Genomic DNA, 217,739 nt, shown 5'->3' on the forward strand with positions numbered 1-217,739 from the left:
AGGTAAATTCCAAGTGGGGGACAAATCAGCTGGAGGTTTCCCAATTACAAACCCTCGAACCCTTGGACTCAGAAGGCCTGTTTCTAGAAATCTAGTCTTTCCATGGAAAACCATGAGGATATTCATAGCAGTGTCAACTAAACAGCCAAGATTGGACACAACTCTTTCTGTGGGGCTGGCTTCACTGTTTCTGTGCAGTGGAATACTATGCAGCTGTGAAAAAGAACGAGCTGTGAATTTCAACCAAAGAAACAATGAAAGCAACATCCCTGAAGCATATGGAATGGATTGGAATGAGAAAAGCAATGCATGCCAGGGTGTACAGGAAGTCATCCTTTGAGTGAAATATTGTGCTTTGTGCTCAGCCCTTTGTCATGTCCCACTCTCTGTTACTGTATGGACTATAGCCTGCCAAACTCCTCTGTTCATGGGATTTCCCAGGCAAGAATACTGGAGTGGGTTGATATTTCCTTCTCCAGGAGATCTTCCCCACCCAGAGATTGAATCTGCATCTCCTGCATCTCCGGCATTGCAGATGTATTCTTTAGCCCATTTTTAGTAAAATATTAGAGGAAAAAAAATATATATATATACCCATATTTACTTGATTTTCTAGATATCCCCTTCAAAGAATTAAAAAAATAAAAACTGGTGGGGCTTGGATACAAGTTAGGAAAGACAGTTTTTAACAATTAATTTTTGGGGCAGTTGGCAATGACTTCAACAAAACTTCAGCTTCTAGGTAGACCAAGTTTTCTCAGGCCAGCAACTTCCTTTCTCTTTAAAACAGTTTTGCCAAGAAAAGTAGGCTACACCTTGCACCGAGTATATGCTCAGATGTTCAGGTTCAAATTCTTCACCTTGGCTCATGATGGCAGCTGTAAAAGACTTGTTTCATGTTTATTAGGATGGTGGCTCAGATGGTAAAGAATCTGCCCACAATTCAGGAGACCCGGGTTCGATCCTTGGGTTGGGAAGATCCCCTGGAGAAGGGAAGGGGCACCCACTCCAGTATTCTTGCCTGGAGAACCCCATGGACAGAGGAGCCTGGTGGGCTACAGTCCGTGGGGTCGCAGAGAGTTGGACACAACTGAGTGATTAACATTCAAACTAAAAATACCGACAGCACCAGGTGCAGGCGAGGATGTAGAAAAACTGGGCTTCTCAGATGCTGCTGGTGGTGAGACAGGCTGGTACCGAGACCCTTTGCCACAGGGCTTGCAACTGGACAAATGTCTCCTCCAGCAGCAAAATACAAAGAAATTATATGGGACTAAAAATAACTGCATGCATGCACAGTTGGGACAATTATGAACAAAATACAAAAAGACCAAAACCCCACACAGGAGGTGATCACTTAAGCCACCCTTCCATCTTGAACCCTGGACCCACTCCCACCCTCACCCAATATAGGAACCAGCTCCCCCTGCACTCCCGGCGCGAGCAAAAGAACCTGTTATTTATACTCCCTCCACTCCTGCTGCAGCAGGGACCCCAGGAAAGCCTTGCCCGAATTTCTTGTCTGGCCTCTAGTCAATTTCTATTGATGAAGGAGGCCAGGAACTCTGGTTGGGAACAGTGGGAATGCAAAATGGTATAGCCACTCTGGAAAACAGTTTGGTGGTTCTTAAAACACCAGACACACAACCACCATACAACCTGGCAACCCCACTGCTGAGTATTTAGAAATGAAATTTTATGTTCATGTTAAAAAAAAAACCAAACATATGTGATTATTTACAGCAGCTTTATTCATCATCACCAATTGCTGGAAACACTCAATTGTCCTTCAATGGGTGAATATAAAATAAACTCGGGTCTATTCATACAATGGAACATTCCTCAGCAACAGAAAGGAACAAACTATTGATACAGGCAACAAAGCTTTAGGCCCCAAAACGTTTTATGTTGCAGCGAAAGAGGCCAGACTCAAAAGGCTACATATCGTATGATTTCAATTATATAACTTTCTCAGAAAACAGATCTCTAGCGTGGGAGAGCAGATCCGTATTTGCCTGGGGCTGGGGGATGGGGCTGGCGGATGGGGCTGGCTGTGAAAGACCAGCAAGGGGGAATTTGGGGGGTTGTTTTATTGTCTGGATAATAAATTTATTATTTATTTATTTATTCAGCTCATTGTCTGGATAACAGATGATGCTCCAGTAATCAGAGCAGTCGTGGGGGATCCTAGGCACTGAGGGGGACCCGGAGGCAATGTCTGATCCAGCTGGAGGGCTTCTCAAAGGAAGGGGCATATAAGCTGAGACTTACAGGCTGGGCTGGAATCAGGCAGGTGAAGGGCCTTCCAGGCAGTGGGAACTGTGTGAACAGAACCCAGAGGAGAGATATTCAGGAAACTGGGTGGCATTAATTTGACTGGAGTATAGAGATTTTTTTCTTTGAGATTCATCCTTTTTTCTAGGGGTTGGAGGAGGCTATGCCGCTGACCTTGTGAGATCTTAGTTTCCCAACCAGCAACTGAACCTGCGCCCTTGGCTGTGGAAGCAGGACGTCCTAACCACTGGACCATCAGGGAATAACCAGAGATTCATCCATTTGTAATTTGAAAACTGGAGAGAAAGGAGACTGGAGAAGTTGGTGGGATCTAACCAGACTTTGTGTCTCAGATGGTAAAAAATCTGCCTGCAAGGCAGGAGACTGAGTTTCGATCCCTGGGTTGGGAAAGTCTCCAGGGAAAGGTAATGGCTACCCACTCCAGTATTCTTTGCCTGGAGAATCCCATGGACAGAGGAATCTGGCAGACTACAATGGGTTTGCAGAGTCAGACTAACACTTTCACTTTTTTCTTCCACCAGACTTTATCGCAAGGGCAGTAGGGAGCCATGGGGAAGATTTAGAGCAGGAGAGGGAGGTAGTCAGACTTTCTAAACTTTGTTTTAGAAAGATTGCCAGGGTACTAGAGTGGAGAGTGACTTGGGATGGGGTAGCAAGGAGGAGATGGTGATGGCCTGAAGGAACAAAGCCAGGGGCCAGGGTGGAGAGAAATGGGCAGACTTAAGAGAGACTCAAATGCAGAAAGAACAGAGGCTGCATTTAATCAAAAGCATCTTTCTACTTGGTGCTCTGTAATGATCTATATGGACTTCCCTGGTGGCTCGGTGGTAAAGAATCCACCTGCAATACGGGAGACGTGGGTTCAATCCCTGGGTCAGGAAGATCCCCTGGAGAAGGAAATGGCAACCAGTATTCTTGCCTGGGAAACCCCATGGACAGAGGAACCATGGGGTCTCAAAGAGTCAGACAGGACTTAATGACTAAACAACTATGACTTATATGGGGGACAAATCTAAAAAAAGGGTGGATATATGTATATGTGTAATGAATGCATTTTGCTGCACTGCAGAAACTAACAAAACATTGTAAATCAACTACATTCCAATCGAGATTTTCAAAAGTTAAATGCATTCACTAAAAAAGGTGTTTTCCAGGGACTTCCCTGGTGGTCCAGTGCTTACAACTTTGCACTCTCAATGCAAGGGCCTGGGTTCAACCCCTGGTCAGGGAACTAGATCCCACACGCCACAACAAAGGATCCCAAGTACTGCAACTAAGACTAGACACAGCCAAATAAATATATATATATATATATATTTTTTTTAAAGGTGTCTTCCAGTTGCCTATTTAATGAGAGATAACATCTGCGAGGTCTGAAACCAACGAATGTTTGAGGAACTTTTACAGATCAACCAGAACAGGACACTAACCTGAAACCCAGAAAATAGGTCAAGAGCAGAAACAGGTAAAGTCACAAAAGAAGAGCCTACTCAAACCCACCAGGCTGTATCCATTAGACAGACACTGCTTTTTGTATGTTAGTCACACCTCAATAAAGTTTTTGTTTTAAAGGAAGCCCAGGGGATTCCTTGGTGACCTAGTGGTTAGGATTCTGGGCTTTCACTGTGGTGGCCAGGGTTCAATCCCAGGTTGGGGAACTGAGACCCTGCAAGTTGAGCAGCATGGCCAATTAATTTAAAAAAATTATAAAAAGGAAGCCCAGAAGATGCATGAGCTTGTAAAGAGATGCTCACACTTATCAATGCTCAGAAACACCCAGGTTTGGGGGCTACCTTGGTGGCTCAGTGGTTAAGATTGGTGGTCAGTGGTTAAGAATCTGCCAGCCAATGTAAGGAACATAGGTTCGATCCCTGTTTGGGAAGATACACGCTGGGCAGCAACTGAGTCCCATGCACTGCAACTACTGAGCCCACGTGCCAACAGCTACAAAAGTCTGTGCTCTGCAACAAGAAAAGCTACTGCAATGACAAGACCTCACACAACAAGCAATAAAGAGTAGCCCCCGCTCCCCACAACTAGAGAAAACCCGCAAACAGCATCGAAAACCTGCACACTACAAGAAAAACCCAGCTCAGCCAAAAAAAAAAAAACATGCAGGTTGGAACAAGTTGTCACTTTATAGTTCCCAGGTTCATCAAAATTAAACAGCACGATAATGCTCTGGCCTGCCTTGCTCCTGTTCTAGTGGGAAGGAAAGCAATTTGTGATGATGTCATTGAATGCTTTTGTTAGCCAGGAGGGCGGGCTGGGGGTGGGGGGCAAGGGCAATAGCATCTGTAATGATCATGCATCAGATACAGGGGGTACATCTACCCCCAACAGACAGCGCAGTGCAGAGCTCCCCTTGGCTCTGCCCTCAGGATCTAGCCAAAATCTGAACACTTCTCTCCTTTTCTTCAGCTCCCATTCTCCAACAGCCTCCTTCAGGGCTCACTTGGACCAGTGCAGTCACCTTAGCAACTGTACCTTAAGCCCCCGCATTCGGTCCCTCCTGTAGCAGCCAGAGGGTGCCTGAGCAACTGAGTCAGATCCCAGCCGTCTTCTGCTCAGAATCTTCCATGGCTCCCATCTCCCTGTGGGTTAAAGGCCAAGTCCTCCCATGTTCCCCAAGGCCCTACACAGCCTGCTTTTCCACCTCCCTACCCTCATCGCCTCCGAATCCCCCACACTCGCTCACTCAGCTCTGACCACGCCTCCCTGTTCCACACATGGTTCTGCCCCAGGACCTTTGGACCTGCTGTCTCCTCTGCTTGGAATGCTCTTCCCCCAGGTAACCACAGGGATCCTTCCCTTCCTTCCTCTTTCAGCTCTTTAATTAATGACCCCAGAGAGACTTCCCTGGTGGCCCAGTGGTTAAGGATCCACCTTACAATGCAGAGATTGTGGGTTCAATCCCTGGTCAGGGAACTAAGATCCCACACGCCACAGGGCAACTAAGCCCACGAGCTACTAGAGTCAGCTCTGCTATGAAAAATCCTACATGATATAATGAAGATCTTGTGTGCCAAAACTAAGACCTGTTGCAGCCAAATAAAAATAAATATTTTTAGAAAATATGGTGGGTGGTGGTTTAGTTGCTAAGTCGTGTCTAATTCTTGAGACCCCATAGACTGTGCTGCCTACCAGTCTCCTCTGTCCATGTCCAGACAGGAATACTGGAGTAGGTAGCCATTTCCTTTTCCAGGGGATCTTCCTGACCCAAGGATAGAATCCAGGGCTCCTGCATTGCAGGTGGTTTCTTTACCTACTGAGCCACCAGGGAAGCTCAGTGTAAATTACATTGAAAACAAAGACCCCAGAGACATGTTTCCTGACCACCCAGGAGAAGACAGTTCTTCTCTGATCCTGCTTTCTTTTTCTTCTCAGTACATCTCTCCACTCGACATGTTATATTATATCACACATCTGTTTGTCTTCTCCCAGCCCCATCTCACAAAGATGTCAGCTCCAGGCAGGCAGGGATGCTTGTCTGCCTTGCCAACCTCTGTGTCCTCAGTCCTAGAACAGAGCCAGTGTCCAATGAATCAAACTCAGGCTCAGAGAGGTGAAGTCATCTTTTCAAGACCACACAGCAGGTAAGTGGTAAAGCTGGGAGTCATGGGAAGATTTATTAAAAAAAAAAAAAACTTTAAAAAATTTATTTATGGGGGGAGGAAGGAGACAGTGGGATGTATGGAGAAAGTAACATGGAAACATACATTACCATATGTAAAATAGATAGCCATTGGGAATTTGCTGTATGACTCGGGGAACTCACACCAGGGCTCTGTAACAACCTAGAGAAGTGTGATGGGGAGGGAGGTTCAAGAGGGAGAGGACATAAGTATACCTATGGCTGATTCGTGTTGATGTTTGGCAGAAACCAACATAATACTATAAAGCAATTATTCTTCAATTAAAAATAAATACATTTAAAACATATTTACTTATTTATAAGTAAAGAAGTTGTGCCCAGTCTTCTTTGCGACATGCAAGATCTTTGATCTTCCTTGCAGCGTGAGTTCTTTAGTTGCAGCAAGCAAAGTCTTAGTTGCAGTACGTGAACTTTTGGCTGTGGCATGTGGGATTTAGTTCCCTGACCAGGAATTGAACCCTGGCCCCTATGTATTGGGAGCACAGAGTCTTAACCACTGGACCACCAGGGAATTCCCCCACAGGGGGGATTTAGAGCAGTCCTATGTGAGTCCAGCTCTGTGCTCATAACCATCTGGAGGCAGAGGAGAGACCCTGCAGTGGGTGGCAGGTTCTCACTCCAGCAGCTCTGGGCCAGGATCAGTCCTGTGCTATGAACCTCACCTGGCTTCATTCTCTCACTAGTACACCCTTCCCATTTTACAGTCAAGGAAACCAAGACTCCAAGAAGGGGTTTTTTAATCCCCTGATGTAACAATTTTGGCACAAGATTAAGTCCTCCAATTCTGGGGTTCAACTGACCTTGATGTGACGAATACATGGAAATAGGATGCAGAAATCACGGAAGGACTCCTGTGGAGGTGACACTGAAAGCTGAGGGATAAATAGGGCTATGGCAGACTTGCCATTGAGATCCTGTTGGAGAAGACTCTTGGGAGTCCCTTGGACTGCAAGGAGATCCAACCAGTCCATCCTAAAGGAGGTCAGTCCTGGGTGTTCATTGGAAGGACTGATGTTGAAGCTGAAACTCCAATACTTTGGCCACCTGATGCAAAGAACTGACTCATTTGAAAAGACCCTGATGCTGGGAAAGATTGAAGGCAGGAGAGGTGGACGACAGAGGAAGAGATGGTTGGATGGCATCACCGACTCAATGGATATGAGTTTGGATAAACTTCAGGAGTTGGTGATGGACAGGGAAGCCTGGTGTGCTGCGGTTCATGGGGTCTCAAAGAGTCGGACACGACTGAGTGATTGACCTGAACTGAACTGAACACGCAGATGGCTGTATCAGATGGTTTTCTCTGGAGAAGGGGAGAAGTATCTGAGAATTAATGGCCTCTGGGAGCAGCCTTTGCCCGATGGCTGATGGGGGTGGTGGGGCTGGATGAACACCCCAGCTCCCTCTCCCGCAGGTGGTTTCACTGAGGTGTGTGTCCTGCACTAGCTCCCAGAGGTCCTGAATGCTGAAACTGTACCTCCAGCAGTGAAAGCACTAACCACTGGGAAGCCAGGGAATTCCCACCAAAATTCATGGGCTGGAACTTCAGTTCCAGTGGTTAAGACTCCAAGCTTCCAAGGCAGGGGACGTGTGTTCAATTACTGGTCACAGATTAAGATCCCACATGCTGTGCTGCTGCTAAGTCGCTTCAGTCGTGTCCGACTCTGTGTGACCCCATAGACGGCAGCCCACCAGGCTCCCCCGTCCCTGGGATTCTCCAGGCAAGAACACTGGAGTGGGTTGCCATTTCCTTCTCCAATGGATGCAAGTGAAAAGTGAAAGTGAAGTCACTCAGTCATGTCCGACTCTTAGCAACCCCATGGACGGCAACCTACCAGGCTCCTCTGTCCATGGGATTTTCCAGGCAAGAGTACCGGAGTGGGGTGCCATTGCCTTCTCCGCCACATGCTATGAGGCAGGGTCAAAAATAAGTAAGTAAACAAGTATTTTAAAAAGCACACAAAATTTATGTGTTTAAGCCCTATTTCCCAGGACCTCGGAATGGAACTGTATTTGGAGAATGGGGTTTTTTTTTTATTGGAGTATAATTGATTTACTATGTTGTATTAGTTCTTACTGTACAGCAAAACGAATCAGTTACACATACACATATATCCACTCTTTTTTAGATTCTGTTCTCGTATAGGTGATTACAGATATTGAGTAAAGTTCCCTGTGCTACGCTGTGTAGCTCCTTCTTAAGTTATCGGTTTTGTACATGTATTTGTGTGTGCGCTCAATCATGTCCGACTCTTTTGGGACCCCATGAACAGTAGCCCACCAAGTTGCTCTGTTCGTGGGATTTTCCAGGCAAGAATACTGGAGTGGGTTGCCATCCCCTTCTCCAGGGGATCTTCCCAACCGAGGGATTGAACCCAGGTCTCTTGAGTCTCCTGCATTGGCAGATGGATTCTTTACCACTGGCACCACCTGAGAAGCCCCGTTATATATATGCTGCTGCTGCTGCTAAGTCGCTTCAGTTGTGTCCGACTCTGTGGGACCCCATAGACGGCAGCCCACCAGCCTCCCCCATCCCTGGGATTCTCTAGACAAGAACACTGGAGTGGGTTGCCATTTCCTTCTCCAAAGCATGAAAGTGAAAAGTGTAAGTGAAGTCGCTCAGTCGTGTCCTACTCTTAGCGACCCCATGAACTGCAGCCCACCAGGCTTCTCCATCCATGGGATTTTCCAGGCAAGAGTACTGGAGTGGAGTGCCAGGGCCTTCTCCGCATTATATATATAGTAATGTGTATTTGTTTATTGAGATAAGATCTTTAAAGAGGTCGTTGAGTTAATATGAGGTCCAGTTAAGACAAAACCACCCCGGGCTTAGAGGTGCCAGTGGGTAAAGATGAGAATCTCGGGCACTGGGATCACCATGCCACCTTACGCGATGCAGACGGGAGGAGGGCAGGGCCAGACACCAACGGAAGCCACTGCGCTTGCGCTAAAAACCCATTCGGAAAAGCTTCCCAAAGTGGGAGGGGAGAACCCACGCCAGGAACCTGCTCTGAGGATTCAAGCCACAGAGTAAGGTCTCAGGGTAACGGAGGAAATGGTTACTAATTGAGGGCTGGACTGCCCTGACCTCAGCCTTCCGAGCTGAGCTTCAGGCATCTCCTCCCTCCTGCGTCTTTCAGATTTATATCCGTAGAGGGACAAATGACCTTGGGCTGCCCTTTTGGAGCAGCATGGAAGAAAAAAAAAAAGGAAGAAAAAAAGAATCCAGGTCCAACATTCCCAACGTTGTATTTGTCTGTTTACATATCTGGGTCCCCAAAATATTTGAGTTTGTGATGACAGGGACTGCGTCTGTCTTGTTTGGCACAACGGTGGGCATACAAGTGGCGCTCAATGGATGCTCTTTGAATAAAAAATTGAATGAATTAGCGAGTGAACAGATGCCACCCATCAGTAAGAAGCCTTGACTTTGGGCTCAAGAGACAGACCTTCACATCTCATCTGTGGGGGCTGAGACACGGGGCTTACCCCACTGTGCCTCTGGTTTCCTCTCTGTGAAATGAGTGTCGTAACAGCACCCACCTCCAGGGATGGGAGGAAGGCATCCAGACCATTTGCCAAGCACCTGGCGTGGAATAAGATCTCCAAGAAGTGTCTACACCAACTCGCTCAAATCTTTTAAGAGAGAACCACAGAAAAAAGGTCCGAATGCAGCCAACAAAGGAAATTCCTGTGCTGGGCGGGACTGTTTTCCATGACCCCTGAAGTCCTAGCTCAGTTTCAGGTCAGAGCTGTTTTTTGTTTCCACAGATCAGCTCTCACTCGCGTGGTCCAAGATGAGGTCGTGATTTCCAACATCCCTGCCAGGCTCAGCAAGGAGCATCTGCTGAGATGGTGAGAAAACCCTCCCGGGAATGCAGAAGCCTGTCCTCAAGTCCCCTCCCCCACCACCCCGTCACCTTTGACAGTCATAACATCCCTCCATTTTCTTCACAATTTCTTCTGCGTGCCAAAGGAATCCATGCTCACTCTAGACAAGTTGCGAACATTTTTTCAGAGAAAAACTACATAATAAAAGAAAAAAAAAAGTTGCCCCTAAGTCCAACAAGGCTGACATTTTTTTGAATTTCCTTCTGGTCATTTTTCCATACAGAACAGGTAACTGTGCTTATTTTTCAAAAGATGAGATTATTCTGAACGCACAGCTTTGGAACCTGCTATGGAACCTGCAGAAAGAGAAAGGGGGACAGAGGATGAGATGCTTAGAGAACATCACCCAGTCAATGGACATGAATTTGAGCAAACTCTGGGCGAGGAACCTGGCATGCTACAGTCCTTGGCGTTGCAAAGAGTCAGACACAACTTAGCAACTGAACAACGTGTCCTCTGGCAATACGTAGGGATTTTTCTACTTGGGTTTTCTCCATCACTGAGCCTCCAAGGCTATGGTGGATTTCATACTTTATGATAAGAAAGACTGGGACTTCCCTCGTGGTTCAGTCACTAAGATTCCAGGCTCCTATTGCAGGGGACGTGGGTTTGATCCCTGGTCTGTGAACTAAGATCCCACATACCTCTCGAGCACAGCCAAAAACAAAACAAAAGCTAAGAAAAACTATATTCGTGAGGGAAAGGACGGATGTTGTTCAGCTGTTAAGTCATGTCTGACTCTTTGTGATCCCAGGGACTGCAGCACACCAGACTTCCCTGTCCTTCACTGTCTCCCAGAGTTTGCTCAGACTCATGTCCATTGAGTCGGTGATGCCATCCAACCAGCTCATCCTCTGTCATCCCCTTCTCCTCCTGCCTTCATTCTTTCCCAGCATCAGAGTCTTTTCTAATGAGTCAGATCTTCACATCAGGTGGCCAAAGTATTGGAGCTTCAGCTTTAGCATCAGATCTTCCAGTGAATATTCAGGGTTGATTTCTTTTAGGATTGACTGGTTTGATCTCCTGCTGTCCAAGGAACTGTCAAGAGTCTTCTCCAGCACCACAATTCGAAAGCATCAATTCTTTGACGTTCAGTCTCCTTTATGGTCCAATACTCACATTGCTACATGACTACTGAAAAAACCATAGCTGTGACTATGTGGACATTTGTCAGCAAAGTGATGTCACAGGTGGTCAACAAGGCATCTGTGTGGTGGTTAAGACTGAGGCCCTGGAGTCAGATTCTGGCCGCTACCACTTTCTGAATCAGTGGGAGTGTTTTAATCTTTGGGCTTCATTTTTCCGATCTGTAAAATGGGGATATATTAATCCACTTTTAAAAAATATTTATTTTTATTTTACTTATTTGGCTGTTCCGGGTCTCAGTTGTGGCATGTGAGATCTTTAGTTGCAGCATGTGGGATCTAGTTCCCTGACCAGGAATGGAACCTGGGTTCCCTGAACTGGGAGCATGCAGTTTTCTGGACCACCAAGAAGATCCCTATATTAGGCCAGTTAATCTCACAACAAGTCTGGATCCCACAAGAGTCAACAGCAGAGAAAGGTTTCCATGTCTTAAAAACATAAACTTAGCGTTCACAGTGCACCAGGCTCTGTGCTAAGCTCTTTTTTTTTAATTTTTAATTTTACTTATTTATTTATGTTTGGCTGTGCTGGGTCTTCTTAAGCTTTACATGGACTTTCTCTAGGTGCAGCGAGCAGGGGCTACACTTTTTTTGTGGCTCGAGGGCTTCTTATGGAGACGGTTTCTCTTGTTGTGGAGCACAGGCTCTAGGAGTACAGGCGTCAGCAGTTGCAGAACACAGGCTTAGTCGCTTTGCAGCGTGTGTGATCTTCCTGGACTGCGGATCGAACCACTGTCCCCTGCATTATCAGACAAATTCTTGTCCAGTGCTCCACCAGGGAATTCCTCCATGTTCTTAAGGACCACACCACACTGCCTTCCTAGCAAGTTATGTAAATCACACCTTCAATACTGTATTACTTATATAACACCTCAAAACATGCATCCAGCGTTGTCTGCTTTGCCATGATTCATTGTATCCAGCCTATGTGCTTTATGGAGTTTTCTGTATTTGTGTTTTAGATCCTGATTTTAAAAAGTTTTTAAAATAAATTTATTTTAATTTATTTTACAAAGTGCAAAGCATCTGGGTTTTTTTTTTTTTTTGCTCCAAAAACAGATGCCATTATCAGATTTTTTTTTAAGTTTCTCAATGATTTTATTTTGTTTTGCGAGAGCTCATTTAGTAAAGAATCCACCTGCAATGCAGGAGACCCTGGCTTGACTCCTAGGTGGGGAAGATCTGCTGGAGAAGGGATAAGCTACCCACTCCAGTATTCTAGGGCTTCCCTTGTGGCTCAGCTGGTAAAGAATCCACCTGCAATGAGGGAGACCTGGGTTTGATCCCTGGGTTGGAAAGATCTCCTGGAGAAGGGAAAGGCTACCCACTTCAATATTGTGGCCTGGAGAATCCCTGGGTTGCAAAGAGCCAGACACAACTGAGTGAGTTTCACTTTCATTTCTTTCTCTATTGAAGTATAGTTGACTTACAGTATTATATTAGTTTCAGGTGTACAATATAGTGATTCAATATTTTTACGGGTTATACTCCATTTAAAGTGATTACCAAATACTGGACATTTTTACTTAATTAATTTTAAATTTGCAAAGTTTTAGGCTTGCAGAAAAGTTAAATGGAAAGTACAGTTCTCATATATCTCCTCTCTCCCTGCTCCATTGGCTTTATTATTAACATCTTGCATTAGTGTGGTAACTTTATTGCAACTGATGAACTAATACTGATAACACTATTATCAACTGAAGTCCACAGTTCACATTCAGGTTCACTCTTGGTATTGGACATTCCGTGGGTTTTGACAAATCCACAGTGTCCTGCATCTGCAAGTACAGCACCATAAAGAACAATTTCATTACCCTCAAACCCTCACTTGTTTCTCCCTCTACCTCCCACTCCCCACTCTCCCTGAATCCCTGGTACCCAATGACTTTTTTTTTTTTTTTTGGTCATGCCTTGCAGGATCTTAATTTTTTGATCAGGAATCGAACTCACATGCCCTGCGTTGGAAGCGTCCACCACTGGACAGCCAGGGACTTATTGTGAATTGTGTTCTCCTGGGGATTCTTTTGATGCCTCTAGTTGGGCTGGTCTCCGGGGGCCTTCTTGGTGGCTCAGACGGTAAAGAATTTGCCTGCAGTGTAAGAGACTTGAGTTCGATGCCTGGGTTGGGAAGATCCCCTGAAGAAGGGAATGGGAACCCACTCCAGTATTCTTGCCTGGGAAATCCCATGGACAAAGGAGCCTGGAGGGCTACAGTCCATGGGGTCGAGAAGAGTTGGGGGATTCTTTAAGTTTTGTGGCTCATTTCTTCTGCCGTGAGAAAAAAGGGTAGCCCCACCCACCCCTGAGAGGAGTGTCTGGGGGAAGGCCTGATACAGACAAGGAAGTCCGATGGACAATAATTTATTTATTTATTTTTGGCTGAACTGGATCTTCTCTGCTGTGCCTGGGCTTTCTCTAGTTGCAGTGCTCAGGCTTCCCATTGTGGTGGCTTCTCTTGTTTTTGGAGCACTGGCTCTAGGCATGCCAGCTTCAGTAGTCGTGGGATGTGGGCTTGGTAGTTGTGGTGCACGGGCTTAGCTGCCCCCTGGCATGTGGAATCTTCCCAGACTGGGGATCAAACTGGTGTCCCCTGCATTGGCAAGTGGATTCTTAACTACTGGACCGCCAGGGAAGTCCTCTGAGCAATGATTTCTTATCGTGAGATGGAAGGTTTGCAATAATTGGAAGATGTGGAAGGCTGGGCATTGCATTAATTTGCTCATTCAATAAGCATTTATTGAATACCTACTGTGTGCTAGGCACTTTTCTGGTCCCTGAGGACACAGCAGGGCCTTGTAAGGCATGAAGAAGACTTTGGTTTCGTTGACTTAAAAAATTTCACATTAGAGTTATGAGTTAACTTTTATTTGGCAAAATGAGGACTGCAGCCTATGAGATACCTCTGAGATATCTGCTCCAAAGAGGTTATGGGGGAAAGTGAAAGTGAAAGTTGTTCAATCATGTCCGACTCTTTGTGACCCCATGGACTATACAGTCCATGGAATTCTCCAGGGCAGAATACTGGAGTGGGTAGCCTTTTCCTTCTCCAGGGGATCTTCCCAACCCAGGGATCAAACCCAAGTCTCCCACATTGCAGGTGGATTCTTTACCAGCTGAGCCACAAGGGAAGCCCTAGAATACTGGAGTGGGTAGCTTATCCCTTCTCCAGCGGATCTTCCCAACCCAGGAATTGAACCAGGGTCTCCTGCATCGCAGGCGAGGTCTCCTACATCTCCTGCATTGGCAGGTGGGTTCTTTACCACTAGCACTGCCTAGGCTTCTCCTAAGTGTCTTGAATTGCCCTTCCTTGAGAAGTGATGGAGGCAGGGTCCACCCACCATTAAGATCATTCAAAACTCAATCACTTTCCCCTACTTTCCAGGTCCATCCCCTGTTATCTCGCACCTGGGCCAGTGCTATCATCAGAAGGTCAGTATATATGTGATTTTGGTGATGGGGGACTACATGCAATCAGGCACATATTTTTTTCCAGAAGTTTCTGCTGGTCTCGTGACGCTTTCTGCTAGGGAAGTGAAGGAACAGTCGTCCCCATGAAGCATTTTAGTGCTTTTTCTAAATATGAGGAGATACAAGAATTGGACTCACAAAATCAGCTCCTAATAAATATCTGACTATCTGAACTATCTCTCTCCAGTTTTTCCCCGAGCACACAGTGCCTCATTTCTGCTCTCCACCCAAACTCCTTTCAGGAGGTGTTGAAAGGAGCTGCTGACTTAATCCTTGTAGAGGTAGACGGCAAGTGACAATCCGTAGCTGACAGCTTTGCTGTTAGTAAGGTGGGAGCCACTGGGTGTTGAGAACAGGATGGACCTAAATGACTCAGTTGCTCACAGGCGCCCTCTGGTGGCGAGAACTCACTGTGGCATGAGGGGCGGAGCCAAGAGTCCAGGGAGGAGGTGACAGTACCGGCCCAGGTACGAGATGACAGGGGATGGACCTGGAGTGAAGGGGAAAATGGTCAAGTTTTGAATGATCTTAATAGTGGGTGGATCCTACCTCCATCACCTCTCAAGGAAGGGCAATTCAAGACACTTGCTGCTGCTGCTAAGTCACTTCAGTCGTGTCTGACTCTGTGTGACCCCATGGACGGCAGCCCACCAGGCTCCCCCGTCCCTGGGATTCTCCAGGCAAGAACACTGGAGTGGGTTGCCATTTCCTTCTCCAATGCATGAAAGTGAAAAGTGAAAGTGAAGTCACTCAGTCATGTCTGACTCTTAGTGACCCCATGGACTGCAGCGTACCAGGCTCCTCCGTCCATGGAATTTTCCAGGCAAGAGTACTGGAGTGGGGTGCCATCAAGACACTTAGGAGAAGCCTAAGTGACCCTAGCTGTAAAGAACCTCCCTGCCAACGCAAGAGATGTAAGAGGGGCGGTTTCATCCTTATGTTGGGAAGATCCCCTGCAGGAGGAAACGCCCATTCACTCCAGTGTTCTTGCCTGGAGAATTTCATGGACAGAGGAGCCTGGCAGGCTACAGTCCATGATGTTGCAAACAGTTGGACACTACTGAGCGAATGAGCATACTAAGGACAGACTGTAACATTTCTGACCCTCCCTTTCTACCAGCGGCTGCAGTTGGGTCCTTCCTTTAGGGACCCCCTCTGAATATCAGTCAGTTGGCTGTCTTGGCTGTGGGGTCTCAACTCAGGTGCCTACCTGGCCCTGCCTAGCTGGAGGGAGGTGGGGGCACGCCTGCAAACTAGAAGTTGACCCCACACCCCACTCATTAAGGATACCACAGACATTCATTTCAGCCACATGTGTCTGTGTATAGCGGCGAGTGCAGTTCCAGCATAGTCGCATCTCTGGATTTCCCAAGAGAAACCCCAAATCCAGATGTTCGATTGAAAAAAGTTTTAATTTTTTTCCTTTTATTTTTAGAGCTGAGGCCACCAGCAAGATCTGTTCCGAGAAAGAAGAGGACCCCTCCCTGGACCTGGACTCTTTTCCCAAACCTTGCATTTCTCATTCCCACCAGCAGCTGAACTATCTGCTGCCGGCCACCCACTGTTTCCGGCCTGTGTTAGTTTCCTACGGCTGCCATAAATTACCGTAAGCTGGGTGGTTTGAAGCAATAGAAAGATATTCTCGCTCTACTCTGGAGGCCAGACGTCTGAAAACAAGGTACTTCCAGGGCAACGTGCAACCCCATGGACGGTAGCCCGCCGGGCTCCTCCATCCATGGGACTCTCCAGGCAAGAATACTGGAGTGGCTGCCGTTTCCTTCTCCAGGGGATCTTCCCAACCCAGGGATCGAACTCGTGTCTCCCTTGTCTCCTGCACTGCAGGTGGATCCTTTACCTGCTGAGCCACTGGGGACGCCCCCACACTGCTTCCCAGAGCTCTGAGAAAGAGTCCTTTCTTCCTTCAGCATTTGTTGGCTCCCGGCAGGCCTTGGCTTGTGGCTACATCAGCCCAAGCTCTGCCTCCATCTTCACATGGCCTTCTCCTCTCTCTGTGTCCAAATCTCCCCTCACCCCAACTCTTTTTTAATAAGGACGCTAGTCATTGATTTTTTTAATATAATTTTTAAATATTTATTTATTTTTGGCTGCAGTGGGTCTTCGTTGCTGCGTGAGGGTTTTCTTCTAGTTGCCATGAGAGGGGCCTTCTCTCTAGTTGTGGTGTGTGGGCTTCTCATTGCAGTGGCTTCTCTTGTTGCAGATCACGGGCTCCAGAGTGCTTGGGCTTCAGTGGTCGTGGTTTCAGTAGATGCCCTAGGGCATGTGGAATCCTCCCAGGCCAGGGATCGAACCCACGTCCCCTGCATTGGCAGGCAGATTCCCAACCACTGGACTACCAGGACAGTCCTATTTCTGTTTTGTAAATAAGTTCCTTTATATCATTTTTTTAGATTCCATGTATAAGTGACATCATGTGATATTTGTCTTTCTATGTCTGACTTACTCCACTTAGTATGATAATCTCAGGTTGCATCCATGTTGCTGCAAATGGCATAATTTCCTTCTTTTTGATGGCTGAGTGGTATTCCAATGAATATATGTACCACATCTACTTTATCCATTCATGTCTTGCCCATTGTATGAGTTTGACTTTTTTGAAGATCTATAACTGTCTAAGACTAGAGTTAAATTTATGATTAGAATGAGCCTTTAAAGGATATTCACAATTTTTAAAAAAGATGACAGTTCTGGGTAGTAGTGCCTGAGGGCTTGCCCATTGCATGGAAAGCTTTACAATGACCCTGGGAAGCAGATGTCGTCCTTATCAGCGTGTGGCAGGTAAGGAAACTGAGGCCAAGGCTTAAGTCATTTGGCTAGTGAGCGGGGACACTATGATCTGAACAAACCAAGAATTAGGGCCTAAACCTCTGACCATATGGCCTTCCTTGAGGATTCCCAGTAAATTCCATCTGACTACTGAAGTTTGGGGGCTTCTCGGGTAATGCAGTGATAAAGAATCTGCTTGCTAATGCAGGAGACCAAGGAAACACGGGTTCGATCCCTGGGTCGGGAAGACCCCCTGAAGGAAGAAATGGCAACCTGCTCCAGTACTCTTGTCTGGGGATTCCCATGGACAGAGGAGCTTGGTGGGCTGCAGTCCAGGGGGTCACAAAGAGTCAGACATGACTGAACGCAACACACACACACACACACACACACACACACACACACACACACGCACCATCTGGGGAAAATCCAAGTGTTTCTTGCGTTAATCCCACTCCTAGGCATGTATTCAGAAGTACTCATAATTTGAAAAGATACGTGCATCCCAGTGTTCATGACAACACTATTCACAGTAACCAAGACGTGGAAACAACCTGTGTCCATCGGCAGATGAATGCAGAAAGAAACCGTGGTGCATATATACAATGGAATACTGCTCCGCCATAAAAAAGAACGAAATGATGCCATTTGCAGCAACATGGATGGATCTAGAGAGCGCCCTAATGAGTGAAATAAGTCAGACAGAGAAAGACAGATGTCATATATCATTTATACGTGGAATCTAAAACAAAAAGTACAAATGAACTTATTAACAAAACAGAAATAGAGTTGCAGGTGTAGAAAGCAAATTTTGGTTACAGGGGTGGAAGAGGGGGAGGGATAAACTGGGAGACTTGGATTGATATATACACACTGCTATATATAAAATAGATGGACTTCCATGGTGGCTCAGAAGGTAAGGAATCTGCCTGCAAATCAGGAGACACAGGTTCGATCCCTGGGTTGGGAAGATCCCCTGGAGAATGGGATAGCTACCCACTCGTATTCTCGTCTGGGAAATCCCGTGGACAGAGGAGCCTGGTGGCTACTGTCCATGGGTCGCAAAGAGTCAGATGTGACTTAGCAACTCTGATTGGGGATCTAAGATCCCACAGGCCGAGGGTCACTTAAGCCTGTGGGCACCACAATTACTGATACCATGCGCTGCAGCAAAGATGCTGCAGCTGAGGCCTGACACGGCCAAATAAATAAATAAAAATAAATAAATACTAAAAAATAGATAGCTAATAAAGACCTACTGTATAATACAGGGAATGCTACTCTATATGCTGTAATGACCTAGATGAGAAAAGAATCTAAAAAAGAGTGGTATATGCGTAACTGATTCACTTTGTTGTATAGCAGAAAAATTAAAAATGTCTTTTTAAAATATAATTTTATTGGCATATAGTTGATTTACAGTGTTGTGTTAGTTTCTGCTGTGCTAAGTCACATCTGACTCTTTGCAACCCATGGACTCCAATACTTTGGCCAACTGATGTGAACAGCTGACTCATTGGAAAAGACCCTGATGGTGAGAAAGATTGAAGACAGGAGGAGAAGGGGACCACAGAGGATAAGATGGTTGGATGGCATCACCGACACGATGGACATAAGTTTGAGTAAGCTCCTGGAATTGGTGATGGAGAGGGAGGCCTGGCGTGCTGCAGTCCATGGGGTCGCAGTCGGACACGACTGAGCGACTGAAGTGAACTAAAGGTGGAATTCACATAACATCCAATTAACCACTCTAAAGTGTACAATTCTGTGGCATTCAGTACATTCATAATGTTGGGCCACCCCACCCCTATCTAGTTCCAAAACATTTTTACCACCCAAAAGGAATCATGCCCCCAGAAAGCAGTCAATCCCATTCCCTGCCTCCCATGAGCCCTCGGCAATGACAAATATGCTTTGTCTCTATGGATTTGCCTATTCTGGACATTTTCTATAAATAGAATCAGACAATACATGGCATTCTGGGTCTGGCTTCTTTCATTCGGCGTGCTATTTTAGAGGGTTTATCCCCATCGTAGCATGTATCAGAGCCTCATATACCTTTTTAAGACTGAATAATATTACACGGTATGGATGGATCACTGTTTGTTTAAATATGTATTCCATACAGACACGTGGCTCTGTACTTTATTTCTTCACTTAAGAGACCATGGTACGTTCCTGGTTATCCAGTGATTAAGAATCCGCCTGCCAATGCAAGGAACACGGGTTAGATCCCTGGTCCGGGAAGATCCCACATGCCGTGGAGCAACAACTAAGCCTGTTCGACACAGCTGCTGAAGCCCAAGAGCCCTAAAGCCCGTGCTCCAGAACAAGAGAAGCCACTGCAAAGAGAAGCCTGTGCACCCCACTGGAGAGTAGTCCCCACTCGCCACAACTGGAGAAAGCCTACATGAAGCAATGAAGACATAGAGCAGCCAAAAATAAACTAAAAGGAAAAGGAAAAAATAGAGAGAGACTATGATTTGAAGCTCTCATTTCAAAACCAAATTACTTTTGTTACTTCTTCATTTCCTCAGCTGCAGAATATAACTTCTGTCTTATCTCAGGCTGTCATAGCAAAATAGCATAGTCTGGGTGGCTTAAACAATAGACATTTATTTTCTCACAGTTTTAGAGGCTGGAATCCAAGATCGACATGCCAGCGTTGGTTTCTAGTGAGGTCTCTCTCCCTGGATTGTGAATCAATATGAATTTTTGTGGAGGAGAGGACACAAATCAGTCCCTAACACTTTCCTATCGTTGGACCATGCCATACTTAAGCAGCCCCCTTGTGAAGGTATTTAGGTTATTTCTAATCATTCACTAACTCAAACTAGGCTTTAGAGCAAGTGTTGGCAAAACTACAGCCTACCACCTGTTTTTGTAAATAACATTTTGGCATGTGGTCACACCCATTCGTTTACATGTATTTACATATTGCTCATTTATACACTGTGTAGGCTTCAACAGCGGAGTGACAAGGGAGAAACATTTATTCTCTGGCCCTTTCCAGAAAAGATTTGATCACTCACGTAGAGAACAAACGTGTGGATGCCAAGGGGGTAAGGGGAATAGGATGAATTGGGAGATTGGGATGGACAGACGTTCACTATTGATACTGTGTATAAAATAACTAAGGAGAATCTACTGTGCAGCACAGGGAATTCTACCCAGTGCCCTATAATGAGCTAAATGGGAAGGAAGTCCAAAACAGAGCAGGTATATGTATTGCTGTTGTTCTTTAGTCACAGTCATGTCCGACTCTTTGCAACCCCATGGACTGTGGCCTGCTAGGCTTCTCTGTCCAGGGGATTTTTCCAGGCAAGAATACTGGAGTGGGTTGGCATTTCCTCCTCCAGGGGATCTTCCTGAACCAGGTACTGAACCCATGTCTCCTACATTAACAGGTGGATTCTTTACCGCTGAGCCAAATATATGTATATGTATATGTATGGCTGATTTGCTTTGCTGTACAGTGGAAAGACAAGATTGCAAAGCAACTATACTCCAATAAAAACTAAAAGAAAAGAAAAATTAAAAAAGCAAGGTTTTGTTAACTACCGGTCTATATGCATCTGAATAAATCTGTTGTAGAAATTCCTATGGGGGAATATCTGCTCCCCACAATCCATATGCTTTAAAAAGTCCTGAGAACTCTGTTATTGCTATTGATGACAAATACATCAATTTAAGCACAGTTCATAGACCAACATGGGCTACTGATATAAATGCTGTGTGTGTAAGACATTGTCTCCTTTTTTATAAACATTTTAAAAATTTATTTTTAATCTGACACTGTTTTCTTGAAAATCGTGCTTTTCCAAAACTTATAAAATATAAGGAAGGAGACCAAGCATGTGGAGAAATACATTACGACTCTCAGCACACCCTGTGTATGTATGTGTGTTAGTTGATCAGTCGTGTCCAACTCTTTGGGATCCCATGGACTGTGGCTCTCCATGCTCCTCTGTCCATGGAATTCTCCAAGCAAGAATACTGGAGTGGGTAGCCATTCCCTTCTCTGGGGGATCTTCCCCACTCAGGGATCGAACCCAGGTTTCCTGTGTTGCAGGCGAATTCTTTACTGTCTGAGCCACCAGGGAAGCCCCTCAACACACCCCAAGCCCTGTAATTAAGGATATACTAGAGTGACTCTTGTTCTTCTACCATGGTATTTCAGTGTCCTCCTAATCGCTCTCTTCTATCCCTGGGTTCTATTCTTCAAGGGGAATTTTTCACTGTTTTCTAGAACCTTTGAACTGTGCCTGATAAATTGCACTAGTTTTCTGCATGCTTTTTGTTTTTTTGGTCCGTGTCTTGAATTTGCAATTCGCCGGATGCCTGCGCTATTCTGGCTCTCCGCATTAATTCAATGGGTGTGTGTTGGAGGGACTTGGGAGTGGTTCTTGTCTCTCCATTCCCTCACACTTGAGGGCTGAGCGGACGCTCGGGGGTTGGGACGGGTGGTGCAGATGGAGACGCGTTGGGATGTGTCTGGCTGGGAGGCGCCAGGGCCAGGGCACAGGTGCTTCCGATTATGGCCACCAGGAGGCGCGAGAGGCCGGGATCTGGGCCTCTGCCAGGTAGGGAAGCCGGGGGCGGGGCTGCCGCGGGGCGGGGCTGCCGCGGGGGCGAGGCTCCTCGGAGAGTTTTCTGCAGCCTCCGGCATCTGATCTAGCTTCCCAATTCTAGGGTCCCATGGATAGCAGGCGCTCCACCGCGCCCCTGAGGCCACACCACTCTGCCTCCCACCCTCCCCGTCCTTATCCACCCTTCATTTCCCTGCCCTCATTAACTCCACCCCTCTCCTGTCCTGCTTTGCTCTGGTGTTCTTCTAACATTTGCGCCCCCCCGTTTTCGGGACCTCAGCATCTAGCTCCCGGGGCTCTTTTTTTCCAAAATGACCTTTTAGAGAAAGATATGGAAGAACACACTCCTAGTTGTGAACGTGACCCGTGGTCCGGGGAGGAGACAGCCACGCATCTACGAACATCTGGCTTAGTTCTACATATTTTTAGAATCAGGCAGTTAGACAAACAACATTGATTAAATAAATTCAAATGGAAAGTTTGTTTTTGTTTTTGTTTTTTCCCTTCTTTGAGTTGTGCCCTGGGGATCACAGAAGATCGTGAAACCCCTGAGCCCTCCAGGACCTGGTCACAGACACACTCCAGCCCAGGGGCTGGACAGAGGAGCCTCCAGGACTGGACCCAAACGGACTTCGGTCCAGGAGACAGTGAGGGCTAGGGGCTGCAGGAGTTGGGCCTGGGGGCCTTCAGTGCCTGCATGCACATTTTTCGCCCTGAAATGCCCTCTCTGCTTCTTTCATCATAGACCCACTGATCAATGACTATTGGCTTAAGGATGATATCTTCATCAGCTCTGGCCAAGGAGGCCTCAGATGCAGAAAGTACAGGCTCTCAGGTGGGAAGGGGATGGAGGTTCCTACCTCTGTGTCACTCTTGGAGCTTAAAAGCCCAGCCTGAGCCCTGCTTCCTGTGTGGTCTTGGGCAGTTACCTTGGCCTCTCTGAGCCATGTAAGAAGTCTGAGCCCAGTGAGCTAATGTGTAAGCCAGGGGCTGAGGAACCCGATGGCTTGTAGCTAGATTCCTGCTTCATAGAACCTCTTCATTCATTCATTCCACAGTGGTTTCTTGAGCACCACTGTGTATCAGGCTGTGGGAACACAGCCATGAGTTGGATAGCCCACACACATATCCACTTGGAGCCCCCAGTCAGCAGGGGCATCAACCACATGAGTGGTCAATAATGTTGACCACTATAATGTTGAGGATTATCCCTGTAGGTCCTGGGTAGCATCTGGGGGCGGGCCGTAACAGAGTGACTTCTCCATTCCTGATGAAGAACCAGCAGGGCACAGTTTGGGGCACTCGCTCCCCTGGCGCTGGGAGCCTCGCTCCAGCATCTGATTGTGATGTGATAAAGGCTGTGACTGAAGAGGGGCAGCCGTTGCGGCCCCTCCCCAGCTGAAGATCAAGCAGCCAGGAGAGAGAGGGGCAGAGCAAGTCAGCTTTGGTAACCCTACCCTACTCCCCAGACCTCTACCATCTTGGGAAACAGGAGCCCAGAGGTTTAGGAAGATGCTGACTTAACTGGTCAGGGCACCCCAGTTTGGCTGACATGGCTGAAAGGCACATTCCATATTATTCCTTGAAGAAACTGTTTTCTTTCTTCAATGGTGTTACTGTTGTAAGTATGTCACAACCCGGACCCTGGGGCTTTGCAGCCCTTCCTCCATGGCTGGCTCCTTCAAAGACAGAAATAAGTTGATCCAAATTCGCTGGCATCCGGATCTGTGGTCCCCAGGGACTCACTCAGGAGGGATGTAGGGCAGACGGACGAGGAGCAGGATGCACTGGGAACAGGCGTTGCTTCCACCAACCCAGAGCTGCTAAATCAAGCAGAATTGTGTACTCCGGGGTGCCTGGGGGTCAATGGTGGAAGAACTCAGCTCTTAGGCAAACTCTGCAGAAAATGAAAGTTGTTTGGAAAGGCAGGAGAGAATGGTTCTGCTCTTGGTCCTTTACATTTTTCAAACCACTTTTTTTTTCTTACTACAAAGTAACCCATGGGACTTCCTTGATGGTCCAGTGGTTAAGATTCTGTGCTCCCAATACAGGGGGCACAGGTTTGATCCCTGGTCTGGGAACTAGATCTCACATGCCACAACTAAGACCCGGGGCAAACAAACAAACAAAAAAAAAGTAACCTGAAATGTGCACTGCTGAAGCAGTCACTGCTTTCAGTAGTAAGACTGTATGAGGAAAGGTTGCCAGAAAAGAGAAGGAAATTAAATATTACTCCTACTCTCTTCACCTGCGTGGCATCATTTTGATGGGAATTAAACAAGATAACGCATTTAAAAGGCTGATGCCTGTCATGGGAACATGGCTCAATAAATATCATTATTATAGCCTTCCAGACCTTTCTATGTACCTTTAAAAACAGCAACACAAACGTGGTATGTGACTGCTTTAGCCTCTTCATTTTTTTTTTCTCTTTTGAAAAATTGTAAATTTTTCCTCCTTTTAAATAGACTTCTTTTTAGAGAACTTTTAGGTTCACAGCAAAATCGAACAGAAGGTACCAAGACTTCCCACGTAAGCCCTGCCCCCCACACACGCACAGCCTCCTTTCCTGTCAACATTCCAAATCAGAGTGGTCCATTTGTTATAATGAACCTACATTGATATCAGGGGCTTCCCAGGTGGCACAGCGGTAAAGAATCTGCCTACCAATTCAGGAGATGCAAGAGTTCTATCCCTGGGTCGGGATCGCCTGGAGGAGGAAATGGCAACCCACTCCAGTATTCTTGTCTGAAAATTTCCATGGACAGAGGAGCCTGGCGCGTTAGAGTCTACCAGGTTGCAAAGAGTCGGACACGACTGAGCATGCAGGCAAGACATTGATATCACTATAACCTTGTACACTGTACATTGTTTTCTCTTTTGGCCATGCCTTCTGGCTTGCAGGATCTTAGGTCCCCAACCAGGGATCGAACCTATGCCCCCTGCAGTGCAAGCATGGAGTCCTAACTACTGAACTGCCAGGGACTTCCTGGTGTACATTCTATGGCTTTTCACAAGTGTATCTACCATGTCAGCATCGTATGAATAGTCTCATTGCCCTAAAAATCCTCTGTGCTTCACCTGTCACCCCGCCTCCCCCCAGCCCCTGGCAACTACTGATCTTTCTTCTGTCTTCATAGTTTTGCCTTTTCCAGAATGTCATATACTTGGAGTCATAAAGCATGTAGCCTTTTCAGATTGGCTTCTTCCATTCAGCAATATGCCTGTAAGTTTCCTCTATGTCTTTTCCTGGCTTGACAGCTCATGCTTTTTTTAGTGCCAATAGTCCATTGTCTGGATGTACCATAGTTTATTTATCCATTCATATGCTGAAGGCCATCTTGGTGGCTTCCAAGTTTTGGCAGCTATGGATAAAGCTGCTAGAAACATCCATGTGCAGGTTTTTATGTGAACATAAGTTTTCAACTCTGTTAGATAAATACCAAGGACTATGACTGCTGACAATCTTTTTTTTTTAAACATAGGCCTTAAAAACATCTTTGTGTATCAATAAACATTCTCCTACAACAGAAGTCGGTGAAGTACAATGTTGTAAATAGATAAAATTTATTTGTAAATAAAATAAATTTGTTTATGAATTGTGTATGGCTGGGCTTGCCAGGTGGCTCAGCAGTAAAGAACCCTCCTGCAACGCAGGAGCCGCATGAAACGTGGGTTCGATCCCTGGGTTGGGAAGATCCCCTGGAGGTGGGCATGGCAGTCCAGTTCAGTATTCTTGCCTGGAGAATCCCACGGACAGAGGAGCCTGGCAGCTACAGTCCATGGGGTCGCAAAAAGTCAGACACAATTGAAGTGACTGAGCACGCACGCACACACATGTATGGCTGCAATCCGATACACTGGCTGAGTCATTTCAACTGAGAATGTATGGCCTGCAAAGCTCACAATATTGGGGACTTTTCAAAAAAAAAATGTGCCACCCTCTGTCTTACAAGCATCATTTAAAATAACAGTCTAGGATCCCATTGCAAGGCGGTACCATGATTCACCTACCCAATCTGTATTATTGGTTGCTTCAATTATTTCCAAGATTTTTCCCTGGTTCTGAGGCTCATCATATGTAACTATTTTTCCTAGGTTGAATGTCCAGAAATGGGATTTCTGGGTAAAAAGTTTTACCACAAAACCTTGACGGTTTTAAATACCAATTACAAAATATCGTCCTGCCCTTTCCCTCAAAAAAAGGCTGTTGCTTGGCAGCAGCGTATGGAAAGTTTCTCTACATCCTCACCAACTCTGGGCATTATGAGTTTTGAAATGTTTCTGCTGATTTTATGGGCCTTTGTTGCCTCCTCCAGGAGTTTGATTTGTATACAACTAACAGATTGCTTTCCCCTGTTTTCTGTTCTAAAGCTCTCTGGCATGATCCTCATTGGTCTGAGCATCTATGTGAATTTCAGAGGGGCTGTCCTGACCAAGGTCCTTGGGCGGTCCTCTGCGTACCTGTTTCATGTTGGCTACCTGTGCCTGGTGATGGGCAGCGTCACGGTGCTGCTTGGCTTCGCCAGGAGGCATGGAGCAGCCAAGGAAAGCAGAGGCACCCTCTTGTTTGTAAGTTGCATCTGCAGACAGACCCCACAACTCCTCCGTCATGTCTGAATCCTTCCTTGCAGGTGTTCTAAACTCCTTTGATGTTTCCTATTTTATAGTGTGTATGGTGTCTTTTAAAGAACACCAGATGCAAACATCTTTTTCTTTTTTTAATAACTTTAAAAAGTTATTTATTTATGGCTGTGTTCGGTCTTCATTGCTGCGTGCAGTCTCTCTAGTGGCAAGCAGGGGGCTACTCTTTGTTGCAGGGTTCAGGCTTGTCTTGTGGATGGAGGACAGGCTCTAGGACTAGAGGACAGGCTCTAGTCTTCAGAAGTTGATGCGTGTGGGCTCAGTAGTTGTGGTGCAGGGCTTAGTTGCTCTGAGGCATGTGGAATCTTCCTGGACCAGGGATTGAACCCGTGTCCCATGCACTGGCAAGCAGGTTCCTATCCACTGCACCACCACGGGAGCCCCATCTTTTTCTTTATGATGGGTCTCACTTAGAACCCCTCCCCTACCCAAGTGCATAAATTATACCCTCCTAGGTTTTCTTCCCGTGATTTTAAGGCTTACTTTCTCACTCTTAGCTCTTTAGTCTTTGGGAGTTTGATTGTGTGTGTGTGGTGTGAGGTAGGGATCTGATTTCTTTTTTTTTTTCCTAGTTGTGTGACATACTATTGCACTTACCGCCTGGCCCATCCAGTCCTCCTCTGTCTTTGCTAGTTTCCATTACGCTCAGGTCTGTTCTGTGCACACTGCTCTGTTCTGTTGGCCCATGTATATGTCCCCCATGAATACAACACTATAGTAATTGCCATGCAGCACAAGTACATGGTCAGATGCATGGAGTATGAATATTTTGAGCATGATCAGCAGATCACGTCACAGATTTTACATGTCTTGCTCTTTCTCACACGTAGCCTCGGCCAAATGTCTCCCCAGCATCCAGCTCCCAGAGTCCCCATTCCCACTTCTCTTACAATCTTGTCTGAATTGATCATCCCATTTTAAGTTGAATCTGTCTCCACATCTTTTTTGTTTTGTTTTTAAACAAGCACTCTCTCTCTCTCTCTCTCTTTTTTTTTTTTTTTGGCTCTGTCTGGTCTTGGTTGGGGTAGGTAGGATCTTTCCTTGTGGCCCAAGGGCTTTTCTAGTTGGAGCACAGCATTTTCGCTGCTCTGCACTGTGTAGGATCTTAGTGCCCAGACAAGGGATCAAACTGGCATCCTTTGCATCGAAGGCAGATTCTTCACCACTGGACCACCAGGAAAGTCCCTGCCTCTGGCATCTTCCCCTACTGTGTTGCTGCAAAATTCCAGTGGTTTTGATTTAGAGGTTTCAAGGCAATCCTTGCTCTAGCTATCTCCCAGAAAGTCAACATCCCCCACTCTTAAAGAATCCATCCTCACTCTCTACCTCCCTGAATATCTATCATCTCTAGTTTTCTTGATTACTTCATTCAACAAGTATTTATTGAACCAGTCCTTTGCCTGCAATATTTCATTTTCTCTTCTATAGGATGTTGTTGTTCAGTCGCTCAGTCGTGTTCGTGTCCAACCTTTGGCAACCCTGTGGACTGCAGCACCCCAGACTTCCCTGTCCTTCACTATCTCCTGGAGTTTGCTCAAACTCATGTCCATCGAGTTGGTAGTGACATCCAACCATTTAATCCTCTGTCACCCACTTCTCCTCCTGCCGTCAGTCTTTCCAAGCATCAGGGTCTTTTCCAGTGAGTTGGTTCTTCGCATCAGGTGGCTAAAGTATTGGAGTTTCAGCTTCAGCATCAGTCCTTCCAATGAATATCCACGGTTGATTTCCTTCAGGATAGACTGGTTTGATCTTGCAGTCCAAAGGACTCTCAAGAGTCTTCTCCAGTATCACAGTTCAAAAACATCAATTCTTCAGGGCTCAGTTTTCTTTATGGTCCAACTCTCACATCCATACATGACTACTGGAAAAACCATAGCTTTGACTATACAGATCTTTGTCTGCAAAGTGATGTCTCTGCTTTTTAATATGCTGTCTAGGATGCATACAGGATCAATAGCATGGGGGGCACTTTTTGCTTTTTTAGCCTTAAAGCCCAGCATATGGTGATGGAACTTGCTCCCCCTGCAGTGGAATCAGGGAGTTTTAATCACTGGATCTCCAGGGAAGTCCCTGTGGGCACTATTTTATCCATAGTTTAACTTGGAGGAATCAAAGAGTCTTCTCTCTCACACCACAGTCCAACCCACTGGCAAGTTCAGTCGACTTTACCCTCAGCCTCGGGTCCATCCAAATCCTCTTGAGACCTCATCCACAAAAGTAAAGTCCTTTTGATGGCATTGGGAGCCACAGCGGGATCTGAGCAGAGTTGTGCCCTGACAGATGCGCCCTCTGGTGGCTGTGGAGGGAACACCATGAGGGGAGGACCAGAGTGGAAGGACTGTGTTTGTCCTGATGGGAGATAGTCGGGGCTTATGGCACCCCACTCCAGTACTCTTGCCTGGAAAATCCCATGGACGGAGGAGCCTGGTAGGCTACAGTCCATGGGGTCGCTAAGAGTCGGACACAACTGAGCGACTTCACTTTCACTTTTCGCTCTTATGCATTGGAGAAGGAAATGGCAACCCACTCCAGTGTTCTTGCCTTGAGAGTCCCGGGGACAGGGGAGCCTGGTGGGCTGCCGTCTATGGGGTCGCACAGAGTCGGACACGACTGAAGCGACTTAGCAGCAGCAGCAGCAGACCCAGTGGGGCCCTGGTGGGCATTAGAAGTGGGTAGATTCAGGACAGATTCTGAAGAAGTCACCAGTAGGACTTTTCGATGCCTGGCTGTCTTCTGGATGCCTCACTTACCCAGAGGTTGGGAAATACTATTGCTGTTTTTCAGTTGTATCTGACTCTACGACCCCATGGACTACAGCACACCAGGCTTCCCTGTCCTTCACCATCTCCCGGAGTTTGCTCAAACTCATGTCCATTGAGTTGGTGATGCCATCCAACCATCTCATCCTCTCTCGCCCCCTTCCCCTCTTGCCCTCAATTTTTCCCAGCATCAGAATCTTTTCCAATGAGTCGGCTCTTCGAAATCAGGTGGCCAAAGTGCTGGAGCTTCAGCTTCAGCATCAGTCCTTCCAATGAGTATTCAGGGTTGATTTCCTTAGGATTGACTGGTTTGATCTCCTGCTGTCCAAGGGACTGATAATAATAATAGGCATAGGTAGAAATAGATGAAGGGAGACCAGGAGCTGACCGTTCTTGGACACCCCTTCCCCTCACAGTATTTTCCACTGTTTCCCACCAGGCATGTGAATTTCAGCGGAAACATGAGGCAGCATATGTTGATATTTTCTCCCTGGCACTCATCCACCTGTCATCTGGCATCTCCCCTTCAGTCTTATCACCCCTCACCCCCCAATTTACATATCAGATTTATTGTCCCTGCTTCTTCTCCCAGCAACGTTTCCTTTTTTGGCCACAAAGCATAGGTTTTGGGATTTTAGTGCCCTGACCAGGGATTGAACCTGGGCCCTTGGCAGTTGAAAGCATGGAGTTCTAATCACTGGACCGCTGGGGAATGCCCTCCTGCCTCTGTTCTCTGTCCCCACTGTCCCTCCTGCTTTTCTATCCCTCCCTGCTCTCTGGACTTCCTAGATGGGTGCTAGTGCTAAGGAACCACACTGCCAATGCAGGAAATGCAGGAGACTCAGGTTCGATCCCCTGGAGGAGGGCATGGCAACCCGCTGCAGTATTCTTGCCTGGAGAATCCCATGCACAGAGGAGCCTGGCGGGGTATAGTCCATGGGGTTGCAAAGAGTTGGACACAACTGAAGTGACTTAGCATGTACTCAGGACCTGCTGTCTGCACACACAGTCAGAAGTCCCCTCTTAGGGCTCTGGGACTCCCAGAAAGTGCTGGACATGAAATGGGGTTCTAGCTATTAGCTCTTAAGAATACCCCACTGCCAGCATCCTGGATAACATCCAGGAAAATGACACAAGGAAGAAATAAAATCCCCCTCTAAACCCTCCCACCCTGCTACCCCCACCACCCACCCCACCTCCCACCCCACCACCACCCAACCCCAGTTTTTCAAACTGAAGAGGCTACAGGGAGGCCTCGGGGTGGGGGTGGAAGGACTTCCAGCAGGCTCCCAGCCTCCACCCCGCGCCCCGCTCTGTGTCTTCCAGTGTTTCTTGGTCATGGTCATCATTCTCATTGTGCAAATCACGGCTGCCACGGTGGTCCTTGCCTTCTTCCCGGTTGTAAGTACAGGACGGCTTCTCCCACTCCACATTAAAAATAGATGGAATCAATAGAGCCCCGTCCCCTCCCCTCCGCGGGCCCCACCCCCACCCCGTCCCCGCCAGGCACCCACGCCCTCCAAGATCTGGTGAAGGTGGGAGACTGAGTCTCTAGAGATGGGGTGAAAAAGCCAAAAACCTCAGCCCTCTCCGCCAAGGCTGTCCTCAAAAAACCTGCTGGGCTAATCTGAACTCTCTCCTGCATTTGCGGTGAGGCTTGCGGGGGATGGTAATGGGAAACGCCGTGAAAACTGTTGCGGTTTTGAAATGAATTCAAAATAGAGGGCTGTTTAGCAATATCCATCAAAATGGCAAAGCACGGATTTGACCCAACCATCTGGTCTCTAGGAATTATCCAAGGATATGCTTGTTTGTGGGCAGCATGACATACATATACCAGGATGTGCAAAAGGTCGCTTCTGTCCTAGTGGAGCATCAGTTTGGGGGGAGGGGGATTATAATTTATAATAATCCAGACAAGGGAGCCTGATGCAGCTGGAAAGAAGGAAGGAGGAGGCTCTATGTACAGGAGACGGTACATTCTCCAGAACGTAGTCTTGTTTACCTCCGGCGAGGCCCACCCTGAGACAAGGATTTGAAGGCTCCTGGTTTGAGTGATGATCCCAAGAAGCACCAGTAGGGGGCATGAGGAGTGAGGCAGGGAAGGGAATGTAGCCCCTGAAAGCTTACACGGTACAACTGGGATCAGTCCTGGTTGGGACGCAAAGAGCACGCAACTATTTTCCCCACCCAAGGGGCGAGGGAGCTGCAGTATTGATCCACCACCTCTCATCAGTCATTAAGGGCTGCTCCCAGGGCGCATGCGTACTGAGGCCACGTAGAGACCCTCAGTCGTTGGCAGCGGGAAGTCAGGCTCCCGGACACAGAAATAAGCGAAGCCCCCGGGATTTGAGCAGACTACCAAGAGCCGCTAATGTTCTTGTTGGAAACAGCAGGACGCCGAATACTGAGAGTAGCCGGATGCCAAACAGTGAGAGAGAGTAGTATGAAGCAAGGAGAATAATAAGAAGAGTAGTCTTTGCTTTGACACGCATAGTATATCTCTTTGGGGACACAGGAAACTGTAACCCCGTGATGGAGTGGGAGAAACTTGTCGGCTGGGAGAAAAAAGTGGGAGGGAGACTTTTCATGATTTACCGTCTGTGCTTTGTGAATTTTGAACCATGCGATTATTTTACCTCTTCGGGGGGAAAAAAAAGGTTTTAAATTTAAACCTCTATTCAAACACACACACGCACACACACACACGCACACACACACACGCACACGCACACAGAGAATTAAAGTCGCGCCTTTTGTGCAGAGAGAGATGCAGTTGCTAAAGATGATTTTCAAGTCCCTAATCGAATTGCAACCCAGTCGGGGGCGTAGCGGGCGAGTGGGCGATTCAAAAGAGCAGATGATTCAAAACGGTTTGCGAGGATGAACGCAGCCAGATGAGCTGGGCTCCACACCCACGCTCTTGCTTGTGTCCCTCTGGGGGGTGGGGGGCAGGCCCGACGGTAGCCCGAGTTCTTCCTCCCCCAGCGCAGACTCTTGGCTGGTGGAGGGGCCAGGAAGGAAGCAGACGGGAAGTCCCCTTCCCCGCCCCGACCCTGAGTCCCCAAGAAACCTCCCCAAATGGGCTCCTTGCTGTTTTCTGTGCTCACCGCTCCCCGTTTCATCGCTGAGGTTCGAGAAGTGTCCCTGGAGCACAACTTCGTGACCCTGAGGAAGAATTACAGAGGTTACAAGGAGCCAGATAACTATTCCATGCGATGGAATTTGGTCATGGAGAAGGTGAGATTCACATTTTTTAAAAAAATTTTTGTGATAGACACATAACATAAATTTACCGTCTTAACCGTTTTTAAGTGCTCAGTTTGGTGGCATTAAGCACATTCACATGGTTGTGCAACCATCGCCAGCCTGCCTCTCCACAACTGAAACTGTCCCCTTTAACCGCAAAGGCTCCTTCTCCCTCCCTCAGCCCGGGGCAGCCACTGCTCTCCATTCTACAATGCTCTAGGAATATGACTCCTTTCAGTTCAGTTCAGTTCAGTTCAGTTGCTCAGTCATGTCCGACTCTTTGTGACCCCACGGACTGCAGCACGCCAGGCCTCCCTGGCCATCATCAACTCCTGGAGTTCACTCAAACTCATGTCCATTGAGTCAGTGATACCATCCAACCCATCTCAACCTCTGTCGTCTCCTTCTCCTCCCGCCTTCAATCTTTCCCAGCATCAGTGTCTTTTCAAATGAGTCAGTTCTTCACATCAGGTGGCCAAAGTACTGACTGGAGTTTCAGCTTTAGCATCATTCCTTCCAAAGAAAACCCAGGACTGATTTCCTTTAGGATGGACTGGTTGGATCTCCTTGCAGTCCAAGGGACTCTCCAGAGTCTAGGGACCTCATATGGGCTTGGTAAAGAATCTGCCTGCAATGCAGGAGATACAGGTTCTATCTCTGGGTCAGGAAGATCCCCTGGAGGAGGAAATGGCCACCCACTCCAGTATTCCTGCCTGGAGAATCCCATGGACAGATGAGCTTGGCAGGCTACAGTCTATAGTGTTGCAGAGTCAGACATGACTGAGCAACTGAGGACGCTCAGACACAGGGACGTTGTCTAAGTGGAATCATGCAGTACTTGTCTTTTTGTGTCTGGCTTATTTCACTAAGCATTCTCCAGGTTCATCCATGGTATAGCAGGTGTCAGAATTTCCTTCCTTTTTAAGTCTGAATAATATTCCTTTGTATGGGTGGACTGTATTTTATTTATCCATTTTTCTGTCCATGGACAGGGGCTTCCCAGGTGGCACTAGTGGTAACTCCTGCCAATGCAGGAGACATAAGAGACGAGAGTTTGATCCCCAGGTCAAGAAGATCCTCTGGAGGGGGCACAGCAACCCACTCAAGTGTTCTTGCCTGGAGAATCCTATGGATAGAGAAGCCTGGCGGGCTACAGTCCATGGGGCTGCAGAGAGTTGGACACGACTGAAGCAACTTAGCAGTACACACACACTGTCAATGGACACTTGGGTTTACAGGTGTACAAATATCTCTCCGAGTCTCTGTTTTCCATTCTTTTAGGTGTATGTCCAGAAATGGAATTGCTGGATCATCTGATAATTCTACATTTAATTTTTTTGAGGAACGTTCATACTGATTTCCACAGCAACTGCCCATTTTATATTCCCGTCAGCAGGGTGTGAGGTGTTAGGATTTATTTCCTTTTTTAATATATATTTATTTATTTGGCCACATGGGGTCTTCGTTGCGGTTTTTGGGATCTTTCATTGTGATGAGCAAACTTCTCTCCAGTTGTGGTGCACAGGATCAATAGTTGAGGCGCTGCGGCTTAGTTGCCCCATGGCATATGGGATCAGAGTTCCCCAGCCAGGGATCGAACCTGCGTCCCCTGCCTTGGAAGGCAGATTCTTAATCACTGGACCACCGGGGAAGTCCCCAGGATTTATTTCTTTAGTCTTGGTGTTTAAAGAGCAGGACCGGCCTCCACGTGTCATCTAAGCTTTTGAGGCAGATAGTTGAGAAGGGTCTGTGAGGCCAGGACGCATATGAAGGGGAAAAGCCATCGCCTGTTTGTAGGAATGTTTTCTGTCTGAGTTTGGGGCCCAGGAACTGGTATGGGGTCAAGTTCAGGCTCTGGAGGCGTCACATGATGGGTAGGGGACTTGCCTGCATCCCTGTTTTGGCTTCTCAAGTTTGAGATGGTGGAAAGTACCTCTCATTCATTCATACAGTCCTTCCACTAATCCTTTTAAATTTAAGTAGTTAATTCACAATTTTGTGTTTGTTTCTGGTATATAGCAAAGTGACTCAGTTATACAGATATAGTTTTTTCATATTCTCTTCCATTATAGTTTATTACAAAACACTGAATACAGTTCTCTGTGCTATACAGTAGGTCCTTGTGTTTGTCTATTTTATATATAGCAGTGTGTATCTGCTAATCCCAAAACTCCTAATTTATCCCTCCTCTGATAACCATAAGTTTGTTTTCTATATCTATATTTATCTGTTTTGTAAGTTCATTTGTATTATTTTTTCTTTAGATTCCACATATAAGCAATGTCATATAATACTTGCCTTTCTCTGACTTGCTTTGCTTAGTATGATAATCTCTAGGTCCATGCATATTTCTGCAAATGGCATTATTTCATTCTTTTTATGGCTAAGTAGTATTCCATCATATATATGTAGCACATCTTCTTTATCCATTCCTCTGTCTATGGACATTTAGGTGGCTGTCCTTCCATGAATCTTTGTTGAACACTTATTGTGTGCTGGGCAGTGTTCAAGGGTCTAGGGACAAAGTAGGGTGCAAAACAAAAATCCTTTGCTCTGTGTTACTGACACTTGGGTAGGGAGACAGACAAGAAACCACTAAGTCAAGACTGGTGTCAGGAGTGCTAAGTGTTATGAAGAAACCCAGGCAGGGAAAGAGAGAGGATTTTGTTTCCTCTTAGATACTAGTTGCCATCTATTTTTAACACACAGTGGATGGCCTGTCCTAGTCCTTTATAGTTAGTTGGGGATCGTTGATGAGTCCTGGCCAATGAGAAGTAATATGAGTCACTTGCTGGCCAAATTGTGTAATTGTCAGTGCAGGGCTCTCTAGACCTTTCTTATCCTTCTGCTTCAATAGTGGAGCCATCTGGATGGTGACTGCTTCACCAGCCTGAGTCCCTGAGAGATTTTGGTAAGTGGAGTTCACCTGCCAGGTTAGGATGAGCATGTCATGTGAGTGAGAGAAGAACTGCTAAGATTGAAGACCTGTCTGGATACAGGGCTGGAGACCTGAATGAAGTGAGGGAGTAAGTCATGCAGGTAGTTGAGGGAACAGCACTCCACACGTAGCCATCTAAAGACTCTGAGGCTGACGCTTACTAAGTGTGCTTAAGAAACAGAGAGAAATGGAAAAGGAAATACCAACCCCCTCCAGTATTCTTGCCTGGGAAATCCCATGGACAGAGGAGGCTGGTGGGTGGCAGTTGATGGGGTCACAAGAGTCAGACACGACTGAAACAGATAAACCACCACCACCCTCATCTTGTCTCATCCCCTTTGCTTAGCAAAAACCAAACAATAAAAATAAACAGTCAATATTAAAAAAAGAAAAAGACAGAAAGGAGGGACTTCCCTGATGGCACAGTGGATAGGAATTTGCCTGCCAATGCAGGGGACACGGGTACGATCTCTAATTTGGGAAGATTCCACATGCCAAGGGGCGACTAAGCCCATGCACCACAACTGCTGAGACCTCGCTCTAGAGCCTGTGAGCTGCAACTACTGAAGCCTTCGAGCCGAGAGCCTTTGCTGTGCAGCAGAAGAAACCACTGTGATGAGAAGCCCGTGCACCGCAACGAAGAGTAACCCCCACTTGTCGCAAGTAGAGAAAAGCCCACGTGCAGCCACGAAGACCCAACACAGCCATAAATAAATAAATAATTTTTTAAAAAAGAAACAGAAGACCAATATGCAGCTGGGTGAGTTCAAGTGACCTAGCAGGGAGATGAGAAGGTGATGGGGAGGATCATGCAGGGCCCCATGGGCCATGGTGAAGAGTTTAGCTTTTACCTCAAGTAAGGTGACAGTCGTGGAGGGTTCTGAGCCATGATGGAGTGAGAAAGGGCAGTGTTTAACACAGGCCCTGGAATAATGCGACTGCCTGCTCTAAACAGTAGCCATGGTGACTGTGATTTCTATTGTTTGGATTATTTCGATATTTGAAAAGGAGTCTTCAAGTGTTTATTCTCCTCTCTGCAGCTCAAGTGCTGTGGAGTGAAGAACTACACAGATTTTTCTGGCTCCTCCTTTGAAAGGGTGACAGGTCACACCTACCCCCGGTGCTGCTGTAAATCCCCAGGGACCGTGGACTGCGATGGACACAACGTGTCTGCAGACGTCATCCACCAGGAGGTAACTGGAGATTTTGAAGAAACTGCCTGCAATGCAGGAGACCCAGGTTCAATCCCCGAGTCAGGAAGATCCCCTGGAGGAGGACATGGCAACCCACTCCAGTATTCTCACCTGGAAAATCCCATGGATAGAGGAGCCTGATGGGCTGCGCTCCATGGGATTGCAAGTCGGACACAACTGATCAACTGAGCACCCACACAACACAGGCATCACCTAGGTAGACCTTGAGGGCCAGAGACTTTTTTTTTGGCTACACTGAGGGGCTAGCTGGATCTTACTTCCCTGACCAGGGATTGAACCCTCAGCAGTGAAAGCAGAGTCCTAACTATCTGACCTGACTGCCAGGGAATTCCTCCTATTGACTTCTATAAAAATTGTGTTGGGTGAACTTTCCTGGCAGTATAGTGGTCAAGACTCTGCACTTCCACTGCAGGGGGCAAGGGTTCCCTTCTTGGTCAAGGGACTGAGATCCCACATGCAGTGGGTGAGGCAAAAAAAAAAAAGTAAAAAAATTAAATAAATTACTTTGTGAAAAAAATCTGACCTATAGGGGTTGATGGGGCCTTGGAATCCACCAGGGCTTCCCTGGTAGCTCAGCTGGTAAAGAATCCGCCTGCAATGCAGGAGACCTGGGTTCTATCCCTGGGTTGGGAAGATCCCCTGGAGAAGGGAAAGGCTACCCACTCCAGTATTCTGGCCTGGAGAATTCCAGGGACTGTACAGTCCATGAGGTTGCAAAGAGTCAGATGCGACCCAGTGACTTTCACTTCACTTTGGAATCCACTAGTCTCTAACCAGGTCCCTCCTACTTTGATGCTTGTTTCCCCAGGGCTGTTTCCCTAAGCTCCTGAAAATAACCAAGACTCAGAGCGCCAACCTGAGTGGGGGCTGTCTGGGGACAGCAGTGATGCAGGTAAGTTCCAGCTCCTCTGGGACACACCGAGGTCTTTTAATTTACCGTGTGCCAAGCACTGTTTGGGACACGGAGACACAGCAGTGACAAAAGACAGAAATGGTTGTTAAACCTAGTCTCCTACCTCATTTATAAGACAGCTGCATAAAGCAACAGTCATAAAACTGTACTTATATGAAGATTTAATTTACGTGTAATTTACATGACAAGAGTAACACAAAGCATGTTGGAGAAAACACAACTATATAGGAGTTTTTGTATGGTACTGATTAATTTAGTATTAATCCAAACTAGATTATGAATAGTTAAGATGTCCATCGTACTCCCCAGGGCAACAACTAAGAAAATAATTTTAAAATATAATAAAAACAAGAAGGGAATTAAAATGGTGCACTAGAAAATATCCAGCAGACGGGGACTTCTCTGGTGGTCCAGTGGTTAAGAATCTGCCTTCCATTGCAGGGGAGGTGAGTTTGATTCCTGGTTGGGGAACTAGGATCTCACATACTTTGGGGCAGCTAAGCCCAGTCCCCACAATTACAGAAGCCTGAATGTTGCAGTGAAGAGCCTGCATTCTGCAACTAAGACCCAACACAGCTAAACAAATAAATATTTTAAAAAGAAAACATCCAACAGAACAGAAGGCTGTGATGAATAAATAAAAGAAGAGCAACAAAAAAGGCAAATAGAAAACATAGCAAAGTGGCTGACATAAATCCTACTTTCTTGGCAATTACGTTAAATGTAAAGGAATCAAACCACTTAACTATACACTTTAGAAAGGTGAATTGTATGATAAATGAATTACATCTCAATAAACCTGTTAATTAGAAAAAATGTCCATCCCCTTGAGCCCTGGAAGTTTTTCTCACATTTTCCCCATGTTGATTTTTCATGCCTCTGCTCAGTCCCTTCAGTCATGTCTGACTCTTTGCGACTCAATGGACTATAGCCCACCAGGCTCCTCTGTCCATGGGATTCTCCCAGCAAGAATACTGAAGTGGGTTGCCATTTCCTTCTCCAGGAGATCTTCCTGACCCAGAGATCGAACCTGTATCTCTTGCGTCTCCTGTATTGGCAGGCAGATTCTTTACCTACTGAGCCACCTGGGAAGCTTCACGTGAAACTGTTTTTCTGCAGATTACCACCAGCCAAGATATGGATTATATTCTTTGCAGCCAAAGATGGAGGAGCTCTATAGTCAGCAAAAACAAGACCAGGAGCTGACTGTGGCTCAGATCATGAACCCCTTATTGCCAAATTCAGACTTAAATTGAAGAAAGTAGGGAAAACCACTAGACCATTCAGGTATGACCTAAATCAAATTCCTTATGATTATACAGTGGAAGTGAGAAATAGATTTAAGGGACTAGATCTGATAAATAGAGTGCCTGATGAACTATGGAATGAGGTTTGTGACATTGTACAGGAGACAGGGATCAAGACCATCTCCATGGAAAAGAAATGCAAAAAAGCAAAATGGCTGTCTGGGGAGGCCTTTCAAATAGCTGTGAAAAGAAGAGAAGTGAAAAGCAAAGGAGAAAAGGAAAGATATAAACATCTGAATGCAGAGTTCCAAAGAATAGCAAGAAGAGATAAGAAAGCCTTCTTCAGCGATCAATGCAAAGAAAGAGAGGAAAACAACAGAATGGGAAAGACTAGGGATCTCTTCAAGAAAATCAGAGATACCAAGGGAACATTTCATGCAAAGATGGGCTCGATAAAGGACAGAAATGGTATGGACCTAACAGAAGCAGAAGATATTAAGAAGAGATGGCAAGAATACACAGAAGAACTGTACAAAAAAAGATATTCACGACCCAGATAATCATGATGGTGTGATCACTGACCTAGAGCCAGACATCCTGGAATGTGAAGTCAAGTGGGCCTTAGAAAGCATCACTACGAACAAAGCTAGTGGAGGTGATGGAATTCCAGTTGAGCTATTCCAAATCCTGAAAGATGATGCTGTGAAAGTGCTGCACTCAATATGTCAGCAAATTTGGAAAACTCAGCAGTGGCCACAGGACTGGAAAAGGTCAGTTTTCATTCCAATCCCAAAGAAAGGCAATGCCAAAGAATGCTCAAACTACCGCACAATTGGACTCATCTCACACGCTAGTAAAGTAATGCTCAAAATTCTCCAAGCCAGGCTTCAGCAATATGTGAACTGTGAACTTTCTGATGTTCAAGCTGGTTTTAGAAAAGGCAGAGGAACCAGAGATCAAATTGCCAACATCCGCTGGATCATGGAAAAAGCAAGAGAATTCCAGAAAAACATCTATTTCTGCTTTATTGACCATGCCAAAGCCTTTGACTGTGTGGATCACAATAAACTGTGGAAAATTCTGAAAGAGATGGGAATACCAGACCACCTGACCTGCCTCTTGAGAAATTTGTATGCAGGTCAGGAAGCAACAGTTAGAACTGGACATGGAACAACAGACTGTTCCAAATAGGAAAAGGAGTTCGTCAAGGCTGCATATTGTCACCCTGTTTATTTAACTTATATGCAGAGTACATCATGAGAAACGCTGGACTGGAAGAAACACAAGCTGGAATCAAGATTGCCGGGAGAAATATCAATAACCTCAGATATGCAAATGACACCACCCTTATGGCAGAAAGTGAAGAGGAACTAAAAAGCCTCTTGATGAAAGTGAAAGTGGAGAGTGAAAAAGTTGGCTTAAAGCTCAACATTCAGAAAACGAAGATCATGGCATCCAGTCCCATCACTTCATGGCAAATAGATGGGGAAACAGTGGAAACAGTGTCAGACTTCATTTTTCTGGGCTCCAAAATCACTGCAGATGCTGACTGCAGCCATGAAGTTAAAAGACGCTTACTCCTTGGAAGGAAAGTTATGACCAACCTAGACAGCATATTCAAAAGCAGAGACGTTACTTTGCCAACAAAGGTCCATCTAGTCAAGGCTATGGTTTTTCCAGTGGTCATGTATGGATGTGAGAGTTGGACTGTGAAGAAAGATGAGTGCCGAAGAATTGATGCTTTTGAACTGTGGTGTTGGAGAAGACTCGAGAGTCCCTTGGACTGCAAGCAGATCCAACCAGTCCATTCTGAAGGAGATCAGCCCTGGGATTTCTTTGGAAGGAATGATGCTAAAGCTGAAACTCCAGTACTTTGGCCACCTCATGCGAAGAGTTGACTCATTGGAAAAGACTCTGATGCTGGGAGGGATTGGGGGCAAGAGGAAAAGGGAACAACAGAGGATGAGATGGCTGGATGGCATCACTGACTCGATGGACGTGAGTCTCAGTGAACTCCAGGAGTTGGTGATGGACAGGGAGGCCTGGCGTGCTGTGATTCATGGGGTCGCAAAGAGTCGGACACGACTGAGCAACTGATCTGATCTGATCTGAAGATATGGATGAGTCTCATCTGTCTGATTCGTATTTTTAAATGGATTTTTTTTCATTGTACACATTTATATTGAATATTTGTTTGCACACTATATCACACTATCCTCCCCAGGGAAGTCAAAACAGTCAAGATCCTAGCAAGAAACAGAATTCAGCCCCCACAGTCATTTAAAATATATAAAAAAATATATGACTTTTCCCTTACTTTTATTCATTTATTTGTTTGTTTTTGGTTGTGCTGAGTCTTTGTTGCTGTGCGTAGGCCTTCTCTAGTTACAGCGAGCAGGGGCTACTCTTCCTTGTAGCGCACGGGCTTCTAGTTCCAGGGGCTTCTCTTGTTGCGGAGCATGGGCTCTAGGCACACAGGCTTCAGTGGTTGCAGCTCTCAGGCTCTAGAGCAAGGACTCAGGAGTTTTGGTGCACAGGCTTAGATGCTCTGTGGCCTCTGGGATCTTCCCAGAGGAGGGAATGAACCCATGCCCCCTGCATTGGCGGGCGTATTCTTAACCACTGGACCACCAGGGAAGTCCTACAGGGTCCTTTTACGACATTTTTAGGGTCAGGGAGCTAAGATCCCACATGCCTTGTGGCCAAAAAACCAAAACATAAAACGGAAGCAGTATTGTGACAAATTCAGCAAAGACTTAAAAAAAAGTGGTCCACATTAAAAAAAAAAAAACTTAAAAAATAAAAGTTTTCAGGGGCCCCTTGTGGAAGTGTCAGCAGGGTTAAGGAGAATGAGGGCTAGCCACATAGGAAGGTTTTACTTTTCCTATGCCTGAAGGGGTAGGGAGAGCAAGAGTCAAGGAAAAGGAGCCATCTACCCACAACTGTGATCTTGCAGAGCTCAGGGTGGACAGAAGAGAGGAGGGAGTGGGGGAAAGAATACTCCAACCTTTCTTTCTGTCCAGCCATCTCCTATTGGTACTTACTATTGGCCAAACTTAACAGGAATTTAGGGAGCAGGTGTGTGTGTGTGTGTGTGTGTGTGTGTGTGTGTGAGTCACTCAGTCGTGTCCGACTCTTTGCAACCCTTGGGAGCAGGGGATTCTGGGAAATGTCGTTTTCAGGACCCAGGGGGTGAACAAAAGAGGGTGGAGATGAGATCTGGGGGGAACAAAGGGAGAATGACTGACGGGCATCACAAATCGCCTCCTCCTTCTACCTTCTGGTGAGATTTATTGTGGTAACAGTCCAAATTCCCTCCACCGTGGCCCTGAGAGTCCCTCTGCTGTCTGTCACACCCTGCCCTGACCTTTCTAAATCACGATGTATCTCCGTGTATTAAATTTGATGTGGGTTCCAGAGATGCCTCATGTTGGTTCAGTGTTTCTTTCTTCACCCATTTCAGCTGCCAGGAATTCTTGCCACCTTGCTGCTGTTCATCAAGCTGGGCTGAAAGACCTGGGGAGAACAGGACCCCTGAGCCCCACTGGCTGCTGGAAGGAGATGTGGTCTCAGTTTCTCTGTGGCACTCCCTGCGTCTGGAAAGGAGATTGATAATAAAAGATTTGGGAAATCCTCCTCATCTTGACTCCTTTCTCCTTCATTTTATTTTTCATCTCAGCTGACAGCGGTTGTAATTCTAAGTACCTGAATGGGATGACGTGGCTTCCTGCCATTGAAACGGTCTTGTTTTGTGAATTACTTTGTGAGGAGCCTCCCTGGTGGTCTAGCGGTTAGGACCCTGCACTTCCACTTCAGGGGGCATGGGTTCAGGGAACTAAGGTCTTGCAAATCACATGATGTGGCCAAAAAAGAAGGTTAAAAATCTAAAATTCTCATGAAAAAGAATCCTCTAGACCCTTAGCCAGTTTCAACCATCACCAAGAGTTCAATAGTGTTTCATTAAACTTTTTTTCCCCTTGATGAGGTTTTTTTTTTAAAAAAATATTTATTTGTTTATTTGGCTGTGCGGGATCTTGGTTGTGGCACGTGTGATCTCCAATCTTTGCTGCAGCATTCAGGATCTTTAGCTGAGGCATGTGAGATCTAGTTCCCTGAGCAGAGATCAAACCTGGCCCTCCTGCGTTGAGAGAACAGCGTCTTAGCCACTGGACCACCAGGGAAGTCGCTGACAAAGTATTCTGTTTTACTTTTTAAGTTTGTAGCTTATTTATTTATTTTTACATGTATTTAAAATTTTAAATTACTTAATTTATGGCTGTTCTGGGTCTTTGCTGCCGCAAGTGGGCTTTCTCTAGTTGAGGTGAGTAGAGGCTGCTTTCCGGTTGTGGTCCGTGGGCTTCTCATTGGGGTGGCTTCCCTTGTTGCAGAGCGTGGGATCTGGAGCCCATGGGCTTCAATCATTGCAGTGCGTGGGCTCAGTAGTTGTGGCCCACAGGCTTCGTTGCCCCTCAGCATGTGGCATCTTCCCAGATCAGGGATTGAACCCGTGTCCCCTTCATTGGCAGGTGAATTCTTAACCACTGGACCACCAGGGAAGTCCCTGATAAAGTATTTTAAAACAAATCCCAATGTCATTTCCCCTTTTCGTATTCCAGTACACATCTCTAATTCCAGTATACCCTCAAAATTCATAGGAAGAAACCTAATCCCCAATGTGATGGTATTAGAAGATGTGGTCTTTGGAAGGTCATTCGGTCATGAGGATGGAGACCTCAGAAGTGGGATTATTATCGTTTAGTTGCTAAGTCGTGTCCAAATCTTTTGTGACCCCGTGGATTGTAGCCCACCAGGCTCCTTTGTCCATGGGATTTCCCAGGCAAGAATACTGGAGTGGGTTGCCATTACCTTCTCCAGGGGACATTCCTGACCGAGGGATGGAACCTGCATCTCCTGCTTTGGCAGGCGGATTCTTTACCACTGAGCCACCAGGGAATAGGATTAGTGCCCTTGTAAAAGAGACTCTAGAGAGCTCCCTCCAGAGAAAAAACAGCCACCTATGAATCAAGAAACTGGTCCACACCAGACCCTCAGTCTGCTGGTGCCCTGATCATGAACTTCCCAGCCTTCAGAACTGTGAGAAAGAAATGTCTGTTGTTTATAAACCACTCAGGCTATTCTTTGACAGAACCCAAACAGACTAAGACAACACTCAAGACAACTAACAGTCCTTCCTTGACATCTCTCAAAACTCAGGTCATCACTCAATTTTTTGATTGGCTCAGAAATGTCTTTTTACACTCAGTTTCTTTTTTTTTTATTTTTTATTTTTTTTACACTCAGTTTCTTTGAATTAGGTCCAACCAGGTCCACACAGCATGTTTTTCATGTATCCTAAATTCCTTTTATCCTAATCCAGTAGTTATAGAATTGGAAAATGCATTCGAATACTCTGGGTCTTTTGTGCGTGTGCGTGTGCATGTGTGTGTGCATGCGTGTGTGTGTGTGTGCATGCGTGTGCATGTTTTGCCTGAGCTGGGTCTTCATTGCTTTGCGAGGGCTTTCTCTAATTGCAGCGAGCAGGCGTGTGTGGGCTTCTCATTGCGATGGCTTATCTTATGGAGCACAGTCTGTGGGCAAGTGGGTTTCAGTAGTGGTGCACGAGCTTAGTTGCTCCGAGGCATATGGGATCTTCCTGGATCAGGAATCAAACCCATGTCCCCTGCAATGGCAGGTGAATTCTTATCCAGTGAGCCACCTGGGAAGTCCTAGGTATTCTGTTAAAGCACAAGTGTCTGAACCCCACCTTAGAGCTTCTGACTCAGGAGATCTGGCAGGAGGCCCAGGAATCTGCTTTTCTAACAGGTTCCCAGGCCACGCTGCCGGTATGGGTGATGTACTTTTGAGAACCACTGCTCTGCATTCTCCCTCCTCTCCCCACCCCCTTGAGGCAGGAAAAGTGTGGAATATTGGGGAATACCACACCTTCTGGATTTGGGGCTTGCTTCTCTGTGGTCCCCTTATCTTGTTCCTCTTGCCCCATATTTCCTGTTCATCACTTTTTCTCAGCCCTGGCTTTACTTTAGAACCCCTGGGGAGGGGACTTCCCTGGCTGGCCAGTGGTTAAGAATCCATGCTTTCACTGCAGGGGGCATAGGTTTGATCCCTGGTCAGGGAAGTAAGATCCTGCATGCTTCCTGGTGTCGCCAAAAAAGTAAGGAAAGAAAAAAAAAAAAGAAGAACTGCCTGGGAGCTTTAATGAAATATCAGAGCCTGCACCACATCTCACTATCTCCTGATTTAATCTGTCTGGGTTGTGGCCTGGGCATGGAGACTGTTTCATTTACCCAGCTGACTGCAAGGGGTGGTCATGATCATAGCTGAGAATAAACCGAGTTTCATCCAAAGGTCATAGTGACCCGAATCAGTTTTTCACTGAGGATCGCAAAATGGTTTATCCAGTTCTCCCATCTTTCTTTTGGAGGGATCTTAAGGAGGGTAAAGTGGGCACTTGTCAAAATTGCTATGTGGCAATCATCTCCCACATCTGGCAGGACCGTTCCTAGTTGCCCCTCACCCCCCCACCCCAAACCTACCCACTTCTCGGATTTCTGTCTGTAAACCAGAGGCGCCACATGATCCCAGGGGCCAATCAGCACCTTCCATTGGTCTGACTGCAGTCATTGGTTCAGGCATGGACGTGGGACCCAAGCTGGCTAATGAGACTTGGTTTGGGGACTTTGAATACCCAGTGACCATGGTTGTGGGGGAGAACACCTTGTTCACAGGAAACTACCTCTTGGGGGCAAGAGATGGCGTAAAGAATCCTGAGACAGGACGCAAGTCCTGGCTGACACTTGGGCTCTGCTGCGGATGCACTTAAAAAATATCTGCGGAGTGTCTGCTGTGTGTCAGAAATGAACTGTTCTTAAAGTAGAACAGTAAAAGAGTTAAAGATACAGAGAACAAACAGATGGTTGCCAGAGGGGAGAATGTGGGAGAGGGGGAAGAATAGGTAAGGGAGGTTGAGAGGTATAAATTTCCAGTTGCAAAATAAATGAGTCAGGGGCTTGAAATGTACAGTGTGGGGGATATAGGCAATAACTGTGTAATATCTCTATATGGTGACAGACGGTAGCTAGACATATCTGGTAATCATTTTGCAATGTACAGAAATATCAAACCACTATGTTCTGTAACAGGAAGTAACATGGTGTTGTGGGTCAATTATACTTCAAAAACAAATGGAATTCTCTCGCAGTCCAGTGGTTAGGACTTAGTGTTTTCACTGCCCGAGTTTAATCCCTGGTTTGGGAACTAAGTTTCCTTGTGGCTCGACTGGTAAAGAATCCACCTGCAATGCTTGAGACCTGGGTTCGATCCCTGGGTTGGAAAGATCCCCTGGAGAAGCAAAAGGCTACCCACTCCAGTATTCTGGCTTGGAGAATTCCACGGACTGTATAGTCCATGGGGTTGCAAAGAGTCAGACATGACTGAGCGACTTCCACTCACTTAACTTTGGGAACTAAGATCCTGTAAGTTGTGCCATATGCCCCCAAAAAACAAAATCATAGAAAAACAGATAAAATTTGTGCTTATCAAAAGCAGGGCATGGGGGGAGGGGAAATTGGACAGAGGCAGTCAAAAAACTACAAACTCCCAATTATAAGATAAAAAGAACTAGGGTTGCAATGTACAACACAATACATATAATTTGGGCTTCCCTGGTGGCTCAGTGGTCAAGAATTCACCTGACAATGCAGGAGACACGGATTTGATCCCTGATCCGGGAAGATCCCACATGCCACGAAGCAACTAAGCCCGTGAGTCACAACTATTGAGCCTGTGCTCTAGAGCCCAGGAACCAATCTATTGGACTGAAGCCCACAACTACTGAACCACAACCACTCTATATTTTAAAAAGGATTTCCTATGTTCTGTGGGGAAGGAAGATTGTAGCCAAGTCAAAGTGAAGTGGGTACCTTGGGGACCTAATACTGGTGACAGGTATCTGAGGTGGGGGCGGTCTTGTGAGACTGAGCCCTTAAACTGTGGGGTCTGCACTGACTCTGAACCACGACTACTGAAGCCCACATGCCGTGGAGCCTGAGTGCCACAAGGAGCGGTATCAGTGTGAGAAGCCAGTGCGCGCAACCGAGAGTTCCCCCCGCCGCCCTTGCTGCGACTAGAGAAAAATCAGTGCAGCAACAAAGACCCAGCACAGCCAAAAGTAAGTCAATTTAAAAAATTACTTTAAAATATAATTAACTTTGCTGTATGTTATATATGAAAATCAGTAAAAGTAAATCCTGAGTTTGCATCACGAGGAAAAAACATTTTTTCCTAGTTCTTTACCTTTGTATTTATATGAGATAACTTCCCTGACGGCTCAGACAGTAAAGAATCTGCCTGCAATGTGGGAGACCTGGGTTTGATCCCTGGATTGGGAAGATCCCCTGGAGAAGGGAATGGCAATCCACTCCATTGTAGACAGAGGCAATCCACTATAGACAGAGGCTACAGTCCATGAGTCTCAAAGAGTCAGACATGACTGAGCGACTAACACTTTGCCTTTTTTGATGGATATTCACGAAACTTACTTGGCAATCATTTCATGATGTATGTAAGTCAAATCATTATGTTATATACCTTAAATTTATACAGAGCTGTATGTCAATAAATGGAAAGAAAAAAACCTTTTTTTCTTTTTTTTTACAGTGTTTACTGTTTCTACTCACAAATGTGGAGGTTTTCCATACCAGGACTTTTTATTGCCTCATGCAAGCCGGGTGGCATGTGGGATCTTAGTTCCCCTACCGGGGATCAAACCCATGTCCCCAGCATTGGAAGGTGGATTCTCAACCACTGATGACCAGGAAAGTCCCACAAAACTCTTTAGTTACTATTAATATACCAAGCCTATAACTCAGATGCGAGTGACAGCGGGTGATTAACTCAGTCTCCAGCCCCTTTTCTCTCTGGAGCTCCCTCCCAGGACCTGAAGCTGATGGTTGTTGTTCAGTCACTAAGTCGTGTCCAACTCTTCACGGACTGCAGCATGCCAGGCTTCCCTGTCCTTCACTATCTTCCAGAGTTTGCTCAAATTCATGTCCATTGAGTTCGTGATGTTATCTAACCATCTCATCCTCTGCTGCCTCCTTCTCCCCTTGCCCTCAATTTTCCCCAGCATCAAGGGTCTTTTCCCATAAGTCAGCTCTTCGAATCAGGTGGCTTCAGTTTCAGTCCTTCCAATGAATATTCAGGATTGATTTCCTTCAGGATTGGTTGGTTTGATCTCCTTGCAGTCCAAGGGACTCTAAGAGTCTTCTCTAGCGCTACAATTTAAAAGTATCAGTTCTCTGGTGCTCAGCCTTTATGGTCCAACTCTCACATCCATACATAACTACTGGAAAAACCATAGCTTTGACTATATGGACCTTTGTCAGCAAAGTGATGTTTCTGCTTTTTAATATGCTGTCTAGTTTTGTCATAGTTTTCCTGCCAAGAAGCAAGCGTCTTTTAATTTCATGGCTACAGTCACAGTTTGTGATTTTGGAACCCGAGCAAAGAAAGTCTGTCACTGCTTCCACTTTTTCCCCTTCTACTTGCCATACAGTGATGGTTCCAAACCATCATAGGCTGATGGTTCCAAATCTCTAATCATGGTTTGGTCTTTCTGGTGATCAGCCCTATACTGAAGCTACTTATGGGCCCCAGCCTAGGCTGTCTTCTTATTAGTACACAAAAGATGCTTATCACTCCAGAAATTCCAAGGGTTTTTAGGAGCTCTGTGCCAAGAACCAGGAACAAAGACCTAATATTTCCTTTTTATTGTGTCAGACAGGAAAGAGTTGGATGTGGAAGTAAAAAATTTAAAAATTCCTGCCTCTGAGGTGCAGATATTATAGTGAAGGAGACACAATTTAAGCGAGTAAACTGTATAGTATTTTAGATTCTAGGGGCTGTAGGGAGAAGGACACAGGGAAAGGGACATCAGGAATTCTGGGGGAGGGACTTCCCTGTGGTCCAGTGGCTAAGACTGGGTTCTCCCAATGTGGGGGCTCAGATTCAACCCCTGGTCAGGGAACTAGATCCCATATCCTGCAATTAAGAGTTTTCATACTGCAACTAAAGATCCTGCATGCTGCAACTAAGACCTAACACATCGTCCTCCTTACCCTCTATACCAAGGTGGTGAAGCTAGATGGGCCCCGGGGTGAAGAAGTTCTCTCCTGTGTACAGAAAGTCCATAATAGTGTTGACTAAAAAATTAATCACAAGCCGAAAGTAGAGAATGTTTTATTTGGTGGAAATGTTTAGGAATCGAACCAGGGTCTCTGCATTGCAGGCGGATTCTTTACCAACTGAGCTATCAGGGAAGCCCTGGAGGAGCTTAAGACAAAAAAAATACGGGCTCAGAACCAGGCAAAGCAAGATGACTGACGAAAGTAAACCAGGAAGAAATGTACCGTAAAAAGTGACTCAAACTACCTCGAGGGCGTGACTCTGATCTCGCCTGTGTGTCTGATAGGGACAAAAGAGGATGATCAAATAGTTAGCTTGGAAACCCCGTTAATAAGATTAATGATCACTCGAGAAAGTAATGGGAAAATTCTGAAACAAGGTGGGCCTGCCTGACTTATTATATAGCAAAACAGGTCACTTAGCATCAAAGTCAGACTGGCTTGCTTAATGATAAAAGCAAGCTAACAACAAAACCATGCAACACGAGCATGGGGCATGCCCCAAAGCAATAAAATAATGGTGGCATGAGACCCACATCCTGCCCAGTGAGCTCACTGAGTTAGGAACCCCCAAAACGTGTTATTTGGCCCCTAAGATGTGCTCTTTGCACCATGCCCCCCAAAACAATAAAACAACAGTAGAAAATAAGGCCTACAATCTGCCCAGTGGTGTCATCAAGTTAATGACTCTACAGTCAGGCTCTGTGGACACAAAAAACTATCATTTACGGGAAGGTGACTTTTCAAAAAGAAGGAACTTCATTGTACTGAGACCTGAAAATATTTTCCAGAAGTGCTGTGACAGTCCTGGCCTGACCACGTAGGGAGGGACAAGTAAACCTCCCTGCCCTACCTGGGGGAAGACAGATAAGATTTTCTCCCCTTCCACTCTCTTCCTCTGACTATAAAAATGTAACTCACTGAGTACCCGGGGCAGGCAAGCATTGCGCTGCCCACTTGTGAACCTTACAAGCGTCCCTTTCTAAGAAATCACTTTTTATCTATCACTTTGCATGCATGCTAAGTCGATTCAGTCATGTCTGACTCTGCGACCCCAGGGGCTGTAGCCTGCCGTGGACTGTAGCCTCCTCCGTCTATGGGATTTTCCAGGCAAGGATACTGGAGTGGGTTGCCATGCCCTTCTCCAGGGGATCTTCCGGACCCAGGGATCAAACCCAGATCTCCTGCATTGCAGAAAAATTCTTTACCATCTGAGCCACCATGGAGGTCACCAGAGATCAGCCCAACTAGAGGCAGCCCCAGACCAGAGCTTCCCTGTCCTGATTCAGGTTCTGCAGCATCACACACGGCCCTCAACCAACTCTCCACTTGGCTGTGATTCAACTGTCCTCTTCCTGGAAACTCCATTTCACTAATGGAAAGAAAAGAACCACAGCATCTGGGCATAACAACTTTAATTTTTTATTTTCTCGAGAAAAGTGCACATCTTTATGACTGATCTAAGAACGGCTTACACAAGGAGAACCACACCCAGAATATAAAGGTCTAGAGCTCTCTCCTGGTGTGTTCTGGGATCATGGAGGAGAAGTCACTTATTGGAATTAGCACTTCAAGACTGAGATCAAATTTCACCCCTTGTTTTGTTTTCAGTGGAGCTGGGAGAGAAACACACAAGAAAATGATCCCCAGAGAAGCCAAAGAAAAGTAAAACAAACATAACCCCAAACCCCAAAAGGCGATCATGGCAATTTCCTGCTGACATTGGAAAGACAACTTGAAAGCAAATAAGAAGGCACAGCAGGGATGCAGGATACAGCCTCAAGGCACCTCCCCAGATCCCAGCCTCCCTGGCACCAGGAAGCTGTCTTCCCACAGCCTTTGGCTTAATCTTTGTTTGTAAACTCAACAAACCTCCATTCCCTCCTGGTGATCTTTGAGAACATCAGGTGCAGTTTTCCAGACACTGTCAGGAGTTAAACCTCCCCCCAAAACATCATAAGATAAAAACTGAACACCATTTTTAGACCAAACAAGAAAAATTCTCCTACATCATTCCCAGGCTTGAGAGAACCCTCAAGAGTGGCAGCTGTCTCAACTGCAACTTAAAGTTGAACTGCTGAAAAGTCTTGTGTAAACAGAAATCTTAGGCCAGGTCAGGTACAAGATGCAGCCAAAGCTGTCTTTTATCACACAGGCTATCACACAAGTCAGCTGGTCCCCTTGATAGTGACACTCTGGCCAAACTTTTTTTTCTGGCAGCAGTTTAAGGAAAATGGACAGGCAAAGGCAATCTTGACAGGCCATGGTGTGTCTTAAGAAGCCTTTTTCTAGCTGCTTTAATTTCTTTTATGTTAAAGCAACTGACATTTTAGACTCCCCTGACCCAAACCTTCTGATAAGTTTCATGTGGTGTATTTCCAAGAACTTGTCCTTTTCATCGCAGTCAAGTTTGTTGGTGTACAAAAATACCCCCACTTTTGACGCTCTAAGGGCAGTCCCTGGTTTGGGGTGAACAGGGCCCTCTAGAAACAAATTCAATCTCCAGCTTCTGTAAAGGTAAGAACTACGTTAAACTGGACCCAGACCTTGCCCATTCCTTGTAGGAAGTAGCAGAGATCCTCAAGGCTACAGAAAGTCACTTTGGCAGCAGGGGCTGGGAGACTGGACAAATCACACACTTTGGCTGTCCTCACAGTGGAAAGTTCTGGGGTATCAGTGTTCCAGAGTAGAAAGAGGTACTGCGTCACCAAGGTTGGACTCAGGTGGGCAGGAAGGGCCACTGAGCGGAGGATGGGGCCAGGAAGGTGTCAAAATGAAGATCACCTCCCAGCAGGAGCCCCTGGTAGCTAGGGACGCCCAACCTGGTGGGCTCCCTGCTAGTGCCTCAATCAACCAGGGGGACTGTTCTCCACCCATCTGTCTTCAGCCTGCCACTCCCAAGCGGCACCTAGGAAATCCAAGTAGCAACAGCGGTTACCCAGCCCTACCTTCCCTGCTGCCCCTCCAGCCAAACCCCAAAGCGTTCTTTCCTGTGGCTCCTCCATTAGCAGGACCCCAGAGATAACATGGCTTCGGGAAGCCAGCCCTGTGTCTTCAAGGTTTTTCAAGTGGGAGGAGCCGATGTCCTCACATGGAGAGCCGCCAGCCAGTGCAGGCTATGCTACAGGAATATTGCTCAATTTCCTTTTTGAGCAGGATATGGGATGTGGAAAGACCTTGCTTAAAACATTACCAGCCAAACAGGGCCCGTGGAAGGCAGGGCAGGGCAGGAGAGCCTAAGCTTCTAACTCTGAATTAACTCCTGGTAAAAAGTCCTCAGCAGGAATGCATGATTCTCTGCCTGGCCCGGAGCAGCCCATAATTTCCAGAATTCTATTCTGGATCGAGAATGCAGTGGGTCAGCTGTAACAGTGGCAGGGTCGAGCAAATTCTGGGGAAGCTGAGAAGGCACTTCTGGGGTCCCTAAAGCCGCGGGTGGGGGTAGGGGGCGATCTGGGAAAAGCCGCTTTAATACTGCTTTCACAGGCAGAAGATCTGCAGGTCAGAAGGGAGGGGTCTGGGAGATGCAAAACCACCACCCTGGTTCACAGGCAGAAGGTTCACAGGCAGACTGGGCGATCCTGAGAAAGGACCTGCCTTCCACATCTCCACGGATGAATTCTGAGATCCCTCCCACCAACTCCCCACTCCCATCCCAACTGCACGAGGCAGAAGAACCATCTCTGGCCAGCACACGAACTAAAATCAATGCCCAACTCAGAAACGGATGCGGATAAGTGGTTCTAACCCAGAAGGCATGGCGGTTGCCCCTTCACCAGGCGGAGTGGGACGCCGTGTGCGTGCTCACTATCACCATGACAATGCCAGGAAGCAGCAAGCTCGTGCACGCCCCTTCCCCAGACCCTGCCCGCAGTGCAGGGTCTGGAGACTGCGACAGGGGCTGCTTGGGCAGGCTGGTGGCCTTGGCCAGAGAACGCGCCATGCGGGAGTGGGGGCGGCCAATGGGAAGTTGGGGGCGCCCTGAGCTTGGAAACAGCCCTTATGGCTCATGCCTCAGTTACAGTCTCTGCCGAGGCAGGAGGGGGTGGGGTGGGGGAGTCTTCTAGCAGGGACAGCTGCTGGGCTGTGGCGCTGGAGTGTCCCCCAAGGCCGGGCCTTTCCCATTGCTGCCAGGACTAGAGCTGGGTTCCAAGGACTCATTCATCTTCTCGCAGATGACGTCCACCAGGCGCTCGAAGACCTGCTTCACGTTGATGTTCTCCTTGGCGCTGGCCTCGAAGAACTCAAAACCTGGAGGAATAGAAGATGGGAAGATGTGGGAATTCCCTGGCGGTCCAGTGGCTAAGACTCCGTGCTTCCACTGCAGGAGGCACGGGTTTGATCCCTGGTCGGGAAACTAATATCCTACATGTTGTGGCAGGGGGTGGGGAGGGTGTTTAAACATAATAAATGGCATTAAAAAAAAAAAAAAGATAGGATGATCTGTGAAACCCTGGGGGGTCAGCGCCTGGGCTATGGCATCACACGAACCTGGGTTCCAAGCCCAGTTCTGACCTTCGTTCAGCTGAGACTCTTAGTCTTTCGGAGCCTCAGTTTGCTCTTCTGTAAAATGGGAACAATGATGCTGCTGATGTTGATAAAAACGTGTGACAGCAGCGCTTGCCCGGACTACCTTGCGTATCTCTTTGTCACAAGGCAGCAGTGGCAAGAGTCTTACCCCAGTTAAGCGGTACTCATCCTCTATCCAATTTCTGCTGCACAGGAAGGCACAGCCAGGGTGCCCACAAAGCCCAATATTTATGTGGACCTTTTAAGCGCAGCCAAGTATTTCACATGTTCTGGAACATATGCTCCAGGTCAAATAAAACAGGACTGGCTTCAGCCCAGGGCTACCCAATCTGTAACCTCTGTCAGCCAGATAATGGCAGGTTTTGCAGAGTTTTAGAGAGCATACAATGTACGCAGTTCCTGGCCTACAGAGTGCACTAAAAACAGTAATAATAATAATAGGCAGTGCTTACGCAATGCTTACTATGTGACAGGTACTTTTCTAAGAACTTTATGTAAATTAACTCATTTAAGGATGCTCTGGGCATGTGCAGTCACTCAGTCTGAGGTAGACAGTTTTTGTGGGGGGAGCTGGACCATGCAGCTTGTGGGATCCTAGTTCCCCAATCAGGGATTGGATCCATGCCCCCTACAGTGGAAGGGTGGAGCCCTAACCACCTGACTGCTAGGGAATGCCCTATGCTATTATAGCCCATTTTATAGATGGGAAAACTGAGGCACACAGCAGGAAAGTCACTCATGTAAATTCACACAGGTTAACACACTCAGGCTGCCTGGTTGAAATAATAACAGATTAAACATTTCTCGTGTACCACCTTGGGCCTCAGGAGGGAGGGCAGGCTGGCTGATTCCTTTTGGGGAAGGGGAGGGTGAAGCAGATTTGAATAGACTTTTAGCATCACAGGGATCATTATAACTTTTTCTCTTAAAAAAAAAAAAAAATGTTTAGGAACTTCCCTGGTGGTCTAGTGGTTAAGAATCTGCTTTCCAATGCAGGGGATATAGGTTCAATCCCTGGTTGGGGAACTAAGATCCCACGTGCCTCAGGGCAACTAAGCCTGAGTGCTGGAACTACTGTGCCCATGCTCTGCAACAAGAGAAAACCCAGCGCTGCAACAAGACCCAACAAAGCAAAAAAAAAAAAAAAAGCTTATCCACTTAGCAAAAGGTGAGAGGTGGTACAAATGCTTTGGGGCCCTGCCCAGAGTTCCTGGGCTACAAGAAGTGGCCCAGCAACCTGAAAATAGGGTGCACATGACTGTCCTTCCTGCACCCTGCGCCCCGGTTCAGGCTCCACCTGCTGGGAGCTATGGTCCCCAGTGTATCCCCATCTGCCGTTCCCAAGTTGGGCCAGAAATTCAGACAAATGTCCAGGCTACTACACACAGCACAGGGTGAACAGGCCTCTATTCTAACCCTTGGAGAAGGCAATGGCACCCCACTCCAGTACTCTTGCCTGGAAAATCCCATGGATGGAGGAGCCTGGGAGGCTGCAGTCCATGGGGTTGCGAAGAGTCGGACACGACTGAGCGTCTTCACTTTCACTTTTCACTTTCATGCATTGGAGAAGGAAATGGCAACCCACTCCAGTGTTCTTGCCTGGAGAATCCCAGGGGCGGGGGAGCCTGGTGGGCTGCCATCTATGGGGTCGCACAGAGTCGGACACGACTGAAGTGACTTAGCAGTAGCAGCATTCTAACCCTTGTCATTATCATGCAGCACTAGATAAATATCATTATAATTAGTAAATATATAATTATCCATCTATGTCTCCACTATTAGAATACCCGCACCAAGAGGGCAGGCTGTCTATCTGCTTTGTCCACAACTGCAGCCCAGGGCCTGGCACAGAGCAAGCGCGCAGAAACTACTGACTGAATGACTGATCAGATGGATGGATGGATGGGTGGGTAGAGGGATATATGGATGAATGATGTGATTTTAGATGGATAGATGTACAGGTGGATGGATGGATGGGTAGATGGGAGGATGTATAGATAAGTGTATAGATGGATGGATAGTAGATGGATGGACGGAGAGATGGATATATAGATGAATGAATGGATGAATGTATAGATAGATGTATAGATGGATGGATGAGTGGATGGATGAATAGATGGATGAATGGGTGGATGACAGAGGCAGGAAACGACCTCTATCCTGAGCCTGGTGATCATCAATGTCACCCCACCGTCTTCCCAGGCAAATTTGGCATTTCATTAATCATGTCTAGCTCTGCCTCAAACAATCTTGAGTTTTTCTTCTTTTTTTAAGACTTAATTTTTGGCTGCCCCACACAACAGGATCTTAGTTCCCCAACCAGGAAACTGAACCCACATCTCCTGCAGTTGAAGTGCGGAGCCTTAACTACTGGACCACCAGTGAAGTCCCAGTTTGTTTTTTTTTAAACGCCTTATTTCTTCTAATTATGAATATTCACTAGAGAAACTACTGAAAAGTATCAAGTCAGCTAAAAATGTTGTGTGTAATCTCATCACACAGAAACAACTACTATTGCTGTTTTGACATCTAGCTTTCCACTTAAAAAAAAATACATAATTGTTGGGGTTTGGTTTGTAGTGGGTAGGAATATGTGTGCACACGTGTGTGGATTTTTTTCTTACAAAATTGGGGTCCAAATCCATCTCCTAACTTGTTGTCTGATATTTTAAACTTAATGGAAGAGCGGGAATCGCCCCCTGACCCCCAGAACTAGATGTTTTCCACAAGAAGGTGTGGGCAGGGGACTTCCCCGGTGGTCCGGTGGTTAAGACTCTGCGCAGCCACGGCAGGGGGCAAGGGTTCAATCCCTGGTCAGGGAACTAAGATCCCCCATCCCGCGTGTTGCAGCCAACAACAACAAAAAAGGTGTGGGCAGCATTCTCAAGTATTCCAGCCTACAGCAGGGCCCCAACAGCTGACCCCCAGCACATCTGTAAATGGGACCCAGGCTCAGGTTCCTAAAGCACAGTTGACAAAGGAGCAGAGTCAAACCCCAAACGGGGGACCTTCCACAGAACAAAGACCCAGTTTCTCCAACAGATGATGGCAAGAAAAAAAAAGGAAAAGAAAGAGGGGATGGTTATGGTCCAGGGGTCTGTGAAGTTTCTCTGCAAAGGGTCAGACAGTAAATCTCTTAGGTTTTAGGCACAAACATCAGCAACACTTCACAGTCATGCCAGCTAACGCTTAGATGCAAACCACACATACGCAGGATTCTGTTAGCACTGCTTCATGCGTCATAACTCATTTAACCCTCCTGACAACCTAACCAGGTGGGGCTGTTATTATATTATCTGCCTTTCACACACGAGGAAGTGCTGGCCCAGAGAGCTAAAGTCACCGGTGCGAGATCACAAAGCCATCAAGAAATAACTGCAGTTAATGTTCAATCAGGGCCAGGATTTGCTTATTTAATCTAACAGTCCTATGAGCTAGATGAGGTTTTCACCTGTTTCCTAGATGGAGCGATGGAAGCACAGAGAGGGTAGGTGAGATGCCAAAGGTCACGTAGTTAGTGGGTTGCAGGAGGGGATTCTAGCTCCAGAGTCTCCGTCCTTAACCCGCCCTCCCTGCATAGTGCTTACATTCCCTCTTGGACAGAAAGTCCTGGGGAGGGCCTAGAATACTCCAGGACAAGATTTTCTTTTAGCTTAAACTTTGAATCGAGAATCCATTCACCTGATTCACAAAGGTAGGCTGAAAAGTTCCCCTCCAACCCTGGTAGCATCCCAGGTCACCAGGATTACTAGATCCTTCTGTATCTTTCCAGAGTTCCTTTAAGCAAACATCAATATACATCAATATATACCCTTTTTAAACGCTAATGCAGGGGTTGGCAAACTGAGCTGCAGGCCAATCTGGCTTGTTGCCTATTTTCTTTATAAGTATTTATTCAAGAACTAAATTTAAGTATATTGGGCCTTCTTGGTGGCTCAGTGGTAAAGAATCTGCCTGCTAAGGCAGGAGACACAAGTTCGATCCCTGGGAAGATCCCCTGTAGAAAGAAATGGCAACCCACTCCAGTATTCTTGCCTGCAAAATTCCATGGACAGAGGAGCCTGGAAGGCTATAGTATGTGGGGTCACAGAGTCAGACATGACTGATCGACTGAGCATGCACGAACATAGCTGATTTATCATATTATGTGTTAGTCTCAGGTGCTGTTGCCTATTTGTGTAATTAAAGTTTTATTGGCAGACAGTCACACTCATTCACTGATGTATTATCCAAGGCTGCTTTCAGGCACAGCTGAGCAGTTAGACCCTAGGACTGAAAATATTTCCTATTTGGCCCTTTAAGAAAATGTTGGCAAGGGACTTCCCTGGCAGTCCAGTGGTTAGGGCCCCTCGCTTCCACTGCAGGGAGCATGGGTGCAGTCCCTGGTTGGGGAACTAAGATCCCACAAGCTTCACTGTGCAGCCAAAAAAAGAAAATGTTTGCTGATCCCTGGACTAAAAGCAGCAGCCATACCCACTATTCTGTAGTTTGCTTTTTCCACTTACCCATATATCCACAGACTGCAGAACATAAAGGATGGCCTGATCCTTTTACACAGCTGCATAGTATTCCCTCACGTGACTATATGTGTAGCTGCTTCCCCCACTGTGAGAGACTTGGGAGGCTGCCAAGCTTTCCCTCCTAATAACTGTGCTGTAATTTGATACACCCGTCACTTCCCACACGGGTGGTGTTTGTAGGATAAATTCCCAGAAATGGTTTTGCTGAGTTTGGGTTCCCAGGGCAGTTGGGCAGTAAAGGTTATCTGTGGGTAAATCCTCTGGAATTAAATGTAGCAGGTGGTATACATGCAGGTATTCTTCTGGGCAGATCTTCAAAGGGCAAAGTATTGGTGACTGGTTGGACCTGGGACTCAAGCATAGGGATGGAGGTTTGGTTCTGGGAGGTCCAGGGCCTGTAGCCCAGGTTGGGCACTGACCAAGGTCGTCGGCGAGCCTCCGGCCTTCCTCGGTGGGCACAACACGCTCATCCTCCAGGTCACACTTGTTCCCCACGAGGATGACCTGAGCGTTGTCCCAGGAGTAGGTCTTGATCTGCGTGGCCCTGTGGAGTTGGAGGGCTGTGTTAGGCCAGAGATTAGGGTCAGGGAGAGAGGGTGAAGGTCAGGGGGTAAGTGGTCAGCAAGCACTCACCAGTCCTGCACGGCAGCAAAGGACTCCTGGTTGGCAACGTCATACATGAGCAGGAAGCCCATGGCTCCGCGGTAGTAGGCTGTGGTGATGGTACGGTAGCGCTCCTGGCCCGCCGTGTCCTGGGCACACAGTGGGGTCAGGCATCTAGAAGCCACCCTGTTCCCCACCCTACCTCTCCAGGTGGGCACCCCAGCCTCACAGCCCCAGTCTGATGACCAGGACATGGACCTGCCCTCACAGCCCCCGATTTAATGGGGAGAAATATGGGCCTGCTCTAGTCTGATGGAGGGGACATGCACCCTGTCCTTGAGGGGTTTCCAGTCTGAGGGGTCGGTGGCCTCTCAAAGACTTATTAAGCCCCCTATGACCTCATCTCCAAGAACCAACTTCATGACCACAAACAAGAACCACCTTGACCAGAGGGTACCACCTTGGTGCAGACAGTCTGATGCTCATTACCATGACAATCATTACCAGCAGGTGCTTTGGGAGCGCGAGCATGACTCTGAAGAAGCTCAGTGGGAGCCTCCGGGCCTGTCCCAACAGGGTACCCAAACCTCTTCCCCATTCGTCACCAGATCTTCTAATCCAGCTTGGGTTAGTACTGTCTCCCCCTCAGACCCTAGAGAGCAGGGTAAATCCCCCTCATCCTGATGAATTCACTTCATGGATAATACCCCTACTGCTCTTCACATCTACCCCAAGCCCTCTCCCCGACTCTGGATCACTGTTGCTGACCTGGGACCCCTCCCCACAGCCCTACACCCTCGCCTGAGCTTCCCCAGAGGAACCCCAGCCCCTGCCTGGGCCGGCAGACCCATAGACTGCCGCCTGGCCCACCCAGATCTGCAGCTTGATCCTCTTGTCATGGCGGTAGACTGTCTTGACCTTGAAGTCAATGCCCACGGTGCTGACAAAGGCGGGCGTGAAGGAGTCGTCGGCGTATCGGAACAGGAAGGACGTCTTGCCCACGCTGCTGTTGCCAATGAGCAGCAGCTTGAACATGTAGTCGAAGTTCTGGTCCGCTGCATCCCGCTGGCCTGTTGGGGGGTCTCCAGCTGATGCCATCTTGGCAGGGAGCCTCCTGGAATGGGGAGAGCTGGAGCCCTGCAGGGAAAATGACACCGGGAATGGTCCCAGTGTCTACACTGGTTGTTGTTGTTTTAGTTGCTAAGTCATGTCCAACTCTGCGACTCCATGGACAGTAGCCTGCCAGACTCCTTTGTCCATGGGATTTTCCAGGCAAGAATACCAGAGTGGGTTGCTATTTCTTCCTCCAAGCAATCTTCCCAACCCCGGGTCTCTTGCATCAGCAGGCAGTTTCTTTACCACAGAGCCACCTGGGAAGCCCATGCACCGGACCTGGGCTCAAATCCTGGCTCTGCCACTTGGACGTCAAGTGATCTTGGATGCGTCACTTGCCCTTGTGGGGCCTCAGCGTCCTCGCCTAGAAAATGGGGATGTTTGCCAAATGCAAGGGTCCAGGTTGGGGGTGCCTCATCGGGCTGCTGAGGAACCAGAACCTTCGGAAGGTGCAGATGTGGACTTTGCCCCGGGGCGAGAAGCTGGCGTGGCCCAAGTGTGAGCTGGGGGTAGCTGGGGCTGTCAGCTGGATAAAGCCCCCCCCACCCCACCACCACCCAGGGCCTGGGTGTTGACTTTGGCAGGTGTTAGCCACCCGCCTGCCCCTACGCAGGCCAACTTTAAGTCCTTCCCTGAAGCCCATGGGGAGGGGGCTTTAAGTGGATACACCCCAGGGTTCAATGCCCAGTTCTACCCCCAAATGGGGCCTGCCACCTTCTGTTTGTCAAAGGGGCTGGGCCCATCTGCCTCCCAGGAAAGCTGACTCACCCCAGCCCAGCGTCAGCCCACAGAGGCCAGAAAGATGGTCTTCCAATCCAAGGAAACCACCCACCCCAGCCACCACCCTGACCACCTGGATGGGCCTTTCCTGTCAATCTGTCCCCACAGATAAGGCTGCTTCATCTGGGACCATGCACACCCTCAGTCACTGCAGAGGCCTATTTTCCTAGCTGTTGTGGCTGCTCCCTGAGCCTCACAGGGAGGCCCCAGAAGGCCTGGGTGAATGTGGGGCAACCAGCAGAGGCACCCCTGGCAAAGCCATTTCTCAACTACCCCCTGAGGCTTTTATCCAGGTTAAAAAGGAGGACCCAGCCGGCCCTCCTTTCCTGCCCAGCCCTCTGCCCCACCCCGTGTTCTGGGAGAACGAGTTTGAGGAGGGGAAGGGAAGAGGCAGGAAGCCTTTCCCCATGCTAGGCAGGGCAGCTGGGATGGGGCCCCAACTCCGCCCCACCCTCAGCCCACCTGTCAGCCGGTCCCACCTCTTATCTTGACCATCTGGCGACTCTCCATCAGGCCAGGAACGAGTTAAGGGACCCCGGAGGGCTCGGTCCTGTCCCCCTCGTCACCTGATGTGGGGCGCCCCAGCCAGTGCTGGGGAGCTCCGAGCTTCCTCCATCACCATATGGTCACATCTCTTGTCTCCAGCTGGGCTTTCTGCCCCGCCCGCGCCCCATTAACGCTCCCGATGAGCCCAGCTGGGTAGGGGCGAGGGAAGTGGCGTCCCCCGCCGCCTGCCTTTGTTCCCCAGGACCCCGGCCCTCCCCCGCTAAGCCCCAGTCCCCCCCGGAGACCTGCTGGGACGCGGAGGCGCGGGCTGGAGTGCTCTCCCTCCGAGGGAGTCACTTCGCGTAGTGGGGGACGCTGGCTGCGAGGGTTCTGCCTCCGAACTCTCTGCGACCTGGCCCTGGTTGCGACCCAGACCCCGCAGCCGCAGACGCCGCCGCCGCTGCCAGCAGCCACCCGGATCCCGCTCCGGGCCCGCCCCTAAGCGGGAAGAGGGGCCGCTCCTGGGGAAGGGCGGGGAGGAACCGGGGCGGGGCTTGTGGGGCTGGGCGGAGGCGGAGTGGGACGGGGGAGGGGCTGGAAGTATCTCCAAGCGCGCAGCTAGCTGTCTGTTCCGTGCCAATAAACATTTCATTTTAACCAACCGGACGTGGAGTTCCTACATGTGCACAGCAGCTAAGAGCACGGACTCTGGAGCCAGGTTCCAATCTCAGCTCCACCACTTCCAGTCCTTGTCGCTTTGGACATGTTAACCTCCCCGGGCCTCATTTTCCCTATCCATCATGTGGTCCGTCGTTAACAAGGGTGCCCACTTCACAGGGTTGGGTAAAGGTTCTGATATGAGTTTGTTGTTTGTAAAGTGCAGCGCCTGACCCTAAACTGGGCTAGACACCTTTTCCAAATACCTGAAGAGTTAACCCCCTCCTTTTACAGATAAAGAAATTGGAAATCAGAGAGGGGCAGGCCCTGGCCTGAGGCCACAAAATTTGATATCCAGGCCCAACTGTGGTTTTTTTCTTCAGGCCAACAGTAGAGAATCTGCATTTATAATATTCAGGCTTAGGATTTCTCTGGCGGCCACGTAGTTAAGACTCCATGCTTCCACTTCAGGGGGCATGGGTTTGATCCCCTGCTCAGGGAACTAAGGTCCCACATGTCATGTGGCCAAAAAATTTTTAAAACCAAAAATTTTTAAAGTTCAGGCTTTGGTGGATTCCTAATTCAAACAACTGCACCTGAAGCCACTTGCTGAACTTCACTGAGCCCCCATTGCTTCTTGGGAGCAATGTTAGCCACCTCCAAGGGCTACTGTGGATGAACTGAGATGTGTGTCAGTCAGGAAGTGCTGGTATATGCTCAGTAACAAGCAGCCCCAGAGTCACCATGGCACCCAACATCCAAGGTTTGCTTCATTTTTTTAAATTGGAGAAAAATTGCTTTATGATGTTGTCTTGTTTTCTGCCATACAACACCCCAAATCAGCCATAGTTATATACATCAACTCCCTCTTGAGCCTCCCTCCCCTCCCCCAGTCCACCCCTCTAGGTTATCACAGAGTGCCAAGATGAGCTCCCTGTGTTATACAGCAACTTTTCACCAGCTATCTATTTTATGCATGGTAGTGTATATAGGTCAGTGCTACCTTCTCCCTTTGCCCCACTCTTTCCTTCCCTTACCGTGTTCACAAGTCCCTTACGTCCAAGGTTTGCTTCTCACTCACACTGATCATTACAAACAGGGGAAGATGTGGTGAATCAGGCACTGGCTTGTATACTTCTCAAAAGTGACTTTGCTCACATTTCATTGGCCAAAGCAAGTCACGTGGCCATTCCCAATGTCAATGAGGTGAAAAAATACAATTGTCCTCTATGGATCAGAACCAGATACTGTTACCATAATACATGCTATGTGTAATGGTTAGTGCCATGCCTGGCACACAGTAGGTGCTCAACAAATGGCACCATTGTAGGACGAGCTTAGGGGCTGCAACATACTACACTCCGAATTAGTATGCCATGTGAATGGGAAAACGGAATCCCTCAGCTCTACCCTTGCCTACAAGGGCTTCCCTGGTGGCTCAGTGGTAGAGTCCACCTACCAAGGCAGGAGACGGAGGTTCGATCCCTGGGTTGAGAAGATCTCCTGGAGAAGGAAATGACAACCCACTCCAGCATTCTTTGCCTGGGAGATCCCATGGACAGAGGAGCCTGGTGGGCTACAGTCTATGGGGATGCAAAAGAGTAGGACACGACTGAGTGACTAAACAACAGCAACAACAACCCTTGCCTGCCCCTCCCCTTCTTTGCTTCCCAGTTGGAGAAAGATGCAGGCAGTCATTTCCAAAGAAGCGTTTATTGACATCCAGGGCCCCAGCAGAGACAGAGAGTCAGTGGGAGCTAGAGGTTGTGGAGGGCCAGGGCAAGGCCTGCCAAATGAAGCCCATTGCTCAGGAGGCAGCCCAGATTGCAAAGGGAGGACAGGCCATGGTAGCGGAAGAACTGCTGGCGGAGGGCGCTGTACTTGGGGTCCTGACCCCGCAGCTGGTGGTAGGGGTCCGAGCCCTGGTGACTGCCCGGCACCTCCCCGCCCAGGCCCCGCTCCTTCTCCACAGTCTGCAGGGCCCACATGGCGGCCGTGGTGCGGGACTCCAGCCAGCGGGCATTGACGGTGGCCAGTGTGAGGCTCAGGAGCAGCAAGAAGAGCTGGTGGGGCAATGTGAGGACAAGGTGAGCCACTCCTGGGAGGCAGAAGGGGCCCCAGGGCATGTCCTTGTGCATCCTCAAAGGCCAGAGGGGAATGGGAGACAGGATCGGGTCAAAGCCAGGTCTCCCTGCTCCATCCCCAAACCCAAACAGAGCTCCAGCTCTCATATCCTGAGACCCGCAGTTCCTAAGGAAAGGCTCCACCACTGTCTCTTCTCTCTCCCCCGAATTCCTGAGCTGCTCCTCTTCTAATACACTGACTGGAACTTTCCAGAACACAGCCTGTCTCCTACCCAATTCTTCCCCAGAACTGAGGATAGGCAGAGCCTCTCTTCCCTGAGTTGGGACAGAGCACCACAGTAACTGTCCCTTCATTTCCCCCAAAGAGCCTAAGACGGGGCCTATCTCCTTTGTGGCCCCAGCCTAGTCCCTAGAAGCTGACATTGGGCCCACAGGGAAAGGATTAAAAGTCCCCGAAGTTTCCAGTTACCCATAATCCCTCATGTGTCTGTGAGGTTATCAAAACCCCTTTCAGGCCTTACCTGCCCACATCTGAGGGGCAGAATGGGGTCAGGGGAGGGCAGGATAGAGAAACATGAGATGCAGAGATGGCTCCTTGCCTTGTGGCTGGGTAAAATGTGTGGATGGGGGTTGTTGCCGTTGTTTAGTCGCTAAGTCGTGACCGACTCTTTTGTGACCCCATGGACTGTAGCCCACCAGGCTCCTCTGTCCATGGGATTTCCCAGGCAAGAATATTGGAGTGGGATGCCATTTCCTTCTCCGGGGATGGAGGTGGGGGACTGTAAATCCCCAGTCAGGCTAGTTTTTAAACAGTGAGCTGGGGTCAGTGCCTCAGCCCAGCTGAGTCACCACAGCTTGGCTGCAGGCCCAGTCAGGGGGAGGAGAGGGAGCAACAGCCAGCAGACAGACACAGGGGGAATAGACAGGGCTGCTGGGGATGGTTGTGCAGGCTGTGCACTGCTCAAGGGTATCCAAAGCCCAACTCTGTGTATACCAGGAAGCTGGGGTGGTTTGGGGGGTCTTGTTTTAATTGTCACAAAGGTGTCATAGGTGCTCAGTGCAGTCCTGGGAGTGAATGTCCAGAGGGTAGTGGAGCCAAAGCCCGCATACCTGGCTGGCCTCCCAGAATGTGAGCTGAGCCCAGGAACACTGTGAAGCCAAGATGCAGAGGTTGACGAAGGCACAGCCCATGGAGATGTGAAAGTAGAAAGGGAAGAGTTTGCTCTGCACCAGACCGAAGGTATGTCGGGGAAGGCCTCGGAAAAGCACAAAGCCTGTGGGGTGCAGGGGACCAGTGTTAGGACTCGTCCAAGGACCCTCTCTCATCCCTGTCCCCACCGCGGGCATCCATGATGTCCAGGCCGACGATCCCTACCTGAGATGAAGGTCACCCACATTTGCATGCCCCAGGCCCCTGACAAGACCAGGAGATGGACCACTTTAGTTAAGCTTCCTGGATTCCCACCTTCCTCCATCTTTCAGGCCTGAGAAGGAGGCACCAGGTAAGTCAGAGCTTTATATTTGCCCTGTGGCCTTCAGACCCTGTGAGCCTGCACAAGGCCAGGGTCATGGTCTATCCAGCAGAGATACCGGGCTAGCAGCCCAGGAATGGGATGGGGAAGACCCAAAACAGTTGTGACAACCCCGACCCTATCTGTCCAAATGTCAGCCCCCAAGATCTTAGGGTCTCTGAACCCCAACATCCATGCCACCTCTGAGACCCCCAAATTTCAGCTCCAGCAGCTCAAGCTTGCAGCCCTAGATCTTCAGAGATCACCCCAGTGATTCCCAAATATCACCCCAGGGACCCACTTCTAACATCAAAGACCACTCCTTTCATGACAGGATGTCGCTAAGAACATTCCCGAAGCACCTCCCAGAGACGCGTTCTAATCCTGGAAACCCCAAATCTCATCCGGAGGAAACCGACCCCACCACTGGACCCGGATCTCGACCCGCAGCACCAGGAGTCCCGGGCTGGACCTAGGATGTCAGGCTTGGTGGGCTCGGTACCTCACTCCCGCGCTCTGGGGTGGCCCGCGGACCTCCTCAGCTACCTCCCCTCGTGGGACCAAGAATTCGTCCCGCCCCCCAGCTAAGCCAGAAGCCAATCGGACCGGAGATCTGTATCTCCTGTACCGCCCTCTTAAATATTGACCAATCGATAAACGGAAACTAAACCTGAAATCCCGCCCACTCTCCGGACTCTCATCCAATTATACCGCGGATCCTAGGATCTGCGGAAGCGGAAAGGCGCCAATGAAGCCTTCGGCTGCATCGGCGGGGGCGGAGCTAAACTGCCAGCCACACCCCTCTCTGTGACTCTACCTTTGGACTCCGCGCGTTTTAATGGGATGGTGTCCCCACGGGATCAAATTTCAGCGTCACAGCTGGGGACTGGCTTCGCGGTCCCTGATGGGAGAGCATGAGCAGGTGGTATGTGGTAGGTGGGGGTGGAAAGGGGTCTGAAGCTTGGAGGGCGCAGGATTCAAGGCCCCGGGGGCGGGGCCCAGGCAAATGACCCCGCCCCCTTCCTCCGAGAATTCTATCTGGAGTGACTGAGGTAGAAGCAGGTGATGTTGGAGGCGAGTTGGGGCGGGGATCGACCTGGTGTCCTGCCTGCAATTGTCACTCAGAAATGCACCCTGCTTTTTCCCCTCCCAAGTCTCCCAGGGCTCCTATGATTCCAAAGTACTAAGTCCTCAGTGTAATTTTCAAAGACTGAGTTCCCGTTATTGTGTATCAGGCACTCGTATGGATTAATTTACTTAATCACAACAACTCAGTAAAGTAGGTAGTATGATATCCCATTTTTATAGTTGGGGACACTGAGGCTTGAAGAGGTTTCATAATTATCCCAACATCACACAGCTGGGAAGGGGACAAAACTAGGATTTGAACACCGGCCATCCAACTGGAGGGTCTCCTTGCTTAATCATCATGCTGTACTGCCTCTGGCAGTGAGGACCTCCCTGAGGCAGTAACTTTTGAAGGGGTAGCTTAGAACATTTCAGGAAGAATAATAACCCTTGCAAGTTATTATGGTGGGTGTGAAGACCCAGTGAGGGCTTAGGATGGTGTGTGAAGACCCAGTGAGGGCTTATGGTGGTGCCCAGCACTCAGCCAAATGTTCAGAAAATATGAACTTAAAAAGGGATTAAGGAAGATTTTACAGAGGCGATACTGAGTAAGGTTTTGAAGGGTATATAGGAGTCTTCCAGGAGGACTGGGCTAGGGGAAGGATACCAGAGGGCCCAGAAAGGACAAAAGAAGAGAAAGCACTATATTGTGGCCTTTCTGGCTGAGTGTGATCCATGGCAAGATGCCCTTCACCTGGAAGTTTTTCCAGGCAGACCTGTCCCAGGTTTCTCCGGCTGTGACAGCCCTCACTACACTGGAAGGGCAAGGGGGTATGTATGTGAGACCCAGAAATGAGCCCTTTCCTGTTCCCAGCCTTACCTAGTGCAGGCATGGGCCCCAGTTCAGCTAACATTTGTTAAATGGATGTGCTGTGCCTCTCCTTCTCACATTCTGTGGCTCTCATTTACTGGGGAGCCAGTTCCCAACTCCCCTGCTTGGCTTGCCCTGACTTGTTTGAGCTGTCCTGCCAACCTCCTGCTGCTTCCTCCTGGACCTCTGCCTCCAGCCACCCTGACTTTATCAGCACAGAGCACCTGGTTCCAGACCTCCAAGCTTTAAAAAAAAAAAAAAAAATTTACTTAACTGCACTGGATCTTAGTTGCATCATTTGGGATCTTTAGTTGTGGGCTTGTGGGATCTAGTTTTCTGACCAGGGATCAAATCCAGGCCCCCTAACCAGAGATTGAACCTGAACTCCTTGCACTGGGAGCACAGACAGACCTCTAAGCTTTGGCACATGCTGTTTCCTGCCAAGGATGTCCTTCCTTTAGGGCCAGTGTTAAGATCTTTTTTTTTTTCTTTTAGGCTTATCTCAGACCTCAGTTCCCTCTGTGGGAACTTCTGGGTTCTTCTCACTGTCCAGTCCAACCCCTGGGGCTAGGATCATTTTTCACCCAGCTTTGGCTCCTACCATAACTAAGAAGCCTGTGTTGAGGGCTGCGGCCACTCTGGGGTGTCAGGAAGGGCCTGGGGTTGTCAGGACCCAGGAGCTGGTCTCAGTGCAGCCCTCTGTCCCCCCCACTCACAGCAACCCTCTTCTGGCTGGCCTACCTCTGGACCCTGAGTACTCCGTGCCTTGCTACCGCTCACTTCCCTCACCCTCCAACGTGTGTTCACCTGCTCACAAGAAGTGTGACAAGTGCTGTGGTTCATGTTCACCTGCTCACAAGAAGTGTGACAAGTGCTGTGGTTCATGTTCACCTGCTCACAAGAAGTGTGACAAGTGCTGTGGTTCGTGCTCGCCTGCTCAAAAGAAGTGTGACAAGTGCAGTGGTTCGTTGAGGGACTAGCCTGGGGCTGGGGGAGCTGGTGTGATGTGGGCTGGCTCTCAGGAAACCTTCACCACCCATCCCTCTTGCCAGGCACTTCCTCAGAAAAGACCTTGGAATATACATTTCACTGGTCGAAGGACCCAGAGCCAGAGACCTCACAGCCGACTGCACCTGAAAACACAGTGACAACTGAAGCCTGGAGGCCAGGGAGAGACTCAGGGTGTCAGTCACATGGGTCTCCCTCCACCCTTTGCTCAGACTCACAGGAGCCGTGTAATGGCCAGGATCTTCCGAAGAGGCATAACAGCAGCACTAAGGTCTACCCCACCTGGGAAACCCCTTCCTGCCACACCTCAATCTACTGTTGCAGGGCTTCGGGTGGGGGCTGTGGAGCAGAGAGCTCTTGAGAACCCTCACGCCTTATGTCTTCAGCACCCAGAACAGCGCCCAGTGCTCAGCCAGGCCTGCACTAAAAATGTCTTGAATGAATGGAATGGATGCCTCATTGTGTGTCTTGTGGAAGTGTTAGTTGCTCAGTCCTGTCTGACTCTTTGTTACCCCATGGGCTGTAGCCCACCAGGCTCCTGTGTCCATGGGATTCTCCAGGCAAGAATACTGGAGTGGGTTAGTATTGCATTCTCCAAGGGATCTTCCCGACCCAGGGATTGAACCCAGGTCTCCTACATTGCAGGCAGATTCTTAATCGTCTGAGCACTGGGGAAGCCCATTATGTGTCTTAATGAGGTTCTGTCTGTGATTGTCTCTGGGTATGACTGCCTGTGTGTCTGTGACTGTGGTTGTATGTCTGAGATGGGCATGACATGTGCCCTGGGTCTTATGACTTAGCATGCATCTCTGTGTCTGAAGTTGTGTGTCTATGGTTGTGTTTCGATGACTGTGTGTGGTTGTGCATCAGGGGTTGCTGGTGCTCCTTGCAGACATTGTTGATGCCGTTTGCCCCTAAAGAAGAGGGCCATTACCTGAGTCCAAGCCGGAGTGAGGGCTCTGAAGCTGTGTGTTCTCAGGGGCAGCCCCCATGCCTGCCACACAGATGCGCTTCTGAGTGTGTTCGGGCTGGGGCAGAGGTGAGGTGGGGTTGGGGGTGCATGCATATGCCTGGAGGCAGCTTTGCCTGCCCTCGGGGGTCTAGGACACCCAGAACTCAGCAGACCCAAATCATGTCTAACCCCCACACCCTGGGTTAGGGTGAGCAAGGATGCAGCCCAGGGGTAAATTTCTACTGCCCTCATGTCCCCCTTCTCTAGAAGCCCTTGGAGACCAGCTGTTCCAAAACCAAAGGTAAGAACCTTCCACCCAACAAGACTATGGGTAGAAGACCCACCAGTTCCTACCTCCACCTTCTGCCCCCTCCTCAGTGGACCTGCACCATTGCTTCCCATTCATCCCTGTCATCAGCTGACCCTTGCCCCTGACCTTGCCCTTCATCCTTGTCTCTGACCTTGACCCCTACTCCTTCTTCTACCTCTGCCTCAGCCTACCCCAGCTCCTTACCTTGTCCCCTGCCTCACTCCCAACCCTGAACCTCTACTGACCTCTGCCCTGACCTTGCCCCCCCCACCCCCCGCACCCTTCCCAGCCTTGGCTGACCCTCACCTCTCCTCACAGTTAAGTCCACCTCGATGATTCCCGACTGCCAGAAGCTTCTGAGATGTGAACTGGAGTCACTCAGGTGTCAGTTACAGGCCCAGACCAAGGTGAGCCACCTCAGCCCCACCTCCAGCAATTGTCTCCATCCCCTCCCACTTCACCCCTGCTCCCACCCCTAGGCCTGACCTCTCGGCCCAGGCTTTCGAGTTCCTAAACCACTCAGTGACCCTGTTGGAGAAGGAGAGCTGCCTGCAGCAAATCAAGATCCAACAGCTGGAAGGTGAGAACTGGCCAAGGGTTGAGGTAAGGCTGGAGGCTGGCCCTGTCAAGGTCAGCCAGGTCAGGCCAGGGTGGGAAAAATTGGATGAGTTTGGGTTTTAGGCCAGGGTCTGGTGAAGGTTAGGGGAAGTTGTGTTCAAAGCTAGGCTCAGGGCTGTGGGTGGGGCTCAGGCAAGTTCCCACCATCTCTGTAGAGGTGCTGGGCCCCACGAGCCACCAGGGAGACAAGGAAGGCCACAAGTGGGATGTGGTGGAGGGACGGCAGGAGCTGTATGAGGCCCTGGCTCAAGGCCTGCAGGGGCTGCAGAAGAGCCTGCATGACAACGAGGAGGTGCAGCGGGCCCGCACCACCCGCTGCCTGCAGTTGCTGGCCCAGGAGATCCGGGACAGGTGGGTGTTGCCAGAAGGGTTGCATGGAGGTTGCTTCAGGAGAGGAGGGAGGCCAGGGAGAAGGGGCCACAAGTGGGATGGGGGAAATGGGAGGGGGAAGTAAGTAAGGGAGTCTGGGGGGCCATGGAAAGCTTGGGGGACAAGAGGAGGGGGTGGAGGAGGCAGGAGGCAGTGGGGCTGTGTGGGAAACTGGGAGGCCAGAGGAAGGGGAGACAGGGATGGGAAGGGAGCTCAGGGGACCAGAAAGCTGGCAGGGGTGAGATGGGAAACTGGAGGGGAGAGGTGGTGGAGAGGGGCAGAGTTGGGGTATGGGAGGTCAAGGGCGCCAGAAGATGGAGAACTGGAAGCCAGGAAATGGGGGCCTGAGGGAATAGGAGGCTGAAGGTCAGAAGGGGTGGACAGGGTGGGGGTAGGGAGGGGTAGGAGGTGGGGGAATAGTAGTAGAAGGGGAAAGGTGGGTAGGCAGGTGGGGGAGGGACAAGCCTCTGGGGGATGGTAGTTGAACAGATGGAAACAGGGAAGGTGGCAGTGGCTTGGGGGAGGCAGGTGGACAAATGGGAAGCCAGGGGGCCAGGATATGGGAGGCCAGAGGTGCCCTGTCTCCTCAGCAAGAAGTTCCTATGGGAGGAGCTGGAGCTGGTACGAGAGGAGGTGACCTTCATTTATCAGAAGCTCCGTGAGTGCCCAAAGCCTATGGCCGGGAGGGCAGGATGGAGGTCCTTCTACAGCTTCGGCCCCCTTAAGTCCCCTCCCCCTACAGAGGCACAGGAACAGGAGATCACGGAGAACCTGGTGAACATCCAGAAGATGCAGAAGACACAGGTGAAGTGCCGCAAGGTGAGCAGAGCAGGGTGGGGTGGGAGGGGAACCTTGTGTGAGTTGGGGTATGGGGATCTCTGGTGGCCTCTACTATCATACTGCAGCCAGAAGGCCTGGGTTCAAATCTCAGTTTTGGTACTTACTGCTATGTGATTGTGATCAAGTCACCTCCCCTCCTTGAGCCTCAGTTTCTTCATCTGTATAATGGATGTAATAACATAGCCCTGCCTGACCGAGTAGCTGCATTAACTGAGTGATAAGCTGTTTAAAGGCATCCTGGTATGCAATAAATGCTATATCACACCTTTCACCATTATTATTATTGTTTCCCCATCCCTTTCTGACCTCAGGTCCTGACCAAGATGAAGCAGCAAGGGTACGAGACAGCCAACTGGCTAGAGACTGAGGAATTGCCACCAGGATGCAGTGGTTCCTGGAGGGATAACCTCCAAAAGGAGCTGGGTGACATATGGTGATGAGCTCCCACTGTAACCTCTGACCCCTGACCTTCATCTGCCCTGCCCTCTCCTCCCAATCAGATCAACCAGTGACCACCAGAACCTGGAACCCACCTGAGTCCAGGTCTCCCTCTCCTCCTGGGACTCATCTCCACCCTTCCCCCACCACAGCCCCCCCGCCCCAGCCCTGAGCAGTCCAGAGTCCCCTGGAGGGCCTACAGATCACCATCTCCCCACAGGTCCGCTGTGCATGTGCTGCAGAACTCCTTTGATGGCCTCACCATATCCTCAGGGGGCCGCCCCAGGGCCGCAAACCTCAGGGGTGAGGGGGGCTGAGCAGCACTCCAGGGTTGGGGGGGAGATCATTCTCCAGCTTCACACATGGAGGTCATGTCAGAAGCCATATTTGGGGGTCACATCTGTTGGGTCTTCCCCCCCGCAGTTATTTATTTATTGATTTTTGGTTATGTTGGGTCTTCATGGCTGTGTGCAGGCCTTCTCAAGCTGTGGCAAGCAGGGGCTACTCTCTTGTTGCTGTGCATGGGCTTCTTATTGAGGTGGTTTCTCTTGTTGCGGACCATGGGCTCTAGGTCTCGTGGGCTCAGTAGATGTAGCTTGGGCGCTCCAGAGCACAGGATCAGCAGATGTGGTGCATGGGCTTAGTTGCCCCATGGCATGTGGGATCTTCCCAAGCCAGGAATGGAACCTGTGTTCCCTGCATTGGCAGGCAGATTCTTAACCACTGGACCACCAGGGAAGTCCTCTGTTGGGTCTTATTCTGTGGTCACATTAAATAATGTTCTGGGGTGACATTAGAGAGTCCCTGGAGGTTTCATCCAAGGGTCACTCAGGGTCACTAATCTTTTTTAAAGGTCAATGGGATAAAATCTGGGACTCCCCAACTGGCATTAGTGGTAAAGAACCTGCCTTCCAGTGTAGGAGACATAAGAGACATGGGTTGGGTGCTTGGGTCGGGAAGGTCCGCTGGAGGAGGGCATGGCAACCCACTCCAGTATTCTTGCTTGGGGAATTCCAAGGGCAGAGGAGCCTGGCAGGCTACAGTCCATAGGGTTGCACAGAGTTGGGCATGACTGAAGCAACTTAGCGCACACACACACACGAATGGGGTAAAATTCAAGGGTCATCAATTGAGATCATAGTTTGGGGTCGTGTTGGGTCACATTCAAGGGACATGATCAAGGATCACATTATATCAAGGGTGCTGCTGCTGCTAAGTCGCTTCAGTCGTGTCCGACTCTGTGCGACCCCATAGATGGCAGCCCACCAGGCTCCCCCGTTCCTGGGGTTCTCCAGGCAAGAACACTAGAGTGGGTTGCCATTTCCTTCTCCAATATCAAGGGTACTGGGCTCATATTCACAGACCACTCAAGGGTCACATTCAGGTGTCATGATAGACTCGCACATGTCCCTCCTGCAGGCTATAAGGGACACAGATGCCTGAGCCCTCCTCTTCCCTGCTGGGACTCGGACTCAGACACGGACCAGGGCCCTCCCCGGCTCCTGCTCAGCAAGAGCCGCAGCTCCTTCCCACCTGGTACGGATCTCCCCCTCCCCCAACCCACCTTTCCCTTCCCCTTCTGGCCTGCCCTGGAGTCCCAGAGTCTGGGCACCACCCCAAACTCCCAACCTGGATATCTGCTCCCTGACCACCACGCCTGGGGTCCCCTGGACCAAGCCAGGTTCTGACCCACCCTCTCTCTCTGCAGCCTGAGCAGCCGGGACTGCTCTCCCTTGAAGACTCCTCCAGAAAGAAAATAAACTAGCTGAGACCTTCCTCCGCCTGTGAACTGTTGCTCCTGCTTCTTCCTGGGCCTGCGAGTGACCCCTGCAATTTACTACCCAGTCTTGGGCAAGATGTGGAGACCAAGGGGCTGAACAGGATATGTGGTTCTAGAGTCAGGGGGCGGTGTGACACTGGATTTAGTATATGACAAGGTCAGAGGTCAGTATGTCCAGTTATTGAGTGACCAGACAGTCTCTTCCCCACTAGCCACCAGTCTTCCTTTGTGGGCTGCCCTGGCGATCCTGCCTGCTGTCCCTACTGCCAAATGGGGAAACTGAGGCTCAGAGAGGGAGGGTCTCGTTATCCCACCCTCTTCCTCTCAGCACCCACCAGGATCCTCCCTCTTAACCTCGTCTTCGTTCCCTCATGGTTCGCCCCCAAAAGCAAGTGGGGCCCCGCCCCGAAAACGCTAATGAGACATCGCGAGGCCCCGCCTCACGGGTTATGCAAATAATGTCCCGGAGGCCCCGCCCCTCCCTCCGGCGCGGAGACTGCGCGGCGCGGCCGGGCCGGCCGACCGCGTCTCCATCTCCGCGTTCGCCTGCTGGCTGGCGGTCGGTTTGTCTGTCCATCCCGCTGCGCCGGGGCCGTCTAGGTGGAGCCAGGGCTCAGGCGGCGGTAGTGTCGACCCGGTGAGGGGGAGGGCCTCGGGGCGCCGCCTGTACCTCTTCTTGCCGGCTTCCGAGCCTCGTTGTGTCTGTCTGGCCAGGGTTCGGTTCGTGTGGGTCGGGTCCCCTGTGGGTCCAGCGCGGGGAGGGGGAGGGGAGGCTGCGAGCTGAGGCTTGGGGACCCAGCTAGGGGAGGGGTGGATGGGGACAGTACCCCGGTGAGGCTGCCGGTGACTGGGTGGTTGTCGTTATGTGTCAGTGTGTGTGTGGCATCAGGGGTGTGCGTGTGGTGGTTGTGTGACTGTGTCTCCCGTGGCTGTCTTTGTGTGATTGTCGCCGTGGGTATCACTCTGATGGTGACTGTGTTGTGGTCGTGTTGCTGTGGCCGCCTTTGAGTGGCCCTGTGACTGCTCTCTCAGTGATTGTGTGTCTGTCTCGGTGTCTGTGTGGTTGTATGCATGTGACTGTCATTGTGTGGCTGTTGTGTGTTTTTTCTGATGGTGTGTGGGGGCCCATTATTCTGTGACTGATCGTGTGCCTTTCTTATGTGTCTGTGTGCAAGTCTATGCCACAGTCCATGTATGTGCCCTTGTGTGGCCATGTGGATGTGGTTGTGGATGGCAGGGCTCTTCTGTGACTGTCAAGGTGGACCCCAGACTTAATATGTATCATTCTGTGCCTTGTAATTGGGGGCGTGACGCTGTGACCAGTTCTGTGACACCCCCCCCCCCACTGTGTGTGTGGTGAGTTTTTTTTTGATGTGACTCTTAAGTGTATTGGCAGCTTTGAGTCTCTGTCCCTGATGGGGGTGGAGTGGGGCTGTATGTAGGGCCATGAGGTATGTGAAGGACCTCCTGTTGTGTCCCAGTGACTGTGTGTGTTGGGGGCAGGGGATTTGTTTGCTCTGCGTGGGTGTCTGTGACAGGCCGTGTTCACACCGTGCTGTGTGAGTGTGCAGTTGTGTGTAGTGGGTGTTGGGCACCTGTCTGAATGAGCGAGCCCATCTTGTTCATCACAAGGCTGACACCCAGTGCATTGCTTGGAACCCAGCAGGTCCTTCATCCTTGTTGGTGGGATGGACGAATGCTGTTCGATTGGATATGTGTGTGTGTGTGTGTGTGTGTGTGTGTGTGTGTGTGTGTTGGGGAAGGTGGTTGGGATGGAAGCTCTGGCTGAGTTGTGTACTCTGGGAGGGGTGCCGATGTGTGTCTGTATCTCTGTGAGAGTGAGGGGGCCATGGCTGGGTAGGCACCTTGGGCATCTGGGATCTCTGGTATGACCCTCACCCCACATGTAACGTTGCAGAGCAAGCGACGTGGATGGGGCACTGGACCCAGAGTGCCTACCCCTGCCTGTCTGGGCCTCAGTTTCCTCATCTGGGCAATGGGGGTGACCATCCCTGCCCTGCTGGCTGCCAGGAGCGGCTGTGAGTCTGTGGGCGTGGCAGCAGCCTGCGGGAAGCCATAGGGCCATTCACAGGTGAGGTCTGGCTGGGAGAATGGGTCAAGCAGGTGTGACTGTGTAGGCCTCTCAGTGCTGGGGACTGACTGAGGTTAGACTGGGGGCGGGGCGGGGGGGGGAGGGGGAGCGGGTTGAGGGGGAGATAGCCCTCTCTCATAATACAGAGAGGCAGACGGGCTGGGAGGAGGGGAAAGGAAGGAGAGAGGGAGAGGCAGCTGGGAGAGAGGGAGGGCCTGGCCATCAGCCCAAACCAGTCAGGCACAGCCCATGGGGACAGGAGAGGGAGGCCCCTGTGGGCTCTGGGGGAAGTGGTATGGGGGGAGGGACCTGGTGGAGGTGGGTAACAGGGAGCATAGGGCTTCCTGTAAAGCACGTAGGGGAAGAGTATGGGGGTCTCCTAAAAACTAGTGGGGGTGAGGAACCTTATTTGTAGAAGAGGGGTTCCCTTTAAGCAGGATAACTCTGTGCTGAAGGCCAAGGGGAGGGTTCCCACATGCTAAGGGAGACTGGACCCTACAAGGTATGGAGTCAGAATCTCCTGTGCAGGCTGTGGGGGACCACTATAGAATCGGTGGGCACTTCAGCAGAGGCTGAGCTGAGCAGGTTGTATCGGTGGAGGCACGTGCCTCTAATAAGCTGGGACAGGGGCAAAGACCTGGGTATGTGGAGGCGTGGCCAGAAGCCTCAGGGGGGCGGGGCCGGGGCTCCTTGGCTGTAGTTGGAAGAACCAGGCTTAGGGGGTGGGGCCAGGTGTAGTTGGAAGGACCAGGGATGGGGGCCAGGGTGTGGCCAGAAGACTCAAAGAACAGATGACCTGAGGCTCCCTCTAGGCCCCGCCCCTGGCGGTGCCATTCCCTCTGCATCTCCACAGGCCCAGCCATCACCATGGCGGGAGGGAGACCTCAGCTGAAGAGGAGTTTTTCCATCATCCCCTGCTTTGTCTTCGTGGAGGTGAGGAGCACAGTTCCTCCCTGGCCCAGAGGGAGGAGGCACCTTCTGAAGTGGCACTCCCTGGGATTCCAACCCACCTCTGCCCATCCTTACTGTGGAACTCTGGGCACCTCACATGCCTTCCCAGGCCTCAGTTTCCTCATCTGCAAATGGGCACAGTTGGCATCCCTCCCTCTCTCTTAGGGCTGTTATGAAAGTAAAATGGATTAATTCTAGAAAAAGGTTTAGTATGATGCCCAGCCCACAGTAAGAGTTACACCTGTTGTGGCTGCTCCTATTGGGTTGGTGCAAAAAATTCGTTATGGAGAAACCCAAATGACCTTTCTTGGCCAACCCAATATTTCTACCAGTAGTTTTCTTTCTCTGTTGCTCTGTCCCTCCATCACACTCACTTTTTGAGCCCTGGCCCTGTTGTCTCTCCCTCTTCCCAGTCCGTTCTCTCTACCCACTCCTCTTCATCTCTCTCTGTATCTCTCCTCCTTGTCTCTTTCTCCATCTCTGTGTCTTTGTCTCCATGGCTCTGACTCAGACCTGACCCTTTCTTTCCTCTCTCTTCTCTGTCCATCTCTCTCCCCACCCTGACTGGACGGCAGTCGGTACTGCTGGGCATCGTGGTCCTGCTTGCCTACCGCCTGGAGTTCACAGACACATTCCCTGTGCACACCCAGGGCTTCTTCTGCTATGATAGTACCTATGCCAAGCCCTACCCAGGGCCTGAGGCTACCAGCAGAGCACCCCCAGCCCTCATCTACGCCCTGGTCACCGCTGGGCCCACCCTCACGGTGAGACTGGTGGTAACCCGGCTCAGACTATGGGAAGGGCCTTCCAGGAGGCAGAAGGGCCGGTGGGTGGTAGGTGGAGGACTGGGTTTGAAGGCCAAGAAGACCACACCTCGGTCTTGCCCACAGATCCTGCTTGGGGAACTGGCGCGTGCCTTTTTCCCTGCACCGCCCTCAGCCGTCCCCATCATTGGGGAGAGCACCATCGTGTCCGGGGCCTGCTGCCGCTTCAGCCCTCCGCTGCGGAGGCTGGTCCGCTTCCTGGGTGAGTGACTTGGTCAGGGGTCAGCCGTGCAAAAGGGAGATGGGCCAGGCTCGGCCATAATAAGAATTCCATGGGGGAAAGGGCCCTAGAATGTCCATGATGGTGACTTCATGGGGCAAGAGGAATTTGGGCTGTGGGCAGTCCTAGTGGAGGCTCTAGAGATATGGGTGTGCCCTAAGCCAACCATGATGGCAACTCTAAGAGGAGGGCCCCAAATTACCACAAGAAGAATCTCAGGCAGAAAAAGCACAGGATGTCCTCAGAGCAGTGGGGTGAGATCCCTGGCAGTCTTCTAAATATGGTCTCAGCCGCAGTTGGTGGCCTTGGGGTAGAAGGGCAGAGCTCACCCGAAATGGTGGTCCCTGGGGGAGAGGGTTGAAGATCCTCCAGGATGAAAATGAGCAGCTCAGTAATAGCAAGAACAGGGGCAGGTAGAGGAGGCTTAGAATGACATCCCAAGGGAACATGGCCCAACTGTTAGGGAATATGGTGCTAGGGGGAGTCCGAGGTGTGCCTTCATGTCAGTCACAGGAACAAGGAGACAGGGACCCAGATGGGCCTTAAGGGGGCTCACAGGAGAACAGCTGCTGGGCCCTGGCATGAACCCCCTCTCTCATCCTACCCCAGGGGTCTACTCTTTTGGCCTCTTCACCACGACCATCTTCGCTAACGCGGGGCAGGTGGTGACCGGTAATCCCACGCCTCATTTCCTGTCCGTGTGCCGCCCCAACTACACGGCCCTGGGCTGCCCGCCACCCTCGCCGGACCGGCCAGGGCCCGACCGTTTCGTCACTGACCAGGGTGCCTGCGCCGGCAGTCCCAGCCTGGTGGCTGCTGCGCGCCGCGCCTTCCCCTGCAAGGACGCTGCCCTTTGCGCCTATGCCGTCACCTACACAGCGGTGAGCCCCGAAATGGAGGCAAGGCAGTTGGGGGGCGGCCAGTGGTCAGAAGACCCTGTGGGCTGGGGCCTCCAATCCCTCCCAGAGTGAGGCCACGCCCTACGTCACTGTGACTCCGCCCCTAGGGCGGAGGCTCTGGCTCCACCCCTTGGAGTCTGGTCACGCCCCCATCTTGAGTCAAGAGCCGTCCCCTTGGTGTTTAGCCACGCCTCCAGACCCACTAACCCCGCATCCGAAGGAGGCTATTGGCTCAGCTCTATAGACTCTGTCCAGTGAAGCCTAGCCAACTCCCTGCCGTGTCACAGGTCCTGGTTATTGGCTGGGTGAGTAGGTAGTGGGCTTTCAACTCTGTCCCCTGGAGCCCTTGTCCCCCACTTTGACATCACCTTTTATTGGTCTGGCCATACTCCTGAGTCAATTTCGTTGAAACTTCCTGATTCTTCTCCCCTGCTTTTCCCTGGTCGCACCCACTGTTGCTCTGACTCCTTTTTCTGGCATTGGGGACTATGCTTCTAACCCTGTTAGTGGTCCCCAGGTGTTTGGGGACTCCACCTCTTGGAGCTCCTGACAGCACTTGTCACTTGGGCCTGACTCCACCCTCTGACTTTGTGGCTACACCCTCAGCCAGCAAGTATCTTTCACCATCTGTGATTGGTCTCCCAGAGACCTGGGGCCCCAGACCCTATCTACTGCTCTTTGGTGCTCAGGCTACACCCCCTTTCCTGCAAAGTCCCACTGGGGGTCCATGACTCCATCCCCTGAACTCCAGTCCCCCTGGCTGTGTTCTTTGGAGCCCCAACGTGGCTTCTCAGGGTTCAGACCTCACCCCCTTCCCTGAATGTAATGTCCACTTGAGTTTGGGAACTGTTGCTGCTGTGTGACCTCTAACCTGTCCGGCCCCTGCAGATGTACGTGACACTCGTGTTCCGCGTGAAGGGCTCTCGCCTGGTCAAACCCTCACTCTGCCTGGCCCTGCTGTGCCCTGCTTTCCTGGTGGGCGTGGTCCGCGTGGCGGAGTACCGCAACCACTGGTCGGACGTGTTGGCTGGCTTCCTGACAGGGGCAGCGATTGCCACCTTTCTGGTGAGCCCCCTTGCCTTCCATCCCTGACCCGAGGCAGGACTGCATGATGATGAAGGGTGTGGACTCTGTGTGACCTTGGGCAAGTCCCTTAGCCTTACCTAGCTGGGACATTCTCATCTGTGAAATCGGATAACAGGTTTGGGACCCGGGTAAGGCAAGTGAGGCACTTACTTGAGTACACCAACTAAGGGGGATACCAGAACACTCAAGATCAGGGAAATATTATAAATAATAATATATAATAATATTAATCATGACAAATTTATTTTATTTATTAAAAATAATTTTTTTGGAGGCACATGGCATGCAGGTTCCCTGACCAGGGATTGAGCCTGTGTTCCCTGCAGTGGAAACACAGAATCTTAACTACTGGGCCACCAAGGAAGTCCCAAGATAAATAATATTCTAATGAAATATTCTTCCAAATCAGGATTAATGGAAAAACCCATGTTGTCCAAAATACCAAAGGTTTAAATAAGGACAGGATTAGATCCTGTTGTTACACAACTCAGCATCATTTGCCTCCCCGTGTGGAATAAGTAATAAGGGTACCTATTTCTTAGTAAAGTGGAAACAACAGTATTTGGCACATTATAGGCACCATAAAAGTGTTAGCTGTTCTTGAAAACCTAAGCCTCAGTTTCCTTATCTGACAAATGGGAATAGTAATCTACCTTATCGGCCTCAGGCCTCAACAGCCCCTTTCCCTCTGTTGATAGGTCACCTGTGTCGTGCACAACTTCCAGAGCCGGCCACCCTCTGGCCGAAGGCTCTCCCCTTGGGAGGACCTGAGCCAAGCCCCCACCATGGACAGCCCCCTCGAAAAGTTAAGTGTGGCCCAGGTAAGGGGGGCCGGGGGCTGCTCCCGGCTGGAGAGGGTGGTGGGTGGAGGGGGGACCAAGGAGGGAGGAAGTCGGCAGGCGGTGGGGGGTCTCAGGGCCATGGGGGGTAGAGGAATCACTTGTCTCTGTGGACCTGGGTCCCGGGGGGGCTGTCCCACAGAATGGAAGGGTGTGTCCCCCCTCCCTCTCAAGGAGACATGATTAATCCTGAAAACTCGTTACCTGTTCCACTGGGCTCTATGCACTTTGAGCCCCTTGTGGCTGTGGCCAGGGTGCCCAGGGGGCCACTAGCCCCTCCCCTCCGCCTCTTTGTCTCAGGAACCCGAGGGCTGCAGGTCGCATTCGACACCGGCACGGCTCACCCCATCCAGTGAGTATCAAGGAGATGGGAGGATAAATAGGGGGACTTCCAGATGGCTGTCACTGCCACAGAGGTGTCACTGTGCTCTTGTGGCCTCTCCCAAGCTTTCTAATCCCTTGACTTCTGATTCCTGATCCCTAGAGCCGCAGAACTGCGCCCGCCGTGGCCACCTGATCCCCAACTGCGTGTCCTCCAGGGCTCCAGCCATGTGTTCATCGCCCCGTGTGCCCCGCCCTCGATTGAGGTCTGAGCCGACGCCCCTTCCTCTCCCTCTGCCCCTGCCGGCACCAGCCCCCAGCCAGGGCCCCTCACCCTCTTCACCTGGGCCTGGGGGGCCGGGCGGGGGTGGTGGCCGTGGCCGGAAGCTGCTGCTGCCCACACCCCTGCTGCGGGACCTATACACCCTTAGCGGACTCTATCCCTCCCCCTTCCACCGGGACAATTTCAGCCCTTACCTGTTTGCCAGCCGTGACCACCTGCTGTGAGGCCTGACACCCACCCAGAATCTGCCCAGTCCCCATTTCTTCCCTGCCACGCGTGTGTGTGCGTGTGTTGTGTGAGTGCCAAAGCCCTTGTCCCCAGGCCAGCCAGGCCCATACATCAGAGGATGGCTGGAAGGACATCGAGGGGACCCCGTGTCTCTTGCCCTCTGGGACATCCAAGTGGGCATAATTGGGAGGTGGGTCCTTGCCTCCTAGGATTGCCCTTTTAAGGGCCAAAGCCTGATCCCATTGGCCATTGCCCAGCCAATGGGAGCTTCCCAGTTCTCAGAATTCTAGCCAAAAGGAGTTTACTCCAGCCAATATGAGAATCCCCATCGTTTCTTAGACACCTCAGGCAAGAGGGCAATTCTAAGTCAGTGTTCAGCCTCTGAACAACAAATAGGAGTCCTTGGTTCTCAGAATCTCAAGGTGGGTGGGTATGATTCCAGTCAATGGGGGACCGCCCATGTCTAAGCATGTGCAAAGGAGAGAATGCTCTCTCCTCAGAATCAGAGTCCAGCTGGAGGGTGGGGGGCAGGCTCCCCCATGGCAGGGTCCTTTGGGTACCCCTTCCTCTCTCAGCCCCTCCCCCATGTGCAATCTCTCACCCAGTCTCTCTTAACTCCCAACTTGTGCAGGGCTTGCCCCATTTCAGAGGTTTTGGGGTTCAGGGTGCTGCATTCCCCCTTGCCTGTGCCCAGATCACTTCAAACCCTTCTGTTATTTATTAGGGCTGTGGGAAGGGAGTTTTTTTTTTCCTTAGAACCACCCCTGTTCTTCACACTGCCCCCCCCCCCCCCGCCCCCATGCCTCAGCCTCATACAGATGTGCCATCATAGAGGCATGGGTGGAGCAAAGAGGGCTCTCCACCCCCGGCAGCCAAAGGCAGTGGGCAGGAGAGACACTGCCCCCCTTTCACACCCCCTCCTCATCTTTAATAAAGACCTGTTTGTAACAGAAGTTTGGCCGCCTGCCTTCCTCCTCCAGGTGGCAGGGGTGAAGGACTTTGATGTTGGGTGTGGGTGTCAGTGAGGCTTGGTGTGAGTGTATAGTCACAGGGAGATAGCGGGGAGGCAGCATGGGGCTGTAGGATCCATGACTTGGCTTTAATCCAGGCTCAGCATTTCCTGGTTGTGTCACCTCAGGAAAGTTAATTAACCTCTCTGTGCCCTTGATTCTTCATCTGTCAAATGCAAACAGCCCTGCAAGCCACATGTAAGGCACACAAACATACTGTGAGGGGCCTCATGTGACTGTCTTCCTCAGGTGGCTGGCCTGTTTTTGACCATGGCCAGGGTGCTGAGGGTACAGGGAATACGGTGAGGGGACTGTAGAGGTCCTAATAGAAGGGGATGCTGAGGGCAGCAGGAACCTCCACGCTGAGTCCCCGACTACATGGATCTGACCAGGGGTTTTGATTATGAGGTTGTGCTGAGAACCAACCCCTGAGGGCCCAGCAGAGACTGGGGAAGGTAGAAGGACAGGGAGCCACATACAGCCCCCCCACACAAACATGCTGTGGCTTCAAGAGACTTCAGGCCATTCAGGGCATGGAGCCATTCAAAAACCAGGGAAGGGAAGTCTTCTTTCCTTACACATTTATTCATTGATCCATCCATTTATTCAGTCAAAAAACATTGTGGAGCACACCCCACCCCACCCCCATGCGTGGCAGGTGCTGTCTTCTTAGGCAAAGGGGCTGCAGTACTAAGCAGAATAGACACAAAATCCTGCCTTCATGGAGCTCACATTCTAACACCAGAGAAACAGTAAACGAGGTCAATAAGTTAGCCACAAAACTACAATTCCCAATTTCAAGAAGGTCTGGAAACCAAAATTATCCTCATAACTCATTTGTGGCAAAACCTGACCTGAACTGACTTAAGGTCATTATAGCTTTTATTTGCTTAACTTTATGTGAGTATTCTTATGTTTCGTTGCAGATACAGTGATTTAGAATGTTACCCCAGGTCCACCTAGGGGTATTAATCAGTACATCGTATTTACACCATAGTACCTTTTGAAAATCTGAAAAAATCTAAATTTCAAACTGCAGGATCAAGAATTTGGGTCAGAAATTGGTATCGTTGATATGTTAGATATTGATAAGTAATAAACAGAAAACTCAAGCTAGAGAAGACAATGGGACAACTTTGGAATGAGGACATGGTTTGCAATTTAAAGAGAGTGTCCAGGGAAGCTATTTCTGAGGAGTTGGCACTGGAGATGTGGTGTGGAGGGAGGAAGGGACGAGAGCCCTGCAAATAACCGCAGTGTGGAGTGGGGGAGTGTTCCAGGCAGAGGGAACAGCAAGAATGAAGGTCTGAAGTGACAACGTGCTGGCTCTGTTCAGGGAACAGTGAGGAGACCTGAGCGGCTGGAGCAGATCAAGCGATGGCTGGAGCAGATCAAGTGATGGGGAAATAGAAGGGAAAGGAAATGTGCCTGGAGGAGTGGGGTGTGGTTGATTCTGCATTGCAAGAAATGAGATGGACGCATGAGAGGGCTGAAGGCAAAGGAGGGATAGGATCATGTAGCCCCCTACTTCACCGCATGGAGTATCTACTTCCAGGGCTTGCCTTCCCCTGAGCCCCATAGCACAGCTGCCTCCATGGGGCCCAGCAGAGAAGCAAAATTTCAGCACAATGGACAGTATTCTATGAACAAACCAGTTGGCGCTGTCCATGGTTCTGATGTTAAGCCTGGGCCAAGAAAAGGTCAGGTTGGGGCTGCCGGGCACAAAGAAGTGTCTGGACCCGCTAGGGAGGGTGGAGACTGCAGCCCTGGCCTTGCCCACCCCCACTGCACGGTGGATAATCTTAGGTGGAAAATCCAGATAAAGATGTTCCTGCTTACTCAAAAGGCTTCTCCACATGACCCACCGCCTCTTGTCCTCAACTTGACCAAAACTGAGCTCCTTTTTATAATGTAAGTCAGACCATGACCCTCCTGTGTTCAAACGCTCTCTGGGCTCTCCATGGCACTCTGTGTAAGGGCCGAGGTTCTCCCAGTGCCTCCAGTCCTTTGCACTTGCAGGTGCCTCCCCCCTGGAATGCTCTTCCCCCTCATATCTGCATGATTCGCTCCCTCACCTCCTAGGAGCCTTTCCTCAAGTGTTACCTTCTCTGGGAGGCCTGCCCCTACCATCCTGTTTAAAATTGCAAAAACCAAACAATTGTCCCTTCCCTTCCTTTCCCTGTGCAAATCTCTCTCTCTCTCTTTTTTTATGCAGACTTATCATCTGCTCATAGACTATTTAAATTCTTCATTATGCTTGGTGGCCATTATTACCTCCCTCACTAAGATGTCAGTTCCACTGAGACAGAGATGTTGTTGTTTGTTCACTGCTGAGTCTGTGTGCCTCCTAGAACAGGGTCAGGAACAACATACTTGCTCAATAAGTGTTTGCTAAATGAATAAACTTATCACTTGAGGATACCAACAAATGGGGGAGGAGTACAGACTGACCCTGAACTGTCCACCTCACCCTTTGGTTCTGCCTCCTCCAGGGAGCCCCTGTAAGGTAAAGTCCTTCTGTCAGGACATGAATATGGGGTCCCAAGAAGCAAGGGAAAGAAGTAGTGTATGCATGAGAGATACACCTAATGTCTGCATCTCTGCCAGTATATGCATTCAGGAGCACCTATCCAATGTCAGGTGCTGTTCTAGGAGCTGGAGACCTAGCAGTGAAAGAAAGAGGGACTCTACCTCAATTGAGCTGACATTCTAGTGGGGAGAGAGGCAATAAGATAAATACATATGGTTGGAAGTGATAAGTATTTGGAAAGAAAATAAAGGTGAAGAAGCAGTGAAAGAGTGCGGAGGGGTGTGATTTTACACAGGTAGTCAGGAAAAGTGAGTAGAAAATTTGAGTAGAGACCTGAATAGAATGGAAAAAATGAGGGATAGATATGTGGGAGCTGAATGCTCTAGGAAATGGAACAGCAAGTGCAAAGGACTTGAAATGGGGCTGTGTTCAGCATGCTCCGGTGTTTATAACTATGTGGAACTGTGCGATACAAGTGCTTGTTATTTAGAGTGTTGCAAAGCGAGGTGAATCAAGGGAGGAGGTGGTGCATTTAACAGGACAATGTAACCGTGTGCCTCGTGTGTGTGTGTGGCGGCAAAGGAATTGTTGTATCAGACTGTGTTCTGGTGTACTTGCAAGAGAAAGGGTGTGGGGCATGAATGTGAGAAAGAGTATGTATGGGGTGCTTTGTGTCAGGATATGATTGTGAGCATGTGGGTGGTGGGGATTCTGAAAATGAAATATATGCAGAGATGCCCTTCCTGTGTGTGTGTGTAGGAGTGTGGGGGTGCCTGTCTGTGTGAGTGGGTGTAGGAGTGTGGGGGTGCCTGTCTGTGTGAGTGGGTGTATTGAGCGATGTTGTGAAGCTCTTTTCTGGCCCCAGAGGGAGAGAGAGAGCCCTGGAAATCTCAGTTCAGCCCTGCCCCTGGGTCTCCTGGCAACAGCACCACTTTGAAGTTACCAGGAGACAGAGTTGCCAGGGCAACAGGGCTGTGAGTGGCAGCTCTGGGGAGAAGTCTGTGTGAAGATATCCAACCAGTGCTCACTTGGCCACTCACCTTGTTCTTCCTTCTCTTCCAGTTTCCAATCTATCCTACCTTTCTTTATTCATTCCTTTAACAAGCCTTTGTTGAGACTTGCAATGCCCTAAGCACTGTCTCGGAGAAGGCAATGGCACCCCACTCCAGTGCTCTTGCCTGGAAAACCCCATGGATGGAGGAGCCTGGTAGGCTGCAGTCCATGGGGTCGCTAAGAGTCGGACACGACCGAGCGACTTCCTTTTCACTTTTCACTTTCATGCATTGGAGAAGGAAATGGCAACCCAATCCAGTGTTCTTGCCTGGAGAATCCCAGGGACGGGGGAGCCTGGTGGGCTGCCGTCTATGGGGTCGCACAGAGTCGGACACTACTGAAGCGACTTAGCAGCAGCAGCAGCAGCAAGCACTGTCTGGGCGCTGGAGATACTGAAGTGAACTTGACAAAGAAGGTCCTGCTGTGGCTCTCCCTCAGTCTCCCGGCCCCTGCATCTTTGCCTCTTCTCTCTCTCTCTGTCTTTTTTTGTTGTTGTTGTTCTATGGTCCTGCCTCTCACTGTACCCTAAGCAGGACTCAAGAAGCCCCCAGGCCAATGAGGAAGCCAGCTGAGACTCTTCTCACAGACCCTCAAAGACACTCCTTTGCTGTCTGACGGATGTTTTGCACATGAATATCCTCAAACTTGCAACCCCAAACACACACACATTTGTGCAAGCATTCAAGTGCAGAGAGAGACAAGCGGATAGCTTATCCACTTCTCCCCTTCATTGTCATTAGGTAACATCAGCAGAAACGCGCGCGCACACACACATCGCAATATTCCTGAGAGACCATGTGCTCCATCTTACAGGTGGGCAAAGCTGAGGCTCAGAGATTTTAAGTAATGTGTCCGTGATTAGGGCCTGTTCCGTCCAACTCTGAACCCTTATATTGTCTGATTAGCTGCTTAGCTCACAATAATAGTATTCGTGGTGCTTCCGCCAGCGGACTCACTTACGAGAGGGCCTTATCGCCTTGAAACGCCTCCATTTGTTGCTCAAACTAGGATATTCGCCCCCTCACCAGGGGCGGAGCTAGGAAACGTCGATCTAACTTTGAGGAACAGATTTTTGGACTAATGGAGAAGCTAAATGCACTGTAACCAATGAGACCCCGCCCTGGGCGGGATTAAGGGCAGGCACCGGCCGCTGATTGAACAGAAGTACGCGGCAAATGGCGGAGACGCTGAGGCGAGTGCTAAACTTGGGCATCGCGGCGGGCCCCGGGAAGAACACAGCTGAAGCCGAACCGCCTTTGCTGCTGCTCGGCGGTCCAGGCTCTGGGAAGACAGCGCTGCTATTCGCGGCGGCCCTGGAGGCGGCAGGGGAAGGCCGAGGCCCGGTTCTCTTCCTGACCCGGAGGCCTCTTCAAAGTCTGCCCCGCAGGACTGGACCAGCGCTCGAACCACTGCGATTACAAGTAGGGAGGGGTGGGCCCAGAGGCGGACCAGCCCGTAGAGGGGCGAATGGGGGGTTGACTGACAGGCGGAGACAGACCAATGGCGGAGACGAAGCAAACATTGTGGGAAGGAATATGGACGAGTCGGGGATACGAAGCCTTGTTTAGATTGAATGAGAAACCACCCAATGAAGGGGCAGAATCCACAAATTTGCTTCCCAATGGGTGGAGTCAGGGGCGGAGCTAAACAGGAGTCCGTGGTGGAGTTGGACGCTATGGGCGGGTTTTCCGTGGAAAGATTGCCCTAGAGATTTGGCAGAAAGGCGTACCTTGTTCTTAATAATACCGGGCAGTGACGAGTGCAGGATAAGAAAAAAACGAGGGTGAGGGGTTGGTGAACAGAAGAATATTCGATCCCTCTGAGCTGCTTCACGCTGGAACCAGAGGTCTAGTGGGTGAGAGCCTCGTCCAGGGGAGTATGCAAGGAAGCAGGGCTGCTCTAACTGGAAGCTCGGCTTCCTATGCTGAATCTGGCCCTTTCCTTTTTCCCTTTCTAGAAGATCCGCTTCCAGTACCCACCCTCAACCCGTGAGCTCCTCCGGTTTCTGTGCTCTGCCCATGAGGCCCGTGGACCAGCCCCCTCACTCTTGCTGCTTGATGGCCTGGAGGAGTACCTAGTAGAAGACCCTGGGTCCCAGGAAGCCGCCTACCTGGCTGCCCTGCTTCTGGACACAGCTGTCCACTTCAGCCACCGGGTTGGGCCTGGCCGGGGCTGTGGGCTCATTGTGGCCCTCCAGACCCAGGAGGAAGGAGGAGACAGTGGAAATGCTCTGCAGCTGGCACTCCTTCAGAGGTATTTCCCTGCCCAGTGCTGGCTGCAGCCGGATGCAGCAGGCCCAGGACAGTGCTGCCTCCGAGCCTCCCTGGAGCCAGGTGGGCTGGGCCCCAGGGAAGAATGGTGGGTGATTTTTCAACCAGATGGAGAGATGACAGTCACCCGATGGCCCACCCAGGCGGTTGACACCAGCTCGCACAAAGGTTCAAGCTCTGGAGGCCAACCGTGAGCTTTGGAGTGTGACAACTTATCCATGCCTGTTTCCCTGTCTGGAACACCTACCTCAGTTCAGTTCAGTTCAGTCACTTAGTCGTGTCCAACTCTTTGCGACCCCATGAACCACAGTACACCAGGCTTTCTTGTTCATTACCAACTCCCAGAGTTTACCCAAGACAGATGCAAATTCAAAGATCTTAAGATTGTAAAGTGCTTTTTCTCTCGTAAATATACCATTATCCTGTATATATTGTGCCCAGCCAATATATTGTTTAATTTTTCTGTTTTGAATTTTATAAAGAAGAATTTCATGATAAATGTAATCTGAAACTTCCCTCTCAACACTGGTACTAAGATTCGGCCACATTTTCATTCATTCCTTTTTCCATACTGCATGTAATTCCATGAGTGACTATACCCTAAATTAGGTATGATCAGATTGACTTATTTACTATTAACACTCGTACACATATCCTGGTCCATGTGTGTGAGGGTTTTTAGGGTACATATCTAAAAGTGGAATTGCTGGAATAGAAGGTATGCTTTCCTAGGTTATGTCAAACTTTTAAAAAGCAGTTAAGCCGAAAACTTGCAATGAGCCACTTGATTGACCTTTGGTGTCATCAGAGTGCTTTCTTAGAACCAGATTCGGAATAAAGCCTTAGGAATTAATGTTAGTATTATTAGCGGCAGAGACTAGCTAGCTGCTCATTAAACAGCTCTCCTCGCTTGGGTGCACAGCTGAACTACATTTCCCAGCTGTCCATGGTTCTTACGGAAGTCACATGCCCATTTCTAGCCAGCAGAATTTGTGAAGAGGTGGCGCCCACCTCCAGGCTACATCCCTAAAGTGGCCCACAAAAATCTTCTGCTGTCTCCCTCTTGTGGGCTGGAAGGATGCAGAGGGTCCATCTGAAGACCCCAGAGTACCCCTAGGAGATGGTTAAGCTACAGCCTGGGTTTCTGACTCATCCCAGGGATAAGCTAACCATCTATTTGAATTGTATGAGAGAAAGTGCTTCCCCGGTGACTCAGCTGGTAAAGAATCTGCCTGCAATGTAGGAGGCCTGGGTTCAATCCCTTGGCCGAGAAGACCCCCTAGAGAAGGGAATGGGTTGTTGTTAGGGCAGCTAGCATAACTTATACTGACCAATTCATTCTGTTATTATTATTCAGATTGCCAGGTCAGAATTTTAGACTTAACTCCAGACTTTTTGCTGCTTCTCCTATGGCCTGGGCCCAGGGAAAAGATGGGGCTTACAGGTATTTATAGAAGTCACGACAGGAAACTTGTATATATTTATATATAAAGTATATATATATTTTTATATTTATCTATCTACACACAAAAAACTGTACATTTAAAAATACTGCAAGGCTGTGACTTTCTGAGCAGGATGAATTGAGCAGAAAGCCAAGGTCAGCAGGCCTCACTGACCCTGCTGGATAAACCTTGGGCCTTGAGTAGCAGTGGGGTCATTCTGGGTCTCTGTGCCTCTGAGGGCTGGAGTCCTAGGAGCAGGCCACGTAGCTTGGGGGTGAAGGCTTGGGGGCTGGGATGAGGCTGTTCTCATAAGGGTTGGAGTAGGGACCATTGGATGAACCCCTCTGGGCTTCCTGGGAACCCCCTGAGCTGTAGTCAGTTGAGATGCCAGAGTCGGACACCACGAGGTACAGGTACTTTAGGTGGGGTGGGGTGGGGAGCAGCTCAGGGGGCAGTGCCCTTGGGCGCAAGAGCTGGGAGCTGGGGTCAAGAATGGTGTACTCAAAGCTAGTAGCAGAGGCCCCCTCCGGCCCAGGCTTCAGGGCCAAAGCGGATGTGCAGGAGGACGCTTCTGAGGCTTCATCCATGGTCACTATGTCCATATCGCCACCAGGCTGCAGGAGATCCTCGCTCGGCGGACTCCGGGGCAGCAGCCACTTGTCCAGTACCAGGTAGCTGTCTTGGGCATGCTCGCTGCCCACTGGCTCCAGGAGGGGCCCCCCGTCATCTGCCCCAGGTTCCACTGCCTGTGTCACCCCCCAGCAGCACTCAGAGAGGACTTCCAGGGGGGCAGGTGGGTCCTCTGGGAGGGGGGTGCTGGGGCTCCACCACAGACACCCGTCAGTCTGGTACAGCCACAGCTGGGGAAACAGCACCAGCTTGCTCAGAGACTTGGAGTTCGGCCACAGGAGCAGGGAAGCCCCAGGCCTGGAAGGAACAACCAGGCCGCCTACCTGGAAATTACCCTTGTGGGTTGTGAAGAGGCCTTCAAACTCGCTCTCAGGGCTTGGGATGCCAGGCCAGATCTTCTGCTTCAGAGTCCTGGTGAAACCAAAACAAACAGATACCTGGGCATGTGTCACTGAACATTCACCAACACCCCCTCGGCACCATCCATGGGGCAAAGCTACTCCTAGTCCCTTGTGGTCATGTTGAAGGCAGAGGAGTGCATGGGACTGAGGAACAGGGGTTCTGCCAAAGCATCTGCAAGGCCCTATAGAAGGGCAATGGGAACAGGGTTTTGAAGGATACACAGGAGTTCAATATACACTGCCTTATGGTCCCTCTAAAACCCACCCAGGCTTGTCTGAAGGTCCATTATGCTGCTTTCCTTCTCACTCTTTTCCATGGTTCTCCAGTGCATTCAGGATAAAGTCCAAACTCCTACAGAAGACCCTACATGATCTAATTCCTGTTACCTCCCTCATCTCCCTCCCCCCCGCCCCCCACCACCTTACACACTCTGCTCTAGGGAAACAGCTTTTCTTGCAGCTGCTTCAATGTTCCAAGCTCATTCCCATCTCAGGACCTTTGCACTTGCTGTTTTTCGCTCCCTGCTTTTCACATGGCTGCTTGTTTCCCAGGATTCAGGTTTCTGCTCTGATGTCACCTCCTCTCACCTATCTATTCTGTCCGTCCTGTCCCCATGGGCATGCATGCTAAGTCGCTTCAGTCAAGTCTGACTCTTTGTGACCTTACAGCCTGTAGCCCACCAGGCTCCTCTGTCCATGGGATTCTCCAGGCAAGAATACTGGAGTGGATTGCCATGCACTCTTCCAGGGGATCAGCCCAAGCCAGGGATCAAACCTGAGACTCTTATGTCTCCTGCACTGGCAGGGGAATTCCTTACCACTAGTGCCACCTGGGAAGCCCGATATTTCTGCTATCTCTCATCACAATTTATAATCAAATATCTGTTGGTTCCCTTATTTGTTGTGTGACTTAGCTATGAGATCCACAAGAGTAGAGACACATCTGGTTTGTTCTGCTCTTTCTTCCCAGTGCCTAGCACATAGCTGGCACTCAGTATTTCCCAATCAAGTAAACAAACAAGGTTTTGAAAGAACTAGGAGATTGCTTGGCAGGCATGGCAAGAAGGACATTCCTGGCAGAAGGAACAGTGTATCCCAAGGCTTGGGGGTGTGAAAACACATAGTTTGTACTCGGGTCACAAAAACTGAATTACAAAAACCTCAGGATGGCTGGTCATGTCATAAAACACCTAAGGACCTTGACAACAGGTGGGAGGCATTCGGGGCTAAGTCGTTTCATGAAGCCCATTTGGTTGGCTTTACAGAAGTTAATGAAACTGGGAAAAAAGTATTCACAAAGAAGGGCTTCCCCGGTGGCTCAGTGGTAAAGAATCCGCCTAAAAGGCAGGAGATGCAGCTTCCATCCGTGGGTCGGAACAATCCAGGAGGAGGGCATGGCCACCCACTCCAGTATTCTTGCATGGAGAATCCCACGGACAGAGGAGCCTGGCGGGCTACAGTCCATGGAGTCACAAAGAGTCAGACACGACTGAAATGACTTAGCATAGCACGCACGCACATTCACAAGGGAATCCAAGAAGGAGCAGACACTGAGGTAGGAGGAAAACCCAAAAAGTATGCCCCAGAGCAGAGAATTTTAAGTAAGAATCTGAGTGTGACCTGGCTTGCATCCTGACCCTGCCACCGACTCTTCATTGTGTAACCCTGGGCAAGTGCCTGCCCGTCTCTGAGCCTAGGTTTTCACAGGGAAAGTGGAAAGTTAGTGGAGGGGAGTCTGAGCCAGATGCCGAGTGGGGCGCTCACCGGCGGTGGGAGAGCAGGGCCAGCACGGCCAGCAGCAGCAGAATGAGCACGAGGACGAGGGAGAGCGTCAGGATGAGGGGGTCCAAGTCTGGGGGAGCAGGGAAGAGGTCAGGGCGGTGAGCTTGGCCCCCATGCTCCGCCCAGCCCCTCCTACCTCCCTTGCCTGGGGCCTCACCACTAGCCGTCAGCAGTGACGCAGGCTCGGACCAGGCGCTCCAGAAGCCACCGAAGCTGGGCTCGGCCATACGCGCGCGTACCATGAAGGTGTAGCGCGTTCCGCCCCGCAGGTTGCTCAGCAAGCACTCGGTGCGGCCGTCGAGGATCTCCACCTGTAGGCGGGGCCCGGGTGAGGGGTGTGGCCAATAGGGGCAGGGTGGGCAAAGGAGGGCATGTGGGGGTGGACTCTGAGGGATCCAGCCAATCAGAAAAAGGAAGAACAGAAACCAAGCATGGGAAGGCGGGAACGAAAGTAGGAGGCGGGGCCCAGGAAGGCTTGGGGCCAATCAGGATGGGGCCCTGGGTAGAAACGGGCGCACTTCGGCTATTTAACAGCTGGGCCTGCGAACAGACAGGGCGGGCACTGGAGCGGTCTAGGGTTCCAGGCAAGAGTTAAGAAAGGTTGAGTCCAGGTGGGCTGGGAAAAGGGGATCATTGGGAAAAGGGACAAGTCAGTGGACGTGGAGATGTCTTGGGCAGGGCGTGGAAGGGACGAGGCCAAGGGGGCGGGGCCCTAGTGACAGTCAGGGTGAGACTTAGAGGGCCTGTCCAGTCTGGAGCCCTCTGGGGCTAGGTCATAGGGACGGGCCTCACCCTCTGTGCGCTCCCTGCGGCGTTCTCTGCCGAGATATTCACCTCATAGCGGATAAGGCTCGCCATGGGTGCCCCAGGCGGCGGGAGCCAGCGCAGTACCACGTGGCCGCCCTCGTCGGCCCGCCGAGCTACAAGCCTGGCGGGAGGGTCTAGGAGCACTGCGGAGAGGGGTTTCCTTAGGTGGGCGGAAACTGGGACTCCCTCCCGACCAATCCCCTGTTCCCAGCGCACTTACCCACTTCGTTGACGTGAATGGTACGGCGGTAGCGTGAAGCGCCCGAGGCCGCAGTGACGTGCAGCTCTAGGGGCACGAAGCTCGACGTGTCGGCTGTAGGCAGCGAGCACCAGAAACGCACCAAGCCGCGGGCGGTGGGTGCCTGATGCAGGCGGCATGGCTTCCACGGCTCACCCCTGTTCAACCAGGAACCAGCGAGGGTAGGGGGATCAAGTTTGGAGGTTTCGCGAGGACCGAGGGCGCGTTTCTGGACACCACCACCAGGGGGCGTCCCAGCCCCGACGTACGCGACGCCTTAAGTCCTGCTTTGGAGCGGTATTGTTCCTGCCCTGAAGTTTGCGGTTACCCTCCAGCAGTGATCACGGGAGTGCTCCAGCCCCGACCACTAGGGTGCATGTCAGCCCTGACTCCGTGGGCTTCCCACAACTGCCCACCAGCAGAGATGCAGCCGGTCCCTGGCACCAGGAAACATCCCAAGATGCGAGCTCCTGGGAGGTCTGCCCGGCCCGCCCGCCCCCTGCACCTGTGGGGCGATCCACCTGACCCCGCCTCTTCCAACTCACTCGAGCTGATAAGAGAAGCTGTAGTTGTCCGGGCCGACTCCGGCGGTGGCCGCTTCCTCCCAGAAACACACCAAATCCTCCAAGCGCTCGGTGAAGCACAGAAACTCATCAGGCTCGCGGGCTGTCAGCAGGGCCGCTGAGGATGGGGGTCAGGGGAGGGGGTCAAGGGACCCGAGTCCCTTTCTCGAGCCACAGCATCCTTCCCTCCCTCCTGCCGCCTGTGCGGACCGATAAGAAAAAAAGCCCCGCCCCCGTTCTTCCAGCGGGGCCCTTCGAGGGGTCCGCCGAAGTAGTGCCCCCCAAACTTCCAAGCGTAGGTTGCGTGTCTTATTGTCTCCCTCCAACACACACGCCGCCCACCCGCGACCGGCTTTGTTGAGCGCAGCATTCAAGGCCTCCGCCTCCCGCTGCCGGCCCCGCCCCAACCTAGGGACTTGCGTGCGGGTGAGTGTGTGTGCAGGAGGCGGGGTCCCCTATCAGCCCCGGCAGGCTCCCGGCGGCCCGATAGCGCCAACCGTGCCCCCCGTTCCCCTCCCTCAACCCAGCGGACCCAGGGATCTGGCGCCCGCATGCCAACCGTGTTTACAGTCGCCTGCGGCTCGGCCCCTCTGACTCGGACTCGGGTTTTACCCTCCCTCCCCGCTTGAAGGGTCGGTTAGATCCCCTTAGCTCAGGGACTCTAGAATATAGGACTCTAGACTACAGCACTACCCCTGCCCCATTTAGCGTTTAGCACGCCCCAAGTTCGTTGTAGAGATAAAGCAGGACTCTTATGCCCCCTTTCTAGCTTCTCCCCCAGAACCCAGTCTGGGGATATAGACCCCAGCGTGCCATATGAGATCCCGGTCTAGGGGTTCAGACACCACCTTGGGCTCCAGGTCACAGACTCAGAATGAGAACCTGGGTGACCCCAAGGGTCCGGGCAGGAAGTTCGGGCCCCCATATTGCCCTCCAAGATCCAGTGCTGGGGTCTACACTCAACTCCACCCTTACCTTTGTTTTCAAACTTGGGGTCCGTTGGATTGGGTGGGGGAGCCCAGGCTGCCCCAGCGAGCAAGAGGCAGAGGAAGCCAATTCCAGCCCGGAGGGGTGCCGGGAGATGATACATAATGTAGCCCCAGCCGGGGGCCCAGGGCTCCTGCCTACTCCCCCCGCCCCACATCTTCCGCCCCTGGCACAGGCCACAGCTGGGTCAGCAGCTGCCTCCGCCGGACACAGCTGACCAGGCCTTCCCGGCCAGGCGCCTCCAAGTGGCAGCTCCCCCGAGGGGGCGGGACCAGCAGGCAGCCCGAGCTGAGATAAGAGGGAGGCAGCCGCCCTGTGGGGCCAGGCTACAGAGAGCAGGGGCCCTGGGCTCCGCACCCCCTTGGGGGTGGAGGGAAGGAACTGCTCTGCTTTCTGCCTCAGACACTTTCTTGCTGTGCGACCCTGGACGGGTTACTTACTTTATCTGAGCTTCAGCCTTTTAATCTATAAAATCCGACTTGGCACATAGCAAGCATTCAAAAAACGTAAACTGCAACTACTGATAGTATCGTACTAATCAACATCTCTTCCCAGTCTGGGTAGGAATATAATAAGCCTAATAGCCGTTGAATGTTTGCACAATGTTGGGAAGTACTGCCAGATAGTAAGTATGAAAGAGCCTGCGTTTGTAAAAATTACATGTATTCTAGAATGCGAGATTTTATTTGTGATTTTGGGGCATTTTCTGCTTACATTTTGTATACTCTTGGGATTTTATTTTACAAGGAACGTGCAGTTCTTTCAATAATCTGTATAGAACACATCATAAAAGCTGTTCTCTTGGGCTGAGCTTCAACTGGGGTAAACACCCTCCGCCCCAAAGAGATGCATGCCTTGGGAAGCAGGGGATACCTACCTTATTGCGTCAGCCAGCCCCAGATTAGCCAATTAGAGCGCTCCATTCCCCGGAGCACAGTAATTGGTTCAGGGGTGGCATGTGACCCAAGGGGATCCAATGAGCTTCCATTCTGGGATTTTCCCTGGAGTAGCTAGGAAAGGAGGTGCCGCTTTCTATTGGATGACGAGGTAGGCAGATGGAGCAGCCAGAGACATCTTTGTCATTAGGAGGAAAAAAATTGGCTGATGGTGAAGCTAAGGTGGACTTCTGCACTGTCTGTTCCCTCCACTTGCAAGGTTCTTCCTCTAAATGTACATGCAGCTCACTTTCAGTTTACTCAGGATTCTAACTAAATGTCACTTCCTCAGTGAAGTCCTCCTGGATCACCCTGTTTAAAATAGCAACCCTCTCACCGCCCCCCTCTCACCGCCCCCGCCTCACCCCACGCACACATCAGTCCTTAAATGGTTTGGTAGTAATAGCAGCAGCAGCATTTTGCATTTCCTGTACTTTTTGTATAAATATGTAATATGTATTTGATGTTTTATTATTGATTCACCACCTTCATTAGTCTGTTTTGTTCATTTCTATATCCCCAGCACCTACAACAGAGCCTGGCATATAATAGGAGGTCAGGGAATATTTGCGGAGTAAAAGATGAGCGAAAAACCAAGCTGAGAGGTGTAGGGAGACAGCTGACCTTGTGTTAGCCACTGGAGAGAGCTATTCCTGAGTACTCCTGCACCTTTCTTTTTTTTTTTAACCTCCTGCACTTTTAAAAACAGAAGTGGAGGGATTCCCTGGCTGTCCAGTGGTTAGGACTCTGTGCTTCTGCAGGGGGCGTGGATTTGGTCTCTAGTTATTTAACTTATATGCAGAGTACATCATGAGAAACTCTGGGCTGGAAGAAGCACAAGCTGGAATTAAGATTGCCGGGAGAGGTATCAATAACCTCAGATATGCAGATGACACCACCCTTATGGCAGAAAGTGAAGAGGAACTAAAAAGCCTCTTGGTGAAAGAGGAGAGTGAAAAAGTTGGCCTAAAGCTCAACATTCAGAAAACTAAGATCATGGCATCCGGTCCCATCACTTCATGGCAAATAGATGGGGAAACAGTGGAAACAGTGTCAGATTTTATTTTGGGGGGCTCCAAAATCACTGCAGATGGTGATTGCAGCCATGAAATTAAAAGACACTTAACCCTTAGAAGGAAAGTTATGACCAACCTAGATAGCATATTAAAAAGCAGAGACATTACTTTGCCAACAAAATCCATCTAGTCAAGGCTATGGTTTTTCCAATGGTCATGTATGGATGTGAGAGTTGGACTGTGAAGAAAGCTGAGCGCCGAAGAATTGATGCCTTTGAACTGTGGTGTTGGGGAAGACTCTTGAGAGTCCCTTGGACTGCAAGGAGATCCAACCAGTCCATCCTAAAGGAGATCAGTCCTGGGTGTTCATTGGAAGGACTGATGCTGAGGCTGAAGCTCCAATACTTTGGCCACCTCATGTGAAGAGTTGACTCATTGGAAAAGACCCTGATGCTGGGAGGGATTGGGGGCAGGAAGAGAAGGGGACGACAGAGGATTAGATGGCTGGATGGCATCACCAACTCGATGCACATGAGTTTGGGTGAACTCTGGGAGTTGGTGATGGACAGGGAGGCCTGGCATGCTGCGATTCATGGGGTCACAAAGAGTCAGACACGACTGAGCCATTGAACTGAACTGAACTGAACTGAGGGGAACTAAAATCCCACATCCCTTGCCGTGGAACAACAACAACAAAATACTAGTCAATGAGAATCTCTTCCTCAGGAAATTGGCATTTAGATTGAGTGTGTTTATGTGTGTGTGTGTGTGTGTGTGTGTGTGTGTGAGAGAGAGAGAGAGAGAGAAAGAGGAAGAAACTGTAAACTGTTCTTATGAGAGGCAAGCTAGCTCCCTGGGTAATGTTCTGATGCATTCCACATGTCACTTGCCCTGCAACCTTAGATAAGCTACTTAACCCTCCCTAGTCTCGGTTTTTCATGTATAAAATGGGCACGATAATAATGCCCCCTCATAAGGCTTATGTGAGGATTATGAATAGATTACATCAAGTTACGAGAACATGCCTGGCACACAGTAAGCGCTCAGTAAGGATAGCAATTATCTGCTTAAGCTAATTTAAGAAGGACAGGGAAGATTGCGCTGCAGTCCATGGGGTTTGCAAACAGTCTGACATGACTTAGTGACTGAACAACAATAACAATTTAAGAAGAATACTGTTACATCCAATTGCTTTTTTAAATGAATTAATTTGGCTACATCAGGTCTTAGTTGCAGCATGTGGGATCTTTTGTTGCAGTACACAGATTCTCTAGTTGTGGCATTCAGGCTTAGTTGCTCTGAGACACATGGGATCTTAGTTCCCTCACCAGAGATCAAACCCGTGTCCCCTGCATCATTTCAAGGGGGATTCTTAACCAATGGACTGCCAGGGAAGTCCCAGGGATTTTCCTTGCATGGCAGGTGGAACTGGTGGGATGTAAGAATGGCACCGCCCCCATGAGGGTGATCCAGCCTTGGAGTGGGGCAATATTCATTAAAAAAATTTTTTTTTTGGCTGCTGTAACAGAGACCCAAATAATACTGATGGCTTAAATAAGCTGGGCATTTAAGAAGAATATGTATTTATTTGGCTGTGCTAGGTCTCAATCACAGCTCACAGGATCTTTAGTTGTGGTGTTCAGCATGTGGGATCTAGTTCCCTGACCAGGGATGGAACTCAGGCCCCCAACATTGGGAGCTCAGTCTTAGCTGCTGGACCACCAGGGAAGTCTTGAGATAGATATTTATTTTCTTTTGTAACAGTTCAAGTAGCAGCAACACAGTATGTTTGCTCCCTGGTCTCAGAGGGCCATGATCCTTCCAGTTTGCTGCTCAGTTGTTCAGATGGTATGAACCACCCAGTCCAAGCTGATCCACTCATATCTTCATTCTAATCAACCCAAGGCAAAAAAAGGCAGGAGAGGACACACCCCTTCTCTTTAAGGGCAGAGCCTGGAATGTACCCACATCCTTTCCCTTTACAACTCATTGGCTGAGACTTAGTCATATGACCACATTTCACTGCAAGGGAGACTGGAAATGCAGTTGTTACTCTGGGTAGCCAGCTGAGCCAGCTGAAAAATCAGTATTTCTGTAACCATAGGAGAAGGTGATTGGATTTAGGGAGTCAATGGACAGTCTCATTCTCAGAGCAAATCAGAGGCAAGAGACTGTTACAAAGTCCTGGTGACATCTTTTGAGTCCCTGGATCCAACAGTGCCTGAAGCTGGCCCCATGGAACTTTCCAATTACAGGGGCATTCATTTCTGTTTTTTTGCCCATTCCTGTTTGAATTGGGGTTTTGAACACTTGAAAAAGCAAGAACCCTTATTAATACAGTTAGATATAAAGCCCATAGTTGATGTCTAGCAGAGTGGGAGTTCATAACTGGGTATTGTTGTTGCTGATGTTGTTATGATTGTTTTTCACATGATGATGTTATTTGCCTCAAGTTCTGATGGAATTTCATTTCTTCCCTCTTCCATATACCCAGCAGGAAAGAATTATATTACCCCAACAATGTTGAGGGACAGAGTCCTGAACCCTCTGTTTGTGACAGAACCCCACTCCCACCCCATGCTGGTGTCAGCCGTGCCTCACTCAACCCCTTTCTTAGGGCTCTTAGTTTTTCTTTTCTGATTTTTATTTATTTTTGGATGTGCTGGGTCTTCATTGCTGCACAGGATTTCCTTTAAGCAGCAGGCAGGGGGCTACTCTTTAGCTACGGCGTGCAGGTTTCTCGTCATGGCGGCTTCTCTTGTTGTGGAACACAGGCTCTAGAGCTTGAAGACTTCAGAGTTGCAGCACACGGGCTCAGGAGTCGTGGTCCCCAGGCTCTAAAGCACAGGCTCAATAGTTGTGGCACACGGGCTTAGTTGCTCCACAGCATGTGGGATCTTCCCAGACCAGGGATGGATCCCGTGTCTCCTGTGTTGGCAGGCGGGTTCTTTACTACTGAGCCACCAGGGAAACCCTTCTTTTCTTATTTAAATTTTTATCCTAATGAAGAGTAGACTTGGGGCACAGGCACAGAACAAACAAGCCTGACTCCTGTTTTATAACTTTGGTCACTATTTTCACCCATTGTTGTCACTTTTGGTGTGTCTCCAATAGTTACAAGGTTTCTCTGGGGGAGGGTCTGACCCCTGACACCCCACCCCTTTCTGTAAGATGAAGCTCTCCACCAGCCAACCTCATGGGCTGGTGTCTTTGGAACAGGGATCTGGTGCCAAGAGGGTCAGAGCGGTGAGGTCCAATAAAATTGGGGGGGTTACAGGGTATGGAGCACAATGACCTCTACTGGGGAATTGGAGTTTTTCATAGAGGAGCCCCCTCCCCACCTCCTGGTTATAGAAGCCAGACCCCTTGCTGCCCATGAGGCCCATATCCTGGAGGAGTGGATAGGGAGACTGAGGTTGTATGCTGGGCCCCCTCCTTCCGCCGCAGCACGAAGTCTCCAGGGGTGGCTGGGCTCATGGCATAGAACACGTTGGCGTTGTCAGGAATCAGGAGCTCTGGCCAAGCATGGAGAAGATGGTGAAAAGCTCACACAATCTGGCACTTCCCCCACAAAGGACCTAGGGAACCTTCTACCACTCACCACGCAACCTGAACAATCTTGGATCCCTTCAGCGAGTGCTAAGCCAACCTCATTCCCCTCTCATTGGAAATCTAGACAAGTTCCCACTCCAAGCCTGCACAACCTCATGTCTCCCCCACTGTGAACCTGGGCAACCTCCTCCTATTCCCCTGGAGTCTAGACAACCTGCACTAGAAGCTTGAGCAAAGTCAGGCCTCCCACCCCAATCAACGTCCTGCTCACCCCACCCTCCCCCCTGCAGCCAACTCCCAGCCAAGTTCATGCTGCTCTAGGACATGAACTTGGACAACTTCAGACTTCCCACTTCCAGCCTGTACAACCCTCACACTTGTCATGTGAACACCCTCATATATCCCTTTAGCATGTCAGTCTTTTTTTTCTTTTTTTCCTTTTGGCTGCATCACACAGCTTGCAGGATCTTAGTTCCCCAACCAGGGATCAAACCCAGGCCCCCAGCAGTGAAAGCGTGGAGTCCTAATCACTGGACTGCCAGGGAATTCCCTAGCATGTCAATGTCTTGCCTCTCCCTCCTTTATATACATATTTGTCATTTCTTAAAACGTTTAATTGAAGTGCAGTTGATTTACGATGTGTTGTTAATTTCTCCTGTACAGCAAAGTGACTCAGCTATTCATACATATATATGTATGTGAAAAAAGTGAAACTGTTAGTCGCTTAGTTGTGTGGCAGCCCTGTGGACTGTAGCCTGCCAGGCTCCTCTGTCCATGGGATTCTCCAAGCAAGAATACTGGAGTGGGTTGCCATTCCCTTCTCCAGGGGATCTTCCCAACCCAGATTGAACCCTGGTCTCTTGCACTGAGGCAGATTCTTTACCATCTGAGCCAACAGGGAAGCCCACATATATGCTTTTACATTTTCTTTTCAATTATGGTTTGTCACAGGATATTCAATATAGTTCCCTGTTACCTCTCTCCCTTTAAAAGCAGACAACTTTCTACTCACTTTACATTGAACAATCTCGTTTCCTACCCTGAATTTCAGTACCACGTGGCCCTCTCCCATGCCAAGTTCAAGTAACTTCAGAGTCCCCAATACCAAACTTGGACAAACTCATTTCGCCTCAGATTCAAGCCCAGACCCCCCCTTCAGTCTTGTGCTCCATCAAGTTGAGCCCAAACAACCTCACAATTCTACAAAGCGAAACCCAGATGACCTTCTATACTCCTTCTCCCACTGGTTTCCAGATAATCTCATTTCCCTATAAATCCTAGGAAGACCCTTTTGGTGCCCCCTTCCCTCACACTGAGCTAGGACAACCTCATGATCCCACCTAAGGAAGGCATCAATATTTTTCTGCCTCGTAACCCCACCCTGCTGCATCTCACCCCTACTAGGTTCCAGAACCACCCTGGTCAGCCTGCCATCCTCCCCAGCCAACTGCCCCTTAGCCCAGGCTCCAAGCTGTCCTTACTCACCTCTGTCCCCAGGAAGGACTTGGAAGAGCTGATAGTCCTGGACCCAGGGCTCGGCCACATTGTGTTTTTCCAAGGCTCGCTGGACCACGGTGGGGGCCTTGTCCTGACTAGTGAGCTGCAAAGAGAGGCTGGGAGGTAAGGGATGACCATCCAAGCCCCAAGGGCAGGGCTGTCCCCAGCAGGTCTCAGGCTCAGCTCCTCACCAAGATGCTCCGATACAGATTGCCATGGTCATTGTCGATGCTGACCCGGATGACGCGGGCCTCTGAGCCCTGCTGCCCAGGGAGGGAGATACGAGGGCCACTCAAGGGTAGGGCCAGGGACCAGGGGCCTGGCAGGTCCGGGCTCAGGGGCAGCTGTGGACAGAGGGGGTGGGGGCTGAGTGGGGAGAGAGTGAGGCCCCTCCCTCATTGTATTCAACACATCTTCCTGCATACCCTGAGCCTGGGGATGTGCAATTAGGGTATCTATGCCATCCCATCACATACAGACCTTCATACTGTTACAGGAATTCACACATGACTTGTGTTCACACACAAGAAACCCCATGTAATCTGAGGGCAGCGAGTGCCCACGTTTGCTCACAATTGTTGGATGGGCACAAGCCCATGAACACCAGGAGCCCTGCACAGGCCCATGGATACTATGGCTATTCATGCCAGCATTTCCCCTCCAGGTATGCAAATTCCTGTGTTTGTGCTAAATTGAGTCCAACTCTTTGCGACCCTATGGACCATAGCCCACCAGGCTCCTCTGTCCATGGGATTCTCCAGGCAAGAAGACTGGAGTGGGTTGCCATGCCTTTCTCCAGGGGATCTTCCTGACCCAGGAATTGAACATATGTCTCATGTGTTTCCTGCATCGCAAGTGGATTCTTTACTGCTGAGCCACCAGGGAAGCCCTTTCCTGGGAAAACACATATCCTTACAAAAGTAGTGACTGCCACCCAGAGTGCCTTGTGGGTAAGTGGAAGCTCTTGTCCAGATCTGAGTGTAAGTGACGGACAGTCCCTTAAGTGGGTCCATAGAGATGCATGCAGTTTTCCAGACATATGCTCAGAATGCTGAGTCAACTGTGTTCACGGTCTCCTATGCACATACTTGGCTGTGAAATCCTGTGTGCGCACGCACACACACACACACACAAAACAGCCCTGGGTGCCCGCAGTCCCACATGTACACATAGTCTTGGTACCTTGGTGCTGGGGCTCTGGGGCCCTGGAGAGGCTGGAGGACTGCCTGTAGGAGGGTCCTTGGTTCTAGGACTGGATGGAGGGGATGCTGGGGACAGACTGGGGGAGACACAGAATCTGAAGTGGGGTGGCTGCCCTGAACTCTGAGCCCTCTCCAGTTCCTTCATCAGATGGGATGCTCACCTTGAGGTGGAGGATGAGGGATCCCCAGGACTTCCACCAGGGGATGAAACTCTCTCCCGGGACAGCTTCCTGAAAATAGGGAACGGGATGAGGCAAAGACCAAACACAGACCCTGGAGCAGATCCCATCCCTGTGCACGTCACCCGCCACATACTCCCTGCAACTCACGCACTGAGGCGCTTGGTCAGGCTGATTTGCCGTCGGATGCATGGGGAGCTGGGGCAGGAGGAGGCTGGTGGCTCAATGACCCGGGAGATGCGGTAGCTGAAGGGTCAAGAAGTAGATGGATGGGTGGGTTGAGAAATGAATTAGATTCAGTTAGGAGCTGGGTTTTGGGTGTGTGTGTGGGTAGAGGGAGGGTACAGCCAGGAATTAGGCACCCAATGTCAAGATCAGGGTAATAAATGTGGATATTACAGTTTCAGGGTCTTATCAGTGATTAGATGAGATGGCTTGGTTAGCAGGACACACAGGGATTCACAGAGTGGGACTGAGGAGTCAAATTGGGTCAAGGATAGAGTTCAAGGTCAGATAATCACTGGGGTCAATGATTAGGGTCATGGATTCAATCAAATGAGTTGGTACAGTTGAATTGGGGTCAACTGCCTGGGGGTCATAAGTCAGATATATGTCAAAGTTGGAGTCAGTTGCTCAGAACTGGGGGTCAGTGGTTGGCCTCAGAGAGTCAGAGGTGGGTCACGGGTCAGATGGGGCCAGAGGTAGGGAAGAGAAAAGATAGGATGGTTGAGCGGAACAGCTGGCTACACATTAAACGCTGAAGTCCAAAAGTCAGACAAGGGCTTCCCTGATGGCTCAGTGGTAAAGAATCTGCCTGCCAATGCAGGAGACACTGGTTCCATCCTTGGTCTGGGAAGATCCCACAGGCTGTGGAACAACTAAGCCCAGGCATCACAACTACTGACCCTGTGCTCTAGTCCAGGAGCCACAACTACTGAAGCCCGTGTGCCTAGAGCCCATGCTCCACAGCAAAAGAAGCCAGTACAATGAGAACTCGGTGCGCCAGAAAGAGTAACCACACTCACTGCAACTACAGAAAAGCCCGAGCAGCCATGACCATCCAGCACAGCCAAAAATAAAGAAAGTGACTTTTTAAAAAAGAAAGAAAAGAAAGTCAGATGAGGTCGAAGTTTGGGGTCAGAGGGCAACTGGGGCCCTCGGCTGGGCTGGAGACAATGTCAGGTGACAGGCTGGCAGGGGGGTGAGGTGAAGGCTCAGGAGGGGATCTGAGGAGGAGCTGGGGAGGCGCATGGGGTGTGCAGATCCGGGGTGTCACCCAGGATCAGTGGCAGGGTTGGAGGGGTGCTGTCAGGGCAGGCCACAAGTTGTTACCTCTGCTCCTCGCTGAGCTTGTGCTGGGCACGCAGGGCGGCCAGGATGGGCGGGTGGGGGCTCAGGCAGTAGCTCTGACAGCGTCTCTGCAGCTGCTGGATGCGGGCCAGGATCTCCCACTCCTGAAGGGGCAGCCTCTGAGACCTCCGCCCATGCTCTGCCCCAACCCTGGACCCCCTCCCCACCTCCACCCCTGACCACCACAGCTCCCCCTTACCTTTCTCCTCTTCTCAAAGTTGATGAGATCCCCCTGGGGACAAACTTTGTCTGAACTGGAGACAGTTCAGACTCCAAGGTCAGGGATTGAAGATCAAGGTCAGGGGCCGGGATATCAGGAACCCCATGCACTAAGGGAGCTGGGGTCAGGGAGCATGGGCAAGGTCAAGGGTGAGAGGTCAGGAAGCTCACTGTGCTGAGGGTAAGGAGTCAAGAGTCAGGGCTCAGACCTTCAGCATATCCGGCAGGGCGGTATCCAGCATTACCAGGTCCGTGAGAAAGGTGCCAAGGTAGGGGATGGGGCCTGGGGGCAGTTTCTGTGGCCCCCAGAGCTCCAGTCACCCTTAGGCATCAGTGACCCCATCAGGCTCCACCCCCTGCCCCAGCATCCCACTTGTCTCTCATTTCAAACCACATCACTCACCGAAGACGGGCTTCCTGTGGGGGCATCCCCTTCTTGGAGCCCTTGAGTTGCCTCCTGGAAACAGTGAGAGACTTTATTTTCTTAGGCTCCAAAATCACTGCAGATGGTGACTGCAGCCATGAAATGAAAAGACGCTTGCTCCTTGGAAGAAAAGCTATGACAAACCTAGACAGCATATTAAAAAGCAGAGACATTACTTTGCCAACAAAGGTCCATCTAGTCAAAGCTGTGGTTTTTCCAGTAGTCATATATGGATGTGAGAGTTGGCCCATAAAGAAAGCTGAGCGCCAAAGAACTGATGCTTTTTAACTGTGGTGTTAGAGAAGACTCTTGAGAGTCCCTTGGACTGCAGGGAGATCAAACCAGTCAATCCTAAAGGAAATCAGTCCTGAATATTCATTGGAAGGACTGATGCTGAAGCTGAAGCTCCAATGCTTTGGCCACCTGATGCTAAGAACTGACTCATTAGAAAAGACCCTGGTGCTGGGGAAGATTGAAGGCAGGAGAAGGGGATGACAGAGGATGAGATGGTTGGATGGCATCACTGACTCGATGGACATGAGTTTGAGCAAGCTCTGGGAGTTGGTGATGGACAGGGAAGCCTGGCGTGTTGCAGTCCATGGGGTCACAAAGAGTTGGACGTGACTGAGTGACTGAACTAACTGAGGGGGAGGAGAAGGACTGAGCAGTCCTGGGGTCTTTTTGACCCCTCCCTCAGGGAAGATATCTCCATCACAGCCATACCCAAGGGAAAGTGAACAGGGAGGAGGAGAGAGCAAATAAGCAGCAGGGGGCAGGCCCTACAGGAGATGATGAGAGATGGGGCTTGTGGATGTCGAGGACTCCAAGGCTGGCCTATAACACAGGTGAGAGTCCTTGTGACCCCTCCCAAGCAATGCCCTGAACTTTGCCTTCACAGCATTGTTCTGCCTGGTAATTAGTGATATAATTGCTGGGGCAATTACTAAATTGTGTGTGACCCATCTGGGGCCTGAAGCCCTCCAAGGGGAGGAAAGTGTGTTTGTGTCTTCGTGGCTGAGCCTCCTGGCAACTGCCTGGCACTTAACGCAGAGTTCCTTGAGCTCTCATCCTTATTTGAGACCTGTGTTCATTTATTTACTGATCACCTACTCTGGGCCAGGCACTGTTTGGAGTGCTGGGGAGGCAGCAGTGAACAAAACAGACGAAATTTCTGGCCTCATAGAGCAGACATCAGCCATGGCGAAACAGCAACAACCAAGTTAGATGTGTAATCTAAGGACAGGCAGAGATAAGGGCAATGGGGGCAGAGTGGAGGTGTGGGGGATATAGGGAGGGCCTCTCAGAGGTGGAAACACTGGGGGAGACACCTGCAGAGGGTGCCAAGAACGTTCTTGGCAAAAGAACAGACTTCCAGTGCCATCTATTCTGCATTTTTTTGACTGTGCTGCAGTATGTGTGATCTTAGTTCCCCGACCAGGAATCGAACCCATGTCCCCTGCATCAGGAACTCAGAGTCTTAACCACTGGACCACCAGGGAAGTCTCTATTCTGGATTCACCCCCAAGAACCAGCACCTAATTGCAGTCAGAACCTCAATCTTGCCTGCAGTAAGTCAGACTCATTGGCACACTTTTTTTGTTTGTTTTGTTTTGCTTATCAAAGTCAAGTCCTTGGCACAATTTTTTTTTCCCACTCTTTGCTGTGACTCTGACCTTCTGTGACCTTTTCACTGTAGCTTCTGGTATTTGTTGAATGAGTAAATAAGGCAGCCATCAAGTGTGAGCTCTGATGAGGGCAGCAGAGGCAGCAAAAACACAGGGCTGCCTACAAACAGGAGGAAGGCCATTCTCGAGAGGTATGGGAAAGGACGCTGAGTGTTATGACAACGAAAAGCAATGGCCCTTTCCTGGGCCTGGGATCTGTGGGGGCCCTCACCCATCTGTACCTGGGAGAGAATCTCTCTGCTGCTCAGATGGTTGTTCTCATCGGAGAAAATTTGGGCAAGTTTCCTGAAAGTGGATAATGGTTCCCTGAGGAGGAGAGGAGAGGAGTCACGGGTGGCCATGGGAAGAGTCAGAGCAGGGATGCGGTGGGCAAGAGGTCTCACCCCAGCACCCCCACCCCCAGTCCCTGGTCACCGGCTCACGGCGCCCCAGCTGCGCTTCAGCCTGTAGATGGGGTTAGACTGCAGGGCGGACAGGATGGCACGCAGGGAGGAGAAGTTCCGCAGTTCCCGGCAGCGCTGGGGAGCGGGGTGGAGGGGGTGCTGGTCACACCTCAAACCTGCCTGATCCCCATGTATGATCCACCTTTGATCCCGTGACTTGTGACCCCAGGTCAAACCCTTACATGTCGCCCCACATCTGACAAGCTACCCGGATTCAGCCTCCTCCCCCCCTTACCTCTCCGTACCCTTTGCCTGACCTTGGCTTTCCGTGTCCCCACTCCTTACTTCTCCCTGGGCCCTAGACAGACCCATAGCATCTCTCTAGTTCCAGACTCCTCATCCTTAACCTAAGTCTCACTCCAGGTGTCAACCTCTAGTCCCCTTGCCTTGCCACGCCCCCACTCCCTTTCCTGGGCCCCAGTTCTACTCTTCCCCTCTACCCAGAGGCTCCTGCCCCACCTCCACCCAGGCTCTTTCAAGACATCCACCTCCTTTTCTTGGCTTGGTACCAAGCCTATTCCTCCCCCAGTACCCCCATCCCATCCTTGTGGTGGTTTAGTCGCTCACTCCTGTCTGCCTCTTTGTGACCCCATGGACTGTAGCCTGCCAGGCTCCTCTGTCCATGGGGGTTCTTCAGGCAAGAATACTGGAGTGGATTGCCATTTTCTTCTCCAGGGTATCTTTCCCACCCAGGAGCCGAGCCAGGGTCTCCTGCACTGCATGGAGATTGAGCTACAATGAAGCCCATAAAACTGAGCTACAATAGAAGCCCATCATCCCATCCTTATTATTCCTTAACCAGCACGGAGTATTCTCGGCCACTCTTGAGAGTCCCTTGGACTTCAAGGAGGTCAAACCAGTGAGTCTTGAAGGAAATCAGTCCTGAATTCATTGAAAAGACTGATGCTGAAGCTACAATATCTGGGTCACCTGATGCAAAGAACTGACTCATTAGAAAAGACCCTGGTGCTGAGAAGATTGAAGACAGAAGAAGGGGACAACAGAAGATGAGATGAGCAAGCTCAGGGAGTTGGTGATGGACAGGAAAGCCTGGCGTGCTGCATTCCATGGGGTCGCAAAGAGTCGGACACGACTGAGCGACTGAACTGAACTGAATCCTCCGCGGCTCAAGGCCACGTGCTGGACTTTCCCTTAGGTACCTCCCAGCCTCAACCCTCCACTTACCCAGAGACCCGTCCTTGGCCTTCCGCCCGCCCCCAGCCTCTCTCACTGAGCCTAGGCCCCGCGCATGCCCTGACCCCACGCTCCCGCCAGAGATGCACCTGAGCTATGCGGATCCACTTCTCCAGCCGCTGCGCCCTCTGCGGGGCGGCCAGGCCCGGTTCCCCGAGCACTGAGCCCAGCACGCAGCCGGTCACTGTGTTGAACTGGGTCACGGTGGCGCGCACAGTGGGGGCGATGCTTGTGGCCCCCGGCCGGTCTCGCTGCGACCACACGGAGCCCAGGCACTCGAAGGGCCGCAGGCGCGAGAAGAGCTCCTGAGCAAGGGGTGGAGGAGGGTGGAATCTGAGTTCATAGGGACCTCCCCTAACTCCTCCTCCCTCCCCCACCCGCTACCGTCCCCTATCCCAGCCCCTGCGCGAGCGGGCCGGCTCTGATACTCACCACGTCCATAAGGGTCAGCTGCTCCGCCACGTCGTCTACACTGAAGTCCAGAAGCTCAGGGCCTTCCCACACGAGGCCCTCCTCGTCTTCCAGGCAGCCCACCGGGGAGTCTGGGCAGAGGATCTGGGCAGTCCCAGGGGGTCCTGAGGGAGCACTGACTAGGTGAGCTTAAATGCTCAGTCTGACGGTAGGCCACCAAGCTCCTCTGTCCATGGGATTCTCCAGGAAAGAATACTGGAGTGGGCAGCCATTCCCTTCTTCAGGAGATGTTCCCCACCCAGGGATCGAACCCTTGTCTCTTACATCTCCTGCATTGGCAGGCAGAGTCTTTACCATTGCGCCACCAGGAAAGCCCAACCTTGTGGTTAAGGGAAGGTTAAGACATTGTCTTAATGTCCCAAGTTCGAATCCAAATTGATCCACTGGGCTAGCTGTGTGAATTAAAACAAGCCTTTAACCTCTCTGTGCCTTAGTTTCCTCATCTGGATTTATTTTTTCAGTGTCCAAGTGTGAAAACATTAATTCATTATTAATGCATCAAAAGTATGGATTTAAAAAAATCAAATGAGATCACGGATACCAGACTTCTATAAAGTACTCAATAAATATGAATTACTTTTCTCAAGGTGGTGGTGGGGGAGGGGCGTGGTCAATGGTGGCGCCCCCTAGGGGACACTTTGGAAATCCAGACATGCATAGTGAAGAATCCTAATACCCAGCCTCCAAATGTCCCTCCAAATTTGTGTCCTTAAAAAACCTATTTACAATAATCTGCACCTAGAACCCAACTATCTTGTTCTTGTTGCTATTTAGTCTCTCAGTCGTGTCCAACTCTTCTGTAACCCCGTGGACCATAGCCTGCCAGGCTCCTTTTGCCCATGGGATTTCCCAGGCAAGAATATTGGAGTGGGTTGCCATTTCCTTCTCCAGGGTATCTTCCCAACCCAGGGGTTGAACCTGTGTCTCCTGAATTGGCAGACGGATTCTTTACTATCGAGCCGCCTGGGAAACCCAGTCTTGCTCTTGAACACTAATTATTTTGGCTCCAGGAATGCAAGGACTGTAAGAGCTTGGACTTTGTTTTATATGGAAATTGCACGTGTTGTTCACCGTTTTGGAAATCGATGTCACTAACATCTGCTACAGCATCTTTGTCACTGGTGCACTCCCCTGCGTTAGTCTGTGGTTTCCATGTTCACTGTGATGCTACAGCAGGTGAAGGCACTGGACAACTTCATTATGTCTTCTGATGAGGCGTGCCCAGACACTGACATACCAACACCATTGTGTAAATTGCTTTTGTCTTATTTCTCCTTCCTATTACCATTGCAATATATTATTATTTTTAAGTTCATTTGATTATCTGTCTTTAATTTAATATTAGGACAGGTGGTATTGCAAAATATTAGTTTTTAAAAGTGAGCATAGGAGGGACTTCCCTGGTGGTCCAATGGCTAAGATTCTGCACTCTCAATGCAGGGGTCTGTGTTCAATCTCTGGTCAGAGAACAAGATCCTACATGCCTCAACTAAGAGTTCATCTGACACAACTAAATATCTCGCATGCCCCAAGGAAGATTGAAGATTCTGCGTGCCACAACTAAGACCCTGTGCAGCCAAATAAATAAATATTTTAAAATGGATAATTGTTGAAAATGAGTGAGGGGTGTGTAAGTGTTCTTTACACTACTTCTCTCTATTTCTGTATGTGTTTGAAATCATGGTAAAAAGTAACCCCCAAATAAAGATGTTAAAGTTCCCAGAGCCTGGCATACAGCTGGCATTCAATAAATGCTCATTTTTCTTCTCTGATCTCAAATACTCACAGTTTAGGGTAGCCTTTTCAATAGAATTTTTTTGCAGTGGTGAAAATATTTTCTATCTGTGCTGCCCAATGTGGTTACTGAGCACTAGAAATGTGGCTAGTGTGACCAAAGAACTGATTCTAATTTTTATTTAATGTTAATTAACTTCAATTTCAATAGCCACATGGGGCTAGTGGCTACCTCACTAGTCTGTGCAGCTTGGATGACTTGGAATAAGCTGGAGAAATCTTGAAGGCAAAGGAAGAAAGATATTTAGTAACCAAAAGAGAAGCCGAAGGGATAAAACATATTTAAATAGCTGAAACTTTGTCTCTAGGGGAGAGAAGTGGCTGCTACTTTGTAAAGCAGAGAGAAATATGGCCAGATTAGTCTAAAGATTAAAGAATGGATTAAGGTTATGAAGCTTTTGTGATAGGGATCAGATCAAACACAGATGGGTGAAAGATGATATTTTATAGGCAGGATGCAATTATTCAATAAATAAATCCATCTTGTAACTGACTCTGGGGACAGAGTTGGGGACACGACCAATGGATTCTATGAAGAATAATAAGGCAGGTAAGAGGACTCAGAGTGGGAGGCTCTATTTGTTGGGAAGAGATCTGAGAATGCACATCTGAGCAGGTGACAATTGAACAAAGGTTTGAATGAAGTATGTGGATATTTTTCCTTCCTTCCAAAGCTCTCTACAACAGAGGTTGGCAAGCTCAGCATGTGGGATCTTAGTTCCCTGACCAGGGATTGAACCTGCCTCTTTGCACAGAAGTGCAATGTATTAACCACTGGACCTCCTGGAAATTCTTGGCAAACTTTTCTATTAAAGGCCAGATAGTTTGCTGACATCCAACAGTAATGAAAATAATACTATTTGCCAAGCCTTCATTGGGCTTCCCTGGTGGCTCAGACAGTAAAGAATCTGCCTGCAAAGCCCTCATTACTTATTTATTTGTCTACTAATTGTCTTCCCCAGGGAACAGGGAGCTCCTATCCACAGTTTATTTGTCGAATGAATGAAGAAGCCAATGTGGTAAGTACTGTCATTGCCCCCATTCTGAAGATAAGGAAACAGGCTCAGAGAGGTGAAGTGACTTATTCGAGGTCGCACAGTCAGCAAATGGCAGAACTGGGATTTGAACCCAGGTCTCTGTGGCTCTTAAGGCAAGTAGCAATAGGATGATTTGTAGCCAAAAACACAAGATATCCCAACCCCATGAAAGAATATCTTTATAGCTGTCATGTGTTGAGTGGGGGAGGTGAGGGATAAATGACAATACTGGGTTATTATCCCCATTTTACAGGTGGCGAAACTGAGGCTCAGACAGGGCTAAGGACCCTGCCCAAGATCTGTAGATCTTCCAGAGGGGAGAATATCCCTGGGGGAAGGAGAATGCCTGCTCAGGACACTATCACGCCCCCAGTCCGCTCACCTGCCCGTGTCTGGCACTGCTCCTCTTCCTCCTGCTCTGCCTTCGCCTCCTTCAGGAAATCTCCCAGCAGCTTTTCAGCCTCCTGGGCCTCAGCCCCTGATGGAGCTGCCCAGCCCAGAAAGTTGCAAACACTGCCTAGGTCCGAGTGGGCAGGGGGGTCCCAGAAATCCTGAGGGTGGTCCCGCAGCCATAAGCCCAGCACTGACACCACAGCCCTGGCCAAGAGGGGTGGGACCTCAGAGCCCATCCCACAGTTGCAGACTCCCGGATCTCCTTCATTTCAGATCCGATCTTTGACCTCTGCCCTCCCCCTCCCCCACCCTATTGGAGGCAAACCTCAAGTTCTTGTTGAAAGTCAGATCTCTTCCTTCTGTTTTCTTGATTTCCACCCTGGAAAGACACCCCCACACCCAAATCAGGTGAAGAAGGGAGGGGCTGGAGAGGACTTAGGAGGAAGGTTCTGGAGGGGAGGAGGAGGGCTCCACAGAGAGTAGATCGAGCATCCAGGTGACAGTCTGGGGTGGGCACTGGAGAATCTCCCGTTGGTACTGACCCGGGCGGGAGTGGCGGCGCCGGTGGTGGCAGGAGGAGGCCCAGCACGCGGCCAGTAGGCACGAAGGCCCGGTGGGTGGCCAGAAAGGCGGGCACGAAGCCTGGGTCCTGCTCGGGATCTCCGGACACCAACTCCCTCACTAGCCGCTCCAGCCGCGCCGCCCTCAGCGCCCGCACCTTGCTGGTGCGGTAATCAAGGAAGGTGTCGGGCGCGGGGCTGAGGGCCTGCGGGCCAGGGGGACCGCAATGAGACACAGAGGAATGGGCCCCGGCACCCATCTCCAATGCGTCTTTGGGGACCACCACTTTTGCACCTGACCCTGTCTATTCCTGTGTACTCCCTTAGTTCATTATTATGTACCGTGCACAAACGGCACCCGAAACCCGCCCGCAACAGCCTCATCGCCCAGGCTACGCCCGCCCTCTGCTCTATTCACCTGGCACCCCCAACCCCCAAAGCCCCACCCCCATCCCTACCCCCAGGCTGCTCTCAGCTCTCCTGCCTCGCTTCACTGGCGCGTTCCCGTGCTCTCCGCCCCACCTTGCCCTGGCCCTGCCGCTTCTAAAGACCCCTCCTCCCTCTCCAGCTCCGCCCCACTAAACCTGGCTCACCTAAGCCCAGCCATCCAGTTTAGTCCCCAGGTCCTGCTGGGCACCGCGGTCTCACCTGGCCCCGCCTCCTCATCTACCCCACTCACCTGGCCGCCCCTAAACCCCCCTCCATCCTTACCAGGTCGGCTCTAAGCCCCGCCCCTCCTACGGGCCCCAGTCCCGCCCCTCCATTCAGCCCCGCCCTCACCTGGTCGCCTTCCGCTCCGCCCCAGCCTCCTACCGCTTCCTCACCTGGGTGACCCGGGGCCCTGCCCCCGGACTCGAACGCTGACTGCGCTGCCGCCGCAGGGAGACACTGTACACCGCGCCGTCCTCGGTCTCCTCTCCCCAGTCCTGCAGCGGCGCCTGGACACGGAGGCGGGCTCAGGACGCGGCGAAGGGAAGGGTCCCGGGACCACTGCCCACCTCTCCAGTGGACTCAAGCCTGGGCCCTCGTTTCATCCTCCCTTCCCTGCCCAGGCTCAGGGAAGTCCCTCGGCGCCGCCGGTACCCTCCTCTCTGGTCTTTGGAAGGATGGGGTGGCACTTTGGTGTCCAGTCGCACGGAGTCTGTCTATGATCTCTCCCATAGATGCTGTCAGAGACTCCCCCCGAAAAGGAACCAGCCATTTCACTGGGTCAGGGGCCCAGAGGCCCGAGGTAGGAACCCCCCAGGCTGTTCCAAGGAGCCTAATTTGTGGAGAGAGTCCAAGGGGACAGTTGGGAGCCTGGAGTTTCTGGACCCTGGGGTTGCCAGGGATGTAGGGTCCTGGGACTCCAGGTCCCCTTACCAGGGCGAGGTCCTTGCCCGCTGCTGTGCGCTCCATGGTCCGCGCTCGGCCCGCTCTGCTGCACTGCTGAGTGAGGCGGAAGGGCCAGCTGGGGAGCAGTGGCGGGGCACTGGGCCGGCGGGGCGGGGCGGGGCGGATGGGCCGTGCGGGGGCGGGGCGGAGTGGACCCACAGTTCTCCGACGCCCCTGCCGGACCCCAGCGCCCAACCCAGGCTCCTGGGAAGCGGCCCGGGTTCTCCCGATAAACGTGTGTGAATCTGAGCCCTGGAGAAAGGACACTCCCCACCAGGGGAGGGGTATTTTTTTGTGTTCCCATGTGTGGGGGAGTTAGTGTGCATAGCTAACACAGGGACAGGTCTGCGTCCTCTGGGGGGAGTACCCTTGCTCAGATGGGGAGGGCTGGTCTGCCCCAGGTTTGGCGGTATCTCGTTTCTCTGGAGGGGCGGAGGAGACCAATCTGTGTCCTGAACCCTTGGAGTCATCACTCCCGGGTCGGAGGCGGCTGAGGCTGTGGCCCTGGATTTGAGAGACAGCCGTTTATGGGGCGGTGCAGGATCAAGGAGAGGCGAATACTCAAGGGGCTTGTCGGTGACCTTTATTGCGCGATTCCGAGACCGGCGTGGACCAGCCTGGGGAAATTTACTGTGGGAACATCCGGCGGCCCAGCCCCCTTTTTCACTCTGGGCATCGCCTGCCAGCTCCGCTCCCCTGTCCGGGCCGCGTTCAGCCCTTAAAGGGGCCCCGTGGGCCCCCGCAGCAGGGGCCCGGAAACGCCAGGCGGGCGCGAGCGCGCGTCTAGGACCTTCGTGAGCGACCGCGCCTCTTGCTGCGGGATTCGATTAATTTCTGGGAACGCATCTTGAGCGCCGCACGGGTCACCACGTCGCTGTCATCTTCCTCACTCTCCTCCTCGTCTGAGAGATTCCCATTCCCGGATCAGATTTCTCTCCCCGGCCTTTACCACCCCATCCCCACCTGGGCCCTATATGTCCGGCTCCTGACCACCTCCCGATGCACTGCTTGGGCTCCCAGCCTCGCCCCCTTTCCCTGCCCGTACTGACCAAAGAACTTGTCCTTGTGACCGGCGACTGGCAGGGCGATGCGGGTGTTGTACGACGGCAGTTTTCCCTCGAGGGTGGCGTAGAACTAGGGGGAGGAGGGAGCGGGACAGATGTGTGTGAGTTAGCAGGGGATGTAGCGAGGTCCGTGCCCTCTCCTTCTCCCCATCCCCCTCTGAGATGTACCCCGACTCCCCGACTCTATTCAACACCTCTGCCCACTCCTCTGCCTTTTTTTTTTTTTTTTTTGAGAGGGGTTGTGCCATGCAGCGTGGTATCCAATTCCCCAACCAGAGATCGAACCCGCGCCCCTTGCATTGGAAGCGAAGAGGGCGCTAACCACTGGATCCTCAGGGAAATTCTGCCCACTCTAGTAAAGTTTTCCTTGGGTGCAGCATTTATTCTCAGCGTGCACCCCGATACCCAGCCTGCCCCCCAGGCCCGCCCCTGGTCTCTAGGTGCCACCTTTTGTCCTCTAGAGAGCAGACCCCAGATTCCCACCCCCCACCCCTCACCCTGCGGCCTTGACCTCTGGTCTGCCGAGTTACCAGGTTATCAGAGTTACCTCTAGTAACTCTCCTGGCTCATCCCTGGCTCCTTAAACCTCACCTGTTGTCCCTAAGGCCCATTCCCGGCCCATCACCCTCCTTCCTGGCCTCCAGGGGGTTGCCCCGACCCCTCCTTTGCCGCCCCAGCCCCTGGCTGAATGGGCACCTCGCGGTCAACGATGTGGCGCAGCATCTCTGGCACGTTGTGGTTTTCGAGTTGCGAATGCAGCTTCAACAGCTTTTCCTCCACCAGGCCCAGCAGGTTGGGCAGATAGTCATCCACCTTGGGATCCATCTTTCCGACAGAGCGTCCGGTCTCCTGCGGCTGGGGGCGGAGCCGGATGAGCCGGGAGGGGCGGGGCCCCTGGGAGGCCCCACCCAGGGGGCAGGGCTTTGAAGTTGGGGGCCATCCACCGGAGTGGTGCTACCCTCTGTGGGGTAGGGACTGCCGTCAAGGGCCACGCTTGTGAGGCAACACCTCTGAACTCCAAAGACCCAAGCCAAGGGATGGGCAGGGGGATGGTGGAAGGGAGGGGGAGCCTTCTAGTGAGAGGGCAGGCTGGGATATTAACTGGAGAGAGGCCACTGCCGGAAGACCTTCTTAAGAAATGAGATTCTTAGAGAAAGGAATGGCAACCCATTCCAGTATTCTTGCCTGGGAAATCCCATGGATAGAGGAGTCTGGCAGGCTAAAGTCCATGGGGTCGCAAAAGAGTTGGATGCGACTGAGCGACTAAACAACAATGACAACTGAAAAATGGCAGAAAGTAGTGGAACAAAATGGTGAATACTTTCTTCAATAAAGTTTTTGGTGAAAGTGAAAATAAAAGAAATAGGATTCCACAGTGGGTAGGTTGGGCCTCTCTTGTCTATGGCTGCTTCGGGATTGGAGCAGGGTATCTTTTAGATTTTGAGTGTGTATTGGGGGGCTAGATGGGACTTTCCCATGGGGGTGGGATTTGAAATGGGACAGGGATCTCTGAAGTCCTGGGCCTCTTGAATAGTAAGGGGGTGCCTCCTGAGATCGGGGGTGGAGACTCGGGAGTGGGTTGGGGTTTCCCATGTGTTCAGGCTTCTCATATCCTGAACAGGGCCTGGGGTGGGTTCTCTGGAGTGGACTTCAGGGTGGGAACCCCACCTGTGGGGTGGCACTGCCTTTCGTGTCTAGGGAGGCTCCAGGTGAGCCTTCCTCGTAGGTGGGACCTGCCACTACGATGTGGTTCAGCTTGCCGGCCAGGTGTTCCAGGCCCTCCTTGGTAATTTGCAAGGCCCTCATGGTTCGGTCCAGTTGATTCTGCGCATCAGCACGCCGCTGCTCCTCCATCTTGAGGCGCCCCTGCAACTCAGCCTGCCGCTTCTGCTCGCTGTAGGGAGCAGGGAGACCACCACTGGGGCACTGTTGACCACACTGGCCCCACTCTTAGCCCCACCGGGCACCATGGGGCCTCACCTCACCAGCAGGGCCTCCCCTGAGTACTTGAGGTCTTCCAGCTCCTGCTGCAGCCTCTGCTTCTCTTGCTTCAGTCTCAGCAGCGTCTGCTCATTCTCACTCTTCAGCATCTCCAGCTGCGTGAAGGTGTCACCCTGGGCCAGGAACCGCCGCACCACTGCCTGAGGGGGAGGGGGTGGGCCAGACAGACCCGTCAGAGCCAGGGGCTTGTCCCGTTCCTCTTTTCCCAGGGATGCGCGGGACAAGTCGCCTGAGCTGATGATGGCTTCTGCATAATGCTGTCTCAGCACTCTGTGAGCCTTGGACTCAGGGCTGCCTTAAGGGTGTGCAACCCTGAACGAATGATTTTTGCAGGCCCTTCTTTGTCTATATAAGGAAAATCAATCAACCAAAATCAGATGTTGGGGCAGCGACAGCAGTGAGCACAGCTGCTTTCCAAAATCAATGTGCAAACAACGCCCCCTCCTATGAGAAAATGTGACTGGTCGTGGGACCAACCCACCCCCAAGGCCAATTTCTGGAAAGATGTCTGGCCACAGCGCTCCAGATGACCTAATACATCCAAGTCCTGGAACTCCTTGGGGGTCACCCCCATGAGATGAGTGGTGGGTTGGAGAGCTCCCCAAACAGAGAGATCAGACAGGGATCCAGGGGAATTAGTGTTGACCAGCCAGAGACGTCCATGATGGCTTAGATGGTAAAGAAATCTGCCTGCAATGTTCAATCCCTGCATAGGGAAGATGCCCTGGAGAAGGGAATGGTTACCACTCCAGTATTCTTGCCTGGAGAATTGCACGGACAGAGGAGCCTGGCAGACTATAGTCCATGGGGTCGCGAAGAGTCTGATGTGACTGAGCGACTAATACTTTCACACTTTCACAGCCGGGGACCTAAAGTCTTAGAAAATTCTGAGGAAGATGCTGCCAAGTGCGGGCCCCAGGGTAGGGGCCCAGCTTCTCTGGGATGGAGGCTGGTACTGGGCCCCAGACCCTGCTATAGAGACTGAAGATACAGGAGAGGAAAGACAACATTGCCCATTCTCCTAGTGCTGACATGCCAAAGAAGTCAGTGCCAGTGTATGCAGGAACAGGAGAGAGGGGCTTCCCTGGTGGTCCAGTGGCAAAGAATCTGCCTGCCAGTGCAGGAGACATGGGTTCCATCCCTGGTCTGGGAAGACCCCACAAGCCGCAGAGCAACGAAGCCTGTGCACCACAACTACTGAGCCTGTGCTCTAGAGCCCAGGGGCTGCGACTACTGAGCCTCTGGTCTGCAACAAGAGAAGCCACTGCCATGAGAAGCCCATGGAGCATCGTAACTAGACAGCAGGCCCCGCTCCCAGCATCTAGAGAAAAGCCCACACAACACTGAAGACCCAGCACAGCCAAATATAAATAAACAAAATTATTTTTTTAAATAAGGAACAGAAGAGAGGATGGTGGCCAGTGTAGATAATTCGTGTCGCTTTTGCTGTGAGAGGTAGCAGAGAAACGGGGCAGCAGCTGAAGGAGGGAGGGGTGTCTTTTTTTGTACACTGAGGAACTGACCGGGCAGAAAAAGGAGGCTGGGTGCGTCGGCTTCCCAGGGTCGGCTCAGGCCATCTGGGAGCTTGAGGGCTGAGGGCACACTCACGTGTGTTTCTGCCACGCCTGTGGCGTCCTTGACCTTGCCGAAGAGCACCTCCATCTGGTACATGCTCCAGCGCCGCTTCAGCTCCTCCTCCTTGGAGTACATGCTGTCCTGGAGCGTGTCGTCAGACTGCAGCAGCACGTGCTCACGCTGGGTCTGCTCATGGATGGGGGTCAGGGCCTGGTCAGTCCGCAGCTGAGGGCTTAGGGCAGAGGCCAGGGGCATTGGGAAGATACCTCCCGACCGGGTTCATGAAGGGGGTGGGGCCCAAGCTTGGGGCCAAGTCGGGGCTTCCCAGGGGGCACTAGGGGTAAAGAGCCAGCCTGCCCATGCAGGAGATACAAGAGAGGCAGTTTCCATCTCTGGTCGGGATCTGGTCCAGATCTGGTCGGGAAGACCTCCTTGGAGGAGGGCATGGCAACCCACTCCAGTATTCCTGACTGGAGAATGCCATGGACAGAGGAGACTGGCAGGCTACAGTCCATAGGGTCGCAAAGAGTCGGACACGACTGAAGCCACTTAGCATGCACGCATGCAGGGCATCCAGGTAGGGGTCAGGAGTGCTTGGTTAGAGGGAGGCCTCAGAGGCAGCGTCAGCGGGCGGGTCAAGAGCGTAGGGGCGGGGCCTGTCGGGTAAGGGGCCGGTTAGAGGCGGGGTCAATTTCGGATATGGGCAAGTTTGGCGGGGAAGGATGAGGACCCCTGGAGAGTAAGGGGAGGGCTGGAGGGCGGGGTCAGGGATATGGGAAGAGCCCTGGCATATGGGGAGCTGGGGGCAGAGTTAGGAGAAACTTCGAACTGCCGAAGGCTCTAGGGCCTGGGCCAATGTAGGGGAGCGGCGGGGACCCCGCAGGTCCGGGTCCAAGCAGGAGCAGGCTGGGATCTCAGGCCCGTAATCCTGGTGCGCCCACCTTGCGCTCCATGCGTTCGTTCTGCAGTTTCTTCTCTTCCGCGCGCTTCTTGCACTCGGTTAGGTAGCGTTCGCGCTTCTTGCGCTCTCGGAACACGGTCTCTTCCAGATACTGCAGTTGGTTCTGGAGGGTGGACGGGGGAACGACAGGACCTGTTGGCATCTACTGGGGCTCTGGGCCAGGGCTGCAGGCCCAACTCAAGACAACTGGGGCAAGTTGTGGGGTCCTGGGACAGAGATGGGATGGGTTTCGGGGCAGCTGGGGTTCAGATGCTGAGGTCAGGAGACCATGGCAGTGGAAGGGCAGGATTCCCAGGGGCCAGTGGGCTGGCACCTTGGCGATGTCCCTGGCGTTGAGCGCCTCCTGATTCACTAGGTGCAGCTCCTCCAGCTCGTGTTTCGTCCTCACCACCTCAGCCTCCATAAAGTCCAGCCGGTTCCCCAAGTGAAGGCTCTCCTCCTGGGCGTGAAAGATGGGTGAGCCTGTGACTGATGTCCCTAACTTGGCTGGCCCTCCCATTTGCTGCCCCCCACCTACCCCCAGTCAACCTGATCCCTACTTGTAGGTAGGCCTTGAGCTGCAGGTATACACTGGTGATGTGTTCAGCCTCCTCTGCCTTCATCCGGGCCTTCTCCAGGCGGTTCTCTAGGTTCCGCATGGTCTAGAGGGAAGTAGAGACATCATTTTGCCAACAAAGGTCCGTATAGTCAAAGCTATGGTTTTTCCAGTACAGATGTAAGAGTTGGACCATAAAGAAGGCTGACTGCTGAAGAATTTATGCTTTTGAACTGTGGTGCTGGAGAAAACTCTTGGGAGTCCCTTGGACAGCAAGGAGATCAAACCAGTCAATCCGAAAAGGAAACCAACCCTGAATACTCATTGTAAGGACTGGTGCTGAAGCTGAAGCTCTAATACTTTGGTCATCTGATGTGAAGAACAGACTCACAGAAAAGACCCTGATACTGGGAAAGATTGAAGGCAGGAGGAGAAGGGGGTGACAGAGAATGAGTTTGGATGGCATCACCGACTCAATGGACAAGAGTTCGAGCAAACTTGGGGAGATGGTGAAGGACAAGGAAGCCTGGTGTGCTGCAGTCCACGGGGTCTCAAAGAGTTGGACACGCCTGAGCAAACTGAACAACAACAAGAGGGAAGCAAGCCTGGGCTGGATCCCTCCCCTCTCAGTGCCTCCTGCAGGATCGAGGGCTCTGCAGACCCACAGGCCCTACCTTGGCCACCTCGGTGTTGCTGTCTTGCGCCTCGGCTATCTCCAGCTCGCGCAAACTGTGCTGCAGCTGGAGCTCCTCCAGCCACTTCTGCCGCAGTCCCAGCTGGTGCCGAAGAGCGTTCAGTTGCTTCACCTTTTCGTTCAGCCGGTAGTCCAGATGCTCCAGGGCTTGCTGGAGAGAGGGAAGCAACAGTAGGGGCCTGAACCCCCACCTAGTCCTTCCTTCTCCCACATCTTGGTTCTCATCTCTCGTCTCTTGGTAGAGCATCTGAAACCTGGCTGATCCCGCTTCTCCTGCAGATTTTCTTTTTTTTGGGGGGGAGGGGCTGGTTTCCAGGTGGGCAGCCACCGCCCTGGTTGCCCCTTACCCATCTCCTTTGCCTTTGAAGAGGCTCTTCTTTCATCTGACCACACATACTACTTGATCCTATCCAGTCTCGGGTTTTCTGAGTCACGTCTACACTGCATGAGTGCATGCTAAGTCGCTTTAGTCTTATCCGACTCTTTGCGACCCTATGGACTGGAGCCTGCCAGGTCTTCTGTCCATGGGGATTCTCCAGGCAAGGATACTGGAGTAGGTTGCCATGCCCTCCTCCAGGAGATCTTCCTGACCCAGGGTTTGAACCCACGTGTCTTATGTCTACCTGCATCGGCAGGTGGGTTCTTTACCACTTAGCACCACCTGGGAAGCCCCACCTCTACACTGAAGACATCCCAATTTAGCCTCCCCCCCTGAGGCTCGTATATCCATATCTACACTGCCTTCTAGATGTCTCCACAGGAAGCTCAAAACCATTTGTCCAAAATTGAGTATATCCTTGATCTTTCCCCAAAACTGCCCTTTTTGAATCTTCCCCATCTCAGCTCATGGCAACTCCGTCCTTCCAGGTGCTCAAGTCCCAAACCTTCATGTCATCCTCATCTTCTCTTTTTCTCTCCCACTTATACCCAGTTTGTTAGCAATTCTCTATTCTGTCTTAAAGCTTCCTCCAGAGAGATCCTGGTGGCTCAGTGGTAAAGAATCTGTCTGCAGTGCAGTACATGCATGGGTTCAATCCCTGGGTCAGGAAGATCCCCTGGACGAGGAATGGAAACCCACTCTAGTATTCTTGCTGGGAAAATTCCATGGTCAAAGGATTCTGGTGGGCTACCATCCATGGGGTCGCAAAGAGTTGGATGTGACTGAGCCAGATAGATCTCTTTCCTATTTCTACCTCTTTTGCCCTAGTGTAGCCAGCATCATCCTTCACTTTGATAACTTCCTCTGGATGGCTTCTAACTCTTGCCTCCTCAGAGCCCATTTTCCACTTCTTTTCTTTAAAAAAAAAAAAATATATATATATATATATATATATATATATATTTATTTGCCTGCACCTGGTCTATAGTTGTAGCACATGGGATATTTAACTGTGGTATGTGGGATCTAGTTGCCTGACTAGGGATTGAACCGGGTCCCTTGCATTGGGAGTGTACAGTCTTAGCCACTGGACCACCAGGGAAGTCCCTTCACTTCTCTGATTCTTAGTATAAAATCTGCACTCGTGCAGCAAAGCCTGATGCAAGGTTCTTCCCCTGCTGACCCTCCTAACCTGACCTCCTATGGAGCCCCCCTCACTCACTCCCATTCTGCCACAATGACCTCCTTTGTGTCTCCAACGCTCTACCTTTGTTTATACCCAAGGGACTTTGCACTTGCTGTTCCATCTGTCTGGAATGCTTTTCCCCAGATCACTACTTGCCTGACCCCTTCTCAGCTCAAATATCACCTTCCTAGAGAAAGCAAAGATCCCCAGCTCACAATCTAAAGGAAAAGCCCTAACCCCCATCCACCTCTAGGGAGCCACTCTGTTTTATTGTATTTATTTCTCTTGTCAGCATTGGAAATCACTTTCTTTCTATGTTTATTGTTCCTTTCTTGGGGGGGGGCAGTGTCTGCTTTCTACACTAAGATGAGACTCTGGGGAGTGGGGACATGGTCTGTGTTTTTCAGCGTACAGCAACCAATACCTAAAGCCATGCCAGGCATGTGGTCAGTGTGTGAGAAAGACTGAGAAATAAATTAATGGCAGCTGGCGTAGAGAAGGGATTGGAGAGGGTGAGATGGGGGTCAGGGAGTCAGGTGGGGACCCAGGCTAGAAATGAAGGGAGGTGGTCAGAGGAATGGGAGTGGGGCAAACCTGGCCTGTCCTGTTCTTCAGGTACGGCTTCTCTGACTTCCATTCTCGAATCACTGCCTGGACCACTTTCTCATCTCCCTGCAAGGAGGAGAGCCCAGGTCACACTACAAATTCTGGCCACCCTCTCCTTGAGAGCATCCCCTGGGGACGCTGCCTCCCCACCCCTGGAACCTCATCCACCTCACCTGGAGCAGGGCTGTCAACTGTAGCTGCAGTACCCTGGTCTCCTCGCGGAGCTGGTTAATGGTCTCCTGATTCTTCTTGATGTTCCACTGGGTGCTCTCATAAAAGGCCTTCCGGTCACCCTCTGGGGTCATGTGAGGTGGGCAGGCAGAAGCAGAGCATCACGGGAGGAGGCACTTCCCAGAGGGAAGACCTTGTAGTAGGTATCAACAGTATAACAATATTTTACTCTGAGCATTTGTTATGTATTAGATGCAGGACTGGAGCTTCCCACATGGCTCAGTGGTGAAGAATCCACCTGCCAGTATAGGAGATTCAGGAGACATAGGTTCGATCCCTGGCCCAGGAAGATCCCCTAAAGTAGGAAATGGAAACCGGCTCCAGTATTCTTGCCTGGAAAATCCCATGGATAGAGGAGGCTGGTGGGCTATAGTCCACGAGGTTGCAAAGAGTTGGACACGACTGAGTGACTTAGCACGCATGCAGAGATGCTGGACTAATCATTTTCTTTTATTTTTCTGTACTGCACTGCATGTGAGATCTTAGTTCTCCAACCAGGAATCAAACCCACACCCCCTGCAGTGGAGGCACAGCATCTTAACCACTGGAAAGCCAGGGATGGACTAATCATTTTCTAGGTATCACATAGGATGTGCCAGTATGTACATACCCATATCCATATTATACCCATTTCACACATGAGAAGGCTCATGCGTATTAGACTGTTCCAGTTCACAAGCAGTCAGACTCCCCAGCACATACTTTCAACCACTATGCAACATTACCTCCTAACCACAAAGCGACAACTGACACTTGAGATAGATGATTATTTGCTGTGTTGAACTGTCCTGTGCATCATCAGATGTTGAGCAGCATCCCTGACCTCTACTCATTAGATGCTAGTAACAACCCGCCCCCCACCCGCCGCCAAACAATGTGACAAACCAAAATGTCTCCAGACATTGCCAAGTGTCTTCTGGGGAGCAAAATAGCCCGATTCCATTGAGAACCACTGGTTCACACTCCATAGTATTACTCTGTGCCAGGCACTGTTCTAAGCACTCTACACATTTCAACTACCTATGGGGTGGTACTGTTACTATCCTCGTCTAATGGTTGGACAAACTGAGAGCAATTACATTATTCTTGGTCCCTGAAGATCAAACAATTATTAATAGCACATGTAGAGCCAGTATATTTGAACCCAGAAAATCTGCCTCTAGAATCTATATCCTTCATCCTCCCATGCATGATAGAAAAGTTGAAACTACATAAAAGTAGGGGCTTCCCAGGTGGCACTGGTGGTAAAATAACCCCCCTCCAATGCAGGAGACGTGAGAGAAGTGGGTTGGATCCCTTTGTTGGGAAGATCCCCTGGAGAAGGGCATGGCAACCCATTTCAGTATTCTTGCCTGGAGAATCCCATGGGCAGAGGAGCCTGGCAGGGTGCAGTCCATAGGGTCACACAGAGTCAGACACGACCGAAGTGACTTGGCACGCACACACGTAAAAGTATGAAATACAGTTCACTCGGTTCTGAGCTCAGGAAAAGTTGTATAAGATGAGGAAAACCATGACCAAGCATGAATTTTTGCCTCCGGGTACTGGACACCTGGACGAATGCTAGTGAAAGAACTCCTGCCAGGTCAGAGGGCTGTTGACTCGACCATTCTGGGCCCTCTGGAGTCATCTTACCTAACAGTTGTATCTTCCTTTGTAACTCAGCCACCTGCATGTTCACAGCGGACTTCCCCTCGCTGGCATGCAAGGGTCCTGCCTTGGAATGAAGTGAGTGCCAGACAGGCACCAAGCCCTTGCCTCGAGAGCGGTAGGGCTTGAGCTGAACTTGAGTGGCCTTGACTTTGGAGGGGGTTGAAATTTGGTCCTGAGAAGGCATGGCGTTGGAGGCCGCCGCCCAGCACAGGGGAGACGTCATGATTGGGGCTGAGGTCGAGGGCCTCTGGGGCTCAGGGGAATTGCCTCTGTCTAGGATCCGTCAATTCAGGTTCCTCGGGCTCTGGGAATGCACTTGTCGACCGCTCGGCGGGACCTAGCCGCATCTCCGGTTGCTAGGTAACCTTCCCCGCCTCCCTCCAGCGCTCCCATGGAAACAGCCCGCGTTCCAGTCTACGACTCTCATTGGCTGACGTTGAGCGGAGAGGCGGTCCCTGCAGGAGACCCGAGCAGAGCAGTCCGCAGAAAGATGGGGGAGGGTACTTTTGAGTCACGTGCTCATCCTTTTTCCTCCCCACCTCTCCATCTCAACTCTACCGGGGGCGGCGGTGTGGGGTTTCGCGGGCATTTTTCAGGAACTTTCTGTTCCGGCTGCAGAACCCGCCACTCCCAAGATGGAGGCACCTTGCGCCGCCATTAAGCGCGAACCTTCAGAACTATTCCCTTTCAGGCTTCAGTCCTATGCAAGATGGCCGACTGGGTTCCGAGCCTGCCACATGCCACTCCCAACATGGCAGCCAGGACCCGCCGTCCCTAGCGCGGAGCGTGATGCCGGACGTGACGATTCTCACACACTTCCGCTTCCTTTCTGCAGGAGAAACCGTTGGCTGCTGGGTCAGGGGGGCGCGGTGGATATTGACCTTTGCCCCAGCCTCGTGTACGTGGTGGACTAGTGGGCGGGAGGACCCCCCCCCCCGCAATTTCCTATTTAGGGGCAGCCGAAGGGTGTGCGTTTGGAGAGGGGGGGACTGTTAACCCTTTTGGCCGATTGGCGGGAACTGGATAGCGAACCACCTCCGACCCAGAGGGAGCGGAGGTTTTGAGTTCCGCTCACCATTGATTTGGGCCAAGTGAGGTTCCCTTCCACTAAGTAGGACTGGGGAGAACCCCCCACCCCGCGCCTCCGCCCCGGCCCCCGTGCCCCCAGTGTGGGAAGTTAAGTGAGACCTCTTTGCACGGAGCGATGAAGGAATCCAGTTGACCGGAGGGAGAGGCGCCTTCCTTCGGCTGGAAGGAGCCCTCTCCCACTGACCTGCTGCCTCTTTCTCGCTGCAGCGTGGGGTCGCAGTGCATCTCCCAGTAGCCTCCTTCTGGCAGAACCCATTTCCGGCTTCCGAGGCTTCAGCGAGATGTTACTGCTGCTGTTGCTACTGCCGATGTGTTGGGCCGTGGAAGTCAGGCGACCCCGGGGCGTCTCCCTCACCAGTGAGTGAGCCACTGGAGGTGGCCAGAATTGGGGGTGGGGTGTGGGAGGCTTCCGGGATAGGCGCTTACAGCCTTCGGTCTCAGTGTTCTGGACTCTGGGCAGGGAAGGTTGCAATGCTTAGCCGGTGGGAGTGGGAAGAGGTACCTTTGGGTGGAAAGGGCTCTCTTCCTGCCTTGGACTGGGCCCCTTGTCCCCCTCCCCAGACCATCACTTCTACGACGAGTCAAAGCCTTTCACTTGCCTGGATGGCTCTGCCAGTATCCCCTTTGATCAGGTCAATGATGACTACTGTGACTGCAAAGATGGCTCAGATGAACCAGGTGAGTGTTTTCTCCATTCATCCATGCATCCGTTCATTCATTCATTGTACATTTATTGAGCTGGTGAGTGCTACGTCCTGTGTGGTGTCCCAGACAGACCCAGTCCTGTCTTCACAGAGCTCTCTGTTGAGTGGAGGCAAGCAGGCACAGAATAAAGTGGGTCAGTGGTTTGGTGAGGCGATGGGGAGGCGCTATGGGAGCCCAGAGGGGGAGGGGGAGGGCTTGGCAGGGCCCAGTTGGGAGGGCCCCCCCCCCCCCCGCCCCCTGCCACCCCCCAGCGTGGAGAGGCAGGAGGGAGCCCAGAAGCGTTTTGTTTCAGGCCCCCAAAGTGCAGTGGTCCTTCCTCCCCTTACTTGGCATCAGTTATTCTCACATTTCTCACTCTCCCATGTGCATGTGGTGGGCGTGACCTGCCGGATCCTGAACCCACTCCACAAACCCTCCTTCCCTCCTTTGCCCACAGGCACAGCTGCCTGTCCCAACGGCAGCTTCCACTGCACCAACACAGGCTACAAGGCCCTGTACATCTCCTCCAGATGGGTCAACGATGGAGTGTGTGGTGAATGAACTGGCCCCAGGATGGGGGACAGGGTGCTGGGCGGAGGGAAGGCGGCATTGCGGGGTGGGGGGAGTCCTGACAGCGCCCCCACGTCTGCCCTCAGACTGCTGTGACGGGACCGACGAATACAACAGCGGGATCGTCTGTGAGAACACCTGCAAGTACGTAGCTGACACCCCCGTTCCCTTGCCCCCCTCTCCCCCTTCCCTTGCCTTGCCTTGCTGGGTGAATCGGGCTCCCTCTCCTCTCTGCTTTTGTGTGTTGAGGGCTCACCCTGTGTCAGGTGCTCTGTGCATGCTCTATCAGCGGTTTCCCTTCTGGCCTGGAAGCGAGTGTCATGTGTTCGCCTGTTCAGCCGATGAGGGAGCTCACGCTCAGAAAGGAAAATGACTTCCTCAGGGTCTCATAGCTAAGAGATAGCAGAACCAGGACTCGAATCCAGCTTGGTCTAACCTGGGACTCTGTGCTTTTAATTGCACCGCTGCAGCAGGACCTGAAAACTGAAATGCCCGCAGGCAGGTGATGGAAGCAAGTGCATGCAGGCCGAGTGTGAGGCAGTCAGGGAGTGATGGGGATTGTGGCGTTTAAAAGGGACAGCCTCCTTCCACTCCTGTGAGTTGGGAGCAGGTGGCAGGGCCGGATATGTTTTTCAGAGAAGCTGAGCGTCGTGACATTTCCGTAAACCCTTCTGATGGAAGGTCTCTTAAGTAGAGAGTAGACTGAGCAGATTTTGCCTACAGGCCAGACAGCCCTTCTGTCAGGGAGTCTGTGACTTGTGCGCTCGTCTCTTTCTCCTCTTGGGCACCTCCTTCCAGCCCCACATCCCAGCAACCCCTAGTCCCTCCCACGGCCCTGAGGGTGAGCGAGCCCTGTCCACTGCACCTCCTCTCTAGGATGGGGGTGAGGGACTCTGAAGCCAGGAGGACCTGGGGGAGGAGGGAGCAGGAGTGTTTGAGCTCCTGTTTTTGCCCACACAATGGGGTGATGGCAGGGGCTTGAACCCCTTTGGAAGAGGCAGACCTAGTGGGCACTAAACGCACTCCCATTGGTGCTTGTGTCTCCCTTCCCCCCAGAGAGAAGGGCCGCAAGGAGAGAGAGACACTGCAGCAGATGGCAGAGGTGACCCGCGAGGGCTTCCGCCTGAAGAAGATCCTGATTGAGGACTGGAAGAAGGCCCGGGAGGAGAAGCAGGTGAGGGGCCTGGTGGGGCTGAGCCAGGACGACCTGGAGGCTGGTGAGGCTGGCTGGGGTTTATGTCTGCTCCCCACCAGTGGTGTCCTGGGGCCAGTTGGTGTCTGTCTGTGCCTTGTGTCCACTTGACGTTTAGTTGTTGCTTAGGCTGGTACCAGGTGGGCGGCAGCCAGGCATGGACCTAGGCCTTGGGTGCAGACCAAAGTGGGCTTGGAGGAGGGACGCCTCTCCTCCGGGTTCTAGGGTGCTCTCATCTGTAAGTTAAGGCCAGTGACTGTATGTCTTACCAGTTCTGGGGGAGGACTCAAGACAAGGTCCTTCAACCACAGCCAGGTTAGCTCAGTAGGGTGGGTGCTGGGGATGTGTGGGGGGAGGGCTGAAGAGGGTGAGTCCCCAGGGGTGTGTCTCTCCCTGCCTGTCTGCCACCCCCTTAACTGGTAGGTCAGAGTCCTCAACTCTCCTTCAGGGCTCCCGCTTAACCCTCTGAGCAAGGGCCCCAGCTCTGTTTCTCAGACCAGGGAAGGGTTGGGTCTTCCTCTCCCACCCCCATGGCCTGGCTAGTGAGGTACCTCCTGAATTCATAGTGGGCAGTGTATCCAGGGCCAGTGAGATCCTTCTCGTGCTTAGCCACACAGTGAAGTTGGTGCCAAGTGACCTTTGACTTCATGGGCCAGCAGGAGGACCCTGGCAGCAGATCAGGTTGAGGTGTCAGGCAAAGTCTTGGGAGGGACCCTACATCCTAGGGCCCACATTCTTAGGCTGGAGCCCACCCAGCACACACGTTCCTTGCTTCCTTCCTTGAATATTTTTTATTTATTTGGTTGTGCTGGGTCTTAGTTGCAGCATGTGGAATCTAGTTCCCTGACCAAGGATCAAATTGGCCGCCTTGAATTGGGAGTACAGGGTCTTGGCCACTGAATCACCAGGGAAATCCCCTTTCTTTTTTTTTCTTTTTTTTTTTTTTAATACAAGCAATCAGTTTTTAAAAAGAATTTTATTTTATTTTTGGCTGTGCCGGGTCTTCATTGCTGCACGCAGGCTTTCTCTGGTTGCAGCAGGCAGGCTTCTCATTCAGTGGCTTCTGTTATTGCGGATCACAGGCCCTAGGCACGCCGGCTTCAGGAGTTGCAGTTCCCAGGGTCTAGAGCACAGGCTCAGTAGTTGTGGCGCAGGGGCTTAGCTTCTCCTAGGCACGTGGAGTCTTCCTGGGCCAGGAATCAAACGTATGTTCCCTCCCTTGGTCCCTCTGCTCTCTGAACCCGCCTTGGGGCACAGGAAGCAAGGAAGACCTCCTGGAGGAGGAGGTCTCCATCTAAATCAAAATCTGTAGGTTTATTCAGAGTTAGCCAGGCAGAGTGTTGCAGACAGAAGGAAAGCCTATGTGAAGAACTAGGGGTAGTGTGTGTGGAGAGCTTTGAATGTTGTTAGGGCAGTTAAGATAGCAAAGGGGTGGATGAGGCTGGAGAGGTGGGCAGGGTCCTGGTTGTGCAGGGCCTCAGGCATGCACTGAGGTGTTTGTATTTCTCTCCAGTGGGCTGCAGAGAACCACAGTAGCAGGGGTTGGAGGAGATCCAGGAGGCGGGTGTATTAGGAAAAGATAATGTGAAATAGAGGCAGGAGAGGAAGAGGGAAGAATAGGCTGAGAGCCGGCCCCTGTCTTCTGCCTTCCCAGAAAAAGCTCATTGAGCTGCAGGCTGGAAAGAAGTCACTGGAGGACCAGGTGGAGGTGCTGCGGACCCTGAAGGAGGAAGCCGAGAAGCCAGAGGAGGCGGCCAAAGACCAGCACCGCAGGCTGTGGGAAGGTACGTCGCTGCATCCCGAGTGGCTGAGATGCCCCCTTGGCTCCTACCAGGGAAGAGTCTGGGCCCAGGAGTCTCTTGCCCATTGTCTCTTGTCTGTCGTTCCACTGGTTTTTTTTAAATCACGGCCCTTTAGTTCCCCAGTTGCCTCATTATCTTCGACTGTGTGTTGGGCATTGTGTTTAAAAGTCATTTATAGCAGTAACTTGCAGCTTTGATGAGAGGTCCTTCTCTCGAGAAGAGGGGCTTTTCTTTCTGCCTTCTTTGTGAGAACACTGGATTCAGGGACTGCAAGTCTGAAGTTGAGGCTGGAGCTTCCTCCAGCCCCCCAGGCAGAGCGAGCCGAGGTCCGAGCAAGGGCTGCCTGATTCCTGGCCCAGCTTAGCCCTGAGGGGAGTCCCATGGGGTCATAGTTATGGGGCGGGTCACCTTGGACCTTGATTTTCATTTCCCTTCCCTCACAAGTTATCAAAATGGACATCCACATTTGCCAGGCTTGGCAAAATCCTTTAGGATGAAAGTAGCTTCTACCTTCTCTTCTCTTCTTCACTTCCTCATTGCTCTGGCAACTCCTACTGCCTGGGGTTGGTTTTAAGGTGATTTTTTTTTTTTTTTTAATGCTTGGTCCAGCATTTTCTTGCTGTTGGCAGATTGTGCCGCTGTTGTGGATAATCTGAAACCTTGGCATTTGTTCTGAGTCTGCTGTGTGCAGGGACACACATGGCGGAAGGCGGATAGGAGGGAGAGGTGAGGCAGAAACCCACTCCAGACTAGTTGAAAGACTAAGATCAAGCATTGCCAGAAATATCTGGAGCCGTGGCCCCAGCCGGTCACAGGGATGGTGACCAGCGGCTGGTAGCCTTCTGAGGCTGTGCTGTGATCTCCCCCATCTTTTTGAGCATCTGCTGTGTTCTTCCGCCCTTCCCTCTCTCCGTCCTGATTTCTCATAATCGGTAATTCAGTCGTTCATCTGACAAGCACCTGCTGCGTGCCTGTGATGTGCCAGGTCTACCCCAGGTGCCCACAGTACATCATTGACTAAGATGGAGGAAGCCCTTTACCTGTAGAAGGGACAGGCTCAAAGGTCGCGAGGCTGCATCTTGTCTAGTTTTTAAGGAGCAGCAAGGAGACCATGGGCTTCCTAGGTGGTGCTAGCGGTAAAGAATCTGTCTGCCAATGCAGGAGACGCAAGAGATGCAGGTTCAATCCCTGGGTTGGGAAGATCGCCTGGAGGAGAGCATGGCAACCTGGTCTAGTATTCTTGTCTGGGAAATCCCATGGACAGGGAAGCCTGGCAGGCTACAGTCCATGGGTCACAAAGAGTCAGACATGACTGAGCAGTGCACACACACACACACACAGACCATGTTGGTGAATGAGCAGAGACTCCCCCTCTTTGTTTACGTAACATCAGCTGCTTCTGTGATCAAGCCACAGAGTTCAGGGGTTGCCAACAGGGACCTTATGACCTGTCAAACCTAAAATATTTAGCGCTGGGTTCTTTACAGTAAAGTTTGCTGACCCCTGATACAGACACCAGTATTCTCTCCCACGCTGACGCTGGGTAGACCAGGGCACCCAGTGCTTGTTTCACAAGGATCATCGTGTTTTTGTCCCTGCTCCCCTTTCCCAGTCATCACCTGGTTTCACAAACAAGGAAGCTGAGGCCAAAGAGGCCACTGGCTTGCCCAGCTAGACTGATGCCCACATTATTCTGATTGCAGACCCTGTCCCTTATCTGCAGGCTTGAGTCACCAGCCTGCTCCTGCCTCGCTCAGGGCCCAGTTTCCTTTGCGTGTGTTGGGTCTTTGTTGCATGGTGTGGGGCTTCTCTAGTTGCGACAGGCAGACTCAGTTGCCCCACGGCGTATGTTATCTTACGCCAGAAATGTGTCCCCCGTGTTGATGCTTTATTAGGATTAGATTATATTATTACGTTTCTATTTATTAAGTTCTACTAAATTATTGTTCTTTATTAGAATTATTAGAATCAGAAGGCTGACTTTTTATTACTAATTTATATTTACTTTTGGCCGTGCCGGGTCTTCCTTGCTGCCTGCGGCCTTTCTCTAGTTGCGGCAAGCGGGGCTACTTTTTGTTAGGGTGTGGGGCTTTCTCGTTGCAGAGCACAGGCTCTAGGCGCACGGGCTTCATAGTTGTGGCACACAGGCTCAGTAGTTGTAGTGCGCAGGCTTAGTTGCTCCACAGCATGTGGAGTCCCCTCGGACCAGAGATCGAACCCATTTCCCCCGCACAGATTCTTTGCTGGAAGCCTGATTCTTAACCACTGGACCCCAGGGAAGTCCCTGGGCCCATTCTGCCCCTTCTGGCCTGCTGATGGCCTCCCTCCATCAGGCCAGCAGTCTTCCTGGCTCCCCCAGTGCCTTGGGTGGGACAGCATTTGGGCCACCACTGGCTGGTTACAACGCCCCCTGCGGTCGAGGGCTTCCCCCCGCTCTCTGTACCCTGTGTATGTGCCATGTTGGCCTGATGGCCTGCCCACACCCCCTCCAGCCCTGCGAAACTGCTGCTCTTTGTTGCTCCCAGGCCTCTGCTCCAGCCATGCCCACTGCAGACGTGTGTCGTGCGGGCTGCAGGCCCAGTGCTCAGCGGTGACACACGCCCCCTCTAGAAGATTCCACTGGGCAGCACTGGTCTGCATGGTGTATGCGTGTTGTGCTCTGTCCCCGGGTGCCTCGTTTCCTTTTACTCTTTGCTCTCCATTTTTTCTCACTGCGGTAAAATCCCAGTCATGTTCCAAATTCACCATTTCAGCCCGTTTTCAGCGCCCGACTCAACGGTGTCAGGTACGTCCACACTGTCGACAGTGTCCAGCAGGACGTCGTCGCTGCTGTCTAGTTCCAGAACATTCCTATCACCCTAGGACGGACCCCCAGGCCCATTAAACTGGCCCTCCAGATCTCCCCTTGGCCCCGTCCCCAGCCCCCGGCCCCACGCGTTGGCTTCCTGTTTCCATGGACTGACCTGCTCTGGACGTTTCACATGAGGAAGTCAGGCAGTGAGTGGCCTCTGTGACTGACTGCTTTCCCCTAGCGTCATACTGTCAAGGGTCATCCATGTTGTAGCCCGGTGTCGGGACCCCTGCTTCCTTTTTAAGAGCTGCTGTCCATTCCAGCGTGTGACCCTGGTGGGGTTGTCTCATCCAGGTCCATTTTTCCCATCAGGTTTTTGGTCTCCACTGCTTGTAAGTGGCTCTTGTGTACCGAGGGGCTGGCCCTTGGTGACTGAAGTTGCAGGCGTTTTCTCTTTCACCTTTGCTGCCAGGTTCCTTTACTCTTTTTTTCCGGGCCACGTGTTAGAAAGTGAGCGAACTCTGGTCTTTGCTTCTGTTTCCACCTTCTTTTGCACCATGTCTAGCATCCTTTTACACAAGGCTGGGCAGACTAGTGCCTGGCTTCTTAGTGTGGAGTTGCTGACTCAGGTTCAGGGTTGGCACGCCACGGAGGTTGCACTGGGATTCCCAGAAGGTGGTGGGGATGAGCATGGGCTCTGGAGGCACATGGCCTGGCTTGGGCCCCCGGCTGTGCCCCTCACCAGCTGGGTGACCATGGGCAGGTCCTTTCATCCACCTGAGCCTGGGGCTCTCATCTGTGAGGACATTGTTGCGGTCTCTGGGACACAGGCTGCTCATCCTGGTGGAGAGGGCCGAGCCTCATAGTGCAGCTGCACTGGGGGTGCTTTCCTGAGTGACCCTGAGCCGGTTGGGCTGAGACAGGCCGAGGAGAGACCATCAGAGCACGTGTGGGGCTGCAGCGCCCTGCGTCCTCTGGCCACAGCTCAGTTCCCGTCTTCCGTGCTGGTGGCTTCTCCCCCTTTGCGAGACACTCCGCGGGGCCCCCAGGACATCTGCCTCACCTGGCTGCGCCCCCACCCCAGCCTCTGTCCCCTGACCTCTTTTCCTGGGGCCTCCTGAATGTGGCACACCTATGGTCCTACCCCTCACTCTGTCACGGATTGTTCAGACTCTCTGCAGATGCCCCCAGCTGCCCCTGCTGGATCCTCCATCCATCTGGCACTGCCCAGCTCCTCTGCCCCCCCCCACCCCCACACAGGCCAGCCCTTCTCATTGCCTAGCTCCCGCCCCCAGTCTGCCCCCCACAGTGGCCTGACTCAGAGCCCCAGCCTCAGCACCCAGAGGCCCGGGCACACAGTGAGCCCAGGGGGTGCTGGGGATGGAGGATGATGGAGCTGGTCCTTCCACAGAGCAGCAGGCCATCTCCAAGGAGCAGCGGGAGCGGGAGCTGGCAGCCAGCGCCTTCCAGGAGCTGGATGATGACATGGATGGCGCGTGAGTGTGCCAGCGCCACCTGCCCCGGGCTCCCTCCTCCCTCTCCCCGCCTTTAGGAAACCAACCAGAGCCCACCTCCTTGCCCTGGAGCCCGATCCCCTGGGGGCGTGGAGGGGCTGGGGAAGAGATGAGGGAAAACACCTCCTCGAGCTGGACAGGGGGACTCAGGATCTCAGTGCTTTTCGAAAGCCTATTCTGTGGCCTGGGACGCTTTAGTGAAAGACGAAATTCTGGCCAGTGCCCCTGAACTTGCTGGCCGACCCCAGGCCCACGGCTCAGTGGAGGGTGGGCTTTTGGGAACAGGGAGGCTGGGCAGGCCCCCTGGTGGGAGGCCTGGGACTTTGGAGGGTTCCTGGGGGGAGAATGGGCAGGGCGGTCCCGTTCCTGGTGGGCAGTGGTGGTGGGCGGTGGGATAGGGGCAGGATGGGCCACCATGGGTATGTGGGTCTCCTGTGGTGGAGGACGCCAGGCCACAGTGTTTCCCTGTACTGGGCTCTAAGGGTGGAAGGGAGTGGCAGCTGGGCCTTGAGGACACGGCTACCACTCCACCCCTGTGCCTGTCCCTCCCTTGTGCTCCTCAGGGCTGTGGAACCTCAGCAGTGGGTAGGAGGCAGGGGATGGGGTGGCTAGGACCTGCCTTCCCCAGGATAGAGACCAGACCGGGCCCTAACTCCAGACCTCATTTTTTCCCACTTTCCTGCCTGCCCTCTCTCTCTGCCCCAAGGTCCTAAAGCAAGTTCTCAGGAGGAGCCCTGGCCCAGGTTGGGGGGCAATTGACCAGAAGCCCATGGGCTCACTGCTCTATCGTCTTCTGCCTTTGACCCCGCAGGGTCTCAGTGGCTGAGCTGCAGACCCACCCGGAGCTGGACACGGATGGGGACGGGGCATTATCAGAAGGGGAAGCCCAGGTACTCGGCCCACCCCTTTGCTTGGGACTTCTGGAGGGGATTGCCCCAAGGTGACCTCAGGGTTGGAAGGGCGGGGGTGGCCAGAGGCAGGCCTTCTGTGGGCTGCTCCCATGGAGAGTCCCCTGCTGGCCCAGGGCCAGGGTTCTGGGGGGGCCCAGCCTGGCTGGTGTGGCCAGGCCTTGCCTGGTGACTAGGAGGGGCTACCCAGGGCCTTCCTCCCTCCCCTGTGGGACCTAGTGGAGTCATGTGGTGCCTCAGGGCGTCTCGTGGGGAGAGTTAGGTTCCCTGTACCCATGCTCCCCCGGCCCTACCCAGTGCACACACCTGGTCACCCGCCCTCCTCACAGCTCTGCCCTCACTGGCCTTGTCCCTGCTCCCCACCCATCGCTGCCCTGCTGGTCCTCACTCCCCACCTCGCCCTGGCCTCTGTCTCTCAGCTCCTCTCCCTGGTCTCTCCAGTCCCCACCCCGCACCTCTCTGGCCCCCGCCTCTTTCTCACAGCCCTGTGCTGCCCCCTTCTGGCAGACGCTCCTCACCCAGCCCAGCTCCAGTCTGGCCCTGGGCAAGTCAGCGCGTGCTGTGCCTGGCACCGCAGCCTGAGGGCCCCTGCACCCACTACGAGAGTGCCTGGGTTGGAGTTGGGGGGCACGTAGAGGTCCTGCCCCTGACCCCACCCCAACCTGACGCACACAGACCCTCCTTGGGGGAGACGCGCAGATGGATGCTGCTTTCTTCTATGACCGTGTCTGGGCCGCCATCAGGGACAAGTACCGGTCTGAGGTCAGTAGAGGGAGGGGAAGGGATGTGATATGAGCCCCCTCTGCCGCCCCCGCCCTGCCCCTGGATGCCTCACAAAGGCACTGCCTCCAGCTCTGGCACAGGGCCACCCTGGCCAGCTGGGCGGCCCCACCTCCTCTACAGAAGCCACCCCGCCCCCAGCTGTCTGTCCCTCCCTCCCACTTTCTAGGCTCCTTGGAAGGGATGGAGACACAAGGCCGCCCTTGGGCGATGGTGGGAGCCTGGCCCCGGCCCTGGGGGTGGGGGTGGACCCCCGAGTCCTCAGCACGACCTCTCCGCACATTCGGCAGGTGCTGCCCACTGAGTACCCACCATCGCCTCCTGCACCCGATGTGATGGAGCCCAAGGAGGAGCAGCCCCCCATGCCCTCACCGCCCACAGAGGAGGAGGACGAAGACGAGGAGGACGAGGAGACAGAGGAGGATGAGGATGAGGAGGACGAGGATTCCCAGGGGGAGCAGCCCAAAGTGGGTGTTTAGGGGTGGAGGGGGTGATGGGTGGGAGTGGTCACTCGTTGACTCTGTCCTCCCACCCCCAGGACGCCCCACCCCCAGCCCCAGCCCCCAAGACGGCCAGCCCCACCGAGGAGGACAGGATGCCGCCGTATGATGAGCAGACACAGGCCTTCATCAACGGTGAGGGCTGACCCTGGGAGGGAGGGGCCCCTCCCTGTCGCCAGCAGGTGCAGGGGCCCAAGAAACAGGCCCCGCTTGCTCCTCGAGGGGACCTGGGGCTGGCCCAGGCAAGCCCAGGGGGCTCTGGGCCACCCAGAGGGGGCTTCTGGGGCCTGGGGAAGCTGGCACCACCACACCAGTCCCAGGGGCCCTTCTCCCTCCTCTTGGGTAGCTGTTGTTTGTGTCGCCCTTGGCAGGCGAGGAACCAGCAGGGCCCCAGGAGCTCCGGCCCTGCTCCCTCAAGAGCTGAGAGCCGGGGCGGGGCGGTGGGGTCTGCCTGGCGGCTGGCAAGGCCCAGAGGGTCTTCCTGGGCCCTCTCCTCACCCAGAGCCAGCCCTGGGGCTGGGGGAATCAGGCCTGTCTGCGCCACCCCCTGCCCTTTGTGGGGACACCTCTGACCTCCTTCCCAACCCCACCAGCTGCCCAGGAGGCCCGCAACAAGTTTGAAGAGGCTGAGCGGTCCCTGAAGGACATGGAAGAATCCATCAGGTATGGGGGTGCCCATGCGGTCGCAGCAAGGCCACTTCTCCACTGCCCCATGGCCGCCTGCTGCCCAACTCCCCAGAGATGGTGGCGATGGGGAAGTCACTCAGGCAACCTCTGCAAATTGGCGGTGGCTCCTGCAGGGAGAGTCCCCAGGTGGTGGGGACTGGAGCCCAGGCCCCGAGAGACCCTCCACCACTCGAGCGGGCCTTCCTGCGTTGTCCTGAGTCGGGCTGGCACCCCCCACTGCCCCTTAACCTCCGGGCCTCCCCTTTAGGAACCTGGAACAGGAGATTTCATTTGATTTTGGCCCCAACGGCGAGTTCGCCTACCTGTACAGCCAGTGCTATGAGCTCACCACCAATGAGTGCGTCCCCTGTGGGCACGTGTGGTGGGTGGGCTTGGTGGGTCTGGGCCTGAGCAAGGACGAGGTGGGGAGGGAGGGTGGTGGGCTTAGGCACAGCCACTGGGATTTGAGGTACTTGCATGGCTCTGGTGTGGGGGGTTGTCGTGGAGGCTGGACCCCTGTTCCCCCACCCACCAGCCCCATCCCACGACAGGTACGTCTACAGACTCTGCCCCTTCAAGCTTGTCTCACAGAAACCCAAACTCGGCGGCTCCCCTACTAGCCTTGGGTGAGTGAGCTCGGGCTAGGCCCCCTTCTCGGCCCCTCATCCCCACCCCTGGGTGCCCCGGCCGGCCCCTCTCAGCGGCCCACTCTCCCATAGCACCTGGGGCTCGTGGGCTGGCCCCGACCACGACAAGTTCAGCGCCATGAAGTATGAGCAGGGCACAGGCTGCTGGCAGGGCCCCAATCGCTCCACCACCGTGAGTGTCCGCGGGCTGGGGGAAGTGGAGTGGGGATGTGGCCCACAGAGCCCACCTGAGCCCCACCTGCCCACCCCAGGTGCGCCTGCTGTGCGGGAAGGAGACGGTGGTGACCAGCACCACAGAGCCCAGCCGCTGCGAGTACCTCATGGAGCTGATGACGCCAGCTGCCTGCCCAGAGCCCCCGCCTGAATACCCAGTGGAGGGCGACCATGATGAGCTCTAGCCCTGCCCTGCCCTGCCCAGTGCAGAGGTGAGTGGGGAGATGGGGATCTCTCCCATCCTACCGTTCGGGGGCATGGTGGGGCGGGGGGGCTCTTGGCCACATGACTGCTTCCCCGTCCATCTCCCTTCGTCTGTCTCATTTGGTTTCTCTCTGGTCCCAGAAATCAAGATGTGGAACCAGCCCCCAGTGGTGCTCCCCATCCGCCCCTGAGTCTGTGGACCAAGGCCTGCCGCTATGGGTCACCTCACCCACCCCACAGGGCAGGAAGCAGGTAGGGCTCCATGCCGTGCTTTTGGTTGGCCAGTGGGGCAGAGCCATGTTCCCAGGCCCCTGCTGCCTCCACAGATGGAATAAAGGAGCCTGTCCTGCTTGGGCCCCCACACCCTGGGGGCCTGGCCCGCTGTGTCCCCCACCCAGGGTATCTGCCTTCCCTCTAGGTGGGGAAGTGACTTGACCTGTGACCCCCCAAACAATAAACATGATCCCTCCAACTCATCTGTGTTTGTCTGGCTTTGCTGGGGTGTGAAAGGGCCGGGGGTGGAGAGGGCTGAACATGGTAAGCAGCTGTGCAGATCTGGCTCCGGTTTGAGGGTCTCACCTGAGATGCCCCGTGGACAGCAGAGCCTGGAACCATGTAAACAGACAGCTATTGGGTCACTTCCTTCTGGGTTTCCTCCTGGGCTGGTCTCAGACCCCACCCCCTCAATCACATGTGTGCTGTGGGGAAGCCAGGGGGCTCCAGATGTGAGCTAGGCCCAGAGAGGGACAGTGGCGTGCACTCAGCCACACAGCAGGGCCAACTGGTGTGTGGAAGCACAGACACCTGAGGCCATAAGATTCTGAACTTTTATTTTTCTGGCATGAAAAGTACAAATAATTAAACAATTCCATGTAAAAGTCTGTTACCGCGGCCAGGCCTGTAATCCCGGTAATAAATAGTGTCTAAACTCAACGCAAAGTGTTCTTGTTGGGTTTTGGGTTTTTTTTTTGTCTTTTTTTTTTTTTTTTTTTAACAGTTCTTTTATCACCTCCAACATGGACTCTGTCTTGATTTGAAACCATCCAAATAAATAACAGGATGAAGGAAGGGCTGGAGGGGCTGAGCCCCTTCCCCACGGGCCCTGCCCCTGCCCCACGCAGGGATGCGGAAGACCCCAGGCCCCACCTCCCCTGGGGTGAGGGGCTGGCCTCCAGGAAGGGGGCCTGGCTGGCTGGGCTGAGTTCTGTGTTTTAGAAAAAGGAGTCCCCTCCCAGTTGGGGGTGGCAGGGGCCCAGGGCCTCAGTTGAGGGGGGTGTGGGGAGGTGCCCCCTCTCTGGAGCCCGGCCTCCCCCAGGGTGGGGAACAAACCCAGCCCTTATTGCTCACAGATGCCTCCGCCACGCTGTCCACGTGTGGACACGCGTCGCTGCGGGCGGACAGCAGAGGGGAGAAAGCCCCAAGAAAACAGAGGGAGAGGGATGGACCCGCTGGGGGGCCTGCCCTGCTGGAGGGGAGTGGGGAGGTTGGGGAGGACTTAAAAACCACAAGAATAAATAGGTTTGTGTATCAAGAACAAGCTAGGGTTTCACCAGCTAAATAGGACTGAAAAAATTCTCAAGACGAGCAAAAATAATCCCATTAAAGACCCCGGACGTCGCTGGCTGCAGGGACCTCCCTGCAGAGCACAGGCCCCCCCACGGGGCGCCGCTCGGCTACCATTACTGTTATTAATAATTATTATTACTTTAATGATTCCACTTCCCCTTTTATAAATAAATTAGGCATAACCACGTCTCGGCAAAACTTAAAGAAACAAAGAGAACATCGTGGTTCCTTTAAACTTGCAAACTGGATGAAGGAACAGAAATATACACAAATGTCCTTACAGGGCAACAAGGATAAATAGTTAACATAGCAATAAGTTAAAACTACAAGAAGCTCAATTCGGCAAAAAAGTACAAGAAAGTTAACTGGTGCCAGTTTATGTCTTTTTTTTTTTTTCTTTTTTTTTAAATCTCTTCTGTGTGTGTGGTTTTTTTCCTCTTCCTTTTTTTTTTTTTTTTTTTGTCGCTTTTTTCCTCTTCTGTTTGTGTTTTTTTGTCGCTTTTTTGATTTTTTTTTTCTTTTTGTTCCTTGCAGCAGAAGCTCCACAGACGTTTAATAACAACACCGGGAGGGGTCGGGGAGAGAGAGCTGGGCAGTCAGATGGGGCCAAGGCCAGACACCAAACGCAGGGACACCGGAGGAGGGGCTGAAACTAGGGTTTGCCGTTCTTGGTTCTGACTGGGCCCACTGTTGGGGTGAGGGCCTGCGAGGGCTCCCGAGGGCTCCGGCCTTTGGCTTCTGTTGGATTTTTTTTTTTTAAACAAAGAATGAAAACTAGGGGGATGGAAAAGCCCAGACAGAAGCCGAGGCTGGGGCTCGGGATGGGGGCTGCGTCCACTGCCCTCACTGATCTGGAAAGACAGAAAAACCCAACAAACTGAAAGGGGGTGACAAGTGGACGGGAAGAGAAGGTGGGGCTGGGCCGCTGAGCCAATCCACCCTGGGCCTGTCCAGGAGAGTGGTGGGCGCTTGCTGCTGGGGGAGGCTCTGGAGCAGGGAGGCTCAGGGCCCAGTCTCCCCCTTGGCCTTGAGGGCCAGGGCCTTTGGCCCAGGGAGGCTCAGCCCCAGGGTCGGGGGTGGGGGTTCCTTTGGCCTCAAGTGTTGTGGGGGGGGGGCTGCCTCCAGCCCACCATGATGCCAAAAGGGTAACGAGGTATCCTGTGTCTGGATGCATGGACGCTGTGTGTGCACGCCTGTGATCGTGGGCAGCAGGGACCACTGAAGAGCCAGGAGAGATCTCTGCAGAGAACCTGGGGCGGGGCCGGTGGGGCTGGAGTGTAGCGGGTGGGGTGGGGCCAGCCGTCCTTGCTAAGGGAGGAAGTGGGCTGTGGACTGGGCTGGGGTCTGGGCTGTGACCGCTAACCTGGGCCTGAACGATGCTGTGGACATGTCTGTGTGTCTCTGGGTGTTGTGACTATGTGTCTCCATGCTTGGGTGTCTAGATTTATGTCCAAATGAATCTGTCTCCACATGGCCACGTGCACGTGAGGTAATGTTCCCATCTTCACGTGTGCACATTTGTCCTTGGCCACACCCACCTGCGGTCACTTCCTCCCTTGGCCACACCCACCTGCGGTCACTTCCTCCCTTGGCCACATTTGCCCACGTCCGAGTCCACCATGGCCATGCGTGTGTAGCCCCATACTTTGCTCTTCCATGTTTATTGGGCCAAGGAGTTTTCCTGAGGCGTGTCTCTGGGTCCCTCTGTGCTGCTGTGTGTGTCCCTGGGGGGTGTGTACATGTGCCTGCCCCTGTGTATCTTTGCGTGGCTGTGTTTCTCGGTGTGGCCCCATGGACCCTCAGCTCCTAAGCCCTGCTCCCTGTCCCTGCCCCAGTTGGTAAACATAACCTGCCAAAATATTTTTTTTTTGTCTTTTTTTGTGTTTTTTTTTTTTTCAAGTTCAAGAATCCCCAGTAAAAATTCTCCACGAGGTCTTTTTTCCCTTTTTACAAAAATAGAGTTTTTCTTCCCCTCCCACCCCCCCTTTTTTTTTTTCATTTTGTCTCTGTTTCCAGCCCCTCCCCCTGCTCCTCACATTCCACACCAAGGGGCTCTGGGCCAGGGCTGACCACACCCCTCTCATGTTTCACTTTTTTGGGGATTTTTAAACCTGATCCCCCCCGTCTCAGGCTCACCTAGGTAACTGGGGAGGCCTGGGCAAGGGGGCCTGGGAGGGCACCCCCAATGCGCCCCACCCCAAGCCATCCGTGGAGGGTGGTTGAGGGGTGGGCTAGGGGCACATCTCTGCTTTCATTTTAGCCGAAAAAGGAAACAAAAACCTTCACCATGAACGAAACCAAGACGAGAGAGTGAACAGCCCAGCCTAGGGGGTAGGGGCATTAGGATGGGGGAGGGGGCCCCCCCCGGCACCCCCCATGCCCTGCAGACCCTCCCACCAAGTGCTCACCCTGTGGCTTCTGCAGGGACGCAGGGCCCTCGTGCCGTCCGTGGTCTGCCTGCGCTGTCTCTCTCGGGCCCCCTGTCTCTCTCTCTCTCTCTCTCTTTCTCTCTCTCTCTGTCTCTGCTGCCCGGGGAGGGTGGGGAGGGCGGCGGCGCCTCAGGCCTTGTGCTGTTTGCTGGTCTTGAAGGACACCTGCAGCACGCGCTCGCCCAGGCGGTAGCCATTGAGGCTGGCGATGGCCATGGCCGCCTCGTCGTAGTTGGTCATGGTGACGAAGCCGAAGCCCTTGCACTTGTTGGTGGTGAAGTCACGGATGACCTTGACGTTGGTGACCGCCCCGAAGGGCCCGAACAGCTGCCACAGAACGCTCTCGTCCGCTTCCGGAGACAGGTTGTACACGAAGATGCACCAGCCGGCGCCCGCTGCACCCCCCGAAAGGCCCACGCCCGCAAGGCCGCTCATGCCATCGATGGCGATGGGTGAGAACCTGGCGATGAGCGACAGGGGACTACTTTGGGGGTCACGCGGGCTCTGCCCTGACCCCCGGCATGCCCCCTGACCCCTCTTGACCTCTGACTGTGCAATGACCTTGGGACTGTGTGACCCTGCATTGGCCCTGTGACCTCCATCTGAGACCCCATCCACCTTAAACCTCACACTCTGAGCCACTCTGAGACACCAGCCCCCATCTCCACCCTGACCTGAAGCCCTGTCCTGACCTCTGACCCTCTCTGAATGTTAGGTCCTCACCCACCATTCTTCCCTGAGTCCCAACCCACCTCCTGAGCCCATGACCTTGGACCCCACCTGATCCTCAGCCCTGTTGATCCCTGACCCCTTCCCCTCACCTGGCAACCACTCTCCCCTTGGCATTTCTTCCCACCCAATTCCTGTCCTCACCAGCCACTCAGACACCACCCTGACCTCACCCTTGGCAATGCCGCCTCTTTTGCCACACTGGCCATCCTGCCAGGAGGAGGCCCACCCGGAAGGGCAGTGCTGGAACCAGGGTGCGAGTGTGGCCTTTAAGTGTCCCCTTCTGGTTATTCAGGTCTCAGCTCCGTGGTCACCTCCTCTCTCTGGCCCTCTTCAGCTTTTTCCTACTTATGTACATATGTATGTACATATGTGGGCTTCCCAGGTACTGCTAGTAGTAAAGAACCCACCTGCCAATGCAGGGGACATAAGAGACCTGGGTTCGATCCCTGAGTCGGGAAGATCCCCTGGAGGAGGGCATGGCAACCCACTCCAGTATTCTAGCCTGGAGAATCCCACGGCCAGAGGAGCCTGGCTGACTACAGGCCATGGGGTCGCTAAGAATCAGACACAACTGAAGTGACTTGGCAGGCACACGTGTACATGTGTATGTTTTCGGGGTTTTTTTTGGCTGCACCTCGAGGCACGCAGGATTTTAGTTCCCCGACCAGGGATTGAACCTGCTCCCTCTGCAGTGGAAGCTCAGAGTCTTAACCACTGGACCACCAGGGAAGCCCCCAGGCCTTTTCCTATTTAAATCGGATATTTATTCTCAGCTCCATCTTCCCTGCAAGGTTCGGTTCCGGCTCCCAGGCCCAGAACAGCTCTCAGCACCATGGCCCTTGGGAGAGGTGTGTGGAGTCAAAGAACAGAGGAAGGGGCAGAACTGGCTTCACCACATTCCGCGCTGGCTCCCTGCCTTCCTGAGGCTCCTCTACACCTCAGGACCCAGGACACCAAGGGCCTTAAGCTGTTTATATGATTGCTGGGCTCACTCTCTCCTCCTGGACTTTGCAAAGCCATCTCTGCTGCCAGGAACCCTGATTCTCTTCTGGCCCCGAGTGATGTCTCCATTGGATGTCCATCAACCTGTCTCCTACCCTACCTCCCAGATCACTGTTCATCTGTCTCCTTCCCCAAAGGACTGAGATAAGTAATAATATTAACAATAATCATAAGAGCTGGTGCCTTTTACTGAGCGAGCCCACACTGTGTGCCAAGCATCAAGCTCAGTGTCATTCCATTTCCACCAGGGCCACCAGGGGCAAGTCTGACTGGGCCACGCTGGGTTCCCAACCCCAAGCCATGCTCCTGGCACTCAGCATGTGCTCAGTAGCTCTTGATGGTATAGACACAGGGACCTTCAGAGGATTAGGATGTGTACAGTATAGCAGGGGCCTCAAGGTTCCTTGCCAGCTAAGAGGCGGAAAGGGGGCATCCTGTGACCCTCAGCAGAGATGACCAACAGTGGCCAGTGGGGGCACAGCTGTGACCCAGGCAACCCTGCCTGCCTTTCAGTGGAACGGAGAAGGCCACAGATAGGCCGTCTGGGTCCAAATTTCACAGTAGCCCTTTCTAGGCACTTAGCAGACTCAGTATTCCCCAGATCTCTTGATGGTCACACTATGCCCATACATGGGCAGTCCTGGGGGTGAGGTGGGGGAGGGCTCCATCAGGGCAAAGGTCCCAGGAGGGAATACGGAGGGGCTGGGGGCAGCAGGGCAGGGGCACTCTTACCTCTTGACTCCATAGGCCATGTTGAGCAAGTTGTCCAGCCTGTGGAGGCAGAAGGGGTGGTCACTGGTGGCTTCTGGGCACACCCCCTGGCTGTGACACTGCAGCCAGCCTGCCCTCCCCGCCCCCAGCCAGCAGGCCAGCAGTGCTGCCGGCCCTGCCCCCTCCCGCCTGCTCCCCGCCCGGCTGGACACCGCCTGGCACGGAACCGCGGTCACTCACTCGGGCACCGCCTCATGCCGGTCCTGCTACCCACTCTTCACTGGCATCCTCGTCCTCCCACACTGGACACCCCGTCTTGCTCTCCCATGCCACCCCCCCACCTGCCCCCAACTCCAGCTCTTGGGTCCCTAGAAGGGAAGTTTCAAGTCTCTTCTCCAAAGTGCCTGGGTTAGGCAAGTGACACGGCCTCTCTGAGCCTCAGGGTCCCTGGGGACCCTTTGTCCCTCAAGGGACAAGATGGGCTCTGATCTCATGGCATCACTGAGCAGAAAAAGCAAGGGTGCCTGCCCCCCAGGGAGCACTCTGTGGCTTGCACCTGTGGAACCAGCAGCTGGAGCCACGTGCCCAAGGGAGGGGGCAGCTGGGGCTGACCCGATCGGGTAGTTCTAGAACTCTTGACGCCAATAATAATACTCACAGTGGCCTGTGGACATTGAGTGCCTGCTGTGTACAAGGGCCTGGCCTCAACACAGGACAGGCCCCCACATTTCCTCTTTTCTGCCCTCAGCAGCCCCAGAGTGTGGGCATCGTCCTGGAGTCTCTCCACTGTGCAGGAACGGGGTTCAAGGAGGGCACCTGCAAGCCTCGGGCACCCGGTTCTGGGGGTCTGGAGTATCTAGGGGCAGGGAGCGGCAGGGGCTCACCGAAAGCGCTGTGTCTGGTGGTGCAGGGGGCCTGCGTAGCGCCGGGCGGAGGACTGGTAGAGCTGGGTGAGCAGCGCCTGGCCCGTCTTCTGACTCGGGTTGTTGGCAAACTTGACCGTGATGGGCTCGGCCGCACCCAGCGGCTTCTGCCCGTTCAGTCCTTTGATGGCCTCCTCGGCTTCGATCCTCTTGTCAAAGCGGATGAACCCCACACCCCGAGAGACACCTGCAGTGGGGCGCGAGGGCTTCATGGGGACCCGCCCCCTCCTGTGTGACCCCGCCCCCTCCTCCCTGCTGTTTGTTTCTCCACTCACGTCCCACCTGGGTGTCTCTGTCCTGCGTGCCCCTGCCAGGTGAGCCCTCCCCGGCAGCCTCACCTGTGACCTGGTCCACCAGGATGCGAGAAGTGATGATGCGGCCGTACTGGGAGAAGAGCTGCTCCATCTCTTTCTGGCTCATGGTCTTGGGGAGCCCGCTGACGTACAGGTTCGCATCTCGGATAGAGGCAGAGCTGGGTCTGGCATAGGATACCTGGGGGAGGGGGTCAGGCAGACAGGGCTGAGGGCAAGACCCATATCACAGATGGGGAAAGTGAGGCAACACCCAAACTGCCACTGCGCGACAGACATCCCTCATCCATTTACTCAACAAATACCATGAGTGGTCAGTCACCATGGGCAGTGGGCAGGAGTCAACCGGGGAGTGGTCAGAGGGGACGTGGCTGTGACCAAGATAATGAACGTGGCTCGGCCTGCGTAGAGCGATGACAAATACCTGCGCCTCTGGGGGGAGGGGGGGCACGTGTCTCCCTGGGGACTTTGGAGACCTTTGCGTCTCTAGCTCATGCTCTCAGGCTGGACATTCCAGCAGCATCGACACGTCTGACTTCTTTGGAAAGTGAACCTGGGGTGCTGGCCGGTCTCTTCCCTACTACACTGGGCACCCTCAGGGTCACTCAGATCTTTAGCCCACAGCTCAATCCTGACAGCTCCAGAATGTCTGAGCCAGCACTGGGACTGGCCCCTGAACTGCACACCTGCGTGATACCTGCCTCCAGGTGTCCTGTGAGGAGGCTTCATGGTGGAGGAGTCACACTCAGCAACCCCAACTTGCCTCCACTCAATAATGACAGTTCTGTCGTTCCAGGCGCTCAGGTCCCCAGCCTTGGGTTGTCCTCGACGTGTCTATCACACCCACGTCTAAACACCATCATCCTATCGGCTCCACCTTCCTCCTTATCCAGAATCCACCTACTTCTCCCCATTTTCCTCCCATTGCTCATCCAGACCAGTGTAGCAGGCTCCACCCTGGTTCCCTGCTCCACTCCACACCCCCCCACAGGCTGTTCCTCCCACAGCAGCCAGGGGGCACCTGTGAGCATCTGAACCAGGTCACATCCCTCTGCTTAGACTCCTCTGTGTCTCCCACCTTCTCAGAGTTCAAGTGCTTCTCATGGCCCACAGGGCCTTGCATGACCTGACCCATCACCACCCCCCGTGCTCATTTCAGCCCACTGTCCCCCTCAACATCTCTATTCCAGGCACACAGGCCTCCCTCCATGTTCCCCAAACACTAGGTTTGCTCCACCCTCAGGGCCTTTGCTCTTGCTGTCCCCTGGGCTTCCAACTCTCTTCCTCACCTTTCTTCTCCTCCATGCCTCTTGTGAAATATCCTCCTGGTCCTTTCCCATCCGCATTTGGTCCTCCACCCTTAGCCCCGTTCCTCTCTCAAAGCCCTTCTCTCAGTTATGAAATAAGACACATTTCCCTATGACCCTTCGATTCATTAATTGTGGTCCAGCCCAACAATGAAACTCTCTGCAACTGTTTGAAAAATGGTGGATGTGTATATTTATTTCCCCGAAACAGTGGTGAGTATTGTAAAGTGGGGGAAAGAAAAGTCCATTTACAGAGCAGCGACTATTGTGTGACCCCATCTCATTGTGTGTTTATCAATGTCCTGGAAACATGGTCTAGAGGGCCCACCCCCAAACGCTAACAGGGTGAGCTAGAGCTATCGGGGGCAGGGGGTGGGAGGATAAGCTCCTTCCTCCCTTACTTCTGCTGATGTCTATCTTTCTGTTTCTTCTAAATTAACCTCTGGGTAGAGGAGGTCATTGTCAAGGGTCCAGCTTTTGTTTAGGGAGGTGAGTTGCAAGGGCATATTACTTCACTAGAAGTCACTAATTAAAAAATGAACAAAATGAATAAATTGGGCCAAGGGTATATTGCTTCTGGAGTGGGGGCAGGGAGATTCTAATTGATGCAATTGTGCGCACCCGGGGCCCTCCAGAAAACTAAAAGACAAACATCACAGCTGCTATATTTCAGTAATAACAATGAAAACTCATGGCAATGTATTTGATGGCTTCCACTCTTCCCCACCCTAGGGGCTGTGCCTTTTTTAGGGATGACGACTTGTTGATGGATTGGAGCTGGGGGACGGGGGAAGGGACGCTGAACTCCTAGATGGGTTTTGGGGTCAGGGGTCATCCAAGGCAGAGTCGGCATTCAGGGTCCTTTCCCATCCTTCCATGACGTGGGCTGACCCAGGTCCTTCACCTGGGTATGGGCTCCTCCTACACCCCTTGACCAGGATAGGGCTTGGCACACAATGGATGGCTGGAAATATTTGGGGCACAACCTGCTGGAACACCTAGTTAGGACCAGCCAAACACCACAGCCACCCAGGCACACACACACACGGGGCCACACTAGGATTCCCACTGCACAGCTCCGGTGACTACACCACCAGGAGGGGGACACAAGGCCATTGCCACATTCATGGAACTCCAGGGTAATTACAGTAAGAATCATAGAACCAACCACACACCTGTCACACCACTGCACAAGCCCTCGGTGTCACACACATCCCACCCCGAATGGGGCACAGCTAGACACACCCACACAATTTCACCATAACACACAAACACCCTGTCACAGCAAGACACACCCACGCAGCCCCACCAGGTCACAGCCGGAGTTGTAGTGTGTCACAAAGCACCTACCAAGAAAACCCCATGTCCTCAGAGACAGTAACACAACCTGAGTCTATAAGAGCCAGGCCCGCAGGATGACAGCCACTGACCTAGCCACGGGGTCCCACAGACACCATGTCTTACAGCCTAGGGTGCCACGCACTACACACGCATGCCACATCACCCGCATACAGTAGCCCTCAGGGTCATACAGTTCATCACTAGGGTCCATCCTCACAGCCTGGGGGCTTCTGGGTCCACTTGGCCACAGAGGGACCCATCAGACCCTTGTCAGCCTCCACATCAGGGAGAGGAAGAGATTCCAGCACCTCTGTTTTTATGCCAAACTGGGGGCCAGATGGGCATCCTCCCCAGCCTACCCTCCCCCAGGATTCAGAAGCAGATTTGTGGGGTGGAGCCCAAACACCCCCAGGCAAACCCGGAGAGGGGGTTTCCATGGTGATTTCCCCCCCACCTTCCCAGGGAACCTGGGCTCGCAGGGTCCCAGCTGCAGCTGCTGAGAGGGGAGGTCATGGGGGGGAGGGGCATTGCACAAAGGTGGGGGAAGGGCCCACCCCTAATCCCACCCTCCCAGACCCTAGTTAGGCTCCAGATGGCAGATGGGCCCCCCTCTCCCCCATTTCCATGACAAAGGCAGGGAGGGGGCTGCACACCAGACCCTGGTCACTCCTACAGCTGAGGGGGTGGGTACCTCCAGGGCCTGGCTGACTCCTTGAGTTGCCAGAGAATGTGGGGTTGATCATCTCCCCATCAACAGGTGAGGAAACTGAGATTCAGAGAGCCAGAGTCATTGGCTCTGGGGCCCCAGACAGAAAGCCTTTGGGGAATGATTTGAACCCCTTAGGGGATGAGCCATGGGGGAGGATGGGTGGCCGTAGAGGGAATGGACATGTGGGGAGGGTATGGCCAGGGGGTTGGGTGGCAGTGGAAGGGTCAGTTCAGGTGGGTGGTAATAAAGAGGAAATGGGCACAGCCAAGATGGGGAGTCACAGGAACGAGGGCGCTGACCTTGATGGTCTTCGTCTGCAGTTTGAGGCCGTTGAGGGTGTTGATGGCTTTGTCTGCATCGTTGGGGTCAGAGTAGTTCACAAATCCGTAGCCGAGGCTCTGCCCTGCAGGCAGGACCAGGACGATGACCTGCCAGGGTCCTCCCAGACCCAGGCCTGAGAGGCTGACCACCCCCATCACAGTTATGAGAACCAGGATTCCACCCTTATTTATTCCCCCAGTGTACCACCCTACCCCCAGGACACCTCAGACCCCTCCAGTATCCCACCTAGGGTTGCATCTGTCTCCCCATCACACCTCACATTCCACCAAGGTCCCACCTGCTCCTACCTGGGCTCACACCTGGCTCCCCATCATACCTCAGGCCCCACGAGGGTCCCACCTGCTCTCATCACCTCCCACCCGGGGTCACTTCCGGCTCCACATCACACATGTACTTCTGAGGCTGCCACCTCCATCCCCTACCCCTACCCGCCAGAAGCCACACCTGTGATCTTGTCCCGAACCAACTTGCAGGACTCGATGTCACCAATGCTGCCGAAGAGGCTCTTGAACTCATCCTGGGTCATATTCTGGGGCAAGTAGTTGACAATGAGGTTTGTCTTGCTGTCATCAGTGGCTCCGTTTGTACCAAGGAGTGGCCCGTTGGGCAGGGCCGGGCCGGCCGGGCCCCCTGCCACCTGAGACTCCATGGCGCCGAGTATCTGCTGGAGACAACAGGCCACACCCACTCATGGCCCAGTCCCCACATCAGGGTTTGTGGTGACAGATGTGTCATGTCTGACATAGGCTTGAACATTCAGAGGGGATAAGGTATTATTCTTACAGCCCCTCCCACTCCTTGAGCACTGGGCAAAGCATTTTGTGTGTGATTTTACCTGGAAAAAGTCCGTATATAAATGCCATATATGCCCTTTTGCACATATGCTTGCCCATTTGTCTAAAACCAATCTACATTTTTAGAATAATGAAATGAATACTTTTGTATTCAAAATTAAAATTGCAACCTTTTTAATTCACTATGAAACCCTCATAATCCCATTCCTGACCTTGTACTTTGCTCTTCCCACCAAAGGCAAGTCCTATCCAAATATGTTAATATTTCTTTTGCTTTATGCATAATTTTCCCACTAGGCGTTTACACCTCCCCACCTGTTTTTCCACTGAGCCATTTTGGATTTTTTCTGTATAACATAATAACATCTGCAAATAATGATACTCTTCTTTATCACCAATCTATACCTATTATTTATTTTTCTTGTCTTATTGCAGGGGCTACCTTGTGATCAGTTCAGTTCAGTTCAGTTCATTTCAGTTGCTCAGTCGTGTCCGACTCTTTGCTAGTGGCTTTTTATTCTTGAAACATTAAAGGAAATGCTTTAAATATTTCACAGCTAAATATGATCTTTACTATAGGTTTTTTGGTAGATGACTTTTATCAAGTTAAGAATGTTTAATTTTATTCCTAATATCCTAACAAGATATTTTTTAAAGGAATGGATATTGAATTTTATTGACTATCTTTTTCTACATCTATTGAAATAATTTTTTTTGCTTTACTATATTACTATCATGAACTGCACTAATTGATTTTCTAATATTAAGTCAACTTTCCTAAGCTAAACTAAACTTGGTCATGTTGCACTTTTGTTTATATACATTGTTTGATTTGATTTGCCACATTTTTTGATGGTTGTTTGTTTGGGATTTTTAACATCTATGTTCAAGAACGGGCTTCCCTGGTGGCTCAGAGGGTAAAGAATCTGCCTGCAATGCAGGAAACCCTGGTTCAACTCCTGGGTTGGGAAGATCCCCCGGAGAAGGGGATCTTTTACCTGGAAAAAGTCCATCCATATATAATGAAGACTCTACCAATCTATTTGGGTTTCTAGGTGAGGGCACCCTATTCACCAACTGTGCCATAGGAGAAGACCTAAGGAAATGTTGGCTACTTTCCCTTCTCATGCCCATGACAGACAATACCAACCAATCCCAGCACTGTGGGGAGAATACTACCCACTCCAGTATTCTTCCTGGAGACTCCCACGGACAGAGGAACCTGGCGGGCTACAGTCCATGGGGTCACAAGGAGTCAGACACTATGTTTTTTGATCCATGCAACAGCTCAGTAGAAGTTAATTATGCTATGACAAAGAATATGAGGCTCAGAGATGTTAAAGAACGTATTAAAGTCACACAGCATATCAGTGGTGGCATTTGGAATGCAAATGCAGACCTGTCTACACCTGAAGACCACTCTCTACCATTCTCTATGAGAGTCAGTCAGTCAGTCAGGTACCAGCTCTAACTCCTTGTTTTGTGTGCTTGGATATACTCCTTATTCTCTTGGGGTCCTCTGACTCACTTTGCTGAAAATTCAAATAATTAGCCTTGGCTATCTTAAGAGTCATGTAGAGAAAGAAGAATTTGAAAGCCACATCTGTGCTCAGAAGGAAACAGTGCTGCGGTTGGTTAGTATTGTCTGTCATGGGCATGAGAAAGGAAAGTAGCCAGCATTTCTTTAGGTTTTTCTCCTATAGCACAGCTAGTGAATAGGTTTCCCTCACCTAGAAACCCGAATAGATTGGTAGAGTCTTCCTAGAGGGATGAATTAAGAAGGATTTAAAGCCATATTCAGTTTCAGGAGGAAAGACCATTGTGTGATTGATTAGCAATGTCTATTGCGGTGATAGAAAGAGCCAGCAGGTTCACATCATCTCAGTCATCCCTGCCCCAAAATATCATACCATAGTTGTCCCCAGATTTTGGGCATATTGTGTACTAGGCACAGAGCAAGGCCCTCTACAGGCAATTTTTCTTTTTTCCTTATTCACAACTCTGAAAAGAAGAGGGTTTTATTTCCTCAGCTTAAGAAATGTTGTTTAGGTGCTAAGTCTTATCTGACTCTTTTGAACCCCATGGACTGTAGCCTACCAGGCTCCTCCATTCGTGGGATTTTCCAGGAAAGAAAACTGGAGTGGGTTTCTATTTCCTTTTCCAGGGGATTTTCCTGGCTCAGGGATTGAACCTGCGTCTCCTGCATCGGCAGGCAGGTTCTTTACCACTGAGCCACCTGGGAAGCCTGTTTAAGAGATGCTACAGAAAAAAATAAGAGAGAGAGAGAGAAACTCTGGACTAAATGGGCTTTCCAGAGGGCACTAGTGGTAAAGAACCTGCCTGCCAATACAGGAGACTAAGAGATGGCGGTTTGATCCCTGGGTTGGGAAGATCCCTTGAAGGAGGGCATGGTGACCCTCTTCAGTATTCTTGCCTGTCCCACAGACAGAGGAGCCTGACGGGTTACGGTCCATAGAGTTGCAAAGAGCTGGACACGAATGAAACGACTTAGTATGCACGCATATGGACTAAATGCTTGTGTCCCTCCAAATTCATATGTGAAACCCTTATCCCCGATGAGATGGTACTTGGAGGCGGGGCATTTGGGAGGTAATTAGGTCATGAGGATGGAGCCTTATAAAAAGGGCCAGATGATCTCTCTCCACCATATGAAGACAGTGATAATATAACCATCTGCAAACCAGGAAGCTGGCCCTCACCACGAAACCAAATCAGCCCACACCTTGATCTTGGACTTCTCAGCCTCCAGAACTATGAGAAATAAATGTCTGTTGTTTAAGCCACCCAGTTAATGGTATTTTAGTCAGCCTGAGCTGACTAAGACAACAGATGAGGAGAGTGAGGTTCAAAGATGTTTAAAAAATTACCAAGATCATGCAGTCCCTAAATGGTGAAACAGGGATTTGCACATGAGCTTTAATGATGAGAAGTCTATAGTTCTGACTTCTACTGCCAACGAAGCCTAGTGCTGGCTCTCACATTTTCCAGCTGTGTCCTTAGGTATGCTGCTTCACACTTCTGGGCCTCTGCTCCATTTTCTTGAAAACTCCAACAAATTACCAGTATAGTGACCAGAGAACAATCTAAAACTGATTGTGGGTGCAGCTGGAAAGCATTCTGGATTGGTTGGCTATGTCTGCTGTATACACAGTCATGGGAAGTGGAAGCAGGCTTGTCCTGTCCACCAGTCCTGCTATTAATAATCATCCCGCTCCACTGACACCTCCCGTGTCCGGTACCCGGGAAAGAACTCAGAGACACTGCATGATATAAATGGAGAACTTGATTTCAAACCTGGATATGTTGGACTTCAGAGCTGTTTCTAATGACTGGCCAGCACACTGGGGGCAGCTCTGCCACCATATGGCTGTATGTCCTCAGGGACAATCTTGGCTCTTCTTTGGGCTTCTGCTTCCTTGTCATTTATTCTTATTTAAAGGATGGCTCAGAGGGTCAACTCCCCTGCAGCTCCAATTGGCTGGGAGTGGCTATCTGGGAGATCTGCCTGGAGAATTATTCTTTATTTTTTTCCATTTTTGGCTGCATCATGAAGCTTATGGGATGTTAGTTCCCTGATGGGGGATTAAACCTGGGCCCTCGGCAGAGAGAGCATGGAATCCTAACCTCCGGACCACTGGGGAATTCCCTGGAGGATTATTCTGAAGCCACATCCAGTCTCACCAGGAATACAGACTTGGTTGATTAGCAATGTCTGCAGCAGGCTCCTGAAAGAAAGCAATAACGTACACTCCACACATCAGCATCCTGGTCTTAAAACAACACTTTACTAATAACATAGCCATGAGTTGAGGGCCTGCTATGTGCCAGACAAAATTCTCTATGTGAAAATTCCCAGGCAGTTCTCCCAACATTGAATATTATGGAGCTCTTTTCATCATTTAACAGATGACAGATGAGAAAGCTGAGTCTCATTGAAGGAGAAGGGGTTGAAACAAGGTTGGGTAGCACACAAAAAGTGGACCAAGAATTCAAATCCAGGGTTTAGACCCAAGAGCCCACTCTCTTGGTGAAATGGCCAATAATAAAAATAATAACAATAACAAAGCAAAGCCGAGCACCCACTCAACCCCAAGCCCTGGGGATCACTACATTTAAACCTACTCTGTTGGCCGAGTCTACTCATTCAACTCAACAAGTTATTTACTAGCTGCCACCAAGCTGCTGCTTCCACCCTCCTCACTGTGTGTCCTTTGACACTCATGCTGCCTCCCTGGGCCTTTGTCCAACCACTAAAAATATGCCACAGAGGTCCCCCATGTATGGAGAGCTGGAGTCTGAATTTATGTCTGGGTTCAGCAAGTTATTATTCTGTGATCAGTTAATGATGTCTATGCAAGCCCCAAAAAGCAGGACATAGTACGCAAGGCACATCAGATTCTAGCTTTGGAAGCCCTACTATATGCACTGAACATGTATAATTTTCACTGTTTTTCCACAATCATGCTGAAAGCTGGAAATTATCTCCATTTCTCAAATGGAGAAATTTAGGTGAAAGGAACCTGTGACTTGCCCAGGATGACAAGGAAGTGGCAGGGATGGTTTTTGGGTTTGATTCCTTGATCTGATGACCCTAGAGCCTACAAGGTTACTGGTTCTCCACCTCCCTGAATGCTATCCTCAACTTGGATGGGGTTAAGAGGAGATTGGGGGGTTCCCACTAGGGATCTTGAAGCCCAGCCTGCTAATCTCAACCTTCCCCCACCCCATCTCCCTCGCATCTGTGCCAGAGCTTAAAGGGATCAGTGTCGCATTTCCTCCGAGGCTGAGCTGGCTGAGCTGCTAATGGGGATCGGATTGGTGGAGGCCACACCCTCTCGGGCTTCAGCCCACAGCAAATGCATGGCCCAGGATGACACAGGAATCACAGAGACCTTCGAGGGCTGAGGGCTGTCCCAGGACAAGGATGGAGAGGTGAAGTCAGAGGGGAGGAAGGCAGATTAAAGACGGAGCAAGTGGGAAACTCCCCCCACCCTCCCGCCCACACTCTCTCTGGCTCTTCCTCTGGGTCTTTCCCTCTTTCTGCTACACTTTTCCTGTTTCTCTTCTCTGTCCGAGTCTCTCCCCTCCGTCCTTCTTTCCCCTCTGCATCCTTCTCTGTCTCCCGTTCCGTCTCTCTCTTCCTTCAACTCTTTTGTACCATCATACAAACATCTGACATATGGATTTTTGCAGTGAACACACCTGAGATCATTTTGCTGTGTCAGACCCCTTGGCCTCCAGCTGTGCCCCGGTCCTAGTCACAGTGACAGATGCTTGGGCACCCACGACAATAGGGCATTGAGTGGCTATGCATGGTAAGGCTGGACCACCACGTGGTGCTAAGTGAGCCTCCCACTTCTGGGTCCTTCTCCCTTCATGCAGGGCCATCACTGTCTCAACTCATCCTCTGACTTCCTCCCAGCCTGTCTCAGTGGTGGGTCTCTGCCTGAGTACTTTCCATTAGAGTACTTTCCAGGACTCCGAGGGCTCCAAGGCCTTTGTGTGACCTCTGACCACACGTTCTCCCCTTTGTGCTTCAGCTTCCCTTTTTCAAATGGGGGCAGAGATCAGAGCAATGTATGCTGGGCTGTTCTGGGGGTGCTGAGGGTCCTCAGGAGGCCTCACTCACGTTCCTAGACCTGGGTGAGGTGCATGAGACAGTGAGGGAAAGGAGCTGGCCTGAGATCACACAGCAGGAAAAGGGTGGCCTCTCTCAGGCCTCCTTTCTCAGAGCCAGGTGGGTGGGACTCAAGGTCTGGAAGGGGAGAGGCCCAGGTATGGAGGGAGTGCTGAACATACCCCCACCCATTATGCTCTCTACTACTCGAAAAAGAGGTCCGGAAAGAGATACAGGGTACAGAGACACACACGCAGAGACCTGACAGACAGAAAGAGCGAAAGAAGGAGGCCCGGGCGCTGGGACCAGACAAAGGACGCTCGGCGGCGCGGGGAGTAGAGTCGCGCGGCGGGGGCGGGGGTGGAGCCGGGGTGGGGCTAAAATTGGCCAGCCCCGCCCCCGGGATACGCCCGGGCTGCGGAGTGGAGTGGAAATCCGAGGGCTCGGGCGAGGCCGGGCCCCTGGGGCCCCGGGGGCGGGGTCTAGATGGGCGGGGCAGGGGCGTGGTAAGAAAGGGCGTGGCCGGGCGTGGCTGGGCGCTCGGGAGCTGACCAGCTCGGCGGCTGCTGAAAGCACCGGCGCTGGGCGACGGGCGCCGGCGAGCGGGCCGGCGGGCGCGTTCAAGGTCACCCCGCGGCCCTGAGCTCTGGCAGGGTGGGGCGTCTTGACCTGGCCTAGGGGGTCTGCCTGAGCTCCTTTCCCCATCCTCCGGAGGCGGGGGCTCAGGAGCGGCGGAGCACTAACCCCCCCGCGGGCCCTCTCTCCCCTCCCCCTCCCAGCAGCCTGAAGCGCCCGCGCGAGGCTACGGCCCGCGAAGAAGCACCGAGAAACAAAGGGACGCGGCGGCGGTGGCGGCGGGCCCGCGGGGCCTCCGGGCGCGCCCCCTCTTCTCCCCTCCCCGCTTGCCGCAAGGTCGACGGGCTCGAGGACGAGATGCCCGGCTCCCGGGCGCGGTCGAGGCCCAGGGCGCGCGATCCGACGCCACCCCTTCCCTGGGGCTCTCGGGGACTCCTTGCCGCCTGGTCCTGGCCCAGCACCAGTGATTGGGGCCCTGCGTTTGCCCGGGAGGCCTGCTGAGTCCGGGCCTGGATGGAGGAGGCATCCTCCGCCGCCGCGGCCCCTCCCCCATCAGGCCTGCTGAAGGGGGGCAATCCCGCCCCCAGGGCTCCGTAGGTTGTCCCCCGAATCGCAGGTCGATTCCCTAAGGCCTCTCAAGCCAAACTCTAAGCGCCCCCAGCACTCTGGGCGCGGCTCTGCCCACACTTAGGCCCCGAGGCTCGGTCCTACCCCCCCACCCAGGCCTAGCTAGGCCTGGTCCTACCCCCCCACCCCCATCTCCTCGGAGCCTGTGCCTAAACCCTCTCCGACTAGATTCCCTCTCAGCGACAGGGGAATACCTACAGTGACCATTCTTGTGTGCCCGGCGGGCGCGGTCCGTGTTGAGGGCGGCTCCGAGGGTCGTGCACTCTTTGGGGGGCGCTCGATGCTCAAGCCGGGGTCCTGCCGGGGCGGCCTCTGGTGCGGCCGCTGCAGAGGTCTCGGTGAGGGCAGCGGCTCCCTCGAGGGCCGGGGACGGGCCCGAGCCCGGGTACGCGAACGCGGATAACCGGGCCCCGGGGTGGCCTGCGGGCAGCAGGGGATGGAAAGAGGGAGCGGGCGCGGGATTGAGAACGCCCCCTGCGCGGCCCCGCGGGGCCCGGGGAGGTTGCGCTTCCCGACAGAGATCTCGGCGTTCTGCCTTTCGCCGCCGCCCCTCGGCCCGGCCGGTCCGGTCCCCGGTGTTCAGTCCTCTCCCCTCGCCCGCCCTCCCTCCCTCCCTCCGGCCCGCGCTGCGCGCTCCGCGCTCTGGGCCGCGCCGCCGCCGCCCCCAGCCCTTTATAGCAGCAGCTGCTAGCGCCGGCGTCGCTTATTGGCTGCAGCAACCGAGCCCCGCCTCCTCGCGGCGCCCGACGGCGCGGCAGGTGGAAGCGAGCGCGCGCTGGCCAGGACTTCGCACACACAGAAAGCACACACAACCTTGGGGGCTCCAATTGCCAGATTCGGGCCCTTTTGCCCTCACGGATCTTACTTCCTGCGTTGGCGCCCCTTCTTGGGCGGGCTTTCGGCCTGGAAGACAGAAAGCGTTCCTCTCTGTCCAGTACCCGGAGCTGGAGAAGCAGAGAGGGTGAGGAGGTAATGATGGCTCGATTGTACTGCCCTCAGAAGGTGCTGTCCACGTAGAAGACTGTAGAGGGACGAGGAACCAGGACTTCACTGAACAGAGGCCTGGGTCTCCTGCGTCCCTCCCATATTTGGGAGAACCACATGGAGGAAGGTGGGGGTAGCTGAAAACCTTTTCTGCCTGCAGAAAGAATTGGGATCCTGTGGATTTTGAGCAGGGAAGGTTCTCTAGAATTCAAAGTGGGTGGGGAATGGGCATACCACAGTCAGGGGCCCTGCTCCAAAGCGAGTGAAGAAGTTTGGGGCTCAGGCTTCTAGGCAAACTCCGCTGGTGTCTTACAGACCCGGGAAACCATCAGACCCTTCTCAGACCCCATAAACTTCGGGTAGACGGTTTTGCCGTGTAAATGTTCTGGCTTCCGGGGCTCGTGATTGATCGCTTGTGGAGTCCCGCTCCCTCTCTGCTAGGGGGCGGACCTGGCCTTTCTCTCAGGAGATACGGGGTGGCGCAGTCTCCTTTGGAACGCAAGTGCACGTTTTTGTCGGGGCGGCAGCCAGTCTCGAGGAGGAGAGCACTTAGGGGCGCCTTCGAGTGAGGCTTCAGCACCACAGACAGCGGTCCGACGGCCCGGTCCAGGGCGCTGCAGGCGGGGGAACCCGGATCCCCTAACTTGAAAGTCGCAACCTGAATTCTATCCTCGTCCCTGCACGCCCTTTTAGGTTCCAGACTGTCCCAGAGTGCCATCAAACCCAAGGAGGAAAGCCTAATTTGACCAATCAGGGATGGCCCCCAAGAGGGCGAATTGAGGGAAGATGCCTTCGAGATTGAGCCAATGGAAGTGCGAGCAACCGAGAGCGCGGCCACGCGGATGGAAAGGGAAGACCAAATGTAATGGCCCGCGCAGTCGGGGCGGTGGCGATGCGGGTCCCGGGCTGGCTCTATTTGGATTTGCCTGGGCGACCTCGCTGTCGACCCCGGGCACCCCGACCGATGGCTTGTTCCCCGCCGCATGTTCCTCCTGGCTCCTGTCGGATCGGAAACTGTGCTCGTGCCGGGAAGGCTACTTCTGGCCGCGCAGACCCGGCTGCAGTTCCCATGGAAACTGCTGGCTCCCGGTTGTGCGGGGATAGCTAAGGGGGCTGAGCTTCGCGGGGAGGCTCGCGGGGGCGGCCCCAGCAGCCGGACTCGCTCATCCTCGCCGACTCATCCATCCCCGGCTGGGGTAGCTCCCAGTCCGAAGAATAAAATGAGGCCTAGCTGCGGCCCCGCCCCCACGAACTGGTGAGGAACCGGCGGGGCCAATCTGCGCGTGGCGCCACAGGGCTCCCCCGGGCACGTGCCCCGGCTCGCGGCTGCGGTCCCCGGAGTCACGTGGCTGCGGCCACCAGGGCCCACGCGGCTTGCGCGCCACCTGGCGGCCTCGTGGCCTGGAATCGCTTCCCATCCCTCTCCCTGACGGCCCGCATTGAGGAGGCGGCCGCCTCAGCATCCTCCTCTGGGAAATGGGGCCAAGGCAGCCGCCCTGCCGCTGCCAAATCCCTCCCCACCCCCCGCGGTTTCCTGTTCCAGGAACACGCCGAGCCCAGTTCTACCTCGGGGCTTTGGCACTAGCTGTTCCTTCCACTAGGCATTTGCCTTCTCCGGCTTCCTTCAGGGATGGAACCTTTATCATTCTGGTTAAACGCCACCACCCTAGAGAGCCCCCCAATGCCCCCGGACCACCAACCTAAACAGCAGCCCCAGAAACTAATTATCATTCTACTTTCTGCGCGGCGCTTGTCACAGATGTTGATGTTTAACTTAGGGGTTTACTGAACATCTCCCCAACTGGTCCCTGAGCACTCCGAGTGAGGAATAAGTGTTCTCTGATGGAATTAAGAGAGGGAGTCAGATCCCGAGTCCTGAGAGATGTTCAATAGCTTCCAGGGCCCCAACATTCCATCCCCGACCTTGTCAGAGGAGGGAGTGGACAGGCCTGCCAGGCCCAGGTAGCCGAGGCAGAGCGGAGGTTGACAGGAAAGTGTGCTGTCCGCTTCCGCCTTGTTCAGGAAAGGACCAGGCTGGAGACAGAGAGGGGTCCGCCCGCCTTCCCCCAATAATCAAGCCTAGGGAAGAACATCTCCTTTCTTGCTCTTTAATCTCGCTCTTCTCTCTTGACACAGTTCCAGCAGTGCAACCCTAGGGGCCAGCTCCAGAAATCGGGCGGGGGTGGGGGACCTGCCCCGGGGGTCCAGCCCTAGAGCGGAGCAGGGGCGCCTCCTTCCGGCCCGCGGTCCGGGCGGCCCCCCGCGGATGTCCCGGCCCTGACAGGCCCGGGCATGGTGTCCAATCGGACGAATAAATAGGGGCGTTCAGTGGTCGGGGCGGATCAGGCGGGTTTGTGGTCCGGGTGGCTTTTGAGCGTGTGGAACTTGACGCTGTCCAGCTTCTCGAAGCGCTTCCCGCAGCGCTCGCACGTGAAGTTGTACTGCACCTCGGCCGTGTGCTTCTTCATGTGCCAGTTGAGCGATGCCCGCTGTCGGCACTGGTAGCCACAGATCTCGCACCTGGGGGAGAGCCCGCAGGAGGCACGGGGGGGGCGGGGGTCAGAGTGGGCGGGGCCGAAGAGAAGCACCGGGGAGGGGTCACCTCGCCTCGGGGATGGGGCCCAACCACTAGGGCGGGGCCGGCCCAGAAAGGGGCGGTACCACCTGGGGGATACTCTGGAAACCCCAGAGGCAACACTGGGGGCGTCACCCGCCTAGGCACTGCCCTGGGCGGGTCCGGGCCCGGATGCCCTTCCTCCCAGCCCCTCGCCGGAAGCCCATCACTCACTGCAGAGGCGTCTCGCCTGTGTGCGTGCGCCGGTGTACCTCCAGGTGGTTCTTCCTCTTAAAGGACTTGCCGCAGGTTTCGCAGGTGAATTCACGGACACCTGAAGAAGACTATGATAACTAAGGCAGCTAAAATGAAGCGCAGCTACATCCTCGCAGGAGGCTCGGAGGCTGCCTAGGAAGGCGATTAGGCAGAGCAAGAATCTGAACTCAGATCCCTGAGGGGCACAGGACGCAAACTGCCAAGCCAGAGTGGGCCTGAGTTTGACCCAAATATTTCACCTATTGGGGCGATTTCACATAAAAATCTAAAGTTCCGGCTTCTCGAAAAGTCTGAAGCCGTGCCCTCTCGCTGGGCACGGGGGGAGGCACCAGCGCTCCCCACGAACCTATAGGCTATGACCTGGGTCAGGGAGGTGCTTGTGGCAGACGGAACAGAAATCCTGTCTCAAGTCCACTTCCCTACCCTGGGGTGGTTCAGTGTTCCTGCTCAGTCCTGAAACAGCTCCCACATGAGCATTGCTTGCAGAAGTGGGGAGCCCAGAGGCCAAGCTAGGGACGAGGCAGCCAGCCCCTGCCCAGCTACACATGACTCATAACAGCAGGTGTCCTTGTGGCCATGCAGCTCCAGCTTACTGACCACTGGGGACGTGCCCAGTGAACTGCTTTACTTCCACCATCTCACACCAGCCCTTGCGGTGGACATGGAGGAGGCTCTGAGAGAGGCAGCCCCAGGCCCAGGTTGCACCCTGCTCCCAGCCCTGGCTTCCAGGCCCAGGGCCCCCTGCCTGTAGCTCAAGCTGCCAACCCGGCCCTGGGCCTGACCTGAGTGAATGATCATGTGCCGCCGCAGGTGGTTGGATAAATAGAACTTCTTGCCGCAGCCAGGATGAGGGCACACTTTGGTCTTCCCTTTCCGATGCACGAGGTTGACGTGGTTCTGGGGGTGAGAGGGGCAGGAGTGGGTGCCATGGGCCCACTTGGGAGCTCTGCAGGGTGGGGACAGATAGGGGCCGGCGGGGGCTTGCCCCTGCCCTTAGGAGGGACTCCCAGACCCAAGCTGGGGCCCAGGGGCACAACTGGGATCAAAGAGCAGCTTAACCGGGCACCTACTCCAGTCAGACTCTGGGCTGGGGCATCCGTCAGCCTCATCAGAACCATGTCAGAACCACGGGAAGGGGCTGCCACCAGCCCAGCTTGTGGATAGGGAAACTGAGGCTCTGGAGGCTTAGTGGTTTGGTCTTGTCTTACAGGTGGGCAGTGACAGGGCTAGGACTGGAGTCCATGGCTGTCAGCCTCACAGTGACTCTTTCTGTGCTGTTGAGCTGCCCCCAGAGCCTGGAGCAGGCAGCCCCCAAGTCATTCATTCCTTTGTTCTTTAACTCACTGGCACAACCGCTCCAGTGTGCAGCACCAGGCCTGGCACACAGATGGGGCTCAATACGTGCTTAATGAAAACATGACTTGGCAAATTCCAAGTTCTCTTGGAGCCATGTCCTGTGCCAGGAGTGGGGTTGTGATGGAACCCTGTCTCTGCTCTCAGGGCACCCTCTCCAGACCCCAGGGGGCACACTGCAGGCATGTCCTGGTAGTGCAGTGAGTGACAGGGGTGAGGAGGGAAGTAGGGTGGGCTTCCTGGCAGAGGGGCACACAGAGTTAAGCTTGGAGAGAAGGCACCCTGAGCTGACAGGGTGGCCTGGGCAGAGGCGGGGAGAGTTCAGGTGCTGGAAGAAGGGGAGTGTGGGGGGAGCCCCTGGGGCCAGGCAGGATACAGGCTGTGCAGAGACAGTGGCTGGCCAAAGGAGCAGGATGGGCAGGGCTGGAGGACAGGAGGGGAAGGCACAGAGGTGATGCCTGCCTCTCTGTGGTGAGGCTGAGACCAGCTGGGGCCAGGTGTATGCGTGCGAGACAGGCCAGTGGTGCCTGGAGGCCTTGCCCCACAAGCCACAGTGCCCAGATGCCTTGCACAGGCAGCCCTGCTGGGCCTACCTGGGTGGGGGGCTCACCTGGAAGCTGCTGAGGGCCACGTAGACCTGGCTGCAGCCCTCGTAGGGGCAGTGGAACATCTCCAGCAGGCCATCGGCATCCATCACCCGCGACCTCTTGCTCCGCCGCCTCCTAGAGGGAAAGGGGCCTGTGGCATCGGTGCTCCCGCACCAGGAGCCGCTCCTAGTCCCTGCCTCCACCCGCCTGGCACCCACTTCTCAGGCTCCTTGGGGATCTCGTAGATGATGGCGGACATGTCGCTGCCCTCTAGCTCCTCCCCGTCGGCCTCAGCGTCAGGCTCGGCGCTCTCAGGCACCGTCGCAGCCAGCTCGGCCATCTCGGGGGCCACCAGCTCCTCCTTCTCCTCCTTCTTGAGCACGCACAGGTCCTCCTTCTCTACGGGGATGGACACAGAGTGAGTGCCCACGGGGACTAAGGCTGTTGAGAAGCTCATTCTGGGGTCACTCCTCGCCCTCCCCTCGCCAGGTCCCAATGTGCCCCCCCTTCCAGCCCCCGGACTGGAATGGCTCCCCCAGACCTTTCTTGGTCTCAATGCCTGTCATGGCAGCAGGGTCCATGGTACTGGGCGGGCCACCCTCCGGCTCTGTCTGTGTGTAGGCAGCCACGCCCTCCATCATGGCACAGGGCACCTCATCGCCCAGGCCCCCTCCGGGGGCACTGCTGCCAGCTGCCATGTTGAGGTGGATGCCCTCGGCCGTGAGGGCATCGTAGCCGGGGCCAGCGATGATGATCACCTGCGACCCGGGCACCATGCCTGGCATGGGACAGCTGGCCACCACCTCGCCCAGTGCCTCCTGGGGCACGTTCTCAAAGAGGGTGCCAGGGCCCGGGCCCACTTGTACGGGCACGGGCACGCACACCACTGTCTCCAGGGCCTCTGGCCCGCTGCTGGCCGGGTTGGGGCATAGCGGGTTGCCCTGCTCAGCCAGGCTCTCCACGTGGTGGACGTCGAAGGGGATGTGCATGCCCTCCTGTGTGATGAGCCCACTGCTGCCCGCCGGGCTGGTGGGCGTGACTGCCGCCGTGGCCACTGTCGCCTTGGTTGGCTGGCCCTCGGGGGGCTCCTCGGAGTCAGAGCCAGAGCCGGAACTGGACGAGTCAGAGCTGCCGGCCACCAGGCCATTGCCCACTGTGGTGACAGAGGAGAGGGGATGGTTACAACAGTGTACAACGGCAGCAGCTGGTTTTTGTTGGAAGCCCACCTGCCCCAGGGGTTGGGCACTGCGACTCCCCTGTAAGAGTAGTCAGCTCAGTCCCATATCCTCCACTGTTGCCCTGCACTTTGGAATACTCCCCTGCCTCAGCCCCCAGACCCACACTCAGGCTTCCTGGCTCCTCCCTGGTGGCTCCTTCTCAGCCTTTTCTGTTCTTATGGGCCTGGCAAGCTCTCGCTGGGGCTTCTCCTCAGCTCTCCACTCACCCCAGCATATTGGTCGGGCTGGCCGCGTTAAACACCGCCCTCCTCCTGGACACCAGCCAGTCCAACAATTGGATTCAGTTCTGTCACCATCTGTCCAGAGACCGTGTCTGACCCCGTACGTTAAAGAACTCAATCCCACAAGACTGCCCCCACTTCAGATACCAGTCACAAGTCCCAGATCACCCATACTTCCAGCTATAAAGTGGAGGCTCCGGCAGACCTCTGCTCAGTTTCAATAATTTGCTAGAACAACTCACAGAACTCAAGAAAGTGATCTGCTTCTGATTACAGTTTTATTATAAAGGATACATCTCAGCATTTGCCCGATGGAAGAAAAACGCAGGGCAAGGTAATTATGTGTGCATGTGTGGGGCCCGTCATGGAGCTGAGAGGCTCTCTACAGATACACCAGTCTCCCAGCACCTCAACATGTCCACCAACCTGGACGCTCTCAGAACCTCACTGTTTAAGAGTTTTTAAAACTTTATGTATTTATTTATTGGCCACGCTGCAGGGCGTGCAGGATCTTAGTTCCCTGACCAGGGATGGAACTTGCACCCCCTGCAGTAGAAGCACAGAGTCTCAACTACTGCTGCTGCTGCTGCTGCTGCTGCTAAGTCGCTTCAGTCGTGTCTGACTCTGTGCGACCCCATAGATGGCAGCCCACCAGGCCCCGCGGTCCCTGGGATTCTCTAGGCAAGAACTGCACCACCAGAGAATTCCCAAAAGTTTTTATAAGGAAATGGCTACCCACTCCAGTATTCTTGCCTGGAGAATCCCATGGATGGAGGAGCCTGGTGGGCTACAGTCCATGGGGTCACAAAGAGTCGGACACGACTGAGTGAATTTCACTTTCTCCAGCCCCCATCTGCTTCTGGGGGTTGGGGCTGGGGCTGAGAGCTGCCACTGGTGACTGGCTCCCATCCTAAAGCCTTCTAGGGGCTCATCCCTGAGTCACTTCATTGGACTGTTCCCCAGGTGTGCAGCATGTGGGATCTTAATTCCTCAACCAAGGATCAAACTCATGCCCTCTGCAGTGGGATCAGAGTCCTAACCACTAGACTGCCAGGGAATTCCCCAGCAATAAAGTATGTTTAAATTAAGGAATGTACCTTTTCCCCTGCAATGCTATCGCACACTTAACAGATCACAATTTAGTATAAACATAACTTTTACATGCACTGGGAAACCAAAAAGCTCATGGGTCTCCCTTTATTTCGATATTTGCTTTATCGAGGTGGTCTGGAATGAAAGCTGCAACGTCGCCTAGGTCTGCCTGCATCTATTTTTATTATAGTGCCATCTCTCCCCATGGCCTGGTGCCTCCGGTGGACAGTTCTCACCCGAACCTCCTGTGGAGGTACAGACTGTCACACCTCACTGCGTCCTCCACTGCTCTCTCTGGTGTGTGTGGGGGTCTTATGGGCGTCTCAGACTCTGGTTTGAATCTCCCCTCAGAGAAAGGCTCAAAGACATCCCTATCTAAGCCGGTGGCAGCTGTGCCCGTCCGACTGCTCAGGCCAAAGTCCTGGGGCTCTCCTTGACTTCTCCCTTTCACACCCACTTCCAATCTGTCAGCAAAACCTGTTGGCCCTGCTTCCAAAATACATCCCCGGGCAGGCAGCTTCTCCTACCCCCGCCCCGCAAATCCTGGGGAGAGTCCCACCAGCCCAGAACATGCACTTCTTTCTAATGGGTGCCCCTGCTCCCATCCTTGTCCCCCACCAAGTCTGTCTTGTCCTCAGGGGTCAGAGGGAGCCTGTGAACACCTGCTTAGGTCATCTCCCTTTCTAAGAATCTGCTCATTGCTTCCTGTGGAAGAGACAGGGCAGCTGCTCACCGAACAACCCCCCGCCCCGTGTGCCCCCCTCCCCCGTCTCTTCCTCCTGACACCTGGTGGACTACATGTCCCAGCAGCCTTTGCTGTTAGGCGTGGTAATACAGATGAGTCCCAGTAGAACAAGAGTGGAAGTGAGCTGTGTCAGGTCACAGGAGGTGGGGTGCATTTGTGTCAGCCTCTGGCCTTACCTCAGTTAATGCCCTTCCCAACTGACTTGGCATACCAGCCAAACTCTTCCATGACCACAAAGCCCGCAATCTGCCCCCATCATCTCCTCTCCAGCCCCAATGACCTCCTTTCCATACCTGGAGATGCTGGGCAGGTTTCTGCCTCAGGACCTTTGCACTGGCCGCTCGCTCTGCCAAATCCTCTTTCTGCAGATGCCTGCGTGGGCTCCTCCCTCACCTCCATCACAACCTTCCTCAAGTGGTATTTCTTCAGGGATGCTTTGGACCACTTTGTTTCAAATTGCGCCCTTTTCTCTCCTGTTTTTCCCCCAATACTTGCCACCTTCCACTTCACTCTAGGTTTTACTTGTTTATCTTGTTTACTGTCTGCTTCTCTAGACCATAAACTCCACAAAGATGGGGGGTCCCTGTGCACAGGGTACCAGCTGATTGGTCCACGTTGAGCTCAAGTTTGTAAGAATGAGGGAATCCAAGACCAAGGCTGTGATGAAGTCCAAGGGGGCCAGGCATCTTACCCAGGCATTTGGTACTAATGTCCACACGCAGGAAGAAACTGGGGACTGGGCAAATGAATGACTGTCCCTTCAGCTACTCATTCGAGACACAGCTGGGGTATACTGTCTGGGTACTACATATCACATCTACAGTCCCAGAGGGTCATGTGGAGAATACAGGCTCTGGAGGGGGATCCCAGTGCCCACTCCTCCACCTGTGTAAAGTGGGGGTGCCTGCTAACCTCTCTGGGCCTGGGGCTAACTTGGCACCCACCCAGGGGGTGTTTGGGGGTATTTAAATGAGTAAATAGGACAGTAGGGCTTATGGTAAGCACCTCATCAGTGTTTCCCATCATAGTTATTATAGAATAATAATATTCCCCCACCCATCCTTGACTCATCCCTAGGCAGCAGCAGGGGTAGGGTGGGGGGGATTGCCCCTTCTTTTTTTTTAAAATAAATATTTATTTATTTGGCTGCACTGGGTCTTAGTTGCAGTACTCAGGATCTTTAGTTGCAGCATGTAGGAGCTAGTTCCCTCACCAGCAATTGAACCCAGGTCTCCAGCACTGGTAGCGAGGAAGTCTTATGTGCTGGACCACCAGGGAAGTCCCAATTGCCCCTCCTTCTAACACTCTGTAATCTTTAGGGTGGACTGAGCCCTGTGGCTCCACCCTGGAGTGGGGGCAGCTTCCTAGAGAGTTGGGGCCTGGCCAGGGCATGTGCCTGGATTCCCAATGACAATGTCCAGCTGTTAAGTGGACACTAGACTTCTTGCCAGTTAATAATGATGTTAATGACAGAATTGGCCGTGCACCCACCAGCATCCTGTGGTCCTGGTGGGAGGTCCGCCCTTGGCAGAGAGCTGGTAAGGGTGCTGTTGAGGGCCCAGGGCTGGAACAGGGACACAGCCACTCCCTCCCCCTCCCCCCCGGCCAGCGCTCACAACAGACCTGGCCAATTGCTCCCAGCATTCATTCCTGACAGCCCAGACCCAGAATCCACTGGTGTCACAGTTGGGCTGGGCCATCAAGGGATCCTTCTGGGTACCACCCCCAACCTAGCCAGACACAGAGCCAGATGGGCCAGTCACATGACTCCCAGGAGCCTTGGTTTCCTCAACTGCTAATGACGGGGCAGTGGGGAGGGTCCAGGGTGGTTCAGGGCAGGGCCTGGCATCAGGAGGACAAGATGGCCACGGGGCTGGCTGCTCTCTGGGAGCCTGGCTGACACACCACGGGACAGCCGTTGGCCGGGGTGTCCACCCGGAACACCTCTCGCCCACGGCTTCCCCTTGGCCAGCTGGGATGCCACCTGCTCAGAGATGCCTGCCAGCCCTGGTCGCTGATCCCACCCTCAGCTCCAGCAGGGTGCCTGGCAGTGGGCCCCAGGTTTCTTCTGGTGCCAAGCTCCTGAGGCAGGTGGGCAGCCCCTCACCACCCACAACGTCTCCTCTGCTCCCCCACCAGAGCCAACGGGGCCCTCCTAGTCCTGAGCAGGCCGCTGGCTCACGTGTGTGTGTGTGTGTGCGTGCATGCATGCGATGTGGAATGGCAGGTGAAGGACTGGGGCAGTGAGAGATGAGCATGCGGGGCCAGTGGTTGGGGAGGGATAAAGGGATGAAAAGGGGAGTGAGATGGAGGAGAGACAGTGGGGGGTAGAGGGAAAAGGCATGAGATGATGTTGGGGGCAGAAAGAGTGAGGACGAAATACAGAAAGATAGGAGGGGGAAGTGGGTCTCTGGTCTTCTTGACCAGAGAAAGGTCAAGAGCAGAGAATGGGGCACAGGGAGAAGGAGAACAGGCTGCAGGGAGGGCAAGAGGATGAGGTTCCTGAGAAAGAGGCGGAGAAGTAAAGGAGAACAAAGAGGCCAGGAGAGGCCCAGCACCTGCCAGGCCCTCCAGCCACTGAGCTGGGTTCCTGGATCCCAGCTCTGCCTGCCCCTGACCTCGGGCACACTGCGTCACGCCCTGGTGGTCCCTTCGCAGAATGGGGACCAGCTCTCGGGCTCTGTAAGGACTCAAGGACGGCAAGATCACCCAACGTCAGGGCCGTGTTACTTGCTGTGAGGTCTGTGATGCTGGCCTGATGCTGGCAGGGCCCCAGACCCCGCAGGCCATGGTGCGCCCTCCCTGCTCCCCCAGCAGACCCACCTTTGTCACTCTCAGGGTCCGAGTCACTGAGCGGCTTCAGGGGGGAGTGCAGGTCTTGGAAGTAGCGGTGCCCGGCTTCACACTGCCACACAGCCGTGGTGTACAGGCCGAAGGTGGGGTCCAGCTCAGCCAGGTGCGGCTCGTAGGGGCAGCGGTGCTTGTGGTCCTCATACCAGATCACCACGTTCTTCAGGCAGTTCACATTGCGTCGCCGCCCTGCACACACAGGCCCGGGGCAGCGTGAGGGGCAGTGGTTGCCCCCCAACCCCGCCCAGCAGCGGGGCCCCCAGAACCATCCTCAGCCTTAAGGCTCCCCAGAGGTTAAGACACCCTCCTGAGTCCTGTCCGGGCCTGTCCCCAGTACACAGATGAGGAAACTGAGGCTCAGAAACTTGAGGCCTGCCCTGGAGACAACAAAGGCTAGCCAGGGACTGTCCCCACTGTTGGGGTTGAGTCCTACGCACGACAAAGCCTGGTACCTGGCAGGTGCGCAGCTGTCAGCTGCCGGTTACAGTTAGGATCGTCCTCGTCAGCTTGGCATCTCCTGCCTGCCCAGCTCAGTCACTGCACCCTGCTCACCCAGCTTTTACCTCTGCCCCTACCCACCACGGCCGACAGAAGGCACCTCTGAACACTTGGGCCAAGTCACCACCCTTTTCTGCTCAGAATTTACCGGGGCTCCCATCTCACTGGGGGTAAAAGCCAAAGACCTCCCCGAGGTTTCCCAAGCCCTGCATGTCCTGCCCCGTCACCTCCCGCCATCACCTCCTCCCACTGCTTCCCTGATCACGCCACTCTAGGCTCAGGGCCTCCTCCCAGATCCTCACCTACAGAAGTATGGTCTGGCCTTAGGGCCTCTGCAAGGGTTCTGTCCTCCTCCTCCAGACACCTGCCCTGCCCCTCGCCCTTGGAGCTGGACTGCCTGGGCTAAAATCCCAGCTCTGCCACTTCCCTGTAAGTGGCTCAGCTTCTCTGAACCTCAGTTTCCCCTTCTGGGCCGGGAGAGGATAATGGTCCCCACTTCCTAAGGGCTGCCGGAGGCAGGGAGTGACGACATCCATAGGGCCCAGGACAGGTAATGGTACCTAAGATTCCTGTGATGATCCTAGTCCTGCAGCTGATGGGGAGGAAGGTGTGCCCTTGACTTTCCAGGCTGGGGGATGAAGAGGGAGGGGGTCTAGGAAAGGTCCTGGGGCTAGGGATGGTGCTGGGGCCACCAACCCAGTGATGATCATGGGGTACCACCAGCAGCCACCTCTCCTGCCCAGCACTTGCCTCCTTATCTCCTCTGGGATTGAGAGTCACGGTCTTAGCTCAGCTTCCGCATCTGACCATGAGAAGGGGAAGGGGAGGGGCTCACTGACATCAGACGGATGTCCCTGGACCACAGGCCCTCACCCTGCTGGATGTGGCCTAAGACCCACTGCCCCACGACTCGGGGTCTTGGCCAGGGGGTTGGGAGGAGCTCCAGCCTCTGTTCCAACAGCCCACACCCAGCTCCCCTCGAGCCTGGCACACCACACGCCCTGTAGGCTGGGGCACAAACAGTTCCCTCTGCTCTGCCTGGCTCCTCCCCGGCTGACTCCCACGCACCGGGCAGGAGAGCAGAGGAGCGGATGGGACCCCTTGGGAGATGCACAGACCTGGGTTTGCAGTCTGGCCTGGCCACTTTCTGGCTGTGCAGCCTGGGGCAGTGACTCAGCCTTTCTGGGTCAGATGGGGGCAATGAGAGCACTCTCGCTGGGCACAGCACTGGTTCAGGTTGCCTCCGACCCTTCCTGGCCCCACTCCCACCCAAGCCCCAGGCTGGGTCAGGCCTCTCCTCTGGGCCTCCTGGTGCCCCTACATCCCCACCCCAGGCCTGCTTGGTCTCCCCCCGACCCCCCCATCTTTCCTGTGAGACTATGGGCTCTGGGAGGCCAGGGCTGACTCTGCCCCATCTCACATGGTGCCTGGCATGCGTGGGCCCTCCATAAACCATCTGCGAGGGAGGGAGGGTGGGAACCAGCCACAAAGCCACTTACTCCCATCACCACCCCCACCCTGGCCACAGCTCCACTTACTTTTCTTCCGCTTTGGCTTTTTGGGGACTTGCTCCCAAGGCTTCCTGTAACAGAGAGAGGAGGCAGTGGGGAGTGACCCCGGGGACTGATGATGGTGAGACCCTAATCCTGCTCATGTGGGGCAGCATGGGAGCTTCTGCTTCCTGGGCCTGGCCTGCTGTCCACGGCGGCTTCACTTGGGCTCTGCTGCCCTGGCATGGGGTCTACCATCATCACCCACCTCAAAGAGTGAGAAACTGAGGCCCTCAGCGTGAGGCCGCCCGCCCAGGGTCCCCAGACTGGGGAGTAGACTTATCAAGGGTGAGTTTATTTGGGGAGTCTGACCTAATCGGGGGAGACTTTAAAAGTGTACTGCTGGCTCAGTGTTGAGGACTCTGCCTGCCAGTGCAGGAGACACAGGTTTGAAACCTGGTCTGGGAAGATCCCACATGCCGTGGAGCAAATAAGCCTGTGGCCACAACTACTGAGCCTGTGCTCTAGAGCCCGGGAGCCGCAACTACTGAGCCCATGTGCTGCAACTACTGAAGCCTGCGCACTCTGGAGTCTGTGCTCTGCAACAAGAGAGGCCACTGCAGTGAGAAGCCCGCACACCACAACTAGAGAGCAGTCCCTGCTCTCCGCAACTAGAGAGAAGCCCTCGAAGCAACGAAGACCCAGCACGACCAAAAGTAAAGGAGTAAAACTAATAACAATAATAAATGCACTGCTGAAGCCACAGACTGGAGACAGAGAGCAAGGGGGCCTGAAGCCAGAGACTGGAGACAGACAGCAAGGGGGCCTGTGAGGCGCCAGGACCTGAAAATGGCCCAGCAAGACTGTAGGAACCCCAGCCGTACAGCCCCGAGGAAATGGATTCTTCCAAAGCTCTGAGCAAGTTTAGAAGCAGGTCTCTCCCTGGGTGAGCCTCTAGGCGACAATGGCATATCAGGCTGATACCTTGATTTCAGCCTTGAGACCCTGAGCTGAGGATCCAGCTACAATGTGCCAGATACCTGACCTGCAGAAATGTGAGATCATAAATCTGTGTACTTTTAAAGCCACTGAGTCTGTAGTCAGTTGCTACCCAATAGCACCATCATAGACGACCTCAGACTGCCCCATCCAAGGTCCTGCACATTCTGCCCCTGAGGCTGGACCAGAGTCCTGGGAAGATGGTCAGGCCCTAACGGCCTGCTCGACGAAGGTCCTGCCCAAAGGCCATGCCATTGTGTCCACCTGCCTCCAGAGCTTTCCCCCGCCCTGCCTGGGTCCCCACACTGACTGTGTGCCCCAGTGGGCCATGGCCTGGGGGAGCCCAAAGGCAAGGGGGTCCCATGGTCTACTATACCAGGATGGCCACCAGATCTGCCAAGCAGATTCCTGACCCCACGTGGGTCTCCCAGCTGCAATCCAGCACAGATTCCGAGATGCTTTAGAGCCATCTCTTCCTGGACTGGCCCAGGCCTCCCTCCACCTTCCTGCCACCATGCTTCAGGGTCTGCCCACCTGATTCAGACTACTTCTCTGCTCTTCCTCATCTAAACCATAGCAGCAGGCTCTGGGACCGTGGGTGAGTAACCCTGCCTCCCCGTGCCTCAGTTTATCGATCTGTAGTGGGGCTCATGACAGTACCTTCTTCATGGGGTTGGCACGACGTTATAGGCATTGTAAAGAGCCTGGTAATTATTCACTCAGCAAATGGTGCTAATGATCACATTGTTATTTAATCGCTCAGTCGTGTCCAATTCTTTTGCAACCCCATGGACTCTAGCCCACCAGCCTCCTCTGTCCGTGAGATTTCCCAGGCAAGAATACTGGAGTGGGTTGCCATTTCCTCCTCCAGGGCATCGAACCCAAGTCTCCTGCATTGCAGGTGGATTCTTTACCACTGAGCCACCTGGGAAGCCCAATGATGACCATTATGATTCTCAATATTGTCACAGAGCCAGGACCTGAGACACTGGTCTCCTTACTGTGGCTAGGACCACCCTCTTGCCATAAATATCCTGAAAGCTGGGCTAGGGTCTCTCTTAAGCTCCAATGCCCACCCTCTCTGACCCTTGTCCAGCCTGATGACAAGTCTCAGCTCCCATACTCCACGTCTGGTCCCAGGACAGCTCCTCTGGGCTCCTCTATCCCTCCTGTCCAGGCTCTGCCCAGGAATCCGTGCCCATGTCCCATCCCAGGAGCCTCTATGCCCTCCCATGGCCCCACCTCCCCTCCAAGGGGCCAGACTGATTGCCTCAATTCTCACCCAAACCCAAATCTAAACACCCACAACCACTTCCACCCATTCATAGCCTCACCATGGCTGGGGTGCTGGGAACTTCACTTCGTGGTGTAGACAGGCTTGGTGTCACTCAGACCGTAGTTCAAGTCTCATCTTTGCTACTGACTGCCTATGTAATCCAGAGAAGGCAATGGCACCCCACTCCAGTACTCCTGCCTGTAAAATCCCATGGATGGAGGAGCCTGGTGGGCTACAGTCCATGGGGTCGCTAAGAGTAGGACACGACTGAGCGACTTCACTTTCACTTTTCACTTTCATGCATTAGAGAAGGAAATGGCAACCCACTCCAGTATTCTTGCCTTGAAAATCCCAAGGACGGGGGAGCCTGGTGGGCTGCCGTCTATGGGGTCAGAGTCGGACACGACTGAAGCGACTTAGCAGCAGCAGCCTATGTAATCTCAAGCAGGTTTTGTCCCCTCTGGGCCTCAGTTTTCTTATCTGTGAAGTGGGGATAACTGCGGTGCCTCCCACACAGAATTGCCATGCAGGTTAAAGGAAGAAATTTCCCTGAGTGTATTTTCTGGATTACTCACATATTGTGCCCTGAGGCCAGGTTTTGCCACACCACACACAGCCTGGGGTGTCTCAGTGCCCTTGCCCCAGTCCTGCAGGCCCACACAGCTGCAGCTCAGACAAGCTTCTGGAAACATCACTTTCAGCTTAGGAACCTCCAGGGGCTCCCTCTGGCCAGTGGTTCTCAGCTCCAGCTATACAGCTTCAGCTCTTCAGAAAAAATATAGGATCTGCAACTCTACCCAGACTAACTGATTCAGAAACTCCAATAGTTGTGACACTGGCCTGAAGTTGTATAAGCTCCTAGCATTTCTTGCCCTGCTCTTTGTTGGGCATATAAGCCAGCCTGCTACCCTGGGGAGGGAGTGGGTATAATTCAGCAGGTTCTGGTTGATTCCTGATCCCCAGAATCTCCTCTGAGAGAAATGTGTTGAAAGTATGCAAGTGAAAAGCAGGGCAGACCAGGGTTTTGTTGCAGCATTGCTTGCGATAGGAAACAAACATCGTAACAGCTAATATTCAGACAGCTCACTATGTGCCGGGCACTGTTCTAAGCATTTCGGTGTAATTTAACTCATTTAATCATCACACCAACCTATAAGGCAGAAAGAGAATTCCTTCCTTACAGGTCATTTTTAAGACCAAGGTTCCATAAAGACCTCTGCCCTCCACCTGAGGAGCTAACTTGGGGTTTCCTCTTCACCCGAGTCTCCCTAGGCAGAGGTGTTCCCCAAGAGCCAAGAGGTTGTGGGATTGTAAGGGGTCCTCTGGGAGTGTGCGGCCTTGGTTTCTGGGAGTGGACCCCATGCAATGCCAGGTGGGTCACTGGAATCTCAGGACGGTTAGGGCTGGGAGGCCTGGGATGTTCAGTCACAGCCCCAGGCTATACTGTGGAGGTTTAAGGGGATGAGGCCTTTGAGGTTCCTGGGGCCAGTGGAGACCTCAGAACCTTGAGGCTTCGGGGAGGCGGGGCCGCCCCTCCAGAGACTGGGCCGTTAGAATGCTTGGAGGTGGGTCCCATACCAGGATTGGGCAGCCATAGCCCTAGAGGGCGGGGCCAAGGGCCCAGGAGGCGGGTCGAGAGGCTGGATACATCCTAGGATTGGGCAGTCGGAGCGACGGGAGGTGGGGCCGCGAGCCAGGCGCGTCCCAGGACCTGCAGTCGGAGACCCAGGCCGGCCGCCGGGGCGCCGGGCGGGGCTCACAGGTGCCATGGGCGGGGCCTGGGGGCAAGTGGGGCGGGGCCAGGCTCAGCGGGGGATGGGGGCGTCTCCTCCCTCACTCCCTCCCACCCTCACGCCGGGCCCCCTCACCCGTGGCGGCCGCTACGCTGGCCGCGCTCCAGCGAGATGAGGTAGGCGGCGAGCTTGGCATCGCTCCAGCCGCTGCGGCGCCGCAGGTCCACCCAGGGCCCGTGCGCCTCGCCCAGGTACACGCGCCTCACGTCGTACTTCTTCCGGGACTCGAGCCGCCGCCGGGCCCGGTCCGACTCCGTGAGCCGCGGCCGGCCCCGCGCCTTGCGGCCCGCAGCGCTCTCCTCGGCGGCCGCCTCCCCGCCTGCGCCTGCCTCAGCCTCCGCCTCCGCCTCGGGCTCCGGCGCCCGCTCCGCCATCCCCCCCTCCCTGGTTACCAGCCTCCCCCGTTGTTAGGAGCCCGGCCGGAAGTGGCGCGCATGTTCCGCGCCGGCGGGAAATTTCTGATGGACTCTCACTGCCCCACGGCGTCAAAAGGAGACCGAGAGCAGAAGCTGCGCATGCGCAACAAACGCTTGCACCAACTCCCTCTTCCTAATCCCTTCTGTTAAACTTTTGAGTAAACAAGAGGCGGAAGGGGTAGTTGAAGGTATGAGGCTGATCGGGGAGGAAACAGCGAAGAGAACCCATAGACCCCCGGCGGGTAGGGGATTCTTCCTCTATACCTTTATCCTGAATTCACTGCGGGGATGACAGGGAGCTGTCAGTTCTGGAAAGCCCTTGAAAAGGCATGACATCAAGCATTAAAGGGGCAGGGACACCACACTGCCAGAGAAGAGGCAAGGCAGCCCCAAGCAGGAAGACTTTTATTTGCTCTACACGCATAGGTGATGTCATGCCTACACACCAGTCCGCGGACTATGCTCTCATGACCGCCCAGGGTCAGCTCTGGCCCTGCTGTTGTCGCTGCTGACTGTCTTCTTCTTCCTGGCCCTCAGGTGGGGGTGGGGGTGGCTCCTCCAGCTCTGAGGAGGATGGCAGGAGCTCCCCGGAGGACCCTGACAGGCGGAAGACCACCGGGATCCGGGCCAGGGCTGGGTTGGTCTCCTGAAGGCCCTGGATCCACTTGGCCAGCGTGGCCTGGTCATGGGCACCCGCCACACATATGGCAAAGACAGGCCCTTCCTCCACTGTTGGGAGAGACAGGCCCTCAGTTTGTTCGGCCCCCTCACGCCCACAGCCCACACTCTTTAAGCTCCCTTTGCCTTTTGTGTATGTCCAAGCCTTTGCACACACAATCCCCTCCACCTAGCCTGCCCATTCCACACATCACCTGGGTGACGCCTCCTGATTCTTCAGGGCTCCACTGGAAACCCTCCTGACCCCCACCAGAGACTGAGTTGTGTACCTCCTCCTGGGGACCCCAAGAATGTAACATGTCTATTCCACCACTGACCTGAGGGGATGGACCGGACCTGTCCTGGTCATGCCCAGTAGCCAGCACAGGAATGTTCCACAGATGTTTGAAGGAGGAAGTGACAGAGGGCTGACAGGTCTAGAGCCCCTGAGTGGGGAGTTTCGTGCTTTCGCGTGCGCGTGCGCATGCACGCGCGCGCGTGTGTGTGTGTGTGTGTGTGTGTGTACCTGGGCCTCTGCTGGGTCTGTGAGGGTGAGTCGTAACTGGACTAGGTCTTGGCCTGGCTCTCAGCCCTCTACTCCAGAGGCGGTACCCCATCCCAAGCAGTGTTTAGAATCTGACCTGTCCTGGTTTTTACCTTCATCAATGTTAAACTCGTAGTCATCCCAGCTGCTCCTCCCGTAGGCCAGGTCTAGCTGCATCGGGTAGTAAATGTTCCACTCCTCTGGAATCTCCTCCACTTCCTACCCCAGGGAGGCGGTGCAGGCAAAGTCAGAGGCCCCGGATCTTGAAGCCACCTTCGGCCTCTTCCCTGGTCCCTGTCCTCCCGTCCCCCCATCCCCTTCCACCCCTCTGAGCCAACTCACTCTTCCCACTGCCCTGACTTCCACTTTGGGCCCTCACCCGCTCCTCGGGAGGCAGCAAGTCAGCTCTGAGGATGTGGTAATAGACACATTTGTCTCGAAGCCACAGGGAGAAGGGGCCCTCAACGAAGATTGGGCGGGCTGGGTCATGGCGGGCCAGGGCACTCTGCTGCTCAGGACTCTGGATCCCTGGTGTGGAGACACACACACATGGGGTGGGGGTGGGGGTAGTTCTGGCTCAGGGGCTGTGCCCCAGGGCCCAGAGAGCCCTCCCAGCAGGCTCAGTGAGAATGTGGCATCCCCTCCCTTCGTGGGACCTTACCTACGATGTGGGTCTCTGTAGGATCCATTGCGTCGGGGGAGTCTTTCAGCAAAGGCATCTGTAAGGAAAGCAGGGGTGGACACTTATGGCCCCCACAGCCCCTACGGGGGAAGGGCGGGGGAGAGAGAAGTGGGGAAGGGGGATTCTAGTGAAATTGAGGGCCCCTCTGAGGCCTAAATACTGGGCCTCCCACCCATCACTCAAGACCACCACCTTCTTGCTTCTATCAGATTAAGCCAAAGCCATTGACCCTGGAGATGCTCATGGGGAGGGAACCCTGGAGCCAGCCCACCTGTGTGAAAATCCTGCCTCTGCCACTGTCTGCATGACCTTGGCTGCGTTACTGAGAAGGGAGCTGCCACAGACTGCTCAAGGAACAGGAAGGCCATGCCCAGAAAACAGTGAGTATGGGGAGGTGGGGTAGGAGCAGAGGTCCAGCTGGGCCAAGGGCCCTGGAATCTAGAGAAGGCTCCACCAGGGAATCAGGGCCTGTCTTCCGGAATCACTCCAGTTCCTGAAGGGGGCCTGGCCCTGAGGAGGTGGCCGAGGGTGTGGCCAGGGGTGACTACCTGGTAGGTGGTGACCCTGGCACTGAGGTCAGGCTCCATGTGCTGCAGGGCCAAACTGGCCAGGTCCACGGGGTCCTGGGGCAGATCCCGGGGCACGGGGAAAGGGTTGATATTCTTGAAGCGGGTGAACCACAGCTTCATGCGCACCAGCTTGAGCATGGGGTAGCTTTTGCGGCCGAATATCTGCAAGAGCAGGAACTCCGTCTCCTTGTTGGGCATCACCCCTGTGCCAGGCAGATGCAGGCAGAGCCTCAGTGAGGGAGAAGAGGAGGGAAGGGATGATGGGAGAGAGATGACTGAGAGATGGGGGATGGGTGGGCAGAGGTGGACTCCAGACTGAGAGACAGGGAGGAGAGGTCAGAGCTGAGGAACCACAGAGTGGGTAGAGCGCTGAGACATGGGAGAGGGAGGCAGCCCCTGGCCCCACTCCAGCCTGCGGGCCTCACCGTGGTTCTCCATCTGCTCCAGGACTGCAATCCCGCACTCCTGCTGCCGTGGGTAGTGGAGGAAGATGCTGTGGAAGATGTTGCGAGGCCGGAAGACCTCCTTGGGGAAGATATCAAGGAGCAGGTTGTAGACAGACAGGTCCCGCTCGACGCCGTACTCGCGCATCTTGCGCAGGGCCAGGTAGATGAAGTCCACGTGGCCGCGCTTGTGCACGTTGTACTCGGTAAAGTTCTGCACCGCCCGCACGAAGTTCGCCTTGTTGCGTGCCCCATCCAGCGCGGGCCTAAACAGCTCCTCGTGGACTGCCAGGGCCTTGACGGGCCGCCTGGGGGGCTCGGGTGGGTGTGGGACCAGCGATGAGTCAGGGTTGTGGGCGGCTGCACTGCAGCGGAGGCCCCGTGGGGCCTGGGGCGGTACCTGCGGATGGAGAACCACCGCTGGAACCTGGCGCCTCCTGGTGCCCCTGGGGGACTGCCCGGCTGGCTCTTTGCTGGGAAAGATGCCAGCGGGCATCCTCATGGCCTCTGAAGAACTGTGGTGCCCTGGTTACAGACCCACAACCAGGCGCCATCACAAAGTTATCAGTTACCATAGCCAGACAGCTATGGTAACATCCCAGTGCAGGCAGTGTTCACCACGGTGAGAACAGACGCCCTCTGACACAGCAATCTTGCATCTAGTATTTAAATCCGACCGCTCTAAACATATCTGCCTCAGATGACATTTGCGCATCCGCTGCATCAGTGGAAATGGACCAAATGTGCATCAGCAAGGAAAAAATTAAGCAAGTGGCCATGAGCCTGGACAAGGGGCACCCACCGCTGTAAGACACATGGAGGAGGTGTCCTGTGACCAGGAGTGAGCTCCAAAGTATATCATTAAATGAAAAAAAGGAAAGTGTGAAACGGTGTGTACAGTAGCATCCCATTTGTGTTTAAAAAAAAAAAAAGGCTGATACATATATTTGGTCCTCACTATTTGCAGATTCCATGTTTGAGAATTTGCCTACTTGCTAAAATTCATTTGTAATTCGTAATTCAAAAGCTAATACTCAAGGTGTTTTCTGGCCATTTGCAGACACATGTAGTTGAGCTGCCCACCACCTACATTCCCAGCCAATGTGGAACAAGAGGAGGCTCGGCCTTCTCGTCTCAGCTCCCTTGCGGTCAACAAGTGTCCTTTTACTTTTTTTTCGGTTGTGCTGTATGGCTTGAGGGAACTAATTGCCCAACCAGGGATAGAACCTGGGCCCTGGCGGTAGTTGAGTCCTAATCACTGGACCTCCAGGGAAGTCCCTTACGGAATAGTCTTCTATTCCAGGCATTGTGGAGCATTTCTGAGGCTCATTTAATCTTTCCAACTGTTATCAAAGGAGTGCCTCTTCGTGTACCCATTTTACAGAAGAGGAAACTGAGGCCCAAGGAGATGACATAAGATGCCTGGTGTTACGAAGTTGCAAAGCAGCAGAGCTGAGACTGGAGCCCTCAGTCCTACTGCACCCAATAACCATCCCAATATCCTGCTTAGGTGAGATTAAAAAAAAAAAGCATTCAGGTAAAGTGAAAGCGTAGGCACTACTACAGGTGATATAAGCATAGGGAGAAATAAGCAGAAAATCAAATTCTAGAATGCCCCAAAGAAGGGGAGACACTACAAATGAGATGATGCTAATGAAATGCGTGACTCAGGGTCTGGGCCACCAGAAGTGTTTAGTAAGGGACCTATTAATACTGTGACCATCATCATCATCCTTGTTGTAATTTATGGTCATGATCACTTCGGGTAAGAGAAGGAAATTTGATTTTCTGCTCACATCTTTACAAGTAAATGCAGGAGTTAACCAGAGTCACCGCCCAAATCTACCCACCTCAGACCTTCTTAATTTTAAATTCAAGACCCTCACCCATGGGGACACCAACGCTTTTTAAAAAGTATGTATTGATTTATTTGGCTGCGTCAGGTCTTAGTTGAAGCATGCAGGCTCTTTCATTGTGGCCCATTAACTCTCGAGTGGTGTGCCAGCTTAGTTGCCCTGGGGCATGTGGAATCTTCCCAGTCCAAGGATGGAACCCACATCCCCTGCATTGTAAGGCAGATTCTTCACCACTGGACCAGCAGGGAAGTCCACCAACACTTCTTAAAATGAGTGAGAGACATGGGAGCTCCCTGGTGGGATGGTGGTTAGGATTCAGCACTGTCACTACCGGGGCCCGGGTTCAGTCTCTGGACAGGGAAATGAGATCCTGCAAGCCATGTGGTACAGCCAAAAAAAAAAATAATAATAATAATGAGTAAGAGGGGTTCCTGGATAGCTCAGTTGGTAAAGAATTTAGCTGCAATGCAGGAGACCCCGGTTCATTCCCTGGGTCAGGAAGATCCCTTGGAGAAGGCATAGGCTACCCACTCCAGTATTCTTGGGCTTCCCTGGTGGCTCAGAGGATAAAGAATCTGCTTGCAATGCGGGAGACCCAGGTTTGATCCCTGGGTTGGGAAGATCCCCTGGAGGAGGCCATGGCAACCCACTCTAGTATTCTTGCCTGGAGAGTCCCATGGACAGTGGAGCCTGGTGGGCTACAGTCCATGGGGTCCCAACGAGTCGGGTACAGCTGAGTGACTAAGTACAATGAGTAAGAGACATTCAACTAGCACTCAGAGCAGACAGACCAGCCCAGACCCAGTCCTCCACAAACACCTCCTCCTTCTCCCCTCCCCTCTCTGCTCTTAAAGCTGGCTTCACTGGGTGCATAGTGAGGGCTTGGGAGCAGATCCCAGGCCTGCCTGCCTCTTCCTCCTCCTGGCCCCCCAAGACTAGCAGTTACCTGAGAGAAGGGGGCTCCTGTGAGGGCAGTGCTGCAGATGCCCCCCCAGCCCCGAGAGGCGCCCCGGGCCAGCAGGATGGCTTGGGCCCAGCTCATGCCTTTGCCTGTTGGACAACCACCTGGCAAGAGAAAAGAGACAGCATCAGTCTGGCAGCCCACCTGCTGAAGGCGATGAGACCTCTCTCCTGGGCAGAGGCCATGTCCCTGACGGCATGGCTAACGCACTGGCTCCACTGGTCTCTTCATTCACAAAGTGGAGGAGGAGTGATGATTACAATCGGGGTCCCTGTTCTTCTGAACCAGATCCTTTACTGTCTGGAGGAATTTGCTTCTGCATTGGTTCCCCTCCCTGCCAGATCATTCTGTTTTAATACCTTTATTTGCATGCCACAGAGCTGACCCTTAGTATAAAACTAAATGTGGTTTCAGTGGTTGACCCTTGAACAACACTGGGTTGAACTGCATGGGTCCACTTATAGGCTGACTTCTTTCTTTTTCATATTTATTTTTGTGGGACTTCCCTGGCAGTCCAGTGGTTAAGATTTCACCTTCCAATTCAGAGGGTGCAGGTTTGATCCCTAGTTGGGGAGCTTAAGATACCACATGCCTAAGATTCCAGAGCCTCATGGCCAAAAAACCAAAAACATAAAAACAGAAATATACCATAACAAATTCAATAAAGACTTTAATATATATATAGGCTGTGCTGAATCTTAGCTGTGGCATGCAGGATCTAGTTCCCCAACCAGGGACTGAATCTGGGCCCCCTGCTTTGGGAGCAGAGTCTAACCCATTGGATCACCAGGGATGTCCTTGGTTTTTTTTTCAATATATACATACTACAGTATAGCATGACCTGTGGTTGGTTCAATCTAAGGATGTGGAACCATGGCTATGAAGGGCCAATTGTAAAGTTATATTTGTATTTTCACCTGTGCAGAGGGTTGGCACCCCTAACCACTACATTGTTCGAGGGTCGATTGTATATTCACAGAATTGTGCACCCATCACTAAATCTAAATTTTCGAACATGCTTGTCACCACCCACCCCCCCAAAAAAAGAACCCTATATCCATTTGCAGTCATTCAGTCAACCCTAGGCAACCCCTAATCTACTGTGTCCTTTGGGAATTTCATGGAGCTTCCCTTATAACCTAAACGTAAAGAATCTGCCTGCAATGCAGGAGGCCTGGGTTTAATTTCTGGGTCAGGAAGACCCCTTGGAGAAGGTAATGGCTACCCACTCCAGTATTCCTGCCTGGAGAATTTCATATTATTGGAACCATATATAATATGTGCTCTTTTGTGACTGGCTTCTTTCACTTAACATGTTTTCAAGGTTTATCCACGTTGTAACATCTAACAGACTTCCTTTCAACTGCCAAAAAAAAAAAAAAATGTTCACGATATGGATTTAACCACATTTTATTTACCCATTCACCAACCGATGAACATTTGGGCTTCTTCCCACTTTTTGACTATTATGACTGTTGCTGCTATGAACACTTGTGTAGTTTTCGTGTGAACACATATTTACACTTCTCTTGGGTATATACTTAGAATCAAGTTGCTGGGACATATGGTAACTCTATGTTTAATCATTTGAGGGACTGCCAAAATGTCTTCCAAAGCAGCTGCACCACTTTACATCCCCACCAGCAGTGTATCCCAACCAGCAATGTATAAGGGTTCCAGTTTCTCTGCCTTCTTGCCAATACTTGTTGCTGTCGGCCTTTTTGATTATAGACATCATCCTAGTGGGTGTGAAGCGGGCATCTCATTGTGGTTTTGATTTGCATTTCCCTAAAAACTAGTAACAGTTGAGCATCTTTTCATGGGCTTACTGTCCATTGTGTATCATTTTCAGAGAAATGTCTATTTAGATTCTTTCTCCATTTGAATATTAGGTTATTTTTTTTACTATTGAGTGGTTTTATTGAGTTGTTTATGTTCTGGATCAGTTCAATTCAGTCGCTTAGACCTTTATGGTTCACAACTGCTTTTTCCCATTCTTTGAGTTGTCTTTTCACTTTCATGTTATTACTTGCAGCACAATTTGTTGTTGTTGTTTAAATAAGAGGTTTAGAATAGGAAAGGCTCTTAGGAAATGTTTTTTGAGTGTTAGTTGTTATTACTATTGTGCGTGTGTGCGCACGCTCATTCATGTCTGACTCTTTACAACTTCATAGACTATAGCCCACCAGGCTCCACAGTTCATGGGATTTCCCAGGCAAGACTACTGAAGTGGGTTGCCCCTTCCTTCTCCGGCAACACACAGTTTTAATTCCAACAAAGTCCAGTTTTCTGTTTTTCTTTTATAGCTGTGCTTTTGATGTTGTATCCAAAAAAACCATTGCCTGGTTCAAGGTCATGAAGATTTACTCCTCTGTTTTCTTCTAGGAGTTTTAGTTCTTACATTTAAATCTTTGATCCACTTTGAATTAATCTTTCTAAATGGCTGGTATGAGGAAGGGGTTCACTTCATATGGATATCCACTTGTCCTAATACTATTTGTTGAAAAGACTATTTTTTTCTTCCTGTTACTCTTGTTGAAAATCAACTGACCATAAACATAAGGGTTTACTTCTGGGCTCTCAATTCTTGTCCTATTGATCTATATGTTGAGCAGTAACACATTGTTGTGATTATTGTAGCTTTGTAAGTTTTGAAATTGGGAAGTATTAAGTCCTGCAACTTTGTTCTTCTTTTACAATATTATTTGGCTATTCTGGATCGTTCACTATTACATATAAAATTTAAGAATCAGCAGTCAATTTCTGGAAAAAAAAAATCTCAGATTCTGATAGGGATTGTGTTGAATCTGTAGATCAATTTGGGAAATAAAGAGTCGGACACACTGAACGAGTGAACTGACTGAATATTAAGATTTCTGATCCATGAACATGGGATACCTTTCCATTTATTTGTTGTTGTTGGTTTGGTCGCTAAGTCATGACTGACTCTTCTGAGACCCCATAGACTGCAGTCTGCCAGGCTCCTCTGACCATGGGATTTCCCAGGCAAGAATACCGGAGTGGGTTTCCTTTGACAGGGGCTCTTCCTGACCCAGGGATGGAACCTGCATCTCTTGCATTAGCAGGCGGATTCTTTACCACTAAGCCACCAGGGAAGCCCTCCATTTATTTAGATCTTCTTTAATTTCTCTCAAAAGTATTATACAGTTTTCAGTGTAGAAGCCCTTTACTTCTTTTGTTAAGTTTATTTGTATCTTATTCTTTATAAAGCTATTGTGAAATTTCATTTTCACATTGTTCATTGCTAGTGTACAGAAACGCAGTTTATTTTTTATACATTGATCCTGTACCTTGCAACTTTGCTGAACCTGCATTAGTCCTAATATATATATTTTTTTAATCGGATACCCTAGGACTTTCTACATCCAAGATCATGTTATCTGCAAAGAAAGATAGCTTTACATCTTCTTTTTTAAACTGGATGCATTCTTTTTTTTGCCCAGGTGTCCTTGCTGAACCTCCAGTGCAAAGGTGAATAGAAGTGGCCAGAGTGCACATTCTTGTCTTGTTCCTGATCTTAGGGGGAAAGCATCCAGTCTTTCGTCATTAACTATGATGTCAGCCATAGGATTGTCCACAGATGACCTATTGGGTTGAGGACATTCCTTTCTATTACTAGATGCCGAGTATTTTTATCAGAAAGGGCATTCATTTTATTCTGTCAAATGATTTTTTTTTGCATCTATTGAACTCGTGTGAATTTTGTCCTTTTAGTCTATTAATATCATGTATTACATTAATTTTCAACTGTTAAACTCGTATTGCATTTCTCTGATAAATTCCACTTGGTCATGCTGTATAATTCTTTTTATTTGCTGCTAGATTGGGTTGCAAGTATTTTGTTGAGGACTTGTGCAGCCATATTCATAAGAGAACCTGGGCTGGAGTTTTCATTTCATGTCATATCTGTTTGCTTTGGTATCAGGGTAATGCTGGCCTCATAAAATGAGCTGGGAAGTATTTGGCTCACTCTTACCACCATTTAAACTTTCTCTAGCATCTCCTTCCGCCTCTGCTCCACATCTCTGTTCCATTTATAGCACAGCTTCTCCCAAGAGGTGTCTGCATATTATACTCCTTTCTCACTCTTTCCTACTTGGCTGCTGCCCCAGCCACTCCACTGACAGCACTCCTGTAAAGACCCCTTGTGTGTTCTCCATTTAACAAAGCCAGTGATTATTTCTTTGGCCTCATTTTGCTCAATTTCTCAGAAGTATCTCGCATGTGTGAAGCCCTCCTCCCATGTTAACACTCTTGATTTTCTTCCTAGCACCCAAGGCCTGTTTTTTAGCCAGTCAGCAAGCCCTGCTTCCTTCTCTAAAGTCTGCAATGTTTGCAAACTTGAATGTGCAGATGAATCACTGAGGATCTTATTAAAATGCAGATCCTGATTCAGCAGGTCCAGTGGAGCCAGAAACTGTACATCTAACAAACATCCAAGTGATGCTGATTGCTGCTGGTCTGGAGACCGAATTCTGTGTAGTAAGGCTGTGAAGAATCCCACGTTCTGAATTTATCTGTCTGCTATTTTAAGACATCATTTAACTACCAAAAGTGGTGTTCCTCTCCTCTCTGTATTACTGTAGACAGCTGTAATGGTTTTTTAACTTTGTTCATATTAGAATTATCTTGGGAGCTTTAAAAAATTCCCATGCCCAGGCCATACCCCAGATGTACTAAATCAAAATATACAAAGGTAGGGCCTAGGTATTAGCATTTTAAAGCACCCCAATGACTCTAACACACACCTGAGATTAAGACCTTATTCTAAACCTTTGCTATTCAAAGAGTATCTATGGCACCAGCTGCATTTGTATTATCATCTGGGAGCTTATTAGAAATGCTAAATCTCAGCCTTAATCCAGACCCACTGAATTAGAATCTGCATTTTAACAAAACTCCAGGTTTCTCCTCTGTGTGTTAAGGTCTGAGAAATGATGATCAATGTGCTGATGCTCCTAAATGTTTATCACCAGTCCTGAACCCAAGTCTCCTGACCTAACTGCCACTTTGGTATTTTCCCCAGCCATCTCAAACTTATTTTGCTCCAAATCATATCCCTGCTTAAATGTGTGTCTCCTCATCTTAGCCAATGACATCACCACTGCTAGTCACTCAGATCACAAACCTGGGAATTCTGAGTCCACTGTATCCCTCACTCCCCCAGTCCAATTCATCAGCTACTCCTGTTGCTTCCAAATCCATATTAAATGCATCCATTTCTCTGCATCTGCAGGCCACCACTCCAGTCCATGATCTCTTTTCACCTATCCGGTCTCAACTTCTTTCCTTACCTGCCTCCAGTCATTTCTCCCTGCAGTGGTCAGAGGGAGCTTCTTAAAATGTAAAGTAAATTTAGTGTTCTCTGCCTAAAATCACTGAAACAGCACACAAAATTAAATCAGAATCTGCCCCTCAAAACTCACCTCTTATTACTGATAGCTCCAGCTACACTTGTTTCTTAAACAAGTTGGCTTTATTCTCATCTCAGAGCCTTTGAACTTGCTTTTCTCTCTGTTCAGAATTTATTCCCCCAGATCAGTCTCTGGTCATTCAGGTCTATAGTCAAATAAGAAGCCTTTCCTGATCACCACCCCACTCCCAATCTAAAGCCCCATTACCCTGATGAATGCATTTTAAGCAGTTATTAGCATCTGAAATCACATGTTTCCCTTATTTCTGATTCGTTCAATGTCTGACTCCCTGGGGAGATTGTGTGTGTGTGTGTGTGTGTGTGTGTGTGTGTGTGTGTGTGTGTATCTGCCTTATTGCTGTGTCTCCAGTGTGTGTGTGTGTCTGCCTTATTGCTGTGTCTCCAGCACCCGGGACTTTGTGTGTGTGTGTGTCTACCTTATTGCTGTGTCTCCAGCACCCGGGACTTGTGTGTGTGTGTGTGTCTACCTTATTGCTGTGTCTCCAGCATCCGGGACTTGTGTGTGTGTGTGTGTCTACCTTATTGCTGTGTCTCCAGCACCCGGGACTTGTGTGTGTGTGTGTGTGTGTGTATGTCTGTGTGTGTCTGCCTTATTGTTGTGTCTCCAGCACCCGGGACGTGTGTGTGTGCCTTATTGCTGTGTCTCTAGCACCCGGGACTGTGTGTGTGTGTGTGTGTGTGTGTGTGTCTGCCTTATTGCTGTGTCTCCAGCACCTGGGACAGTGCCTGGTATAATGTAGGTACCCAACAAGTATCAGTTGCATCAGGAAGAGCTAAATTTCTACCAAACTTCTAAAAATCTGAACCCCTAGGCAGGATGTACCTACAACAGCTCTGAGGCTGGCTGCCAGGATTTTGACTCCTTTGGGTGACAACGACAGACCAGGCGTCGAATTCCAGCCTAGCGGCCGGCTTGTAGCGTGACCGTGAAAGAAAGCTCTAATCTCTCTGAGCCTCAGCTGTCTCATCTGCAAAACTGGAGATTAGGGACGTGGAGACGTAGGTAAACTGAGTGCGGCTTTTGCCGGCACATCCCGGCCCGGTACGCCGAAAGGTCATGGTGCCCTGGCCCGGAAACCGGGGTCCTCCGAAGCCTCCCTCCCGCACTGACAGCCCAGAACGGGCCTCCCCGGTTCCCAGAAGTTCGCGCTTGCCTCCCCACGCGCGACCTACCTATTCACGCGGCTGGCCGCGGAATCCCTGCCCTTTCTGTCTTGCTGCTGGGCGCCGCCATGTTGCCCAGAGATGTTCCGGGTCACGAGCCGCCAGGGAGACAGCAAATCAAGACCGCCGGTTTAGAGAGGTCCCGCCCCAAAGGGAGAAACGCCAATAGAAAGGTGGAAAGTCCTTGGTCCCGCCTCGTAAGGAGGCAGACCCCATCTTTAACTAGGGCAACAGCACGGGGGACTTAGGAGTTTGCTTGGGGAAGGAGTGACTGAGCAATGCGAGACTGGACTTGTGGGGGGTGGGAGGAGGGGTGGGGGGTAAGAGGCGGAGGTGTGTATTTGTGAATACACCTGGGCGGCCCCAGTTTTCTCACCTGAAATGTGGGAATGAAATATTAAAGGTGGAAGTGATGTGGATTCCTTCACTTGTTCAACAAATGTTTGAGCCAGGCACTGAGTTTTCAACATTATCATTAGTGACGGAGATGTGCTTGTGCATGCTAAGTCGCTTCAGCTGTGTCCCACTCTTTGTGAACCCTATGGATGGCAGCCCACCAGGCTCTTCTGTCCGTGGGATTTCCCAGGCAAGGATACCGGAGGGGGTTACCACTTCCTTCTCCCAGGGATCTTCCCGACCCAAGTATCAAACCCGTGTGTCTTAGTCCAACCTGCATTGGCAGGCGGGTTCTTTACCACTAGCGCCACCTGGGAAGCTCAAGTAGAGACAGGCTCTGTTAATCTAGTTTCGTGGGTCTGGGCTAGTGCTTACTCCATCTGTGCCTTGATCGTCTCACTCCTGAAATGGGCCAAGTATAATAACCTTATAGGGTTGTTTGTTTGAGATTTAATTGAATTTATCTATGCAAACAGCGATATAAGTGTATGCAGGGTTTTATTGGGGGTATTTTTAAAATTTTTTTGCTGCACCATCCTGGCATGTGGATCTTAGTTCCCCTACCAGGGATCAAACCCATGCCCCCTGCAGTGGAAGCTCGGACCTCCAGTCCTAACCTTTGGACCACCAGAGGATTCCCTATGCTATTCTTATTACAGGGGACTCACCTTATCATGGGGCTTTCCAGATGGCTCAATGGTAAAGAATCTGCCTGCCTACACATGAGATACGGGTTCTATCCCTGGGTCGGGAAGATCTCCTGGAGGAGGAAATGGCAATCCACTTCAGTATTCTTGCTGGGGAAATCCCATGGACAGAAGAGTCTGGCGGGCTACAGTCTATGAGGTTGCAAACAGTCAGAAATGATTGAGCATGCACACACATGTACACACACACACACCGGGTACAAGGGGCAACTGCAAAGGCCCTTTGTGATTGGCTGGAATGAACAGGGGAATATGAGGAGGTCAGAGTGGTGTGAGGGGCTCCTGGGCTGCTCCCAGAAAGCCCTGGTTTTAGGCTGTTAACAACTCAAATAGATTAGCACAAAATAAGAGGGGTTGGCAGTAGCAGAGGCTCCCGGAGAGGACAGTTCTCCGCTCCCATAAAGCCACTTTTGCAAGCCTTGGCCTCCATGAAGCAGGGCACAGACAGGGGGACAGAAAGATGCAGCCATCCTTAGGATGCCTCAGCGACTCTGCGCAGCCACAGAACATCTGTCTCGCAGATTCCTGTGATTGGCCAACCGAAGAGGGGCTGCAGCCAATCAACTGCCGGTCCAGGAGGGCTGGCGCACCCCCGCCCCAGCACGTTGACAGCCACGTGGGCAGCCGCTGGGCGTACTACTGCCCTCTGCTGGGCATGCCAAGCCCTGAGTAGGTGGAGTTCGCTCTGCTCAGCTGAGCTGTGGGTGAAGAAGGCTCGAGGCAGCGGGCGGTGGTGGGGTCACCAATGTGGTCACAGCCTTAACCGCCCTCTGTGTTTCTCTTCCTCCTGAGGCAGATGCAACTCTCCTTATTTATCCTTCCAGAAGTAGTTGATTCAAACACAGGCATTTATACATATATTTTGTTATTTTTTAAAAACAGAGCACAATAATATATGTGAAGCCCTTATGTAGACCCTTAAACATGCAATTCTCAAAATAACTGGAAGAAAATAGCAGCTTCGAAGTGGAGCATTCTGGCAAGCATCACTTTAACCAAGGGACCAACATTAACATCGCCAGCAATGAGTCATAGTGACATCATTAGCCCTTGGTATGGAAGGGAGCATCACTTTTCTGGTATCCTTTCCAGTAATTCAAAATCTCCAGGCTAATCAAGAAAAACCAAACTGAAAGACAGGCTAGAAAATTACTGACCAGTACTCTTCAAAAGTGTCAAGGTCAGGGAAGACTGAGGGACTATCACAGGCAAAGGAGTCTAAGAAGATATGAAAACTAAATGCAATGAGGGACCCTGGATTGGGTTCTGAAACAGAAGAACATGAGTTAAAAAAACTGGAGAAATCCAAAGCAAGTCTGTAGTTTATTAATAGTATTGTGCCAAGGTTAGTTTCTTAGTTTTGATAAATGTACTATGGTTATGTAAGATGTTAACAGCCGGGGCAGCAGGGTGAAGGGTATTTGGGAACTCTCTGAGCTATTTTTTGCAACTTTTCTGTAAGCCTAAAATTATCTCCAAATAAAAAGTTAAAAACAGGGCTTCCCTGGTGGTCCAGTGGACTCCACGCTTCCACTGCAGGGGGCACAAGTTTGATCCCTGGTGGAGAAGTTCCACATGTCTTGCAGTGTGGCAAAACAAACAAAAAAGTTAAAAAACAAACAGGACTACTGAAGCAGGCACTATTAATATACCCATTTCCCAGAGGAGGAAACTGAGGCACAGAGAGGTCAAGACTCCTGTCCTAGGTCACACAGCCAGTAACCACCAGGGCATGTCCCAAACCCATGGAATATGGATCCAGAGCCCCACACTCTTAACCGCAGCACCATAGTGCCTTTCTTTTACTGAAACAAAGTGCTCATATTCTGCCATCATCTTTGACTCTCACCTGTTCCATGTCGACGGATCTACAGTGTGACTTGTTTTTAAAAGGCTCCCTGCAAAAAATCACTCCACGCCTACACATATTCGTCGTTAAGAATATTCTAAAAAAGAGATTTGGTGGTTCAGAAAATATATTAGATAGGGCTTTCCAGAAAAGCAGAACCAATAGAAAAAAATATATATATGTGTGTGTGTATATATTGGGTTGGCCAAAAAGTTCATACGAGAAATCCGAATGAACATCTTGGTCAACCCAATGTACATATATGAGAGAGAGAGAGAGGAAGAGAGACAGATTTATTATGTGGCTATAGACTAAAGATCTGCAGTTGGCAAGCTGGAGACCCAGGAGAATAGATGATGTAGTTCAAGTCCAAGAACAAAGGTCTGAGGATCTGGACAGCCAACAGTATAAGGTCCATCTGAGAACTGGCAGGCAGCCTTGAGACCTAAGAGAAGCTGATGTTTCAGTCCAAAGGCAGGAAAAGAACCATGTCCCACTTCAAGGCAGTTGGGCAGGAAGAGTTCCTTCTTACTGGATGGAGGGGGTTGGGAGATCAGACGTTTTGTTCTATTCGAGCTTCCAACTGATCAGATGAAGTCCATCCATATTGAGGAGGGCAATCTGTTTTACTCAGTCTGCAAATTCAAATATTAATCTCATCCAAAAACACCCTCATAGGCACAACCAGAATAACATTTGACCAAGTATTGGGCACCCCCTGGCCCAATTGACCTGACATGTAAAATCAGTCACCAGAAAAGGTAAGGACACTTATCATTTTGAAGGCTATGGACCAACTGCCATTCCTATCAGTGATGTTCCCTAAGTCTCCCAGCACTGTCTGTTGTCAAGTGTTACGATTTTTGCCAATCTGGCTCACTTTTTAAAAAAGGTCTCTTAGGGACTCCCTGCCTTCCCGGGTGGCACTAGTGGTAAAGAACCCACCTGCTGGTGCAGGAGATTTAAGAGTCAGTTTCCGTCTCTAGGTGGGGAAGATCGCCTGGAGAAGGAAATGCAACCCACTTGAATATTCTTGCCTGGGGAATCCCATGGACAGAGGAGCCTGGTGGGCTACAGTCCATAGGGACTTCCTTGGTGGTCCAGTGGCTAATACTCCATGCTCCTAATGCAGGGGGCCCAGGTTCCATTTCTGATCAGGGAACTAGATCCTGCACGCAGCAACTAAAAGATCACACGTGCCTCAAGGAAATCAAGCATGCCACAACTAAGTAAATAACTAAATACCAAAAAAAAAAAAAGTTCTCTTGTTCAACCAGATGCTTTTCCTGCAAAGCATCTTTTTGCAAAGCTCAAGGCTGGACGACGGAGTCGGCAACTGTAGAAAGGCCTGGGACAACCCCAGCCTGTGCCCCAATCCTCTCTTCACTCTCCAACTGGTATTTTGGGGAGTGCTGGAATGAAAATGAAAAGCGGACCCCATCTCAACTGTCCTCAGTCCAAGAGGATCTTGGTAATTATGCCCTTCCTTTGTGAGAGGTTAAGCACCAACATTTCAAATTCATGTGGGTTCGAGTCCTGGCTCACTGATTTTAATTCCATTTACTCAGCATTGTTTGCTGTGTGCAAACCCTGTCCTGGGTATTAGGGATAAAATAGTGAACAAAACTCTACAAAAGCAAAGCTCTGCCTTTGTGGAGTTTCTGTGCAGGATGAGAGGTAATAAGCAAGAAGGAGATGACAAATAAAAGAAAGTAAGAAATGGAGATAAAGAGTAGGGGTTGGGGGGGGGCTTCTTTTTAAATTTTTTTGGCTGCGTTGGGTCTTCGTAGCTCCTCAGGCTTTTCTCTAGTTGCGATGAGCAGGGGCTACTCTCTAGTTGCAGCATGCAGGTTTCTTATTGCTGTGGCCTCTTATTGCAGAGCACGGGCTCTAGGGCGTGTGGGCTTCCGTAGCTGTGGCCCTTGGGCTTAGCTGCATCTTGGGCATGTGGGATCTCAGTTCCCTGACCAGGTATCGAACCCGTGTTCCCCGCATTGGCAGGCACATTCTACACTGTACCCCCAGGGAAGGCTAGGCAGGGGCTGTGGTGGGGGCTTTTTAAAATCACTTATTCAAATGGAAGCTTCTATGGAGGTGAACATACCCACTGCCGGGTGCAAACCCTTAATGGAATAGCACCCTTCTTGCCCATCTTCTCACAGTCTGGAGGTGGGCAATGCTATTATTTTAGAGCAGGTGGTCAGGGAGGGCCTCTCTGAAAAGCGGACAGCTGAGCAGAGGAAATGAGGGAGAGGGCACACAGGCATCTTGTGGAAATGGGTCCAGGTGGAAGGGACTACAAAGGTGAGAACATGCTTGGGCACCTAAGAAATATGCGTGGAAGGATCTGGAAGCAGCAGGAGCAGTGTGACCCTGGGAGAGTGACCTGGTTTCTCTGAATCTTGGGTTTCTTTATCTATAAAAAGAGTCTAAGGGACTTCCCTGGAGGTCCGGTGGTTAAGACTCTATGTTTCCAATAGAAGGAGTTCAGATTTGATTCCTGGTTAGGGAACTAAGATCCCACATGCTGCGAGGCAAAAAAAAAAAAAAAGAGTCTAAGACTTTCCACCCCAAGAGGGTGGAAATGACATTTAGTGAAATTTTAATCTTAAATCTCACTTAAGAGATTAAATCTCTCAAATGAGGTTGTGCCTGGAAGGGTGCCTGGCATGGAGTGAGCCCTCCAGAAACAGAAGCCATTTGGGGAGGGGAAAGTTAGGTGTGGGGTGGGCTGGCAGACCCAGGACTGCCATGATAGGCAAGTGTAGGGAGAAAGGGCTGAGTCTCCTGGAGACAGGAACAGAGGTGTGTGTGTGTGTGTGTGAGAGAGAGAGAGAGAGCTGACAAAGTTTCTAGGCTCTCCTAAGATTACAGACAGACAGAACTGTTCTTTCATGACTGTTCTGGGACTCTCTGGCAACTATGACTTACATAATCCATCCTTCCCATTTAGGTGGGAAACTGAGGCACAGAAGGGCTGCTGGCCTGGGAAGCGCCACTTAGGAGCTGAGTAGGGGGCCTGCACGCCGAGCGGCCAGTGATGAGGGAGTCCTCTAGGACTGGGGCCTCGGGATGGGGTTCAGTCCCCTCTCTCCGCCTCTAGCCCCATCCATCAGACAGAGGCAGGGACACAGAGGAAAAACGGTGACCGAGAGGCGTGAAACAGAAACAGAGACACAAAGACGGAGAGATGATAGAGGAGACATGGGGACAGAGAGAAAGAGACAGTGAGACAGGCAAATTCATAGAGACGCAGAGACAAAGGCTGTGACAGAAAAAGGCTAAGCGACGCAGAGAAACGGATACAGAACGGCCAAACGACACAGCAAGAGATGAAGACATCGACCCAGAACTGGAGGGACAAATGGACCCAAAACGGAATGCCCCCTAGGGAGACCCCGGGCTGCCCCGTCTGGGGGGCTGCCAAGTGCTCCCCCACCCCGCCCCCGTCGTGCCTGGGCAGTGACTTCAGAGCCAGCGCGGATTCTATAAATGGCCAAGCGGCCGCAGGCTGGGGGCGGGGCCGAGTGAGTCAGCGCGTGGCGTCAAAGCTGCCCGGATGCCGCCAGGCCCCGCCCCCACCCTCCTCATCCGCCAGGGGGCGCCGGCCCCGAGCTCGGCCAAGGTCTTCGCATGCGCAGTAGCGACCTGTGGCCCGCCGAGGACCGCTCAGCTTGGGCAGGGTCTTCGAATCGGCGCGGAGGAATCCTCGAATCCTCGCTCCACCACCCTCGAGCTGTGTGACTGAGGGCACTCGGCTTCACCTCTCTGTGCATCGCTTAGACCCCACATCACATCATACGGCTGCTGTGAGGAATGAGTTAACAGATCCAAAGCACTCAGTACTTAGCTACATTTTATGTATTATAGCATTATCTTCAACATACCATTACACTCCATCAACTTGTCCTTAGTTGCCTTAGCTCCCGGGGTCTCAAATGAGAGCGATCTGCCGCCACCCCCTCCCGCCCCCATACTGTTCCCAGAGACCCTTGGCAACCTCTGGAGACATTTCTGTTTGGGGGGAGGATTGCAAGGAGACTTCCCTGGTGGTCCGGTGGTTAAGACTCTGTACTTCCACTGCAGGGGACACGGGTTCGATCCCTGGTGGGGAACTAAGATCCCACATGCCCCGCAGTACAGCCGAAAGAAAAAAAGACTTTGGAAGTTCTACAATGCCCAGGACAGCGCCCTGCCCCCGCCCCTGCCCACCACTGTGAATTATCCAGTCTGGATGTCAACAGTACCAAAATTGAGAAACCCTGCCTTAGCCTCATAGCATTAGGGTCAGAGGCCCTGGTTCAAACTCTGCCACTAGTGAGCTGTGATACTGGAAAAGGCAGTCCACACTTGCCTTTCCGTGCCTCAGTTTCCCATGTGAAAAGTGCATATAATAATAGCAACATCCACTTCTAAGGGTGCGGTGAGGTATGACACATGTGCAGCACTTGGGCCAGGGTCTGACATAAGGGCTGCTTTCCTATTAGTTCATCATGACTGTGCTCTTAGCATGTAGCCAGCAAATTGCTGTCCTTAACATACCATATGTATGATACATCACAGTTTGCTGGCATTTTATTCAAGTGTCACTTTTGTTGGTGGTGGTGTTCAGTCACTCAGTCATGTCACACTCTCTGAAACCTCATGGGCTGCAGCAAACCAGGCTCTTCTGTCCTCCACTGTCTCCCAGAATTTGCTCAAATTCATGTCCATTGAGTCGATAATGCCATCCAACCATCTCATCCTCTGTCGCCTCCTTCTCCTGCTCTCAATCTTTCCCAGCACTGGTGTCTTTTCCAATGACTCAGCTCTTCGCATCAGGTGGCCAAAGTATTGGAGCTCCAGCTTCAGTATCAGTCGTTCCAATGAATACTCAGGATTGATTTCCTTTAGGATTGACTGGTTTGATCTCCTTGCAGTCCATAGCATTCTCAAGAGTCTTCTCCAGCAGCACAGTTGGAACATGGCCTAAACCTACATGGTATGATATGGGCATGTCATCCACCCCTGTTGTCCAGGGGTGAGACCTGGCCAGCAAGGCTGCTGACAGGTGTTCATTCCAGGCCAGCCTGGCTGGAACAGGGATATGTGGGGGTGCCCATGGCCTGGAACCCACTAACACAGCCACTCCGTGGTTCAGACAGCCCATATGTCGATGGGTAGGGTAGGAGCCAGGATCTCTGCTCCCCTAGATCCTCATGAGGGGCTGGAGAGGACAGAAGTGGGGTGCCAGATTCTCAGCAGAAATAATGTTATTTCCTGAGTCTCTCTGTACCAGGCTCTGCCCTAGACGTGTCAGAGGCACTATTTCTTCTTCTTCTTCCTGTGGTTTTTTTTTTGGGGGGGGGCCGAACCCCGTGGCATGAGAATCTCCCTGACCAGGCACCAAACCTGTGCCACCTGCAATGGAATTGTGGAGTCTTTTACTGGACTGCCAGGGAATTCCCAGGCATTATTTCTTCTGATCCTCTCAACACTCTCCTGAGCACTATCATTAGTCCATTTTCCAGATGTGGCAACAGGGGCTTAGAGACGACTGGCCTACGTTTATAGACTGCTGGTGTCTGGACTTAAATCCAGGGTGGCACTCATAAACCACCACAGGTGGTAGGCCTGCCTCAAGACTGGTGAGAAACGAAGAGCGATGACCTCAGAGACCTGGAGAGATGGCCTCAGAGACAGACAAATAGAAATTAAGAGACCCAGCCGGAGGCCCAGGAAACAGGGGAGAGTGGGGCAAGGTTGGTCTCTGGCCAAGCAACTGAAAGGGAAAAGTGTAAGTCGATCAGTCATGTGCAACTCTTTGTGACCCCATGGACTGTAGCCGGTGTAGGCTCCTCTGTCCATGGAACTCTCCAGGCAAGAATACCAGAGTGGGTTGCCATTTCCTCCTCCAGGGGATCTTCCAGACCCAGGGATCGAACCTAGGTCTCCTGAATTACAGGCAGATTCTTTGCCGTCTGAGCCACCAGGGAAGCCCCTGGCCAAGCAAACCCCCCCCCCTAAAAAAAAGAATAACCCAGGCCGCCCCCCTAGGTGGAAACAATGACACAATCAGCTCCCAATACCAAGGCCCTGACATCACGAAGTGGGGGTGGCCGAGGTGGGGGGCGCCCCGCCCCTTGGCAGGTCCTTACGGCCAATGGGACAGTCTTGGAAGAGGCCCGGGCCGCCTCCAGAGCTTCAAAAACGTGTGAGGAGGGAAGAGGGTGCAGACGGAGCTTCAGCTGCTGCCGCCGGCCCCAGCGCGCTGCCACCGCTGCCCACCCACCATCAACCAGCATGTCCTCCGCTCACTTCAACCGAGGCCCCGCCTACGGGCTGTCGGCTGAGGTCAAGAACAAGGTAGGGCTGGAGGGCCTCCCACCCCAGCCTGGCCCACTTGCCCTGCCAGGCCAGAAGCCGGGCTCTTGGGGTTCCTTGGACCCCCTTCTTGCCTGTCCCAAGTGACTTGGAACCTGAGACAGAAAAAGGACCAATATGGGGAGGGGGCTGCCTACCTCCTTGGCCTGAGCATCCCAAAGCCCTCAGCTATACTGCTGGGGTATAAATGTGGCGTGGGCACGCAGGCGGTCACAGGTAAACTGAGGCGGTGGGTCCACTGGGAAAACCCCGCCTGATCAGGGTTCCCTGTTAACCTCTTTGTTCCTTGATTTTGCACACTCCTGGCCTGACTTTGAGGGTGTGCTCCAGAGCTGGGGTTCCTGGGAGGTAGGGCCCCAAAACGTGGGAAACTGTGAAGGAAAGGGAGACAGATGGGGAAGGGCAGAGGGTGGGCATTAGGGACACAGCGGAATCTCCTGATTTTGGAGCTGAGAAGACACATGGCTTTCATGCTATGATGGGTAAACTGAGGTTCAGAGAGGGGAGACAAGTCTCTCAGATCCTATATAAGGGAGGTGAAGAATTGGGCCCTTGAACTTGCTCCCACCCCCACATCAAAATGGGGTCAGCGTCTCCAGGGCTGCAAATTTGAAGTCCCCAGCTCACTGGAACGCTCCATGAGCGCTACTAGGGGAATAATCCCTGTCCCATTTAACAGAAGGGAACACTGAGGCTCGGATCGCCTGTTCCACAGGCAGGAAGGAAGGAGCTGGGATTGGAAACTAGGGTCGGGGGGATTCTCGGGGCTGGAGGAGGGGGCAGGTGGGGGGCGAGTGCTTGGGCGGGAGACGGATCCCAGCGCCGCGCCCCCCCTTCCCCCAGCGCCGGCCCCAGAGCCGTGCGGAGCCGCCGCGCCATATAAGGCGGCCTCGGGAGCCCGGCCCGCGGGGCCGCGCTATATAAGGGCCGGTTTGCTTTATAAAGCCGGGCTGGTGGGGAGGGGGGCGGCAGGGCCGGGGCCAGGTGATGGGGCCGCCCCTCCTCCTTCCCTTCCCCCAGGAAAAGGGGCAGCCGGGTTCCCCAGGGGCCGGGAGCCAGTCTGGGCTGGGGTAGAGGGTTCTGGAAATACGGAGAGGGTGCGAAGTGGGAGAGGAGAGGAGGGAGAGACGCAGACAGATTCTGGAAGCCTGAGACATGAGAGACGGAATGGGGGAGGGCGAGCCTGGAGTGAGATAAGACGGAGTCAGGGGTGAAGAGGCGGAGAAAGGGCCGAGTCCTCCACCCCCACCGCCACCCCCCATCGGAAGAAGGGAACCTGGAGTCGGAGAGACAGACAGAGACCTACGAAAGCAGAGATGGACGAACCATGAGCCCCACCCCCAGCCAGACAGGCAGAGATGGGGACAGGATGACAGAGCCAAGGAAAGAGCGGGGAGAGAGACTGAGGACATCCTGCGATGGGGAGAGAGAGAGAAATACAGACATGCATGAGGCCCGGAGTGAGACAAAAACACACCCTAGCCCCAGCCCGAGAGGGAGCCCCAGCGCTGAGGACCTGGAGAGACACTGAGACAGGGATGTAAGGCAGACCAGCCCCCAGCAAGGCGGCATACCGGGCACCTCCTTTGGGCTCCTCCTCCCCTGCCTGAAGCATCCAGGAGAGGGAGGGGGCAGGGCCAGGGGAAGCTAAGCCCCAAGTTTGGTCCGGAGGGGGAACCAAGAGGCCAGGCGCCGCCCCCCACCCAGCTCTGAGTATCTCTCTTCCCACCCCTTAGACCATGTTCTCTGGTGCCAAACCTCAGAATGCCTGGAATGGCCCCCTGGGCAGGTGCCACCTCAACTCTGGTCCTCAGCGCCCCCCCCCTCACCCCCCGCCACCCCCCTCCATTGGACGCTGGGACAGAATTGCCTTAGTTGGGAAGGGATGAGGGAAGAGATCGGGACTAGGGAGCCTTGGATTGGGCCAGGGAGCCAGCCCTACTCTCCGCTGTGTCCTCACTGTTCTCTCTCTGCCCCCTACCCCCCAGCTGGCCCAGAAGTATGACCACCAGCGGGAGCAGGAGCTCCGAGAGTGGATCGAGGGGGTGACGGGGCGCCGCATCGGCAACAACTTCATGGACGGCCTTAAAGACGGCATCATTCTTTGCGAGTGAGTGGGGGCAACCGTGGCCCACTTGGGCTGCCCCCCAACCCCTCATCTCAATTCCCTGAACCCTTCAAAATGACCATGAGGTCAGAGCTTGGACACTTGATATCTGACACCTCCAAACAGAACTCTGAGGTGGCAGAGAATCATTGTACCCATTTAACAGTAAAGTAAACAGAGGCCCAGTTAGGTAAAGCATGTCACCCAAAGTCCCACGCTGTGCCAACAGAAATGACTTCAGAACCTAGAGTGTGAACTGCCAGGCATACAGAGGAGCCGCATTTATTGTCTCCGGAGTCCCAAGAATGGGAGGTCACAGCTAAAAGACACCAAGCCACATCCCCCCTGGAGAAGGAAATGGCTACCCGCTCCAGTATTCTTTCTTGCCTGGAAAACTTCATGGACAGAAGAGCCTTGTGGGCTATAGTCCATGGGGTCTCAAAGAGCTGTTCACGACTTAGGGACTGAGCACACACATCTGAGGGATGTGCCACAATAATTTCAGTGGGTCCTGATTTTCTCCTCCTCTCAAAACCTAATAACCAAGAGAAAGACCAGCCCTCACAATTCCCAAGCCCTGACTCTAGATTCTACCTTCTAGATTTCACCACAATCCTATTTCTGGGTAGGAACCCTGAGTCCAGCCTGGGTCTTGTCTGCATCTCTGAGTCTGACCCAGGGCAGGGTAACCATGTGGGCCAGAGCTTGTACTTGGGAATCTTCTAGAAGCTGCCCAAAGTCACCATGTTACCAAGCCCTAGCTGCTGGAAAGAGAGGGACTTGGGGGATGCTTTTCACCCATATCCAAGGAATGGGGGGATGGTCTGCTGTCCCAGGCCTTAAAGAGTGCAGAGCCACCCACCTGTTTATGGAGAAGGCGCATTTATGGAGCGCCTGCTGTGTGCCAGCCAGGTATAGGCACTGGGGGTAGTGAACAAAATAGACTTGATTTGGGGCGCATACAGAACTTTAGTCCTGCTGTAGATGATTGAACAAATAATTGATGAAATAAGCACATACAGGCCTGTGGTGGGAAGTACCATGGGGAAAAGTCAAGCTGGGAAGGATGGGGGGTGGGCGGAGGAATGAAGTGTTGCTGTTTTGTACAGAATGGCTTGGAAGCTCATTCTGAAGAGGTAGCATTGGAGCAGAATCTCGGATGAAGTGAGGGAAGTTGTTGCTGGGGCATCTTAGGGAAGAGTGGGTCAGGTAGAGGGGACAGCCAGTGCTAAGGCTCTGGGGTGGGAACATGCCTTATGGGTTCAAGGATGCTGAAGAGGCTGGAGTGACCGGGGAAAGTGGAGGGAGTTAGCTGGGGGCCAGATAGTGCAGGGTCGCTGTGTCATTCATGCTAAGGAGTTAGGCTTTTATTCTCAAGGCATTGGAGTGTTTTGAACTGGGTAGTAACTGGATTTTTTTTTTCTTTTTCAAGGTTCCAATATTTTCTTTTAATTGGAAGATAATTACTTTAGGATTTTTTGTTGTTGTTGTAATTGAAGTATAGTTGATTTATAGACTTCTCAGTTGACACTAGTGGTAAAGAATCTGCCTGCTGATGCAGGAGACATAAGAGATGCGGTTTTGATCCTTGGGTTGGGAAGATCCCCTGGAGGAGGAAGTGGCACCATACTCCAGTGTTCTTGCTCGGAGAATCCCATGGACAGAGGAGCCTGGTGCTCTATAGTCCATGGGTTGCAAAGAGTCGGACACAGCTGAGCCTCTGAGCACATAGTTGATTTGCAGTTGTGTTCACGTCTGCTGTACAGCAAAGTTATACAAAGTCCTGCTGTATAGCACAGAAAACTATTTAATATCCTACAATAAACCATAATGGAAATTTTGGGGACCACACTGCACAGCTTGCAGGATCTTAGCTCCCCAATCAGGGATCAAACCCTGGCCCTGTGGGGTGAGAGAGCGTGTGTGCTCAGTCACGTCCGACTCTTTGGGACTCCATGGACTGTAGCCTGTTAGGCTCTTGTGTCCATGGAATTTTCCAGGCAAGAACACTGGAGTGGATTTCCATTTCCTCCTCCGGGGGATCTTCCTGACCCAGGGATCAAACCTGAGTCTCCTGCATTTCCTGCATTGGCAGGCAGATTCTTTACCACTAGCGCCACAGGGGAAGTCCCTGGAATTGTTCTAAGAAGGGCATTTTAGCTGTAGGGTTACGAGCATCTGGAGGGCACGAGATGGAAAGTGGGAGCACACAGGGAGGTCATGGCAGGAGCCCAGGAGAGAGACACTGGTGGCTCAGAGTAGGGTGGAGGTGGGCTTCTGGAAGTCTTCAGGAGGCCGAGCCAAAGGAATTGCTGAGGGATTGGATGTGGGGTGAGAAAAAGGGAGAGGAGTGTCAAGGGCAGTAGAGGGCTTTTAGTGAGCTGCGGAAGATGGAGGGAGTTCTGTAGGGGGAGGTGGGTATCAGGAGTCTCGGTGAAATGCATTTGTTTGAGACCCACATGTAGTGGGGAGATGGTTTCCCTTGTTGCTCAGACAGTAAAGAATCCCTCTGTGATTCGGGATACCTGGGTTCCATCCCTGGGTTGGGAAGGTCCCCTGGAGGAGGGCATGGCAACCCACTCCAGTATTCTTGCCTGGAGAATCCATGGACAGAGGAGCCTGGCAGGCTACAGTCTATGGGGTTGCAAAGAGTCAGGCATGACTGAGCAAATATACTATTACTCTGTGGGGAGATGGAATGGAGAGTGGGAGGTGGGCTGCAGGAAGATTTGGGGGAGTCATTGGCATATGAATGGCATTTCAAGTCAAGAGACTGGAGACTTCCTGGTGGTCCAGTGGCTAAGACTCCACACTCCCCATGCAGGGGCCTGGGTTTCATCCTTGGTCAGGGAACTGGATCCCACATGCCACAACTTAGAGTCTGCATATTGCAACTAAAAACAAAACAAAACAAAAAACCTCCCACATGCCACAACTAAGACCCAGAGCAGCCAAATAAATAAAAGTCAAGAGACTGAACGAGATCACCAGGGTGATGGTGGCCTGAGAAGAGGCCCCAGTGCTGAGCTGTGGGCTCTCCCAGAGGTAGTGGTTTGAATAAGAAAAGGATCCTGGGGAATTTCCTGGTGGTCAAGTGGTTAGGACTCAGGGCTTTGAACTGCTGAGGGCCCAGGTTCAATCCCTGGTCAGGGAACTAAGATCCTTCAAGTGGTGCAGTGCGGCCAAAGGAAAAAAAAAAGAAACTGAAACATGGTCACCAGTGAGGCGGGGGCACCCCAGACGACTACTCTCCACCTCCCATAGGGAGACTTTCTGATCCGAACGGGTCCAGCTTCCTGAGGCTGGTTTCCCATCTCCCAGCCCGCGTGTTTGGGTGGTTTGTGGTGGGGCTGTCTCTGAGGTCTGACTGCAGTGAGAAACTGCAAAAAGTCTGGCGCCCCCTGATTGTCACCCTGACCCCTGGTCCCCCTGGGCCGGGCTTGGATACGGGCAGCAGGGAGTCCCCTGCCTCAGCCCCCTCCCCTACGCCTTGTAGGTTCATCAATAAGCTCCAGCCAGGCTCCGTGAAGAAAGTAAATGAGTCCACTCAGAACTGGCATCAGGTGAGTCCAGACTCTCTCAACTCTTTAGTCTCTTAACTCTCTGGCCCGTAGCCCCCTCCCACTTCCACCCGTAGCCCCGCCCACCTCCACCCAGCCCCGCCCATGCCCCCGACCCCTGACCGCTGCCGGCTCCCCTCCAGCTGGAGAACATCGGCAACTTCATCAAGGCCATCACCAAGTACGGGGTGAAGCCCCACGATATCTTTGAGGCCAACGACCTGTTCGAGAACACCAACCACACGCAAGTGCAGTCCACCCTTCTGGCCCTGGCCAGCATGGTGAGTGTGGGTGAAGGGTGGGCGCTCTGGGTTGGGATGTGGGTGGAGCTTCTTGTACCCCACCCCCTGCATGGTACTCCCACCCCAGTCCCTGCTTGAGTGGGAGAGGGAAAGCGGGTGCCTCTCAGGGTTTTAAATGCAGCTGTGTGGCCCAGAGGCTCCTTTGTCAGTCCCTGGCCCTCCCCTCCTCACCCAGGCCAAGACGAAAGGGAACAAGGTGAATGTGGGAGTGAAATACGCGGAGAAGCAGGAACGGAGATTTGAGCCAGAGAAGCTAAGAGAAGGGCGGAACATTATCGGGCTGCAGGTATGGCCCTTTCCTCCCCTGGGTCTTGCTGATGAGCTGTGGTTGAGGAGGGCACCCTGGTCCCTGTAGGCTTTGGTGGGTTGGCAGGGGGTACAGAATATGTGGCCTTTAGGAAACCCTTAGCATTTTCGGTACCCTAACTCACTCCTCTGACAGTCCTAGGGGGTGGGTACTGTTACCGTCATACCCTTTATACAGATGGGAAAACTGAGGCCTGGAGGTTAGTGCACTTGCTCAGGTGATGAGTAGCTGAACCCTGGAAATCAGGCCATTTAGCAGTCATGTGACACACCTTCTTTGAGCCTCAGTTTCCATTCTGTTGCCCCAGTGGTGTGGAAACAGGGCCTCATTAGAGGGCCGTGTGTCTGCTGACATCAGTTATGTCTGGTTGCCCTCGGTGGGATCTTGTAACCCCTGTGTGGCTCTCCTCCTGGCTCCCTAGATGGGCACCAACAAGTTTGCCAGCCAGCAGGGCATGACGGCTTACGGCACCCGGCGCCACCTCTATGACCCCAAGCTGGGCACGGATCAGCCCCTGGACCAGGCCACCATCAGCCTGCAGATGGGCACCAACAAGGGAGCCAGCCAGGTGTGTTGCGGAGCAAGGGGGGCCCTGTGTGTGGCGGGCTGGTGGGGCTCTCGTGGTCCCCTATGGCCTGACCATTGTGCTGCCCTCCGCAGGCCGGCATGACTGCACCAGGGACCAAGCGGCAGATCTTTGAGCCGGGGCTGGGCATGGAGCACTGTGACACACTCAACGTCAGCCTGCAGATGGGCAGCAACAAGGGAGCTTCGCAGCGGGGCATGACAGTGTACGGGCTGCCCCGCCAGGTCTACGACCCTAAGTACTGCCTGACGCCTGAGTACCCTGAGCTGGGCGAGCCGGCCCACAACCACCACCCGCACAACTACTACAACTCTGCCTAGGGCCCCGGGCCTCCCGCCTTCCCCCAGGGAGGCTGGCTGCTGCTCTTGGCAGGGCCTAGCCCGGCCTGCCGACCCCCTCCCCCTGCATGGCTCCTCTGGCCCCCTGGCACTTGCCTACAGGGTTAGCGTCTGGGGGGAGCAGAAGGTGGGGGGGGGCTGTGGAGAGGGGGCTCCTCCCTGGTGTGCTGCAGGGTCCAACATGGAGCTGGGTGTTCCCCACAGCACCCAAAGGACGCACTGAGCAAAGCTACCCCGCTGTCCCCCACTCCCCATAGCTGGGTTCCCCCCCTGCCAGGACAAGAAGCCCTCCCAAGCGAAGCCCCCAGAGCCAAGGGTCAACCCCTCCCCACCCCATTCCCGCAGCGGGTGCAAACTGCATGCCCAGACCCCCAGCGGACACACGCGGTTTGGTTTGCAGCTGGCTTACGGGATGTGACAGCGGCGTTTGTGACGCGAGCACTTTCTTTTTCTACTTCACTGGAGCACAATAAATGGCTGTAAAATCACCCGAGGGGCCTCCCTTGTGGCTTGGTCAGTAAAGAATCTGCCTGCAATGTAGGTGGACTCGGGTTTGATCTCTGGGTTGGGAAGATTCCCTGGAGAAGGGAATGGCTACCCACTCCAATATTCTTGCCTGGAGAATTCCATGGACAGAGGAGCCTGGTGGGCTATAGTCCATAGGGTTGCAAAGAGTCGGACACGACTTAGCGACTAAACATCATCAACCATCACAATCACCTGAGCACTTAGGGACGCTCTGTCCTGGGGCCTGTGTGGCTGCTGCACACGCGCAGGGTACACTCCATTTCCTGCACACACATCTGCACAGGTGCACACACACTCACACGTAGGCAACCTAAGATATACATACTGAGCTCACAGTACTCGGTGGACCCAGGACTCACACCGCCCCCCCGGACAAAATGCACACAAATGCACACTTCATGTGTATGGTGTACACACACTCCCTGCAGCCTTAGTGCACACACCTTTTCACACACAGATACTCACACGTGCAGTACACACGCCTACCCAAGACAAAAACACACACCTTCACACAGATACACAATACACACACACACACACACGCTCAGCACCCGTGTACCTACCCTGGGAGCCTGTGGGTCGTGTCGAGGTCAGCATTGGGATGGGTGAGATACCATGTGAATCACAGTTTTGGAGCTGGCTAGCCAAGTGACCTTGGGCAAGTCACCTCCCCTCCCTAGGTCTGTTTTCCCATCAGGAAAATGATGACATTGAAGCCTGTGGGAGTCACAGGAAGCTTCAATGAAATGATGCCTCCAGACAGGGGATGGTATTTGGCACTGATCATGAGAATGGACTACAAGCCCAGTCCTGGAAGCCCCTGTGGGCAGAGAGAATCCTTGAGTCCTGGAGTAGACTATGGGGCTTCCGTGGTGGCTCAGTGGTAAAGAATCCACCTGCCAATGCAGAAGGCTCGAGTTCAATTCCTGGTCTGGGAAGATCCCCTGGAGGAGGAAATGGCAACCCACATCAGTATTCTTGCCTGGGAAATTCCATGGACGAGGAGCGTGTAGGGGTACAGTCCATGGGGTTGCATAGTCAGGCATGACTGAGCGACTAAACAACAACCAAACTGTGGGAGGTGGGAGAGGACAGGGCAGTGGGGAAGATGGGCACTCCGGATGCCCAGGGCGATGGCCTTTTCCCAACTGGCACAGAGCAGTTAAGTAGCTGACCACACGGTGCAGCTGGCCTGTGTGCCTGGCTCACACTGTGCCCTGTGCTCAGGGCTCATCTCCAATCCTGGCCTGCCAGCCAGGGATCCCAGAAGTCTGGACGAGGTCCCAACTCTCCCCATCTCAGAGGGGACCCCACTCTTCCCGCTTTCCTGCCCAGAAGTTACCCACTGCCAGGGTTCCATGGAGAGGATGTGGCCTGCCATGCTGGGGGCTCAGAGCAGTCCACCTCCCCAGGGTGGGCTGGGGGGGTGGGGCGGGGCAAGGCTGGAAGGGGGGGACCTGCTGGGATGGACATCAGGAGCCCCCTGCGCTTGCACAACCCTTGGAGCCTTGTAAAGCAGATTCCAGGAGCTCTTGGCTTGGCTACCCCGAGTCCTGCTCCCCCAGGGCCAGCGGCAGGAAGCTATGCTGAGGAGGATCCTTGCCTGGCCCAGGGCCCTGCCTCCTCGGGAAAACAGCACCATATTAGCACTTAGACTGTGAGACTGGGGTAGGCGGGCCCTAGTTGACAGAAGAGCAAGGCCCCTTTCCCTGGACCGCAGAGAGCAGCCCCCAACCCAGGTGCCTGTCCAATCACTCTGTCTATGTCCACTGGGTCCTGCCTTGGCCACGGGATCCCACCTGAGTGAAGTCTTGGAAGGGAAGGTGGGAGCACCGGGTTGAGGGCATGTCAGGGCAGAGTGGGCCTCGGGGGACACCCGTCAGACCCAACGGCTGGGCCTGGTGGCTAGGGCTTCTGGCCAGCTCAGCGTCTTCCTCTGCTGTTCATATTCCTTGCTGCCCTGGTGGGTCACCATCTGCTGGCACTGTGTCAGGAATCACACTGGGCGCCTCTGTCCTCAGGGTGGCCCTGGGACAGAGTTTCCATCATCCTTCCGCTTGCTGCCCAGGCTCATGGGGCTGCGTGGAGGAGCTTTGAGCTGCCCCGTGCTGCCAGAGCACCAGGACTACCAGATTGTCTGGGATCTTGCCGTCTGCTTGTTCAGGTGTGTTTTTGTTTCCAACACCACAAATCAGTTAACTCAATTCTGACACTACCTCAAGACAGCACCTGATCCCACAGGATAAGGGTTCCGTTCAGGACTGCCCCTCCCCCACGTCAGGAGCCAATCACAAGTCCAGGTTGTTCCCTGTGCTTCTGACGGACTAGCTGTAGATCCAGAGGTGGGGTGGGATGGGGGTGGGGTTCCCTCCACCCGCTCCTCAGATTTTGTTAATTTACTACACTGGTTCACAAAACCTGGAGAAACATTTTACTTTTTATTAGATCACTGGTTTTATTATTACTTTGGTTTTATTATGGAAGGATCAAACTCAGGAGGAGCCAGAAGGGAGGGGCACAGAGAGCAAGGCATGGGGAGGGGTGTAGAACTCCCGAATCCTTTCCATGTGTTCCGGCACCTCTAAGTGTTCACCACAGGCAGAAGTTCATCAGATCTTGTTCTCAAAGCACTTCATCTGTAGGTCCCATTGTTGTTGTTCAGTCGATAAGTCATGTCTGACTCTGCGACCCCATGGACTGTAGCCCTCCAGGGTTCCCTGTCCTCCTCTATCTCCTGGAGTTTGCTCAGATTCATATCCTGCAGGCAGGTAAAGAATCTGCCTGCAATGCAGGAGACAGAGGAGACATGGATTCGATCCCTGGGTCGGGAAGATCCCCTGGAGAAGGAAATGGCAACCACTCCAGTATTCTTGCCTAGAAAATCCCATGGACAGAGGAGCCTGGTGGGCTGCAGTCCATGGGGTCGCAGTCGAACACGACTGAGCAACTAACATGTCCATTGTGTCAGTGATTCTATCCAATCATCTCATCCTCTGCTGCCCTCCTTCTCCTCCTGCCCTCAATCTTTCCCAGCATCAGGGTCTTTTCCAGTGAGTCAGCTTCCCATCAGGTGGCCAAAGTATTGGAGCTTCAGCTTCAGCATCAGCCCTTCCAGTGAATATTCAGGTTGATCTCCTTTAGGCCCCTTCCCAAAGGTTGGTAGGTTGGCTGATTCCTACTCAGGAATCAGTCCCATGCTGAGGCTGTTGAGTGCTCAGACACTTCAGCTGTGTTAGTTATTGAGCACTTAATGCATACTAAACACTATGAGGGGCTCCCCTCATAGCTCAGTTGTTAAAGAATCCACCTGCAATACAGGAGACCCCGGTTCGATTCCTAGGTCGGGAAGGTCTGCTGGAGAAGGGACAGGATACCCACTCCAGTATTCTTGGGCTTCCCTTGTGACTCAGCTGGTAAAGAATCTGCCTGTAATGCAGGACGCCCCGGTTCGATTCCTGGGTTGGGAAGATCCCCTGGAGAAGGGAAAGGTTACCCACTGCAGTATTCTGGCCTAGAAAATTCTATGGACTGTATAATCCATAGGGTCACAAAGAGTCAGACATGACTGAGAGACTTTCACTTTACTTCATACACTATGGGTAATGCTGATTCGTTGTTGTCTAGCCACTAAGTTGTGTCCAGCTCTTTGCAATCCCATAGACTGCAGCCCACCAGGCTCCTCTGTCCATGGAATTCTCCAGTCAAGAATACTGGAATAGGTTGCCATTTCCTCCTTTAAAAAATCTTCCCGACAGGGATTGAACCTGGGTCTCCTGCACTGGCAGGTGGAGTCTTTACCGTCGTGCCACTTGGGAAGCCCCAAGGATGTCTAGGGCCCCATTCTAAATCACCTCATTAGCACAATCTCACCAGTGAGCAAAACTGGGCTCTTTATGAATGATGAAGATACTCTGGCTGCCCAGGAAATTCCAAGCGTTTTAGCTTTGTGCCAGGATCCAGGGACAAAGACCAACATTTCTTCGCATTGGAAGCTTGTAGTCCCAACCCCTGGACTGCAAGGCAAGTGCCAAGACCAATATTTGTTACACTGAACATGTGCATCTGGCCCCACCTCCAGTCTCCCACCAGCCTAGGACAACAGTCTGGTCCCTTATTTCCCTCCAGGGATCCTCGCCCCATTCAGCCCCCAGGAAGCCAGGAGTTGTTCCCTTTGCCTGGACCCTGAACTCATGAGTGAGACCCTGGGCTGTGAAGCCTGCTGGCTGTGGGACCCTGGGCCCACGACCTCCCATCTCTGGCCTGCTTCCTCACCTGTGAGCATCTTCCTCCCAGGGTGGCTGTTGAAACACGGCGGGAAGGCAGGCACACCTGAGAGCAGCCTCAGGAACAGGGGGGCCCTGGAGCCTGACCTTCTTTAGGGGGATCCCCCAGGAAGCCCTCTCTGATCACCCCACCCCTACCCCGGGCTCTGTTGGCCCTGGTTTCCACCGTGACTGTAAATGCCTGGCCAGATGCCTGTGCGTTTATCCCTGTCCCCTGAGCCCAGCGGCCCGGGTTTCACCTTGAATGCTTGTAGAGTGGATAAAACGTGGGACGGTTTGAAGGACTGACTGAACCCCACTTCAGACGGCCTGCTGGGCAAACTCTGAATGCCTCAGTCTCCCCTTTTCCTGCGTTGAGCCCCTGGGTCTGACCCAGAGCCCAGGAAATCAGAAAACTGGGAGTTCCTCGTTTGCTGCTTTATTTAAGGGCTTGTGACAGACAGCTGTCCCCAGCCCAGCCCCTCCCTCCTCTACAAAAGCGAGGGAACATGAAAACAGGCCGCCTTGCCAGGGGGCCCATGGGATTGTGACTTGAATCCCAGGCCAGAGGCCTGGGAAGGCAGCTGGGGAGGGGGAGCAGTCAATCCTGTTCAATGGCCAAGTGCTGGTGAGGTACAGGAAGGTGCTGGAGAGGCCGGTGGCAGCCTCTGAGGGCCTGCCCTTGCAGAGGCGGGTCAGGACGCAGGCCTCTAGAGAAAACAGGGCCCTGAAGCTGGTGGCCCAGGTGCTAGAGGCTGGAGCCAGTCAAAGGCTTGTTGAACAAGCATTTCAGGCCCCCGGGGCCCCACCACCCTTCAACTCTACCGGCTTCCCACGAGGACTCCCCCGCAGTCGCACCTGCAGCCACGTGTGCACACACACACACACACCCACTCTGCACACACTCACATTCGGGGCTGCAAAGGCTCTGGACCCACACCCTGGAATGTCTCTCGATTGGTACCCAGTGGGCGGGGCTGCCATGGGGGTGAGCCGTCTGCGTCGCTACTGATTGGCAGCCTCGCAGGCATCTATCCAATCGCTGTACACGTCCACTGGTTCTGACAGATCTGAGCCGCTGCAGTCAAGGGCAACTGGTAGCACTAGACCCCTTTCCCACATTTACTCTTCTGTAGCTCACGCCACTGTTAGCCAGACCACTGCCCTGAACCCCGTTCACACCACGTAAGTCAGCCCGTGGCGCTGGTTCCTCTCCGTAGCCATGCCCCCAGGGCACGCTGCAGGGCTGGGTGTCCTCGAGCAGCCCACTTGGGGCCGCCCAGAACCCCCAACCCATCTCCTGGAAAAAGCCCGGTTACCCAAGGATACAAGTGATGGGCGTCTGGAATTCCTCTAGGCACACGGTACAAGAGATGACTCCGGTGTTTCGGGCTCGGTCCCTGGAACAGGAGGAGGTGCAGGGACTAGTGAAGGAAGGGGCCTCTGTCTGTGGGTGATGATCCCCCTAAGCAGGAGGGCTTGGGGCAGATTGGAGGATAGGGTAGTGGTGGGGGTGAGCGACACCCCAACTGAGGAAGGAGGAAGTGGCCCCGTGAGGCAGGATCCCTGGCCCTACTCACATTTTCACGTCACAGGACTTCTCGTGGTTGCAGAAGGGGCAGGTGAACTGGGTCTCCAGGGTGCCTGTCATCTTCTTCTTGGGGGGTGGCTTCCGTTTTGACTTTCTGCGCCCCATGTCTGTAGGGGAGTGAACCTGTGGGCAGAAGGGACAGAAGTCAGTGACTCGTGGGCCCCATGCAGCCCCCCAGCCCGATGCCCTAGGAAGCAGGCTGGCTGCCTGTGGAGAAGGGAGGTCTTGCCTGAGGCTCCCAGGGGCTGGGCAGGCAGACCACCTCAGTGCACTATGGGGTCAGGAGGCCTGGATTCTAACCCCAGCTCCTCCACTTCCTGCAGGATCTCAAGTGGGTTCCTTAAATTCTCTGTGCCTCAGTCTCCTGTCTATGAAGTGGCATGAGGTTTCCATCCGAGCCTGGTCTCACAGGGAGGGCGAACAGGACATATGGTAAGAGCCTGGCCTGTCTGCTGCCAGCACCTACACAGGAGGCCACCATTCCTGGTGAGGACGAGACTCTGTGAAGGCCGGTCAGGCAGGAGTGCTCAGGAGCCAGAGATTTTATTCAGGCTGCTCCTTCTGTCACGGGACAGGCCAATGCCACCCAGGAGGAATGACACTGAAAGGATGTGACAGAACCTTCTGGGGGGCCCCTCCGGCAGGCTCTTTGCAGATGAGGGGCTGCTGGACAGAGAAACGGGGACATGCATTTGGAGCAAGGAAATGCCATATAAAAGGGTGAGGGCCTGGCCAGGGTTTGGGGACCATGTGGGTTGGGTAGAGGGGCAGGCTGCGGGGAGAAAGGGGGTGGGGAGGGAGCACGTGGGAGTGTTCTGAATATTTGGATGGATGCTGGAGGCTGTGGGGAGTGTAGGGATGAAATTGCTTGGTGTTTTAAAGAGACCAAGGAGGGACTTTCCTGGTGGTCCAGTGGCTAAGACTACACTCCCAATGCAGGGGCCCTGGGTTCGATCCCTGGTCAGGGAATTAGATCCCACATGTCACAACTAAGAGTTTGCATGCCACAACTAAAGATCCCGCATGCTGCAACTAAGGATTCCGCATGCTGAAATGAGACTGAAGATGCTGCATGCTGCATCTATGACCCGGTGCAGCCAAATAAATAAATAAATATTTTTAAAAAGAGAAAGAGAGGGACTAAGGAAAGGGATGGGTGGAAAGCCTGGGTGAAGATGAAGTCAGAACCAGGAGAGGGTTGTTCAGGGTGAAAAGCAGCAGCGGGTGAGTGAGACAGAGGGGACAAGCCAGTGGTGAGCATGTCGAGAAGGAACAGTCCAGGGGAGCGGGTGAGCAGCGTGAGAAGGAAGGGTCCGGGCTGACTCCCAAGGTTGTGGTGTGGGACGGAGGTGGTGGCTCAGGGGAAAAGGGGCCCTGTTCTCTGATGTCTGACACAAAGGAAGAGCAAGGTGCTGGGGCAAACGGCATGTCCAGGGGAAGATGCCTCAGAGGCAGGTGGACAGGGAAGCAGCAGCAGCTACGCTGAGTGCAATCTCCCATGTCAGGCACCGGGCTAACCTCCCGAAGCACCCCTCCCACCCCCGTCCACCCCTGCTTCTGGTCTCATCCTTCCATGACTAGCAGAAAGACCAGTGTTTCATTCACACGTGTGATCACTCTCTATCTGATGTTCTTGTTCTCAACTAAAGGTGCTTCCAATTCACTGAGTAAACAGAAGGAGCTGGCAGTGAACATCCACAATCCACAAGTCGCCAGGACCACCCACTTGACCTTCCCTCTTTTGCTATGGAAGAACGGCCTCGCTCCCCACAAACACAGTTCGTTACCTTGGGCCTTAGACCCCAGCATCACACTTGCTCTCTCTACTGGATCATTAACAAACACACTTGGGATGACTTTGCCCATCATTAAAAACAATCTGTTCATTTTTAGAGAGTTTTTCGAATAGAGCTGTCTGCCTTCTCTCCGGTTCTCTCTCCACTGCCCCTGCCATACTGTCCACCCCACAGGGCAGTCCCCACTCCTCAGCACACTGGACATACCGGTTTCTCCGCCTACCCTTTTCACAGGGCTCTCAGGACCCGGGACTCTCCCCACTCACTCCTTGATGGCAGGTTCTGGCAGTCTCTGCTGCTGCAACCCCACCCCACCTCTCTAATTTGCTAAGGATAGTGAATCCACTCGTTCAGTCTCTGGGCCTCTCCCTTGTCCAAATACATTCACCTCCACCCCGCGTCACTGCTTCCACTGCCTCCTCTGAACTGTAGCCTTCCTGACCACCTGCCTCAGCCACACCTGATGCTAACCAATGTTTAAACATAACCTGTCCAAAACCCAGCTCCAAACACCTCAATCTGCTCTCCTGCTGTCTTCCTCAGCTCATCAGACAGCAAGTCCACCTTTCCAAAAACCCTGGATTTGACCTCAGTTCCTTTTGCCCCCTCTCACACCCCTAATCTCACCCTGATCCTACTGCCCTACGTTTATTTTAGGCCACACCTTGAGGCATGCAGGATCTTAGTTCCCCCAATCAGGGATGGAACCCGCGCCCTGGCAGCGGAAGCTCAGGTTCTTAACCACTGGACCACCAGGGAAGTTCCCTACTGTTCTCCCTTTGGAAGACGCCCAGCATCTGACCACTTCTCACCACTTCCAGGGCCAGTTCTGTGATCTGAGTCCAGAGTCCAGGTCTTCTCTGGCCTGGATGATCACAATAGCTTCCTCACTGGTTCCTGTCCACCACCCTCAGAGTGTGAACTCCTTGTGGGCAGGGATTTCTGTCTTTTCTTTGTATCCTCAGAGCCTAGAACAGTTCATGGCACAGAGCTGGTGTTCAACAAATATTTACTGAATGAATGAATGAACCAACCAATGCCAGGCCTAGAGCAAGACACAGCAGTGCTGTAATCAGGGAAGGTGAGGTGTCTGCTCTTGTGTAACTGATATTCTGGTGGAGAAGACAGACCCTTAAGCTAACTAATAAGGGAAAAAATTTCAAATATTGACAAGTGCTGTGTGTGTGGTGTGTGTGTGTTAAGTCACTTCAGTCGTCTCTGACTCTTTGTGACCCTATGGACTGTGGCCCGCCAGACTTCTCTGTCCATGGGATTTCCCAGGCAAGAATACTGGAGTGGGTTGCCATTTCCTTCTCCAGGGGATTTTCCCCAACCAGGGATTGAACCCAAATCTCTTACGTTTCCTGTATTAGCAGGCAGGTTCTTTACCACTAGCACCACCTGGCAAGCCACTGGCAAGTGCTATGAGGTTAATAAAACAGAGCGACGTGGGACTTCCTCGGTAGTCGGTAGCTAATGCAGGGGATACGGGTTTCATCCCCGGTCTGGGAAGATCTGACATACTGCGGGGTCACTAAGGCTGCATGCCACAACTCCTGAGCCTGTGAGCCACAAGAGAGGCCACTGCAATGAGAAGCCTTTGCAGTGCAACTAGAGAGTAGCTCCTGCTCACCGCAACTAGAAAAAGCCCGAGCGCAGCCACAAAGACCCGGGGCATCCAGTAAATAAATAAAATTAAAAACAAAAAACAAGGCTATGTGAACTTTTCTGGGACAGGGCTACTTCACTCAAGGGTGGAACCTGAAGGATCCCTTGGGGAAGGGTCATTTAAAATGAGGACTGAACGACGAGAGAAAGAAAATCCACATAAGACAGTGCAGGCAGAGGCTGGAAACGCTTCAATTGCAAAGGCTTCAAGGAAGCACCAGCTTTTCTTGAGAAACAGAAGACTGATACAGCTGAAGCCCAGTGAGCAACAGGGAGATGGATGTGAGATGCAACGGAAGACGAAAGCAGCCTGCCAACCACAAGACCCTGCAGGCTTTAGTAAAGTGTAGCCACTTCGGCAGCCCAGGCTCCCACCTTTGGCCAGAGTGTTTTGTTGGAAAAATTTCCCCAGAGCCAGACCCTGGGTTCCACCTGCCATGGAATCACCTGCGGGCTGCTCAGAAAAAGGCAACTTTCTGAACTTCACACCAGACGTCCCCCAACTAGAATGTCAGTTCTGCGGGTTGGAGTAGGAGCCTGATTTGTCCATGGCTGGAATCAGCAGCCCTGGTGGCTCACCTGCCAATGCAGGAGACTGGGGTTTGATCCCTGGGTCGAGAAGATCCGGTGGAGAAGGAAATGGCAACCGACTCCAGTACCGCTGGCTAGGAAAACCCATGGACAAAGAAGCCTGGAGTGTTGCAGTCCATGGGGTCGGACAGGACTGAACAATTAAACAACAACGAATCAGCAGTACGCCTAGTGCCTGGTATGCATTAAGTGCTAAATAACTATCTGTTGTAGATACAAACAAGTCTCCTGAAGCTAGAGATGGGCCCCAGAATCCCATTTTTCCCGGTGACTATAGTGCCCTCGGGTACAGCGTCTGTCTACAATGCGGGAGACCCGGGTTCGATCCCTGGGTTGGGAAGATCCCCTGGAGAAGGAAATGGCAATCCACTCCAGGGCTATTGCCTGGAAAATCCCATAGACAGAGGAGCTTGGTAGGCTACAGTCCATGGGGTCGCAGAGTCGGACACGACTGAGAGACTTCACTTCACTATAGTGCCCTCCAACTACACTGCAGAAAAGGGGTATGGACTGCATGTAAAGTTCCGGGGACCGGGGACTGTACTTAGGTGGCGACCTAAGTCCAAAGCGCGCCAAGAAGATGGAAGAGAGCTCAGCCATCGCCCCTGGCCGAACTCAAGAGGCGGTGGGAGGACTGTTCATCCAGGCTCACCGAAGCTTCGGTGTCGCCTCCAGCCAGCCGCCGGTAGCATCCAGGCCTCCGAGCAGCGGGCTGGGACCTGCAGAGACCCGAGGCAATCAAGTTCCCCGATGGGCCGCTCCCCGAGCCCTGGGCCCTCGGCGCCTCCTTCAGGACCCCGTGAGCACCCTGGGGTCGCAGAGCGCCCAGCCCCACCCGGCCCCAACGTCCGCCCGCGCGAACCTTTACCTGCACTCACACCCTTGTTGCGACCGCCTCGTTCACCCGGGAGACAGTGACTTCCGGCTTTCGGCGGAAGCGGAAATCTCTTACCTCCCCCGCCTTCTCGTCCTCCCGAGGCTGGGACTGCCCAGCGAGGAAGCCCCGCCTCCTCCAGCATCTTCTCTATGCGCACGCGTACTCCCATTTCGGGCCCGGCAGCAGGAACGCGGTGTGCCTGCACAAGGGCCTGACCATACTTGGTAGTTAGAGCCGGCGCTTGTGGGCACAACTTTGGTACGCTCCCGCACTGGCAGTTACCGCGTTTCCGGAGAGGTGGACCTGGCCATAGTAGCCCTGGAAAGCCAGCTTCGCCCTTGGCTGCAGCATCTTCACTTATCTTTTCTCCCAGTTCAAGCCCCAGCCCTTGGCAACTCACATGGGCCTCCCAGACGTCAGCCACATACATATATCCCAGTGCTAAGAACATGCACAGAACTGTATGGCTGAATCAGAGTGTGAGAGAAGCTTGCAAGAAGCTCCTGTCAAACTTTAACAAGAACCTGTGGATCTTATTCTAACTTAGATTCTGGCTCACTAGGTCAGGAGTGGGACCTGGAAGTCAGCCTTTCTAACTAACTCCCTGGTGATGTCCTGTCTTGGTCAATTTTGAGTGTGGAAGCTATAATACATGAGATTGGACAGGCAGTAAGGGTGAGGGGAGGGGAAAACTAAGCTCCACAATTCCCACAATGTAGTGAAGAGGCTGCCGCTACTTAGCAGCAGCAGCAGCAGCAGTGAAGAGGCTGGACAGAGCTGAGGAAGGATCAGGCGGAATGAATTGAAAGAGTAGCATTGACATATATGTGCTGCTGTGTGTAAGACAGCTAGTGGAAAGGTGCTGTGTAACACAGCCCGTACTCTGACCATCCAGAGGGGTAGAATGGGGGGAAGTGGGAGGAAGGCTCAAGAGGGAGGGGACATATGCATACTTATGGCTGATTCATGTTGTACAGCAGACACCAATACAACATTGTGAAGCAATTATCCTCTAATAAAAATAAAAAAGAAACATAAAGGATCAGTTGCTACACTGTTCAGCTCAGCAGAGGGGAGTGTGTAGATTTCAGAGCATATGATGGTGAAGAAGGTTGCCCAACTAGTCTGGGAGGTTAGAGAAGGCTTGCCCGGGAGGCTGCTGCTCAGGATGAAATCCAGAAGCTGAGTAGAAGTTACACAGAAGTAGAACCTAAGAGGGGAGACTTCCTTGGTGGCACAGTGGTTAAGAATCCACCTTCCACTGCAGGGTACCAGGGTTTAATCCCTGGTTAGGGAACTAAGCAAGCGGAGAAGGCAGTGGCACCCCACTCCAGTACTCTTGCCTGGAAAATCCCATGGATAGAGGAGCCTGGTAGGCTGCAGTCCACGGGGTCGCCAAGAGTCAGACACGACTGAGCGACTTCACTTTCACTTTTCACT

At 52.4% G+C, this 217,739-nt stretch overlaps 15 protein-coding genes and 2 long non-coding RNA genes across 90 annotated transcripts; 8 read left to right on the forward strand and 9 right to left on the reverse strand.

The window, feature by feature from the left end:
* The first annotated feature begins 23,379 nt into the window (after nucleotides 1-23,379).
* On the forward strand, nucleotides 23,380-42,431 carry TSPAN16 (tetraspanin 16). Its single transcript, XM_086409431.1, has 7 exons — nucleotides 23,380-23,448; nucleotides 26,202-26,399; nucleotides 30,557-30,631; nucleotides 32,363-32,470; nucleotides 36,458-36,610; nucleotides 37,440-37,523; nucleotides 42,255-42,431. The coding sequence occupies exons 1-7, from the start codon at nucleotides 23,380-23,382 to the stop codon at nucleotides 42,300-42,302; spliced, it is 735 nt and encodes a 244-aa protein (XP_086265557.1). The 3' UTR covers nucleotides 42,303-42,431.
* Nucleotides 42,432-50,393: 7,962 nt separating this feature from the next.
* RAB3D (RAB3D, member RAS oncogene family) lies at nucleotides 50,394-61,508 on the reverse strand. 2 transcript variants are annotated; one of them, XM_086409424.1, is made up of 5 exons: nucleotides 61,331-61,508; nucleotides 59,517-59,783; nucleotides 58,677-58,795; nucleotides 58,463-58,587; nucleotides 50,394-53,244 (listed from the first exon to the last, which is right to left on the reverse strand). In XM_086409424.1, exons 2-5 carry the CDS (start codon nucleotides 59,742-59,744, stop codon nucleotides 53,057-53,059), a joined length of 660 nt encoding a protein of 219 aa, XP_086265550.1. In that variant the 5' UTR covers nucleotides 59,745-59,783; nucleotides 61,331-61,508; the 3' UTR covers nucleotides 50,394-53,056. The 2 variants fall into 2 exon arrangements, with proteins under 2 accessions (XP_086265550.1, XP_086265551.1); XM_086409425.1 differs by having other exon boundaries at nucleotides 61,019-61,508.
* A 1,871-nt stretch (nucleotides 61,509-63,379) lies between these two features.
* TMEM205 (transmembrane protein 205) lies at nucleotides 63,380-65,852 on the reverse strand. Of its 5 annotated transcripts, none has more exons than XM_086409426.1 (4): nucleotides 65,780-65,852; nucleotides 65,142-65,250; nucleotides 64,877-65,040; nucleotides 63,380-63,745 (listed from the first exon to the last, which is right to left on the reverse strand). In XM_086409426.1, the coding sequence occupies exons 2-4, from the start codon at nucleotides 65,239-65,241 to the stop codon at nucleotides 63,440-63,442; spliced, it is 570 nt and encodes a 189-aa protein (XP_086265552.1). In that variant the 5' UTR covers nucleotides 65,242-65,250; nucleotides 65,780-65,852; the 3' UTR covers nucleotides 63,380-63,439. The 5 variants fall into 5 exon arrangements, with proteins under 5 accessions (XP_086265552.1, XP_086265554.1, XP_086265553.1 ...); XM_086409428.1 differs by having other exon boundaries at nucleotides 65,697-65,852; XM_086409427.1 differs by having other exon boundaries at nucleotides 65,579-65,852.
* Nucleotides 65,853-66,139: 287 nt separating this feature from the next.
* Nucleotides 66,140-73,527, forward strand: CCDC159 (coiled-coil domain containing 159). Of its 9 annotated transcripts, none has more exons than XR_015166704.1 (14): nucleotides 66,140-66,202; nucleotides 67,935-68,179; nucleotides 68,269-68,495; nucleotides 69,117-69,263; nucleotides 69,444-69,477; nucleotides 69,805-69,893; nucleotides 69,966-70,066; nucleotides 70,260-70,455; nucleotides 71,064-71,131; nucleotides 71,216-71,292; nucleotides 71,625-71,746; nucleotides 71,972-72,054; nucleotides 73,171-73,287; nucleotides 73,460-73,527. XR_015166704.1 is itself a non-coding variant. In XM_086409409.1 (14 exons), the coding sequence occupies exons 1-14, from the start codon at nucleotides 66,205-66,207 to the stop codon at nucleotides 73,462-73,464; spliced, it is 1,497 nt and encodes a 498-aa protein (XP_086265535.1). In that variant the 5' UTR covers nucleotides 66,140-66,204; the 3' UTR covers nucleotides 73,465-73,527. The 9 variants fall into 9 exon arrangements, 7 of the variants coding, with proteins under 7 accessions (XP_086265535.1, XP_086265534.1, XP_086265538.1 ...); XR_015166705.1 differs by having other exon boundaries at nucleotides 70,010-70,066; XM_086409409.1 differs by having other exon boundaries at nucleotides 66,140-66,209; nucleotides 69,985-70,066.
* Nucleotides 73,528-74,017: 490 nt separating this feature from the next.
* PLPPR2 (phospholipid phosphatase related 2) lies at nucleotides 74,018-82,227 on the forward strand. Of its 7 annotated transcripts, XM_086409422.1 has the most exons (10): nucleotides 74,018-74,168; nucleotides 75,450-75,570; nucleotides 76,477-76,556; nucleotides 77,150-77,338; nucleotides 77,465-77,600; nucleotides 78,228-78,499; nucleotides 79,406-79,582; nucleotides 80,302-80,424; nucleotides 80,743-80,794; nucleotides 80,927-82,224. In XM_086409422.1, exons 2-10 carry the CDS (start codon nucleotides 75,528-75,530, stop codon nucleotides 81,268-81,270), a joined length of 1,416 nt encoding a protein of 471 aa, XP_086265548.1. In that variant the 5' UTR covers nucleotides 74,018-74,168; nucleotides 75,450-75,527; the 3' UTR covers nucleotides 81,271-82,224. The 7 variants fall into 7 exon arrangements, with proteins under 7 accessions (XP_086265548.1, XP_086265544.1, XP_086265542.1 ...); XM_086409416.1 differs by lacking the exon at nucleotides 74,018-74,168 and having other exon boundaries at nucleotides 75,452-75,623; nucleotides 80,927-82,227; XM_086409420.1 differs by lacking the exon at nucleotides 74,018-74,168 and having other exon boundaries at nucleotides 75,452-75,623; nucleotides 80,302-80,408; nucleotides 80,927-82,227.
* Nucleotides 82,228-87,035: 4,808 nt separating this feature from the next.
* On the forward strand, nucleotides 87,036-88,636 carry SWSAP1 (SWIM-type zinc finger 7 associated protein 1). The gene is made up of 2 exons (XM_086409466.1): nucleotides 87,036-87,288; nucleotides 87,825-88,636. Exons 1-2 carry the CDS (start codon nucleotides 87,043-87,045, stop codon nucleotides 88,329-88,331), a joined length of 753 nt encoding a protein of 250 aa, XP_086265592.1. The 5' UTR covers nucleotides 87,036-87,042; the 3' UTR covers nucleotides 88,332-88,636.
* A 977-nt stretch (nucleotides 88,637-89,613) lies between these two features.
* Nucleotides 89,614-95,268, reverse strand: EPOR (erythropoietin receptor). 3 transcript variants are annotated; one of them, XM_086409460.1, is made up of 8 exons: nucleotides 94,979-95,256; nucleotides 93,986-94,121; nucleotides 93,423-93,598; nucleotides 93,230-93,345; nucleotides 92,553-92,706; nucleotides 92,378-92,465; nucleotides 90,536-90,623; nucleotides 89,614-90,442 (listed from the first exon to the last, which is right to left on the reverse strand). In XM_086409460.1, the coding sequence occupies exons 1-8, from the start codon at nucleotides 95,145-95,147 to the stop codon at nucleotides 89,831-89,833; spliced, it is 1,539 nt and encodes a 512-aa protein (XP_086265586.1). In that variant the 5' UTR covers nucleotides 95,148-95,256; the 3' UTR covers nucleotides 89,614-89,830. The 3 variants fall into 3 exon arrangements, 2 of the variants coding, with proteins under 2 accessions (XP_086265586.1, XP_086265585.1); XM_086409459.1 differs by having other exon boundaries at nucleotides 93,188-93,345; XR_015166715.1 differs by lacking the exon at nucleotides 92,378-92,465 and having other exon boundaries at nucleotides 93,188-93,345; nucleotides 94,979-95,268.
* On the forward strand, nucleotides 92,949-93,595 carry LOC147368618 (uncharacterized). The gene is made up of 2 exons (XR_015166719.1): nucleotides 92,949-93,006; nucleotides 93,414-93,595. It is a non-coding gene; the product is annotated as an uncharacterized LOC147368618 (long non-coding RNA).
* Nucleotides 95,269-98,507: 3,239 nt separating the features above from the next.
* On the reverse strand, nucleotides 98,508-114,375 carry RGL3 (ral guanine nucleotide dissociation stimulator like 3). Of its 17 annotated transcripts, XM_086409434.1 has the most exons (20): nucleotides 114,304-114,375; nucleotides 113,766-113,879; nucleotides 112,924-113,147; nucleotides 112,707-112,760; nucleotides 112,371-112,585; nucleotides 109,119-109,261; nucleotides 108,776-108,991; nucleotides 107,464-107,567; nucleotides 107,271-107,355; nucleotides 105,344-105,397; nucleotides 105,150-105,236; nucleotides 104,921-104,953; nucleotides 104,704-104,825; nucleotides 103,522-103,617; nucleotides 103,354-103,422; nucleotides 103,173-103,269; nucleotides 102,182-102,334; nucleotides 101,979-102,093; nucleotides 100,283-100,456; nucleotides 99,564-99,869 (listed from the first exon to the last, which is right to left on the reverse strand). In XM_086409434.1, exons 1-19 carry the CDS (start codon nucleotides 114,337-114,339, stop codon nucleotides 100,290-100,292), a joined length of 2,184 nt encoding a protein of 727 aa, XP_086265560.1. In that variant the 5' UTR covers nucleotides 114,340-114,375; the 3' UTR covers nucleotides 99,564-99,869; nucleotides 100,283-100,289. The 17 variants fall into 17 exon arrangements, 11 of the variants coding, with proteins under 11 accessions (XP_086265563.1, XP_086265564.1, XP_086265568.1 ...); XM_086409437.1 differs by lacking the exon at nucleotides 100,283-100,456 and having other exon boundaries at nucleotides 98,508-99,869; XM_086409433.1 differs by having other exon boundaries at nucleotides 98,668-100,456.
* A 508-nt stretch (nucleotides 114,376-114,883) lies between these two features.
* Nucleotides 114,884-125,555, reverse strand: ODAD3 (outer dynein arm docking complex subunit 3). 2 transcript variants are annotated; one of them, XR_015166714.1, is made up of 13 exons: nucleotides 125,183-125,555; nucleotides 123,490-123,611; nucleotides 123,305-123,382; nucleotides 121,126-121,296; nucleotides 120,456-120,557; nucleotides 120,230-120,355; nucleotides 119,897-120,019; nucleotides 118,989-119,141; nucleotides 117,360-117,516; nucleotides 117,048-117,273; nucleotides 116,076-116,234; nucleotides 115,365-115,449; nucleotides 114,884-115,217 (listed from the first exon to the last, which is right to left on the reverse strand). XR_015166714.1 is itself a non-coding variant. In XM_086409457.1 (13 exons), exons 1-13 carry the CDS (start codon nucleotides 125,421-125,423, stop codon nucleotides 115,099-115,101), a joined length of 1,866 nt encoding a protein of 621 aa, XP_086265583.1. In that variant the 5' UTR covers nucleotides 125,424-125,555; the 3' UTR covers nucleotides 114,884-115,098. The 2 variants fall into 2 exon arrangements, 1 of the variants encoding a protein (XP_086265583.1); XM_086409457.1 differs by having other exon boundaries at nucleotides 117,360-117,520.
* Nucleotides 125,556-126,033: 478 nt separating this feature from the next.
* On the forward strand, nucleotides 126,034-139,232 carry PRKCSH (PRKCSH beta subunit of glucosidase II). Of its 4 annotated transcripts, none has more exons than XM_086409455.1 (18): nucleotides 126,034-126,291; nucleotides 126,497-126,646; nucleotides 126,851-126,967; nucleotides 127,431-127,526; nucleotides 127,630-127,687; nucleotides 128,600-128,717; nucleotides 130,390-130,519; nucleotides 134,740-134,824; nucleotides 135,654-135,732; nucleotides 136,426-136,512; nucleotides 136,821-136,997; nucleotides 137,069-137,165; nucleotides 137,624-137,693; nucleotides 137,965-138,054; nucleotides 138,248-138,322; nucleotides 138,416-138,515; nucleotides 138,595-138,768; nucleotides 138,902-139,232. In XM_086409455.1, the coding sequence occupies exons 2-17, from the start codon at nucleotides 126,571-126,573 to the stop codon at nucleotides 138,739-138,741; spliced, it is 1,602 nt and encodes a 533-aa protein (XP_086265581.1). In that variant the 5' UTR covers nucleotides 126,034-126,291; nucleotides 126,497-126,570; the 3' UTR covers nucleotides 138,742-138,768; nucleotides 138,902-139,232. The 4 variants fall into 4 exon arrangements, with proteins under 4 accessions (XP_086265581.1, XP_086265579.1, XP_086265582.1 ...); XM_086409453.1 differs by having other exon boundaries at nucleotides 126,034-126,098; XM_086409456.1 differs by lacking the exon at nucleotides 127,431-127,526.
* A 3,103-nt stretch (nucleotides 139,233-142,335) lies between these two features.
* ELAVL3 (ELAV like RNA binding protein 3) lies at nucleotides 142,336-158,417 on the reverse strand. Of its 4 annotated transcripts, none has more exons than XM_086409465.1 (7): nucleotides 157,967-158,417; nucleotides 150,578-150,794; nucleotides 150,091-150,194; nucleotides 146,462-146,615; nucleotides 146,085-146,310; nucleotides 145,222-145,260; nucleotides 142,336-143,215 (listed from the first exon to the last, which is right to left on the reverse strand). In XM_086409465.1, the coding sequence occupies exons 1-7, from the start codon at nucleotides 157,973-157,975 to the stop codon at nucleotides 142,885-142,887; spliced, it is 1,080 nt and encodes a 359-aa protein (XP_086265591.1). In that variant the 5' UTR covers nucleotides 157,976-158,417; the 3' UTR covers nucleotides 142,336-142,884. The 4 variants fall into 4 exon arrangements, with proteins under 4 accessions (XP_086265591.1, XP_086265590.1, XP_086265588.1 ...); XM_086409464.1 differs by having other exon boundaries at nucleotides 150,578-150,797; nucleotides 157,967-158,412; XM_086409462.1 differs by having other exon boundaries at nucleotides 142,336-143,236; nucleotides 150,578-150,797; nucleotides 157,967-158,412.
* A 2,429-nt stretch (nucleotides 158,418-160,846) lies between these two features.
* On the reverse strand, nucleotides 160,847-176,098 carry ZNF653 (zinc finger protein 653). Of its 9 annotated transcripts, none has more exons than XR_015166712.1 (10): nucleotides 175,800-176,098; nucleotides 171,705-171,748; nucleotides 169,642-169,857; nucleotides 164,967-165,056; nucleotides 164,064-164,675; nucleotides 163,741-163,916; nucleotides 163,546-163,657; nucleotides 162,365-162,479; nucleotides 161,541-161,640; nucleotides 160,847-161,272 (listed from the first exon to the last, which is right to left on the reverse strand). XR_015166712.1 is itself a non-coding variant. In XM_086409445.1 (10 exons), exons 1-10 carry the CDS (start codon nucleotides 176,096-176,098, stop codon nucleotides 161,095-161,097), a joined length of 1,947 nt encoding a protein of 648 aa, XP_086265571.1. In that variant the 3' UTR covers nucleotides 160,847-161,094. The 9 variants fall into 9 exon arrangements, 7 of the variants coding, with proteins under 7 accessions (XP_086265571.1, XP_086265576.1, XP_086265577.1 ...); XM_086409445.1 differs by having other exon boundaries at nucleotides 163,741-163,921; XM_086409450.1 differs by lacking the exon at nucleotides 164,967-165,056 and adding an exon at nucleotides 173,990-174,082 and having other exon boundaries at nucleotides 163,741-163,921; nucleotides 175,800-175,910.
* On the forward strand, nucleotides 175,604-179,923 carry LOC147368624 (uncharacterized). 3 transcript variants are annotated; one of them, XR_015166716.1, is made up of 3 exons: nucleotides 175,604-176,328; nucleotides 178,233-178,403; nucleotides 179,040-179,923. It is a non-coding gene; the product is annotated as an uncharacterized LOC147368624 (long non-coding RNA). The 3 variants fall into 3 exon arrangements; XR_015166717.1 differs by having other exon boundaries at nucleotides 175,604-175,693; XR_015166718.1 differs by having other exon boundaries at nucleotides 175,838-176,382.
* On the reverse strand, nucleotides 176,506-188,571 carry ECSIT (ECSIT signaling integrator). The gene is made up of 8 exons (XM_086409461.1): nucleotides 188,481-188,571; nucleotides 181,838-181,956; nucleotides 179,018-179,435; nucleotides 178,572-178,795; nucleotides 178,003-178,060; nucleotides 177,721-177,869; nucleotides 177,455-177,560; nucleotides 176,506-176,869 (listed from the first exon to the last, which is right to left on the reverse strand). Exons 2-8 carry the CDS (start codon nucleotides 181,931-181,933, stop codon nucleotides 176,622-176,624), a joined length of 1,299 nt encoding a protein of 432 aa, XP_086265587.1. The 5' UTR covers nucleotides 181,934-181,956; nucleotides 188,481-188,571; the 3' UTR covers nucleotides 176,506-176,621.
* A 9,063-nt stretch (nucleotides 188,572-197,634) lies between these two features.
* On the forward strand, nucleotides 197,635-205,474 carry CNN1 (calponin 1). The gene is made up of 7 exons (XM_086409488.1): nucleotides 197,635-197,768; nucleotides 199,775-199,896; nucleotides 203,390-203,456; nucleotides 203,597-203,734; nucleotides 203,931-204,041; nucleotides 204,484-204,630; nucleotides 204,723-205,474. The coding sequence occupies exons 1-7, from the start codon at nucleotides 197,706-197,708 to the stop codon at nucleotides 204,966-204,968; spliced, it is 894 nt and encodes a 297-aa protein (XP_086265614.1). The 5' UTR covers nucleotides 197,635-197,705; the 3' UTR covers nucleotides 204,969-205,474.
* Nucleotides 205,475-207,933: 2,459 nt separating this feature from the next.
* On the reverse strand, nucleotides 207,934-217,348 carry ELOF1 (elongation factor 1). 20 transcript variants are annotated; one of them, XM_086409477.1, is made up of 7 exons: nucleotides 216,291-216,338; nucleotides 216,075-216,141; nucleotides 215,411-215,496; nucleotides 211,357-211,490; nucleotides 211,106-211,176; nucleotides 210,741-210,846; nucleotides 210,200-210,486 (listed from the first exon to the last, which is right to left on the reverse strand). In XM_086409477.1, exons 2-6 carry the CDS (start codon nucleotides 216,112-216,114, stop codon nucleotides 210,782-210,784), a joined length of 396 nt encoding a protein of 131 aa, XP_086265603.1. In that variant the 5' UTR covers nucleotides 216,115-216,141; nucleotides 216,291-216,338; the 3' UTR covers nucleotides 210,200-210,486; nucleotides 210,741-210,781. The 20 variants fall into 20 exon arrangements, 18 of the variants coding, with proteins under 18 accessions (XP_086265609.1, XP_086265603.1, XP_086265595.1 ...); XM_086409469.1 differs by having other exon boundaries at nucleotides 215,411-215,555; XM_086409486.1 differs by having other exon boundaries at nucleotides 215,979-216,141.
* Nucleotides 217,349-217,739: the final 391 nt, after the last annotated feature.

Source organism: Bos grunniens, chromosome 7 (assembly GCF_055505025.1).
Source record: "Bos grunniens cultivar Pamir isolate PY7600 chromosome 7, Bosgru_T2T1.0, whole genome shotgun sequence".
Classification (NCBI taxonomy): Eukaryota; Metazoa; Chordata; class Mammalia; order Artiodactyla; family Bovidae; genus Bos; species Bos grunniens.

Coding starts and splice junctions, on each gene's coding strand:
- PRKCSH (XM_086409455.1), top strand. CDS start 126,571: ATGTTACTGCTGCTGTTGCTACTGCCGATGTGTTGGGCCGTGGAAGTC. Junction 126,968..127,430: donor AGATGGCTCAGATGAACCAG/GTGAGTGTTTTC, acceptor CTTTGCCCACAG/GCACAGCTGCCTGTCCCAAC. Junction 130,520..134,739: donor GCACCGCAGGCTGTGGGAAG/GTACGTCGCTGC, acceptor GTCCTTCCACAG/AGCAGCAGGCCATCTCCAAG.
- EPOR (XM_086409459.1), bottom strand. CDS start 95,147: ATGTGGGGCGGGGGGAGTAGGCAGGAGCCCTGGGCCCCCGGCTGGGGC. Junction 94,122..94,978: donor CCCCAAGTTTGAAAACAAAG/GTAAGGGTGGAG, acceptor CCCCATCCTCAG/CGGCCCTGCTGACAGCCCGC. Junction 90,624..92,377: donor GCCCTGCTCTCCCACCGCCG/GTGAGCGCCCCA, acceptor TGGTTTCACCAG/GACTCTGAAGCAGAAGATCT.
- ECSIT (XM_086409461.1), bottom strand. CDS start 181,933: ATGAGCTGGGCCCAAGCCATCCTGCTGGCCCGGGGCGCCTCTCGGGGC. Junction 178,061..178,571: donor CCAGGGTCACCACCTACCAG/GTAGTCACCCCT, acceptor CTTTCCTTACAG/ATGCCTTTGCTGAAAGACTC. Junction 177,561..177,720: donor TGCTGCCTCCCGAGGAGCGG/GTGAGGGCCCAA, acceptor TCCCTGGGGTAG/GAAGTGGAGGAGATTCCAGA.
- RGL3 (XM_086409433.1), bottom strand. CDS start 114,339: ATGGAGCGCACAGCAGCGGGCAAGGACCTCGCCCTG. Junction 108,992..109,118: donor AGCTGACCCTTATGGACGTG/GTGAGTATCAGA, acceptor CCCCTTGCTCAG/GAGCTCTTCTCGCGCCTGCG. Junction 102,094..102,181: donor ATCTGTATCGGAGCATCTTG/GTGAGGAGCTGA, acceptor CTCTCTTTGCAG/CTCACTAGTCAGGACAAGGC.
- TSPAN16 (XM_086409431.1), top strand. CDS start 23,380: ATGGCTGAAAGGCACATTCCATATTATTCCTTGAAGAAACTGTTTTCT. Junction 30,632..32,362: donor TCCTTGCCTTCTTCCCGGTT/GTAAGTACAGGA, acceptor TTCATCGCTGAG/GTTCGAGAAGTGTCCCTGGA. Junction 37,524..42,254: donor TGGGGACAGCAGTGATGCAG/GTAAGTTCCAGC, acceptor CACCCATTTCAG/CTGCCAGGAATTCTTGCCAC.
- ELOF1 (XM_086409472.1), bottom strand. CDS start 216,022: ATGGCTGAGCTCTCTTCCATCTTCTTGGCGCGCTTTGGACTTAGGTCG. Junction 215,556..215,966: donor GGACTTAGGTCGCCACCTAA/GTACAGTCCCCG, acceptor TTAATTGTTCAG/TCCTGTCCGACCCCATGGAC. Junction 211,177..211,356: donor AAGTCCTGTGACGTGAAAAT/GTGAGTAGGGCC, acceptor CTCCTGTTCCAG/GGACCGAGCCCGAAACACCG.
- PLPPR2 (XM_086409422.1), top strand. CDS start 75,528: ATGGGGGTGACCATCCCTGCCCTGCTGGCTGCCAGGAGCGGCT. Junction 77,339..77,464: donor CCGCTGGGCCCACCCTCACG/GTGAGACTGGTG, acceptor TCTTGCCCACAG/ATCCTGCTTGGGGAACTGGC. Junction 77,601..78,227: donor GAGGCTGGTCCGCTTCCTGG/GTGAGTGACTTG, acceptor ATCCTACCCCAG/GGGTCTACTCTTTTGGCCTC.
- TMEM205 (XM_086409426.1), bottom strand. CDS start 65,241: ATGGAGGAAGGTGGGAATCCAGGAAGCTTAACTAAAGTGGTCCATCTC. Junction 65,041..65,141: donor GTGGGTGACCTTCATCTCAG/GTAGGGATCGTC, acceptor TGCACCCCACAG/GCTTTGTGCTTTTCCGAGGC. Junction 63,746..64,876: donor CATTCTGGGAGGCCAGCCAG/GTATGCGGGCTT, acceptor TTGCCCCACCAG/CTCTTCTTGCTGCTCCTGAG.
- CCDC159 (XM_086409408.1), top strand. Junction 68,180..68,268: donor GAAGTGTGACAAGTGCAGTG/GTTCGTTGAGGG, acceptor CCCTCTTGCCAG/GCACTTCCTCAGAAAAGACC. Junction 69,478..69,804: donor CAGCTGTTCCAAAACCAAAG/GTAAGAACCTTC, acceptor CTCTCCTCACAG/TTAAGTCCACCTCGATGATT.
- RAB3D (XM_086409424.1), bottom strand. CDS start 59,744: ATGGCATCAGCTGGAGACCCCCCAACAGGCCAGCGGGATGCAGCGGAC. Junction 58,796..59,516: donor GGATCAAGCTGCAGATCTGG/GTGGGCCAGGCG, acceptor CTGTGTGCCCAG/GACACGGCGGGCCAGGAGCG. Junction 58,588..58,676: donor TTTGCTGCCGTGCAGGACTG/GTGAGTGCTTGC, acceptor CCAACTCCACAG/GGCCACGCAGATCAAGACCT.
- ZNF653 (XM_086409445.1), bottom strand. CDS start 176,098: ATGGCGGAGCGGGCGCCGGAGCCCGAGGCGGAGGCGGAGGCTGAGGCA. Junction 169,858..171,704: donor AAAGCCAAAGCGGAAGAAAA/GTAAGTGGAGCT, acceptor CTGTGTGTGCAG/GGCGGCGACGCAATGTGAAC. Junction 165,057..169,641: donor GGACCCTGAGAGTGACAAAG/GTGGGTCTGCTG, acceptor GTCTCTGGACAG/ATGGTGACAGAACTGAATCC.
- SWSAP1 (XM_086409466.1), top strand. CDS start 87,043: ATGGCGGAGACGCTGAGGCGAGTGCTAAACTTGGGCATCGCGGCGGGC. Junction 87,289..87,824: donor TCGAACCACTGCGATTACAA/GTAGGGAGGGGT, acceptor TTCCCTTTCTAG/AAGATCCGCTTCCAGTACCC.
- ODAD3 (XM_086409457.1), bottom strand. CDS start 125,423: ATGACGTCTCCCCTGTGCTGGGCGGCGGCCTCCAACGCCATGCCTTCT. Junction 115,450..116,075: donor GCCACATCGTTGACCGCGAG/GTGCCCATTCAG, acceptor TCCTCCCCCTAG/TTCTACGCCACCCTCGAGGG. Junction 115,218..115,364: donor TCACAAGGACAAGTTCTTTG/GTCAGTACGGGC, acceptor GGAATCTCTCAG/ACGAGGAGGAGAGTGAGGAA.
- ELAVL3 (XM_086409462.1), bottom strand. Junction 150,195..150,577: donor GGTTCGGGACAAGATCACAG/GTGTGGCTTCTG, acceptor TCCTGCCTGCAG/GGCAGAGCCTCGGCTACGGA. Junction 145,261..146,084: donor CACCAGACACAGCGCTTTCG/GTGAGCCCCTGC, acceptor CTGCCTCCACAG/GCTGGACAACTTGCTCAACA.
- CNN1 (XM_086409488.1), top strand. CDS start 197,706: ATGTCCTCCGCTCACTTCAACCGAGGCCCCGCCTACGGGCTGTCGGCT. Junction 199,897..203,389: donor GACGGCATCATTCTTTGCGA/GTGAGTGGGGGC, acceptor TACGCCTTGTAG/GTTCATCAATAAGCTCCAGC. Junction 204,631..204,722: donor CCAACAAGGGAGCCAGCCAG/GTGTGTTGCGGA, acceptor TGCCCTCCGCAG/GCCGGCATGACTGCACCAGG.